Source organism: Ochlerotatus camptorhynchus, unplaced genomic scaffold (genome assembly GCF_037179485.1).
Source record: "Ochlerotatus camptorhynchus isolate MF236.1 unplaced genomic scaffold, CSIRO-AGI_Acam_v1.1 ptg000316l, whole genome shotgun sequence".
NCBI classification, from domain to species: domain Eukaryota; kingdom Metazoa; phylum Arthropoda; class Insecta; order Diptera; family Culicidae; genus Ochlerotatus; species Ochlerotatus camptorhynchus.
Window position 1 is genome coordinate 1,704,697 of NW_027040804.1, and position 288,358 is coordinate 1,993,054.

At 39.4% G+C, this 288,358-nt stretch overlaps 1 protein-coding gene across 6 annotated transcripts; it reads left to right on the forward strand.

Annotated features, from left to right (window-relative positions):
* Positions 1–1,638: 1,638 nt before the first annotated feature.
* On the forward strand, positions 1,639–222,192 carry LOC135707695 (T-box protein H15-like). Of its 6 annotated transcripts, none has more exons than XM_065229566.1 (8): positions 1,639–2,528; positions 41,051–41,250; positions 41,399–41,529; positions 146,230–146,515; positions 161,084–161,119; positions 179,731–179,975; positions 180,158–180,169; positions 221,129–222,192. In XM_065229566.1, the coding sequence occupies exons 1-8, from the start codon at positions 2,303–2,305 to the stop codon at positions 221,673–221,675; spliced, it is 1,683 nt and encodes a 560-aa protein (XP_065085638.1). In that variant the 5' UTR covers positions 1,639–2,302; the 3' UTR covers positions 221,676–222,192. The 6 variants fall into 6 exon arrangements, with proteins under 6 accessions (XP_065085638.1, XP_065085640.1, XP_065085639.1 ...); XM_065229568.1 differs by having other exon boundaries at positions 41,051–41,235; XM_065229571.1 differs by having other exon boundaries at positions 2,453–2,521.
* The last annotated feature ends 66,166 nt before the right edge of the window (positions 222,193–288,358 follow it).

The window sequence follows — 288,358 nt, forward strand, 5'->3', positions numbered from 1 at the left end:
GGCTAGACCAGAGACCAGAGGGAATTTCTTTAGACTAGCTCATTTGGCAAGCCATTAACAATATTGCAACCCGATTTTTCTCATTTTCTATCAAATTTTAGATAAAGTACCCGTTCGAGTCTAGCACGGTTCGATTTTGGCAACAAAACCACAAAAAATTTCGTTTTTGACACGGGGTTCGATTTTGGCACCATGCTCCTTGAGGTTACAATTTTTAATAAAATATTCATTATTAACATCGTCTATGTCATAAACATGACTCACGGTGGTCCAAAATCAACAAAGTCATAAATTAAATAAAAAAATAAAACCATGCCAAAGGTTCGATTTTGGCACCACTAAATTTTCGGGCTTATTTGCCAAAATCGAACGGGTGCTTTACGTCCTTTTGAAGAACTATGCTTGTTTAAACAATATTTTAACTATCCCGTAGCATATTCGTATCGTTACTAATAATTTCAAAAATCTTCCACTACCTAGCAACGGATCCAACGCTCTCCACACATCATCTCATCATCTCAGCAATTGCAATCTCCTAAAACCAAATAAGGATCTCGTCGTCCTTCGGAACCACACACATAATATCCTAGCCGCCACCACGTACCCCTCACCTTCCACCAATATCCCTCTTATATTTTTTGACACGCAAGCTGTAAATAGCCTCCAGAATGAATCACTTCCCATTCTCGAAAGAACTCCGTCATCATCGTCATCATCCCCGTAAAGTGACGACGTGTATGCTCTGTCCTCCCCCCGGATGAAAATCCTCCGTATATTCTTAACGCTGACGGTCCTCGGCGCATTTATGATTTTCCAAACGGCTTGCGGAGAGCGCGCGCGAGACGGAGACAGCCGTTCCACTATCGCTCAAGCTTTGCGGGAGCAGGAGCGAAAGAGCTGCTCTGCTCTGCTCTTCAGTGCACACGGTGCACATAATTTTCTGTGGTTTCGCTTTTGTATTCTTTGGCTGTCACCATCATCATCGTCGAGCCCCGCCACCATCGTCGTCATTGACACTCTCTTCCTTGCGCTGTTGAAAACTCGTTTGAGGTTTGTCAGCTACGAGAACTCACCCATACAGCCGAAAGTGCGGGGCGATCGCTCGGTGGGATGGGTTTAGGTGAGAGCCTTGCCCACTCACTTCCAGTGAGTGCCGCTGGCGAGCGACGAGCGCCCTGCGGTGGGAGGCGAATGAGTGGGTGAAGGCAAACATGAAAACAAAATGGTAGCACCGTGTGCTGCACTCCGCCACTCACGAGCAGCGCTGAGCGATACGATCTGTTGTTTGCGATTTTGTTTTGTGCGCTCATTCGTCGTCGCACGCATACCATCACATTGGCGAAGAGAAGCAGCGTGCTCGATTGTGAGAGAGAGGTGACTGCAAAGCAACTGGTTGCTGTTCGCGGAGGCGGGGCTTAGCAATCTAAACTGGTTCTTGTTTTGCTATGGATTGCTTCATTATCGCTGCATTCGTAGAGCTGGTGGAGTCACAGAACCGGCTCAGTTCTCTTTTGATCTTTTGCTTCGTTGCGTGCGGTGTGCGGTGCGACTTCCACTGTATTGGTCGTGTGATCGGTGTGGAAAGAGGGCAGGCAAAGACAGCAACAGCAACAGCAACGAGAGGCCAATGTGTGGTCGTCCAAACTGGTTGGCAGGCAGTTCGACCGATAGTTGAAGTTTAGTTTCGTACTGTTCGCCTGAAGGCTCGTACACATCGGTGTCGCTTTTTGTTGTGTATCGGTGAAAGGAAAGAGAGTTTTTAAGTTGTTCTCACAGCAAACAACAACAAGAGCCGGGGTTTGAGTTTTCTCCTAGTGCTGTTGGAGGTTCTTTTCTTTTTGCAAGGGCCGTCGTGCATTTTGCGTGTTGACAGTGAGCGAGTAAAGAAGGCTAAAAGCACAAATTTGCGTGTTCGGGTGCATTTAGCGATTCGACCGTCGGTACTTGGGTGAATTTGCTTGGAACAGAAAGTGGTGGTGCATTTATGATATGGTGCAGGATTCTCGGTAAAATTTGAACAGATCGGTTTGGTTTGAACGGCGCCGTGTTAGTTTGAGTTCGGTTTGCGTTTCTTCTGTGCGTGGTGAAATATTGCAAAATTTTCAAAATTGAGAGAATAAAACGGAAACGTGAATCCTCTAGTGAGTTAAGTGGTAGTAGCGGTAGTAGTAGTAGCAACAGTTGCAGCAACATTACGGGTAGTAGCAGCTTTGCGACGAATACGGCACTAGCGTCGGCTGCGTCGGCGATTGCAGCAGCAGAAGCTCACCACCGAAGGAAGCAGCTGGCTCATCACGAAAGGATGTTGCTCGACACGCAGAACAATAACAATAATAACAATAACGGCAGTGGCACCAGCATGACCGCCAACAGTAGGAACGTGGCCGCGTCGGCCGCGGCCCTACAGGCGGCAGCTGCGGCCGCCCTGACGGCGGCCAAGGGTGCTACGGACTTCTCGATCGCGGCAATCATGGCACTGCGGGAGGGCTCCGCAAGCCGGAGCCCTCTGGAAGCAGTTTTCGTAAGTGGCAAGTTTGTTTTCGATTCCCTTATTACGGTGGCATAGTTGGTAAGGTGTAATTGGTGTGTAGGGTGGGATTTGGGACATCGGGTGGAGTTTTCTGGGATTATCTGTTTGAATGATTCCATATTAAAATATTGTCAACTGTTATGTTTCTCCGTATTTGACATTATTACGTCCGAACAGGGACTTCACGCCAGTTCTTTGAGAACATTGACAGTTATAATTTGAGTATCTGTTCCATAAGGTCGTGACCCACAAGTACAATCTTACTCTATGTCCAGGAGAGTCGAGCAATTTTTCACCCTGAAAATATCCTAGACTGAGCTAAGGGAGACCCAAACTGTTATGTTTAGTGAATGTAATTATGCAAAGATGTCATACAAAAAATCAATCTGGGGGTTCATAGAGCTTGCGAATTCAACTAGGGCCACCCATAGCCCTATTCTCGCTGCATTGAGCCATAGTGAACCTGATCCATTACATTTATACGAGGTGCTTGGGCAGTCCTTCAAAGTATTTATTCCCAGCTTAAGTTTTATATTGTTGAGTGAAATATTTGATTATGACTATTTAATCATAGAATTTATCATTTGCATGGTAGCTTTGATCAATAGAGCAAATACAAGATGATCAATCGTGTGGGTTTAATCGGTGTACCCTGAGATTTTTATTCATTGTTTTTTGTTTGTGCTAGTATTGAAAAAATATGTGATTTGGATTCTGAAAAGTTTATAGGGCTTAGCACTTCACGGATATAAATCTATTTTTATTATCAACTGCCCTATTTAATCCTCCCAAATAATCTAGCTTAACTTACCAGTTAGCATCAGATCGATCAGTTTTATAAGGGGAGATTTCCAACCATATTTTGGAAAACTGCATTTTAGATTTCAAAACGCAAGTTTTGACTCAAATCTACCGAAATTGATGAAGTGGAAGTGGATTAAGATAACAGTCAGTATCGACTCGAAAACTTTCTTTAAAAAATAATGCCTCCTGTGTAGGCACTTCGCATTTTCAGAGGCACACATTACTTCATCAAGAATGCTGTGCTGATCTGAAAGTTTTAACGCGATGCTTGCACAATGAATTCAGATCGCAGAAGTTGGGTTTCTGAACTGCTGAAAAAGTCGTAAAAATGTCAAATGGTATTTGTTTTTTTTTTTTTTTTTTTAATTATCCACAGATTTTTAAAACTTTACCGATCAGCTCCGTAGTTTAAAAAATATCGAACAGAAAATGCCTGGATTAATGTGTGCTTTCCAAACACTGGGTAACATTTTCAGCTACGTACATCAAGTAGATCGCCAGATCGTCTTCGCCTGCCACCCTGCGTTTTTAATTTTTGCCGGTACAATAGACTTCTCTGACGTTTGTGAAATGCACAAGTATTAGTGCAGAACTCGGGGTAAATTATAAGTATTAGTGCAAGAAAACCTTTGAATTTACCCAAAGTTCTGTACTAATACTTGAGCAATTCACAAACGTCAGAGAAGTCTATTACAACCGTTATTTACGTGACGGGTACCCAGTTCTCATTTTAATAACACGGTGTTGAAAAACACATAAGGGTTAAATTTATAAATTCTTTGTTGATTATTGATAATTGACTATGGTCATCTTTGAATACTTTTGTTTGGACGATCAACTGTCCTGATCGAATGATATGAAATTCGAAATAAAATTATTTTACTTAAAAGGCAATAACCAATAAGACCGTTGACTCGTCTGTTGACTTTACATGTAGCGGTGATATATGGCTAATGTATAGCTGACAAGCTGTTTATTAACCGTACACGCTATTTTGAGGCTACTTAGGGACAGTGATAGATCGCACCCATTTTTGTATACTGCATGGATTTGCATAAAAATTAGTAAACTGGTTTTGCTCCGATGGGTGAAATGATTCTGATATAAATTTTCCCTAAGTTCAAAATGGCGCACTTTGAAGTTGTGAACAGGCGATTCTTGCGCAGTGAGTCAAAAATAGGTTTTTTTTTAATTGAAGCAGTGAAAATGGAGCAGCTATCCTGGATGTAAAAAGCTATCAGTAGTTAAATACAGAATTATCATTTTCATATTGTGTTTTTTTTTAATATTCTTCCTGGACGAAATAAGTTATATATAAAGCATTCAATAAGGCCTTTGGCTATATATGTAGTGGTGATATATGGCTAATGTATAGCTGACAAGCTTTCTATTAGCCGTATGTAAGCTTTTTAAAGCAAATGCGCTTCTTCTGTAGTTTTCATCTCAATGATTAATTCAGTTTAAAGGGGGGTTTTTTTGATTGTTGGATGCTTAGAAGTTCTTCAAACATCGCCTAACATCGCCTAATTTTGGGAGACCTAATAGAAAGATAGATTGATAAACGGGCATCCTGAAGAAAAGCTGCGTGAAATTCTTTTGTGAGAACATCTTGTTGAGACCATGATTAAGACTTATAGAAAGCTTTATAACCTCCATAAAACTTGAAATGTTACTTGTCTGCAGTCAATATAGTTTATATGTTTTCCTGTAATTATCGTAAATAATAGTTATTCAATAATAGATAATTCAGCCATATATAAGAGTAAACTCGATCATTCGAGCGAGACCCTTCCTTTTTGTTTGTTTCGATTTTATATTAAACAGGATATGAATTAAAATTTAGGAGCTCGGAGTAGAAAATCGTGGGTTTATTCCCAAGCTCCTAAAAAAAAAAAAAGTACTATGGTCGCATCGCCTGCTTAAGCGAATCCTGACCCATCTCCTACCAAACTATCCAAATCCGTAGCATCTATGGAGGCGTTGGTGAGTCGCTGGCCTTCCGTTAAGTACATGTTGCATCAACAATATCCTTCCTTTCCCCGTAACGGAAAAGATGGGTGTGGCCGGCAGTGGTAATGGTCATGCTTTTCCTATTCTGAATTCTTATTGGAGAGCTATTCATTCCCAAATAGTTTTCCTTATGCAACTAAAGTAAGTAAGTTGTCAGTATGCAACCTACGAATTACTCCGTTACAAACGCAACGCATTTCCTAACATGGGGATATTTATTACATTGAAGATCGGAGTTTTAAGCTTTCTCAGAGCTGGTCACAAAGTCGCTTGGAAAAATTATTTTATGTCAAGGTTAAAAAATTACTTGAATGACATTTCTTCGAGAACTCAAGCAATATTGATAATTTATAATTAATGATGAGCAATGATTAATCAAACTTTATTTATATTATTGATCGTAAAGTTTTCCATTTTCATTAGGCTTTAAGGTAGTTAGGTATTGTAATATGAGGAGTTTGTTGGAAATGCTATCTAACATGAAGCTGTAGTATGATAATTTATTAGCTAGAGAATGGTCTTTAAAAGAGGGTAGGTAGATAGTTCCGTTAGAGTACGGAAGTATGAAAATTGAATAGAAGTTGAAAATGAGCGAAGGGCCATTAATGCGACTGTACAAAGTCAAACGCACACCTTTTGCCTAACCCGTACGATGTACGCGGAGATTTGAAGTATGTCTTCAAATCTGCAGACAAAAAGTGTGCCCCCGCCTTTGCTCATTACTGTCTGCGGCTGTGGAATATTTCTAGCGACGTTATGGGGTTTCAACCCGTTTCATTCCCCTTTTTTAAATTCGCAAACCCTTCTTCCCCCTTAGATGTAGAAGCTCATATCGATCGAACACCCTATACAAAATTTGAATTCTTGAACTGTTTTATCAGACAGTTCAGTTTTTCCATGGAGTTCAAGAAAATATTTCACGTCAACTTTTAGTTCGAAACATCTATCCGTAACATTTGATAAGTTGTATGATAAAGAAGCCTTTGATGCGTTTGGCACAAAGTTGCCTGCAAAGTCTCGAATTCAATGCACTTGATTTTACTAAATTCACGATTTTAACCATTGCATAAAAAACGACACCCAAAGATTTTGGTAGTGTTTTAGAAGCAAGTGCTTGTCGGTGAATCATGCAAAGAGTCTCTGTTACTTTCGGATTCAGTTTCTTCACCATTGTTTGGAATCCTGATTTGCTTCCTAACATTGCTGGTGCACAATCGGTACAGGAACCACAAACACTGTCCCAGGAAAGTTAATTAGAATCATAAAACGAGCCATCTTTGGCCAAAATATCAACTCCTTTCGTTGTTGTTTCGAGAGCCGAACAAAACAGGAATTCCTTCTTGATAGTTCCGGCATTAACTTGGTTTTTGATATCCACGGACATATCACTTTATCACTTATTCGTCGCTGGACAGTGTTATATTACAGCCACAAACTTTTTCTCCAGGTCATTCGCGAGTACTATTTCCACCATCTTCACTGCACAAGTTTAACCAAATTGTGTTATCCATCTTCATCTTTTTGAGATTCCTCTCACTGCGTTCGAGGAAATCCACACCTCTATCGGAATGTTGTGGATGCAAGTTCTGGAGATTTTGTTTCAACTTGCCGGGTCTCAAGGAATAGTTGGCCAGAACCTAAGGTCTCTCTTCGCCATTCACAGTTATGGATGTGAAGCCAAACTGGAGATATGAACGATCGAATTTTCTCTTCTTATATCCCATGGCAATATTCTGCAACTAACAACACAATAATCACAGTCAAGGTTTGATTATCTTAAATGTGTGACAACTGGAATCAACCTTCTCTCTGGAATAGTTAACAAATATCTCTTAGAAATAACACGGAAAAATTAAAACGGGTGTAAAGTTAAGTCAAAACATCGTTGATGCTTTCTTGTTGATGCACGCTGATGAAGAAACTGACCGAGAGTGCCGAGAAAGACCGAGATAAAGAAAAGACTCTGAACTGACATTTGCATGCCAATGAAGCAAAACTAATGCTTGTTAAAATGCTGCATAGGATACTTTTGTGTTGAATCATGAAGTACTGAAACGATTCAGCTGTAAAAATTTCTATGAAGTTTTAGTCAATAATTATAATAACATGTTATATTCCTTCACGCATAATTCTACCCTAAGATGACCAAATTCCCCCTAGGGGGAATTCTTCCCAGTTGAAAACCACTGCTCTAAAATAATAGGACTCGAACTAAATGCGTGAATTTAGGATTACGCAATAGATCTACGTATTGTATGGCCACGAGCTGACCATCAGGAAGATCCTGTACATTCAGAAAAACTTCAACTTCACGAATAAGAACTGAAAGCGACACATATTTGGATCCTTAAAGTTCGTTTTTTATATTAATAGGGCAGCAACTCAAAAGTTCAAACAAACTTCCCTGAGTTTTCCAGGTTTTTCCAGATTACCCTTTCAGATGGTGGTGTTAGTTTGCATGGGAGTGCTTAGTGGTTTGACAAATTGGCGCTGGCATCTTTGTCTACAAAAGTAGATACGTTCCTTTGGAAAAGTATAGTAATCGAGATTGATTGCTTGCGCTAAGGTCGAAAACGCTAAATTTCACGATAAAAATCAGTATCTTGAAAATCATGCACTCTCAGAGGTTTTACATCTAGTGCAGAGTTGAACTACAAGAAAATATCTTCCTTTTGGCGTAGATACTGACTACGGTGGTTCTCTTCTCTTTTTAAAGTTAACAATGTTTTAGTTTTTATTTTTAAGGGTAACAAGAATACTGACTCTATAATGTTGTTGATCTGTGGTTCTCATTTTTTTTTTTTCGATTGCGATCCACTTTGGGAAATTCCATAAGGTCGCGACCCACCAATATTGAGTACAGATGTTGTAAGACCAAAATGACCTTAAACATTCCAAAGTGGCTTTAAAACGTGAAACTGTATGACTGCCTATAACCCTTAAAAACGTAAAAATCGCGCTCAAATTAAGTCAATTAAGTTCAATAGTGACCTTAAATGTGCGAAACTGATCCAAAAACACACAAAAGTCATCCAAACACAAAGTAGGATTAGCACTAAGTAGAATTACCAAATCAAATTTGACCTTAACAACGCCAAAAATGACCTGAAAAAGTTGAAATGGAATTTGAAATCTTCCAGAAATCCTTAAAAATAGGTTTAAAACGCAGAAATGACCTTGAAAACGTAATGTAGCCTAATTCCAAGAATCACCTAAAAACGCCAAAATGGTCTTAAAATCTTTGAAATGACTTGCCAACTGTTATAATAATCCTGAAAACGAAACAACCGTTCTCATAATAATCTTGAAACGTCAAAATGGTGCTAAAAATGCAAAAAAATGGCTAACAATAGCCTATAATTTACTAGCCTTAAAATTTCAAAATGGCCTTTTGCCTTGAGCTCCTTATTAAGCAAACAATAACAACAAAATGGCATGAAAATGGGCCTGAAAACGTTCAAATTGGTTTTATAATAAATGATAAAACTGCTTTAAGAATGAATAAACAATGAAAATTGAAAGTTTCCTGAATTTTTGCGACCCACCTGAAGGCAGCCTGCGACCAACCAGTGGGTCGCAACCCAAAGATTGAGAAATTCTGTTGTAGATAATTTAATTTAATGCAAGGAAACAGAAATTCTATCTCAACAACTTACTGTGGATATTTTTCGAAATTTCCGGAAGGCCAGGTGGAGGCCATTCTAAAGTCATAAACCAGATTACGATCCTTAATCAGGGTGGAAACTACCTGAAAAAAACCTTGAAAACCTGGAATTATCGGAGCATTTGAAAATGTCTGTAGAAACCTGACAATATCAGGGAATTTGACAATCTATCGGGAAATTCTCAAACTATTACCGTGGACTCCCGGTATACGATCGTTTTTAGTCTGAACACTTTTTAGTTTAAACCCCGCTAACCTAAGTATTGCTCAAACTTCATTTAGAACATGGAATTGAGTAAACTGAAATGGAATGATCCAAAACAGAACGCAGAATCAAAAGAAATTAGCAAATAAGGTTACCATTAACTCACTTTACTGATAGTCATAGCAGGGTGGTCAGCACACCGGCAAAACCTGGAAAAACTCGGGAATTCGATGGAAGAACCGGGAAAATAAATAAACCATAACATAGGAACAAATTTTAACAACAAAATTTCAGAATTAACTATTAAAACAGAGTGATTCCTTGCCAAATAAATTTCTTGCTCTTTTTGCTGCATAATTTACTTCAGGTTCCCGTCTTATTGTTTTTAGAATTAAATCACCCAGCCAAATTACACTTTGATTTTTGTCGTCGATTTCAAATGTAAAGTGCATGGGCCTTTAAAAAAAATAAATATTGGAGATGCTGGACTTTGGAAACAAATATAACCATTCTTTTCCTTGGTTTTAATTTTTCATTATTTGAAATTCTCATGACATGAATCCCAGAATTAACAGAATTAACTTTAGTCATTTTAATGCTCTTGGGTTATTCTTGACTTGTCTGGGGGTGAGATTTTTGAACTCGTGACTTTGGCGTGAGAGGTATACATTCTAACCACTACGCTGGGGTCGCCCCCAACTTGGAATCCTTCTCTAAATTTTCATGGAATTCTTCTGAAATTAACCAAAAAACCACTTCGCGTAATAATTACCATTGAATTCTGTTTTGGAATTTCCTTGAAAATTCTTCTAAGAACTTGATTGGAATCCTTCCTTGATTCATTTGAAATTGTTTTCAAAATTTTATTTTAACTCTATTCAAAACAGCATAAATCTTTCGAAATTTTATTTAGAACGCCCTTGGAGTATTTTGAAGAAATTATTTCTATTTACACTACATTACAAATAAAAGTAAACAAAATGAGCTTCAATGTTTGACTTATGATTCTTATGTAAAATTGTGAGCTGAATCTTTCACACTAGGGATGAAATAAGAGCTAGAACACTCTTATAACTCTGTGTCTTGTTGAATTTTCATCATAATTATCTTGGAATTCTTCTTAAAATTCATCTGTCATTTTCGTCACGATCCTCATACAAATCTCCTCAGAATCACGTAGGAATTTCATAACTCCTTTTGAAATCTTCATAAAATACATAAGAATTTAATTTAGAACTTGCATTCTTCTCCACAGAAAGCTCTCCAAATTCATCTTACAGTTTCTAATTCCGAAATTGAGTATAATTCTGGAATTCTGCTCAGAACTTCTCCTTCGAAAATTATGCGGGAATCCTCCTCAATATTTGATTAAAATCAACACTTTGAATACTTTTAAATTTAACTAAATTTTCCAGGGTTTGTCCGCAAGATTCTATCGATTGTTATGTGCTGTGTAATAACCCTTAAATTGCTTGCAAGTCTCAGAGCCTTAACAATTATGACTCCACGACTCATAAATATATTTATTTTTCGAATCTGTGATCTTGAAAAAAAAAAAATCAAAATCTCTCTTTTTGATTATTTTTTCTCCAAATCTTGTGTCACAAAGATTGTTATTAATCACAAATTTTGAAGAAAAGTTCTTGTTTCAAACTGTACAGAAATTTCAAAGTCTCAGAATTTTTGGAATCTTCTTAAATCAATTTTTTTCATCCTTTCAGTAAATAACCTTTCATTAATATTTTTCAAGTATTGGTCTATTGGACGTGGGTTTTAAATTTCATGAACCATGTTTAGTTTCACGTTGAGTGAGTTCCAACGTCAAAAGTTTTTACATGTTTGTTTGTGTTTAACTTTGTACATCAGCGGGAGTTCTGAAAGGTTAATATTTATGTTAGTATAGACAACGGAGTGAATACACATTTTCCTTATCCGATATCCCTAATAATTTACTCTTATTCTCATTTGTATCATGTTAATTTTTTCTGAAACATTTGTTTTAAATTAAATCTCTTATTTTTCACAAATCTGTCTTATTACCTATTCATCCAGACAACATTTGGTCTAGCGACCTTAATCTCTGTTTCTTAAAAAAAAATATAAAGCTTTGAAGTCATAAGATGTATCGAGCCTAAACAGTGATCGAAATTGTTTTTCAATGAATCTCGAAAGATCAATTATTTGTTTCGAATACATTAAGTGACTCATAGAGTTGAATTTATACTTTCAGCTTTAAAAAATACTTTCTGTAATTCTGCTTTTACTTTTCCCACATATAACCTCCAAAAATTTATAGTTGGACACGTTTTTAAAAATGCGTACAGTTTCGTTTTAGTTGAATATTATCAACCGGCAATTTCTTAATATTTGAGCCGGGAAAACCGGAAAAAACGGGAATTCCGAAATGAAAATTCACTGGCCACCCTGTCGTAGGATTACTAGAAGCTCAAATTAAGAATGAACCCGTTAATATGCACGAAGTACCGTTCAGTACGGTAGTTCTATTGAGCTGTTTAATTTTTTTTTCAATATGCTTAATAATTACATTTTCAAGTTCCGGAGTCTTTGATCCATTATTGTGCATATTGTTTTTAATCAAATTTTCAAATCTACAAAAAAAAAGACCCAAAAAAATGACAAGATTGAGATTTTTTTAATTCTTCCGAAGTCTTAAAAGTATGTATATTTGTATATGTGTAACATGTCGTAGAGTTCTCTGCATCTCTCTTAAGTAAATGTTGGACTAACATACCTTTCCTATCCTTAACAATCCTTGACTGTTGGATATGTCTTTATCTGGGAAATAGTAATTATTTCCTACTTACTATCTGTCCAGTAATAGATATCAATTTTGCTCTTAATAGTTTTGAATTCGTACCACCTACGATATTGTGCAACTTGTTCGATGCTAAGGCTAATGTGTAACATGTCAAAGAACATTATTTGTCCGAGATTTTTTTTAGCAAACGGATTCCCAGCATAAAAAAAAAGAAAAATCCACAGATTTTTTCGAACTGGTTTTCTATAATTTTATCTCAGACTTTATTTTTTTTCATGTTCGATGAATCAATCAATTTCTGGTTCATTTTTCACTACCAGGAGTGCGCTCTACGTAAGTTTTGACTATATAAATTTAAAATAAACATTTGAAATATTGGGAAAAGTGAGCTTGGAAAAATGTGCAAGTGGAAAATTATGTTTTATCCATGTTTGAAACTATTGTTTTGCGAGCAAATTCTTGAGATCCTAGCAAATCTTATTTTTTTCATTTAAAAATAGCTTCAAAATGTTCATGGCGGGTCATGACTTTGTAACAATTACTCATAACATATTAACAAACGCTAGTCAAAAATTAGGTGAATGTAGAATTTTGTTGTACAATGTGACAATGTTCGGAACCATTATGGAGTGATTTAATTGTTGATAGTTGATTGAATAGTAATCAGCTTAAGGTTTGGCATTGGAATCGACCAAAAAGCTATGGTCAGATCGTATATCGTGATTCCGATAGCGCTGCACCATACAATTCGTTTCCCTATCCACAACACGGTGAATTACTGAACTTAGAAAGAGCAAACAAGCCCATTCGTTCACTCACGGAGAGGCAACTGACACCGCTTGCCTCCGCTAACTTTCTCGGAGAACCAACAAGCCCACACTTAACCCTGCGCACTGGAGTGAATGAGAAGGTAAGGCAGTGATTTTCCCTTCATTTCAAATATGCAATAATCAGTCATTAACTCGTCACAGTTATTTTCGAGATGATTTTTTTTTGAAACCAGCATAACAGGTGAACCTGGAAATTTAGTGTGGGTACTGTATACCCATCAAGATACTGTTGTTAGTTTCGACAAATTGGCGTTTGAATCTTTGAAAGGGTATTCGTGAAATGTATTATTTTTTGGCAACGATCAAATTCTGCATCCAACCAGCCAGTTCTTTTAAATCAAATTGTCCTGGCATACCTCGCGCTCACAGGCCTCCGTCAATCCATACAAGTAATAACGATAATGATGTGTACACCCGCCGAAGGCAGTTTGAGCGTCTAGCACGCACTTGGGTACTCACACTCCAGTTGAATGGCGTTGCTTCCTTCGTCCCCACAATCCCCGTGCAAGCATGCCATATAGGTAGGTAAACACATTACACACCCCCACTTGAGGAAAGTGCGAATTGTTCGCACCACTTACAACAATTGACTGCTGGTGTATGTGTCTTTGTCTCGTCTTTCCCCCGGCAGAACCACTTTTGCCCGTCTGCCATTTTTTTTCCATCAACGGTGTAGCACGCACTTTTCCAATAATTTATATGGAAACGTTCCTAGAAGGATGGCTCGGTACAAGTTTTCTCTTCTAATCGAAAACACTCTGTGTACACATCCAATTAGAATTATCATCCTCTAATCATTCGAAACGTTCAACGCCCGAACCGTTATCATCGTCGTGACAGCAGTATCAGCTTAGGCGATGAATGCTTCCCAAACAACAACCGAGCCGAGCTTGTGAACGAACCATCCAATCCATCCCCCGAGCGCGCTGTGATTGGTCTTAATTAGTTATCATTTTCATCTTCACGCTTGGGGGCGTTCCTCTCCGAAGAAAACGAAAACAACTCCAGTTCGAAACCCCTTGGATCCCGTGCCTTCAACCGGGCATGGCAATGTCTCATTGTTTGCTGATTAGCGAGCGAACCGCCTTTGATCAGCCTGGAACTTGGGCGAACGCTGTTCAACTATACAACTGTAGCGCTCGGCAACATTGCAGCATTCGGCGTTGAGATTTAGCGAAAATTGTACAGTTTTTATATTACATTTCAACCAGAATCACACACCACACCGCGCTGCTGATTAACATTTATGAGTTGGACAATTCTAGTTGGCTTCCTTCCACGGGGTGCCGGGTCCGGTTTTGAACAGTTGTATCTGCGATTTGTCAACAAATCACCCTCCTCTAGCCCCAAAAGTGATTCGGCCTAACTGTACCCACTCGACCATCACCGTTTTCACCACCGACAACCGTCGCTGCGGAGTGTGCTAATCCCAGTCGCCACTTCACGCATATGTCACTCGTGTCGGACGGCGGCCATCGCCGTCGCCGCGGCCGTATCAACTGTATAAATTAATTTAATATAGATTATCACCGTCATTAAAGCATGAGTTACTACTGTGGTTAGTGTCCCCGGTGTTGAACTCACAATTCAATTATCCGACTCTGTGGAGCAAATGTACGAATCAAAATGGTTGTTTCTATTTAAGGACACGGGGGTTTGTGGGTTCGTTGGTGGTGGCAGCAGCAGCAGCAGCAGCAGCGACTAGCGATTATGCAACTCACCCCGAGCTGCACGGCGATCGACACGGTGCTTCTCTCGTCGTCGTCGCTTGAAGTTGAAATAAATGTCCTGCAGCAGCAGTAACAGCGGTATCAACAGTAGCAGTACCTGGTGGCATAATTTTCTTTCCAATTTCAGTCTCAATCAACTTCTTCAACGACGATGACAACGGCCAAAGTTGCTGCCGGTTTTACCCGCAGTCGTCGTCGTCGCCGGCGTGTGTGTTGACTGGGTAAATATAGACTCCTGTGTCTATTAAGTATCGTCGGGTCGGGGCTGGGAGGCGCACTAGGCACCATGTTATGCCCTCTAATAAGTGCACCTCGTGGTAATTTCTTTGCCACCAAACACCGCAAACTCACACCAACTCACGATGCATGTTTACTGTTCGATTGCGTGAACGAATGTGGCAGCTTCAATAAGCACGCCTCGAAGGCACGGATTGTGTTCAGCATGCTTGCGGGTGATTATTTTGATTAAATGTCAAAATCTTGACTCTCGCTCGATGGAGATTTATTTCATTCGTTATTGTATATGGCTCTGGAGAGATTTTTTCCCTCAGTTGGAAATGCAGCAGAAATGAAAAATGGAGATTTCTATCGATAGCCCTAATTTTTCGGTAATCATATCATTTGATGATGCATAGCTCCAATAGCGTAAGCAATCACAAACTTCAATAAGTGGTTTAAAACCCCTCAACTGTAGAGTGCTATACACCTATAATCCCATATCAGTCCCATATGAAAAAGTAGGCATTGAGAAAATGGCAGTTGAAGTTAATAAGTGGAATTTCCATGTAATGTTGTCAAGTTAAAATCAGTAGCAATGCAGCTTGCATGGTTTGTTATATCAGCGAAAAATATGGCAATTCAAAAAGCAAAACTGTAACGTAGCCTCTGGATGATTGAATTTCTGGATGGGACTGATATGCGATTACTTTGCTTGATGGGACAAACTGACTTGATGATGTTTTCACATTTTTCATGATCAAAGTCCGTATTTTTATCACGTAATATAAAAGTAAAGGGAGACTAAAAGTACATTGGTACGCCCCTTGCAAGCCGTTAGCACTCATCTAGTGTTGGGAATCGAAAATCTTTGACAGTAGTTTGTTTACACTTCTATAGAGAACAACTGGTGCAAGTTTGATCAAAGTAGTCGATCGCGTTCAGAAATAACGTCAAATGGAACTCGAAACACAGTCCGCATCGTGCTCTCTTGCCGTGCGGATCTATTTGCTTTTTGCTGAAGGAAGTGTTACTACTACCTAAAGCTACAACAAATTTAAACAGCACTTTTCAGTGCTCAACCTGTAAAATTTCTACCTTGTTCAACTTATTCCTCTTCGATCCTTGTTTGGACCCTACCCGAGGTAATCCTTCTTGGATATCGATTTGGAAAATTCCTCTTCGATCCTTCAGATTCTTATAGTAATCTGCTTGGAAGTCGATTTGGATAAAAATTTACTGCCGCCATGGCGCCTAAACGCAAAAGAAAGGGGCAAACTCTTGACCCCCCTTCTGAAGAAATTAATTTGTGTAATCAATTTGATTTGCTCACGGATGATGAGAATGATCCATCATCCAAGAAAAATTCTAGTAAACTTTCCCGGCTTAATGCCAAGAAAGAAAAGATTCCCCCTATTGTGATAACCACTTCCGATTTCCATGCTCTTCGCATGGAACTTTTGAATTTCGTGAAAGTTGAGTTTTCACTACAAATTGGACGTCGGGGTGAATGCCGTGTATTGGGTGAAACCTTGGACGGATTTAAATGTCTTCTCAAGTATCTTACTGAGAAGAAGCACAAATTTTTTACTTACGACACCAAAACTGAACGTGTGTTCAAGGTTGTCATGAAAGGACTGCCCAGTGGTGAATCCCTGGATCAGATCAAAGATGAACTGGCAAAATTACTTGGAGTTGTGCCACTCCAAGTAATCAAAATGAAAATGAAATCCCGTCCTGGCGATTCGCGCAACGGGATTTCTAATGATTTTTATTTAGTTCACTTCAAGTCTAGTGAACTAAACAACCTTAAGGCCTTAGAAAAAGCTAGCCTTATGCTCCATGTCCGAGTGAAGTGGGAACACTTCAGGAAGACTGGAGGAAATTTCCAAAACCTCACCCAGTGCCGTAAATGCCAGGGATGGGGTCACGGAACTAAAAATTGCTACATGCCAGCTAAATGCATGAATTGTGGTGATTCCTCTCACGCAAAGGACGACTGTCCTGTGAAGGAAGATCCTAAGAAATTTAAATGTACAAATTGTGGTGAAAACCACAAATCCAATTTTTGGGAATGTAAGACTCGCAAAGCGATCCTACAATCTCGTTCTAACCGACAGGTAAGAAACGCTCCACGTTTCCGACCAGGTACAAATTCCTCTGCTGTTAACAACGGTCAGCGAGGAACAAATTCTACATTCGTACCCGTAGGTACAAATATCTCCCCTGCTTCAAATTTTTCATCTGTACCAACTCCTCTCGCTGCTAACAATGTTCAGCGAGTAAATGGAGCTACCTATGCTGCTATTGCAGCGGGTAGAAATCAAAATACTAGCCAAAGTAATTCTAACGGAAATTTTGACAATTTTGATTTAGGAAGCATTACTGCCCCTAAAATGGAATTTTTACAGAAATCATTAATTGACATGATTTCTGATATGCTTAAATCTAACTCCATGTTTGATGCTATTCAAACTGGAGTAAAATTTGCAAATAATATTGTCATGACTTTAAAATTCAGTAATGGATTTTAAAGCATTAAATATTGTAAATTGGAATGCTCGATCTCTTAAAGATAATGAAGACGAGCTATTTAACTTTTTGCGAGTTCATAACGTGCATATTGCCGTTATAACTGAAACGTTCCTTAAACCTGACCATAAGGTTAAGAAGGACGCAAATTACTTGATTTATAGAAATGATCGTCTTGATGGACCCTGTGGTGGCGTTGCCATCATTATTTATAGACGAATCAAACATAAAATTCTTTCTTCATTTGAAACCAAAGTTTTTGAAACTTTGGGAGTTTCTGTTGAAACAAAATTTGGACAACTTACGTTTATAGCTGCCTATTTGCCATTCCAATGCGTAGGCCAGAATTTTCTCAAGGGTGACCTCCAGAAACTTACCCGTCATAGGTCTAAATTCTTCATTACTGGTGATTTTAATGCAAAACACCGCTCATGGAATAATGCTCAAAGCAATTCTAATGGTAATATTCTGTTTGATGATTGTTCTGCAGGTTATTACACTATTCAATATCCAAACAGCCCAACATGCTTTTCTTCTGCAAGAAATCCCTCCACTATTGATTTGGTCTTAACTGATTCATGTCAACTTTGTAGCCAATTGGTTACCCATGCTGACTTCGGTTCTGATCACCTTCCAGTAACTTTTGAAATATCCCAAGAAATAATTTGTAATCCCAACAGCTCTACTTTCAATTACCATAGAGCTAATTGGGAGCAATATCGAACATTTATGGAATATAACTTCGATCCAAACATTCCTTTGCAAACCAAAGATGAAATTAATTATGCTCTTGAATCTCTGACTACTTCTATAGTTGCAGCAAGAGCTGCCTCAGTACCAAAATGCGAGGTTAAATTCGATTCAATTATAATAGACGACGATCTTCAGCTCTTGATCCGTCTTAAAAATGTTCGTAGGAGACAATATCAAAGAACACGCGATCCTGCCATGAAGGTTATCTGGCGGGATTTGCAAAAACAAATTAAAAAGCGATTCTCTGCCCTGAGGAACAAAACTTTTGAAAATAATATTTCTAAATTAGACCCGAGTTCCAAACCTTTTTGGAAACTCACAAAAATTTTGAAAAAACCTCAAAAGCCTATTCCAGCGCTTAAAGAAGGTGGTAAAATTTTGATCACAAATTTGGAAAAAGCTCAGAAACTTGCTAAGCAATTCGAGAGTTCCCATAATTTTAGTTTGGGTCTTACTAGTCCTATTGAGAATCAGGTTGCTCGGGATTTTCTGAATATTTTCTCTCGGGAAAATATTTTTGATGATTCCTGGGGGACTGATTTGGACGAAGTAAGGTCTATAACTAAAAAGTTTCAAAATATGAAAGCTCCAGGTGATGATGGAATTTTCTATATCCTCATCAAAAAACTCCCAAAGAGTACCTTGTCTTTCTTGGTAAAATTATTTAACAGATGTTTCCATTTGGCATACTTTCCTGATAAATGGAAAAATGCAAAAGTTGTTCCAATTTTGAAGCCGGATAAAAATCCAGCTGAAGCTTCTAGCTACCGCCCAATAAGTTTGCTTTCTTCAATAAGTAAACTTTTTGAAAAGATAATTTTGAATAGAATGATGCTTCACATCAATACGAACTCAATTTTTGCAGATGAGCAGCTTGGATTTCGCCATGGGCATTCAACTACTCATCAACTCTTAAGAGTTACCAATTTAATTCGTTCAAACAAATCGGAAGGCCACTCAACTGGAGTTGCTCTTCTAGACATAGAAAAAGCATTCGACAGTGTTTGGCATGAAGGTTTGATTGCTAAATTGAAAAAGTTTAATTTTCCACTTTATATTATGAAATTAGTTCAAAATTATTTAACTGACAGAACTCTGCAGGTAAATTATCAAAATTCCAAATCTAATCGACTACCTGTTAGAGCAGGAGTTCCTCAGGGTAGCATTCTTGGGCCTATATTGTATAACATTTTCACTTCGGACCTCCCTGATTTGCCTCAGGGTTGCCACAAATCTTTGTTCGCTGATGACACAGGCATTTCCGCTAAAGGAAAAAGTCTTCGTGTTATTTGCAGCAGACTGCAGAAAAGTTTAGATATTTTCTCTTCTTATTTACAAAAATGGAAGATTTCTCCCAACGCTTCCAAAACTCAACTTATAATATTTCCACACAAGCCTAGAGCTTCGTTTTTTTTTGAAACCTAGTAGTAGTCACATAGTCACTATGAACGGAGTTCCAATTTCCTGGTCAAACCAAGTGAAATATCTTGGATTAATACTTGACCAAAAATTAACTTTTAAAGATCACATTGAGGGCATTCAAGCCAAATGTAACAAATATATTAAATGTTTGTATCCTCTTATAAACAGGAAATCCAAACTTTGCCTGACGAATAAACTTCTAATATTTAAACAAGTTTTTAGACCGGCCATGCTTTACGCTGTGCCAATATGGTCTAGTTGTTGCAATACCAGGAAAAAAGCACTTCAAAGGATTCAGAACAAAATTCTGAAAATGATTTTGAAGTTGCCTCCCTGGTACAGTACTACCGAGGTACATAGAATTTCGAATGTTGAGACTTTAGAAGTAATGTCCAACAAAATAATGAATAATTTCAGGCAAAAATCGTTGCAATCCTCAATTGCAACGATTAATTCCCTTTATACTTAGATAAGATTTAGTTTTAGTTTTTAGTTTTAAGATATCAATTGTTATACTGACATGCAGGTTTAAAAAACCTGTTTAAAATACTTAATTGCCAAGACATGAACAATGTAAAAACACTTAGATATATATCATAACAATTAAGGCTGGTACGTTACTGCAGTAACTGGAGCACCTAGGTTAAAAATGAAATGTAATTTATTTTGAATTTGGAACAAATAAAGAGTTAAAAAAAAAAAAAAAAAAAAAATGGAACTCGAAAGAAGAAAATATATTATGCACAAACACTTGGAAAATCCGGAGTGCTCCGGTTATAAGCTGGCTAAAGTGCTGAAGATGCCGAAAACAACAGTTTGTCGAGCGCTCAAAACCTACAAGGAAACCCTGAGTGTGGGAAGAAATCAGCTGACCTACGAAAAAACTGGAACCAGGAATCGTCAGCTGCGCAGCAAGGTTTTGAGGTGCGTTAAAGCCAACTCCGGTCTTTCGATCCGAGATGTGGCCAGAAGGTACAACGCCAACTTTAAAACAGTGCGGAACATCCTTGCCAGGGATGAATACAAGTCGTACAAAGCCAGTAAACATTCAAACCGGCACATGAAGCAGAATTTCGTGACCAAAAAGCGTGTAATACCCCGTTCACATTACAGCCTAAATCACGTAATATAGGCTGTCTTTCAATGAGCACATACATAGGATTTCCAGTTAATACTAGATGTATGAGTGCTCATTGCAAGACACCGTATATAACGTGATATACGCTGTTATGTGAACGGGGTATAAGGCTCTTGTACGACCGTGTTTTGACGAAACACAAGGGCTGCACTTTGATCTATGACGAAACATACGTCAAACTCGATTTTAAGCAGCTTCCCGATCAAAAGTTTTACATCGCGACTGAACGTGGAGATGTGCCGGGAAAATTCAAGTTCATGTTTGCCGACAAGTTCGCGAAGAAGGCCATGATTTGGCAAGCGATTTACAGTGCAGTGAAAACGGAACCATTCGTCACATCCTCGACGAGGACATCCCAAGTTTACATCGAAGAATGCCTGAAAAAGCGTGTATTGCAGTACATCCGCAAGCATAGGGGTAAAGTCATCTTTTGGCCCGATTTGACCAGCTGCTACTGCTCCAAGGTGGTTCTGGAGTGGTATGCTGCCAACAAGATCGATTTTGTCCCCAAGCGAATGAATCCTCCGAATTGCCCGGAATGTCGACCAATCGAAAAATACTTCGATACTACGAATACGAATACTTCAATACTTCCTGTATGATAATTAATTGATATAAAATTGTTCCAAGGCTAATGCGGTGCTGACTTCCGAGCCACCGTGTGAGACTATTTAACAATACGGTACGAGGCATTAGAGATGTACAAGAGGTCCTGTGAATTTGCATACCATTTGGAATATTCCGCCAGAAGAATTATTTCTTTTACCTGAACAGAGGCAGGTTTTCCATCCCGAGATTTTGACGTAGGACTACGTCTGTGATTTCTATATGAAGGTACAATTTGTGAAAACCAAAAATGGAACATGTAACAAAATTATGAAAGATTTTGAAAGTTAATAACTCAGCTGCCCCTGGACCAGGATCATTAATTTTATCATCAATCGATCAGAAATATTTCTAACGCATGTGTTACATATAAGACTTTATTATTTTTTTTAAATCAATATTTCACTATTGAAAATTGCGCGAATGTGCAACTGTTGCTATGATAATTAAAATTATCACTGATTTCCTGCAAAAAGCGCTTTCCCTAACACAGATTTCAAAGTTGAATTCCATTCGTTTTCATTAAACGGTGTTTATTCAACCACCGTGTGGTGAGTGGTGGTGTTCTCCAGTACACAACGAAAGGCTCCCCGCAAGCAGCTAACTATCAAGGCTGGCCCCAACTGCCTAACTAAAAATCATATCAAAAGGTTCTTGTCAGGGAAATCATAGTCATACTAAAGAGTATAAACAGAGAGAACTCCGCTCAAATTCCCATTCCTACACAAAACACAAGTTCCTGCTGCAGTTTACAAATAACATTTATTATCGAAGACCACGTAGTCCTTCGTACAACCCCATAGGGCTGTCCTTTGTAGTTTTTAAATAATTACACTGCACTTCTGCCTAATCTTCCAAAAATAAGATGACTATCATCAGTCATTATTGCTAATTCTCTTTTCAGCATATGCGCATCCATTTGTAGCTTAAGCTACAAATGGATGCGCATATGCTGAATGTCGATCTTGTTTTCCGTGCTGAGCACCAATGCTACCGACAGCAGGGAGGCAGCTCCCACACCTGGACCCTACCTATCGACTCATCAACTAATGGACCAGGGACCAACGGCTTTACTTCCCTTCTGAAGGAAGGCGTGATCAGAGATGTTATGCCTGATAACATCCCGGCGGCGCCGACTAGGATTGAACCCAGGCCTGCTGGGGTGAGAGGTAATAACGCTTACCACTACACCACCGGCGAACAGCAAATCATACAAATAAAAATCTTAGGATTTAAATCAACTTGTTACTATTTGCTCGATGGAAATGCTGAGTCAAAAATTCCAATGATTTGTTTAACGTATTCTGGAATACAGTAATACGCAGTAATGAGCAGTAATACTGAGTATGTAATGCTTTTTATCTTATAAGTTACGAACATAAAGATTATGCCAATAGGTGCAATTTACTTGAAAGCGTTTCTCAAATATTTAACCCAGTTTTTTTTATACATTATTTGAGATTTCAAAAACCAATTCTTGCATTAAAAAAATGGGGTTGAATTTATTGAAAACGTGCCAATCTAAATTCCCCAGTAGCCTGCTTGTCACAAAACAATAGTAGAAACTTATTTACGACTTATTTCAGTCATAAACAAGTTGCTGTAACTTATTGTGATGAAAGTGTGCTACTCGGGTTACATCTTAAATCATTTCAACGCCTTTTAATCGATTTCACTGATACCTTTAACGAAATAGTATTATTTCCTACGATTAATGCCATAAGTTTTAATAAAAAATAGTGATTTTAAATTAAATTGAACACAACTCCGAATGATGTCAAAATCTGGTTTACAAAGAAAATGGACACTTTTTGATGCGAAATTCGTTTCGCTTGAGCATGAGCATGAGCATGATTGACCACCCGTGGATGCAACTCCGTTATTGCCAGATCAGCTGTGATTACACAGAGAACCCATAGCCGTTGCTTGGGACTAGCATTCATCCTCAATGTGTAAGTACTGGTGATCTAAAACTAGGCCATACCAGCACCGGCCACGTCCGAATGCTGGTCAAGAAATGAATGGGCAGAAATATGTTGACGTAATACTCACATTAATGAAAGCCGAGGAAACCTCTACACTTCCACAAAAATTCACTGGGATGTTGGATAATTGGGATTGCAGCAGGATTAGTTTTGACAAACGATGTGCTGAATTAATGTCCTAACAATTTAATAGTGCGAAGGAGCGTGGGATTGAACCCACGGTCTTCTGCTCAGTAAGCAAAACCGGTCATCACTAAGCCACCGAGCTCCTTATATCACAAAACAATTACGATCAAGTTCCCGTTCAACTTGTTGTTATCCCGGCAGCAACCTCACCGACGACGACAACAAGTGCTCTTGAGATGGATTTGATTTGGATTTCCAATCTACACGTCTTTCCCAAAACCGAAGACATCATATCAAGAAGACTGGCAACTTTACCAGTGAAGGTGGAAGCAATGCATAGAAAAATTAGCAAATACACAAACCATTCTTCTAAGGATGTAATCTTTGCTATCAAATTCGTTCGAAGCATTTACCTTTGAGTGGCAGATGACGCGATTGTACCTGTCTCATAGCGTTCGTATGAGAAAATGGAATAGTTGCCAGTCTTCTTAATTTGTTGTCTTCGCTTAAACTCAAGTTTTACTTCTTTTACGTACCCAGCCCTTCAACAGAATTTCTTCACGTATATTACGAAAGAAACCCGATTTAAAGTATAACTCTATAATGTGAAGGAGCTTGGGGTTGAACCCATGATTTTCTGCTTAGTAAGCAAAATCAGTAACCACAAGGCCACCAAGCTCCTTATTTCACGACCAAGTTCCTGTTCAACTTGCTGATAACAACTACTCATGAGAATGATTTGGTATAGATTTCCAGTCAACACGAAAACTCGAATATTATTTCTTTTGCGTACTCGTTCCTCGAACAGAATTTATTGAAGCGTATTGACGCTTTATCTCATATTAAGAATGAATCAGATTCACACTAAAACTCTATTTTTTTTTGTTAATTACTTTATTTGTACAGGATCAATCGAATAAACTTTACAGAGCCAAGTTATTATCATTTTCTTTATACATCTTACATCTTAAATCTAAAATTAAAGCATTTGACCGATTACTCGCGGTCTTCTCGAGGCTAGTGGATGACAATTGTTTTGATCGGGAGAGGAAAAAGGAGGTTTGGAATATGATTTATGATTAAACAATTTCACTATTTCTATAACATGTACTTAATCCTATCGACGTTATATCAACTCTGTAATTATACAATTATTACAGAAACAAATATAAAAAAAAAAACACACACACAAAATTCAAACTAAAAACAAGGTTGATCAAACTTACAATCTATGGTTAATATTCTTAAAGAAAACATATATGAGTTGCATAAACTCCAGATCGCGTCTAGCCAAAATATCCCGAACTGGGACATTAGGTTGTGTACCTGGAGCCCGAAGGGAATCGTACAACTCGTAAATATCGCCTTCCATAGCTCCCACCTTTGCAAGCGAGTCCGATCTTAATGATAAAGCACTTAAAAGCTCTCGTATTTTCATGAGAAAATACGAGGAGTGCTTTACCATGCTACTAAAACTAAAACTAAAACTCTAATATCGCGTAACATTTGAAAAGGGCCTCTCTACTGTTGTAAACTAAACTTGCTAGGTCCTATACCCACGAACTGAAGTACGCTCACGCAAACCAACAACACCATCGGGTAGGGGAGAATTTCTCCTTCTTGATGATGTTGTTGTTTCGCGTGGGCGTATGCCGGTTCGTGGGTATAGGTTTTAGCAAATTTAGTTTGCAAAAAATGATACGCCCTTTCAAATGCTACGCGATTTAATCTATGAAGCTTGACCTTGAGATTGAGTCCATAATTGTCTGCGCAGTAAGCAAAATCGGTCGCCACTAGGCCACCGAGCCCCTTATATCAGCGACGACCTCACAGACGCTGACAGCTAGTGCTCTTGAGAAGGATTTTATATGTATTTCCGATCAACACGTCTTAAACATAAAGTGGCAGCCATCAAGCAGCCAAGCTCCTCAATTAATGTTTTGAGACGTTGCATCGAATTACATTTGAACAAATAACTGAAAAGGATCTCATCCGAATGATCTGTAATTAGCTAATGCTTCATAAGCTTAAAATGAATCACTCTTCCAAGTTTAACGCATATAAAATAAACATTTTAAAAGAAAATTAACTTTATCGCATCGTTATTTCTGTATAAAACTTCCACCCATCAACATAATAGAAAAAAATCACAATCTAGGCCTTAGTTATGGAGATAAACGCGATTTAAGATTTCGAACCCCGGAGCACCCCTCAAATCGTGATTTAGGCCTTAATTAAAGAGATAAACGTGGTTAAATGTCAAACTCTCAACCGCTCAAATCGCGATATAGGCGTCAATTAAGGATTAAACTTTTTTATGGAAAACACGGCTCGAACGAAAACAAGAATACGGGTGTATAATATAACTCTAAAAATTTCCCATCATCGAAGGGCTGACAATAAATTTTAATCAAAAATTCAACCTAAACGAAGGCTGAAAAAAAACTGAATCTAGAGATGTTCCATCATAGAGAGCTGAAAATAATATTAAATAATTTAATTCCAAAGATCTAGCCTGAACGAAGGCTGAAAAAAGTGGCAGTTTTGTAAAATCGGTGTCACAAGTGTTGTTCTGTTAATTCTTAAGCTGCACGATAATCTGATATGAATAACGATGCTTCCATATAATTTTGACTGGCCAGAACCTTAATCAACAATCCCGATCACACACTCCGATCAGCGAAAAGTCAGTCTCGAAAACTCACAAAATCAAGAAATGAATAAAGAACGTAAAGTCTTCACGCTATTTCTCCGAGCCTATCAAAGGAAATGCTCGTTCTATTCGTACCGTCATCAAAAATTTCCCCTTTGCTCATTTTCAACATCTATACACAATTTTAACACTGTCGTGCTCTAACGGAACTATCAATTCTATACTTTCATCCCCATATATATCATAAAAATATAACATTGAGTAAGATATTGACATTCATTACCCAAGTAACACACATGTTCATTAGGGTGCTTCATTCTGAAAAAAGTGATGAATTTCTGATGGGCCACCCTCCAGTTCGATTCATAGCCCCAAAATATGAACCTGTGCAAAAATTGGTAAAGATTGATGAAGGTTTAGAGGTCGCGCCAATGATTTGAAATTTGTATGGGAATTACTATGGAAGAATTTAAAAAATCGCTTATATCGCTATAACTTTGCTTCTACTTGTCCAAATGTCGAAAAAATTTAGTATGTTATTGCTATGGCAATAAACAAAAAGCCTACAGTTGCTACGCTCAGTTTTGCAGCGTATCAAGAATTATAAAAATGTAAAAAAATGGCAAAATAGGGTAAATTGACAGATGAATATGTACAAGGCAACAACGCCAATTTCATCGCAACAACAACAGGCTTGTTGATCATTGTCATGACAACCACATGTTTTTTTTTTTCAACGTTTGGACAACTACAACCAAAGTTAGAGCAATGTAAACGAAAATCAATAATTTCCCATACTAATTCACCAAAATCTCCATACAAAATCCAAATCATTGGCGCGACCTCTAAACCTTCATCAATCTTTACCATTTTTTGCACAGGTTCATATTTTGGGGCTATGAATCGAACTGGAGGGTGGCCTATCAAAAATTCATCACTTTTTTCAAAATGAAACACCCTAATGTTCATATAACCTTTGTATGACATGCCTCTTACCCCAAAAGACCTGGATTCAATCCCAGTCGGCGCCGCCGAGATTTTCTGAGGCACAACATCTCTGATCACGTCTTCCTTCGAAAGGGAAATAAAGCCGTTGGTCCCCGGTTCATGAGTTTATGGGTTGATAGGTAGGGTCCAGGTATGAGAGCTGCCTTCCTGGCGTTGGTAGCATTGGTACGGAAAACAAGATCGACGGAAAACAAATAAAAGAAAAAAAAACCTTTGTATGACTGGTTTTGGTTGTACGCAGTATCTTCCTCTAAAATAGCTAGTTTGGAACAAATTAGTACAATTTATTGGCTTGATTGCGCACAGTGGAATCAGGGATGGAAAATCATTTGCATTCATTTCGTGCATTCATTTACATTCATTTGCCTCTAACTTTTTTCATCAACAGAATACCATTAAATGACATATGAAACTTTTGTAGCTTTTGATATTACCTACAACTTTTGTTATTATCTAAAATCTGAATATCTTATGCATGAAGAAATAGAGCTGGCAGAACATGTTATTGTTTTTCAGTGAATGCAATTTACATTCATTGAAAAACAATGGTGGGTTCTTATCGTTCTGATTCATCATGCATAAGAGATGCAGATTTGAGTTGTTTACAAAAGATGTAGCTAATATCAAAGCATACAAAAGCTCTAAACACTATTTTACGGAATCCTGTTGATGAAAAAATTTAGAGGCAAATGAATGTAAATGAATGCACGAAATGAATGTAAATGATTTTCCATCCCTGTGCGCAATACATGAATTTGGACAGTACGTGTCAAACACAATCGAATCTACGACAAAAGGTCAAAGTACAAAAAGGTCAAAGGTAGAAAAGGTCGATTGGGCAAAAGGTCGAATACAATTTAAAGAGACAAAAGTTCAAATGGACAAATGTTCAAAGGTTTATAAGATCGTAGGTACAAAAGGGCGGATTAAATTAAAAATGAGAAAAGGTCTAATGGACAAACATTCCTATAGACAAAAGCTTTAAATAGACAAAAGATCGAATGGACACTATATTTAATTGGAAAATGCATAAAATGGATAAAAGGTCGAATGGACCAAACGAGGAACAATTTCGAATACAATTTATCTGTCAAAGAACTGCTCATGTTATAGAGAAGGATTCAACTCCAAGAGCGAGAAATAACTTTTGAGCAGTTCTGTTATTCAATGTCTAAGTTTGCTTGACATGCTTCACTAAACATATTGTCAAATCATAGTTAGGCCCCGTGATGTAAACGTGATGTCGAGTGCAACTTTAAAATGCTTATATTCTGCTACGATGGTAGAAATTGAAATTTATGTACAAAACTAAAAATCTGAAAATAAATTAATTTGTTTATATTATATGTCTATTGAGGAGCCCTTGAGCTTTTTACTAATGTAGCAATAACCAGATTTATTAAAATAATTTGTTCGCATAATAAATGTATTTTAAATTACACTCGTCATCATCACTTTTATAGTTCTTCTATTCTCCACAAAGAGTCAACTTTGATTGGCCAGTGAGATTACAGTGTTTTAGAATTTAGATAACATTATAACGATTCGTCATTCACAAGCCAATATTACACTTGTCCCTTATTGAACCAATTCATAGACGATCATTTTTCAACAACTCATGCAACACGCATCCTCAGTCTACATAAGCTTCAATCACAATGTCAGCCTATATTTCTCCACCCCTAGGCATACATCTCACAGGAATAGACATTACTCAAGTCAGAAAGCCCCCATTTAGGCCTATAATTTCAAAGCACGCACGATCACGCACTATTTTCCCTGAATCAGATCAACAACGACGCTGACGACGCCGACGACGGCTCAACCGGCCAATTCAGCCGTCAAACTGGGGGGAAAGCTCAAGTGGCAGCAGCGGAAATCAAACTGAAGGAAACCCCATTTCTCCGGCACAAAAGAGCCGCTGACAGTGTGCGTGTTCCGTCCGCGATGGATGCTCCAAGCAACAGAAGGTTGAATGCAACCAACCTTGGTGCATCAAACTGATGATGATGAAATTAAAAAAAATTGCACCACGCTGCTGCTTCTGCAGTGAAAAAAGGTGAAACTGTTGATCGGTGGCGTTGGCGGCACCTTTTTGCATCCTACTACTTACATAGTCATACTGATTTGTAAATTATTTTTTTCTCCTACTGTCTGCACCAGCCGTCTGGCTCTACTGGAATGCTGAGTAACGGTGCGTTTGTCTAGGATCATTTTTTGCTGTTGTCAGTTTTGAGAAAACGCACAGGTGCGCTTTTCCATAACTACATATAGCGAGTAAATTGGGGGTGCGTTTCGCAACTCTGCACCGTGCGCTTCATCGGGAATGAGTGATTTATAACTTTATCGAACTGGGTGGACTGGTCCCGGCTAATAAAGTGTTGAAAATCAATATACCAACAAGGGTTTGCTTTTCGGCATTGCAGCGGATGTGTTCGATCAGAAGGCTATCTATTTCAAATGCACAATAGCTGCTCGCCGGGGCTCAGCGAGTGGTGATGTTGTTGTTGTTTTTGTTGTTAAATCGAATTACAAGTAGTTTGAAAGTTAATTTATTGCCGCCACCATGAACATTTGTTTTGTTTATTTTATATAAATATACATAATTCGCTAATGTGGTATGCATGTTCAATATTGAATACCTACACGGGAAGGTGAAAATGATACAAGTTGAACAATGCTACTGGGTATACTGAATGAAAGATTTATGGTTTGAATAGATGCAATGTTACAAGTTGATACAGAAAGGAGGTATGGGCGCCAATTGGTTGGAGCATGTTTGTTTGTTTGTTTTTTTCCGTTGATTGATTGTTTAAATTGTTGTGCTTACATGTCTTATTTGCTAAAACCTGCCAAGTGCATTTTCTACCAATGCAGCCTTCAAGAAAATCATGCGTCTCTCAATGATTCAATAATAAAACAAACTGTGTTAACATTAAATTTCAATAAGAGATTGAAAAGCCTACAAATGATCTCGGTACAATATGGCATGCAGTAGTTTCTAAAACTATCGTGTTGAAAAGTCCATTCAGACGTCCTGCATTAAGTGAGCTTCTTATTTTATGGCCTAATGGTAAAATGTGATATGCGATCTCCCAACCGAGAAATGCAGGATTCCGTTGTTCTTCTCTTTGTGAAATTTTTGGACAATTTAAGAACTTACCACCTAGGATGTCCCACGATGAAAATACCGGGTTTTTATTTTTTTATGGGATTTGCGAGTCCCGGGAAATGATTAAATCGTGATCTAGGGTATAAATTGTTTTTTTTGGCATGAAATAGGACAGAATGCTGTCAAGTAGGGTATTGTTGTGTGTGAGACCAGGCAGTGCAGGCTTATAGTTTTGGAGTAGATGACGCCCGTGGGCAAAATTTATATTTGTGGTAGCGGAAATAGATGTAATGTCGGCCTAAATGCTCCTTATTTGGGCCCATACATAAATTCAGCAATCGACTAAATTTTCAATAGCGGCCAACAATATTAGTACCGTCCCAATGACGCGTTCATCTTGATAAAATTGATAAAAAGCAGATTTTTAGCGATGGGCCTAATCTTAGATCCATTTCCCCTATATAATGTTAAGTATAATAACTTTAGTAAAAATTATAGCTTCATTGAGCAGTCGCTATAGAGCAGTTCCAGGCCAAATGAACTTTATAGTTCTTGACGCCTTATCAACAACATATGCAATGTGTTGCTTGAATGAAAGCTGCGAATCAAAGATCACACCCAAGTCTTTCACCTGATTCACGCGTTCGATTGTCGAACCAAGCAGGTCATAGCTAAATACTATCGGTTGTTGTTTTCGTGAGAACGTAATAGCGGAGCATTTGAAGATTTTGAGGTCATCTGCATATGATAACCGAGGAGCTTCGATGACCAGATGCACGTCGTTGAAGAACAGTATAAAAATTAACGGTCCCATGTGGCTTCCCTGAGGTATACCTGATGTAGCGAAGAAGCTAGCTGATCTACAATCTCCTATGGCAACCTTTAGTTGCCGACCGGTAAGATATGATCGAAATCAACTCAGAAGATTACCGCATACACCGAGCCTGCCGAGTTTAGCAATCGCAATAGCATGGTTCAACTTGTCGAATGCTGCGGATAGGTCTGAATAGATAACGTCCGTTTGAACCCGATCCGACATGCTTTCGGTTACGATGTGAGACACAGCAGATTGGTGGTTGTAGAGCGGCCGACAGTAAACCCATGTTGATCAGCATTCAAATACTGCTTGCAATGGGACAGCAACGGTTCCATAATCACTAGCTCGAATAGCTTCGAAACGGCACTTAACGATGTAATTCCTCGATAGCGGAATTAACAAGCTAGCAATATGTCTCTTCAAAAATACAGATGGAACGCCATCAGGTTCAGGATTGAAGGATGACTTGAGCAGAGTCGCGGCCTTAGAAATCATCTCAGCATTAACATCAATTGCACCCACCGTTTGATCATTTACTGGGACGTTCCTTTCAGCCAGGTTAATATGGTCGCCAGTTAGTATCTCATTAGTGGATTCACTGGCAAACTTTTCGGGAAAAAGGTGGCATATATCCTAAACGGTGGCAACAACTTCTCCGTTGAATTCCATAGACGATGGGAGGCCGGATTCCCTGCGTTGCTCGTTCACGTAGTTCCAAAAGGATTTCGGGTGTAGCTTAAGTTTGCGCTGGATGCCTCGTTGGAAACTTGAAAAGCATTCACGACTCACTCGCTGGTACATGTGATTCAGCCTCACATAATGTAGTTTCAGAGGAAGCATGTGATACTTCGTAAATCTTCTCAATGCTGCTCTCTTGATTGACTTCAACCTACGTAGCTCTCTCGTCTGCCAGGGAGGGTGAGACACTTTGCGGTGAGTTCTTTTCGGGACGTGTCTGTCAATGACATATGCCAAGACATGTGAAAAGGTTTGCGCTGCAGCCTCAACGTCTTCTGGATCAAGGATGTTCTCCCATACCATGCTAGACAATACATCTATGATGCTACGGTGGTCAGCTTTATGGAATTCATAAGAAACCGTAGCAGGATAGTCGTCGAAATCACGCACGAGTTTGTCCTCAACAGTGACAATTAGAGGAGGGTGATGTGGAACTAGCTTAGCTAGTGCACAAGGAGCCGAGGAAATTAATGGAGCCCTATCCTGTGTGCTCACAAAGAAGAGGTCCAAACTACGATCATTTTCGTTAACTATATGGTTATTTCGAGTATAGTTGTCGAGAAGGCGTGAAATGTAGAGCTATCAGGATCTGGGTACAGGAATCCGCTATAAGATGAACTCCACGCGCCTGGCAGATTGAAGTCACCAAAAATGAATATCTCATCAACTGTAGTGGCACTTTCGATAACTGTGAAAACTGACCGACAGTGAGTATCGATGAGTTCATTGTCGCGGACTCGATCGCATAGAAATAGTGTGCGATCACGCAGATTGATGGCTGTCCAAACCCGCTCCACAAAGTTCCATGAATCGTTCTCGATGGCCTTAGCCTCCAACCCGCCACGGATAGCTAAAAGGACACCTCCTCCAGTAGATTTACTGCTGTTGTTAGGATTCCGATCGCAACGAAAGACCTCGTAGTCAGGACCGAAGACTTGACTGGAAAGCGTTCGATAATCGAGCCACGTTTTGCACAGGACAATTACATCGTAGCAACAATCCGATACAGCTAGGTGGTACTCTTCAACATCAGAATTCATTCCACCGGCGTTTTGGTAGAAGATAACGACGTCCTGCTTGCAGCAAGAAATCGAACGACTGCTCTCCCTAGAAATCACAGATACATCAGGCAATAACTGACCATCATCAAGTCTCATTGGATACTCGCCATAGTGAGTGGGTTGGAAGACCCCCACTCCACATCCGACAGCAGGTCCGGAACGACTATGATGAACGAAGGCTGCTGATGGCAGGACTGAGACGGAGGAATTGGGGGCTTTCGAAGGCGCGTTCCGGGTTTCCAGGATTAGAAGTTACAGAGACATCATCACAATGACTAACATAGTCGGAATTGCTGAAAATTTGATCGGCATCAGGCAGTGAATAGTCAATACTGTACTTGCTTGTTCTGTTGCGAACGTTTCAGCTCAATTGATCAGAAAAAAAGTTTCAACATGTCAAAGTTGTAAATTTTGAATGAAAATCGCCAGCGCTGCTATTATATCGAACAGCACTGTACATTCCTCGTATCACCCCATCCATCAAAATATGAGTTAGGTTTGATTAGTATTGTCGCATTAATGTCCCTTCGCTTCAACTTTCAAACTGCCGTACTCTACCCTCTTCAGAACTTTCTCTAGCTAATACATTATCATACTAAAGCTTCATGTTGATATTAGTATAGAACTCTCAAAATAAGCATGAGCATGAGCATGAGCATGATTGGCCACCCACTGTTCTTGCCAGATTAGCTGTAATTACACAGAGAACCAATAGACGATGCTTGGGACTAGCAATCATCCTCAATGAGTAAAAACTGGTGATCTCAAACTAGGCAATACCAGCGCCGGCCGCGCCCGAACGCAGGTCAAGAAAGGAATGGGAAGGATTGGGTTGACATGACACTCGCTTTGATGGAAGCCGAGAACACCACTGCACTTCCACGAGGAATTACAGGGATATTTGGTAAGAGGGTTGGTATTGCAGCAGGGTTCCTTTTGGTAAACGATAAGCTGAATTGATGTCCTTACGATCATATAACACAAAAAAGCTTGGGAGTGAACCCACTATATTCTGGTCAGTAAGCAAAAACGTTTGCCACTAGGCAAACAAGCTCCTTTTATTACAGCACACCAATGATCGATTTGTTGTTATTCCAATGTATTCACATTAACAAACAAAGTGATAAACAAATCTTGATTGTAGAAGGGCTTGAGATTAAACTCATGATGTTCTACTCAGTAAGCAAAAATGGTCGCCCTAAGGCCATCAAGCCCCTCATATCACATCGTACAAGCTACGATCGCGTTGTTATTGCAATCATTCAAAATCGGCTCGCTTTCTACTCTCTACATTCAATTTCCACACGGCCGTACTCTAAACGGAACTATCAATTCTATTCTTTTATCTTCTCATCTATCGTATAAACAGTCTGTTATTTGAAATTAGCATCTTTAACTTGATTAAATTAGTTTTTCTATTTTTTCTCGAGTGATTGGAGTTTTTGAGCTATTTTATTGTAAACCAGTGATCGCACTTTATTAGTTTATCTCATGTTTGATAATTTAATTTGATTGAATAGGTTTATGCAAACATATTGTGCTCGTGTTTGTGTGCTCTCGGATTTTCCTTTGTAATCCGGTATGACCTCAACCGCACCGATCTATTGTTCGATTGCTGCGATGAGCAACGCTTTTGTTCACGGAGTGTTATGTAAAAGAATAGATAACAAAAACACGATCGATCATGTTTAACACATTTAATTATGTACCACTCAAATTCGCTGAAGCAAGAATATAGCTCATACCATTTTTGTAGGCAAACAAATTGTTAAATCGAATGGAAATGGCTTCATCCTGGGAAGAATACAGAAAGTTTGAGTTTTGCATTTTCTTCCTAAAAAGGTTTTGCCTTGCAAAAAACCCTCACTTCTTGTACTCTCCCCAGAGTGATACCGTTTCCATTCAATTCCGTTCAATTTGTTTACGTAGGTAAACTCCATTGTGCAGTGGATGAGCTTGGCCTCTGGATGATCAGAGTGAATGACCAGGATTGGTGATGAAAGTGCCAGCCAAGCAAAAATGAAAACGATATGGGAGAAAGCACATTCACTCACGCGAGCACCCCAGAAACTAAAAAGTCATCCTCACCAACAAACAGAGTGGCAAACGAGTGTAAATTCTTCCAACCAAGTGACTCTGCAGGTAGACTCGGAATGAAGGATACACTGAAAGGCAGCCGAACAATTTTCTGTTCCGAGGTACACACCAAATTTAAATCGCTGAAAATCAGCAAAATTTTGCTGATTTTGGACTTGATGAAATATCAGCAATCTATCCAGCAAAATAAAGATGCTGAAACTTCCAGCAATTCAAACTTCTGTCAAAATGAAATCATTTTACTGAATCATCAGTAAATCTGTTATTTTTTGCTTAAGCTGAAGTAAATGTTTTTTGACAGCACTTTGCTTGGTTGTCCAGCAATATTTTTGTTTTCCACTTTTGCTGAATTATCAATAATATTTTATTCATTTGTTTTATTTTTGATAAATTGGTAATTTAATGCAATTCCTACACTGTATTTAATTCATGATTCCTTTACAGAATAATTTATTTAAAAAAAATCACAGTATACAGTTGATTTGGTAACATCGTTTCACTGCAGCACCACGATCCAATTTATTATTGAATGATTTGAGGTATTCAGTGTAAACATCTAGCCGCCAGTATTTGCTAAAATTAAATGCAAAATGATGCGTATTTGATAAAATGATTCATTTGATTAACTTACTTTATGATAGCTGGTCAATTCGACTAGGATGGCACGATGAATTTGATTCTTTCTGCAAAATTCAGCAGAATGCAAGGCTCAGTATGCAAAAAATAATAAGAGAGGAGTCATCTACACTACTACACTCAGTCATGGCACACTCAGCTGTCTGTTTTGCTCAATTATGCGTTAAACGACGACAATAGAAGCAAAAAGAATACGAACGAAATTAGTGTGGCTATGCCAACGGGTAGGTCACTCCGCACACCAACCTTGGGTCATATTTTTTGTCAGTGTGCCGCAGGTGTGCCGGTCATAGAGCAAGCTGCGATTGTTTGTAAAATACCCATCCCGGCAACCCGGTACATCTTGAATGTTTTGGTTTGAAATCGTAAGGATAAACCGGATTGAGGATGAGGTGTTTTGTGTTCATAAGGTAATAAAAGTCCTATGTTTTAGAGTTTCATAATACCCTCAAAGGCAGACCAGAAACCTAGCCTTTCGTGATGTGAAAGCAACGGTCTATCACCGGTTCGAAAGAGTTGGAATCGGTGGGGAACATTGTCGGAGACCGACTATAGATCATCCTCCTGAATCCTGAATAGACCTTTGTAATTTGTTTTGCGTGAGTTGCAGCATTTACTAATGGGGTCTGATTAACTGCCGCTTTCTCTTGAGCGCATTCTAGATCCTACATTTCGTTTTTAGATCTATAAGTGAATTGCTGGTCTGAGTTCCTCTGGTATATTCAATTAGAGGATGTTCCCGAATAGCACGTGATTCAATGACAGTTGTCCAGCAGTGCTCCAATTTTATTTACAACAATCATATGCCTACGAAATTGTGCCGAAGGTATGCTGAAGGTGTGCCGATGGATGTATCTAAGCTGTGCCGAAATTAATTTCGGCACAATGTGTTGAGTGACTTACCCCTTGGGCTATGCGCATATACTACTACTCGTCTCTGATGTTGTATGTATGTGACTGAATAGTAAATGCAAACTAAAACGATTTTTCCCATGCTTGATCATATATTATAATTATTGTGTGGCTAGTGTTGCTCACAAATTGACTGGACGAAAATATGCGTGGAATAATGGTCATTCGGTTTGATGGTTATCGAGGAGAATGATTGGGCCAATCTGCTTCATGCAGTATGTCTATAATTTGGATTGGTTGGACGAGTTGTTCAGTCGTTTCTGAATTAAGCGAATGCAAAGGTGGTGCAATTTGAAATCATAATGTATGAATTCGCATCATTTTACCACAAACGAAGTGACAGACGACTAACTGGCGAAGAAATCAATTAAAATAATGTCGTTCGCTGTAATAGAATTTTCTTAAAAGCTTGTGCCAGCATCCACCAGATGGGTTAGTATTTTTGTTTTGATTTGAACAAAGTTGATTTTGTGTACAATGATTCTTTGACAGTGTGCAAACCCAACAAACATTGACAGTTGTATAAGTGCTTATTCAGACAAAAATAAGCTTCTTCAAGTATAAAATGGCTTGTTCAGCTATTAATCAGCTCAAATTGTTTGTTGGGAAGAGTGTATCATTTTGTCATTTTTTTATGCATTTCAGTTTTGAGTAGAGCGAAAGAGATCGAACCAAAACATTCTAATATATTTGGTGAAAATGCTAGTACAATCCAGTAGTAGGGTTGCCATGTGGTACACTGAAAAATTGCAATAGCAGGTTAGTCACCAAAGTTTTTGAGCCGCTCCGTCTGTCACTTCGTTTGTGATTTTACATCAATCGTGCATAGATTTGGAGTGTTTGTTCCAGTTGGTTTTGATTTCCACCTGTTACTCTGCAAGATAACCTCGATCGCGCGTGATCTATTGTTTGGTTGTTTCGGTTAGATTCGTGTATGAGTATTATTGTGAAAAATTGGGGAATTTATTTTCACCAGGAAAAACCGGGAAAAAACCAGAACTTTCATAAGTCCACCAGGAAAATAATCTTGTTTGTATAATTTAAAAAGGATTTAAATTTTATGTATGTCAAAGTTTATTTTTAAAATCAGGTCAAAACTAACCATTTTGTTCAAGCTTAATCTTTCACACAACTAAACATTGATGAACAAAATTTACCCTGAACAAAATTTAGTAAATATATTTTGCATTTATTTTTAATTTAATTTTTTTCTCAAATCAATTGCATGCATAATTTGTGCTTAATTGATAGCAGAGTTAAGCAATGCCGACGCGTAACTACTTTGAAGTACCTGTTCAAAATGTTCAATTAAAAATTTCTATTTCTAAAAACTTCAGATAAGGCCTTTGAACTTCATGCAAGTTCTACAAAATTCGAGAAAGTCTTACAAGTTTCAGGAAAATCCTGTGAACAACTGTGATGACCTACGACAGTCAGGAAATCTCTCTGAACCTTCAGAAAAGTTTTACAAATATCAGAGAAGTCTTACGAACTTCAAAGAAGTCCTTTAATTTTTGGGGAATAACTACGAATTTTACAGAATTTTCTACAGATTTATTGTAACTTCTACGACATTTAGGCATTGCTTAAAACTGAAGGATAATCCTATGACACTTATGGATTTTTTCTGAGCTGCAGAGAAGTCTTCAATACTCTTGGGAAGTCCTCTGAACTTAACATAGTTCTCCAAGCTCAAAATAGTTCCTAGAACTTCCGAGAAGTCGATTGAACTACAGGTAGTCCTACGAAATTCATGGGAGCTCTCCAAACTTCAGGGAATTTCCAAGAAATTATGGAAAGACCCACAAACTTAGGGTCCTTACGAGGGGGACGACTCTATCTACGATGCAAAAAAGATTGTGTTTTGCTGTGGCTAGCTGCGCGCACGCTGAGTAGATAGAAAGACGATTCTGAAGATTTCCTGCAAAAAATTGATGAGCGATGCAAGTAGATGCGACAAATGAAAGAAGATTGTTCGAAGATTGCTTCGCTAGTGTGAGATTTGTTGAGCATCTAAACTTGAGATTTAGATGTGTCGCCCCCCTCGGGTCCTCATATGTTCAGTTAAGTCCTTCAAGCTTCAGGGAAGTCCTCAGATCTTCGAGAAAGTTTTTCGAACATCAAGGAAGTCTTAGGAACTTTTGAGAATTTCTACGAACTTCGTGGTACTTCTACGATATTTAAGAAATTCCTATGAATTTAAAAAAAACTCCGAACTTCAGGGAAGTCCTAAGGTCTTTAAAAAAGTCCTTCGAACTTCGGGGAAGTCCCATGAACTTCAGGCAATACAAACTTCAATGAACCCTTGAGAAAAGACCTTAACGCTTCAGGGAAGTTCTACGAACTTTAAGGGGTTTCTATGAACTTCAGCAGTCAGTCTTTTTAATAATAAGAGTTATTAAACCAGCGTTGTTTATGAAATCTTTTAATTATATGATTTTGAAATCATGTTGTAATCAAAATTCAGCTAAATAAGATCCTTAATCGTTGACAATTTGCGGAAAATTTAAACAAACTGGAAATCCGTAAAATTGTTAGAAGCAAAGGTTTGTTTAAAGAGTCCTCATTCATATCACACTTCGCAATTTCACCTTGAGATAAACTGCCCGTTGGCTAAAAATCTCAATAATAAAGTTAAAAAATCGCAGTTTCAAAAAACAGAAATCTCTAAATTTCAGACATTAGATAGGGCTCCACGCTAGTCCGTCGTATCTCAGTTTTTCTTCATCATACACTCCTAAAATCGCTCATTTTACGGGTTATCGCAAATGTTTCAGTGTCAATCGTTATTAATCATGTAAGCAAAGATGTTTTTGCAAAAACATAAGTGAAAACGCTTTGCTAGAACGGAAATAGGCGTCATGATACGACGAAGTAGCGCGGATCCCTACTAGCTTCTTTACAGCAAACAATCAGATAAAGATTTCACGGGCATTCACAAGAACCTTAATACCTATTTTGGTTTGTGAAATTCCGCATTACGCGAAGAATGATGGTACAAGGATTCACTTATTTTTTTTTATTAAAAATTGTTTTTTAAATAGGGGAAAAGTTGGCTTCGGCAATACCTTAACCTATTATCGTCAGGGGGTAAACAAAGTCCTAGAGCACTCAAATTTGGCCAATAGTTGCTCTGAAACACAATGTATCCACCTGCCAAAATTGAGCTCTCAAGGACGTTGTTTACCCCCCTGACGATAATAGGTTAAGGTATTGCCGAAGCCAACTTTTTTTCCCTACATGGTTTTTAAATCATTGACCAGGAAAACCAGGAAAAAACCAGGAATTTCAAAATGCAAATTCACTTGCCACCCTGATTTACTGTCACTGGACATTTTAGTCGGTTACCATAAAATCAATAAAAAAAATCATAGTTCACAACAATGAAAATCATGGCATTTTAAAAATCGACAGCATTAAAAAAATTAACCACATTATCCTTACACTTATAAAATAGCAATTCATATAAAGATTATATGCTTTTCCGATGGAAATATTGTTAAAAATAATAATGTAAAGTAGACTTTAGCTACCCCATTTCTCTTTGCCACGAAATTGTTATATCAGCAGAAATGCTACAGAAATGCTTCGCCGGTGTTCCGAAACATCACCCAGTTGTTCCTGCTCCTGCTGCTGCTGCTGCTGACAACTCTGTCCAAATCGATTTAGACTAAAGCAGATCCTCAATTATTTCGCCATTAGGCCAGCTCCACACTTCCTGATGAGGTGCAATCCATCAGGATAGCTCTCGGGCGCCCGTCTGTCCAAGCTATATTCCAGCTACAGCAACAGCAGCAGCAGCCCATCTGTGCCATCCCGGTTGCCAGCAACTCCCGGAAGGTACTCTATAATTACTCGCAGGGACATTAGAACATTCGCTCCTCGGTTGGTGCGAGTGGAACTCGCGCTGATGGTGGTTTTATTTTTTATATTCAAATTAGCTCTCACTCTTGGACCGATCCTCGAAAGCGGAGGAAAGTTTTAGCACCAACCAACCACACTGGCTGAGCCAGCCGCCAGATGGTGGATTTGATTAACCTCAATTTTTCGGGGTAGAAACCCGAAAACCGCACTCACAGCAGTCTAATTTTCTCGGCAGCTCACAGGAGGAGGAAAAGCCATCAGCTGGATCGAGTTGTTGTTGGTTTTTCTTCTCCGGCTGGATCGAAGGCTCGCGCGCGCATATGGTCAGTTTGCGGGTCGGACTGGAGCGTGTTAACGATGTTTACATAACCTTAATTTAGTTTGACGTTTCGAGGTTGCGCGTTTCGGCACTGGCAGTGCACGAAACGGCGAAGAGCCTCTTCGATGTTGTTTGAGCGTTATAAAAATGCTTCTCTTTGCTGCTCTCGCACAATACATTTTAATTGTTTCACGCCTAATTTACATGTTAATTTAATTAATTCCTCGGGCTCAACTCGTTCGCTGATTCCTTCGCTAAAGCATTGGTAAATGGGAATAAATTTATATGCGTTGTTGTTTGATTTATTAAACATGCGGTAATGGCGCTGGCCGCGGCCGCGGCGCGCTGCTCTGGAATAATTAATTGCCGTTGTTTTCGAGCTGGGGTGCACCCGGGTAGAAGATAAGCGTACAAATTGTCGAGTAGATAAGCGGTATCACCTAAGTGGAGGCCATTTTGTTTTTTTTTTTAACCGTTGACCCTATTTTTGTGTGTATTTGCAGGACCTCCAAGTTCGGTAGATCGGCTTTCGGAAGTTGACGATGAAGTGGATGTCGATGTGGAAGAGTGCTCCGATTCGGAGGAAGCTTCCCGGTCCGGTCAGGACGGTCGACGGACACATTCCAGAGCGACGGCAACGCCCAACAGTGTGTCGGACGAGGAGCGGCTCACACCGGAACCGGCTTCGGTAAGTGCTAAGAAAGTAAGAGGCTTAAGACATTTGCTTAGATGTTACGTTACGTTTTATGGATGTATTTTCGTTGAGCTCTTATTATTGGAACTTGATTTTTGTATGATCAACTGAGGAGGGTTTGCTTAATACTAATAGCTTTCTCTTTTCCCTTTTTCAGAAACGACCAACCATCGTCGGTTCGTGCAATTCGGACGACCTCCGGCCGGTTCAGTGTCACCTGGAAACCAAGGAGCTGTGGGACAAATTCAACGAACTCGGCACCGAAATGATCATCACCAAAACGGGACGGTAAGTGTCTTTCTTTGCTGTGATTGTGGTTGGTCATTGACTACTATGCACCTGAGTACTGCGAACTAACTCAAAATGCTTGTCATCTGGGAGCCGAGTCAAACTGTCCTACGGGAGCCAAACATTCAAAAGAGCTCAGAAGTCACGTAGGTAGTTACTGTTTGAACCACAAGTAAAGGTGTTGCCACCTACTGAAAACAAATTAAGAATTATAATTATGAAACTGTCGAAACATCAACCTTAGTAAGCGGATAATGTAAATCATCGAGCGTGATGCTCGAAAAAGTGTTTTTATTTGATGTTAATAATGCCAGAACTGGGTTGCTGAAGTAAGATTTTTTTTTTTTTTTTTTTTTTTTATATCTTTATTAAGGAGACTTTCAGCCGTTGGCTGGCTCGTCTCCGATGAAATAAGAATGTAATCAAACATTATAAGAGTCATGTGAGCTTTTTGGGCAGGTGCACTACCATCACCATGTATACGTTATTTCTGGAGCAGAGGAGGAGGAGCCAAGAGTTCATTTGACAGCATGTATATACAATTTCGTGAGCTGTTTCAGCAAAACAATTTGAAACTTCGGAAGATTTTCAAGATGTTTTCTAGCTCACTTGAAAAATTAAATCCGCTGAGTTCGCAGTACGCACTAAAACCAATGTATAACACATATTTTTGACGTAGACTAAGTCTTACGGGAAGGTACTGGGGGTAAATCGAAAATCGAAAATTATGACCGTCACGAAAAGGTGTAAGGTTTTGAACGCTTGTAGCTTTGTCATTTATTGATGAAATTAAAATCCAAATACACCAATCGATAGGAAATATCTAATAATATAACGTTTTTCCAATTTTCTCAAAAAACAAATGGTTGAAAATGTACATATAAAAAGTGATAATTTTATCACTGTTTCAATGAAATAAACGTTCTCCCAAACCAAGTCGTCATAATCGAGTACCGTTTGGTTGCGCATGGTGCTGTTTTTAGTTCGATCCAACAAAAATGAAACCTCTGAAAATGGATTTGAGCATACTTTGAGTAAATGCAAGAATGGCAAAAACATATTTCTGAATACTTGTAGCCCTAGTTCCTCATTATGTGCTTAAGAGGCGGATAAATGTTGACGTTATCCAATGAACATTAAGAATTATGATCCTGCTTGGATGGACGAATTTTTGATTGCTTGAAGTGGCAAATTATGATTAAATATTGGACTAATTTTGTGAAAGCACAACTCTGAATATCAAATTTTCGGTTATGCTGATGGAAAGACAGTGAGGAGGCAATCCCAAGTAACCAACAAGCCTGATTAGTAATAATCCGAAATTCTGTATTAGTCGTATGTTAGCTTTATATAACAAAATCAATCCAAATTGCGGGCTTATTGGTTACCTCACAAGTAACAATTTGGATTTTATGAGGGCACTGTAGACCATGATTTCGACTTGTAGAGTGCATTAAAACCTCAATAAAACTTGCAATGTTATTTGAGCTGGGATGTGCAATACGTGCTTGTGAATGATTTCCCATCACAGATATCCCACTGCGGTCAAGCTTTTGGTTAAACGTGTTATCCATAACAAATGTTCCAAGGAGATGCGACGGGCATTGAAGTGTGCACGGTGAATATATTTTATTACGGATGATTAAACACAAGTGTTTCATATGCGGAAATATCCTTAACGGAAAGTCCAGAAAAGTCAGAAAAATAACTAAGGGTGAGGAAATTGACCTGTCAAGGAGAGGAAATGGAGTAAATTGAGGAAATAAGTTACTTCTACTGTATTTTTAATCAATATCAAGAAAAATGCTCCAGAAGTTCACTAAACATCTCAACGTAGTCTACGTCAACTATGCCAACCCCTCCAATTTTTTCCACTAATTTCTTGAAATTATTGCCCTTGCATTTTTCCTTAAAGGTTCCCAGGAGCTCTTGTTTTTGACTTCTTGATTCAATGAATGAAAACAAACGCCATTCTGATCTTGGCGCCAAATGAAAAAAAAAAAAAAAAAAAATGTGTGACTACTTGGCTCAAATTTTACGACAACAGCACTGGTGTCTCCTCCTTGTTCGCGCTAGATTCAACAGCTCGTGTCGTCGTATTTAAAGGAATATTGATCCTTATCGAGTCCGGACACCAGGATGAGAGGGGACCGAACCGAACAATTTAGCGCAGCGTCGCATTAAATAGGAAAGGGATTACGGGCAAGGGTGAAATTTATCAAACTTCTTCTCACTTTCTCCGCTTCGTTCGCTGTTCGGGTTCATAAATTACCGCAGCGCTAGGCGGATGAGAAAGAAGGACCAGATAATGAGAACACACAGATCTAGACAAAATACAACTATTACCCGGGGGATTATAAATTAGAAGACATTAGTCAGTGTATAATTTTCGTTAAATTACGGAGGTTGGTACCCTACTGGATTCCCGCACAATGCGCCGAAGAAGCCTTCACGGAGGTCCCTTGTGACATCGGTCTGGGCTAGCAGCTTCCCACGTGACTCAGCGCAAAAATTGAGCCATCACACTGTTCGTCTCGCTGTCTCTCGAGGATCGATGTCGATCATTATTCCGCGAGGTTGAAATCATCGGGCTGGGCAGCAGCTATTATTGAATACCGTAGCTGTCATCGGGATCAGCAGCGATCAGCAGCAATGAAGGTGGTGGTAGTGGCATTCGCTTTATGCGAAGAAGGGTGTTTAGTGATCACCGAACAATTAACGATCGATCGATTCGGTGAGACGCTGTTGTTGGTTTTCTGCTTCTCGGCGGTTGTTCGAGGAGAAGCGGCTTCTTATGGAATTATGTTTTCAATCAAACGCCTCTCAATGGGTGGAAATGGGGTGGGGCTGCTGGAGGGTATGGGTGGGATTCAATTGGCCAACTCTTTCTTTTCTATGGAGTTTGACCGCTAATAGCGCCACTTGGTCGTATGCACCGACGACCGAGGTTTCGATTATGAAGTATGAAATAGCGATTAATTTGTGCCTTCCTGTAAGTGGGGCTTGGAGATTGGTCATGAAAGGAACTTGATTGAAAATGTTGTGTGAGGGACCATGGTGGGTGGAATTGGCTGGCTATATTGTTGCGGTTAACTGTTTGAATTCTTCAAGTTTTAAATCCCCAAAGAAGCAGTGCACAATCCTTATTTCCAGAAGTGTAAATATCACTCCAATGCAGCAATATGCAGTTGATAATGTACCTCCAGAATTTGCATGCAGCGTTTGCTACGGGTACCTAAATCCAATCCGAAAACCATCATTCGAACCGTATGCAGCCCACCCAAGACGATGTTTTTTCAATTACGCCGACTGTCAAAACGGCAAACCACAACAGAACTGTGTGAAACGAAGCTGACAGCTATGAGACAGCCTCTGTCTGTAGCGCTGGGACGGGGTCCGTTCACCCAAATCGCACTTAAGGCCCACCGCTCCACCACCGCAAAGAAGCACCCATTTTCCGGCAGCTCCTTCCATCCTAACTCAATCGTCTTCATTAAATGCCCCGAACACGATTGTTTACCGCCGCAAAACAATCACCACCGAAAAAAAAAACGAAAATCCATTTTACCCTCCCTTCCCTTCTCTCCATAGTTCCGCTCAGCCTCGCAGCGATGGCGGCGGCGGCGAACTGAAAATTGAATTAAATTGAATAAGTCAAAGTGTCAAATCGATAAGTGCTTAATTTGAGGTTAGATGTGAGAACCGAACCAATTGTTGTTGTTCTCCTGGAATGCTTGTAGGTTCTTCCCGGAACTTAAAGGAAAGCTAAGGTGAAACATTAGAAAGGTGAGAAAAATGGCACCCCTCGTCAGCTGGCCGGCCGAGAGCCCAGAACCATTTCAATTTCCCCGTAAATGTGCGCGTAAAGCAGTTTTCACAACCTGGCAGTTGCTACCATCACAAGGCTATTATGCTTCCATTCTTTTACGCTACATGTGAATGCTAATCTGTCAATCATCCGTCCGACCCCGGCCCGGTGTGGTACCAGGAAAGCGCCACCGGGTGGTGCAGGGAACGGCGAGCGGTTCTTCGAATAAGGTAAATTATTATTGGCTTCTTCTCGCAATTAAATTCCAATCATTCTCGGCCCACGGAGACTTCACGTATGGGCTCAGACGACCATAAATTAGATCCATTCAGCGCGATTGTCGCGCGTTCGTTGCGATTAGGATTGCTTTTGTTTTTTTTCTCTTTCCTTCAGCAAAATTTCCAGACTCGAGCCCGGGATCAATATCGAATTTTATGATCTAATCCAGCTGATTTTTACGGTGGGATTGTGCCAAGAGGTATTTGCTTACCGAACTGTGCGGCGAGGATTTATGGGCCATTCTCGTGGCGTGCACATCGCCGGTGACGGCGACGGGCAGGGATCTATCTTGATTTAATTAATTAAGATTATTTTACTGAAAGATGTTGACGAGGTTGCGAGTGGTTTCCGGTTTCAGAATGCGGATGAGGAAGCGTTGACATTATGCTAATTGAAATGTTGAACGAGACTATTGTGCTGCCGTTGATGATGAGGTATACCAGTTCAGTTTCTGGCGATATGAGTGGGTTCGGTTGAATCAAGTTAAAAAAAAATGCGCCTGTTTTTTTTTCAGGATTATTTACGCGTTACATTACATCCTTAACCAGACAATTGATGAACAATGAATATCATGCTCAGGGATGGAACATCATTTACATTCATTTCATGCATTCATTTACATTCATTTGCCTCTAATTTTTTTCATCAGCAGAATTCCGTAAAATAGTTTTTGAAGCTTTTGTTGGTTTTTTTTATTAGCTACATCTTTTGTAAACAACTCAAATCTGTATCTCTTATGCATGATGAATCAGAGCGATAAACACCCACCATTGTTTTTCAGTGAATGTAAATTGCATTCACTGAAAAACAATAACATGTTTGGCCAGCTCTATTTCATCATGCATAAGGATTCAGATTTAAATTAGTAACATAAGTTGTAGTTAATTTTAAAAGCTACAAAAGCTTCATACGTTTAACGGTATTCTGTTGATGAAAAAAGTTTGAGGCAAATGAATGTAAATGAATGCACGTAATGAATGCAAATGATTTTCCATCCCTGATCATGCTGGGCTGAAAGGGGTTGTCCATAAACTACGGTGGCCTGTAACCTAGGTAGATCAACTTTTCGTGGTTTCGTTACGGGATGTAAGATCCACCACCGATTCCTAGTCTTGACTACTTCAAACTAGGGGAACAGGTTTTTTTTAGTAATCAAACACATTTGAGTCCTTGTTAATTTTTATACCTTGTAAATAGTGATAAGTCCCAGGGTTTCCTGGACCAAGGATGATCTTGAAACAAGAAAAAATGAGTAAGTCTTCAGTGTGATTCCTAATCTTCTATTCTTTGTTCCATAGTTTGAAGTGATTTTGACTAGGGTTCTGAAGCATGGTCAATTATCGGTGTCATTGCTTGATTTTGTTGTCAAGGAATTCAATTTTGACTGACAAAGCGCCTGTGGAGGGTGCTCTCACTCTTCGAAGGGTATAAATAGCGAGTCCTTTCAATTAGAATCGATTCCTTGTGATGAAGGCAAGAATGACAACTGTATCAAAACCGAATACTTTATCTTTTCTCAATAGCGATGGAGCAATATGACATGCACTAAACTAACGACACGGAATATACTACAATAGATCAAAGTACTGGTCACAGTGGTGTTATGTCCCGAACAGAGGTAAAAAAAGCTACGTAGACCAGCCTTTCTCAATCTTAGGCCCCTGGCCAAGTGAAATCTTAGGCCCTTGGCCAAGTGAAAAGGAAATAATAATTATTCATCAAATATTCTGTCAGCTCGGTCACCTGCTTTCACTCTGCCAGGGGCCAGATCAATTAAAATTATAACATGCAATGTTAAATTGTGTTGAATTTAAAATCATGTAATCAGCACAGTGATGAAAAATTTCTAATAAGTAAATCAGTTGCTGAAAATTAAATCATATTTTCAACCAAGTTGATAGAAAACATTTAATTTTTCTTTAAATTACGTAAAACTGAACCCTCCTTGAACATCTCTTAGAGTGGGTTAAGTTTTTTTGCAATAATTCCATTAAATATCTTGCAATGCTTATGCATTTCTATGCCATATTTTTTACTATTGCACAAACTTGTTTTAAGAATGTGGATCATTTTGGATATTTTATGGCTTTTTTGCGGTGTTCAAAGTCATTTTCCTGGTTTTGGTATCAATTGGCGGTTTTGATCCAATGTTGGCGGTCCTAGGCTATTACAGCATTACCTAGGCCATTTTTGGACTCGTTAAGCTCTTGTTGTCAATTTTAAATTATTTAAGCGATTCTAAGTAATTTCTGACGTTTTCTATGTCATTTATGTTATTTGTTATAATTTCAATTTTTTTTAAACTATTTTGACGAATTTTTTGAATGCCCCCTTATATGTGTTTATAAATATAATGGCTTGAAAAGTGTAGATTGTATCGTAATTATGTTTGACAAAAAATTGTTGAGAATTCAAGAGGTGATAAAATAAGTAAAAGCGTTTGTTCAATTTCTCACAAAATCATATACAAATCATGAAGATCAAATTATTTAACCCGCATCGGTTCGACATAAAAGTTGATGCTCAAAATTCGCCATTCCTTACCCTAGCACCATATCTGTCACCGAACAGTTGTGGTTACTTGTATGTGTCTGCTGTCAGACACAATCAAGATGCAGCATTTTATTATGGTAAATGTGTGTTTCTTGGGTAAGTTTTGTGACAGTTGAAAAAAAAAAAGAGAACGCAGTGACTTCAGGGTCAAAGCGCTGGGAGGTCCGGTCGATGCAGTGGTGGCACACGACGAGGAATTACGTTGAACCTTGACTTTCGCTTGGGAAGAAGATTAGTTATGTTCGGAAAGACCTCAGAGTGTAGTTTTCGGCACCCAACTGCCTTATAATTGCGTTTTTTTTTATCGCATCGATAATCGTTGCAGAAAATTATAATGGAAATGATTAGGTAACATTGAGAATTTTTTGATAGCAGAAATATGCAATTCAATGTCTATCATCAAAGGCAACCGTTGTTGTGTTGAGCATATTTTGCGACGAAGATAGCGTGTATGATACTACAATGTTTGTCTGATAATATGTTTCGTAATTTGATGTTGACATTTAAATACTGCCTGTTAGTTTCACAGTATTACGGCTGAAAGGAATGTTAACTAAACTAAACTAGTTTCACAGTGGAAAAACAATTGACCCATTCCAGAGGACGTGACACACATATTTCTTTTTGTTATCAATATGGCATAATATGGCAATGTGTAGAAATGATTTAGTTGATTGGACAACAATTTGAAATGATTTAGATTATTGGACAACAAAATCAATAGTTATAAATAAATAATGGTAATAAATGCTACTAGAAGTAAGTCCTGCGTGTCGAAACAACGTGATCTAAAACTAGCGTTTAGTAGAAATTTTCCGGTTAATAAAAATGTGTTGATATTACAAAGATAATAAAACATGTGTTTCAAGCTTTGCCTAAAGTAAACCTAAATTTAAAGTACATATACGTGTATATATTTGAGATGTTGCTAGCTCTCCATATCATCCTGGAGTTCACATCAACTGATCTACTAGAACAACCAAGACTGGGACAGTACCTGTAGTAACGCAATATGTCCAAGCTGATTAATATACCCAATACGCATCATTCGCGATCCATTATCTGATATAGTTACAGGTTCTCTAAATCGTCCTGGAGTTTAAGTCAGATGATGAACGACCGAGGAAACTTTACGACGTCTCGAATCGTTGCACCATAGATGTGTTTTGGTTTAGGACTGGATTTGGTTTATTTACTACTCGGTGTAATAGTACAGTCATAGCTGGATCCTTCAAGTGATTAAACATCTGATGATGTCAACGACCGAGGAAACCATTGGACTTTTCGAATCGTGACTTTACCGGTGCACCACAGTTGTGTGTTTGATTCGATTGACCTCTTGTTTATGAACTATCCGATGTACGTAGTGCCGTCATAGCTGAGTTTTGATTCCTAAGGTTTTATGATCTGGATGTGACTTATGCTCTCTTGAGAAAGAAGCCATGAAAAGTTCCTGATATTCGGCGACCATCCAGATCTTCTAAAGCGTATCTATTTGTTCCTAGTTCGAATTCGCGCTTGAGAAAATTTTGTACCAAACTTCCCAACATAATCTTTACTACGTCACCTTCTTGAAACTGGTGACGGGTGTTAGCTCGTAGATTATACGACCGGGAGTATTTCTCGTATGCTTTTTGGAAATTCTGCCGAACAATTTCAAACAACTTCCGCATATTTTCACTCATCTCCGATGGATGATATTTCTTTCCGTCTCCTAAATCTCTGACATGTTCATACTCGTGTCCGTGGCTTATCATGTTACGACCGAAGTTAACGAAATACGGCGTATATCCAGTACTGTCGTGGACGCTGTTTCTAATTGCCATTGCAATCGTGTGAATGGATTCGTCCCAGTCTCGATGATTCAGGTTTTTATTCAGAGCGCTTGGTCTCCAGGAATGTACACACAGCCGGTGTTACGTAGACACTGCACGAGAACAAATTTGAAATAGAACTCACACACAACTAGCATCCATATGCCTAATTGAATGGCATCAATTCTAACATTTCGCCCGCGGTTTAAAAACGTTGGGCAGGCCTGATCTTGATTATCCAAATCGTCCTGGAGTATTTATTATATTAGATCAATTAAGACTTGGATATTTTCTGTAGTTTAAAAATATGTCCATGCAGATTCATGGTGTTTACGTGCATCATACATGTTCCATTCAAGGTTGCAAAGACTCATTTCAGCTAAAACAATGTTTTTCTAAATTATGAAATAATTAGATGCCATGATCAAATTTTGAATTGGTAGGATACAAGAAGAGGTTGCAAAGAATGTGTTTGACATATTAAACCTGTTTATTTTACTTCATGAGAGTCACAATCAGCGATTTTTCACAAACTCACTCACTCACTCACTCACTCACTCAGCGATCAGCAAATCGCTGATTGTGACTCATTGAAAGCGAAATTTACAGGTTTTATGTTTCCAACGCATACTTTGTAATCTCTTCTTGTAAGTTACAAGTAAAACATGCCATCATACCATCTTTTGGTTTTATTATTCCGAAAAACATTATTTTAGTTGAAATGAGTCTTTGCAACCTTGGTTCCATTGTTTTGCATACTAGATGTTTCTCCAAATTGTTCTGGAGTTCATATGTAATGATCTACTACATCAACCTCCACCACGCCAAGTAACGAGTTCAAATCTCAATTCCCGGACAAGTCACAAATGAAAGCGGCGCCGGTGGTGTAGTGGTAAGCGTGATTGCCTTCCACCACAAATGGTCTGGCTTCGATCATGAGGTATAAAATCTATGATCACGCCTTCCGTCGGGGAAGTAAAGCCGTTGGTTTCCCGGTCCGTTAGTTGATGGGTCCATAGGTAGGGTCCAGGTGTGGGAGCTGCCTCCATGGCGTCAGTAGCGTTGGTACTCAGTATGGAAGACAAGATCAGCGGACAACAAATTAAAGAAAAAAAGTCACAAATGACCCAAGAGTGTTAAAGTGACTGCAATGAACAAAAAACTCGACGGGAACAGTATATGTAGTAACGAAATATGTCCAAACTAACTCAGAATGTCTATGCGCATTATGGGTTGTTCATAAACCACGTAGACATGTTAGGGGGAGAGGTTGGTCTAGATTGTCTACACGAGAGGTTTCAAATTATTTCAAAAACGGCAGGGTGACCGTGAAAACCGGGAAATAACCGGGAATTTGAAAAGATGCCGGGAAACCCTGGGAAAAGCCGGGAATTCGACAGGAGAACTGGAAAAAAATAAACATTAACATATTCCAACAAAAATTAAAACGTGAATAACAGCTTGAGCTTAATCAAGCAAACATTTGTTTCTTCAGCTCAAAAATGGTGTGTTCAGCTTTTAATTAACGGGTGTTTAATCAAAAATGAGTATTTTTCAGTCATATAGCTAATAAATTTTTTTTTTTTCAACTAAGTCAGTATTTTTTATTAAAAACATAATGTTTATTCTTCCAAAAAAAACGTCAATGAATATTAGAGAAGGGGCCTGGTCAGCCGTACGGCGTAACTTAGTCGCGATGCTCTCACAAGAGCGCTGGACAGCACTGAAATCATTCTAATTTTTTATTGCACACGCGTTATTTTAAACCTTCGAAATTATTTGACCATTCGCAAAACTCTCCTCAGAAATCCTTGGAATGCTGTGCTGAAACTTTATCATTATTCTCTATTTACCTCAGAACACGACTCCTTCGGATTTTTTATCGCAGCTTGCTTAAAGTTCTCCTGTGAATCTTCCTTAGTATTTCTTTGAAATTATTATCAGAAAACCCTTTAAATTATGTTCACATTTCTTTTTAAATTTTCCATAAAATTCACCTGCTATTCTCCTCACAATCCGCATACAATTCTCTTCAGAATCACCTTGGAATTCTCCTTGAAGTTCTCCCCACAACTCCTTTGTAATTCTTCTAAGAATTCGTCAAGACTTAATCTTAGAATTAATTTAGAATTCTTGGTAGAGCTCCATTGAATTTTTGGTCGAGTTCTTCTCAGAAATTGAACATTGGATCTTTGAACATTATTCTAAGACTACACCAAGACTTTTCCAGAAACTGTATTTTGGAATCTTGAAAAATGTTCTATGTCAGGGAATAGAATAGAAATTAAAACTGCTTTTAAGATTTAATTTGTTCTTAAGATTTATAGTACACAGAAAAGAAAAATCTGAATTTTAACTATCGCCTAAAATTTCCCCTCGTTTAATTTTAAGCTACAGTTGCCATAAACAACGAAATCGTTTACAAGCTTGCATGAAATATTGCTAATTTCAGCGATATTGCGCTTGAATTTACTCCAAATATCGTGTAAATTTATGCCAAATCTAGCGTTAATTTTATGTGCGCTGTATTTCGCAGAAATTTACATGAATTTTTAAAACGGTGAAGTAAGTATCGTGACTTAAAAAATTCTTGCTCCGCATCAAGTTCAAGATTTTTTAATCAATTAATTAATTTAATCTCTCCCTCTAAAATTTGGTATAATGACCCATTCAGCCCGATAGCGATCGGCTATGGGACCTCAAACAATCCATGACTATGGTACTTTGTATATTATGGCGCTTTACAATCATTAGAGGACTCGAGTTTAAACAAAGTTATTTAAATTGATCTAAGTACCTCGAAAATAACGTGATATTGCAATTTATAGTTTTACTAAATTAAAATAAAAAAAACCGGGAATATTTTTAGATTTGAAGCGGGAATTTTAAAATGAAAATTCACTGGCCACCCTGGCCACCACCCTGATCTGTGAAGTGAAAACCCAAAACAGACAAAATTAGAGTTGGTTGGAAATGCTAACATGAAGCTTTAGTGTGATGATTTATTAGCTAGAGAATGATCTTTAGAAGAGGGTAGGTGGATAGCTCCGTTAGAGTACGGCAGTATGAAAATTGAATAGAAGTTGAAAATGAGCGAAGGGCCATTAATGCGTCAGTTTTTCAAGATAGACGCACATTTTTGCCTAACCCGTACGATGTACGCGGGGACTTGAAGTATGTCTCCAAGTCCACAGGCAAAAATGTGCGTCCCTCTTTTTGCTCATAAAATTACAAAATTAGTTAACCTTGCCAAATTTTTCAGAAGGCTCTAAAAATCAAACTGATAAACTTGTTTTGTACTAAACGGATTTTAGTGAAACTTATAGCATATCAAAGAACAATGTATTGAAAGACTCTTGACTATCAATGAGGAACATTTCAGTATGTTTGGTTCATTTTATTGCCGAAAATTCAATTTCAATAGATTACTCCAAAAAAAAAGCGTTTTGCTAAAAAATGCTCCAACTTTTTACAGATTCAACCAATTACGATCAACTAGCTATCAAGATTTTAGAATATTTCATAGACACCCGAAAAATGTACAGTGCTTGGATCATTTTTGCAGCGAAAAAATAAATGCACGATGTAATATACTTATGTTCGGTACTGTAAATTTTTCTTGAAAAGGCGTTATTTTTGCTACAACATTGCTTCAGATGTCATTTCTATTGTAAGTGACATTTTGGCGTTATGATTTATTGAAGGAACGAACGTGCCATTTTGAAATTTTGACATGATTCAAAATGGCCAGATTTCAGTTCAAATGTGAATGATTGCCAATACCAAACAGTTAGGCTAATCGGAGAAGATATAGTTGGAAATTCATTTTGATTAGGCCAAATAGCCTGTAAATGATCTACATTCAACTTTTTCTAACTCGGTATTTAAGGGACCATCGAGTAAAGGAGGAAAATTTTGATAAATTGTATGAGAAAACTGGTCGAAGCAGCCTGAATTTGCATCGAGTTTGGGAGAACATTGAGCTAGGGAGAGTTCAATGCAGAGATGCCAGATATTCAGACATGTCTGTGAATTTAAAGACTTTTATTTTTTTCACAGACATTTTTGTCGTTACAGACATTTACAGACTTTAGTTTTTTTTCACAGATATTTACAGACTTTTGTAATCAAGGGAAAATTTTAAAATTTATTTGGGTACACTGTTTTACATCTTCAATCAAATTACACGGGCGATGCATTTTGCAACATGCATTACAAATTCGCGCGTTTTCAAATCCACCACATGAACGAGCTGTCACTGTTATATTTACACTGAACCAAAACATCCGCAATACTTCGAATGATTATTGCATTGCTCGAGCCCTTTAGCAATATGCATTCTAATTTCGGATAATTTTCGTATGGTTGAATACGTCGTTAGATGATGAACATCCATATTACATGTCATCCAAAAAAAAAGGATGATTTTCGTTTAAAAAATTGACTCTATCACATACGCCACTCAGGGGACAAACATTTAAGAATAGTGTGAATGCAAGAACTTTTAATTTGATTGATTTCCATACTGAATAGCCATAATCAGCCATTATATTATGGATACAACAATTCTTCGGTGGTAGAGGAAACTTCCTCCACCACGGATTAGCCAAACAATTGTTTTCATCCTTTAGCTATCTTCGTAACAGCTCTGATAGCGATGGCTATGCTTCCATTTCGTTTGTCAGCTCAAAAAATGACGTTCGATAGACTTATTTACATCATCGTTTTGAATGATTTGTATGACCATCATTCTGCAGAGAGCATTATGCATTTCAACTGAAGGCCCTATCCCTTCTCATAACAATTCATCCTGTATTCGAGAGAAAAATCATCTAATTTCAAAACAACCGTCATCCGGTTGTAGCTATCGCAAGAAACAATTTTGGTTTCATGAGGGTTCTGTATACCATTATTTAGACTTGTAACATGCTTTAAAACCACTATAAAACTTGCAATGTTACTTGGGATCGTTCGAAAAAGCGATTTCGATGTTTCGTTTTGAATGGTCTGAGGTTTCATTCGATCAGAGGATGATGTTTATGTACAGTGTAGACGGTCATACACAGCAAAAAAAAATGTAATATCGATCAACGTAATTCAAGCTGATGTATGAAATAATTATGTAATAGCAAAAAGCAGATACAATATTACATCAATGGATGTAATTTTGTTTGCAAAATCGATGTACATCGTACAACGTAATATTACACAACCGGCGGAATGATCTCTGTGCAGCTGTTTGGATGTAATATTCAACAACTTTTTTTTTCTGTGTAGTTATAGACCTGTCAATGTGCTTCCATGTTGTATCCAAAACGAACATTTTCCATACGATTTGAAGCAGCCATTTTCGCCGTTTCGTACCTGAATAAGAGTGGTAAAAATGTGGAAAAAATCTAGAAAAATCAAAGGGAACCCGATAGGAAACCCCATAAGGTACTTTTTCAAAGGATCTGTGCATGTCAGAATCTGTTCACTTCCCGGGGGTACCCGGTACATCTGAAAGAGGCCCTTGTGATCATTGGGTCTGAGTATGTCCACCATCTTATAGTAAAATTCTAATTTGATTTGAGGTGTCGCATGATGAGTTTTTGCGAATCTTTTGCGAATTCCCCAGTGGAATTTGGAATTCACATTTTTATTCATATCTTCGGAACCATAATTCCGGTCGGGGAAAAAAATCAAAAGCGATCTAAAAACACTTTTTTTGGAACTTGTTCCACTCAAATTGGTCCAGCCATCTCTGCGAAAATTGAGTGAGTTACACTCATACGTACTTATATACACACATACAGAAAAAAATCCGATCCCGTTGAGATGAGTCTATTGGTATATGCCATTCGTCTCTCCGGGTCTTGGAACAAAATTGTGTTTTTCAAGTCATATCATACCTTGGTGTACGAGAAAGGCAAAAAGGTTGGTATCAGCAAATTGTGTTATATTTAGCCAAGTTTTTCTTCCCAGGTATGTAATTATTTTGCAAAATGTAATGAAATGTAATGTAATGTAATGTAATGAATTTTTAAAATCAACAACAACAACAGTGTTAGTATTTAGCGCCAATTCATCGTACTTGGCTTCGTTGTGCAGTACTCTCCATTTCTTGATGCTCCTTATTTCGATGTTCCTTTCTATCTTAATCGTTTCAGCAACCCTGATCCTGATTCATCCACACTTTTTGAGCACGAAGTGTTTAGAATCGCATTAATAAGCTTATGAATTGCTCTTTGAATTGTCAATTTAACCATATTCAGGTGGTGAAAAGTTGAATCGCTCAATAAAATGTACTCGTTTCCCTCCTGCTGGCGTGCAGAAGGACCAGTACTAAGTAACTGACGGATTTCCACACTACATGGCATATAAGATCCACTGAAAATTAATTTTAAATTACTTGAACTCTAGAAAACGTAGTTTACTTGTAGACTGAGTAAAATTTTCTGAGCCACATAAATCTTTTCGAATATGACAAAAATCGACAAAAAATTTACTCATTCTAGAAGTGTACACTCAAAGAATAAATCACATATCCAATGGAAACTATTCATTAGAATTTTCACATAACTTTCATGTGATATCATAATTGGAAAATACACCAGAAAATCACATGAACCTTATGTGTCAAATGAAATTTAAGTGATTTATCATATAGAACTCATGTGATCACATGAATGTTATGTGAAATTCACATAGATATCATTGGTTTTGTTAATGGAAAAAATATTATGTGCATTCTCATTTGAAACTACATGAAAACTTTTACCGTGCACTAATTTTATATGTACATCGAGATGTTGCACATATTACACAGCAAAAAAATAATTTTGATATCACGTCAAAGTGGATGCACTACAATCATGTCGAAAATATAGTGTAATATTACTTGCTAAAAAGGACAAAATTATCATTAATACAATGCATGAACTGACATTACGCTGCTTTTACTGCATTTGTTTATTTATGTGGTCATAAAAATTACATGAAATTTTCGACATGATTGTAGTGCATCCACTTTGATGTGATATCAAAATTATTTTTTTGCTGTGTAGAAAACAAATTCCTGTAAAAGCTCGGAAAGTTTTACTCAGTTACTGAGTTAACTACGTCTTCAAAAATATGAGTGAACTAAACTCAACGTTGAGTCGAGCATTTGTCGTGTAATCGTAATTTATCTTTTTATTAATTGCTTTTAATGTATACGGCATAACTGGATGCATTCCCAGCTCCAATTAGGTTTAATTCGTTAAAAGCAGGTCTTTTTTGCTAAAACATGACTTTTGCTGACATTTATTTCCCATCCCCCCGCAGCCCAATTACAGACATTTCTGAAATTTACAGACAATTCTCGCAAACTTCTGACAAAAAAAATATGGCATCACTGGTTCAATGTGTGATCGTATCGCATTATCGATATTTTTCTTTCGTCAGTCTAGCAGCTTAAAATGTCGTTTCCTACCTCTCGAACTTTACCTTGGAGCAATGCAATTGCAATGTATCGAGATGTTCTTGTACATGATGACCATCAAATGCCGATTAATTTTTTTTTTTTAACTCTTTATTTGTTCCAAATTCAAAATAAATTACATTTCATTTTAACCTAGGTGCTCCAGTTACTGCAGTAACGTACCAGCCTTAATTGTTATGATATATATCTAAGTGTTTTTACATTGTTCATGTCTTGGCAATTCAGTATTTTAAACAGGTTTTTTAACCTGCATGTCAGTATAACAATTGATATCTTAAAACTAAAAACTAAAACTAAATCTTATCTAAGTATAAAGGGAATTAATCGTTGCAATTGAGGATCGCAACGATTTTTGCCTGAAATTATTAATTATTTTGTTGGACATTTGTGCTAAAGTCTCAACATTCGAAATTCTATGTACTTCGGTTGTACTGTACCAGGGAGGCAACTTCAAAATCATTTTCAGAATTTTGTTCTGAATCCTTTGAAGTGCTTTTTTCCTGGTAGTGCAGCAACTAGACCATATTGGCACAGCGTAAAGCATGGCCGGTCTAAAAATTTGTTTAAATATTAGAAGTTTATTCGTGAGGCAAAGTTTGGATTTCCTGTTTATAAGAGGATACAAACATTTAATATATTTGTTACATTTGGCTTGAATGCCCTCAATGTGATCTTTAAAAGTTAATTTTTGGTCAAGTATTAATCCAAGATATTTCACTTGGTTTGACCAGGAAATTGGAACTCCGTTCATAGTGACTATGTGACTACTACTAGGTTTCAAAAACGAAGCTCTAGGCTTATGTGGAAATATTATAAGTTGAGTTTTGGAAGCGTTGGGAGAAATCTTCCATTTTTGTAAATAAGAAGAGAAAATATCTAAACTTTTCTGCAGTCTGCTGCAAATAACACGAAGACTTCTTCCTTTAGCGGAAATGCCTGTGTCATCAGCGAACAAAGATTTGTGGCAACCCTGAGGCAAATCAGGGAGGTCCGAAGTGAAAATGTTATACAATATAGGCCCAAGAATGCTACCCTGAGGAACTCCTGCTCTAACAGGTAGTCGATTAGATTTGGAATTTTGATAATTTACCTGCAGAGTTCTGTCAGTTAAATAATTTTGAACTAATTTCATAATATAAAGTGGAAAATTAAACTTTTTCAATTTAGCAATCAAACCTTCATGCCAAACACTGTCGAATGCTTTTTCTATGTCTAGAAGAGCAACTCCAGTTGAGTGGCCTTCAGATTTGTTTGAACGAATTAAATTGGTAACTCTCAAGAGTTGATGAGTAGTTGAATGCCCATGGCGAAATCCAAACTGCTCATCTGCAAAAATTGAGTTCGTATTGATGTGAAGCATCATTCTATTCAAAATTATCTTTTCAAAAAGTTTACTTATTGAAGAAAGCAAACTTATTGGACGGTAGCTAGAAGCTTCAGCTGGATTTTTATCCGGCTTCAAAATTGGAACAACTTTTGCATTTTTCCATTTATCAGGAAAGTATGCCAAATGGAAACATCTGTTAAATAATTTTACCAAGAAAGACAAGGTACTCTCTGGGAGTTTTTTGATGAGGATATAGAAAATTCCATCATCACCTGGAGCTTTCATATTTTGAAAATTTTTAGTTATAGACCTTACTTCGTCCAAATCAGTCCCCCAGGAATCATCAAAAATATTTTCCCGGGAGAAAACATTCAGAAAATCCCGAGCAACCTGATTCTCAATAGGACTAGTAAGACCCAAACTGAAATTATGGGAACTCTCGAATTGCTTAGCAAGTTTCTGAGCTTTTTCCAAATTTGTGATCAAAATTTTACCACCTTCTTTAAGCGCTGGAATAGGCTTTTGAGGTTTTTTCAAAATTTTTGTGAGTTTCCAAAAGGGTTTGGAACTCGGGTCTAATTTAGAAATATTATTTTCAAAAGTTTTGTTCCTCAGGGCAGAGAATCGCTTTTTAATTTGTTTTTGCAAATCCCGCCAGATAACTTTCATGGCAGGATCGCGTGTTCTTTGATATTGTCTCCTACGGACATTTTTAAGACGGATCAAGAGCTGAAGATCATCGTCTATTATAATTGAATCGAATTTAACCTCGCATTTTGGTACTGAGGCAGCTCTTGCTTCAACTATAGAAGTAGTCAGAGATTCAAGAGCATAATTAATTTCATCTTTGGTTTGCAAAGGAATGTTTGGATCGAAGTTATATTCCATAAATGTTCGATACTGCTCCCAATCAGCTCTATGGTAATTGAAAGTAGAGCTGTTGGGATTACAAATTATTTCTTGGGATATTTCAAAAGTTACTGGAAGGTGATCAGAACCGAAGTCAGCATGGGTAACCAATTGGCTACAAAGTTGACATGAATCAGTTAAGACCAAATCAATAGTGGAGGGATTTCTTGCAGAAGAAAAGCATGTTGGGCTGTTTGGATATTGAATAGTGTAATAACCTGCAGAACAATCATCAAACAGAATATTACCATTGGAATTGCTTTGAGCATTATTCCATGAGCGGTGTTTTGCATTAAAATCACCAATAATGAAGAATTTAGACCTATGACGGGTAAGTTTCTGGAGGTCACCCTTGAGAAAATTCTTTTGCTGGCCTACGCATTGGAATGGCAAATAGGCAGCTATAAACGTAAGTTGTCCAAATTTTGTTTCAACAGAAACCCCCAAAGTTTCAAAAACTTTGGTTTCAAATGAAGAAAGAATTTTATGTTTGATTCGTCTATGAATAATGATGGCAACGCCACCACAGGGTCCATCAAGACGATCATTTCTATAAATCAAGTAATTTGCGTCCTTCTTAACCTTATGGGCAGGTTTAAGGAACGTTTCAGTTATAACGGCAATATGCACGTTATGAACTCTTAAAAAGTTAAATAGCTCGTCTTCATTATCTTTAAGAGATCGAGCATTCCAATTTACAATATTTAATGCTTTAAAATCCATTACTGAATTTTAAAGTCATGACAATATTATTTGCAAATTTTACTCCAGTTTGAATAGCATCAAACATGGAGTTAGATTTAATCATATCAGAAATCATGTCAATTAATGAATTCTGTAAAAATTCCATTTTGGGGGCAGTAATGCTTCCTAAGTCAAAATTGTCAAAATTTCCATTAGAACGTTGGTTAGTATTTTGATTTCTACCCGCTGCAATAGCAGCATAGGTAGCTCCATTAACTCGCTGAACATTGTTAGCAGCGAGGGGAGTAGGTACAGATGAAACATTTGAAGCAGGGGAGATATTTGTACCTACGGGTACGAATGTAGAATTTGTTCCTCGCTGACCGTTGTTAACAGCAGAGGAATTTGTACCTGGTCGGAAACGTGGAGCGTTTCCTACCTGACGGTTAGAACGAGATTGTAGGATCGCTTTGCGAGTCTTACATTCCCAAAAATTGGATTTGTGGTTTTCACCACAATTTGAACATTTAAATTTCTTAGGATCTTCCTTCACAGGACAGTCGTCCTTTGCGTGAGAGGAATCACCACAATTCATGCATTTAGCTGGCATGTAGCAATTTTTAGTTCCGTGACCCCATCCCTGGCACTTACGGCACTGGGTGAGGTTTTGGAAATTTCCTCCAGTCTTCCTGAAGTGTTCCCACTTCACTCGGACATGGAGCATAAGGCTAGCTTTTTCTAAGGCCTTAAGATTGTTTAGTTCACTAGACTTGAAGTGAACTAAATAAAAATCATTAGAAATCCCGTTGCGACAACTCCAAGTAATTTTGCCAGTTCATCTTTGATCTGATCCAGGGATTCACCACTGGGCAGTCCTTTCATGACAACCTTGAACACACGTTCAGTTTTGGTGTCGTAAGTAAAAAATTTGTGCTTCTTCTCAGTAAGATACTTGAGAAGACATTTAAATCCGTCCAAGGTTTCAGCCAATACACGGCATTCACCCCGACGTCCAATTTGTAGTGAAAACTTAACTTTCACGAAATTCAAAAGTTCCATGCGAAGAGCATGGAAATCGGTAGTGGTTATCACAATAGGGGGAATCTTTTCCTTCTTGGCATTAAGCCGGGAAAGTTTACTAGAATTTTTCTTGGATGATGGATCATTCTCATCATCCGTGAGCAAATCAAATTGATTACTCAAATTAATTTCATCAGAAGGGGGGTCAAGAGTTTGCCCCTTTCTTTTGCGTTTAGGCGCCATGGCGGCAGTAAATTTTTATCCAAATCGACTTCCAAGCAGATTACTATAAGAATCTGAAGGATCGAAGAGGAATTTTCCAAATCGATATCCAAGAAGGATTACCTCGGGTAGGGTCCAAACAAGGATCGAAGAGGAATAAGAGTAGGTACAAACAAGGTAGAAAATTTTTACAGGTTGAGCACTGAAAAGTGCTGTTTAAATTTGTTGTAGCTTTAGGTAGTAGTAACACTTCCTTCAGCAAAAAGCAAATAGATCCGCACGGCAAGAGAGCACGATGCGGACTGAAATGCCGATTAATAGTTTCCTCGTCTGTTTTCCGATATCAAGGGAATTGAATTTGGAAGGTGCAACAATTCTGAGCCGAGCTGCAAGGGAATTTCAAGGATAGAAATATGTAAGCGGGAAGAAAGTTAATTATCAGAAGATTTCAGTGCAGAACTTCAATATAATATCTGAATGGACATCGTGCATCGTAGATAAATAAGACAGGAAATTAGCCAATAACTTGTTAGCAATCTTTCCCAATTGCTTACGTTACATATAATTTGTGATTTACGCTTTGAAATTATCATATCAAAAATCGAAATCCAATCAACTTTGCTATGAGCTTTAATCATTCAACCAACCAACGCACTCTGCCTCAGCCGGTGGAAGTTTTGCGTAATTCCACTTTCAACACCTGTAACGACTGCATGTAGGTACTGGCACCACCACCAGTGGTTCCATCAGCTAAGCGCACCCGACAAGTGACTTCACCGGTTGTGGTTGTTGTTTTTGTTTTGCGTAGGCAGTAAGTGACGAACCTTTCACAACTTCAAAATTAATATCGCATCGATAAATAATTACCATAAGCACTCCGTCTACGTCTCGCTTTCGCTCTCACGAATCCCACTCAAACCACCCCAGAGCATAGTGTTAATTTTTATGACTCGAACGATCCAACAACAACGACCCAGCCACAAACCTAGGATCAACCAACCCCGGGAAGAAAACGGCGCACGATGAGGCTGCAACACGAAGCCAGAAAGAAGACCATCCACCCCCCGTGGATCGGGTTTTGGATCGCCCGGTAGAAACCTGCCGGTTCTGAATGGGTTTCGTGCTGCACACCACTCCGGCCAGTCAGCCCAACTAGCCCCTGCCAGTGTTCAATTTGAGTGGAATGCTGCTGCTGCTGCTGCTGGGGCTACATTCGGACTTGTTTGTATGTTTAAGGCCAATAAAGCGTTCGGTATTCGATCGGCAGGGGTCCCCTTTCTTAGTGTGTGCTAGCTTTGCTCTCCAGTGCATTGCGTGTGACATTTCTTGTGTACAACACTCCTCCCAGGGACAATTGCACCACCGGCCACAGGTATTGACAGTTTCATAGGTCGTCGCTATAGTGATAAAGATAATTTATGATCTCTCGGACCTCGGATGGGTCGATTCAGCGAGCGTACACACACTCGCACTGTCAGCACTCATTCAGCTGGTTCTTTTGACTGACGTCTTTACCGCAGCGCTGCTCATCGCAGCACCACCGGATCGGACCCATGTTTGAAAAATCGATAAACAAAACGTTTTTTTTTTTCGTTTTCCTCCTTGATCGAGGTATTAATGAATGTACAAATTAATCAGAGATACTAACGACCCTGATCTGCCTGCCTGGTTTGACTGCTGCTGGTGACCACCACTCACCCATTCAGTCAATGTGTGGAGGGATTAAATCCAGCTGGAAGCTGATCCCCAATCGTATTGCCATTTGCATAATTTACTACTTGTGAATCGTTAATGTGAAATTTTATTCCAAAACGTCTGTCATAATCCCCCTGGCGTGGCATTTTTTTTTTATTTCTTCTAAACGCAGTCAGTCAAACGCTGTGGTCAATTCGTACCACACCACACGGCTCTGCTGCGATATGAATCATAACTCAATCAATTCTCTTGCCGGTGTCGATCGGATTCGGTTTTGAGCCCGAGGGGTTGTAGGTTAAAATCTCGACACATTTGTTATCGAGAGTTGATATGTGTGACGTTTTGGAATTTGTTGTCCAGATTCATTCATGAATAGCGGCTCGGAGGCTCGGATTACGCGCGAGACGCTGCCGGATGATGGAGCCGAATCGTGATTCTGCAGATTTGATTGGGCTGATTAGGATGCGATTAACACGTGTTAACCTGCGGAAATATGCTAATTCGGCTGGATGGATGGAATTCTTTTGCCGGGGTTTACATTTTCAGGTGTTTATTAAGTCGAAGAAGCGACTTAGAGTGGACCGTAAGTAGGAGAGATAATATTTGGATAATGTTTGGGAGCTGTGGACTTGGGTGGGTTCTCCTAAGGTTCTCCTTGGATTCACACACATCACTTTTACAAAATAACAATTTATTCACTCTCAAAAATCACACATTGATTACACTACATTGATTGCGGTTTATTCTAACATCAATATATTGGTGAATATCATAACATTATTGACTGCTCTTCTAGAACAGTCCGAACCGAATCATTCCTTCTCGCCGTTAGACTCTCCTATCGAACTACAACTCGATCGCCGTTGTCTTACGCTGCGCCGAGGGGAGAGCCAATACGATTGTTACTAGTTGAAGACGATGGAACTACACATAGCTTTTCTACCGGTTTATCCAATGATCCCGTTGCTGTCTTCAGTGATACCACTCGGATGACGCCGTCCACTCCAGGATGCACTTGCTGTATTCTTCCCATTTCAGACAAGCTTCCACCCGAACAAGTAACGTACTCATATCCTCTAACGATAGAACATGATCTCCTAGGACTCGCAGCAGATGATGTTTCACTGATCGTACTGCAGCCTCCCAAAGTGTGAAGCGCTTACTTACTTACTTACTTAACGATACTGCGCACCTCCAGAGGCGCAAAGGGCCTTTGTGAAAGATTTCCATCCTGGGCGATTAACTAGCTTTGGCCTTGACCTGTGCCCAAGTCAAATTTCGGTCAACGTTCTTAATTTCACTGTTTAGGCTCCGCCGCCACGAGCCTCTGGGTCTGCCTCTGCTGCGATGGCCTGCTGGATTCCAGTCCAGTGCTTGCTTGCAGATTTCGTTTCCGCTCCGTCGTAGTGTGTGGCCGACGCACCTCCACTTCCGTTCACGAATTTCTGTCTCTATCGGCTTCTGATGGCACAAACGATGAAGCTCGGAATTTGAGATCCAATTGTGGGGCCACCAGGCACGAATTATGTACCGCAGGCATCGATTGATAAACACCTGCAGCTTCTGAGTGTTCTCCGCCGATACACACCATGTTTCACTGGTGTAAAACAGCACAGACTTCACGTTCGAGTTAAAAATTCGGATTTTGGTGCGTCGACTGATCTGATTCGCTCTCCATACATTTCGCAAACTGGCAAAAGCAGCCCTCGCCTTCTTAATCCGTGCACTTATGTCGCTCTTGGTGCCGCCGTTCGACGATATCTGGCTGCCAAGATATTGGAAGCTTTCGACTTTCTCCACTGCCTGCCCAAATTGGAACGGTTTTCCGTGTTGACATCCAACGATTTGGTCTTGTTGACGTTGATGGTTAGACCTGCTTCAGAGGAGCGTTCCACAAGGTCGTCGAGCTTACTCTGCATGTCAGAGCGCCGTTTTGCTAATACCGCAACATCATCAGCCAAATCGAAGTCGTTGAGATGCTCCATAGTAATAGGCTGTCACAGCAATCCACGGTTCGGTACACGGTCAACGGCTCCAACCATGATCTCGTCGATTACGATGAGGAACAGTAGCGGTGATAATATACATCGTTGCCTCACACCGCGTTTACCCGAATCGGGTCAGACAAAGCTCCGTTGTGCAACACTCTGCATGAGAAAGCCTCGTACTGCGCTTCGATGAGGTTGACTATCTTATCAGGGACTCCCTTGCGTCTCAGAGCACCCCACAAGTTTCCGTGGTGTAGTCGGTCGAAAGTTTTTTCGTAGTCAACGAATACCAAGTACAGGGACTCTTGGAACTCATTGACCTGCTCCAAGATGATGCGGAGCGTGACAATATGGTCGACACAGGATCTTCCAGCACGGAATCCTGCCTGCTGTCGTCGGAGCGCCGCGTCGATCTTCTCCTGTATCCGATTGAGGATAACTTTACACAGTACTTTGAGAACAATACACAGTAACATGATGCCTCGTCAGTTGTCGCATACAGTTGGATCCCCCTTCTTGGCGACTTTTACCAAGACGCCCTGCATCCAGTCGGCCGGAAAAGTCGCGGTGTTCCAGATATTGACGAATAGTTGATGCAACATTTGTGAGCATCTTTGAGCATCTCTGCTGATATGCGATCGACTCCCGGGGCTTTGATGGACTTCATACTTCGGATGGCTGCTTCTATCTCCTGCAATGATGGAGCTTCAGTGTTGACGCGAGTAACGCGCCTCTCCCTTGGCGGATCATGCCGAGATGTTGATGGTTGGTTGACCGTTGAAACTTCGAGAAGTTGTTTAACGTTTCAACTGGTCAGTGGGGTCGGTGAGCAGCTGTCCAGTCGCGTCTTTCACAGGTATCCGTGGGTTCATCCTTGCCCCGCTCAGGCGTCGTGAAACATCATAGAGGAGGCGGATATCGCCAGTTGCTGCGGCTTTCTCCCCTTCATTAGCCAGGGAGTCCACCCACACTCGCTTGTCCCGTATACAGAAGCGCTTAACTTCCCTCTCTAGAGCCGAATACCGCTGACGGGCCTCGTTCTTGGCTCCTCGATCTTCCTCCAGGTTTCATCGGTGATCCACTCTTTCCTCTGAGTGCGCAGCTCACCCAGGTTGTTCTCGCTTGTTTCAATAAAGGCATTCTTGATGCTCGTCCACTGGTCTTCTACGCTGTCACCTTCCGGAATATTAACTTCGACGAACGATCTCTTCACTGCTGGGTCTTCCTGTCGGCGTGTGTTGAATCGCCGCCCGAGTCTCTCCTCCCGCCGTTGAACCCGCGCAATGCGTAGGCGGATCTCACCGACCAGGAGATGATTGTCAGACGCGATGTCAGCGCTGCGTTTATTCCGAACATCAAGAAGGCTCCGTCCCCATTTTCGGCTGATGCAGATGTGGTCGATTTGGTTCTCTGTATATCCATCACGGGAGACCCATGTGACTTTATGCGATGGGGGAAGTCCGAGTTGTCGGAGCCAATCTTCGCATTGAAGTCGCCTGTGTAGATCTTGACATCACCTTTTGGATTCTTATCCACGACAGCATTCAATTGACTGTAAAAGTTCTCTTTGTCCTGCAATTCGGTAGCATCGGTTGGCGCATAACATTGGATTTTTGTAAGGCTTCGGACCCGTGTTCTGAATCTGGCAACGATTATTCTCTAATTGAAAGGTTCCCACTTGATGTGCGCAGCCTGTGCTTGGGCGCTAAGCAGAAAGCCAACTCCAGAATATAAAAGTTTCTGTCCCGAAGGCAGTTTGTGTTCTCCAAAGTTGAGCCAGCGGACTTCACTAAGTCCCAGGATTTCTAGCTTCATACGGCGGGCCTCACTGGTGAGTTGTGCCAGTTTACCCTGTTGGGCTAGCGTCAGTACATTCCATGTTCCAATTCGTGTCCGTTGTTTAGCGCTAAAAGTCGTTGCCATAATATTTCACTATAGGTTTCTGTAACAATTTGAAGGTTTCGGAGACAGTATGTGGTTGGCCTAATGTCTCCTATCCGCTGTGATGGGGCTGCCATCTTGGGTATAGGTTTCGGGGAGAAGTATTTCGTATTCAGCCGCTGGATGCCAGTCAGACGCTGTTTGAGCCGCCCCTAACATGGAGAACAGACGCTCGGGTTTTGTAAGCCACATCCTCCGAAAAGGATGCAGCTCCTCCTTCCCTGTCAACATACGACCAAAGTTCCCACCGGGGTTGGTTACCTGATTTTCCCTAAGGTTACTCGTACCCCAGCCGTCGCCGCGGGGAGTAAGGGATAGGAGTTACTGGGCAAGAGGCTAAGGACCACTTTCACTTGCGTGACGGGTCTATTTTATAACCTTCAAGTACGTGAAGTACCGGTGGTACGCATTATCCCAGTCATTTGCCAGCATTTGCTGTGAAGCGCTTGGTGGATGGAAATGTCAAGTTAAGACAAATCGTCGATTGAAGAGATTGTTTACAAAAGCAGATACGTCGATTTGAAATGTTACGCTTGAAATATCTGATTACGTAAATGTGTAACCATACGTAACCACCGATACAGGGCTGGAACCAACTGCCCCTAGTTTAGCACATCAGTTACAGAAAACCACTAACACCACAAGTTCATCAGATCAAAACTTCCCAATCTCCCTGAAACGGACTCGTAAATCTTCATTTATTGAAATTATAAATTCTTAAACCTTCAAAAAAAAAAAAAGCGAGCCCCTTTTTCATAAATATCACTTGTGGCACCAGAGCAGACCTCCGAAGCAGCTGCCCTTCTGCGAGAAACACGAACCCAAGCATGCATTCAATTTTCCACTTTATTACAGCCCTGCTCTGAGGCGGTGTTTAATTAGAAACAAGGTCGCCTTCCCTATTCCCTTTTTCCGTTAGCGTTCTCTCGATTAGGTATTGATTTTGACAGCTGTTTGTTTACTTTCCTAAACTTCGCTTTGGAAGACGATAATTAAGAAGCCTTTTCAGGGAAAAAGTCACAAACCGCAAACTTAAGGCCAATGTTGCGTCAACAACAGAATAGACCAAGCCATTCCAAAAGGAATGGAGGGACGGAGATGAAAAAAATGATTTATTTATGCTCTGTTGTAGAAACTTCCTTCTCCAGGTAGCATATTCCGTGGCGTGTTGTTCCGTTTGGCGTCCATAGAAGAAGCGGAAAAATAGGGAAAGGGACGGCTAGTAGAGTGTTGTTGTTTCTCGGAAGAAGCAACCGCAGCCATTCCCTCTACTCTGTGGAAGACGTCGTCGACGACGATTTTAATTTTCCATTCAATTTTTGACAGTTATTGTGTAAAATGGGGCGTTCCCTGTTCTTCAAGACCCCTTGGGAATTTCGTCATCTGCAGACAGGCAGGACTATTCTTCGTGTGGTGTTTGAAAGGATCGGAAGGTTGTAATTTCCGTGTCGCTCCGCCGCAAAGAAGAAGGGTTTAATTTCGGTAAGTACCATTCAATTATGGTGGCATTTTGGATTTTGACGGAAGCAAAATGGTTGGAAAAATTCTGGCGGTGACATTTGCCCGATCAAAGAAGACGGCGGTCGGTCACACCACCGCACTGAACAACCCTTTCGCTTTTCTAGATGGTTAGTAGCTACCAACCGAAATCGATTCCATCGGAAGTGGAAAAGCCATAATTGTAACATTGTTAAACGGGAGGCAAACCCCCTCACCCTCTCCCCACAGCGAAGAAATGGAAAACCGATTTGCGTTTAAAACGTTGATTGGTATTCTAACGCTTGAGCGGGGACGGACGGGAGGTCGGGGTCGGGAGGACGCGCAGCAATAAAATGCATCAAAACGATGGACGACGTAATTTAAACTGACAAACGACATGCTGGATTTATGAACGAGCGTGAATTGGAGCCCCGGCATGTGGCATGAGACGGAGCAGAAAAAAAGTGGAACATTTACGGTAGCGAAATGTTTTGTTGCGAGCACGTACATTTTGACAGCTTTGGTGGTCGCCATTTTTTTTCGCTCGCGCTCGAAATCTACCGAACGAATGGGGTTCAAAAGCGTGCAGCAAACTTACACTCACACACATGTGACCAAATTCCCATCCAGCGAACGAAGGCCGGGACCCGTGAAAACCTAAAACAAATAATTGAAAAAGACCGAACCCGGGAAACAAGGTATTAAATTTTAAAATTGAAAATAAATTCTCGGTGCAGCACCATCGAGCGGACGACACCGGGAGAAAGACGCATTTTTGGCCGGGCTTTCTAGCAATTGATGGCCATAAATTTACGGGCCGGTTCGCGCGGTGGCTAGGTTCTCTTGTTTGGTTCGGAAAACAATAAAACAAGCGCTAAATGGGATGTCATTTGTTGTTTTCGGACAGCAGCGCGTTGGACAAATTGGGACCTCACTGTGAGATGGTATTATGGGTGTTTGGGTGGAGGGGGTGGGGGGATGTACCCTATTCTGTCGATTGGCGACTGACGTGTGAGATCGTCGGTTGGACATCGATTTTTCCGTTGATGTTGAGTTGAAAGTGCTTCGAGAATTGTTTTGCAAAGCTTGATGGTTGAAAAGTGTTTTAAAATTTGGTTAGTTTTTGGGATGAAGTTGCGGAATAGTGCTCTGGGCTTACGAGACCCATTAATAATTTTAAATAATACTAAAAAATAGTCTCTGATGCTCAAAAGTGAGTCTTGTTGTTATTAGAGTGACTTGATCTTCCTTGAAACAGTATACAAGATCTTTGAAGGACTCTAAAACGTCCTGAAATAGTCGCAGAAATCCACAGAATTTCTTTTACACTCCGAACACGATTTCTCCGGCAAAATGTGTAATGGTAAACTTTCAAAGTTTGAAAAATCATACCTCAGATATTTATTCACGAATTTAAATTCTATCGGCGCCATTAATATTACATAGGGCTACGGGATGTAATGTCAGCCTAGCTCCTCACTTCGGCCTATCAGGCAAATAACTCATTAATTCAGCAATAATACACAATAGTAATGAAATACTAATATCACATCTGCTGTGAAATTGTAATCCGTAAATGAATTGCCCATTTTTGGGACACATTTTGAGCATTTATTGCTCTTTATCAAAGAAAACGTTTAGTGAAATTTACCTAATTTTCGATTTCTAGGCGCCATGATTTTGCCAAATTATTGCACTAACGAAAATGTACAGAAAACTGCTTGAAAAACCATGTTCACGATCCCAAGTGTCACGTGAAGTGGAGGCGGAGGGCATACCAGCAAAATAGGAGTGCTGTCTTGGCCGAAAACCAGCGGTGGATTAATGCAGCTAGCATATTTTTTACGATTTTTGGAACATGGGTCTTTATTGGAATTTTCTCGAATGTTTCCAATCGTTCGGGGCACTCCACTTTGCAATGCAACGTTTGATTTTTCTGTTACACAATATGGACAGGGGTGGGTAGATGAATGCGCCATTATTCCAATAATTACGTTAATGATCTTTAAATCACCGGCAATAATCGATTCCAAGTGATTCAGCTTCAAAAGACCATTCCAGATTAGAAAAATTATATTCATATTTTTCGGCAGGATTTGGTGCTAATGCCAAAATATGGAGGCGTTTCACGCCTCTGTCTTTAAAATAATCTGCGGAATTATTTTGGGTTTTGGATACAACAGAGAGAGTGATCTTAAAAAATCCTCCTCCACCGTCGATACCAAGCTTTATGAAAAGTTCTTCCTCACTGGCGTGTCTACTTTTCTTGATTCGTTGAAGCAACTCAGGTATATTATTACAAAATATAACTGGAACATCAGCGCATTGACCAAAATGGACGTTTTCAGCTAGAAAAGAGCATTTTAATTTAGATTTCTTTATAATATGTACCTTCTTGAGTTTTACCTTTGGCTACTTCTCCTAGCTCTACAATACTAAACAAATCTCCAAGCTGTGAGTTCAGTTTGGAAAGCTTTTTCCTTTTAAGCCAGTTTCAAAGCTCACTCCACCTCGTTTTAAACCTTTCATGATGCCTGTAAATCAACTAACCAATAAGCAAATCAAAAGCTTCGGCAAATCCTAAATAAAATACTACCAAGAGTCTTCCGCATGCTCAAGTTATTCTCCGTCTTCATTTTGAACATATCTTCCGTCCGCATGCGTTTCCGTTCTTTCAAAGAAACAGTAGAATTAGCTTTTAGAAATACGGATGGTTTTCCTCGACGATTTGATAAGCGAATGTTTTCAGAACCTGTACTAATCAAATAAAACGTTAAAGCTAGATTCTGAAATACATCAGTTGCTGTTTTACCAGAAGTTGAGACTTTTTCGGCTAGAAACTTTGACACAGCTGCTTCTGATGCCTTTGGTGAAGAATAATTTTCTTTCAGAATTCTTGCTAAATTTTCTGAACGCTCAGTGACAGTACAAACGTGATTCTTCCCTCGTCCGATTTCCGTTAGACAAGTATTACACATGCGTATGACCTCGCGTATGACTTCAGTACTGCTTAAATTGCTCGGTTTTGAATTACGTTGGTTTTCCTTTCTAGGAACTGTTCCCGGTAGATTTTTACCATACTTTAGCTGGGCAGCCTCACAAACTTCACAAGTGCACTTTGAATTTGTTCTCGTACTCTTAGAATAGTTAAACTTGTATTTATGTAGGACCACTTTTCTGCTATTTCCATTTACAGGGCTGCAATAAATCATATTGAGGACGGATAATACCACTCGCGAACATCAATATCGCTTAAGTAATGACCCCTAATCACTTGACGTATTGCACTGGAGATCGGTCTAACGTTTTTTTATTTGAAAGGCATAAAATGCACACTTTTTTTTGTTGATTGCGTGATTATCCATGTTAAAATTTCAAGCAAAACAAAGCGCGCTGCAACTCACAAAAGGCACGTTTGTCAATGCCTACTTGTGTTCACTAAAAAAAACAGCGTGTGTTGCGATTTGTGCATGTAAAATAAGAATACGTTATGGAATTTCCCTGTTTTTAGTGAGATTTATGCAGTTACGCCTTTAAAAGGGTGTAACTCGAAAATGCGCCTACGATTTTTTTTTAAATTTGGTTCAGAGATGCAGAATGATCTAACGAATCGATTGGTATACTCACTTTTGATGGAACTATTTTTTTTATAATAACGGTCAGAGGAGCACCGTGTCCACGTTTGCTGCACTGCAGAATACATTAAGTAGCAATTTCAAATGAAATGGGGCACTGATTTCCGAGATTTGTGTAATTGAAAATTTGAAGTGGAAGTGCATGTATTGCCTACGTGGCAGCCATTTGTGGACTCTACAAGGAATCACCTTAACGCTTTTAGCGCTTTATAACTATGGACCTACCATTAGGGACGTAATTTTGATGTTTGTTCCTAATTATGGTCTATGAACTTTACTTGATAACTTTGTTTTGGTATTGGTGAAACCTTTCGCGAAGACGATGACTCTGTAACTGTTCACTTCTATAAGAAAACCCCATAAGCAATATTGTTCAATTTCGTTAAACATAAGCAAAATGTTAATCTTTGCGTGAAAGGAGGGGTCAACACTGTACACACGCTATTTCTAAACAACCCAAATTTGAGAAAAATCTACTCATATTCGTCAAAAGTAGGGTACACCAAATTGAGTAAACAAAGTTTAGATTATCATCATCATGGAAAACATCGACCTGAATCCGAACGATGTTGTTCATTTGTCATCTTGTCAGTTGCAATTTTGTTTGCTCAATTTTCGGTAGCCCTACTTTTGACGGATATGGGTAGATCCTATTCAAATTTGGGTTGTTGAGAAATAGCGTCGATCCTCCCGTCAAACCAGCAGTGATTACGATGCAGTGGTCTTAACAGAAACCTGGCTTCGACCGGACATATCCGACTGTGAAATTTTGACGGACTACCAAATATTCCGCTGTGATCGCAATGAATCTTCCAGTCAATTATCCAGGGGAGGTGGTACACTCATTGCAGTCAAATCTGTGCACCTTTGCTCCTTGGTTTCGTTGGGAAACTGTGACCAGCTCGAGCAGGTCATTGTCCGAATTAGTTTGGAAAACCGCTCACTGTTCATCTCCGGAATCTACGTTCGCCCTTTGTCAGGTCCTGAGCTCTACAAGTTACATGCCGTAGCTATACGGAATATTACAGAGACGTCCTTGAGCGATGATATCATCATGGTGCTGGGTGATTATAATCTCCCTCATTTTACTCTGGAATTTCGACGAGGACATGAACTGCCTTCAAACTCATCGACGGAGCAGGAAGTGGCTCTTACCGAAGAAATGCTTGCTAATGGTCTAATTCAGGTTAACCCATTTGTAAACACAAATGGAAAGCTGCTTGATTTGGCATTCACTACCAATTCAGACGTTTTTGATCTCCTTGAACCAGCGGTTCCACTGTTTAATGTTGACATCCATCACAGGCCATTCATTCTGAACCTCGATGCGCACTTCAATCTACCTGATCGTCATGATGCTCCAGCAGTATTTTATCTTAAAAACTGTGACCTAACCGCCCTAGATCACATACTTACAGCAGCTAATTGGTCCCTGGTTCTGAACGGTGATTCAGTTGACGTCATTAAAGGGTGATACGGTCAAAATTTGGTCAATATCAACTTGACGTATTTCTTTCAATTTTGCATTTAAAAACCTGAACACCCCTCATTTTGAAGGTGTGTGTGTGTAGAATGTTGCTCCTATTTTGATTTTGGAATTCACTCTTCAGTTGTCAAAATGCCGTCCAAGCAAGAAGAGCAGCGTATCAAAATTTTGCTCGCGCATTGCGAAAATCCGAGCTACTCGCACGCAAAGTTGGCAAAATCGCTAAAAGTTGCCAAATCAACCGTTACAAATGTAATTAAAGTGTTTGGGGAACGTTTGTCGATAGCCAGGAAGTCTGGATCGGGGGGAAATCGAAAACCGGAAGCCGCTGAGACGACAAAGAGAGTTGCCGGTAGTTTCAAGCGAAACCCTAACCTCTCTCTCCGAGATGCCGCAAATAAGCTGGGTGTATCGTCTACAACCGTGCATCGAGCCAAAAAACGAGCCGGACTATCGACTTACAAGAAGGTAGTGACTCCAAATCGCGATGATAAACAAAATACGACGGCCAAAGCGCGATCCCGGAGGCTGTACACGACGATGCTGACGAAGTTTGACTGCGTGGTAATGGACGACGAAACCTACGTCAAAGCCGACTACAAGCAGCTTCCGGGACAGGAGTTTTATACGACAAAAGGAAGGGAAAAGGTAGCAGATGTTTTCAAGCACATGAAACTGTCAAAGTTCGCAAAGAAATATCTGGTTTGGCAAGCCATCTGTACCTGTGGCTTGAAAAGCAGCATTTTCATAGCTTCCGGGACTGACAACCAAGAAATTTACGTGAAAGAGTGTTTGAATAAACGTCTGCTGCCTTTCCTGAAAAAACACGGTTGTTCCGTACTGTTTTGGCCGGATTTGGCATCTTGCCATTACGGTAAAAAGGCCATGGAGTGGTACGCCGCCAACAACTTGTAGGTGGTTCCCAAGGACAAGAACCCTCCCAACACGCCAGAGCTCCGCCCAATTGAGAAATACTGGGCTATTGTCAAGCGGAACCTAAAGAAGACCAAAAAAACTGCTAAGGGCGAGCAGCAGTTCAAGGCAAACTGGCTTTCTGCGGCGAAGAAGGTGGACAAGGTGGCTGTACAAAATCTGATGGCAGGGGTCAAGCGTAAGGCCCGGCAATTCGGATTTGGAAAAGCGGAAGCCTAACTGAATATTTTTCCTGAATTTTATACTAATTGAACTTGAAAAAGAAATTTAATTTGATTTTTTAAATAAACGATTTCACCGATTTACACGCGTTTTCCCTTGACCAAATTTTGACCGTATCACCCTTTAAGAGGGTTGGGTTTGCAGCAGGGCTCGTTTTGGTAAACGATAAGCTGAATTGATGCCCTAACGATCGTATAACGCGAAGGAGCTTGGGTCTTCTGCTCAGTAAGCAATAACGTTTGCTACTAGGCAAACGAGCTCCTTTTTAATCATCGAGTTGCTGTTATTACTATGTAGTCATATTAACAAACAAAACGATTGACGAATCTTGATGTGAATGAGCTTGAGATTAGACTCAGGATGTTCTGCTCAGTAAGCAAAAACGGTTGCTCTAAGGCCACCGAGCCCCTCATATCACATCATACCGTAATTCAAGTTGTTATAACTATTCAAACCCGGCAGCGACGACAACGCCAGATGATGTGAATTTTGTGTGGGATTTGTGTAAAATTCTTCCGATAATTTCACCAGTTTCGACATGAATATTATCCTGATTTTTCCCGAAGTTTCTCCCGACATCTCCTAGAATTATTTTTTGAATCGCGTGGGAGTTTCTGTTTCCTGCTTTTCTGTCGGAAGATTGTTCCGGCTTTTACAAGAAGTTTTTATTTTACAAATTGCCACTTAAAACTCATCTGGCTTGAGTTTGAAGTTTTTCCGACATTCCCCAGAAGCTTCCACTTTTTATTCGATTTCTCGCAGATTTCGTTTATGAAATTCATCTGGTAGCTTCTTCAAACATACTTGAAAATATTTGCAATTTAAAACTGGCAGGTTCTTTCGAAATTTCCAACTTCCCTGGAAGTTGTGACTGACTTCTTCCGGAAGTTTCTTTCCACATCCCTAGGACAAAAATTCTGTCCTAGAAAATCGTGATGTACTGTGTAATTTGAAGTGATTTCTAAAGAGACTTCCAAGGGAATTCCGCGAAAAATACCAAGGGTAACGAATTTTGACGAGACAATCCCAAAGGCATCCTGGGAAGAGTTTTATTAGTATACCGGGGATAGTTAGAAGGGAATCTCGTGAAGAGATAATTCTGAGCATAATGTCAAGACAATGCTGAGGTGAATTTCATGAGAATTCTCAGGAAAATACAAATCATTCTCATTCCTCTTCAAGGTGGTTATTCAAGGTACACTTTGGTGCAATAAGACACTGGAAAAGTGCACGGATTTCGTATAATATTAGAAAAGTGGGCTGACAATTACTGTATTAAAAATAAACAGGAAACTTCAGTAAATTCTTGGAAGAATTTTCAAAAAATCGATGAGAATCTGTGGATGATATCGAATCTATGTATGTCTTCTACAAGCATGAGAAAAATCGTTTAATTTTGCATTTACTATCACTCACACGCATACAACATCAGAAACGAACAGCAGCTTGTGCGAGCGGCATTGATTTCTTTCGTATTCGCATTGCTTCTATTTTCTTCGATGAGCGCCGAATTGAGCAAAACAGACAGCTGAGCGTTACATGAATGATTCTGAGTGTAGTAGTGTGGATGATTTCTCTTTTATTATTTTTGCCATGCAGAGCCTTTTACGATTGTATTCTGCTGAGTGAGCTGAACGAGAATTTTGCAGAAAGAATCACTTTTTATTTTCTAACTTTAAACATGCATTGACATAACTAAATTGCTATTAATGTGGAGAAAACGGTTATACTGTAACACATAAACAAAAGCGTAAAGCAAATACCGTAAAACTGAACTGATTTAAATCAGTGAGCCAAAAACTATCTGACTCGGTTATTTAAATAGGATCTTACGCATTCAATCTGGTTCTCCCTCGGTAGAGAAAATTGTTCAGCTACCTTTCAGTTTATCCTTCTTTCCTACTTTCCGGCTGTCAGTTCTGAGTCGACCTGCAGAGTCACTTGGTTGGAAGAATTTACACTCGTTCGGCAATCTGCTTGTAGGTGAGGATGGTTATTTTGATTCTGTGGCACTCGCGCGAGTGAATTAATTTTTCCATGCTTGGTCTTCTACAGAGAATTTCTGGATTGGTTTAAAGTAGCTGCAGATTGATTTAGATTGATCACATTTGATTTAGAGGAATTCTGAAAAGAACTCTGTGGAGGGAAATTATTCTATAGAAAACTCTTGAGAACATTCCAAGGAAATCCTGTTAAAAGTTCAGAGCAATTATTTAAGTTAGTAAATACATTGGTAAATGTTGAGGTTTTTGATCGCATGCTTACATGACAAACTCAATAATTTCTCAACCAATTTTTGATTTTTATAAGGTTTTGGGAGCAAAAGATCAGAGCTTTTGAAGTAGGGTAAATTATGGCTTCGGCACCCATTGACTGTTTTCGGCAACCGAAATTGAAACGTTAATTTCACTGTATTTCCCCATCAAAACTCTTCGCTGAATGTATTCAGCCGATTCCTTACCGTTTCAGCTTCAATCTGATTACATTTTTACGACTGTGCAATCCTGTTATGCCATATTTTTCTTTAAATTAAATATACACACTACAAAATACGGCTGATTTCGAGTTGCCGATAATAGAACAGCTGGTTAACACGCAGTTCAAATGGAAAGGGTACCGAAGAAAAAGAGACTGCCGACAATAGTCACACTCACCTGAGAAGTTTGAAGCGTTGTAAAAACATGTTCAACCCGTTTTGATCAATTCTGTCGATTGGAATTGGTAGAACAGCAAACAGCAGATAAATGTCAACAAACAAACCTGTCATGTATGTGTGTGACGCTGAGAAATCGCTAATAGAAGTTTGGACGCTGCTTAGACTGACGAGAATACGTAAATTCCCCTATATACAAATTTATGGCGGTTCTTTTCAAATGCGTTGAGATTTTTCTAACACAATTGGAGGAAAAAAAAATCACATTTTTCTAACTTTAGACTTCCGACTTGAAACCGGCAACATCCTGGGCAAGAATATTTCGTTGCCAGTTTAAAAAAAGAAACTATAGAAATTTGCAAAGAAGTTCCTGATCCGGCAGGCGATTTGCGGATGTGGTGAAATAAGTCCTTCATCACTTCCGGAACAATCAACGGAGCGATTAACACGGAAGAGTGCCTTAAGAAGCGTCTCTTGCCATTCATAAGGAAGCACAAAGGATCAACTCTGTTTGGCCTGATGTAGCATCCTGCCACTACGCTCGAAACGTGTTGGAGTGGTACCAATTTTGTGCCAAAAGATATGAACCCACCAAATCCACCGAAACTTCGTCCATTTGAAAAATTCTGGGCAATTATGAAGACGGAACTTCACAAACATCCCAAAGCTTATAAAACAGAGCAGGAGCTGAAGAAAATTTGGGTAAAAACAACAAAAACACTGGGAAAATCGGTTGTATAAAATTTGATGGGTGGAGTGAAACGGAATGTGCTGGCATTCGGGATGGGAGACGAAATGGAATAAAACAAATTTTGTAAATCATAACTCACTAGAAGTTTTTCATCCCCTGCATATTTCAAGAAAATCCGATAATTTTGGTGGGTAAATTTGCATGTGCCATTTTTATCGAATACACCCTTTAAAATGCTCGACATTTCCGATTGAAGCTTCCATCAGAGCCTAAACAGTCGTTTCCGGTACGATTTTCTCAGTTCTTTGGTCTTCCGAATTTCGCACTTCATCATGGTCCAATAGTTTTCGATCGAACGGATTTCAGGACAGTTTGGTGGGTTAGTGCACACCTAGAAAAATTGATATACGAGCGTCAATTTAGACATAAAATTGAGTCATAATAGACTCAAAATTCAGCTCAATAAAACGTACTTTTCGTCGAGCAACAAACTTTTCAGTCTCGGAACACTTAATATTAGATGAGAAGTTTGTTTACGTCTCATCTTTTATGTCAAAGACGAATTCCGTCACGTGTAAGATTAGGTATTTCTAAGTGTATGTCTTTCGGCACAAAATTAGCCGCACGGTTTTGGAGTAGTGGCATAAAGCCAAGCGAAGTATTTAATCCGGATCGTTTCTTGGCCCTCTGGACGAAACTTTGCGAAGCATCAAGTTTTTTGGTCGTCGAGTCCGGTTTTTTTGCGCGTTGTTCTGGGGTTTCGTTCAGCTCTTGGCTTGTGGTCCACTGACACCCGTTCCTGGAACCTTTGGAGGACCCTTGAGGCGGTCGAATGAAGTATATTCATCAGTTTTCCCAAGGGGTGGGGGAACAAAATCCTTTCGCGAACGGTTTGCTGATTTTCTTCCCTCTCAACCGGAATCTCACTGACAACCAGCGTTGCCAGGTCATTTTCAGAAAAATCTGGACCAGGTAAAATATAAAATCTAGAAAAATCTGGAATGCTAAAAAAATCGTCTTTTAACATAATGCTATTGAAATCAAAGTGATGTGCTAATCTCCCGTAAAAATATGTCAGTATGATCATCTGGAGTTTATTTAAAACAGGCTTGCTTCCACTCACTTGCTATAAAAACATGATTTACTGAATTTTGAAACCATTAGATGTTATAATCATATTTTGTACTTGTTAGATACAAGAAGAGGACGAAAGGCAAGTGTTTGACACATGAAACCTGTTAAATTCGCTTAGTCACAATCAGCGATTTTACGACTAGCGAGGGCTCACTCTGAGTGAACGCTCACGAATCATAAAATCGCTTATTGTAACACTCTGGTAGCAAAATTTACAGGTTTTATGAGTCAAACACTTGCCTTTCGTCCTCTTCTTGTATCTAACAAGCACAAAATATCATTATAACATCTAATGATTTCAAAATTCAGAAAATCATTTTTTTATAGCAAGTGAGTGGAAGCAACCCTGATTTAAAGTACTAGAATGGTTATAAATTTCATGTTTAAATAAATTATATAAAGCAAATAACTTGTTATAATTGCTAAAATTATCCAAAAGTTGAAAAGTATTGACACGGTGTTCCCAAAATGTTCAAATATCCATTATATCCAATTGAGTTAAGTGTGGGTAAAAAACAGCAGAAAATATGGTTAGAATTGTTCTATAAAATGTAACTTTCTTTTTTTAAAGAATGAAAAGCAAAGAATCAAGGAAATTTGATGGATGGATCTGAGATTGATCAGATTTACTATTTAATTCTTGACATCATACAACACCCAGCAGACCAGTAGGCAATTTTATTTTGAAGCAAAATTCACCAGGCTGAAGTGGGAATCAAAGCCTTACATCGTGGAACTCACACACAGTTTACCTCAATTACGGGTAACTCCACTATTTGCATGACCATTACGAATAATTGTATGCCAAAAAATAATTTTATTATATTACTAAAATGAAAGTCTGATAGCTTCATTTTTGAAGTCTCAGGATCTTGCAATTATTCTAAATTCCGGAATTTAGATTTTTTCTGCGTCATGAATTTTTTTTTTGTTAGTCTGAATTTACTTGGAACTCTTCACAGGATATCTTCGCCTTCTTTTTAGTTCAATTCGAATCATCCTAGAATTCCATCATATTTCTTTTCTATATTCCCCTCAAATAATATTGAAAATATCTTAACTTTTCCAGCAACATTCGAAGAGTTCCTCTTTTAATCTCTTATAAATGACTATCCAATTCCACAACTTCCTCAAATTGCTAAGAATTCCCAATTTTGTGTCTAGTTTTCTCTATGCAATTCTTAAATATTCTTAACAATTTCCTTGGTACACTCTTCAGAATGGAACACTCTTCTCAGACTTATCCGATAATTCCCTTTAAATAACGGCGCCGGTGGTGTAGTGGTAAGCGTGATTGCCTCTAACCCCAGCAGGCCTGGGTTCAATACCAGTCGGCGCCGCCGGGATGTTCTGAGGCATAACATCTCTGATCACGCCTTCCTTCGGATGGGAAGTAAAGCCGTTGGTCCCCGGTTCATGAGTTGATGGGTCCATACGTAGGGTCCAGGTGTGGGAGCTGCCTTCCTGGCACGTCGGTAGCATTGGTGCTCAGCGCGGAAAACAAGATCGACGGAAAAAACAAACCAAAGAAAAAAAAAATCCCTTTAAACTGCTTTGTAGGTAAGGTCTGAATTGTTTTGAAGTCCTTTTCAGTATTACCTAAGTACTCAAGTACTTTGCCAAAATGGTTTTGAAAGTCTCCCAGAAATTGCGTTTAAAATTTTATTAAAATAAATCTTCATAGAAACATTGGACAGAATTCCATTGAAATTATTCTCACGATTCGTATCAGCATACTCCTTAAGTTTCACCTTAAGAATTTTCTATGATTTCTCTTCCGGATTGTATTTCGTTTATTGACAAAATCTCCATACAATTGTCATCAGAGTTGACAAGACAATTGACACCGTCTTCAACCAGAGGTTGCACAGACTGAATATTTAACACTAGACAACGGACAACACACCACACCCATTGGACCAAAATTTACTCCAGGTTGCCAAAATTTACACCGGCTGGTACGCCTGATCGACGGGTGACGTCGCACGACCCTGAAGCCCACAAAGATGGATGTAATTCTACTCAGAAGTAGCTTGAAATTCTCCTTTGATTTAACAAAGAATTCGTCTCACACTTAACTGTGAACTATTTTCAGAATTACCTTAAAATTCCAATAATGTACAACGTTGATGGCCTTTAATAATTTGGCTTTTTATTATTTTTATTAGAGGGTAAATCAATTGCAATGATATTTTCAAAGCAACATGTTTAAAACATCTAGGAAAATCTGGGACACATTTAAAAAATCTGGAAATATACGTGGTCTGTCTGTGTATCTTACTAGACGACTTAAAGTCTGGAAAATCCAGATAAATCTTCAATACTGGCAACGCTGCTGACAACTGCACAACTAAGCGGATGTACAAAATACACTCTAAGTAGGAATTGGGCAATGTTTGGTTAATTTCGGTCACGTATGAAAAAAGTAACGAATGTTTGAAAGTGTCGCAATAATTAGCGACTCATCCTTGTCAATATACACGGTAAAAAGCTATAACATCTCATCCAAATGCTCTTGCACTTTTTTTTTTTTTATACAGGGGGGAATCTGCTCCCAGACTCCTGAGAAGATAACTCAGGGTGTGGGGATGGTAGAAATAGCTCTCCCGACCTACTAAACCTTACCCTGTGCTCTAGGCCCTTGCCCTCCCCGGAACCGCCCGAAAGCATTACGTCATGGGAGGGGGCCGGTTGCGCTATGGCGCATCACTTGGTGTTGTGTCCGACGTGACACTCGCTACTGCACAGTGAGCAGCTGTGCAGGGCCTTACTCTTGTTGTTCGCTGTTCGTTGTTCGCCCGAGTTCTAGAGCAGACGTGATAGCCAGCCAACTGTCCAACAGGGCAGCTTAGGACAGATGTGACCGCTTACCAGCTGCGTGTGCTAAGCACTCAAAGAACCCGGCGTCACTCCTGCCTTTGCACAACGAGGGTTTGTGCAGGGCTTCTCAACCTCCTGGGACGAGCTGGATGGGGTTTCAGCGTCCCTACTCTGCGGTAGTTCGTTTAGCCGCAATATCTCTCCCTTGGGTTCGATAATTAGCGTTTCCAGGGCACACCACGAGGAGGCGAACTACTTCATGCCCCCATGCTCTTGCACTTGACTCAGTCTATTGTGCAGCACTACGAATCGAAATGATTTATCATTGATTTTTAAGTTATTTGCGTTTTGAAACAAAGTGATTTGTCGTTGAAAAATATGTACTGTATAACACCTTTAAATCAAAATGATTATCATTTGAATCGGCAGCACTGTTTTCATCCACTAAATTTGATTAGTTTTGCTTTTGGAAGCAAATGTCAAAAACGCACATGACAAACATTACTTGCGACGATGGCAAGCCAACAACAAATGAAGTCAAGTGAGCGAAGCGATACTTCTCCATCTCCACCCGAAATAATTTGCGCGAGTAATACGAAATTGTTGCTGTTTTCAATAATAGTGTAATATTCAGAAAATTTCGATTACAAAACATTGTCAAACTTATCAAATTTATTGCTCAATGTCTCGTCTTGCTTCTACTAAATGGGAGATTCGAGAGATTCGATTCCGTCGAACAAGAGAGAAGAACAATTATTGAAATTGGCATTCACGGCAGCGTTGCCAGATATGATATTATACCGATTTTCGAACTTTATACCGGTATACAGATAAAGTTTCTCAGAATACCGATTTATGAGATTTTATACCGATATATACCTATTTTTTAATATTCAAAACGATGATAGTCTGCCCACGCACGCTGAGGGCTGTCAGAGGAACAAAAAGGTCCATCAAAATGTTCATTTGTTCACTTCCTGAAGTTTTAAGTTCCTTCCACCTTGCCCCGTAAGTTATTTTCCGATTCCCTCCGAAAAGTTATTTCGACTCCCTTTGGAAGCTTCTTCTAGCTTCGCTCGAAAGGTTCTTCCATTTTCTTTATTTTAGCCAGTTTAGCCAGTTTAGCCAGTTTAGTTTTCCAACGGCAAACATATTTTTGAATATAAAAACCAATAAATGATCCATAAAATATTGGAAAACGTTCCATGAAAAACATCCAAATGATCCATAAAACATCTGAGAAAATCCCTAAAAAAGTGTGCATGATCCATAAAAAATATCAATATTTATTATCAACATTTCAAATTTTATGTGAAATTTAGCAACACAATTGTAAAAATGTACCGCTAAATTTCTAAAGAATGAGCATTGAAATTGTACGAATTACCCATAAACATATTGCAATTGATCCATAATACATTCAGCAGTGAACCTTAAACTAAAGAAAGTGATCCATAGAAAATCAAGTTTACGCACCAAAAATTTAGCCATGTTCGGATTAATTAAAGCAACTTCCTTAGAGCAGTCTCGTTTTGGACAGCTTGAAACTGAAATAGGTTTTATTAAACTAATATAAAGTCTAAACAAATCTTAATGTTTATCATAAGACCTATTTCAGCTTCAAGCTGTCCAAAACGAGACTGCACTGAGGAATTAGCTTTCATTAATCCAAACATTCTTGAAGAACAACATCGGATATATCCTCAAAATGTCAGAGGAATCAACACCACCGTTGAGTGATGAATAGAACAGCGATCGAAACTGTACGCTTTGTGAAGGCCATGACCACGTAGATGTTGGCACTAGATTGAGGAACAGATACCGACGTTAAATAAGGGAAAGAACAGAACAGTTCCATTTGTTTCAGGGGCATTGAGAGAACTTTAGAGATGCTCTGAGAACATCAGAACAGATCAATTAATGTCAAGGGAGTTTCTGAAGCTTTAAAGCGTTTCGGAAAACTTGGGGAGTTTCCGATAACTTCAGCAAAGTTCATGAGAGAGGTTCATACAAACTTTTAAAACATAAGGGCAGTACAGTAACATGGACTTAGAAAATTTTGAGAACATTTTAAGGGAAGGTCCGTGCTTTATAATGGCAGTTTTAAGAACTTTTAAAAATAGAAAATACTGATATTCCATGAATTTCCACAAAATTTCTGAGAGCATCTAAGAAATCCTGAAATCTTCAAGAAAGTCTAGAGACGATTTTCCGGTAGTTTCCCAGCACTTTAAGGATTATCAGAGAACTTCAAAACAGCACCATTAATTTCAGGAAAATTGCAGGAACTTTCAAGGAGTTCCGAGAAATTATGGGATATTCCGGAGTGTATTTGCGGAATGTTCCGAAAACTTCAGGGATATTGCGAGGTCTTCAGAGATGTTTTATGAATATTAGGAAAATTGCTGGATAAAGAACTTCAGGAATGTTGTTCTAACATCCCCAAGAGATCTCTTACTTCCGGATTTTTTTTCCCAACTACTCCATGAAGTTTCTTTCGACTGCTCCGTATGCATCCAAATTTCTCCAGAAATTTCTTCCAATCTACCTTAGGAAGTTTCTTCCAGTGCCTGCAAGAAGTTTCTCCAGGAAGTTCAATTAAACTTCAACCGAATGCGTCTAGAGAATTCTCCCAGAATTTGTTTCGTCTTCTTCTGGATATTTCTCCAGACTACATTCTCCGTAGGTTGACTACTCCAGGAATTTCGTTCAAAATTAAAACCAGCGCTATTTTGACGCAATACACCGATCGAGCACATCCCTTAGCTCAGTTGGTAAAGGCGTAGCTATAAAGCAATACCATGCTGGAGGTGGCTTTGTTCGATTCCCAGTCGTTCTAGGAATTTTTCGGGTTGGAAACTTTTCTCAACTTCCCTGGGCATGGATTTATGATAGTACTTGCCAGACAATTATACTAATGCAAAAATGGTGCAGGCATCGAAAGCTCTCAATTAATAACTGTGGAAGTGCATCTAGAACACTAAGTTGAGAGGACGCAATAGGCTAATATGCGATAAGCAATAAGCTTATCGAATAATAAGTCGATTGAGCATAGAACGTTGTTATGTACTACTCTCAGAAGTTCAACATACTTCAATCCCGAAGATTTTGACTTTACGCTGAAGAAACCTGGTATACCTTAGCAAACTATTTCTCGGCTCTTCGCGTGATTTTTTTCTTGACTACGAAATGGAAGCCATTATTGATTAAGTTGATCATCAGATGCGTGCCTGAGAAAACGTGAATGGTGAAACAAATTGCGTGAATCATGTCCACAGCAGTTCGAATACTGCCTAGGTTTATCGGAATACTCAAAGCTCCTCTAATTGATTTATTAAATTAACTGTATCGACTTCGAGTCCATCAACATAATAGCGAACAATTAGTTTCCCGTGCCATTCCCATTCATCGCTCACGATCATCGAGGGACCCCGTACGTCACCCGGAGGGCCACCAGGAATCCACACCACCGCATACGAGTCACACACACGGGATTAGATTAATTACACAATCAAGTGAAGAGGTGTATTCTCACCATAAATAACCACGTACTTAAGTCCGGACCCCGCTCCGACCGACCCCGGCCTCACGAACCGCAGCATCGTTCTGGAAGCTGGCTAATTCTTGTCTTCCTTTTCTCTCCGAGCGCGAGCGGTTCAAACGACCACGTCGCGACTCAGCCGGGGAAAGGGACACAAGAAAAATGATTATTTTGACATTTCAATATAAATATACAAATACAAGAATAACTACGCTCATTTGTTTTCCGACGACGACGATGATTCTTCGACTCGTGCACAACCTACCATGCTCTGGCGATCGATGACTTTAGAACTCCCTGAAGTTCCCAAGCGATCCCCGAGCAGGAAATCCGAAATGTAATCTTATTATCGGTAGGATTTTGGAATTTTTCAATTAATTATTATTTATATTTCTGCGCCTTCGTCGGAGTTTTTTCTTTCTTTCGAGAGTTCGATTTCAGTTTGGAGCAAACCCAGTACAAAGAACCAACAACAACCATTTGTGGAACGATTTTTATTGCTACAACAAACACCTTGACACCCAGCGGGATTCGATCGCACGCTGCTCTGCTCGCAGTGCTCGAAGCTCTTCAGAAAAGGAGCTAGAGAGGATAAATATTGTCACCTTAGAACGCCCGCAGTTACCATGCCAGACCAAGGCGAACAAAAGGCGAGAAACCTGCCGAGTTTCGAAAAACAAAATACAGTCAGTCACCCGCACGAGTGCACGAGGTCCGAAGAATGGACAACCGTAAAAATATGGAATTATACTTCGATGGGCTGCTTTTCAGTTCTTTGGTTTTCGTTTTTTTTTTGCTGTATCTTCCAAAATCCAGCGCGGAGGGAAAAATGTGCTCATATTTATCACTCCTTCGGGCATGGCCTGGAGCGAACCCGCTTAGCACTCGAGCGACGTTCACGTACCCCGGATTATTGCGTTTTGTGGCCACACGCAAGTCGAAACAATCGAATCAAAACTTCGGCGCTGAAAATCACAAATTAGAAGCTCGAAAATTACCGGTTCCAAAGGTCGATGATGGCGGAGGAAATCTGGTATAATTGGACGACCCATCTTTGCCACCCATCATGTCGGACGCAAAACAAAAAGGTGTGATGTAGGTTCCCGACGGCGGCGACACAACCGACGCCGTTTATGACGTGTTGAAATGGGACTCCAGTTAGAGGTTTCCGGTGGTGATGAAAGATCATCACCGGTTGAAGGTAACAACTAACTGTGCATTGTCGAGATCGTGTTCTCACGTAATTAGCCGGTGTCGTCGACGCTTCCGACGACGACGGTCCGACTGCGTTTCCATAGATTGATTTGGAAGCGTGGAATGATGTGTCGTGATCATGACGATGAAGCGGTGCTAGGATCGATCATAGATTTCTGGACTGTCTCTCCAAAGATTTAAATTTCAACTATCAAAGCGTCAACAGCAAAATCGAGCTCCGCACCAGCCGGCCATAACCGTAACCGATTGAGCTTCCATTTTCGATCGATCCAACCAGTAATCCGTCAAATCCCACCATATCGAGGAAATGACCGTGAACCAGCCACTAGAATCTGGATCGTTGCCCACAGCTACGCCTTTCAAAAAAAAAACATCCCCCAAACGGTGCCAGAGAGGGATCGAGTGAGTGGTAAATACGTTTATCGCTTTATTGACACCCAAGACCATTGCTGACGACGACGACGACGACGGCCATGGATGTAAGTCACAGACGCACAGTGTGTCGAAAATCTCACCAATAAAGCGATAAAGCGATGATTTTGCTGCTTCGCATCGCACCTCGTCATCGCCGCCGCCGCGAGGTAGTTTTAGTTCCTACAGCGGATTTGCTCCACCAAAAGATTCCCAAGAAGGAAGAGCTTAAACGGCGATCGGTGATGGTGGTCAGCTTCTTCGAAAGCTGTTCGGGATCGATTATGATCGATCGTAAAAATTCAATTCAGTCACAAATTCGTTCAAGTGGCCGGCTGTCGGATTTTGCTTCCCCCGTCAGGAAGTTTTCTGATTCGATTCACCAGGATCGTGGTGGAAGTCCGTGAATGAAAGCCTCGTGTCGTCGCCAAAGAGTGTCACTGCGTTGCATTTCCAGCTGATGGTGGTGGTGGATGCGAGCGAAGAGTGAGCGCGTAAATACAAATTGTATGAGAGGGAGAGAATTTTTATTGCAGTCAATTGAATAAATTATGGCGATGGGAAATGTTAATGAATTCATTTCTTGCTGTTGCACCTTGGGAGAAAGAAGAAGCTATCAAGATGTGTGCGTGCGCAGTGCAGTGTGAGGTCTAAATGGCTCAATTTTTTAAGGCTGTCATGGATTATGGCAGCTGGAATCGGAACAATCAAGAAACGGGACGAAGGGGTGCCTGAACGATCTGGGTGCTTAATTGTAGTAGTTTGTCCACAGAAATTGGAGACTTTGTTGTGCAGGTGTAACGAATTTTCTCAAAAAACGATTTTCAAACTTTTCCGCTATGCAAAGCAAATTGAACTCGCCTACCATCCATAACGACGCACCGAGAACAACCTCGAAGCCATCAACTAGAGCGTGATTCAGCACATCATTCTTTATGGCCATAAGCCTTAATCTTCTGCATCACGTCAAAAAATCACCCAAATCATTAACAACCATTTTGCCGGCATTATTTACGACCAGTTTTACCTGTATTAATGCACACCGGGGCTCGTATAAACAGGAAACTTTTTCCATCACTGGCTGATTATTCTTCACATTTCCCCCCACGGCACAAACTCGCACAATTAGAACATTATCGTTATTTATCGCACATAATCACCTCGGCGATAAAATTGTCAGCACCGGTGCGCAAAAGAAAAGTCTTTTAATGCAAGCCCGCAAAAAAAGGAAGCAAAATCAGCCCCCACAAGCAAATACAAATGACTAAATTCAACAATCAAATGACTGCCAATCGAGCGGATTCCTCTCCCCCACCCCTCCCCTCTATCCCAGTCAATTGCGAGCGACATTAATACAACGTGCGACATACAACGCCAACATGCAAAACGATCATTAGCAGGTCGTCGTCGTCGTCGTCGTCTTCGGGGTCTTTGGGTGGAAGGAAGGTCATCAATCTACCGCGTGTCAGCGTCAGCTGTCAACAGTAGTACCTAGTAGGAGAGGCGAGCGAAAAATAAAAAAAAAGTGCAAAAGTTGCATACAAATTTGATCTGCTTTTGATATTAGTTTAACTGCACAGCAACTGTAGCAGCAGTACATGCACGATTCGTGTAATCCCGAGTGCTTACAGTTGGTTGGCGTGTTGGCGGAATCACCGACAAAGTTGCATCGTTGAGTCAATTCAGCTGGTCGAATGACGCTTGTGCTGGCCAAATGATCAGTGCAGCTGAATCGGTTTGACTGTTGAAAGGGTAGACTACCCGAGCAAAGTCTGAGATCAAATTGAAAACTAAATTTGATGTTGTGATGTTGCTGTCGTTTTGGTTGATTCAACGGTTGAAACCTCAAATTCGAGAGCAAAAGAAAAACTTCCGACATGAATTAGAAAACTTAACGGTGCCGGTGGTGTAGTGGTAAACGTGATTGCTTCTCTCACCAAAAGGCCTGGGTTCAATCCCAGTCGGCGCCGCCGGGATTATCTGAGGCATAAAATCTCTGATCACGCCGGAAGCGAAGTAAAGCCGTTGGTCCCCGGTTCATGATATGATGGGTCGATAGGTAGGGATGGTCCAGGTGTGGAAGCTGCCTCCCTGGCGTCGGTAGCATTGATACTCAGTGCGGAAAACAAGATCGACGGAAAACAAATCAAGACTGTCAGTGAAAGCAAATTGAAGACTCAATTTGAAGTGCATTTTCCATGTTGATAACAAAACGAGTGTTCACTGTGTTGTTCCACAAAGCCAATAAAAACAAAACTGCATTCAAATGTATTCGAGAGGAGAGAGAGAGAGAGCAAAAGAACAGCAAAATTAAAACAAAATTTGCTGAGATGGTTAGAAATGCTATCTAACATTAAGCTTTAGTGTGATAATTTATTAGCTAGAGAATGCTATCAAATGTGCACACTTAGAAAATATTACCGAACTCGGTTTGACAACAACGGTTCAAAGAGGAATAACCGACCTGTCGTTAGTTCTTCTTGTTACCCACAATCTGCCAAATTTACCGAAAATGTCGGTTGACGAGAAATACATTTAAGTAGAAATAACCGAAAATTGGTTTACTCAAGAGCTACCGAACGCTGTCAAACAAACCAATCCATCTGTTGTAATTTCAGAATTCGGTTCTCTTGGGCAGCGCTCGGTTTACACTTCAAATCCTGCTTTAAATTTTGATTAAGGATGCGTTGCTTCGAATTTTCATAAAAATCAAAAAAATGTTTGAAATATATTTATTTATTTTGTTTTGGCGAATAAAAAATCCCGTAACGCGAGTTACAGCGTGGAAAAGTACAGTCAAAAACAAATATCACTGACTTTCAAGTCATTCTTATTCAAATGGTTTTTAAAATGCCTTTGCAAGCTAGAAACCTTGTACATTTTCACGGCAGTAGAAACAAATTTTAGAACAATATGCCTGTAAATAAAATCATACCATTAGTTTCAAATACAGTACTTTTCCGTTTTTGTCAACCCTATCTGAAATTTTAGGCTGACAAAAACGGGATGCTAAAAAAAAACGCAAAATTTTAACCATCAAAACGATTTTGAAATCAGGTTTAACCACTATTTATCCACTATTAATGGAATTACTGATATCTGTTTACTATTTTTACAACAAAGAGTACACCAAACGTCTCGAAAAGTTTGCGTATGATTTGTTGAGCCGGTACGTGCTGTTCGGTTTCCTTGGTTTTCAGCGCTGCAACCCAGGCTGAACCTCCAATTCTCAGAGTTAACGCAAATATACTAGCCAGGAGCCGTCTCTTGCTCCTGCTTGGCCCCGAGATGCTCGATATGATTTCGGCTACCACGTTGATGGCCTTAACTGCCTTCTCGTGGGCGTATTCTGTGTGGCTATTGAAGCCAAACGGTCGGCGACCATCACTCCCAGTTATTTCAACACGCACTTCTAGTTTATTGCGTGCTCCTCAACGGTAATTTCTGACCGCTGTAGCGCTTTAAAGCTACTGATCAATACCATCTCGCTTTTGTTTTGGGATATCTGCAGCTTCGCTCCATGCATTAGGTTTCCAATCATGTCGACCGCCTCGGTTGCCAACATTTCCATCTATTCCAGTGTCTTGCCTGTTACCGTATGACGACGTCTTCCGCAAAGCCAACGATCTCAACTCGTTTGGGTAGCTTTTGACTTTAAATGATCTTTATTTCTGGTTTTTGTGTGGTTTTACATGTATGAATTAACAAGTGTCACAGATGCGTCTTTTCAACTTTAGTTCATTTTGAAATGTTTAATTATTATTTAAAGTTCCTAGTCATATCAGACCTGTTTTTTTTTTAAGAATGACCACCTTGGTGGGATTGGTTTGTTGTCGTTTGGGTAGCTTCAGCGTTATACCGTTTTATATCACGTTCAGCGAATCCAAACACATAAAGCAACCAACGATACAGACAAAACGGTTGCTACGACTACCATAACAAACTCGCTCTGTAACATAGCTCGATCCGAGTGGTAGAAGGATAATTATAAATTGCTTGCCTGCTTTGTTACAATATACACGGATGAGGACATAGCTTGATATGAATCGAGAAAAGACATAACAAAAAAAAAATCCATTAGCACACGTGTATCATCTTCGGCTTTACTTCGTGAAGCAGCTTGCCAACAATTTGCTCGTTTCCTTCTACCGCCCCGAGTGAGCTGCGTCGCACGGGCTGCTTGTCATGAAAAAGAAGGGAGAAGATTATATCATTATTGCTTTCCACTTCTGACATAGCGTTATTATTCGGTTCGTTGATCGCTTGTCATTTTGTCATTTGGAGATATTTTTGATTTCTTGATCACGTTCCAGAGCGTTGGACCAAGGATGGAGCCTTGTGGAATTCCCACCGTGATCATAATCGATCTCTGTCCCATATTTGGCTCGTAGATCAGAACTCGGTTCTGGAAGTACCGTCGACCTCCCAGCTGGAGCTGTTGAACGCATTCTTGACGTCGATCGTTATCATGGCGTAATATCGATCTCTTCTCCACTTCTGGTTCGACGCCTTCTCGGCTCTCTCGACAACTGTCCGAATTGCATCCACTTTTGGTCTTCCTTTTCGAAATCCGAGCTGCCTCTCCGACAATCCTTGCTCACTCTCCGTGCATTTCGTCAGCCTGTTTAGGATGATCCTCTCCAAGAGTTTTCCGAGTGTGTCCAGCAGGCACTGCTACGAGTTGCTCGTTGGTGACTCCGTCGTTATCTCCCTTTTCCGTCTCCGTACGATGTAGGTGGCCAGGTCGTTGGATCGTGCTTCGAGAAAAGTCCTTCCACGATGACTTTCAGGTTCTCTAAGCACATTTCAGCGGACATGGCTTGACATCTGGCGTTATCACGACACGGTGTGCGTCGTTGGCAGCAGCGTCTCGACCCAGCTCCAGTTCCTCTCTGTCGACTTCTGTTCTTGCTCTCTGAACACGTCTTCTGGCTTCGAGACAACTAGCGCGGAGGGTGGTAATTGCCTCGTTGCAGCAGTCAGCTGGAGGCCGTCTTTTATTTAGGTCCAGTTTCCTCGGTATGGTCGTGTCACATGCGCTCCCTAACGATTCTGTCAACTCATCTTCCACTTTAGGTCGCAAGTTCTCGTCCTCTGTACTGCCACAGGATTTCGTTGGCCGATGCCATATCGGATTACCTGATAGTCACTATGGGTATTCACACACTCTCGAACAGAATCGACCTTCCCTGATTTCCATAAAACTTTCAGAGTGTCTATCCAAGAAATCCAGCAAAAACTCGAATAGCTTAAATAAATGGCTTGGGCCCATCGTTAAAAATCTGTTATTTATCAATTTTATCTAGATGAACGCGTCATTGGGACGGTACTTATGGATATTTTTGGACTTTTTTGAAAATTTAGTTGAACATAATGGGGTGCCGACATTACATCCATTTTCCCTAATAAGGAAGTATTTTTGCTTTAAATGCGTTAAAAAATTTTTTTTTGTGGATCAAAACTATCACCAACTAACCCAAACGTTTTTAAGACATGCCAATCAGTTTTAAAGAAACAGCCTTACAATTAAATCCATTTAATTTTGAAGTTTAACACTTACTTATTTTCTCACTATCATAAAGTTAAAAAAAAACTTTATTAATATGAGTAGGTCCAAGATCTAAAAATATTCAATGTTAGGAAGTTTCGTATTCCATGTACAAGTTCAAGATACTCAAAAAATCATAGGGCCAGAATTAAGGAAAAAAAAAAAAGATTTATTTCATGTTCGTCATTAAATTTATGGAAGATTATAAATCTTCACTGCAGTCCCATTAACTTCACAACAATTATAGGAACTTTGGAGAAGTTCTGATGAATGAAAGGAAATGCTGAGAATTTCAGTGAAGCTCTTTAAACAAACAACATTAGGGAGGTTAACACGCTGAAAATATGGGGAACTTGCTGGAAGCTTTAAGAACCTCAAAGCTGTTCTTTTAGCATCCAAAAATTTCCAGGAACATTCTGTCAGAGAACTTCACAAGCGTCAAGCGAACCTGAAAAATATAGAAAACTTTTAGGGTATTGCGCAATTTTTTAAGAAGTTCTAAGCACCTCAGAAAAGCTAGATCTTTGAGCTCTTTGGGGAATTTCATAACTTAACAGCAGTTACCGTAACTGTAGTTCAGACTTTTGGAGCTGTTTGAAGGTGTATAATCGTATAATGATATGCTGAAAAAATCGAGAACCCTTAAGATGTTCCGAGAAAAATTATTAAAAATTCATAAATATTCCAGGAACTTCACAGAAGTCCAGAGAATTTCGGGGAAATTTAAAGGTGTTTACGGGAATTCCATTTTTTTGCCGATCAGAACCGAGATCTTCAATAGAATTGTGAGCTTTAGGGGAGCTTCGAGAACATCAAGAAAGATCAGAGAAGCAAAGGGCAGTTCAAATAATTTCAAGGAAATTGTAAAGTATACAGTTTTTACAATCGGGAATTTCCGGAAACTTCAGAAAAGCTCCAAGAGATTTTCTGGAATGCGAATAAAATTATATGAACATCCGGAAAACGTGATAATATTTTAAGGGTGTTATATCATGGAGACTCCAAGAACTTAAATAAATGCGAAAATTTAGCTATGTTGATAAAAGAACATTAACAAAGTTCCATTTATTAAAGAATAATGTGAGAACTTTTAGCAAGCAGCGATATCTTCAAGAAATTCAAGAGAACTTCTAATAAATTTAGATATTTTTAGATAGTTTCATGATATTCAGCAAAGTTCCGAGTACTTCGAGGACGATCAGATAGCTTCAGAATAATCCCATTAAGTTAAGAAAATTTGCAGCCACTTACAAGGAGTTCCATGGAGCTATGGGGTGTTCCAACAATTCTATGATTAATCTGACAACGTCAGAAACGTCAGGGAATTATGAATATAAATTAGAAAATTTCCGCATTATTAAACAAATTTAGAGAACTGCAGGTTAGCATACATAAGTTCAGGGAAAATAAGTGAGCGTTTATAATGGTCATAATACTTAAGGAAAATTGTCAAAACTTCAAGGGAAATCAATTATTTCAGTAAAGTTGCGGGTTCTTAAAACATACTGATAAATTTAGGGCAGACTAGAGAACAGACATAGAACTGTATTAATTATTTAGTTCTAATTCCATAAAAATAGCGGGAGCACAAAAGTTCCAGAATTTTAGAAAAACTTCGAAAACTTTACAGAAGGACAGTGGTTTTCAGAAACATTTCGAGAGCTTCTTAGAAATCTACGGAGCTTAAGAGAAGATCTGCGAACTTTTTTATGAACATTAGCAAAATTCGGGAGCATCAAATTGAATCGAATTGGAACATTGAAATATTCCTCAAAATTTCAATGAAGCTATCTTCCGATTTTTTTTAGTTTTCCTCGGAATTACCTTGAAATTCTCCACAATATGAACCCTTTGGAAAGATTCCCCAAATATTCATTGAATTCATTTCCGATTTCCTTTTGAATCTCACTTCCTTTCCCTTGGCATTCAACTCACATTGAAAATCTCCTAAGAATTCATTGGAATTTCTCCTCACAAATTCCATCGATTTCTTCTCATAATTTGTATGGAAAACTCTTCTGAATTTATTTTCCGAATTCCTTTGAAGATGTCCTGGAGTTATTCTCAGATTTAATTGTATTTAATCCTCCTTTTAGTATTTTAAAACAAATTCCAGGGACTTATGCTCCGGATTCGTTTTCTACCACAAACTTTACTAAATTATCTTCAGAATACCCTTGGAATTTCCTTCTGAAGTTCACAGGAGTTGTGCTCCTGAGAAATTGCTAAGAGTTTTCATTAAAATTTACTCTTAATTCAAGTCAGGGTTTCTTGAAATTCTAATCAAAACTATCAGGTTTCACATGAAATCTAAAATTCCTCAGAACTACCTTGAAAGCAGATAGCATTTGATATTTTTCTGAAAGATTTTTTTCCCCAGTATTCCCTTGGAATGAGGTCCTTAGAAATAATAATAAAATTCCACCGGCCTTTAAAACTGTGCATGGAATTTGACTCCAGATTCTTGAAAATTTCTTGACGTATTATAGCTTTTGGGTGCCATCATAACGACTGCTGTTCTTCTCTTAGCTCACTTTTTAGTCACTATTTTAGCAACTATAAGTCACTATTTGGTCACTTATTTCTTCAACATGGTCACTAAAATCACTATTTTTGACAGTAGTGATCGCTGCCAGCCCTGATTTTATGATTTTTTTTTGTGTAATTGGAAGAAAAATGTTTGAATTATTTTGTAAGGGCCGGAAATCCATGTCTGATACCATTTTGAAATCCAAGATGGCGGCTTCCGCTTAAAGAAAAATTGGGAAATACTACCACATGCCCCACAATATGGGTATTTTGAGAATCAGCGTGACGTGTAGGGACCGCAAATCCATTGTGTTTACACAAACCACCATTGAAAGTTCTGATTGATTATTTTCATTCAGTGTCCATCTTTTATCAACGATGGAAAAATTTCGTGCTGTGGTGAAGTAGAGCGCCCAGGCGCTGTTTTCAAGAGTTTGAAGAACCTGGGAGTAAAGCGTGATTTTGTGTATCGAACCATTAGAAGCTACCGCGAGACTTCCTCATTGGATGACCGGAAAAGATCCGGCTGAAGACGTTTAACTAGGACTGAACGAGTGATTAAGATCGGCAGGGAACAAATTCGACGAAAATCACAACGCACCGTACGTAAAATTGACCATGCACAATGTATTCAAACAGGACCTGGGATGCCAAGCTTTCAAGAAACATAAAGTTCACGGAGTTTGGGAATCTTCCAAGAAGAAAAGGCTTGAAAGAGCAACTCTCCTTCTATCGCGGCACGCTGGACGAGACTTTGTCTTTTCCGATGAATAGTCATGAAAGCGACAGAAAGATTCCACGGTTCCAAAGCGCTGCTTCCTTGATGGTTTGGGGGGTATTTCATCAAGAAGGCGTTTCCAGAATTTCATGAAGCCAAGTTTAGAAAAAATGTACGGGAAAGATGATTACGTGTTTCAGCAGGACGGAGCGCCTTCTCATATTTACAGCGAATTTGGTCCAAAACTGGTGTCGGGCAAATTTGACCAAGGATGAATGGCCTCCCAGTTCACCAGAACTAAATCCCCTGGATTATGTTGTGTGAAACAAGCTCAAAGTGTCTACTTTGGCCCTTGTTCAAAGCCGTAATCCTTCGAATTTGGGACGAAATGCCGATGGAAGTCGTGTATGCTGGGGTTGGAAAACGTTTGAAGCTGGTCAAAAAGGTTGAAAGCGGTGTTATTCCGAAACATATGCTGTATCCATAATATTGCCTATTGAGGTCTTATTATTTGCCCCTTAAGACATAGCTCAGTCTTCAGAAGTGGTGTGAAAATACACATATTTAATAATTAAATACTTTAGATAAAATCAACGTCACATATAAGCATGAGTTTCATCGCAGATGTTAAGGCAAAAAACCAGCTTACGGGCGTTGATGGCTACAAGGGACAGCCTTATGGGGTTGTACGCAATGGTGACGTAGGACTACGTGGTATTATTTAATAAATGTTAAATTTGAGCGGGGTTCTCTCTGTTTACATTCTTTAGTATGACTATGATTTCCCTGAAAAGAACCTTTTGATATGAATTTTAGTTAAGATATGTTCAGAAATGTAACTCTTTTGGAAAATCTTGGTGGTCCTGAAACGGGTCGATGGTAGTACAGGCCTTTGGAAGATGATGATAACGGATAATGGCAGCTGGATCAGCAAATTGGACCGGACAATCGGTTCAATGATTGGGCACTCGCAAGAGTCTCGGGCCGCCTGCTGCTGGACAGGGGTTGAACAGGTGTTTGCGACAGGTTGGAAGGCCGCAGAATATTAGTGTCCACTCAGCTAAAGTTCCTCCCCTTTTTAGTTTTTCTTGGTAAACTCCTTCTTTCAACAAGTTGGTAAATCTTAGTCTTTAGCAGAAATACGTGATTATCGAATAATTGAACTTCTTAGGCATCCCTAGAAAATAGTGAAATTTCATGTTTTTTGGTAGTCCTTCTAAAGCATAATTCCAAAAGCGATGCGACGACTGAATCAAGGGGCTTAGAAGCAGAGGGGTGAAAGTCAATTTTCTTCATCGATTTTCTCTTTTGATGACCATGGCTTCACGAACCTTTTTCACGCTATTTCTGCTATGCTCTTGTATCATCCAAAACAACAAACGTATAAATGAATGTGTTTGCCGTCGAGTTATTAACGAAACAGAAAGTCGATGACGAGAGTCGATCAAAATCACTTGCACCCCTGCTTCAAAGTTTGGTTACAAGATTACAACTGTGGAGAGCATTTTTTGTGGTCGTTGGGGGCGTTTGGTTCTAAATATGGCGATGAGTGTGCAAAATGTTACGCAATTGCATCCTCCCTATTCGCACACGCCCGAAGATCGGAGGCGACTTGTTTCGTCTACTAACGATTCTCTGATGACTGTGTTGGAGAAGCAGCATACGTAATTGGTGGATTTGTTAGTTATTTCGACGCTTTTGGACAATGCTTGACATTTACCAATTTTCAATAGTTTCTTGTTGAAAATCAACAGTCGAAAGCATTGTTATCGATGCGCTGAAATATATCTAATCGATTGGTGATAAAATTATTGAAATTGGTCCAGGGGCAGCTGAGTTATTAACGTTCAAAATCTTTCAAAATTTCGTTACATGTTCCATTTTTGGTTTTCACAAAGTGTACCCCCATATAGAAATCACAGAATCAGTCCTAGGTCAAAAAAATATCCCTATAATTCTTTCAGAAGATTCAGAAGATTCTTCTGATAGAATGAAATTTTTCAGCTCTTCGTATGAGCTTCCATTATCGCTAACATTGCTCGATGTGTCGATGTGTCGTCAAGAATGACGATTTCTGCACTGTCAACACGACTTCAGCACCCGTTCCGAAACACCATCCGAATCGTCCAGTTGAACACCCGCAGTGATGTGACCGCTAATTTGCCCACTTTCGGCGCATTTCCATCGGCACCTTCTACTTTGCTGCGATGTTAAATGCCCCCATGTACAGCTATATCGCTCCATGCTACCCGTCACCTTAATCACCACTCCAGTCACAAGTTGAGTATCCAAAGTCATCACTTTGGCCTGGCTATGAGTCCGCTGTAGTAGATCTGTGCAAAGCGATAGTTTCCATTCAACTTGAATAAATGAGCCTCCCCCGCCTTGCCGCCGTGGGATTCAGCGAGGCGGAGGCAGGTAGAGGGTGCATTTTAAATGTCATCGCCTCCATTTTCTTTTCAGCAACCGACGCCACAAACAGAAACAATGATTAAATTTTAAAATCCCGAAAAAAAAACGTGAAACTGAAATGACTCACAAAATGAAACTGATTATAATTATTTATTTCAATTTTAATTCGTTGAAACTTGTTTTTTTTTGGTAAGGCGTTAAGTCTGGTGCCGAGGTTCCAGGTGGGTGTAAGGGCGAGAGAGTGGGGCGTTACCTAATTAAATTCAATTCCAAGTGCCATCGACCGGAACTCTGCTGAGCAGTGGTTGTAGTTGGTTAACGAAATTGGAAAAAATGAGGGAAAACAAGCCGGCAACAGAAACCGGCGAACAATTAATGCAGACATTCCGGATTATACGGCTTGTATTTTTGGGAAGAAAAATTACTTTTGCGGGACTTGTAGTTAGGAAGAAGCTTTGTTTTCTAGTTCTCAAACGACTGCGACGATTCAGGAATGTCGAGAGGGGGCGTACTCTGACGGCTCCGAGAGATGATTTACGAGTTTGGTGCGGTGAATCACATTTCAATTTTCCACCTAACGCTGCTCTGGAGAGTTGGAATACCTCGCAGTAAAGCAGAGAAAAAGACAAGAAGAGCGACCTGATGAAGATATTTGTGTGATTGTTAAAATGATCTATTAAGAAGGAAAGCGGTGGCTGCATCTGGGATTTTTTTTTCGTGTAAATATTCCTTTCCTATTGCCTTAGGTTAAGTAATGCATTTACTGCAAAATCAGTTATGAAGGTACCGGAAGTTTGACTAAAAATGGGTCCAGTCAAAACAAGCGACGAACCCCACGATTCGAACACCGCGATTGCGAATTAGCGATCATTAGATGCGCTATTCAGCGCCTCCGGGCTTTACGATTCAGGAAGTGAACCACACACATACCCAGGAGAACAGGCAGAAAAATCTATTTACCATCATAAATCTTCTAAATGACGTGTGACCTTTTTGCCAACATCGAGGGCGTCTCTTTTTATGCCTTTTCCATCGTCTTCTGTTCGGTTCGTTTCGCATTTCACGTGTTGTGCTGCTCCGGCCGAGCCGGCGTGGATAGAATTAACAAAGATGTTGTTAAGAGAGGTCTCCTTCAAACACGCAGATGTGTGGCGTAGCGATTTTTCTCTCGACCTAACAAGGGGGTCGAAGAGGATTCCTAGGGACATGCCCGGACACAATGGGCCGGGACGGAATTTCACATGTGAAAAGGACCACCCACGCACGAACCGGCTCTTCAGCGCGGCCACTGCCATTTAGATGAGGCAATCAGGCAATCGCTCACATTTAGCTAGGCACGCAAGTTTGCCCCCGAGAAAGAGAGTAGCTGAGTACTGTCCGGGGCAACAATCGAAGGCGATAAATATGCAAATCACTATCATTAAGTGGCTGCTGAATGGAGGTTGCCACAACAGACGAGCCAGCTCATTCATGGATCGCGGTCTCTCTAAATCGTACCATTATGCTGTTTGGCACGTTCAAGATCCTAGTCTTATCGTGCGAACCGGGTTCATAAAAACACACCAGCTCAAGGAGTTCGAGGTTCACCTCAACCGAACCGCTGCAGCCGGCCTTACATTTCCGATATCGTAAAAAAATTTGTTTCGTATTAAAATATTTCACCTCACTTGACTTAATTCCACTCGGATATCGGACGAAGGGTGCCCCGATCCGAAAGAACAAGGCAATTTAGATATTGCAACGGCAGCAGCAACCAAACCAACGGTAGTAGTGTTGGTGGTAGCGACGACACGACAACGACGACGACGTGGACGATGGTAATGGTGGTGTTGAAGATCGTTATCGAAGCTGGCTGGCCATCGGGCAATAAATGTAAATGCGGTACTAGGCTTTAGCTGTTCCGTTGCAACTTTACATGCATTCCGACAAGGTGTGTGCGAGAGAGTCAGGCAGGAGAGTGGAGTTTTTTTTAATGCAATCGATGCTTCTGCTTCGGCTTCCGTTGAGCGCAGCGTTTTAGGCATTCCATTTTGAAGCATGCTGTTTCGGAATAAACGTTAACACTTCTAAACAAGGCGAACTCGGGGCGCGATGCATTTAGCAGCTCTCTTTACTTTTAATTGATTGTAGAACATGGTGAAAATATTATAACCATTTCGCCTATCAAACCCATTATTATTATTATTGCTAATTGGAAGTAACGTGTTCTTCAATGAGAAACCTAAAACAAACAATGAATTGGACGTTGTATTGAATTGCGATGTACTAGTGTACAAATCTAATGCAGTTTGATTAAAATAGCCCTATACTCACCTTTAAAGCGTTCACGACCGCTTTATATCTGGCTGGAATGCTGCACAATTATTAAACAGTGCTGCTTTCATGCTTTGTTCCGCTTATTTGATCTACCCATGCATCGACATCTGTCAAAACGTGGCAATGCCTCGTAACGCCTTACCTAAACATAAAAGTAATATAATGGTTTCTTTCCTCACCTTCACTTCTAGCTATGCTGATTTCTCATCTGAAATTATTAGTACAAATTACACTAGTTTACAAATAAAAGTAAAACAAGTGAACTTCAATGTTTGACCTATGATCCTTATGTAAAATCGTGCGCTGAATCCTGATTGCAGGCTGCCAACCGAAGAAGAAAGAGAAGAAAAATGTTCCAATTTTCCATCGACCTGTGCGAGTGAAAGTGACAAAGGACCGCGACAACAAAAGGAAGGATTTAATTTTCCTTTTGTTTTTCTGTTCCGGCGCTGATGACCTACGCTGCGTTTGAGTTTCTGCAAGCTCCGTAGGTGAATTAAGAAATGAAATGCAAAGCGTAGAGAAATATAAAACTACGGAACCCATGGATTGGAGGATCAAATTAACATGGTGAGATCAGTCCAAAGATTTTTACAATAAAAAATAAATAAAAATATACTAAATAGGGAAAATGGATGTATTTTAGGTCTAAGTACCCCTAGTTTGGGCCCATATATAAATTCAGCAATCGACTAAATTTTCAATAGTGATCAAAAATATCCATTAGTACCGTCCCAATGACGCGTTCATCTAGATAAAATTGATAAATAACAGATTTTTTGCGATGGGCCCAATCTTAGATCCATAGGCCAACATTAGAGCCATTTCTCCTATGTTATATTTTTCCAATTGGTTTAATATTACCCAATTTAATATAAAAAATTGACAATTTGTTAATCTAAACTTAAATCGTTCTAAAACTAGGGAGTTGTATCATATTATAAGCTGATTACAAATATTTATGAACAATTCAGATACACGAAAACCGCTTGTAACACTAGAGCAGTTTCACGCCAAATGACGACTCAGAAAAACTCATTGTGCGTTATGGGGTATCATCATCATTTTATTTTTCAAAAATTTGGCCATTTGGATTTTTCCTTTTTTTTACGAAATAGCGTCTTTGTCATTTGTCAATAAATTGTAGCACAAAATCGACACTTCAGACCAAAATTAAATTGATAACTCATAAGAGTTAATGAGTAGTTTAATGTCCATGGCGAAATCCAAACTGCTCATCTGCGAAATTTCAGGTCGTATTGATGTGAAGCATCATTCTATTCAAAATTATTTTTTTTTAAAGTTTACTAATTGATAAAAGCAAACTTTTTGCACGGTAGCTAGAAGCTTCAGCTGGATTTTTATCCGGCTTCAAAATTGGAACAACTTTTGCATTTCTTAGCATGCCAAATGGAAACATCTGTTAAATAATTTTACCAAGAAAGGAAAAGTACTCTCTGGGATTTTTTTGATGAAGATATAGAAAATTCTATCATCACCTGGAGCTTTCAAATTATGAAACTTTTTACCTATATATCTTACTTCGTCCAAATCATCAAACTTATTTTCCCGAGAGAAAATATTCAGATAATCAGAAGATTCTCAACAGGACTAGTAAGACCCAAATTGAAATTATGGGAACTCTCGAATTGCTTAGCAAGTTTCTGAGCTTTTTCCGAGTTTGTGATCAAAAGTTTACCACCTTCTTAAAGCGCTGGAATAGGTTTTTGAGTTTTTTTTTCAACATTTTTGTGAGCTTCCAAAAGGGTTTGAAACTCGGGTCTAATTTCGAAACATCATTTTCAAAAGTTTTGTTCCTCAGAGCAGAGAATCGATTTTTAGTTTGTTTTTCAAAATCCCGTCAGAACACTTTCATGGCAGGATCGCGTGTTTTTTTATATTGCCTCCTTCGGACATTTTTCAGACGAATCAAGAGCTGAAGATCGTCGTCTATTATAATTTAATCGGATTTAACCTCGCATGGTGAAACTGAGGCAGCTCTTGCTTCAACTATAGAATAAATTTGTGGGATTATGTTTATTAGTGATCTGGTTTTCAACATTGCGAAGAGTACATGACATGTCTAAAATAACAATGTTACAAATTGACAATTATCACGGAATTCTTCCTAAATTTGCCAGAAAATTCCTTCTGAACTCAATTCGTTATTACCTTGAAACTTTCCAAAGAATTTATTTGGGATCCTTTTTAAAATCCCTTTGCATCTTTTATGAGAATTGAATTCCGTTGAAATTCTACTCCAATTTTTTTTACTCAAAACTCTCATCAGAAATTGTTTGGGGTTCTCTTCAGAAATCCCATGGAAGTTTTCTTGATTTTTTCTTAAGAATTTATTTTTAAATAACCTCAATTTTTTTAATGAATCATCATCAGAACCCTTTCCTGAACGTTCCTTAGTATTACTTTGAAATTATCCTCAGAACACTCCTTTAATTTGGCTTATAATTATTTTTGAACTCCCATCTGAGTTCTCTTGGAATTCTTCTCAAAATTCTCCTGCAATTCTCTTCCCGATTCCCAATACATTCTACGCAGAATCGCAAATGGAATTAAATTCTGAACTTTCTTCTTTCTACACAGTAATTCAATGGAATTAATCTAACAATTTCTTTGGACATTATTTCAAAATTACTATGGATTTCCAGTCAAAACTCCCTTAATTTTTTTGTATATTTGGTCAAAAATCCTCTTCTGCATTGATGGTTTTTTAAAACCGCTTTAATTCCATTTAAATCCTTTCCACAATTTCCCACGTTGGCAAAATTCTATAAAAATCCTGTTGAAAATTTTAAAATTCAGAATTTTCTTCCAATTTCTAAAGCCTTGTATTTTTTCAGTGCAAAATCTGCGATCTTGTGTTTTGAAAATATCACAGTATTTGTCTCAGTTTTAGATTGATAAAAACATTTCCATTTCCATTTTTTAAATTTAGGATTACGAAGATCTGTTTTAGTCACAAACGTCTAAAACAATGAAGTGTAAGGTTTATCTGATAGGTCCAGGCTCTCTTTAACTTTAAAGAAAGGAAAATGCCATAGACTCTAAGCAGATATCAAAGCTTCTCACAATCATGTTTTTTTTTAAATTCCCAAAATGTTTAAGATTTCTAAGGAGTGTGAAAGGGTGAAAGGGCTTCTAAATTCAGTCTTTCACTATTTACAGTTTGGTCAAATTACCCATTCATTCCAATAGTGTTCCGATTAGTGACCATACAATTATCTCTGCTTCTCAGTAAATTCTCGGGATAGGAAAATATGTGTTCCATTATTTTTGAATATATACCCATTCAGTTGAATTTACTTTCAACTTTAAAATAATACACCCTGTAGTGCTGGTGAAGAAATACCCACACATAAATTCGAAAATTTTCACGTGGTCACGATTAAAAACAAATGATCATTGAACACTTGCGTTTTTAACTGAAAATTAAAATCCGAGAAGTTCTGTAGATTTGTACCGGGAAAACCGGGAAGAAAACAGGTAATTTGAAAATCAAAATTCACTGACCACTAGGGTAGCCCAAAATAACACTTTTTCTGGAAATCTTGGGGCTCATCCTCCAAATGATAGCCAAGGATATTACACAAAAGTTTTGTATGGCAACACATCTGAAAAAAAAAAAATGGATTTTGAGGTAACCCCGATGACATTGTTGAAAAAAAAATCGGTTTTTCATAGTCAGAGCCAGGCATGGAAAATCATTTGCATTCATTTCGTGCATTCATTTACATTCATTTGTCCCTAACTTTTTTCATCAATAGAATTCCGCAAAATTATGTATGGAGTTTTGTAGGTTTTGTTATTAGCTACAACTTTTGTTAACAACTCAAATCCGTATCTCTTATGCATGACGAACCAGAGCGAACAGAAGCCACTACTGTTTTTCAGTGAATGTATTTTACATTCACTGAAAAACAGTATTAAGTTCTGCCCGCTCTAGTTCGTGATGCATAAGAGATACGGATTTGAGTTGTTAACAAAAGTTGTAGCTAATAACAAAACCTACTATTGATGAAAAAAGTTAGAGGCAAATGAATGTAAATGAATGCATGAAATTAATGTAAATGATTTTCCATGCCTGGTCAGAGCTGTACAAATATTTCTAAAGAATTCTAAGTTTGGTGCAGCTCAACACTTTTATATGCTTACAAGTTTTTATAGGGTACCTGCTATGAGTAAAAAATGTATCACTGCTTCTCAGAAATCACAATTTTTAGGTGCATAATGTCATTCAATCTTCAAAAGTGGGCATTGAAATAAGCTGGGACCTCCCTTAGCTCAGTCGGTAAAGGCGCAGCTAAAAAGCAAGACCATGCTGGTGGTGGCTGGATTTCCAGTCTGGTCTAGGATTTTTTCGGGTTGAAAAATTTCTCGACTACCCCTACTAGTATGATTGTTTTTTTTTTAACTAGTTCGTTTATTTACTAAGCTCAGTCGTGTGTGACACTTTTCTGAGCCAAAAATCAGTAATGCTTGAATTTACATTTTAAACAGCAGTAGTTCTAGATTAGTATAGGGTACCAATTACTCGTGGCGGGCTCGAGGTTAATGGGTACCAATTACGATTGGAAGGAGCTAGGTAGGAAACTGGTTTCTGAAGCCTCCATCAGAACTCTCGGACGGTTGACGAAATCCTGGTTGGGCAGGGGCAAGTAGCACAGAAACGGAAGGATAGTATGATTGTATTTGCCATACAGTTATAATAATGCAAAAATGGTACAGGCTTCGAAAGCTCTCAATTAATAACTGTGGAAGTGCATTTAGAATACAAAGTTGAGAGCACGCAATAAGCTAATATGCGACAAGCAATAAGCTTGAAATGCTAAAAGAAAGGAAGGAAGGAAGAAAGGAAGGAAAGAAGGAAGGAAGGAAGGAAGGAAGGAAGGAAGGAAGGAAGGAAGGAAGGAAGGAAGGAAGGAAGGAAGGAAGAAAGGAAGGAAAGAAGGAAGGAAGGAAGGAAGATTGATTGAATACACCTAGAAGATGGTAAATTTCATTTCAAAAAAGATCTGTTAAAAGTGCCAATGCTAACAACAACAACGAAGGACTTCTATGATCAGTAGATAAACCGAATTTTGAAGGAAACCCACAGAACTTCCATGAGAAAGAACTCAAGGAACTTTAAAACTCAAGAAAAATACTGATAGATAAATAATCGGGGAAAATATACCTCCTTTCCTCGACACTGAATTTAGAACCTTGGAAACTTTTCAAGGGTATTTATCGGTGTTATATTTTCAGAAGTATTTGAAGAATTATCAAGAACTTTGAAAAATCCAAAGGAAATTTAAAAGAATTTAAAGGAATTCTAGAGATGACACCAAGATATTCCAAAGAAGAATACCAAATTACAGACTACGAAAGTCTAATGTAAAACTTAAGTGCTCTGAGGGTCGATTTCTTCACCTCGACTTAAATCATTAGCTGGTTTAAGGCTTAAGCGGAGGTGAAAAAACCGACCCTGAGACTGACACATACGAGGGTCACTTTTGATTATTGCTTAAGTTATTAAAGACGCATTTTTTGGATAATTCCAATATAATTGTGAGAAGAGCCTGTGCATTATAACGAGAGTTCTGAGAAGAATTCTATGAATATTGGATGAGGATTCTAGGTCTAATTATTGGAAGAATTCAAAATTAGTTTTGATTTCTTTAAAAGAGTTCTGATGAGAATTCCATGGAAATCCCGTGAACTCCAAAGATAATCTTTGCAGATAGTTTCAAGAGAATTTTGGAGTGATTTCTGAGGATATTTACTTCCACAGAGAGTTCGGAATAAATTCCGAGATGAATTTCAATGGAATCGAATTTTGAGGGCTCAATCTTAAAAGAACTCTGAGAAGAGTTTCAAGGGTATACTGAGATGGATTTTTGTTTTGAAAACGAATTTAATTTTCAATAGAATTCAGGGGATCCAAGATTATTCTAAGCAGATATTTATGACATTTCTGATTGTTCTGCAAAGAATTTCAAGAATGCAATATTATTTTTCTTTAAGAGAAAGGGAATGATTCTAAAAAAGTTCTTGAAATCATTCTCAAGAAATTCTGTGATAATTTCTTAGCGAATTATCAAAGTTATCTACCTAGATATATCAAAATATGAAAGATTTCGAACGCAAAATCAAATTTAAGATCTTCGAAAAAAGAAATGCTTTCGGTGTAATGACCTATTTAAAATTATTTAAGCTGGTGGCTTCATTGGTTTATACATTAATTTAAATGTATGTCACACAACCAGTAACATAAACAAACTCCATGAAAATTCGGAAATAGCTATTAGCTGGTCATCATGTATAACGTAATCAAAAGGAAATTATTCCAATCACTTCAAATGCTCTTAGGAAAGGGATGCCGTTGTGAGATTCGATGGAATTAGAGGAATTAATGAAATGTGATTTTAAGTTCCATGACATAAAAAGCTAATTTCGATATCAAACCGTATTTGAATTTCCTAGTCATAAATGTCACTGAGCCCTATTCTGAAACGTGAGTAAGGTGAGGTGACTCGTTTTTTTCCTTGATTTGTTTTCCGTCGATATTGTTTTCGGTGCTGGGCACTAATGTTACCGATGCCAGGGAGGCAGCTCCCACAGCTGGACCCTACCTATCGACCCATAAACTCATGAACCGGGGCTTTACTTCTCTTCCGAAAGAAGGCGTGATCAGAGATGTTATGCCTTCAGTGAAAAAATTCACAAAATGTGAACTAACAAAAAGTAAAAACAAAAAAATTAAACCAAATGTTCTTGCTCTACGATATTCGTCAGTATTGATGTGTCAATGGTTTTAAATATGCCAAAAGTTTACGTTTTTCATAAGATTTTTTTAAGAATATTTTTTTCAAAAATATGTAAAGAGATATTTTGGTTTTAAAATTTTTGTCATGTTATTATAACTTAAAATAAAAAAAAAGAAAAAATAACATTAAATGTTAATTATTTACGTTATTTCGATCAAAAATTCCATTGCCAGGCTTACATTTTTTTTATGTTAAGGAAGCAATTTTGTAGATCCAAAATCCAAAAGGGCTGAATTTAGCAAACATGGGAATGATTGTCCATAACAAATAATTACGCACAGTTTCATACAAATCGGAGAAGGTCGATTCTCCGAAATTTATCTTATTTAATAATTTACATTTTTGCACATTTCAAATTTTTTTTAGGGGAAATGGATGTAAAGTCGGCCTAAGTGTCCCTAATTTGGGCCCATACATAAATTCAACAATCAACTAAATTTTCAATAGTAACCAAAAATATTGTTACGCGTTCATCATAAAATTTAAAAAAAGGAAATGTTTAGCGATGGGTCCAATCTTAGATCCATAGGCCAACATTAGAACCATTTCCCCTTTATTAGTATTGCTGTGTGATGCAAAAATAAAAATAAAATGTATTAATTTTTTTTGTCAAACGTGGAATTATATAAAGAAAAATATTTAAAAAGTTTCAAAATTTTTAAAGCTCTACCGTCATTTCCAAATTAAAAGTGTCCAACTTGAATATTTTACAAAATTTAGTACTTATGTTTCATAATATTTTAGACGAAAAAAAAACATTTAAATGTTTTTATGATTCTTTATGCATGAGATTGAATCCGTTTGATGGCTAATCTCGGAAACATTTAAATGAAAATTAATTGTTATTCGAGTTTTTAACAGTGATTTGGAATTTTTTTTTTATCCAAAATGACCTTATATTGATTAATTAAGTGTATTTTTCTTAATAAGTTTCTATATTTTTCCGACAACTTTGTCTCAAGAAATATTAAAATTAATTATTAAACTAATTTATTTTTCGTCATTTGTGAAAAAGAAATGACTTCAAGTTCGTTCCATAAAATAAACGGTTTGATTTTTCTAAAAATATTGAAAAAAAAAGTATGTTGATATTGAATTACTTTTTTTTATGTCGGTAAAAAAAAATTGGACTTTAAAATCCACAAAAAACGATCATTCAGTTTTTTTGGTGAGATTTAGAACATCTTATGGAAAAACATTTCTTGGAGTTTTGATATATTTTGAATTTTTAGAAAAATCAAAATGAGCCATACGATTTGTTTTTCGTAGGTGAGCTGGATAATGAGTTGACCATTTTAAACTTAAGGAAATTTTCATTATTATCATACACGAAAATTTGCTACGATCTGACTCGAAATGTTTGAAATGATGATCTTGGAAATATTTAAAAATATCAGATTTAAGAAATCTTTGAGCGATTTGTCACTTTTAAAAATTTGATGGTTGTGTGACAGCATTTCAAGAGCCTACATACATAAACAAATATGGATCAGAGTTTGAAGATGTTTTCAGGTTAGACAAATAATTGAATATTCTACGACCGCAAAAATAGAATTCTCAAGCTTTTGGAAATTTAAAAGAAATCAAAATTAATTAGGCCAAAGACCTACAAAAATAACCATATGAAAAACAAAGCTGGATCCTAATAAAAATAACCATATAAAAAAAAACAAGCTTAACGACATGTTCGGGGCAGTGCTATTTTTATCATTTACCAACACCAGTGTTGGGAAAATATCAAAAAATCAAATCTCACCAACGCCCAAGATCACGCTTGATTTTCGTAGACAAAAATTAACAAGCCATCAACTTTGGTTGATTTTGCAAGCTGTGATATCGCAGCTCGGAATATCAAGCTAACAAAACTCACCAACTGCAAATCTCAACAAACTGTGGTGAGATTGAGTTTAATGATTTTTGCTTTACACCCGAATGCAACCGAAACTTCCATAACGGCTTGCAGCAGTCCCTTCGCGTCTGCCATCGGTGAAGATTAAAAAGAGATAGCAAACTATGCTTTCTCTTTCTAAGAAAACGATGTGCAATGGAATCATTTTTGTGTCGAGTCAACTCTCAACTTGATGGTTGCACGTTGTGAATAGTCTCGCAATATCAAGGAGCTTGTAAAATCAATATCAAGCATGATATTTTGTTCCAATATCACGCGTGATATTGCGAGCCCATGGGAGCGGAAAAATATCAATTGATTTCTGATTTTGCCAACACTGACCAGCACACTTAATAACTCGGCTCCAAAACATGTTCAACTGTTCTTATCGTCCAATACACTTAATAATACTTTCTTTTAGCAGACTATGCATAAAAATTTACCCTAAATATGAATGCAGCCAAGTAATTAACGAAAGAGAGACTCGATGAAGAGAATCGATCAATGTAGATTGGTCTATTTTAAAAGTGCTGCGAGAGTAGTGCTTCAACCCAGTGTAGATGAATTGCGTTTATTTTGAAAATCTTCGCTGTCACGTACGAGTGAAATGAAAAACTGAGTTCATTATACAATCAACGAATAAGCGTTTGTTGATACCAGTGCTTGATTATCCAACCCAAAATTGTCAAAACCAGAAGCGATTCTCAAAAGTAAAATAATCGAGTTAATCTTGGGCAAAATGATTAATTTGAATATTGCTGACCCCAGAGCCTAAAACCTCGATCCTCGATATGATCGTCAATTCAGCATGAGGCATTAAATTCCCATCGGTCAGTGTGTAAAAGCCAACACAACACCTTCATAAGTGACATATTTGTGTACAAGGAAAATAATCGAGATCCTCAAAATCATCCCCACCAAGATGAAGACGAATATTAATATTGACAACAACACAGGCGATAATGAACATCCAGCCACGAATGAACAAAAACATATGTTAATTTTGATACTCAGGTTACCTTGATCAAGAGAATGTTGTTATGTCAAAATTCAAATTCATGCAGGTAGTTGGTCTATCTGTGAAGGTTGTCTTCATTTTCAACTGAGTTGAGTGCAGAAAAAAAAAAATCTTATCAGCACTGGCCAGAACTAGGAATCAGTGGTAGATCTTACATCCCGTAACGTACCACGAAAAGGTGATCTACCCACACTTCCGACGACAATGGCAAAAGCGACCGAGCTGCTGACAATGAACAAAGCACACTGAAACAATCGAGGGGGGCGACACATCTAAATCTCAATTTTAGATGCTCAAAAAATCTCACACTAGCGAATCAATCTTCGAAAAATCTTCTTTCATTTCTCGCATCTACTTGCATCGCGCATCATCTTTTTGCAGGAAATTTTCAGAATCGTCATCAATCTTCTTTCTATCTACTCAGCGTGCGAGCAGCTAGCCACAGCACAACACAATATTTCCTGCAGCGTAGATAGAGTCACCCCCCTCGGAAACAATAGCTTGTATACAATATACAAATTGTCATAACATAACGGAACTGAAAATTCTAACTGAAAAACTCTAATTTTTTAGAACTATGCCCGTAGAAGTGTTACTAGTTGTGATAGAGTGCAACGGTGCCAATTCACTCACATGTTTTCGATAAGTCATATTAGTTTCGTTATAACGGCCGATCCCGGTACGCTAGGAGATATTGGGTTGATATTACCCCCACGGCTTTGAAGAGTTACGACTTCATCGCCAGGGCCATCCCTTTACCTGTCTCATACATTTTATCAAACATGTTCAAAACTGAACTTCATTACGCAATCAATGTCATCTGCCGCTGCCGCCATGGATCAATTTATACCTACACCGTCGTCGGCAGGTACAGTCAGCTGTTGTAATCGGCGAACAACGGTTTTGTGCACCCTCTCCCCCACCCCCCCCCCCCCCCGCTCATCCTAAAGGGAAATGAATAAAACACAAATTTCGCTCCTCACCGGGGCGAAAATATTACAAAATATTATTTATTGGAAGCGATAAAATTTCTATTAATGAACTGCCCATTGGGTCGAGCGAGCGAGCCAGCGAGGCAAGCGTGTGCGTGTTTTCTCCTTGCAGCTCGATCCGTAAAATTACAACCGGGACCTTAAAATTATCACGTTAATTTAATCATCTTCGCGCGCGCGAGTCGCTGGGCACTCATGGGTTCTTGTTCTTGTTTTTCGTTGGAGTTCTTCCTCTTTTTTTTTTGTATATTTCGTTTCGATGTTTGAGGTGTAATAAATTCCATCGCTACGGATGGTGGACCGAACAACATACCTCGAACGGTTGGAAGAAGTGTTATTTATTTCGAAAATTCGTGTTCTACTTCCACCTTCTCGGACTCGTTCTCGGGCGCGCTGCAGCCAGTTCACCAAAACAGCATAACTCCTCGGAGATGTGGAGGGAAAAACATGCTTCGTAATCGTTTGTTTCAATGTTAATTAAGAGCTTAAAGGAGCGCGGAATGGTGATAGATAATCGTTGGTGAGGTGGGAGGGAGGTGAGGTAGCGGCGGGCGAGGCCATTTTTCTAACGAAAAAATTGAAATTAATTTAATCGAGTGGATGAACGGAAAGTGGAATCGGAAATTAATTTGCATAATTAGTGGCAATGGTTTTCGTTGCTTCAGTTCCTCCGCCGATGACGACGATGATGATATAAGCATTATAGGCGAATGAAGCGCAGATGGTGACAGTTATGTTCGCTCGCTTTGAGAGACAGACGCATAAAGAAAAGGGTTGACAGGCGGATGATCAATCAAGAACGGCTCCTCCGAAACAAACCAAACACGGAGGGAAATAATGCTAAATATTACAAAGTGACCCCAGGGGAGTAATTATCCATTTTACGACACCCGGCCGAAAGGGAAATGGGTTTTTAGAATTCATCGTTCCATTGTTCCAGCATTCGTTTATGTGTGTAGGAATAATGGGAGAAGGCGAATATTTAAGAGCTTGCTTAAGTACGCACAAATTAGTGTTTGCCAAGTGCTTACGATGCACCTGATAGCCGATCCGATTCGATCGGAGCGGTTGGGGGCACTTTGCTGCGGTACCTACGCTTGGTTTCACTTACTCCGCTCTTGTTCACAGGTTTCCGATCGCGATAATGAGTTGCAGTGTTAATTTTCAGCAAACATTTGTGCTGGAGAAATTGCGGCACCCCGCCTGCTTTGCCTGTAGAAGATAACTGCACGGCAAAAACAAAATCGCTAGGTAGAGAGGCCTACGATGGCAACGAGAAACCTCCCAGCTCACTCGTGGCTCAGTATGGCTGAGATGCCTGTGCGTGTGCTCATTCTGGCGAAGAGAGGAAATCATGTGCAAATTGGTGGTTAAGGTGCGGCTAGACTGGTGAGCCGGTTCACTCAGTGCATTCGGTTGGACGGGATGGGTTAGTATATGTAATCCGGAGTAAAATTACTTTTATCTGTACTTTACTGTAATAGTATGTGTGATGTAATCCGCCGGGTGTGTAAATATGTGTTTATTGTGACCAAATGAATTGTTAAAGAACTTCTTAACTTGTTTGCTGGGAACTTAAACTTGTTAAGAAGATTGATTACAAACTGTGAGTGAGATTAGTGTTACAGTATTTAAAATAATTTACAACATCTTAACCTGAGTTGGCCATTTGTTTGCTATAATAAAAAAGTTGTTCGGAATTATGAAATAGTCAAATGATTTATGATGATATTTAGCACTTGCAAGCTACAACAAGAATGTGTTTCACTCTTCATAAAGCGTGCGAAATTGCCTATATGGGGTTTATTACGGATGTCACTTCACGGTGAAAACTAGTCACTTGTCGTCACGGTGAAATGATTCCCATTTGATTTGTTCGGCAATCGTGGCTCTTATTCTGAATATCACTTCCTTATCACCGTGTAGTGACATCCTTAATAAGGCCCAAGAGCTTCGACAAAACTTCTGAATAGTTTAGAGATCGATAAGATCAGATTAACATAAAAATGCAGGAACATTACAGATGTTCCAAGAACAACATCCAGAAACTTCAAGGTTTGGAAAACTTTATGTTAGTTCCAAAAACATCCGAAAATTTTCAGAAACCATCAAAAAGTTCTGAGATTTTCATGTATATTACAAAAATTTCAAAGAACTTTCAAAAACTGCAGGGTAGTTCTGAGAGCACAAATAACCATAGGCACGTTATTTTGCCGTTAAAATATCAATTAAATCCTTACGTAAGTGCTCGGCCCCCTGCGTGGACATTCATCATTTTTTTTTTAATTTTATGAGCATTGAACAATCATTAATCTTCCTCCCATTCTAAACTGTCCACGTGGTATATCGCCGTAGTTACTTATTCGTTTACTACTTTAAAAAGAAGGTTCAGCATTATGAAATGATTCGATGTTATGATGATGTTTTGTACTTGTATGATACAAGAAGAGGTTGTAATTGATTGGTGTGTCACATATCTGATCTTTATCAACTTCACGAAATTTTCAAGAAGTTTATGGAACTGCCCTGAAGCACTCGGGATTTACCCTTAAAGATCTTTAAACTTCCTCAATGTTCTGGACTTTCCTGAAGTCAACGGATCTTCCCAGAAATGTGTTGATACTTCTCTAAATATTTTAGCTATTCCTTAATTTTCTTGGTACATCCTTGAAGATGTCAAAGCTTTGAATTTCTCAGAGCTTCTTTAAAGTTCCTGCAATTTTCTGGCAGATTTTTTTTTAATTCGTTGGATTTTTTCAATACTTAATCATTGCGGAAGTGAAGAAAAATCCTTACTGCTTTTGGAGATGTAGGTACCTGTCTGAACAGGAGCTCGTGAGCTTTCATAAAGTGACCCAAATAATATCAAACTGTTTGTATGTGATGGGCGCAATGAATATTTTTCAAACGTTTATTTTTGAATTTGTAATAATTTATTTAAATTCCACATTTAAAGGCGCTGGTCAACCCACCGGGTGGGTCGCAACCCATCGTGGGAATTTTGTCTTTTTCCAGCCGATTCAATGTTAATCTGTTTATAAGTTTCAGGTCATATGTATACACTTGAGAGTGGTTGAAATTATCGATTTTGATCAACCAAGCCCAATCGATTTCAAATCCGGTCCTGGTAATTCTCTTAAAATTTGAACTCATTTGGATGCGAACTCATACTGCACTGGCCCTTTGAAGATTAAATGGGAATTATTATTAGGAAAGTGAAACCTTTGATCTCATAGGTCTAGTGTTCCGGTGTAATGATCTGCGGAAAGGTTGGCTATCTGTACTAATGTGTACGCAGGTACAACTTTGTTCAAGAAGGCATTTGAATTGAACGTCAGGATAATTAGTTATTAATTCATCACGGAAAATAACAATGTAGAAAATTAACTAGTTGACCGACTCTTTTTAAACTTTCAGACAATAAATGATAACCCATTAGTAAGCTTTTGGCATATTTATTTAATTCAACATCAATACCATAACCATACGCTCGCACCTTACGCTTAACTCTACTCATTGGGTTGTGTACAACATCTGGCTGCAGTTTCTTTTGTACGGAAACCCACTTTTTCTTCATGTCTTCCTTAGATTTGACCTCCTTGGGATGCTTCCGTAGTGCCTACTTGATAATATACCAGTATTTTGGTAGGGGGGTTCATTTCCTTGGGTACGAAAGTGACCCCGTTGGCTTCTTACAACTCCAGGACAACATTTGAACAGTGGCACGAAGCTCCGGCCAGAAGATCGTAAGGCCCTCGTGTTGCTTCAACAGAGAAAGCAGACGCTTCTGTAGACTTTCCTTGAGGTAGAATTCCCCTTTTACAGTCCCGGTAGTCACGAACGGCGCACTCCGTTTCTCACATGAGCAGATCGCTTGCCAAATCATGCATTTCTTGGCAAACTTTGAAAGTTTCTGCTTCCTTACTTCCTCCGGAACATCAAACTTGTGCTGGGCGGTGAAGGACAGTAGCCTCGGAAGCTGCTGGACGTCCGCCTTGACGTAAGTCTCATCATCCATGATTCGTCAGCATCTGGGTGTACAGTTTCCGGGCCCGTGACTTTCCCACCGTATTTTGCCGTTCGTCACGATTTGGAACCTTCTGCACTTTGTACGTATGCAGTCCCTCCCGGTCCTTGGCTCTCTGAACGAAAGACTTGGACAGATTCAACTTTTCGGCCACATCCCTGAAAGAAGCATTGGGATTCCGCTTAAACGCTTTCACGTCACGCTTGTGATCCTGATCACTAATAGAACATCCATTCTGAACGCATTTCTCCTTCCGTTGGATGCTCAGAGTTTCGTAGTGACGTTTAAAGGGTGATACGGTCAAAATTTGGTCAAGGGAAAACGCGTGTAAATCGGTGAAATCGTTTATTTAAAAAATCAAATTAAATTTCTTTTTCAAGTTCAATTAGTATAAAATTCAGGAAAAATATTCAGTTAGGCTTCCGCTTTTCCAAATCCGAATTGCCGGGCCTTACGCTTGACCCCTGCCATCAGATTTTGTACAGCCACCTTGTCCACCTTCTTCGCCGCAGAAAGCCAGTTTGCCTTGAACTGCTGCTCGCCCTTAGCAGTTTTTTGGTCTTCTTTAGGTTCCGCTTGACAATAGCCCAGTATTTCTCAATTGGGCGGAGCTCTGGCGTGTTGGGAGGGTTCTTGTCCTTGGGAACCACCTGCACGTTGTTGGTGGCGTACCACTCCATGGCCTTTTTACCGTAATGGCAAGATGCCAAATCCGGCCAAAACAGTACGGAACAACCGTGTTTCTTTAGGAAAGGCAGCAGACGTTTATTCAAACACTCTTTCACGTAAATTTCTTGGTTGACAGTCCCGGAAGCTATGAAAATGCTGCTTTTCAAGCCACAGGTACAGATGGCTTGCCAAACCAGATATTTCTTTGCGAACTTTGACAGTTTCATGTGCTTGAAAACATCTGCTACCTTTCCCCTTCCTTTTGCCGTATAAAACTCCTGTCCCGGAAGCTGCTTGTAGTCGGCTTTGACGTAGGTTTCGTCGTCGATTACCACGCAGTCAAACTTCGTCAGCATCGTCGTGTACAGCCTCCGGGATCGCGCTTTGGGCGTCGTATTTTGTTTATCATCGCGATTTGGAGTCACTACCTTCTTGTAAGTCGATAGTCCGGCTCGTTTTTTGGCTCGATGCACGGTTGTAGACGATACACCCAGCTTATTTGCGGCATCTCGGAGAGAGAGGTTAGGGTTTCGCTTAAAACTACCGGCGACTCTCTTTGTCGTCTCAGCGGCTTCCGGTTTTCGATTTCCCCCCGATCCAGACTTCCTGGCTGTCGACAAACGTTCCCCAAACACTTTAATTACATTTGTAACGGTTGATTTGGCAACTTTTAGCGATTTTGTCAACTTTGCGTGCGAGTAGCTCGGATTTTCGCGATGCGCGAGCAAAATTTTGATACGCTGCTCTTCTTGCTTGGACGGCATTTTGACAACTGAAGAGTGAATTCCAAAATCAAAATAGGAGCAACATTCTACACACACACACCTTCAAAATGAGGGGTGTTCAGGTTTTTTAAATGCAAAATTGAAAGAAATACGTCAAGTTGATATTGACCAAATTTTGACCGTATCACCCTTTAATCACACGACTCACCGTTGACTGCACGATTCCGAGTTGTTTTCCGATGTCCCGATGAGAGAGTTGAGTATTTTCCAGGTGCTTGCGCAAAATCAATTTGCGACGTTGCTTTTCGGGTGACGCTATTTCTTCCAACAAGCGAAAAAATACAGTATAAACAATACACTCTAAAGTACTTCTACTCAAATATTTAAGAGAAAATACCCAATGAGTACCAAAGGGCTACCAGAGAAGGCAACCAACCTGCATTTGATTACAGTCGAGGGGTGAGTGAGTTGCAATTATTACGAATGAAAAATCGAATTCTATTACCTTAATTATAATCAATGAAAAATCGTGTGCACATTGCTTAAGCCTGTAGATACCAGTGGGAATACAACATTAATTTTTTAACAAGTTGAGTTTCAAACTTCTGAAAATAGCGTCTCCGGAAAAACAAAAGAGTGAACTATATTGGTTATGTAGTGTATTTGCGTAAAGTCTAATCGATAAGTGGTCTTGAGCAAAGTTGTAGCTGATAAAATTTCACATATGAACAGATAGCAAGCTTTTCCGTAAATTACTGTGGCAAACTGCTAGGCCGTTGAGAACGTAAAGCTGACTTTTCCCATAGTAATTCCCATACCAACCATTCCAAGTATGATCATTTGCATTAAAATAAAATTATATTCAGGCTTGCAATTGCTCATTACAGCTAAAATGCTATTTTTCGTTATTATGAAACAATGGGATACTAAAATGATAATTTTTATTTGTAAGATGCAAGAAGAGATGGTAAAGATTGTATATGACATATAAAATTTGTCAATCTTGCTTTCAGAAGGTCACAACTAGCGATTTTATGATCGCTGATTGCTCGCTCTTCGCGTTGCTCATCGTTACAGCTACCAATCTCGCACAATCTCGTAGGTATTGTAAATAAAATGGGAGCACTGCTGGACAACTGTCATTGAAACTGTTCACAACAATACGTGTTGTTGGACTGTATATTCAGGTACATCTTCTAATAGAATATATCAGAGGAAATCAGAACAGCAGTTCACTTCTCGGTTCACTTATAGATCTAAATACGAAATGGTGGTTCTAGAGTGAGCTCAATAGAAAGAGGCAGTTAATCAGACCCCATTAGCACCCTTAATTCAAATAACGCTGCAACTCCAAGTGCAACTCACACAAAACAAACTAAAGAAGTCATATTCATCATCCTCTCTTGTCAGTCTCCAACAATGTTCTGTTGCTTTTCACATCACGAAAGGCTTGGTTTTCTGGTCTAAAACACAGTACTTTTATTATTTTATGAACACAAAACACGAACATTCCACACACCCGCCACCTCCTGCGTCATTCTCAATCCGATTTATCCTTGTGATTTCAAAACAAAACATTCAAGATGTCAGAAATACGCAGCTTGCTCTATGACCGGCACACCTCCGTGGTTCACCTCCACCACAATAGCGGCACACTGACAGAAAAGATGACCCAAGATTGGTGGGCAGAGTGACCTACCCCTTGTTATCAGTAGTGTTTTGGTGGCGTTGAATTGGTCGTTTGTTAGTTTAGTGGAAAATTGAGAAGCGTTTTTTTTTATTTAGGAGAAACAAAGTGTTGCCGTTACGAGGAGGGGGTGAAGGAAGGGTTAATTAGTTATGAAGGGTTTGTGAATTCCAATATCGTAGTTGTAGAATAACAGTGGAAGCGAAAGAAATGTTATACTGTTAGGACCAGGGAATTTTGAAAATGAAGGGTGGCTTCAGAACACGGCTTACATATACCAGGCTAGCTATCACGCTCCTGTCATGTTTTGTATGACGTCATCAGAATCGTTGAAATAAACAAAAAAGTTTTCATTGTCAATATACATCAATTTTCAAACTTTTCTAATGAAAATTATACATATGCGGTCAGATAAAGATCGCGATAACATTATATGTATTTAATGGAAAATACAACAGCAAAGAAATCGCCGGTTTAAAAAGCTATGGGGTGATGATTTTTGGAGTCCCATCAAATTTCTGTCGAAGAAACGGTATTCCAACCGAGGGGGACGACTCTATCTACGATGCAGGAAATATTGAGTTTTGCTGTGGCTAGCTGCGCGTACGCTGAGTAGATAGAAAGAAGATTTATCACGATTTTGAAGCTTTCCTGCAAAAAGATGATGCATGCGATGCAAGTAAATGCGAGAAATGAAAGAAGATTGTTTGAAGATTTATTCGCTAGTGTGAGATTTATTGAGAATCTAAAACTGAGATTTAGATGTGTCGCCCCCCTCGATTCCAACCCTATTTCCACCTCGTAGGATCTCCTCGGGTACCGGAAGAAAACACCGCGAAGGGACCGGCTCCAATGCTCAAGATGTGTTAGATGTTCGATGTTAGGGAAAAGGACCTGCTGCCGGAACACGAAGCTATCAGGATCCTCTACAACATTTCTTAAAGCTGCTTGAGTTCCGGGTTTGCCACCATGTGCCAAAACCCGGATGAATTCAAATCCCGTGAGGCACGAGCTACGAAAAAATGATTTGATTTTGATTTCTTTATTAAAGAGACTTTCAGCCGTAGGCTGGTTCGTCTCTGGAAAAGAATATATGGAAATACTGTTAATTCAAATTCATTTTTTTTTTCACTTTCTTCCTAGCTGCTTATTTTTGCTCCCCGTCTTGACTGGTGAGTCCGGAACTGACTATTCGGCTTCTTTTTCTTTCATCGAATTTACATTTTCTGTTGATTCATCAATCTGGCCACCCTGGTTCGTAACATATCGTTTCGCATTGTTGTGTTTTTGTTTCGTTGACAGCCTTCGTTTGTTGGTGATGGTTAGAAATTCATCCGATTCACTATCCGTCGATTCTTGTGCGCTATTGTTTCCATCGGAGTGTTGGTGCTGGGTGTTTTTGCTAGTCTCGCCTATTGTAGATTGGGTTTGATTGGTATCGAGTAAAAAATGTTCCCTTCTGTATTATTTCAAGACCAACAATTGAAATGGCCTTAACTCCGTTTTGTAAACAAACCTTGTAAGGCCATTTTCTCGCGAACCGAAGTCCGCGAAGGCAAACCAACATAATGAACAGGTAGGGGAAGGTTTGCAAATGAAGGTTTCGGTTCGAGAGAAAATGGCCTTACAAGGTTTGTTTACAAAATGGAGTTAAAGCCATTTCAATTGTTGGTCTTGATTTACTTTAACGATTTTGATGACGTCACTTCGGCCTACTTCGGTGGATGTTTACTCTCTTATGAGCTAGCCTGGTATTTATGTAATCCGTGGCTTCAGAAGTCAGGAGCAGCGTTACCAGACATACCGATTTCCGAACTAGATTCCGATATACAGATAAGGTTCCGCGGAATACCGATTTTTGAGGTTTTATTTATATTGTATTATTTATATTATTTAAATAATCAAAATTATGATTGCCTGTCCGTGCTCGAATTTCGGAGAAAATTATTGTGAAAGACTTGTAACTTTTTTTTTGAGCCCAAGGCCGAAAATCTCGTTAATAAAGAAAACTAAACTAAACTCAAATTTTTTGGGCCTTTAAAATTAAAAAAAAAATCATCTTTAAAAATGTCTTATGGATACTCTTTCGATTAATGTTTCAATTTCCTCATCGTTTTTGGCTACCCATGAACCGATAAACAGTCGATGGCTCTTTCTGGTAATTCCGGGGGCTTCTTCAGTCTTCGCTCGAATGATCCATCTTATCCTGCCAGTTTTTTAACTTTCCCGGAACTTTAGGGATGCTTCCAGATTTTGATTGCGGATCAACACTAGCTGCAGGAACTTTTAAGAAGTTCTGAAACTTCAGAAATGTCCAGACTTTTGAGTAAGTTTCGATAAATTAAAGAATGTTTCAATAGCTTCTGTTAAAATTCTAAAACCGGAAATTTCAGGAAAGTCCAGCGAATATTTTGGATATTTCACAAGCCCAAAGAACTTCTGGAAAATTTAATGGTTTTCAGAACAAGTTTCAGGAGAATTGAGAGAACTTTAGGAAGCTCCGAGAACATCAGGACAGATCAATAAACTTCAGGGAAATCGCTGAAATTTTAAAGGAGTTCCGAGAAACTCAGGCAATTTCCCAAAACTTCAGCAATGTTCCGAGGGGCTCATGCAAATTTAAGAAACGCAAAGGAAGTTACATGAACATTAGCACATTGTGAGAACATTTTGAATGATCAGAGTACTCCAAAACAGCCCTTCCAAAAACAAAGGCATTGCGGGGTCTTCAGGGATGTTTTATGCATTTGGAAAATTTTCTGGATAATTAGAACATCACCCAAGAGCTCTTTCTTCCGAAATTATGTCCTTATTTCTTTCGACTGTTCCGTTAGCGCTCTGGCTTCCGACTTCCTCCAGAACTTTTTTTGTCCAATCTACCTTAGGAAGTTTATGTCAGCGTCTCCAGGAAGTTTCTTCCGTCTTCTCCAGGAAGTTCACTTAAACTTCTTCCAGAAATTTATTTCGTCTTGTTCTGAAATTTTGTCCACTTGTTTTTTTTTTTTTTTACTTCCGAGCTACTTCTTGAATTTACTTCCGATTTCCGAAACTTTTCTGCCTTCCTTTGAATGTGAAATCCGATTTTTGTCTAAAAGTTTCTTTTAACTTTTGCCAGAAGTTTCTCAATTTACGTCTTGGAAGTTCGGCGGATGTTTTTTCCGACTTCTCTCAGAACTTTCCTAAAATTTCCTCCAGGAAAGTTTCTTTCTTCTTTCTCTGGATGTTGTTTTCAGCTTCCTCCAGAAGTTAATTCAAACATTCCCCGGAGTTTTCTTCCGGAAATTTTCGATCATAGTTCAAAAGTCAAAATTTGCGCTTTCAAAAATGGCAGAAATATTAAATTAATTAAAATATTAAATACCGATAAATACCGATTTTTTAAAACCTTTGATACCGATAAGTTTTAAAACATTCTGGCAAAGCTGGTCAGGAGTCCAGAAGGGAAGTGAAACGCAAAGATCATGGTAGTGGAAGTTTGATATATGGGATCGGTATTTTGAATGGAAGAAGTGTACAGAATTCAGAAAAAGGAGTGAAAGTAGGTGGTCAGCAAAAATTACATTATATTTGGAAAATAACAGGATCCGGTTCAAAATATGGTGGGATCCATCCATTTAGTACAAAATAAATTTATTCCAGTTTATAACATAAAATGCATTTATAAATGCAACAATATTCAAAAACTAAACTCGGCTGCTATTGCTACGGATATTGTGGGTTTCCCAGGTACTCGGTTCAAGCTTTAGTTGGCTGCGGCGGCTCGTTGTTTCCTTCTATCCCTAAATAAGCGAGTAAGGGGGCGTCTATGTGATGCTTTGCTGTACCTGTTGTGGACATTAGTAAATCCTTTTCCTTAAACTTGAAGACGCCTTGTCTTACCTCAAAAGTTATCCTTTTTAAAGTACTGATCTTGACAACATAAAGGGCACCATTACGGATGATAATTATTCATCAAATATGATATGATCAAATTATTCACACTTCTATTTGTTTAACGCTTTAATAATCTCAGAATAGCCAAAGTGTCGTTCCCGTGGCCATCGGCGCACACGTCTAGAGTGTGCCAACCGTGTGTGTGGCCATTCGAGATGGATTGCCATATAAAGAAGGGTAAGTTTTTCCCTAATACACTTGAGAACAGCATACCTGTATAGGAACTACGTAGCTGCATGTGTATGTACGAACATTGAGCCGTGCGATTTGAATTGCTAATCAGACTTAGATTCATTATCACTTTAGCCGTTCATTTAAGATTCAATTACTTTGCGTTAGATGAGCAATGTGTCGGGCAATCGCGGTTGTTTAAAGTTGAGAGAGTGAGAGTAAGTGCGTCTATCAATGTTGCAACGACCGGATTTTGTCGATATAAAACAGAACTGCACAATAGGCAGTGCAGGGGGAGAAGTTTAATGCTCCTGGGAATGTGTGCTATTATCTTAATGATGGTTATGATTATGTGCAGAATGTTCTCTGCCGTTGCAAATGATTTCCGCAATAAACAAGAATTGCTGCAATTTTGCAGCGGCGCGCTCTCGTTTTTTTTTCGATTGTTGTTTTATTGTTACTGTTTCCGAGGGTTACAGGCAGGCAGTTGACGGTGCGTGTCCTGCGGAATTAGTTATCTACGAGGGAAGCTACTTGCCGGACGGTATTACAATGTGTGTTTTATTACTTTGCACCGACCTTGACGCCGGCAAGCAGGGGAATGCATGAGCTTTTAATTAATGAAGACACTGAACAGAGCAAAGCTATTTACATTCGGTTGCCGGGGCAACTGAGCTGCGTAACTTTGACCTACCTGATCGCTCTCTTTCGCATACCAGGTAGCCACTGATAAGAATCCGTTCGTCTGTCAGCAACTAATTGATCAACATGCTCTCTCGACATACCTCTGTCAATCAACCGTCCGTCAGTGGGCCACAAGCTATGCAGAAAGTCGAGTGCAACCACCGCTCAATAATATTTGCGCTATTTTGTTCACATGCATACTTACCGACCGACCGACCAAGTAGTGAATGTCAAAAAATTACCCTCATTCTTTCGCACCCAGGTGCGATAATTTGCGATAAGGTCGAGTGACGATTCGTAAGAAAAATGTTAATGCACTCCACGCACGAAGTCAGCTCACTGCTTGCTCGAGGTGAAAAACCAGGCTAATTCATTACTGGGTCGGTCATATTTTTCTTCTTTATGAAAGCGCATCAACCAACCGCACAGCGACTTCAGTCGGACGAGCTGAGGGGGCGAGATAGCATCGAAATGACCCGAAAACCAGACGGAAATGACTTTTGACTTTTTACGTGTGCGATTGTCCAAAGGTGACGTCACATCGCCAGCGTCGTCGAACATTGCAATCATCACCAGCGTCACCAACCCGGAGCATTTTTCACCCCAAACACAGCCATCAAGCAGCTTCGCAGCCCATTTTCACCTCCTTTTCGGTATTAACCTTTTGCTGCGCGGATTAGCATAACTTTGAGAGCCCGGGAAACTATCACACAAATCAAGTCATTAGACGGCGAACGACACACTGTGTGTGTGTGTGTGTGTGTTTGTGTCGCGCTTAATCCCTCTGTTGAAAATCGAAAATCTGCACCTCATATTAACTCGTGCCACGCCTACCCGAGAACCTTCGTTAGTTGGCCTCATCGACTTCACGTGATTTAATTTAATAACTCATTCCGGCGACCGGCGACGGTCGGATGGTGGCGAGGACCTATCGCGAGAGGTGGATAGAGATATTAGGTCCCGGCACGAATCGGGTGGACATTTTATTAAATTAGATTTATGGCTCTTGCCACTTGCCCCCTCCCCCCATTACCATACGACGACGGTTGAAAGGGAAAACTCAGTGACTTGGTAGGTACAATTTCGGCAATGCGTGTCAACGGTGACGGTGACGAAAATCTAAGATTTTTACGACCCCGATAAGCGCGAACCGAGAGCGATGGAGAGAGAGAGAGAGAGGGGTTATGATTATTGGTCAACCGGGTTGGGCCAACACTTACCAGGTACCTGCAATCCGTCGCCGCACAAGGGCGGACGGTTGGGTGAGTCGTAAATTTTCCCGCCGAGCTTAACGTTTTAGCTGACAGTCGCTTCCGCTCCCAACTCCGTAAAGCTTTCGGGCGGCCATGTTCTCAGGAATGTGTGTGTGTGTGTATGAGGAGTGGAATGTGGAGTTGCGTGTGTCAGGGGAGTTTTTTCCTCGGTGGACAGATTTCAGCAAGTGTTTCAGTGGAATGTCTCCATTTTCGTGTGACTCGCCATTGCATGCGGTAAGGACACAAAGACTTGCTTTTGGACTAGGACAATACATCTTGATTGTTTGAGCATTTGAAGAAAAAAACACGGGGGGTTGTTTGATCTTGATGGAAGAACCAAATCAAGGTTGAAATTCTATTTTCTCAAAAATTAACAATGAACTTTTCATAAATTATAAACTTATCTGGAATTATCCACATAATTAGATCTAATGAAAAATAGGTATTTTGATTGGAACCCCTTTGGACTTATCTTCAGATTAACATAGTTGAAGATGCTTATTTCAAATAACAGACTAAAGTCGTAATTTTTATACGATAGATGAGGAGATGAAAGTATAGAGTTGATAGTTCCGTTAGAGTACGGCAGTGTGAAAATTGTATATAGAGAATAGAAAGCGAGCAAGGACAACAACCCCTCACCATCCCTCTCCAACGGGGGAGTTTAATAAAGAGAAATGATCAAACCGATTTGTACCTTCCTAAAAAGTTGTCCTTGCTCGCTTTCTACTCTCTATATACAATTTTCACACTGCCGTACTCTAACGGAACTATCAACTCTATACCTTTGAAGGCTCAATCGCGTTAGCTGTACGGAGCCGATTATTAAAATTTTCAAAATAAAATCATCAGTTCGTTGCTGTTGATTAAACAGTTCTTTAGCCGCTAGGTAGGTTGGGTCTTTCCAGAATCAACAAAAAAAAACTCTGTTTTGTATCGACCGGATTTGAGGGAAACAGCGTTTTTGCGGGATCGTTAGGGACCATTCAAATATTACGTTACGCAAGTGGAGGAGGGGGTAGTCTGGAAATGCGCCAAACGACATATTTTAGGTTTCTAAAAAAATTTAAGGGATAACTTCATTGACGTCTATTGGGAATTTCAAGATAGTTCTGGGCAGTGCTGTCATGGTAAATTTGGAGCTAGTTACTCACTGATTTTTCATATTTTAATTTTAGAATGTACACACAATTTGATTTTCTATAATTAAAACTAGGGTACGGGTAAACTCCTTTGCTATCAACTCGCCATAAAACTTAAAAATACTATTTTTGGTCTTCTACAGAGTATATAAAAATGTACCGTCTTTCGTTCAGCTCAAAACTCTTTACGGTCCTAAACTAAAACTAACTCCGATGAAAATCCCAACCGAAACGTTGACTATGATAAAACTGAAATAAAAAAATTCTAGAAGACTGAACGTCAAATAAAAATGACTAACTCTTCAAGATCTTTAAACTTACCCGAATGTTTAGACTTTTCAGAAGCTTTCGTAGCTTGATTAATTCAATAGATTGAACTTCAATAGTGTTCTCTTAACCTGCATTTCTCAGAAGTTTTTTTTAAAGTTGACGCTATTTTCCTGAAGATATTTGAACTGCCCTGAAGTTCTTTGACCAATACTGAATACCCCATAATTGGGATGGAACTTCCATTAAAATCTCAAAACTTTCCTGATGTTTCTTAAATTATCAAGAAATTCTCGAATTTTCTCATACGTTTCCAATTTTGTCAAGTAGTTCTCGTATCTTCTGAAGCGTTCCAACAATTTTCCTAACATTCATGAAGCTTCCTAGAAGGCCTCACATATTAACTGAAAATATCAGAACATTTCTGAAATCCTCGGGATATTCCATAGTTCTTTGGCACTTCTTGAAAGTTCCTGCAATCAATTAATTGAACTGTTCTGAAGATCCCTGAGCTTCGTTGAAATACAAGGAACATCTATGAAAATAATGAAACTTCTTTGAAGAAGTCGTAGCTTTGCTGAAGTTTTCGGAAATTCTCTGAATTTTATGGAATTTCTTAAATGTTCCTGAAATTTCCTTGAAGTTAAATGAGCTGCCCTGAGGTTCTCAAAGCCATCCTGAAGTTCTTGCAATTCTTTTGAAGTTCTTGGTACTGCCTTAAAATAAATGTAACAGTGCTACAATACTTTCAACTTCCCTGAAAATCTCTGACCTTCTTTGAAATTCACACATTACGTCTAGATATTTCTAAAGTTTTCAGGACTTCTCTGGACTGCCCTGAAATTTCTTGAACCTGTTGTTTCTCAAAATTAGACTGACGTTTATGATGCTGTCCTGAATTCATCGCAACTAACGTTCAAGGTTTTGAAACATGCCCGAAAGTCTGAACGTGCCTGGAGTTATTTACTTTTTGCTATTTCAGCTTTGGGCTGGTTCATCTCTTAAAATCTGAATTTATCGTGATAGTATTAAGATCTCTGAGCTACCCTGATAATACTGTCTTCCCTGAGGTACTTGGAACTTCTCTAAAGTTTTTACAATTTGCCTCAAGTTTTCTGAATTTCTCTGAAGTTTTCTTGACGCTCCTGCACTGCCGCTCATCGTAATCATCATTTACGTTTTTGTCAAAATGGAGTTTTCAGTGAAAATGTTACCTAATCACCCATGGCTTCGTTTTACTGCATGAACTAAACAATTTTGTTCTGGAAAAACAGCCAAACGATTTGTCCCATTACATACGAAGTAATGGTACGAAGCTATCTTAAAACGCGTTTTTGGGAAGTTCTAATAACTTCTTAAAAGATCCTGCAATTTAATAGAAGGTAATGGAAACAACTTAAATTTTTTCGTAGCTTGCCTGAAGAGCCTGGCATTGTAGAGAAGTATCCATCCTTACTATCCCGTAGTCTGTCCATGAAACCTCTTCAAAGTCCTCACTATTTCTTTTCATTACTCAGAACTTCATCGAAGTTCCTATAATTGTTGTTAACTACCCTAAAGTTCCCTTACCTTTCCTAGAGTTCTCACTACTCTTTTGATGAAGTTGCTGGAATTGTTCAGATATTAATAAATCTGCCATAAAGACCTCTAAACTTCACGACGATTTCTGCTGATTTTGTTGTTCTCTAAACTTCCTAATGTTCGCTAGATTGTCATCATTTGTTGAAAGTCCTAAACAGTTCTTGCTATTTGCCTGGTAATAATGAAACTGCGGTGAATTGTCAGAACAGCCCGAAGATAGGTAATTTCCCATAAGATTTTCAAACTCAACTGAAATTCTTGCAACGGAAGCTCCTGAAGTTCCTGCAATTTTCCTGAATTTAATAGAACTGCTCTGAAGCTCTTGCATCTTCGCTGAAGTTCACGAAACTTTCCTGAAATCTATGGAACTACCCTGAAGCTATCGGAACATACCATAAAGATCATAATAGGAAATTCCTTTAAATTCATGGAAGTTCCATTAAATTCTCAAATTTTACTGAAAGTTCTCGCAATTTTCCTGATGCTACTGGAACTAACACACTGAAAATAAAATTTCGTTTATACAACGAAATCGCTCGTTTGTTCTACGAATTTATTCGTTGTTTTCTGCAACGAAATGGATTTGTACATTGTATGGAGCTAGTTTCGTTAGAACTGCCACACTCGCTATCGCTACACCCAACCAGCGGTCCACAAGTGTTGGTTGTGGAAACCGAAAAATGTGGAGTGTGTTAGTGAGGATGGGTAAAAATAACTTCATCATTGGAAGGAATAAATATGACAAAAAATAAAAATAGGCTTCAGATCGGACTTGACTCATGTACCTTGCGATCATTAGATCTGTGCTTTATCCATCGCTCTATCTATGCTATGAAGAAAGATAAAGCTATAGGCAAATAAGAAGTACTCATGGAATGGTAATTCGATTTCGCTTGCTTTTTCTGCTGCTTGCATGTATTTTTTTCTCCAACATAAAACCACCGCGACGAGTAATTTGGTTTATTGTTGTAGCTTGCATGTATTGGTCAAACCGACAATATTTCTAAAAAAAATGTCCCATCTCCAACACACAATCAGCACTTTAGGAGACAATAAGCGCAGTTGTTGGTTTGATTGTACGAAGATGTATTTGTATATTATACGAATAAGGCGTAATATTGACATTGCGCCACATGACAGGAAAAACGAATGTTACGTACCATTTATGAAAGAGTGTTGTATGTACGATATTCATTTTTACGAAATGGTTTTCAGAGAAATAACGAAAATACATTTTCAGTGCATAAGGTCTGTACCCACAATTATCTGGACACATAAAAACTTAAGTAAAATACAAAATTTCGCATTACATTTCAATTGTAGTTGCTTATTTAAGATTCATGGGATATGATTAAAAATTCACGAACATAGTTATTCGGTATTTGCATAAAATTTTCGAACATTGCGCATAACTCCATCTACTAGGTTTTGTACAGACTCCTCAGATTCTGTGGTGGCCGTCTTTGTCCAAATTTGTTGGAAGTGTTTGATATCTTTGATTCCTTGTTTCTTTCCAGAAAGCTTCCGCTTCATCAGCGCCCAATATCTCTCGATTATAAGTAACTCTGAACAAATTGGTAGATTTGCGGTTTTGGTACACTATTCAGTTGATTTGCTTCGTACCACTCCATCACAGTTTTAACATAATGGCATGATATCAAATCGGGCCAGAACAAAGGGTTTCCTTTGTAGCTTTTGATGAAGGGTAGCAATCGCTTCTGCAGCCACTCTTTCTGGTAAATCTCCTTGTACCTGTAGTGACGAAAGATTTACGCTTTCGACCACACGTGCAAATTGTTTGCCAAATAAGGAGCTATCCATAAACTATGTAGACATGTTAGGGGGGGGGGGGTTGGAATTGTCCACGGTCCATACAACTTAAAAAAAAATGTATGGACAATTGCAAGGTTGCAAAGACTCATTTCAGCTAAAATAATGTTTTTCGGAATAATAAAACCAAAAGATGGTATGATGGCATGTTTTACTTGTTTTACTTACAAGAAGAGGTTACAAAGTATGCGTTGGAAACATAAAACCTGTAAATTTTGCTTTCTATGAGTCACAATCAGCGATTTGCTGATCGCTGAGTGAGTGAGTGAGTGAGTGAGTGAGTTTGTGAAAAATCGCTGATTGTGACTCTCATGAAGTGAAATAAACAGGTTTAATATGTCAAACACATTCTTTGCAACCTCTTCTTGTATCCTACCAATTCAAAATTTGATCATGGCATCTCATTATTTCATAATTTAGAAAAACATTGTTTTAGCTGAAATGAGTCTTTGCAACCTTGGACAATTGTCTACGCTGGAGGGGGGGGGGGGGGTCAATAATAAAAAAAACTGTCTACGTAGTCCCCTAAGGTATTTTTGGGAAATTGTGATGCCTTCTTCGTCCTGCTGCTTGAAATCATCCAGGACATAAGTTTCATCGTCCATAACAACGCATGAATACTTCGTCAAACATTCGCAGTACAAACGTCGAGCCCGTGATTTTGCTGTCAAATTCTGTTGGTCGTTGCGATTTGCAACTGTTTTTACTTTATATGACTTCAGCCCCAAACGCTGTTTTGATTTTTGGACAACACCAGGTGCCATTCCTATTTTACGAGCAGAGAGATTCGGGTTTTCCTTCAATATCCTCTTCACCTTTTGGTCCAAGACAGGATCAGCACGTCCAATGTTTTTATCACTTATCGGTTTCCTGTCGACCGTCAAACGCTCCGAAAAAGATTTGAGCCCACCGTGAACAATGGATTTCTCGCATAACATATTGAAAAGGGCCTATCCTCGTTGATCGATTCTCTTCATCGACACCAATCATAGTCTTTTTCATCAATGACTCCCAGTTATACCTCAGCGAAATTTTTCACGACTTTGAGCAATATTTCAACAGTTACAGTGATTTGAAGGTGTCCGGATGAATGTGGATACGGACCTTAATTTTTAAAGTTCTTGGAACTCTATTTAAGTTCCCGTTATTTTTATGACGTTTATGGGTCTTTTAACTTTTTTGAAGTTTTCTGGATTTTGGTCTTGCAACATCTGTAAAGTTCCTGCAGGAAGATAATCGAACGCACCTGAAGTTTTTGGGACTTCCCTCAAGTTTTCACAAGTTTCCGGATATTCATGGAACTGTCATGAAATTCTCAAAACTTTTTCAAAGCTTTCTGAATGCTCCTAGAGATCTTTGAACTTACCTGAAGTTTGCTGAAGTTTCTTGATGGTCATGTAAAGATCCTGAAATGTTCTTGAAGTGAATGTAACTGTCGTGCAGTTCTCATCTAAGATCACGAATTTCCAAAAGTTCATAGAACTGAACTGAATTTCTCGGAACCAACCCTTGAAGATCTTCCACCTTCCCTAAAGTTCCGGACTTTCCTGAGAGCGCACAGTAATGGCCAAAACTTCCTTTATGCATTTTGGTGCACAGCTTTTATAACAGAAACGCATATCGAATGAAAAAAAAAATCAAATCGGTTTACGGAGCTGGTTACTCATGAGTACTCATGAGTAACCACCATGACAGGTCTGGTTCTGAGTAAAATTGCAAGGCAATCCTAAGAAGTATTCGGTGGTTGTAATTCTGAGGAGAGTACATAGGAGAGTTTCAACACAAATTTCGCGGAGTATTCTCATGCAATTCCTAGTAGAATGCCAAACCAACTCAAATGAGAATTCTATGAAAATTCAGAAGGGAATATTGGCAATAATTGCGGATTTGATTACAATATTGGTTAGAAATTTGAAAACAATTTTAGAGCGCATTTCAAGACTTAACAGCCGAGCATTTCCAGCCCAAAACGCAAACCGGTAGGACATGAGTGTTTCCGATTTGAATGAAACATTACTGACTTATTCGCTACTATCAATGGTTGTATTTTTCATTTAAATATGATTTTTTTCTCCAGATTAACTTTTGAATAAGGCGTAATCAGGGATGGAAAACCATTTACATTCATTTCGTGCATTCATTTACATTCATTTGCCTCAACAGAATTCCGTAAAATAGTGTTTGAAGCTTTTGTAGGCTTGGATATTAGCTACATTTTTTTGTGAACAACTCAAATCTGTATCTCTTATGCATGATGAATCAGAGCGATAAGAACCCACCATTGTTTTTCAGTGAATGTAAATTGCATTTACTGAAAAACAATAACATATTCTGCCAGCTCTAATTCGTCATGCATAAGAGGATCAAATTTTAGTTATTAACAAAAGTTGTAGTTAATATCAAAAGCTACAAAAGCTTCATACATCATTTTGAGGTATTCTGTTGATGAAAAAAGTTAGAGTCAAATGAATTTCAATGAATGCACGAAATGAATGTTAATGATTTTCCATCCCTGGGCGTATTCAAAAAATGGCTTATACTTTTTCAAAATATCATAACATTAAAATGATTGATTTGATCAGAATGACATCTGAGACAAACTTGTAGGTAAGTAAATGTTTTTTTGAGAAAAACAATACACTTAAAGAAAAAACTCACAAATTCTTGTTAGAAAAAATAAACGTTGACCTTCGATTTTTATATTTTTTTTGCAAAGAAAGCTGAAGTAATGCCCTTATATTTGGTGAAGATTGTAAGCTGGCTACTTGCTTCGAAAAAAAGTCTATATATTTTCGTAAAAATTTTTTTCTCAAAGAGCATTTAATCTTTTGCTTAGATGTCATTTTGAGCAGATCAATCATTTTCATATTATTTTTAGAAAAATACAATCTATTTTTTGAATAAAGTTACTCTGGAGAAGAAAAAAAATTTTAACACAAAAAATGCGATTATTGGCAAACAAGCAATGCTTCATGCAATGCGGAAGGGGTCGAGACTAAACTGACATGTTTTTTTAGCGTTTTGGACTGAAAATGCTCTACATATTGTGAAGAAAATGAAGGGAATACCAGACGTCATTTCTATCAGAAATCTCGCGTCACTTTGCAATAGGTCCTATCTACATTGATCGATTCTCTTCATCGACTTTCTCGACCACCGTGTTGAAATATTTTGGGATAATTTCGACTCACACTTCGATGGATGAAACAACAATCTAGTATCTAAAATGTGTCCACAGTTAAATTGCATCATTCAGCAGTACTCGCCACAAATAAGTCTTGCAACAGATTGTCATGAAATTTCAGTGAATGTAATACTTTATATAAGCTTGGTTACTTATCTTTAATTCACTCTATTTCTTCACCAAATCCAAATGACCAAACTTTCTTCTTAATTCCATCCATAAAGTTTTGGACTTTTTTTTTCTGCTTTTATCCATGATTTCAACATTTCCTGCTCCGTAGTGACAACTTTAAGATGCATATGGAGTTCGTGCTTCATTATAGCCCAGTATCTTTCGATCGGCCGCAACTCCGGTGTATTTGGGGGATTGAGATCCTTCGGCACAAAATTGACCCCATTGCAGAACGTCCTTGGTGTAGTGACAAGAGGCTAGATCCGGTCAACAAATTGTAGGAACGTTTTGTGATTAGAGAAACGGAAGCAGGCATTCATTCATGTAGACTTGGCCACTTACAATTGTAGTTGTTACGAAAGGCTTGCTCCATTTTCCGCAAAAACAAATCGCCTGCCAAATCATGAATTTCCTGGGGAACTTCGACACTTGCTGTTTCTTGAAGGACTCTGAAATATCTTTCGACATCTTGGACTTATGTACACCTCTAAATGTTAACGAATAAATCTAAATTTTTGATGTGTTACTTATTTAGTCCCAATAACCATTTTCCACATGGGAAAACATTACCCCGAACAATTCAGCAATCCATGTCAGAATGTCTGGAGAGTCACGCTCATTCCGAAGTCGCTTTCACTCACAATAAGCCCCGCATGTATACATCACCGTTATCAAATGGATATTGATATTACATACACACTTTCAGGTTCGAAAATATTCTTTTCAAACCTGGCACGTATTTAGTTTTATTTTGATATTAAATTTATAAACGATAATTAGACAGCTCTCACCATATTCTGCTCTTCCGCCGCCGTTGATTGCTTTTTTTGGAATCCCTTGTATTTTATCTCTCTAACGTTTCATATTTCTCCAGTCAGAATGACTACTAGTCTCCCGAAAGTCTCCCATGTTATTTCTGATGTGTTCCACGTCGTTTCGACGTAAGTCCATTATCTATGATGATCTTGAGTTCCTAGTTACGTCTTATAAAACTGTAACACCAGCGCGGAAAATAGATAGTGCTAATCTCCGGGTATTTTTTAAACGAGCATCACTCCATTGTCGTATCGCATGTACTCCATTTTACTGCTTTCCTTTCACTTTCACTTTGTTGACTCCATGGTACCGGAAAAGATATTGATATTTACATTATTAGCAATGCTGTGATATAACTACAACGATGTGGCCGTTCAGAATGGTTCAACGGATGTGAAATGAGGGAACATTTAAATTTAACACGATTTAAAATATTTCAATTGCCTCTCACCCCAAAAAGCCTGGTTTCAATCCCAGTTGGCGCCGCAAGGATTTTCTGAGGCATAATATCTCTGATCACGCTTTCGAAAGGCAAGTAAAGCTGCCTACCTGGCGTCGGTAGCATTGGCACTCAGTACGAAAAGCAAGATCGGCGGAAAACAAATCCAGTAAAAACAAATATATATATATACAGGGGAAATTGATGTTATGTCGGTCTAAATTCCTTTAATTTGGGCCCATACATAAATTCAATAATCGACTAAATTTTCAATAGCGACTTGAACTTGTCTTTCGCAGTCACATACTGGTTTCCCGGAATTTGTTTGAAGCCCGCTTTTACGTATGTTTCATCGTCCATGATACAGCAGTGTGGTCTTGTCAACATTTGTTTGACAGCTTATAGCTGTCCTATTCAGTCGTTCATTGCAGTTTGGTGCTTTCTGAACCTTTAATGAATGTAGCCCTGCTCGTTTCTTGGGTTTCTGCACGAAACTTTTTATCAGGTGCAATTTTTTCGCGACATCCCAAACAGAATAGTTGGGTTTGCGTTTGAAGGTAGCAACCACTCGCTTGTGATCTTCAATGTAGTACGTAACACTTGTTCTTACACTCACTTGCTTCCGATCGACAGTTAAACGTTCTTCGAAAAGTGTTATGCCACGAGAAACAGTAGATTGTTGGATTTCCAACATCTTTCTGATGGTTCGGTGCGAAAGATGTTGGTTGTTGAGGTGAGTGAGCAACAAATTGTTGCGCACGCACTGTTCCTTCGCGTATATTTTCAAAACTACTACAAATTTCACAGTGTAAAATTACACGAGCCTTTTGAAAGTGATGCAATTTAACTGTGGACACCCTTTAATACAAGAAAAGATGACAGGAAAGGTTTTTGAAGCCGAGTTATTTACGAAAGAGAGAGTCGATGAAGAGAATCGATCAATGTAGATTGGTCTATTTGAAAAGTGACGCGGGAAATGCCGTTTCCATGCTACAATTTTTTGAAATGTTTCAAGGGTGCTTTTTCGCCTAGAACTGTAGATTTGGAAAAAAAAATAAAATTCTGAATCTTCTGAATTTTCGTTGTAAGAAGAATTTTCAAGATTGTTGCACTTATTTTTATTTTCGAAATATCGGATTCCAACAAAAACTTGATAGGATATTGCAATTTTTTGGAGATCTGAGATTTAAAACAAGTTGTGATATTCAGAAACTTAGTACCCTTATAATCGGGTACATGAACGATATCTGAAATGGTGCAACCATATGACATAAGGTTGAGACGATATCCCAAATAGGTGGTTAGGCACTTCTTATGGTATGCTGGTGGGATTGTGTCCCCCTATTGTATGACACCTAGAGCCGCCTATTATTATATAACGTCATGACACAATGAGAGGAAACGTTTAGGGAAAAAATCCGCCACACAAAGCCTCCTTCTGAAACACTTAATCTATTCAACAATTAAAACCAAAATACAAATCTAGCACTAAAAGATTCATGTCCATCATCAATGCGGCACAAAGGGAACCACAATTACGCACGGTATTGTTCTTCACCTGTCAACAACGGCACACGCAAATGTGCGCTGATATGGGTCACATAACCTCCCACCGAACAGGGTTGACAAACGAACGATAATTGGTCCGACAGTTGCCGTTTTTTTGCTATCCCCTGTTCAGCATTCATGTGTCACCATGACATGTAACGAATAATATTTGTCACATTCGCACGTCAACTCGTCGTTGTTTTATGTTGGCGGCGCATTTTTTTTTTATGTCGCGGTGCTTTATCCCGGATGGTTTAGCTTTAGAAGGTTATGTCACACGAACCCACACGTAGGCATTTCGAACGAACGGGATTGTCACGTGAAAGCAGGTCGCTGGTCAGCAGCAGCAGCAGCTGGACCCACGCCGAGCTCGAAGCGCCCTATAATTTCCCTGACTGACCCCCGATGTTGACCCCACTTGAGGTGGGGTGCTCATCGGCGGCGCCGGCTTTTGATCCTTCTCCAGCGAAACAGAACCGTGTGTGCAGAATGAGACCATATGTTTCGGAAGCCTCCGTACACAACCCGTGGTCGTGCTGATTAAAATGTAAGAATCGAGTGCACAAGTATGGGTGCAAGTGCGCTCGACCGCCACCACCGCCGCCGGTTTCTGCAAGGGCGCAAATTATGCTAATTAGGCTTTTGCTTTAAGCCGATCTTCTTCGTCGTTTCTTCGGCCGTCGGTTGCCGGCCTGTTGTTGACTGGTGCAGTGCACAGGATGAGCGGAAATTGCACCTTTTCGGTTTGCATTGCAATTCGCGCTGCTTCGGATCGCGGGGAAAAGATGATCGATGAGATCGCCGGTATCAAGGCCATTTGTATCGGTGGCGTCGTGTGCGAATGTTGGTGGCAAACACGAGTTGTCACAAACGGACTGGAACTTGGAATCGTATAAACAATCGGCGGCAGGTGGCTGTCCGAAGGATTAATGTTTATAATTAAACATTCGTCCAGTCTTATCAGTTGAATAAAGTAAATGCGCTATTGCACCATCACAAACGATAAACGACCAATGCAGTCGTACTTGTAGGCCATTTATCAGTCCTAAATAGCTACATGAGAGAAATAAAGTGCTCTCCATATCTAAACTAGGGTAATTCGGTCGTCGAAACGAATTGTTTATGATACTTAAAACATACTCTTATTCCACGTTCATAACCCTCAATGAGACCACCCATGGGTCATAAACCTACTGCAAACGAGCAAACGAGCATCGTGCTAGCACTTCACTTATTTGACAGCTGATCGCAAGATTAAGTCAGCAAAACCATTCAAGTATTTCAACAGATACCAGACTTTCCACTCAACGAAACAAAAACAACAAGTGTTGGAAAACATCGACGAAAATTGACCGTCGGTAATTTTCAATTACATTTCTGCTTACACAAACCGGACCGAAACAGACACAACGCTGCCACTGTTGAGCTCTAGTACTTGTTTTCCCACTTTTGTTCCCCGTTCTTTTTGTTTTTGCAAAAGTATTTAACTATATATGAAGAGGATTCGATTGACTACTGCGCTACCGGCTACTAGCTGTTGCCAGGGTGCAACGCTTCGACAATTACGATGATTGAAACAATTAGCACACCAACAGAAAACTGCCGAAGCTGCACGGCATCCGAACAGCGTTGTCAGCATTCGCCACATGGCGGCGCTTCGGTGCACTACAGTGCAAACAATCATATTTAAATGAACGGCTTAATGATTGTTATTAAAATAAATTATTGATCTCGTTCCATGAGAAAACGGCGCACGGTAGAGTGCAAAAAATGAACCCAACCACTCGGACTATGTGAAACATTTCAATCAGGATGTAATTGAGCCCATGGGTAATGGTCGATTCATAACGAGACGGAAATTGAGTGCCGTTTCATAATATTAACAGATCGCGGCGGTCGAAATTGAAACCATCTGTCACAACTTTGTATGGCGGTCGATGGGAGCCACAGGTGCTGCCACCATGTGGGACGGTGACGAAATCGCCATTACTCGTGGTGAATGAGGTGAGAAATTGAAATTTCTTCTTGCCTAACCCCTTTTCGGTTTGCAGCCAGAATTCCTAAACATTGCTTCCTCGAAGGGGGCCGGTCAAAAAGTGAGCAATGCAACAATGTTTTTTCGTGGGTCATTGATCTTGCTCGCGCATCTTAAAACCACCGAGCGTAACTTGTTAGCCGGTTCACGTTTTACAGCGCCATAATCTTTAAAAACCCAGTTGAAAAGAACATAACGATTTGTATAGGAGCCACAGGAGAATGAGAAGTGAATCATTCGTAACGGTTCGCTAAACACTCGCCCCATGACGGTCGGCAAGCTGGGTGGTTGTCAGATGGGTGAAATATTTCAAATCGTCGCAGCGAAACATTTCGTGTCTGTCAAACGGGCTTTCGATGATGACGCATGCATGCATGCATGCATGTTATTATTGGCGTTGCGGGTGTCAACTGTGTTTATTCGCTGACACGACGCGCATGGTGGCGCCACTGTTTGCTTGCCAACCACCGCACGACGCCGGCGATGCAACGTCGATGATGGGAAGCAAGAAGAAGCCGAGAGAAACGTCAAAACCGCAAACATATTACCGAGCCAATCACGTTTCAAACGGGAGAAAACATAAATAATCATTGCCGTATCGCTTCTGCACTGCGCCAACCAGCCCAGCCAGCAAGCAAACAGAAATACCACGGCAATATGGGGGATGTTGCATGTGTTGCGCGCGCGAAAGTAATCCCAGGAGGGGGAGGCGGGTGAGAAAAACGAAAAAGGTGCACCTTAAATAATCATAAATTTAACACTTTTGCATCCGCCAGGCAGAGAGTCAGAACGAGTCAGAGCGTTGCTGCAGTTTTCGCACTGCACCGCCGGGCGGCCGGCCTGGCTGGCATGTATGCAAAACAATATCTCGGTGCGAAAAAATCGTAAACTAGCGATAATAAATAATAAATTAATTAAATTCCATCAACATTTTGCCTCTTTAGGGCAGGTATATCGTCGATGTTGGTGGCTCGCGGCCACGGGTGAACGGGAATAACAAATATTTGTGAGACGGTGCATCATCAGCAGCGGTTGGCAGGTGGGGAAGAAGTGGTGGACCCCTCGCGCCCTCCCGGAGGGGCGGACTGCAACTTTGGCAGAGATTGCGCGATTCTGACAATCGCAGCAGGCGAAAACTACTAACGAGATGTGGAGTGATCACGTCATCTATCCACGCAGGCTGTGAAAGGTCGACGATTGGTGGTTAGTTGATGGAATTGACGGAAGTGTGAAATATTTCAAATCAACTACTTGCTACTTATACACGGAAGCAAAAGAACATAAGAATTCCATAAGAACCAATTTTAGAATTTTAGTCATAAGAAATCAGTATGAACTTCATTGATTTGCCTTATGAAAATGTTATGTTGACAACAAAATAATAGAACGGAGCAGAATGGCACCGAACCATGGACGTTGATATTATAGAGCCCGTGTGTTGGCCACTCGTCTTTCAACGGTTGGGAAAATGAAATTGTTAAAGGCATATAATAGTACGTTAAGACTACAGAGTTATAGCATGTAATAGCGCTATCTTGATGGTGGTTTCTGTATTGCAACTATTTGACAACCGTTATAACATGTTATAGCTGCTCAGTCTGAACAGCGCTTAAGGGCTACCTCATGTTAGATGAAAATAATTCATAAGTCACGCTTAAGAAATTAATATATGTCTTTCATAAGTCGAGCCTTCTGAAACTCTTACGTTTATTTGTCTCAGTGCACCATTGGACAGAATTGAAATGTTTGGTTAGTTTTTTGGAATTCATTTACGTTTGTTCGAAACAATTTATTTCACCTCCTAGTATGACATTTTTTTAGACTGGATTTGGTCTACATTTACGTTTAAAAAACATTTGGTTAGGAATTTAGTTAAATAAGCTTTTTAAAAAATATGCTCTACCTAGAAATACAGTGATTTTCCGATCGCTTTAACTTGGGTTTCTCTGTACGGGTGAAAAGTGTCGTTCCTCTTCTCACAATAGAGATAATTTCGATCTCTGCCCCAGACAAAAGCGATCAAGGAGAAGGATCATTTTGTCATTTTTCTCTCTTTTCAACAAAACAATAAAATCCTTTATCTCTCTACTATATCTTTTATTATCCTACTATCCCACAACGGTGAGTAGAGGCTAATGAGACACGCGATTTATATTTTGATTGCATTCTATAAAATGTATCGAACGCTTTATTAAATTTGAAATTAAACTGGATCACTCTTCATTGTTGGTTAGAGGCCCATGTGGTATTTCATGAAATTTATTTACCGAGGAAAGTAATAGCTGATGGAGATGCCAGAAACGGGTAGGCACTGCATCTGGAATTTTTGACTTAGAACTACGTCTTTGTCGACTATAATGGGGTGCAAATCAAAAAAATATGTGTGGTGAAATAGTGTTAGGTTTTAAATGCTTGTAACTTTGTCATTTATAGATGAAATTAAAATCCAAAAACGCCAATCGATAGGATATTACTTTAAGAATCTGCTAAAATAATTACGTTTCCAATTTTGTATAATAAAAGTTTTGAAAAATGTACAAATGATAATGTTATCACTGTTTTCATGAAATAAACGTTTTTCCCAAACCCAGTCGTCATAATCAAGTACCACTTGGTTGAACATGGTTCTGCCTGAACCTGAAAAGATATAAAACAGCGCTGCTGCCGTGCCTCTGCTCATTACCGCTTCGGACGGCGATGCACTGGGTCCTGCAGTAAGCAGGAGCGAGTCTGTGGTTGAAGGTGAATGTGGTGCAAAAATTACATAAATAGGTCCTACCAAAATCCATTACCCTACACCGGGGCATGTTGAAACGCGTGGGGCAGTTGATACGGTAGATGTATCTCTTAGTGGAAGTGAATAATCACTGAGATTATTTCTAATATAGTAGTTTGCGGTAGTACACAATGCTTTTCATAAATAATTACAGCGAATATTCACTTCCACTTAGAGATAAACGTACCGTTTCAACTTACCCTGGAGTACCTTAGCTATGATGCTTACAATCAAATCATTGAACAGGTGAAGAGAATGTTTACGAGCTTTTGCTCTGATTTGAAATTCATTAACTGATTTCAATACAAACCTTCACTCTCTTCTCTGCTTCAGAGACCTAATTTTAAACTAATGATGGAACTACTGAAAAAAATTAACATATTTTATTGCAATTGTTTAGTCCCACAACATGCATGGCGTCTTTCCCAAGTAACGTTGCAAGTTTTATAGTGGTTTTAAAGCATACTACAAGTCTAAATCATGGTCTACAGAACCAAAATTATTACTTGGGTTGTGAGCTATGCTGACACGAAGCGACAGACGACTAACTGGCGAAGAAATCAATAAAAATAATGTGGTTCGCTGCAATAGAATGTTCTTAGAAGCTTGTGCCATCAGCCACCAGATGGGGTAGTATTTTTGTTTTGATTTGAACAAAGTTGATTTTGTGTGCAATGATATTTGACAGTGTGCAATGAGTGTATCATTTTGTCATTTTCTTATGCATTTCAGTTTTGAGTAGAGTGAAAGAGATAGAACCAAAATATTCTAGTACATTTGGTGAAAATGCTAGTACAATCAAGTAGTAGTGTTGCCATGTGGTACACTGAAAAATTACAATAGCAGGTTCGTCATCAAAGTTTTCGAGCGTCTGTCAATTCGTTTGATACTGGGGAGCCACTCCAAAATATATATTGTTTAGAACACATTTGAATTTGCATAATTTATTACATTCCAGGAAAAATACTTGAACCAACATTGAACCATAACCGAAACATTGAAATACTTGAAAAATTTATCATAAAGTATACTAGTCAAAAATTCTTGACATACATCAACTTTGCGTAGTTCTACGTCATTCTGCGGTCATGTCTAGGACACAACCCTTTTTTTTAATTACTGGTAAATCAAGGATTAACTGAGAATTTGGGTTTCATCATTGAGTCGACACCCTGAATTAGTGTTTCCTACCCTGGTCATCCCGATAAACTATTCTTGAGAAATTAATCAAAAGTTGCGTTTCCTGATTTCCGGGAATTCTATTCGGATTAACAGGAAATAGCTATTTTCACAAAAAAAAAAGAAATCCATGTAAAAATTTCTGAAACAATTTAATTCACACCCAATGGGTATACATTCCCGGGAAATTTACCAAAATTTGGGAGTGGGGAGTATAGAGTACGAAGAAATCAATTAAAGTTGGAAGGAACTTTCACGGGAATATGGAATAACATTCCGGGATACGTCGGAAAAAAATCATGGCTGGTCGGAAAAGGTTTTTCAAGAAAACAGAAGGTAGGGTTAACTACCCCATTTCCGGCCTATTAAGCACAACCCACACTTAGTCTTTCTTAATCTAGCGCAGTTTAGCACTAAACGGAATGTTATAATTACTGATGGCTTCCAAATTTATTTACCATTCCGTACGTACCGTAAGATTTGATAAAGAGAATTGATATATTGTCAAAAGTCTAACAGCACTTCTTGTCGCCAAACTCGTCCTACGGATTCTAAACTCGGCCTAACGCATTGAAACGCCATTGAAACGCCAATGAATTCACTTCGGCCTATCGGATGAAGATAAAAAATGATTCGGTCGGAGCGCTTCTTTTGTTTTTGAGAATAATGGGTGCAAACCTTCATATCACGCGTTCTCATTGACTTCGTTTGGTAGTTTATTAACTTAAGTATCGTACCATACGCATAATTGACATGTTAATTCTGAAAGCTTGTATTTATTTGAAGTTTTCTGTTCTATAGGCCCAATATGGGCGATTAGGCCGAAGTAGTTCTCTACCCTAATTCAAGCAGAAAGTATATATTTTTTTGAGGGAGTTGGAAGAAACTTTCGGAAATAGTTTAAAAAAACTTCTGCGAAAAGTCTGGAGAAACTTCCAGAAACAGTCAGAAGATGCTTCCAAAATAAGCCAGAAATACTTATTGGGGGACTTGGAGGACTGTCCCAGAAGAATCCGTAAGAATCATCCAAGGGAAGTGGAAAGAGACTTTCAAGAAAAGTCAGTCGGGAAGTCGGAAGACAATTATAGGGAAACCCAGAAGAACCATAGAAAAAGCATAAAAGTTGGGATAAACCTTCGGACAAGCCTGGAGATACTATCAGAGCAGGTAAAGTCTGGAACGCGCAAAAATTGGTCAACTTCAAATTGGTGTATTTCGGTTAAAAATGCATAAAAAATAAACCTGAAATGCTGCATTTGGAAGTTGAGTTTATATGCAATGGTTGCTATGCTTAGTTTTCACCGTTTGCTCTCCAGCAAAAGATGTTGAAGAGAATCCGACGTTCTCACACGAAACTTATGCGAAGGCGGGTTGCAAGCAGCTTCCGGGACAGGAGTTTTATACCGCATCAGGAAGAGGGAAGGTGGCTGAAGTTTTCAAAACCATCAAACTATCGAAGTTCCCGAAAATTTATCTCGTCTGGCAGGCCATATGCACGTGTGGTCTAAAAGGCGGCATTTTCATTACTACGGGAACCATAAATCAAGAGATCTACGTCCAGGAGTTCCTGGAAAAGTGGCTGCTACCATTCCTAAAGCAACATATTAGACCTGTGCTGTTCTGGCCGGACTTGACGAGCTGCCACTATGGAAAAAAGGCAATCGAGTGGTACGATGCGAACAACGTGGTTGTGGTACCCAAAGACCACAACCCTCCCAACAGCCCAGAACTCCGCCCTATCGAACGGTATTGGGCCTTGGTAAAACGGAATCTCAGAAAAAAAAACTAATAAATCCATGGAAAAAGAGCAGCAGTTTAAATCTAACTGACGTTCGGCGGCGAATAAGGTCGATGAGACCACTGTGCAAAATTTAATGGAAGGGGTTAAGCGGAAGGCACGGCAGTTCGGAATTGGAAAACCAAAAGATTAAACGAATATTTTTTCCTTTAAATATATGAATTCAACTACCAGAAGAAATATAAGAAGATTATTGTGATATGAATTTTGACTGAAAGAAACGATATTTTTGTCGATCAATTTTTACGCGTTCCAGTCTTTAACTATTTCTGGATGAACTGAAAAAAAAAATCCTGTGGAAGCTGGAGAAAACGGAACCTAGGGGCAGTTAGAAGTTCTAGGAGGAGCCAGAAAAATCTTCTGGAAGGATGTCAGAAGACAGATACTGCTTGGCGATATTTCTGAGAATAGCTGGAAGAAGATTTAGGGAGAAATCTTCCAGAATAAAAGTGGTAGAAAACTTGAAGGGAAGTTTAAAGAAAATACCAAGAGTAAACCGGAAGAATTTGCCGGATGAAGTTAACAAACATTCGAATATAGATGACAAAAATTCCAGGGGAAACCGGAATATAATATAGGAGCTATTAAAAAGGACATTTTTGGAAGCAATTGAAAAAAAAAATCATACTTCAATGATTGTTGAAACTTCGGGAAAAATAGTCCAAGCGCCGTCGGAAAAAAATATTGGAAGCCGGAAGAGGATTCCAGGGAAGGCAAAGGTCTTCATGTGTCGATTATCAAATAGTTAATAAATCATTATGATACAGCTATCTCATGATAAAAAGTATTTTCCAATTCCCGCGAAGTCCCGAAAAAAGCCATTTCTTTTTGGCCACCAATAATAGAGTTTTTCAGAATGATGAAGTAAATTGAAAAAAAACGTTAGATTTTGGCACGGTTCTATTAAGGCAACATTAAATTTTCAAGCTGAATTTGAACAGTCAATGTAATTGAATAATCAAGTCTCTTAAAACACGGTCCCAAGTTGATTTTAGATTCACATTAGAACGAAAAATTTAGGCACAGATAGTAAATTTCAAAGCCTTGGTCTTTTAACAATTTTAAGACAATAGATTTGAAAGATTTAGGATATAGAAACTTCTGTAGCACATCAATCATAAAAAAAAAATCATTTTTCAAGACCTAGGCAAATTTTTTAGATCACAGTCTAAGACAAAAAAAACTCATTATTCTGGAACAAGGAATAGTTTCCGAGATGATGAAAATTTATAAAAGTTTACATGCGTGTAGGACTTATAAACTCGATGATGAAACAAATTGTAAGATAAGTAGGATAATTTTAGCAATTTTGAACCTTTTTTTTTTTTTTTTAAAGCCTTAAATGACTTAAAAATTCGAAATCTCTGTGACAAACTAATTTGAAAAATTGTGCTATCTGGAAAATTATTTGATATTTTGAAGGCCTGATATACAAAGTAATGTAAGTGCACAGTCCTAGAAACGTGTGAACGTTTTTGAAACATAGTGAAACATGTTTGATAATAGATATTTTTTTCTAAAATTTAAGTGTGAAGTACTAAAAAAATTAATTTAATGTTACACACGTAGTAAAGAACTCAAGATTCTCTGACATGATTTTTTCCTCGATGTTTGGTCATATACTAAAGCAACCGGGCTTCTTCAAAGTTCTGGTCTTGAGTTTGTAAATTTTCCTAGATCATTTTTCGACACCTAAGGCTTAGAAAACATTCAAGATTACGATGTAAAAAGGATATTGGGATCAGATTTTTTTGAATGTTTCGATCACGAAGTTGAAAAAGAAAATCAAAATATTAGTCATTCCGTCCACACTAATTGAATAGTTAACGTTCAAAGTTCCGTTGATGTCGCAACTTTAAGCTGTGATTTAATATGCTTACATTGGTCGTAAAAAAGTGACAATAGTGACAAAATTTTAAGAAATACTGATTTAAGTGACTATTTGGTTTAAAAGGTGGCTTTTAAATAACTGACTTGAGAAAAGTGACCTAGTCACTTAGTCTATACAACTTAGTCACTATTTTCTTGGGTACTAACCGCTTTGATCCCTGATTGAAGGGAAGATGGGTTCCGTTAAGAGGTTTGAATTAATTATTGAAAAATTAAATGTGTGAAATTAGTTAAAAGCATTTCCAACTTTATGATAGTTAGAAATTTAAGCCAAGTAAAAGCATAAGCCAGCTTTAAGTCAAATAAACCTTACTTTTGATAATTGCAACAAGATTGTAAATTGCAGCACATTTTACATACACAGAAAATAAATCCGAATTAGACTATAATGATATATGATGCTCCATTTAAGTGCATCATAGTAACATAAATTTACACTATTTTTGCGAACTGTGTAATCTTTATAAAAAGTACGAACTGAATGCTGCCTGAGTTTGCTGCGTCCCACATCGACCTATACGTTGGAAAAATTTAGCATTTCTTAACTTACGCACTCGTCAGTTCAAATCTGGCCATTTGGTTTGACTTACCCAGCATTAGTTCAAATATCAAGTATCATATAGTCAGATTTGACAGCATATTCCAAATATCTTTCCTGAACTAAACATCATCCAGCAACTTCTAATCACCATCCACCCGCTTCTTCTTCTTCTCCCATTTTGCAGGCGTATGTTCCCCACGGTCCGAGTGTCGTTCTCCGGCCCGCTCCGGCAGGCGACCCCAGCCGACCGGTACGTGGTCCTGTTGGACGTGGTCCCCGTAGATAACCGGCGCTACCGTTACGCATACCACCGATCCGCGTGGTTGGTCGCCGGCAAGGCTGATCCACCGCCACCTCCCCGGCTGTACGCCCACCCCGATACTCCGATCGGTGCGGATGCCCTCCGCAAACAGGTTATCTCCTTCGAGAAAGTCAAACTCACCAACAACGAGATGGACAAGAATGGCCAGGTAGGTTCGGTTTCGTTCGTTGCTGTGTTGAGCAGATGTGTAATTTGATACGATCTTATAAATCACAAACAGCGACGACGACGACGACGGCGATCACGGCCGGACCGCAGTCCGTTTCAGTTGTTGTCGTTTTGTTCGATTCGCGTCTGCGATCATGATAAATTTTGGATCATTAGCCCCCGCGCCGGGCAGAACATGCGCTTCGACGTTCGCCCCCAGTTCGGAACCGGCGCAAATGATTTACACGATTTTCTGTCTGTCAAATTATTTCAACCTGACTTAATTCTTGGGAGCGCACAGCTCGTGCCACTTGGAAACGGCTAATGATTTCGGCTGCCGTCGATGCAGGGAAACGTAACACCCACGGGAGTTGTATCAACATGTGTTTCTTTCGGGATTCTGAAATTCCCGGAATCCTAGATGGAACGGAGGAACAAAGCGATATACAGAACCAGAAACGAGAGCATTCCTCACCGTCAATTTGCCGGCTAAGTATTCGAGAGGCGCCCTCCAACTGGTTCGGGTTCCCGACGGGTCGCGACGCCAAACTTCATATCTGTCTTTTGTTTTGACAGATGACAAGTGCATCGTGACACGTTCCATTAATCTTTGGGCCCCTCGCGCCGTGTTCCATCACCCGCAGATGTGAGTGACTCATCGTAGTTGACGATGGATGGAATACGCAGGGCGGCGCGGGTGAACAGAAAGTTATGAAGTGCGATGATCGTTTCATGTTATGAAGGTCATAAAAACAAACAATATTTTAATGATGGTACCGTTCGTGTGCTTTTCCATCACCGCCTCCACCTCCTTCGTCACGGCCACCGAGAGAAATTGTTCGGACATCGATCCGAAAGCTGTAGGCCTCCACCGAAAAAAGGGGTTAATTTCCATAATTTCCCAATAATCGTAATTTTTTTTTTCATTGGTGGCGTTGGAGGCCACGTGCGGTCCTCAGGAAAATCGATAGCAAACGCGAACGCGTTCTAAAACATCCGAGTGGAATATAATTAGGCCTTCATAAAGACAATAATTTATACTTCATTTAAGGAATTCCGTTTGCCGGAGGTCTGCGGCGTAGCAAGGGTCACTTGTCCTGACCTTCGGTCACCGTTCGACGCCTCTGAGGAAGGAAGTCAGCCAGCCGCCAGAACAACAACGCCTAACGCCATTTTCGTGTTGTGTTTCCAGTTCTAGGTGCCAAGGTGGTCATAATTTTTCGGCTTTATCGAGCTTTTCTCCCATTTTTGACAGCTCTCACCAGGTTTCCGTTTTCGTTCGGACTAGAGCAGCTCGATTAGCATAAGGAAATAATCCTTGTTTTATACCGCTTTCGGCGCCTTGCTTTATGTTGTTTTCCTCCACTGATGGTCGGTTGTTCGTTCGAAAGGTGCGAGAACTAGTTATCTTAATGTCCATATTCGGCCATTTATATTAATGAGCTAAAGGCATCAGTTTTTGCTCTAGTTTCGTGCCGCCGTGAACCAATTCGTTTATTTTCACCCATTCCTTCCGGTATGGGTGCCATTTTCACGAGTTAACACGTTTGTTTTGTTTTGGACTGATTGCGAGGGGTGATGCGCGAAGGCTGTCAACTGTCAACATGGCGGCTAATTAGTGCACCTAGCGCAGAGTGCTCTTCTAATTTGCTGCCACTATCAGCGTAAACCGGTTTCCAATTAATTAACCGGTCCAGTTCCAGTGGCTGCACTGGAACAGTTATCAATCTTCACTTCCTGACGGCCACCTTACATCAGCACGAATGCGTCGATGGATGGATGGAAGCCATCATTATGGTGGATTGATGTGTCACAAAACGCTGTTGGCTGTCATGTCCGTAGAGTTGCGTGTAAGCTGTCAGAGTGATGCAATAAGAATGGAGACTGCCGTTTTTGGATTACTTCAAAACCGTTTAAAATGCTATCAATTGTACTTCTAACCGGCATCTTAATTTATGTGTGCTGAAATGCGTTAGCATTCTTCATGTGATGAAATGGGACGGGAACCCCATCAGAATCCCATCCATATAAATTACACTTCGATGAAACTGATATCGATTCATAAGTGGCTAGACCCAAACGACGCAGGAAGGAGAGATATAGAGAAACCAGATATCAATAATAGAGATATGAACGCAAACCGGAGGGGTGTGGTCGTACGATTTGCCACACACACACACCCAGCTAAGAGAGAGACACACGGACGAGATTAAAAACGAATCATAACCTCAAACGCACAAACAAATGGGAGGATTACGCTCGCTAATCTAAAACAATCTTTCTCCCTCGGGGAGATGTCATCCGTTTGTTTGTGTAAATTTATTTCCACCTCGTTGCGTTCCTGTTTTCTGTGCACTCCTCCTCGGTGTTTGTTTTTGCTACGTGTTTTCTTGTTTTTTTTTTCTCCCTCCGTTCTATCTTCAATCGAGCTCGGTCTTCTCTTGACGGGGGAGGGAAATGTTATTAGCATTGTTTGCACTTTTTGTGTCGTACAACACACCACCCTCACCCGCTTGGCTTGGTTGGGTTGTTTTGTTCTAGAGCAGCGGCGAGGGTCGAGACGAGGAATGAAAGAAAAACTTTGTACATAACCTCAATTGGTCCACAGGACCCCTCGAGCAATAGACAAAACGACCAAAACACACAGCCGCCACCGTGTCGAGTTGGTGTTGTTGTACATATTTATTTCGCCCCGAGGAATGCTCATCCCCGGCATCACCCGGCATCACCCGGCATCGTCGGTACCGTCATGGTGGAAAACAAAAAAAAAAATAAAATAATGGAAAGTGAAGAGGGTTTGCGGAAATACTTAGGGATGATCTCTTGTCGGTGCATACACACACACACACACACATGTAATCAGTGGTGTTGTTAGGGGGAGGATTGATCATTAGAGGTGTCGCCATCTGGATGGAATAATGCCTTTTAGTAGCTCAATCTGATTTTTTAAAAGTGCGCGGAGGAACGGAATTTCCCGATTCTCTTGTTCAGGGATGCCAGATTTGAAGACTTCAGGACTTCTTCAATTAGCTGGAGATTATTGAACACTTCCTGATCTACCTACCGTCTTGGGAGAATATCTGTGGGACGAAATTGAAATGTTTGAACAGTTGAAGATCTTCATCATAATACTTGATCCTTGATCCTTGATAAGTCCTGAAAAATATTATGAGGACTTTAATATAATTTCGATCAGTTGGAGATATTTTGAATACTTAATAATAGACCTGCCGTCTTAAGAGTCATCGTGGTAGAGTTTCCGAGCGCCGTCTTTTGAATTTTTGGACAGTCGAAGACAGTGGCGCAGCTAGGATTTCTGTCTGGGGAAGGGGGGACGTAATTAACAAAAGCTATTTTTTATTGAAGCAACAGTGACATCCTGGGAATCTATTTCCACTAATTTCACCAAATTCTATGGAAGCTGTTTCGATTTAGAGAGCAGTTTAAACAAAGATATGCAAATTATGCATTATTCCGGAAAAATCTAAATGTATCATCCCCGAGAAATTAACTCTGTGAAGAACTATCAATAATTTAAAAGAAATTTTGAATGGAGGCAGATGGAGTTTCCAGTCAGAAAAAAAAAAACTTCTAGAGAAAGTTAGAAGAAACTTCCTGAGAAAGCTGACAGACTCCCGACATCCAAGATGGATAAATTTCCAGGTTAAGTCGGAGGAAACTGTCAGCAAAAGTTTGGAGAATCTTCCAGAAGAAGTCGGCAGATATTTCCCTGGCACACCAGCAGCATCTCTGGGGGGGAACTCGGAAAGAGCTTCAAGATAAATCGTTAGAATTGACCTATGTGAGTCAAAAGAAACTTCCAGATCGGAAAGATGGACTTCCTATGGATGTCTGAAGAAATCAGAAGGAAATCAGAAGAAACTTCCGGTACTTAGAAGAAACTCCTGAAGAAAATCAGAAGAAATCGGTGAAATTTGGAAAACAGTCAACTTTTGCCCGTTGGGCTTAACCCATAGTCCACCTAATGAAAGGCATTCGTTAGTTTTTTTTAACTAGTTCGTTTATTTACTAGGCTCAGTCGTGTGTGACACTTTGCGGAGCCAAAATCAGTAACGTTTGATTTACATTTTAAATAGCAGTATTTCTAGGTTAGTATTGGGAACCAATTACTCGTGGCGGGCTCGAGGTTAATAGGTAACAATTTCAATTGGAAGGATCTAGGTAGGAAACTGGTTTCTGAAGCCTCCTTCAGATACTACTCTCGGACGGTTGACCAAATCCTGGCTGGGCAGGGGCAAGTAGCACAGGAACAGGAGGATAATAAGACTGGGACACAATGGCGGGAAATTGTTTGGAAAGGAGGGGATAGTCACATCAAACTCTAACATCAGACAAACAAAGGAATTCGTAGATCGCTTGCATGTAGGGAAGATCACGTGTTCCCAATACATCTCTTACTTCACGGAAGGGTTGTCTACATCGGGCCACTAGAGTATCCAATAGTTGTGCTCTGGAGGCGTCATTACCCGGGCAATACCAAACTGCGTGATTGATGTCATCATAACCGGTTCTGCACCTACATATATTGCTGTCAACGAGGTTTATTCTATAGAGATGTGCGTCTAGCGAGTAGTGGTTGGACATAAATCTTGACATCACTCGAATGAATCCCCGACTTACATCCAGACCTTTGAACCAGGCTTTCGTTAGTTGCGATGAGCTGTCATGCTGAGTATTGGTTGAGGAATACACCGATTGTTTATTATAGTCAAAATCATTTAGCAACTTTGCAAATTGTTCATCCATGAGCCCCTCGAAATAGATTCAGCACTGTCAGAAATGACGTTTGACTTCGATTTAGGTGGGCTACAGCCCAACTAACGGGAGCCCAACTAAAACGTAGCCCACTTAAAGATAGTCCAACGAGCGAAATTCGTAAAAATGTAACATCTGGAACAATTTGACTTCCAGAGAAGTCGGACGAATCTTTTGTGGGGAATTCAATATGTCTTCCAGGGTAAATCAAAATACTAAAATAAAATGGTTAAATTTATGGAATACTTTAGAAAATTTAGTTGTAGAAAAATTCATAATAGACTTTTCTTCGACCAAAATCATCCCACGGGGTGCTTGTTATAATGAATTAAATACTAAAATATTGATTTCCAACATCTCCACGATTTAAAAACAAAACACTTTTCCCTGCATTTTGCTACTTTTACACTAAATTTTCATCGGGGATCTTTAACATGAAAACATGTCGATATTTTTCATATAATAAGATTGAACGAAAAGTGGTCCATAGCAAAAATAGCATACGAAGAAGTGTTGATCCACATTTTGTATAAAAAGACAATTTTATATTTACCACTAGGCTCTGGGGAAGGAGAGAGGAGATGTGCAGAATAATATGTGAACAACCTGAAGTCATGAAAGAATATTCAAAAATCTAAGATCAGCTGAAGATCTTCGGAATATTTCCCGATCAACCTGCCATCTAGGGAGAATATATGTGAACGTCATTTCCATGTTTGAACAGTCGAAGATCTTCAGAATAAATTTCATCAACCACAAATCTTGGTAAAATCTTGGAAAAAATATCCAGAGCTCATTATTGAAACCATCGATCTGCTGTAGATTTTAAATACTTCCTGAGGATCTGAGAGACGCCGATTGAATTTTTCTTACTATCTTTATCTTGATCAGCGTCCGCACTTCTGTTAGCATTTTCTCAGTGTCACGCACACATATGACGTGTTTGTTTGTTTACATTCATCTGCTGCTTGCTTCTCTATCCATTCCAATCGACAGAATTGTTCAAAACTGTTTGGAAGCGTTTTTACAACGCTCCAAACTTCTCAGGTGAGTGGGACTATTGCCGGCAGCGTATTTTTCTTCAGCACCCTTCCCATTCGAACTGCGTGTTAAACAACTGTTCTATTATCAGCAACTCGAAATCACCCACATTTTCTAGTGCTATGTTTCATTTGAAGAAAAATAAGGCATTGTAAAAAGTAAAGACTAAGTAATCGTTTGAATACATTCTTCGAAGCGTTTTGATGCGAAAATACAGTGAAAATAACGTTTATATTTTGGTTGCCGAGAACAGTCAATGGGTGCCGAGGCCGACATTTACCCTACCTGAAGTCTTTACAAATCAACAAAAAATAAATAATACACATGATAATATCTGATCAACCAACAAAGATCCCAAGATGGGAGAATATCTGAGCAACGTCATTTAATTATTTCGAACAGTTCTTCAGAATAATTATTGATCAACCTGAAGTCTTAACGGAAATATACTGCGGACTGAACTGAAATCTTTGAGCAGCTGTAGATGTATTAAATTTTTCTTTATCCATCTACCATCTGTGAGAAGACATTTGAATATTTGGACATTTACACATTTGAATATTTACAGGTGTAAATCTTCAGAATCATAATAAAGTCTTGAAAAATAACCGGAGAACTTCATTGACATCTTATGATATTTAATAAGATATCAATGAAGTTCTCCGGTTATTTTCTATCATAAAAGTTCCATAAAATTTTACGGAGCCTAAATCCAATAAAATAAGCTTATATATCCTTCTTTTCAATCAAATAAGCTTATCAGAAGTTCCCTGTGCCTCTTTGAAGTTCCCTGGGCTTATGGGGAGCTCCGCAAACTTCTGAAAAGTGTCACGAGCTTCTAAGATTTATCCTTAGGTTATACAAACTTTCCTAGTTTTCTTGGAAGTTCACCGAATTCTACCAAGTTTTCTGAAGTTTTCTGAAGTTCCCTTAACTTCTAAAAAATTATATCATCTTCGAGTTTTTTTTTCCGAAATTAAACGAAGTTCCCAAAAACTTCCAGAAAGTTTATTGAACTTTTTTGAAGTAAGTTCTTTGACAAACTCAAACTGATACATAGAACCCTGAAGTACTGATTTGTTGAACTTCTACAATATTCCCTTCTAGCTTCTTTGGAATGCCCTGAACTGCTACGAAATTTGTTGAACTTCAACAACTTTTGCAGATCTTCTTAGAAGTTCCCTGAACTTTAACAACATATAACTACATTTCTATGTAGTTATACGAAGTTTCTCAAATTGCTACGTAATTCGCTAAACTTTCACAAACTTTGCTGAACTAATATGAAGTTCCCTGGACTCTTAAGGTTTTTCTTTGATTCTCTGCAAAGTTCCTTGAAGTTCTAAGAAGTTTCATGAACATTTACGGAACTCCCTGACCTATTCCAAGTGCAATAAATTTTAACAAAGTTTCATGAATTGGTGATGAAGCCCAGAAGTGGCTAAAAATCACCCTTATAAAGCTTTAAAAAGAACTATAATGAAGTTAAAAGAACGTTGATGAACTTTTATGATCTTTCCTGAAATTAAATGAAAATTCCCTTAACTTTTCTGAAATTCCCCAAACTTGTGCGCTTCTACGAAGTTTTCCCGTTTTTTGCAAAGTTTCCGTAATTTCTTAGAAGTGATCTGAAGCCCTATGAAGCTCCTCGAATTTCTACGAAGTACCCCGATTTTTTGCGAAGTTTCCTGCATTTTTACCGAAATTCCCGGATCATCTATGAAGTCCCGAAATTTTTCTAAATTGTCTGAAGTTGAAGAAAATTCTCTGAATTTTAACGAAGATCCCAGAATTACGATGATAATTTCTTTAAAGTTTGCTTAATTTCTACAATGTTTGATAGGCCCTCAAAGTTGCTTGAAGTTTTAAAAATTATGCTGAATTTCAACAAAGTTTACCGATGTTCTAAGAAGTTCCCTGAACTTTAACAACATATAACTACATTTCTATGGAGTTTTACGAAGTTTCTATGCTATGTTATTCGCTAAACTTCTACAAACTTTGCTGAACTACTAGGAAGTTCCCTGGACTCTTAAGGTTTTCTTTGATTCTCTGCGAAGTTCCTTGAAGTTCTAATAAGTTTCATGAACTTATACGGAGCTCCCTGACCTATTCCAAGTCCAATAAATTTTAACAAAGCATCATGAATTGGTGATGAACTAGCCCAGAAGTGACTAAAAATCAACCTTATAAAGCTTTAAAAGAGAAGTATAATAAAGTTAAAGGATCGTTCCCGAACTTGTATGACCTTCCCTGAAATTAAAAAAAAAGGTTCCTTAACTTTTGTGAAGATTCCAAAACTTTTGCGCTTCTACGAAGTTTTCCCGTTTTTTTAAGTTTCCGTAATTTCTTAGAAGTGATCTGAAGCTCTATGAAGCTCCCCAAATTTCTACGAAGTTCTCTGGATTTTTACGACGTTTCCTACATTTCTACCGAAATTCCCAGAACATCTACGAAGTCCCGATTTTTTCTAAATTCTCTGAAGTTAAAGAAAATTCCCTGAATTTTAACGAAGATCCCAGAAATACTACGATATTTTTTTAAAGTTTGCTTAATTTCTACAAAGTTTGATAGGCCTTCAGCCATGAAGTTATAAGAATTATGCTGAATTTCAACAAAGTTTGCCGATTTTCTGAGAAGTTCCCTGATCTTTAACAACATATAACTACATTTCTATGAAGTTATACGAAGTTTCTATGCTATGTTATTCGCTAAACTTCTACAAACTTTGCTGAACTACTATGAAGTTCCCTGGACTCATAATGTTTTTCTTTGATTCTCTGCGAAGCTCCTTGAAGTTCTAAGAAGTTTCAGGAACTTTAACGGAATACCCTGACCTATCCCAAGTGCAATAAATTTTAACGAAGTATCTCGAATTGGCCATAAACTAGCCCATAAGTGACTGAAATTCACCCTTATAAAGCTTTAAAAAAGAATTAATTAATGTATCTTTATTAGGGAGGCTTTCAGCCTTGGGCTGGTTGGCCTCCATTTAAAAAAGAAGCATAATGAAGTTAAAAGAACGTTCATGAACTTTTATGATGTTCCCTGAAAATAATAATAATCACTCCAAACTTGTAGGCTTCTACGAAGTTTTCCCGATTTTTTACAAAGTATCCGTAATTTCAAGCTCTACGAAGCTCCCCGAATTTCTACGAAGTTTCCTGCATTTCTACGATATTTGCGGAATATCTACAAAGCACTGAAGTTTTTCGAAGTTTTCTGAAGTTAAATAAAAATCTCTGAATTTCAACAAAGATCCCAGAACTTCAACGAAAATTGTAGATTTTTTATAAAATTCTTTAAATTTCTACAAATTTCGATTGACGTCTACAAACTTATCTGTTTTTTTTTTTAAATTACCGAAAATTTTGTGAGCAGGCCTGCCCAACGTTTATAAACCGCGGGTCAAATGATAGAATCCATATCACCTTGTGGGCCTGAAATTTTCATTTTAACTGGTGCATATCCAAAAATTCAATAAAAATTTGTATATTCAGCATTTTACGAGCGCTGATGGCCGCCACAATATGGCTGAGTTTCTGGTAGGGAAAATTCGATTTGATGTTTGGGTTATGACGTTTGACGTATAAACGATCAAATTTGACCGTTTACAGGTCAAACGACACAAGCCAAACTTCAAATCATATCAGGCATAACATTTGATAACGGCACAAAAGCATTTGTAAACAAACTTTCTAAGGCCCTTTACACGCGAACCAAAGTACGCCCAGCAATCCAATACCACTTCCGGAAAGGTGATAGTTGTCCCTATCCGATGATGTTGTGTTGAGGGCTTACTTTGGTTCGCGTGTAAAGGGCCTTAGAAAGTTTGTTTACAAATACTTTTGTGCCGTTATCAAATGTTATGCCTGACATGATCCCTATCAGAAACTCAACCAGATTGTGGCAGCCATGAGCGCTTGTAAAATGCTGGATTGTTAATTACATGAACTAACAGAACCAAAATATTTGAAAATGTTTAACCATGTGATTTGTTTTCGGTCGATCTTGTTGTCCGTGCTGAGCACCAATGCTACCGACGCCAGGGAGGCAGCTCCCACACCTGGACCCTACACATCGACCCATCAACTCGCTTAATCATAACACCACCATCTGAATTTATCGCTGACCATGTGAATTTATCACTGACTTCTTCTGAAAGTTTCTTCTAGCTTCCACAGAGGTCCCTACCCTATGACTGCCTTTGCTTCTGTCTTCTCCTTCTTACTCCCAGAAATTCCTTTCATCGTTTCCTGGATTCCCCACAGCTTGCCTCAGAAGCGTCTACTGGCTTCGCTTGAAAGTTTCTTCGCCCGGAAGCTTTCTGACTTCACACTAAAAACTCTTGCAACTGCCCTTGGAAGATTCATCTGACTTGGCCAGGAAATTTCTATAAATTTCCCCCAAAAGTTATTCCAACTTTCTCCGTTAGTTTTTCCCAGCTTCCCCGTCAGGAATCACTGCTCAAAACCAAGTTAAATGTTGGTCATATCAAGTCCCCAGGACCACATTGGCCACATCTGGAAATGGGGAAGTTTACAGTTTCTTATTTCGACCAAACTCTATCATACGACACCCATCATGTGACATCTCCAATCACACGATAACACAACCATAAGATCAATGGTTATCATTTTGAGCGTCCAGGACAGCGAATCCAAACTTATAAAGCAACCAACGATACAGACAAAACGGTTGCTACGACTACCATGACAAGCTCGATCGGAGTGGTTGAAGGATAATGATATATTGCTTTTATAGCTTGATCTGACTCGAGAAAAGACATAACAAAAAAAAATCCCATTAACACACGTGTATCATCTTCGGCTTTACTTCGTGAAGCAGCTTGACAACAATTTGCTTGTTTCCTTCTACCGCCCCGAGTAAGCTGTATCGCATGGGCTGCTTGATTGATTTTCACTTCTGAAATAGCATTATCATTCAGTTCGTTGATCGCTTGTCATTTTGTCATTTGTAGCTATTTTTGATTCCTTGGTCCAGGATTAAATTGGCTGCATTCGGATATGTTTCTGGTGGTTGCAATGGTGGTTATCTCAAGCGCCCAGGACCATATTGGGCATGTTCCGGGTGCACCTTGTGTAGTTTCCAGTTCCAGCTCCAGGGTCAAAACCAGGGATGGGCTAGAAACTCAGAGTGGTGCAAAACATAGTTGTGCTGCTCTCAAATACGGGAGCGTGTCTCTTATCTTTGGTGGCAGAATGAGACAAAGGAGAGAGAAATCCTGGGTGAGAGCAGTTGGATTGCACGGGTTTCACTCGCGCATAGCACATTCGAGCAGTGCACTATGTGTTGACGAGAGTGGCACTTTTCAATCGGGGGAGACGTGGTTTAGAGATTTACAGCAATGACTACGGACGATAGGCTGGGCGCATAATATAGACAGTCATGTGTTCAATAGCGTGGAAAAATATCAAATTATGTGTTTCTACTAATGTGGCCTTTTTACAAGCTCGATGTGCAATGCTCATTTAATTCTTGTTATGTAGCAAGTTTAGGTCCGTGCGGTAAATAAAATAGCAGAGAACTTCAATCCATCTACCGAACGCCATTCGAAAATTGGGCCGTTTTTTAAATCTGTCAAACTATATTTTTGCATACAGAACAGCATCAGCAAATAAATTAAAGTTTTACTCAATTTCACACGTATCCGAAGTGGTGGATTAATCCATTTTCATGTAACTCGTTTTTTCATCACAAAAAGTTTGTATGGGTGCAGAGGGCCTTTCATCTTGTGTAAATAAACTGTATATATGGCCCTTTTTGCGTTAACCGACGTAGGAGGAATTGCAAAACTTAACTAATTCTCGTTTTTATCGCAAGGAAGTCAAAGAGTTCTCTTTCGACTGAAGCGTAATGAAGAATATCCGTCAAACACTTCCGAAAACATTTTTTGATACAAAACAGTTTCATAACCTAGAGAAAATTCATGAAGTCCCCTGGGTAGCAAACTTGAATTAATCAACTCTTTATTCATCAGAACAACACTATCAGAATGGACCAGGGAAGCTTATAAGTTCGTACAGGCGCACCGGCGCAACCATCAGAGAGATTTGATTGAGAGATTTACAACTGACAAGAGGGTGAGAGCGAGCTTTTGCGCTCTCTTTCTCCATTACTCTCTTTGCCTGCAATCAGATATCCAAGTGCACAGCAAGAAATGCACACTTTAGGCACCCATACATCACAAATGTTCTTCTTATTTAAACTCACACATTCATACCGGTCTGCAAGTATGATACACGTCCAAAGCGTACCAGACTGCTGTTTTCGTGTTGCTCCCGTTTGACGCGTGACGGCTGAAAGTTTCAATTCAAGACCAACAATTGAAATGGCCTTAACTCCATTTTGTAAAAAAAACCTTGTAAGGCCATTTTCTCGCGAACCGAAATCTTCATTCGCAAACCTAAACCACAATAGGGTAGAGGAGAATTTCCCCTACCTGTTCATTATGTTGGTTTGCCTTTGTGAATTTCGGTTCGCGAGAAAATGGCCTTACAATGTTTGTTTACAAAATGGAGTTAAGGCCATTTCAATTGTTGGTCTTGAATTACAACTAGTGTTTCAAACTGCCATGTATTGTGGAAAAGTTTGTGGTATGTTTCAAGAGGTGATAGAAGGTCTGCTTGGCTTACATCAGGCATTTGACCATTCACAAACTTGCCACCCGCCACCCAAAAAAGCTCGCTTTTAGGTGCACTATTTAACGAGTTTTGTCATGGTAGTGATATCGACATGCTTAGAAATCAATGCATTAGGGATTAGGCAGACCATCCGAGCTGAATTTAATCCTTTTTGAAGCAAACCAAGGTCGAAGATTCAATTGAGCCACACTATAAAATAGTTTATTCATGGTCACTTGTGGTCTGGACTAAATAAGTACAGCTTGAATGTGGCCATAAAATCTATTAAAATCTAAACGCATTTTTTTAAATTATTTACACCTGTGTCGTGCACAGGTTGAACATGTGGACGTGACGCCACTGTATTGGTGCCGACATTCCTAAATCGTTTGGTTTTAAAAGATTGTAATGAGGAAAATTATTTGGTTGCATCATAATTTTCCATACAAATATTACACAGATAAAAATTCTGAATTTTAATTGTAATGAAAACATTCATTCACTTGCATTTCATTTCACGCAACCGAGCAACTTGCAAACAATGTTGTTTACAAAGATGGGCTTTTGTATACAATATTTGCTTCATTGCATGAAATGTGTCAGAACTTTACATGATATATAATGTAAACGTATTTGATATGTGACGCTCCATTTATGTTCATCATATTGAACAGAAATTTACACTACTTTTTCGAAATATGTAGGAAACGGCTCCCTGCTTCAATTCTTTTCGGATATAATATTTTAAAACTATCCAATTAATGTGAGCACCCAAACTACCTTTAAGTAAAAAAAAAAACCCCGAGGTACATGAAAGCTTGTTGATCCGTCACTTTGGATACTACGTCTGCGCTTACCAGTTAACCGTTTTAGTAGAACTTGGTTTAAAGTTTAAACGCAGGTGAAGGAATCGGTCCTTAGCCATTAAAAAAGTAATGCAGAACAATCTTGCTATTTTTTTTCTTTATCAACATTAAACAAAACAAAAGGGCAGTATGAAAGAAAGAATTTAAGTACTCCATAAGCTAAGCTAAGAGAGTTTACTCTCATCATTCATGCGGCTCAATGTCTGATTTACATTTCTTGCTGTTACTACCTTTCGCCATGACAACTGATTGTCTTTCAGCTTGAAAAGAACTCCAGTTGGTACCTATCTCTCCAGCTGAACTATAGCGCTACCTATAGAAAGATCACACTCTCTCAAAAAACAAAAGAGGGATAGAGAGATAGAGATAAAGAGACATTATACCATTGGGGCGGCCGCTCTCCAGCACAAAAAGAATGAAATGTACTGCACGTTTCAAATTCTCTTTCACGTCTCTTTCGAAATGAATGTGCTGTCTCCTAACACCGTGTGTTTTACTCGCAGAAATTTGAGTAGCATCCGATCCCTTGCCTAAAGCCATCATACGATTCATGAAGTCAATACGTCAGAAGGGTCACCATAGTCAGATTTTTTTTTATAAAAAAATTATTCAGACTTGATTCAAATTTCGGTTAAAAGTGAGTTCAAATTTTACACAAATTTGTGTTCAAATTTCATATTAATTCGCGATGAAAAATTACAAATTGATAGATCACAAGTATTTTGAGCTGTCGCCATTAGAGTCTTCCGGATATTTAATTAAATGCATTTGAAAATCCCACAATATTTGTATCTTCAAAAGCTCACTAGCTCCTGGAGCTTAAAGGACAAGTTTGGAGTTCACAGCATTTCTTATATTAATATTCTGCTTCACAATTATCATGGTAACATACTTCAGGACATAATTCAAATTTTCCGTTGTTATTCTAAGAAAACTACGCTAGTAGACTGAATCTTCACGACTTCCTTGTTCGTTCCGATTTTTTTTCGGATGATGCTCTCGACAGTGCAGCAGATTTACATGTTTAATTCAAAACTTTTACTGTTCAAAAGAACTCTTCGTTGCCACGGTCGGCAACGCTAGGAGCAAAACGGATCATTTGCACCTAGTTATTTTTAATTTGTTCTTGAATAAATCGCAGCACAATGTTCAAAATGACAAAAATCTATCTATTTCTATTCAATAACTAAACATACCAAACTATTGCTTACTTTTCCTAAGGGTTCTTTTATTTTCTTACAGATTCATTCACCAAGTTCTGCTCAGAGGAACCGACTGGTAAATAATAAATCTGTACACATGAATTTAACTTTAACTCCTCGAACTTAGCTGACCAATTTTGAATCCAATAAGATTTTGAACATGATGAATGGTTTATGTGAAATGAGATAAACATACATTTCCCTTGCTACGCCGCCGTCTGCCGTATAATTTACGACCGGCGTTTTTATTGAGACATTCCGGATAATTAGTATGAGGGCGGTACCCTCTTCTGTTAAAGTGTCACCCTCGTCAGGCAAATCGGGTTAGCGCCCTGTCCTGGTCTAGGTGTGGGAGACGAACATATAAATTAATGTAATTTATACCGGTTCTACGCTTTCGTCCTCCCGCGTCCGGAGCCCTTCTTCCACCCCCCATACCCGTTTCCAGGCAGGCAGCTCTAATTGAAACGCTCGACTGAATTTAGGCCGAGAACCAGTTTCCCCAGTATCTGGTGTGACCAGAAAATCAATCAAAAAGCCAGACCGTCTGCTGCTGCCCAGTGGACACTCTCGATAACAGATAGTTTTCAGTCACATTTTAACACGTCTCTTCTCTCGGCACTCTGGGTGCTGTGCTGCGCATATACCCCCGAGAGTGTGTGAATCTTGAATCTGTATTTCACTCCGGTTTACCAGTCATGGTCCAGAAAATTTCAGCAGCCCGAGCATCCTTTCGATGTAAACCGCAAAGATCCGCGCCATCTCCGTCGTCCCTGCAGGGCCCACGAGCCAAGGTGTACGAAAAATGGCTCAGGAAAAAAGATCAATTTGTCAAGATCCCCACCCAACACACCCCGGCCACCCCGCCATGAACCCCAGATCCGCCGACAACAACTCGGCACGGTAGTTAAGTTTTGCACGAAATTTTCACAGTGTGACCATCCCCGCCATCAACAGCGTATTTTATGCTTCGTACCTAATTTATCAAACTAACACCTCGCGCTGTTCGCAAACACATCCTCGCCGACGATGACGACGACGACGACGACGACGACGAGTGAGACAGAGATAGAGCTAAAGCCATTTTTATGCTAAACACGCTCTTTCTATATACACAACATACAAATACCCCCCAGCGCAGCAGCAGCAGCCTGGTCGACGACGGTCGGTGGGTGGTGGCAACTCACCCCTTTACCAACCACCCCCGCCGCAGCAGCAGCTACTGCTGAGCTAGTGTTGGTTGTTGCACACGAGAAACATTTGGAAGACATGCGCCCCAACGATGTTCTAATCTTTCACACCAACACCTTCGCACATTATACCGAATGAGGGTCACCATGGTAACGATGCAACACCAACACAGTCGCACGCGCGTCCTAACCATCCCATCCCGGGAAAGGATTTTGCCTACTTCGAGGACTAGGACGACGACGACGACGCTGACGACAAATCGATTCTTCCTCGCCTTTCGTTAAAGCTTTTCACAGCTCATCTCCACCCTGAGCCGCTCTCGCTTCTCCGGGGGTAGCACCTAATCTGGCAGAAGACATTGTCAGCATATAGAACGGTTCATTTTCAACATCTTTAATTACCAACCCATCAGGAGGAGCTTTTGCCGTCGTCGTCGTCGTCGTCCTTGTCTTGGTCCTTGGGTAGCAAACCTATGCTATGCTATATTTGGAACACATGAGTATGAGCAGCCAGGCCAAGAGCTAATTTGTGACTATTTACGATCTATATACAACGCACGGATATCGTCCCGCCAGCCATGGCCTATCGCCTATCGCTTCGAGTTTTGAGATCCTTCAGCGATTAGGATCGAATCTGTTCCGTCGAACGTATTATTTCCGGATTAAATTATCCGTAAATGTACGACGGCAGCCGTGTCGCGTTCTTGTTGCTGTTATTGTTGGTGATGCCGACGGATTATCGGTTTGAATTTTAATTAGCGCATTATAGTTTCGATTTGCATAAATTAGTGACACATATGTGTTGAAATTAGCGCGCTCGATCGGTTTACGAACACCGCTCACAGCTGTCACTAATGGCTATCGAGTGAAAAGGGGGAGGGGTGGAGGAGTCTACAGTATATTGTGCTGGGAAGAAGGATGAGTCTATCGCGATTAGATATTTTTGGTTGTTTTCAGTGCATGAGACAATTGTTCGGAAGAACATGACGAATGCCTTCATTAATAAGTAATTGTAATACTAGTTATGGTCAGGATGGTTAGAAACTCAATTTCCCGATTCGGCTTCGAAAATATTTCGGGTTTGAAATTTTCTTAAATTCCCTGGGACTGGGAGTATACAAATTTGTGCATTGGTTGCCATAAAAAGCTCTCATTTAATAGTTGTGGAAGTGCTTCAAAGAATACAAAGTTGAAAGTAAGTCCGGAAAAAAGATCCTCAGCAAAATGAAGCGGATTGATCCAAGAAAGTAAATCATCAACATTCAGTTCTCTCAAGGATTATCGTCTTGTGATTATCCTTGTTTGTTGACAGGCATTTATCTGTTTTGCTACGGAAATTCCTGCTCTTCATGCTTCCGTAGAGTGTATTTTCCTTCCGATTGAGGAAGTGAATATCTGAAAGATCACACCTGAAGGGTCGACTTTTCTGATCCAATCGAATTCTGGCAGAATATCAAACAACTTGTACTTACCGATTGTTACTCGACCGGCATCCTCCATTCCATTAGAGCAGTGGTTCTCAAACTTTTCTTGATTATGACCCACGTTGTGAGATTTACAAAAGGTGTACGAAATCAATGGCAAAAATGGCTTCTAAATCGCAAAATGGTCTTTAAATCTCCAAATTAGCCTGAAAACATGAAAATAGTCCTGAAATTAAATGACAGAACAGCAAATAAATTAACCTAATCGCTAAGATGACATTGAAAATCGTAAATTATTGGGGACCGATACAATATTTAAGGGAGCAAGATTCCGTTTAGAGATTTAAATTAGATTAAGTGAATTACAATACTTCTGATCAAGTTGCCTGATTTTTGGCGACCCATTTAAGAGTAGCCCGCTACCATCCAGTGGGTCGCGACCCATGGATTGAGAAACGCTGCATTAGAGTCATTGTCATCTTTAAATCTTCCGTTTTGACCGGGACTGTAAAAATCTCGAATGAAATCCATAGAATCCTCACTGAAACTTGTTTCAAACCAATGTCATTGAAGGATAGGAAAGGGAAAAATGATCGAAATCTCGGACACATTATTCTGATGTCGACGGGAAATTGGAAAATTATGGATTTCGTTTAGGATTGTCCAAATCCCAATCATAATTATCTGAATCCAATCTTAGATTATCTGTATCCTAAGATTCATTGTATGTAATTCAAGATTCTCCGGATCCCAGACAGGATTTATGCCAAAGTCTTAATTTTCCTGATCCCCACACGCTATGCCTGAAGGCACTTTTTTTGCAACATTCATGTACCTCAGTGTCTTCTTCACAGAATGTTAGTATTGATCCTAACAAGCAAATCTGTGATGGTTTTAAAATATTTCATCTTGGGTTTTTTGAGAAAGAGTGTTTTGAAGTTTAAAATGCTGATTATGAAGGCGTATTTGGACTATTGACGATACCAAACTATTACGAATTGAATAAATTCAGTCAAGCAAGGTTCAATAGTTGATTGAATTAATCCAAGAGATAGTAAGTATCCGAAATTGTTGTGTCCCGTACTCAGTAGGTGGCGAAGGTGGCGTGTGCAATCCTGAGAGGTGGTAAATTTGCTTGGATTTTTAAAAATAAATAAAGATGTTTGACTCAACGGCGAGATCGAAAATAAATTCTGGCAACCATGACAAATTTGTTAGAAAATCGTTTAACCGATAATGGCCATAATACAGGAATGAAACCCACACGAGGTTAGAAACTCTTGCCCAGTATGTTTAGGTAGCCTTAATCTTGAATTACTAAAGAATTGCTAGAGCTTCTTGCAGTTCCCTTATTTTGTCTAAGGAAACTTTCAGGAAGGTACAGTGACTTTCTTGGAAATTCCGTGAACTATAGGAAACTGTGGCGAATTTAGGAAAGTTCTGCAGTTTTAGCAACTTTCAGAGAAGCTCATTGAACTTCAGCGAGGGAAGTTCTACAAACTTCAGGACAATTATGCCAAATTCAGGGACATTTTGTGAGCTTCAGGCGAGTTTAATGTCCTCCTGGTAAGTTCTACGAAGATAAGAGAGTTTTGTAATAGGGGGCGACCCCGGCGTAGTGGTAAACATCCATACCTCTCACGCCAAAGTCACGAGTTCAAATCTCACCCCCGGACAAGTCACGAATGACCCAAGAGTGTTAAAGTGATTATAATAAAAAAAATAGAGTTTTATAAACTATAGCAACATTATATGAATTTTAATGATGCTCTGCAAAAAGTTCTTTAAACGCCCGGAATTTTTTGCAAACTTTAGGATGATCTGTGAACCACAGGGAAAATTTACAAATATTAGGAAAGTACTGTGAACTTTAAGAAATATCTGAGAAATCCAGATAAAAAATGACAAACTCAGAAACGTTCTGCGAACTTCAAAGAAGTTCTAAGATCATCAGGAAAGTTTAAAGAATTTCATCGAAGTTCAACGAAATCAAGGGAAAATTTCTGAACAGGGATTTGAATTTGAATGTAAAGTTCTAAGATCATCAGGAAAGTTTAAAGAATTTCATCGAAGTTCAACGAAATCAAGGGAAAATTTCTGAACAGGAATTTGAATTTGAATGTAACTTCTATAAGCTGTCTCATCAGGTCGTTGATGAAACAACTTCCACTCCATGCCTTAGAAAACAGGTATGATAGAGAGAATTTGTTGCGACATATTTTTCCCTTTTATGCTTCCCTTATTAAATGTGATCAACGGCATGAGCAGGGTGGAAGGCGTAAAAAATGAGAGTTCGCCATCTAAAAAAAAAATACCGTAATTACGGCTCACGCATGTTACACACTTTAAAAAATGTACACGCGTCGTTCATGTGTTTCGCATTTAAATTGGCGCAATGTGGCAAACACATTAATTTAAAATGTATAACTTATGAAATCAGCCATACCTTACCTATGCTTCATTCGCTTACAGCACACATGAATTTCATTTGATTTAAACGTCAAAGTCATGTGCTTGATTTATAATCATGAAATGTGCAAATGAATATGTTGTGCCAGACATACTAAATTTATGCGTGATGCACATGAATTTGATGAAAGAAATTGTAGCAATCTAATAGTATAACTATTGGATTTAGATTTTATTTGTTGCTTTGAAAATGATAATGGAATTTCATTTGAGCAAATGTAATATTGATTTCATAAGCAACAAAAACATATTATTTTTGTTATTAAATCTCATGACATTTGTGTGAAAAGCTCATGGTGACAAGTAATGAACGGTCTTCACATTCCAAAACACATGAATGGAACGTGTCATTTTTTTTCTGAGTGCATTGCCGTTTACCGGTATAAACAATCAGATCGAGAGTCTAAAATATCCAGAAGAAATATGTTAACAAAAGTTCAAATCATTTTGACTGTTGAATTGTGCGGGTGTGTAGAAATTTGCAAATCATATCTGACGCAGTTTTCTCCTGGGAATCGTCATACATTTAGTGAAAACCGGAGGCTTCAGAATCTCTCCGAACCGGCTGACGAAATTAAGGATCACTTCGTTACCAAAAGCATTAGAGCAGCGTTTCTCAACCTATGAGTCGCGACCCATCAGTGGATACAGGCTACCCTCAGGTAGTTCGCATAAATTCAGATTGTTGATCATAAGTTTTTTTAAATTGTATGTAGAATAAATCTGATTTTAAAATTATGCAGGGGTAATCAGTTTAAAAGCGATTTTGGCCAGTTTGGAAAGTCTTAGCCATTTTGACTTATTTGGACCATTTTTGGGTATTTTAGGACCATTTAAAAACGTGTCATGATTATTATAGGAGTTGTCATTTTTAGACTGTTGATAAGATTTGTAGACCAATAGACCTATAGACGTTTATGATGCAATTCTAGGTCGTTTTAATCTTGTTTAGCGATTGAGAGGCCTTGTTGGTGTTTTGACGTTTCAAAGCCACTGTAGCGTTTTGAGGCCTTTTTCGCCTTTATTTTTTGGATTTTTTATAATCATTCTGACGCAGGTCTTGACTCGGTTTATTAACATCGTTATGAGGTGGTTTACTAAATACATTGAACTTTCTTTAGCTCGATATTCAAGGGACCCGTATTATAGAATAACAATCCCATTCAACATTGCTACTACAGCAGCCATGAAATTAATGTTAACTGTGGTTCTATAACTCAACATCGAGTTGTGGAGAGTTGACTGTAGTTTTAATACTAGATTTTTTATGCTACTCATGCGTTAAGATAGCTCTTTCAGAGTCTTCAGATAATGTTTGAACGGTTTTACCGATTTACCATAAATTTGTCGATTATAACCATTTTATCTTGTTATGCACATTTGGGGTATTTTGGCGTTTCAAGCCGTTAAAATATCACGGATTTTCAACATAATTTTGGCTTAATAACATCTCCATCTAATATTGGTGGGTCGCATAGCTTATACAATTCTTAAAAGTGGGTTGCAATTGAAAAAAGTCAAGAATGATCCCAATAATGTTTCAAATGGGGTGACTGCCACAAATGCGACTCGGCATGCGCAATTTGGATTCGCTGGTTGCCATTGTAGGAAGGAAGGATTTGATTGCCCTCCGGAGAGGCCCAATAGGGATTTTAGGAAATCCTGACGATGATTGAGAAACTCTCGACTGAATAGACGAATTCCACGTGAACTCAATCAGTGTTTGGCTGATTCCCATGAAGCTTTGTGGATTTAAGGATTTTGTCTACTTAAGGGGGTAGTACACTTTGAACGTCCAAAAAGTAAGGCATTTTCGTCATTTTTTTAAGCAATAAAACATTCAGGGAGGGCAAATATGTTATAACCCATTTATTAGTCATCCTTCAAACTACAATTTGTTTTTTTTTTTAACTCGATTGGCGTCTCCCCGTGGCCGGTACACCAGGTCGCGCGGAAGTCGGAAAACGGCCTGGGAAAATACTCCTTTCCATGTGATCCTGGAACATAAATCGAACAAAAATCCTGATTAGTAATGAAATTTAGGTTAGAAATACGTATTCCGATTTTTTTTAAACTAATTTTTTCAAAAGTTGTGGCCTTAGGAAAAAAGTCAATTTTTTCACCCTAAAAATGCTTACAAAATCGTGGATTAAAAATCCATTTTTGACAAAATCGAAAATGTGGATACGTACATGAACATGAAAACCTAGGTATATCCAAATTTGATGATAACTGGTTAGAGTTATTTCCCACGGCAGTTTGAAAAACCCCGTTTCGAGATAAACGTGTTTAAAGATAAAATTGCTCTCTCAGCGCGCCGGTACATGTTTAGGAAATCGCTTCGTAAAGCGGTAAGGAATATTCTGGCGGACTTGGAGTCATTTCTAAATTAAAGTATACATCCCAAGGAACATTTTAAGCCAAAAATATGCATTTTTTTGAAAAATCAAAGTGTACTCCCCCCTTAAGATAGCTCTTTCAGAGTCTTCAGATAATGTTTGAACGGTTTTACCGATTTACCATAAATTTGTCGATTCTAACCATTTTATCTTGTTATGCATGTTTGGGGTATTTTGGCGTCTCAAGCCGTTAAAATATCACGGATTTTCAACATCATTTTGGCTTAATAACATCTCCATCTAATATTGGTGGGTTGCAAAGCTTATACAATTCCTAAAAGTGGGTTGCAATCGAAAAAAGTCAAGAATGATCCCAATAATGTTTCAAATGGGGTAACTGCCGCAAATGCGACTCGGCATGCGCAATTTGGATTCGCTGGTTGCCATTGTAGGAAGGAAGGATTTGATTGCCCTCCGGAGAGGCCCAATAGGGATTTTAGGAAATCCTGACGATGATTGAGTAACTCTCGACTGAATAGACGAATTCCACGTGAACTCAATCAGTGTTTGACTGATTCCCATGAAGCTTTGTGGATTTAAGGATTTTGTCTACTTAAGCAATTTGGCATGCTTCGTTTCCTTGAAAATAATTAAAATGTAGTAGGGCTGATTTATTGTTGCCTAAACAATTATGAGACCTATTGCTATCGCAAATAAGATAGTTTGTCTGGATCGGTGCCTTAAATTGTTCAAGTTGCTGACGATCAATGTTTGGAGAGGGACACTGGTAATTAGCAATTTATCTTCTGGAGCACAAATGCACAACATGGAGTCCTTAGTCGTCTGCTTTATTGATACGCGAAACACTCAGCTTTAGTATGGTCAGGTACGTTTAATGTATAGACTGTTCCGGTAATTATAAATACACTTTGCTAGTGAATTAAATAAAACTGTGTAAAATTTTAGGCCATTTTATTTTCTAATGTTGTTTATAATCATCATTTCTTTCACACATTAAGGACTGTCCATTAAAGAAAGTGGACACATGTTTATCAATGGTTGAGGGTTAAAACGAAGCAAAAAATTGTGAATTTTCACTCAGTGCGTATAAACATTGTTTATTTTGGCAACACACCAGATAAATAACAAGAAAAGTGAGAAATTTCGAACGATGGGTCGGATCAGCTTATCAACTCGCAGATTAAATCTGCACAAATGGTTTTCCGAAAAGTTGTCGTTGCGAGAATTGGCAAAAAGCGAGAAGTGCAGTAAATCTACAGTGTTCAAGATTGTTAAGAAGTTTGAAAAAAACGTGTTCTTTTGAAGATTTACCGAAATCTGGGCGCAAAAAGGGGGCTTCGGACCAGAAAAAGGAGCTGGCAGCAGTACGCCTTTTGAAATCGCATAAACCGTGCTCCGTTCGTTGCCAAAAAATTGGACGTTAGCGTCGGAACTGTGCAGAATATCAAACAACGTAACAATATCAGAACCTACAAGAAGCAAAAAACACCCAAAATGACGGATTCACAGAAAGCTTCTTCGAAAATACGGTCACGGAACTTGTATGACGTTCTCCTTCAAATGCCGAACCGGTACATTTTGATGGACGACGAGACGAATGTCAAGTTGGATACCAGTACACTTCCCGGGCCGCAATTTTTCAACGCTGAGCAGAGGACAGATGTGTCTGATGAGCCATTTGTTGCAAGCCATTTGCTCCTCTGGCTTGAAGAGTTCTTCGTATTTCACAACGGACACAATCAATGATGAAAATTACACAAAATAATTAAAAAACGGCTTCCACCCATCTACCGAAAGCATTCGGATCCTCCATTGTTTTGGCTGGATCTGGCGTCTGCTCACTTTGCTTCTGCTACGTTGGAGATGCTTAAGAAGGAAAAAGTCGATTTTGTCGAAAAATTCAAAAATCCCCCAAATTGCCCTGATCTGCGTCCTATCGAAAGATGCTGGGCAATAATTAAACGGCATCTTAAGAAAGATGGAAGAGAAGAAAGCTCTGTTGACTGCTTCAAGAAAATAAGGTCTGCAGCACAACGAAAAGTTAAGAAGAAAGTTGTGCAGAATCTAATGGGTGGTATCAAGAGAAAAGTTCGAGCGTTCTTCAAAAATGAGAAGTAAACATTCAAACTTACGTGAAATCGGTAATATGTATGTTGATTTTTATTTATATAAAGAAAACTTATGAGTTTGTTCGAAACTAAATATTTTCCTTTGAGAAACAGGTGTCTACTTTCTTTAATGAACAGTCCTTAATTCAATTTGCTGGATTTTATTGAGGGTAGCCGAGTTTTCTTACTTTTCCATTGACACTGCTCATTAGCTTTCGCACAGTACCTTCGCCTACCATTTTTACCACTTTAGACCCATCTTTCTTGAATTTTTCAACTGTATCCACGGGTTCAACATGTTTCCTAAGCTTTGCCTTTGTCAAAGCCCAGAAAGTTTCGATAGGGCGAGCCTCAGGGCAATTTGGTGGATTCATCTCTCATCTCATTCTTGTATCAGTCCTTTGAATAGTGGCAAGAGGAAAGATCAGGTCAAAATATTACAGGTTTGTCATGCTGCCTGATGAAGGGTAGTAATCTGTTTTGGAAACATCCCTTCACGTAAACTTTGCCATTCATATTGTGTCGGTCGTTATAAACAAGGTTGCAAATTCTCATTTCAGCTAAAACAATGTTTTTTTTATTATTATGAAATTATTAGATGCCATGATCATATTTTGAATTGGTAGGATACAAAAAGAGATTTCACTTCATGAGAGTCACAATCTGCGATTTTTCACACACTCACTCACTCACTCAGCGATCAGAAAATCGCTGATTGTGACTCATAGAAAGCAAAATTTACAGGTTTTATGTTTCAACGGCATACTTTGTAACCTTTTCTTGTAAGTTACAAGTTAAACATGCCATCATACCATCTTTTGGTTTTATTATTCCGAAAAATATTATTTTAGCTGAAATGAGTATTTGCAACCTTGGTTATAAATGGTCGAGAAATTTTTCCACACTGGCATATCGCCTGCCAAACCTTCTTGCCGAATTTTCCGGTGTAAATGTCTTTGACCGATTCAGGAACATACTTTCCTTTGGGCGAAGTGCAGCACTGCAGTCCTGCACACTTAGAAATTACCGCTGACTATTGGCGTCTTGCAGTGAAACTTTTCCAAGCTTTCGCCACCTTCATTTCGAAGTGAGAACTACTAGAAGGTGGATACTTTCCGAATTCTCCAAGTAAAACAGATGATTTTTGGGGCAAATCGGTCCATAAAGAAAAACTAATAATTTCCCGTGGAAACTTTTGCCTGAATCGTGTAAGAAAACGTGTTCGCAAACTAACTGTTATTATTTCGGTATGGATCGGAGATGTTTTCATGGAAAATTATGCATAACAAGTTTGCACCCGAGTTTGCACCCACAGGAAGAGGTTACCTCCTGCGCAGCTGCATTTTTCGGAAAATTGTTAATATGTGAGATTTCCACTAAGATGAAGGTGGGAATTAAGTGAATTTACTTAGAAAAGACTGTATCATGCTGGTGATAATGGAGAATTGGTTGTATAGGACGCCAATATTCTATAAATATTCATTTTTAGGCAAACATATTGATACTCACAATTTTTGACGGAAAACGCAACGGAACTTGATTTACTCAACACGCACCATACTATAAAATGGTGCTAGATGGTTTTCAAATTGATAACAACATGACAAATCATCTTTATTTTGAGTAATTGAGCAATTTACTTCTGTTTACATCATATTTACGATGCAGCATTGATGGAGCCGTTAAATGAAATGAATATATCTTATGAAAGTTCATCTTGAAAAGTCAAAGATGCACGTCAGTCTGATCATAAAAACGTTTTCTTCTTCAATTCGAATTTTATATTGGAAGGATTTTACGCAGGCTTGATGAAAATTAATGATATGCAGTCTGTCAACGTTATCATCATCATGCAGTGGTGCCATCTGCGTTGAGCTCTTACTGCCGTAATCGGTAGTAATCTCCCAATCGGTAATTTTTACCGAAATCTGAACAGCTGAACCGTTCGGTAAAATTTATGCAATTCAATTCAATTGCTTGTCAGCTACTTTGAATCTTAATCTTCACTAAAATGACAAGATTTGATCATTTAAGCAAGGTTGAACATGTTTTGCAATTATTTTCAAATTCAATAGCCACGAAGGGCAAAGTTTTACCGAACGTACAGCTGTTCTGATTTCGGTAAAATTTACCGAACACGAAAACAAAATCTTAGTGTGTGGCAGAGTGTGATAATGATTTTACAACCCGATTTTTTCCGCCAGGATTGTGTCGTACAGCTTCCGAGCTCTCGTCTTCACAAATGCAGCCTGCTGTTTGCTGCCACATCTGGCACTGATGCTGATTTAAAAGATTTCTTATCTTTCGGACGCCTGTAGGGTCAACGGGGCCAGGTTTTCTTCCACGCCTCGGAGAATCTTCGAAAGTGCATGATTCTTTGTACTGCTCCAACGCTCACACCCTCCTCCTTAGCCAGTTTTCTTAAGGAAAGTCCACTCACATTTCTTTTTCACAAAACAACTGACAACACGTGTTAGAGTAGACTGTAAACGTCAGGATGCAGCCAGAATTTTGTGAAATATTTCACGCAGTTTGAAATGACGGTTCATCGTTAGTGTATTTATAATTATCGGAATGGTCTTTAAGTCAGTTACTGAATACATTCAAGGGTTTTAAAATCGTTGAAAAATCTAAAAAATCAATATTTTCTCCAATTCTATGGGAAATTTAAGTGTGTCCTTACAATTCCTTGAGAACTATCATGAGCAATCCTTGGAAACTATTCCTGAGCTTAATTTGAACTCTTAGAAAATTTCTTCTCAGAAATCATTCAAAACTTCCCTTAGAATTATCTTGTAATTCTCCTCAGGAGTCCCTTGGAACTTTCTTGAAAGTTTCCTAAGAAATTCTGTTTCATTAATTCCTGCATTTTTTTTATGTTGGAAATAACTTCAGACTACCATTCCTTTGGTGCTTTTCTCGGAATTTCCACTAAAATTGAATTCTCATGATAACTCTCTGTGGATTCGCTTTAAAATTAACCTGCTGTTTTCCTCAAGATCCCTCCTAGAAGTTCTCCTCACAACTCCCTTGAAATTATTCTAAGAATAACATAACAATTCAGTTTAAAACTTACCATCTTCTACCTAGAAATCCGTTAGAATTCATCTCAGAATTTTTTCGGACATCATCGCAGAATTAAGATTGAATCGTGGGAAAATCTCCTTAGAATATCTTCAATAATTTTGTAGGAGTCCTTTTCGGTGTTTCTTTCAAATTAACACCTACATTTATTTTGAATTTACCTCAAAAATCCATGCATTTTCGCGTAAAAATTCTTTTGATTATTCTTTAAATTGATTGAAGCTTGAAAAGTCTCAGGGCCTTGCAAATTTTTATTGTTTTTTTTTTTTTTTTAAATCTAGGATCTTGGAAATTTTTCAAAATTCCACAAGTTGAATATTTTCTCTGTGTCAGATTGTTAAAAAAAATATATTTATGATTCCGTTTTTGTTTTTCTTAATCTAGGGTCAGAAAAATGTGTATCAGTCATAAATCTCGAAAATAAAATCAGTGTCTAAATAAATGTTTAAAACCTCAGATTTAAAGAAATTTTTCATAAATCCTTTCTGGCTTCAAGATTTGCATCAATTTTACCTAGATCTCATTTGTTTCAAGTGCATGATTTATAAATCCATGTATTAATTAATTCTCTCACTCGTTACAATGTGGACTATTGAAAAATACAGTCAGTGAAAATATTAGTAAATTCTGAAGCTTTGAAAACATCCCGAGCAAGAGAAAATAACTTATGAATACCTACACACTTAGGAAAATTTGTGTAAACTTAGGTGCTCTGAGACTGACATATACGAGCGTCAATTTTGACATAAAATTGGGTCATTATAGACGCGAAATTTAGCTCAAACAAACGTACTATTTGTCGAGTATCGAAGTTTACAGTCTCAGAGCACTTAATTTTACATGACATGTTTGTTCACGTCTCAGTCTTTATGTCATAGATGGATTTCGTCACGTGTAAAATTAGGTATTTCTAAGTGTGTAATTATGTTTCTGATACCAAAATATGGTGCTGATCAGCCTGACATAAGAGGTAAAATTGCAAAGAATAATACCAAAAAAATTACATTTGGATTCCAAAAAAATACCTATGAGGTATTGTTTTGGTATTGCATTTGCTTAATTTTGAATTGGATTGATTTTGTGGGATAATCTAGGGATAATCGGTATCTAGTTATTCGTTCCTACACACCTGGAAAAATTGATGTAAATTTAAGTGCTCTGAGACTGACATATACGAGCGTCATTTTTGACATAAAATTGAGTCATAATAGACGCGAAATTCAGCTCAATCAAACGTACTTTCGAACTTTTCAGTCTAGGATCACTTAATTTTACATGACATGTTTGCTTACGTCTCATACTTTATGTCAAATCTGGATTCCGTCACGTGTAACATTAGGTATTTTTAAGTGTGTACTCGGGATATGAGGTCTCGAGCTTAATCCATGCGTACCTTATCTTTTTCGCCTTAAACATACACACTTAGAAAAAATCATGTAAATTTAGGTGATCTGAGACTGACATATACGAGTGTCAATTTTGACATAAAATAGAATCATAACAGACACGAAATTCAACTTAATCAAACGTACTTTTCGTCGAATAACGAACTTTTCAGTCTCGGAGCACTTAATTTTACATGAAATATTGGTTAACGTCTGATCCTTTGTGTCATAGATGTCACGTCACGTCACGTGTTAAATTAGTTATTTCTAAGTGTGTAGATATTGCTCCCATTACGTCATTTATTGACCGATTCAGATAAAACTACCTCCAATCGGTCAGGAATTGGGTTTAATTTTATAATAGTTGAGCGTAATAAGTATTTGCTGAGTTTTTAAAGAAATAATGAGTGGTTTCCATTACTTCCAGACTTTCCGTTGGGTTCCGTGGCTTCCACACTTTCACGCTGAACTGACTTCTTCTTCTTGTTCTTGCTTTCAGAGCGTCACAATCGGTGATTTTACAATTCGTGAGCGCTCACTCTGGGTGAACGCTCACGTTTCGTAAAATCGCTGATTGTGGCACTTTGAAAGCGAAGTTGACAAGTTTTGTGAGTCATACATTTGGGTCATTTAACAATCTCTTCTTGCTACTTACGAGTACAACATATCATTATATCATCTGATGATTTCATAATTCCGAAAAACATTGTTTTATAGCAAGTGAGTGGATGCAACCCTGGTGGCAAGTACAATCATACTCTATGCCCAGGGAAGTCGATAAATTTAACAACCCAAAAAATTCCTAAACCGGACCGGGAATCGAACCTAGCCACCTACTTTGTGACCTGAGCTTTTACCGACTGAGCTAAGGGAGGCCCGAACTGACTGATTTATAATTACTTTTATCTGACCCATAATTGTGGGATAACTGTACAACGTGTATAATAAAGCAAAACATAAAGATAGGTGGTTCGTTTTTCAACATATCAAGTGATCTATTTAGTTGAATTATACTTTTTAAAGATGCTGCTTTAAGTTTTTCTAATATCAAAGCAATTTTTTCTCATAACAACTTCGAAAAATATATATTTGTTCATGTTTTCAAAAAATGTGATCATAGAAGACGTCTGTTTTTTGCTGAATATTAACAACCGGCAAATTTAAGGGATTTTAACTGGGAACGGGCAAATTTCAATATTAAAACTCACTGGCCAGTCCTGAAGCTGCCTTTCTATATAAATATAATTATTTTACAATATTTAAAACAAATCATTCGTTATTTATTTATTGTTGTATATTGGCAAAAGATTTAAATTTTTATATTCTAGATGTTTTAAGATAAAATTTTGCACAATTCTCTACAATTCACTTGACTATTTTTTTAGGTCTTATAATCTTTGGATTACAACATTAAGAAGAAAAAATGTTGAAAATTGAGCCCTTTTCAAATGATAATCTGGATTTGATTTCATGGGAAAGAAATATGCATAGTTGCTCAAGTAGACGAAATTTTTACATCTACAGTGATTCTACACACTTCTTTACACAATCCAGAGACCTCGATCCTTTTTGTAATACAAATAATCCCACCTAATATTTTGCCAATTCTGCAGACGAATTCCAGTGAGTCCCTATGAGGATTGCAAAAAATAATAACCAGAATTTCAGGTCTGTTTAAAAAAAATATTTAATGGCTTTTTACTCTCATTAATAACAATTTTGCCCATGGTCTGTTTTGCGATGTTTAGTCTTTAAACACTCCTAAACGAGGAACATCCATTTCATGCGGAATAAATAAAGGATGGAACGGGCGAGAAGTGGTCAAATCAAATTTTATGTATTTCAATTTGGCGTATTGATAACCGTCAATTTGAAATTTTATTTTTGCTCAAACTGCTCTAGACCAGTGCTGTGAAATACCTATACGATGCTGATTTTCACTTGTCCCCTGATGTCAGTATCAGCTCACACAGTTCCAATATCAATGTCACTCACCTCGCAAATTACATTGACATCGTATGGGACGTACTGATATTCAAAGTTCTGCAGCAAATGTTTTTCTTATATCAAGACTAACAATTGAAAAGGCCTCAAATCCATTTTGTTAACAAACCTTGTAAGGTCGTTCGCAATTCTGTCGTATTTTTTATGGACTGTTTCAAATTGAAACTAGAACAGAAACGCACCCCTCGCAATGCTGAGATGTAGTTTCATTATTTGAGAACTAGTTTGCGATTTAGGTTAGCGACTGAAAGTCAATTTTTATTTGTTATATGCGACAGTTAGAAGATACTGAGAGGTTAGCACATATCATCGGCAAGAGACGTGCGTGTGAGAAAATTTGCGAAAAAATCTAAGGGCACCGGTGGGATTCTAACCCACAATTCCCATTCAGTACACGGGTGCATTGCCAATTATACAACGGTGGACCTATGGTCTACGGATGTATTTGGCTAATGACATATGAGTTTCGAATCCGTTTCCCTCCCTAGTCTTTTTGCGCAAGCGTTACTAATTTTCTCACACGCACGTCTCTTGCCGATGATATGTGATAACCTCTCAGTATCTTCTAACTGTCACATATAACAAAGAACTAGTTTGCACTATATTTGCAACAGCTCGTCTATTCTGTTTTATTTATGAGCGGGTCTTAAACACGAATGGAACTCTGTTTCTTATTTCTATGGATGTATTTGTGAAGCTTCTAATCTGACAGATGGCAGATGGCCAGGGGAAAACGAGGTGACGAAACGAAATCTCATTCTGTTATTGTTTAGATTCGGCAAATTGATAGAGCAAATAAATTGGCTTTACATCATGGACTTCTGTCAAGAAACCAGATGACACCTAATTTTTTTTTTGAATTTCAGGTAATTAGAGATATACAAAAACTTCTCTGTATATGGTTTTCAATACTTCTTATTCATCAATTATTCTGAAGATTTTCTAATGCTTAATAATTCAAATCGCGTCTCTTAGATATTCTCTTACCCAAATAACATTGCAAGTTTTATGGAGGTTTTAAAGCATGCTACAAGTCTAAATCATGGTCTACAGAACCCTTATAAAACCCAAATTGTTACTTGGGTATGATACCAGGTTGCCCAGAAATTATTCCAAAGACCAGCAGGTGATCAGAGATTTTCATTAAATCCTCAGGATATTTTTGCATGCCTTCAAGTCAAATAGGTACTATTCTAAAGGTATCCAACAATTCATATGGGTCATTCCAGCTCAAGTGGGTACACCACCTGTGGTCGAATTCACCGATTTGAGCCAAACTTGGCCAAAACGCTTATTTTGGCATTCTGAACGAACGCCTTTTTTATTTTGTTTTTAAGTGCCTAGATCGCTCTCGGCTAAAACCCTGAATTTTCAAGATTAAAAAAAAAACATCTTGCAGAAGAGATTACTCCATAACCAAATAAGCTTTTCGTGATCTTAGAACTTCAATTTGAAGGTTTTAAATGTAGATTCTTATAAGTGTACCCATATTTTGTTTTGGTTATAATAACAGCAGTAAACAGGCTGATAACCGGCAGGTATCCAAATTATCAAAAAATGGCCCATTTTCACCATGGGCGGAATTTTTTATTGCCCCATATTTTGGGCTCAAATTTTCACCACACTTTGAAAAATTTTTCTACTTGATGTGTTTCCAACGCCAAAATATTTGGACAAATAGTTTTTGAGATATGACCTGATGAGTGAGAGGTAGTTTTGATTTTTTATGGTGAAAAATCAAAGACTATGCGGGAGGTGGCTTGGTACGATTCCTGGTCCGGTCTACGATTTTTTTTGGGTTGTAACATTTATCGACTTCCCTGGGCATCGGCAATCTCAATTCTAGATGGTCAACAAATCTCACACTAAGGAATCAATAATCGAAACAAATTCTTTCATATCTCACATCTACTTGTAGCTGAGCTAAAGAAGACCCCGGTAGCGCATATATATTAAAACAATTTTTTAATGGAATTGGGTTCTTCAATTTTGAAAAATATACCGGTAACTATACATCATCTGAAAGAGCTTCGTTTTCTGAGCACAGCTATAGTTTATAGCTATAGTTTTTAAGTAAGGTACGCAGTTGAAAGTAAAACGGAAAAGAAATGTTTGAGGATTATTCCCAAAAGAAAATTTGACAGCTATAGTATATGTTTGTTAAAGGCTTCCAAAACATGATTTTTGCAACAAACGACAAAATTACCTAACGGAATAACTGCGTACTGGGTCAAGAAGTTTTGAAGAAAAGTAATTTATTCAGTATTCCGTGTCCTATCCCGTAGCACGTAGAAACGTCATTACTGTTTAACTACGTACCAGACTTAAATCAAAATTTAAAGCAAAATAAGCACTTCACAGTTCGAAACTAAACTAACAAATTGACAGCTCGCTCCCATACAAAGTACCACCAAGGGGCGCTAACATGATGATTTTTGCTAATGTGATCACATTTATTTAAAATAGGTCCAGTGCTCCAAAATTGATGACATGTTTTCAGTGTCGGTTCCTTTTGACATTTAGATTACTCGCGTTAGTATTAAGTGCGAGAACGAGTTCATTTGTTTGGCCTAAATTCAGTTCGATGGTTACTACTTAATTTTCAAAATATGACCTACAATCAATTTCTTACCTCCAACTTTCGTCTCCTTCCGTCATTCCAGATCGTCCTCAACTCGATGCACCGCTACCAACCGCGCATCCATCTGGTTCGGCTCGGTCCGGGCCAGAACATTCCCGGCACGCCAAAGGAACTGCAGGATGTGGACTACAAGACGTACGTCTTCCCGGAGACGATCTTTACCGCCGTCACGGCCTACCAGAACCAGCTTATCACCAAGCTCAAGATCGATTCCAATCCCTTTGCCAAGGGTTTCCGCGATTCGTCCCGATTGACCGACTTCGATAGGTGAGTCTCAATTCTTTCCCTCTCCCATTACAAAAAAAACCAAACTATCCAAACAAACCAAACCAGGACAGGATCGCCTCGGGTCCAAACGACGAACGAACGGCAACTTTGCCACCACTTCCGCAATCTTCCACCAACCACCATTTTAGCACTGACATTCCCCAACTTTGATTTTGTTTCAGTTTCCCGGGAATGTAAGTATTCCACACCTTGGATTGCCGGACCGGACCCTCGGTCAGCGAATCCGTAAATATGAAAAGAACGATTTCACACACTAATTCCTCGCAGAAACTTTATCCCGAAACAAATCACATCCATCAAAAGCCCACGCGTCTCGCGATTCCAACAATCTAACCTAACATTTGCTTTGAAATTTTGCCTGCGCTTTTGTTATTGTTTCAAATTTGACAGCTCTTCAAGCGAGTGAGCGACCGAACGAGCGACGAGGGGTGCAACAATGTGCTAAATCCGCTTCGCTCCACTCTGCTGTTCTTGGTTGTAGCAATGGTGGATGAGTGCTGCTATGCAATCAATAACGCTAATTTTGCTCGTAAATCTTGTTACCTGGAGCAGCATTAGAGCTGGCTGGCTGGAAATTGTAGCTCTGGGGGGAAATGGTTTATGGCAGAATAATTGTTTTCGGCGTTAGTTTTTCGCCATTAATCAAAGTGCAGTTTTTCCTCTCCTGATGGACATGTTCTTGCTCTGCTGTTGATGAGAGTGGGTACGGGATGAGAGGAACCTCCTGATCGAAACCGGGAAACGCGAGAAGATGAAGATGACGACTGTTAATATTGCGTTATATTTATGATTATCACGATGCTTCAGTGCACGACGAGTGGGGAGGGGTAGGATCCGGTCGGTCGGTGGAGGGGTTTTTTTTTAAAGGGGCACAGTTGGTTGCGCGGCATTCCGGTCGTAATTACAGGGGACCAAAGTTGGAGGGTTCTTCTCGGCGGTGTCGGGAATATTGATGTTTGCCTCCGAGGAAAATTCGAACTGAGATATGAGCCGGGATGAGAGCGAGAGCGAGATGAGTACAAAGAATCACACCGACGACGACAAGATGGGGCTGTCAGCGCCCGGAGGGTGGTGTAGCCGCGGGTGGAATATCCCGTAAAACGAGGATCGATCGCCGGTACATGACGGCTTTTACGACATCCTTTTTTATCGCGTCATCATCGCGCTGCGGCAGTGGGACGTCAAATTGGGAGTGTGAGTGTGGAAAAGGGAACGCTCAGAATGGGCTACTAAAATCTTTTTTTACGGCCTCCCGTGCAAATTTCGGCGAAAATTCGACAAGGGCGTGACAGTTCAAGATTTGACAGCATCTCTCCGATCCGGAATGTGCGCGAGAATGGTACCGGGAAATTGACAATAACGCTACCGCACAGACTTTGTGCAGCACGGAGGGGACGGCTGCGGCAGTCATAAAACCGAACTGCGACGGCTAGAGTCAAATGAGTAATTTACACGTGTTTTTAGTACTCACCTAAAGGGGCGCTTTTATCGCTCGTTGCCAAGTTCCGAAACGAATACTCTTCACATCGAGCGGAGATAAAGTAGATGCGCCGTAATTACGTAGGGAAGAAGGCCGGTTTCTCCTCGACATATCTTCATTGTTTCTCTTTGGTTTCTGGTTTTTTTTTTTGTGTTTTCCTTTTTCCGTATCGCGTCTACCATCCATGGTTGGACTCGGTGGTTTATCGTGGATCGGCTTCTTTATTGATTGTGTTGGAATGATCACAGCGTGGATTGTTTTCTTTTCATTTAGAAGAGGTTTTTGAGGTGTATTTATGAATGTGTTCTGCAGCTGCTGCCGCTGTCGTCGCTGCCTGGCTTTGTTTTGCTTTGACTAGCCCCTTGCCCCATCGGTCGGTCATTGGGTGATGTTAAATGAACAAAGCTCGCGAAGTCATTGTTCGGTTTGATGTGTGAACGGTTGAAAAGTGGGAGGGACAGACATCATCGTGTTTTTTGATAGGTGCATTCACCGAGGGGTGCGTGAAATTTTAAAAACTAGCCTGGTCACGATTGTGGAAATAATTGAAAATGTATTGATTCGGTCTATCTTTCTCGTATTTCTATGTGTGCGATGTAAGGCTCGGCGTGTAAAGTGTTATGTTCCAATCATCATAATGTGCGATAGTTTTAACAGTTTTTGCAATTTTTGGAAACTTTAAAAAAATTAAAATTTTGACATTCTGAAAATGAATTTGAAACATTAAAAAAAGTTTACGTTTCAAGTGATACTCTAAGGAAGCCTTAGCGTGAAACTTCAAAGGCACAAATGTCAGCTTCCAAAAAACATACAAATTTGAAATTGCTACTCTCTGTTTGTAGTAGCACAGCAAACCCCAATAATTTTATCACCAATCGATCAGAAATATTTCTACGTATCGAAAGCAATGCTTTCGATCTTTGATTTTCAACAAGAAATTATTAAAAAGTGGTAAATGTCAAGCATTGTCCAAAAGCGTCGAAATAACTAACAAATCCACCAATAAAGTACATGTATATGCTGCTTCTCCAACACAGTCATCAGATAATCGTTTCTAGACGAAAAATGCCGATGAAGCATTGCTGTTTCCCCAACACAGTCATCAGAGAGTTGTCAGTAGACGAAACAAGTCGAAGTGGCATTCGCCTCCGATGTTCACACAACCACACGCCCCCAACGTCCACACAAAATGCTCTCCAGAGTTGTTATCTTGTAACCAAACTTGGAAGCGGGTGCAAGTGATTTTGATAAATTCTCTTCATCGACTTCCTGTTTCGTTAATAACTCGAGGGCAAACACATTCATTGATACGTTTGTTGTTCTGCTTCTAAGCAGTCGTCATTGAAATGAAAACTAGCATCGCACTGCATTTGGTTTTTTGGGTTACACTTGCTGATCGCAATTCTGCTGTTCGACATTTTCGAAGCACCACCAAAAAACAGGGAATTACACTATTTTCTACGGCCTAAAAGTCCAATTATTCGATTAACGATTAACCTAAAGATTTGTCCATGTTTTTTTGGGTTACACTTGCTGATCGCAATTCTGCTGTTCGACATTTTCGAAGCACCACCAAAAAACAGGGAATTACACTATTTTCTACGGCCTAAAAGTCCAATTATTCGATTAACGATTAACCTAAAGATTTGTCCAGCTATTCGATTAAATATTTAACCGCCGAAAATAAATAAAAGTACTAATTTACCTGAACATGCATAGAGAAGAACCATGATGTGAAGCAAGATCATAAATCCGCCCAAATAAGTGTTAAGCGTCTTTCTGCTAAAGGCTTATATTGACCAACTTGTTGAGAGAAGGAGTTTAACGAGGAAAACGAAAAATGGGAGGAGCTTTAGCTGGGTGACACCTATCGCAGACACCAGTCCAGCAGCAGACGGGCCAAGACTTGCGAGTGTCAAAACATTGAAGAATATGGGGTTGTCCGGTCCGATTTGCTGATCCAGCTGCCAACACATCATCATCAAAGCTCCGAAGGCTTTAAACCTGAACTACCATCGGTCCTTTTCAGGGTCTCCAAGATTTTCCAAAAGAGTTAAGATTCTGAACATGTTCCAACTAAAATTCATATCAAAAGGTTCTTTTCAGGGCAATCATAGTCTTTTAAAAGAGTATAATCAGAGAGAATCCCCGCTCAAATCTCTATTCCTACACAAAACACAAGCTCCTGCTGCAGTTAACAAATAACATTTATTATATAAGACCACGTAGTCCTACGTCACCATTGCGTACAACCCTATAGGGCTGTACCTTGTAGTTTTTTAATTGAGAATTTAAAAAAAATACTACGCCTTTTGACACATAACTAACAAATTCGCACAAGCGACGGGGGCGCTTAGATGGCGATTTTAGTCAATTTAATCGGATTTATTGAAAATCGTTCTAGTGAACCAAAATTGATTGAATTTTGAATTTCGGCACCAGATGACGAATATGTATTTGTCTCATAACCTTTAAAGAACGCAATTGCATGGATTCCCTTGATTTCCTAGAATTTAGGTGTGTTGTGGGTTGAAGTTTTGATCGTTCTAGAGTTTTTAAGAGGTATCCCCTAGCTCAGACAAGTGAGTTACAAAGCAATAGAGCACTTTTAAAGAGGTTTCTGATCAGCTGATTTTTCAATTCATGAATGACAATTGACAGGAGACAGTTATCTACCCGTTTTGAGAAGCAACATAAATTTCACAACCTATGTCGGGCAAACTGGCTTCTGTCATCTCGTAAAATGGACTTTCCTATGCTGGAGTAGGGAGGGGTTTATTTTTAAAAATCGATCGGGACATGTTTTCCCATGTGAAAAATGGTTACTGGGACTGGGATAGGCCCTTTTTGTTAAGTCGTTGTGCTAGTCATCAGAAATGGTACGCCTTTGGCTAAGCCTTTTCGCAACGTCAAATAAATTCAAAACAAATCATCGGCCCTGCCTCAAGCAGTAGGGCCTAGCTTTGGTTTGAAATTTTTCAATCATCGGCCCTTTTACGTCACTAGGTTTATCAATGAAATGAAATAAATGAATGGTTGGCCGTTTTAGCGTGCGGGCCTTTTAATGTATCGAAAAATTGCGTTGATCGGCCGTTTCGAAAATCGAGTTATTTTTGATGATTTTTCTCGATTATGCGGAACTTTCCTACACTATTAGTAGCTATCAAGCGGTGCTACAGAATGGTATCAAAACCCGATCTGTTTACGTTTTGGGCACAGGCCCATTTCAAATGTTACTCGAGAAATGTCGAACGATGAGAGAGGAAAAAAAAGGTAGACTATGAGAGAGAGAGAAAACGAGAAAAGAGAGGTGAAAAGCTCTCGAAATAGATATTCAAGCGAACAACGAGTTAGAAAGGGATTTCAAGTTACGGTAGGAAATGTGCATGGGAAATGTGGTCGAAGTAGCTTAGAAACCCTCGGAGGGAGAAGGAGAGTTGTCTGTTTTTTTTAATGTGATCTGATTTCAACGTTCAGTATTAGGAATACTTATCAACAATTCAGGGGAGACATGTCAGAAGGGTATAACTCGAAACGTAAACAATGACTTTGAACGTCGATTTCTCTTGAATAACCACACACCCACGGAATCAGACTACACCAGCTTATAGAACAAACATTACTCTGTCAGATGATTTAGTTAGTTTGAGTGTGTGTGTGTGTGTGTGTTTTGTCATTGTTGTTTACGTTTCGAGTTAAATCCTTCTGACATGTTTCCCCTGAATTTTTCTTTTCTTCAAAATTTTGAGGATTTACATTTACATTTATGTTTGGGAAATTATCCTTGTTTAGACTTTTGCTACCACTGCCATTTTCAGTCATCATGATGTTTCTTTCAGCGTGATCGTTTACGACCTCTTAATTAATTATTTACTGTGTTGCTTCCAGTGTTGGGAAAATATCAAAAAATCAAATCTCACCAACGCCCGAGATCACGCTTGATTTTCGTAGACAAAAATCAACAAGCAAACAACTGCGGTTGATTTTGCAAGCTGTGATATCAAGCTCCGAATATCAAGCTAACAAAACTCACCAGCTGCAAATCTCAACAAACTGTGGTGAGATTGAGTTTAATGATTTTTGCTTTACACCCGAATGCAACCAAAACTTCCATAACAGCTTGCAGCAGTCCCTTCGCGTCTGCCATCGGTGAAGATTAAAAAGAGATAGCAAGCTATGCTTTCTCTTTCTAAGAAAACGAAGTGCAATGGAATCATTTTTGTGTCGAGTCAACTCTTAAGTGAACCCTACACGATTGCTTTTATTGACAATAATCGTATTGTCAATACATGCTATATTGACGTCAATATATCGAGATTGACAATATTTCTGAATTCACACCATCAATATTATTGTCAATAATTCCCCTTTGCGTCAATATATTGATGCGTGTGGGGTTTGCTTTAGCTTTATTTTTGCACGTTGTGAATAGTCTCGCAATATCAAAGGAGCTTGTAAAATCAATATCAAGCATGATATTTCGTTCCAATATCACGCGTGATATTGCGAGCGCATGAGAGCGGAAAATATCAATTGATTTCTGATTTTGCCAATACTGGTTGCTTCCAAGAATATAGGGTTTCTGACCCAGGAAAATTCGGAAACTCTAGGAAAGCTGCAATTCAGTTCTTTGTTGTTGATAATGAGGTGCTCATCATAACTCTGAGTGATGCAACCCGCATTCTCACTGTTAACTGGGGCGACATTATGGAACCAAGTCGAAATGACTGTTTTCAAACTAGCGTTCGTACGAAAAACGCTTCTTTTCGACTTCCCCAATGAGGCCCCTGCTTTTAAAACTTGGAAAGTGGAGGTGACTTGGTCGTTCCCTATCGTGATGGTTTTCATTGATAATGGCAAGACCAATTAATACTTCACGTAGATACCACATTTGAGTTTAAACAAAAAATCTGAAGATCCCCAGATGATCCCGTTCAGAAGCCAAATACAGTCATGTCTCATTCTCTTTAACGCAATATTCTCCCTAACTCGGTCGCTTCTTCAACCACGTTTCCCATGCAAAATTCCATAACTCGAAATTCGTTCCTAACTCGTTAATCTTTTAAGAACGATTTTAATGCAAGAAGTTTTACTTTTATTTCGCTCTATCGTGTTTCCCTCTCTCTCTCTCAATGTTTCTCTCTCATTGTTACTCATTCTCTTATTTACTTACGCTGCATCTATCATCGCAAGGATACCAGGGCTGGTAGCAGGTCACTATTTTCAAGTCAGTCACTAAAAAGTCACTTTTTTCACCTAAAAGTCACTAAAGTCACTATTTCTTAAAATTTTGTCACTCAAGTCACTTTTTACGACCAATAATGTCAAGAGTAAATAATATGCCTTTAAAAAATCACATCAAGTAACGGCTTGATTTAGTAACAAATTTGTGTTAAAAGATTTATTAAAAATCAGCATGTAAAGTCCGACTAAGAAGAGTTGCGAACAGACCAGAACTGTTCATTTGGTGCTGATGGAATCACTAATATTTTAATTTTTTTTCATCTTCGTGATCTAGACATTCAGGTCCGTTATCTTCGATTTTTCCAGACCAGATTATAAAATTTCTAAGTTTTTCCTTTGCCTTGTGATCTCGGAATAGTCAAAGAAAATTTTATCACAAATTTTCAGAGGTTTCGTCAAAACTATCTTAATCCAACATCCTGGCTTATTTACTTCATGATCTTGGAAGTTTTCCAAGTCTTAGATATTTCGAAAAAATGGTCTAGGAAAATTTACTTGCGCTAGACATTTTTTCAAAGACTGTAATATTGAAAAATCTCTAAAGCTCGGTAGCTTTAATATTTGTTCAAAAATTTCCAAGACTAGATTTTAGAAAAAAAAATCTATTTCCAAGATTATAAAATGTTATTTACGTTTCAAAAATATTTAAATTTTTCAAGGACTGTGAACTTACATCCTTGCCTGTCCCTGCTTAAGGATAAAGCGTAGAGTGGAAACGATTTTAAAATGAGCTAAATTTTCAAATTTTGGGTGGCATAAAACAAAAATCAAATTTGCATTAGCCATAATCATGGTGATCAGCAAATCTCAATTTGTAATTTCTTGGGGTTTTCCCGGAATTTTGGTAATTTTCCTAGTTGTTTTGAGATCGAAGAATTCATCCTAAGATTCGTTTCGAAAAAACTTACTTTAACTTCCTTACATATTCCTTACATTCTATTTAGAATTAGTCTGACTATTCCTTATAATGCAATCATGCAATCCTCCTCAGAATTGTCATACAATTCTGCTCATAATTATCCTGGAGCTCTTCACTAAATTCATTCTGAAAATTCACTTGGAATTCTCCTCAGAATATCCTTGAAATTTTTCTCGATATGCTCTTGGAATTAAACTCGGAATTCTCATAAAACTCATCTCAGAATTCCTTTGGATTGTTCCCTCAAAATTCGATTCCCTTGGTATTTATCGTGAGACCCTTGAGACTCTCTTTAGAGTTCACTTGATATTATCTTAAATTTCCTAAGAATTTCCTTCGAATTGCCATTGTTTTTCTCATTTTGAATATTCATTTGAAATGGACCTGGAATCCGCTTCGCAATCGTCATGAATTTTCCAAAAGAACTACCTAAAGATTCTACTCTGAACGTCTGAAGTCCCACAAAAGACTGGGAGTTCTAGTGAAACTTCTCTTAGAGTTCTTAAAAAAGATCTTTGGGTATTTTTCTCAAAAAATTCAACCCAAAATATTTTCAATATTTTCAATATTTTGTATCCTGAAAACATTTTCCAGTCCCGGGGTCTTGCAATTGTTTAAAGGTCCTGAATCTTATTTTTCCCGGTTTGTCATCGAAATTCACGGGCTTTTCCCGATTTTTTCCCCGCGATTTAAAATTCGCGCCTTTTTCCCAGGTTTTCTTGAACTTCTGGGTTACTGTAAAATAAATAAATATTAATTTTTCGAGACAAATTTATGCGATCGGTATACCATTAATTGTTTTATTTTTAAAGGAGCATGAAAAATGCTCAGGATGCGTTGTGATTGTGAGTTCATACAATTTCTCGAAGTGGGTCGCCATTGGCGTGCACAGGGTGGCGCAAGGTGGGGCAATTGCCCCTCCTTTTATAAATAAGATGTTTATTTCCAAATTTCCAAATTACGATATAAAATAACTTGTTTTCTTGATAACTAGATTTGAAGGTAAAATAACTTCATTTCATACTATAAGGGCACTGTAAACCTTTTATTGCGTCAATTCCTTTGAGATGGTGTCTGAAAATTGCACCACAAAGGTGCATGCATGCATGCATGAAGGGACAAACTTCAATTAAATTTTTGGGCCAAAAAATTGAACCGGTGCATTCAAAACATTTATGGTGTAATTTTTTTTTTCAAGATGGTTCATGGAGGGCTAAAAGAAGAGGGTTAATTTAAGGTTGAAAAAATTCACCTTCATGGTGGTAAATCGACGAGAAAGCTTTTTATTGAATATCTGGTGTAAAAATATAACCCTGGTGGAAAAATTGAATCACGCTAAAAATTTGGAGGTGCACATTTAACTGAATATTTCTTGTGGAACGTTCGCAATACTGTGGAGAATGTAGAAGCAAGGTTTATTCATTTTTCTGGTGCATTATTTGCATCGTTCTGATGAAGGCAAGCTTCATTGAAAATTTATGGTGGAAAATTTGCCATATTTGCCAGAGAATTGAACAACAAAAGTGCATGGTAAAACAAACTTCACTGACAATTGTTGGTGCACCATTCTGGCGAATGGAGGAGAATGCTTTATTGAAAATTTCTGGTGCAAAATTTGTATCGCTCTGATTAATTAAATTAACAGAAAATTCCTGGTGGAAAACTTGCACTGGTCTGGTAAATGAAGGCACAAGTTTTATTTAAATTAAGCTATCTTGAAAACTTCTGGAGGAAAATCTGCACCGTTCTGGTGAACGGATGGGCAAGCTTTTCGGAAAATGTTTGGTTTAAAATTTGCATCCTTTTTTTCTGGTGTAAAATTTGCTCCATTCTTAATGATTGGATGGAAGCTGCTTTACTGAAAATTTATACTGAAAAATCTGAAAATAGGGGCAAGTATTATTTGGTGGAAAACCTGCAACATTCTGATGATAGGAGAAGCAAAGCTATATTGAAAATGTTTGGTGGAGAAAGGAAATCTGCACAAATCAGAAGATTGGAGAACAATTTTTTTGAGCATTAACGGTGAATTATTTGCATCGTTCTGGTCAATTGAAATCCTGATGTAAAAATTGCACAGTTCTGGTGAATAGCGGAGCAAGCTTTTTTGAACATTTCTGGTAGGAAAACTATAATGTTTTGGTGAATTGACGGACAACTTAAACTTGACTTCCGAGAAGAACCTCAAGGGTATTGAATTCTGAAGAGAAGTTCCAAAAGAAAAAATTTCTGGGGATGATTTCATGAAATTTCTGCGAATAATTTCTAGTGAATCCTGCAGATAGTTGCAAGATAATTTCGAAAATAATATCGAGAGAATCAAATTTTGAATGAAATTCCAAATGGATATTGGGGAAAATTTCAAGGAAATTCCGGAGATAATTGCAAGTTCATTTTGGGAAGAATTTCTGGAGAATACATTAGGGGAATTTAATTTCCAAGGTTTTCTGAGAAAAAAAAGTTCTAGAATATTCCGAGAAGAACCTCAAGGATATTGAATTCTTAGGACAGTTCCAAAATAATTCTGGAGAGATTTCAAATAAAATTCTGCGGATAATTTCTAGTGCATTCTGCAGATAGTTCCAAGATAATTTCGAAAAGAATACCGAGAAAATCAAATTTTGAGTGAACTTCCAAAGGGATTTTGAGCAAAATTTCAAGCGAATTCCGAGGATAATTTCTAGCTCATTCCGGGAATAATTTCTGAAAATCTAAAGGAATTTCAGTTACTAGGTTTTCTGAGAAAAAAATCATGAAGAATTGTAAATATAATTCCAGTGGACTTCTAAGAAGAATTTCAAAAGAGCTCTTCGGAGAGTTCTAAAAAATCCGAAAAGATCCTCAAAGAGATTGAATTCTGAGGACTGTTCCAAAAGATTTCTGGGGAGTTTTCCAAGAAATGTCTGCGAATAATTTCTAGTGAATCCTGCAGATAGTTCCAAAAGAATACCGAGAAAATTAAATTTGGAGTGAAATTCCAAAGGGGTTTTTGAGGAAAAATTCAAGGGAGTACCAATAATTTCTAGCTCATTCCGGGAATAATTTCTAGATAATATTGAAGAAATTCTTCTGACACTTTAAGGGAATTTAAGTTCCAAGGTGTTCTGAGTAAAAGTCAAGAAGTATTCTCAAAATAATTCCAGAGTACTTCTGAGAAGAATTAAAAAAAAAACATAGAGTTCTAAAAATTTCTAAGGAATTCTGAGGATGGACTTTTTCACGACTGTACAAAGTTTAAGACAGCTTTTGGATTCCCTAATTGAAAATTAGGTATAAGTTTGCCATTGAACCTTGATCGATTGTTGTCTTACTAAGAATTTGTCTAAGAATCTTCTATGAAAATTTCAAGTCATTTGTTACCGGGGTTGACATGCTGAATCCTTCGAACAAGTCGTCATTCCGTTAACAATCCTGTACTCGTTTATCAAAATAGTTTTGTGCGCCTTTGGCCCAATCTTTATATAGTTTTATACCTTTTTTATGATCCTATTAGCCTTGGCATTTAGATCAAAATTTGAAAAAAAAAATTAAAACTACAATTTTCGCTGAAAATGACCAAGTTTAACGTACTCGCAACGGTAACATAAAAGTGACTATAACAGCATATAAGTGCTTACAAAAATACTTACTTGGAATAGTCAAAAATTGCAACGATGCCTTCAAAACATACAAAAACCTACTGCACAAAATTTCAGAAAGGTAACTGAATAAAAGATGATACCAGTACCTTGAACAATATATTTTCTTTGAATTGTATTGTTAACCTGTAAAGAAGAGCATGACGCACAACATTATTACAACGATTCCTACAGGGTTCAGAAATTTGGAAGAAATCGACCGAGTTGCTGGGCAAACACAATCGCAGTGATACCCATGTTAGTAGTATGGAAGCGTGGAAGAGTTTCAAAACCAGGAAGGCTATCGACGAAGAATTGGACCACCAAAAACAGCTATGATTGCTGCTAGTAAGGCAAAGCGGCTACAAAATCGCTATAAATGGAACATTTCATCGATATTGTGCGCATACTTTGCAAAGGTAGCCTACCACTTCGTGGACATTCGAAAGGAGCGGAAAGTGTGCCACCCAGTTGGTGGCTAACTACGATCCTGTGCTGGAAAAACACTGGGCGGAACGTGCGAAAAATTGCCAGTATACAAGTAACCGTATTAAAAATGACATGATTACGTCGTTGTACAATGTAATGTAAAGAAGATGAACCACCACCGGAGCAAAAAATAAATAAAATTAGCTAAATTGAACAGTAGGGAAGAAGTGGGAGGAGGACAGCACCATCTACCACGTACTTTGGAGTACTCCCCATCCCCAGATTAAATGCACCATAGAAAAAAATTGCCCCTCCTTAACAAGATTCCTGTGCACGCTAGTGTGGGTCGCAGTCAACGAAATATTGTAACATTTTTTTCCCGATCAATAAATGTCACTATTAGTCACTTTTTTATTGCTTTAAAGTAACTATTGTGTCACTATTTTCGTTATTTTAGTCACTACTATTATATTTTATATCCACTACCAGCACTAGGATACTGATTTCGATATATCAAAATGTTAGCGTAGGTCCATAGGGTCACAAAACATTATAGAAGCATACGTTTTATTTGAAAAAGCCCATCGACCTTTTGGACTTAGACCCCTTACACCTCGTCTAAATGTCACATAATTAGTCCCAATAATTATTCTTCGCTTGGGAAAACATGTTCCCGATCGATTTTTGAAAATAAGCCCCACCCTAATGCTGGAGTCATCTAGGATAAAATAAAAGCGACTGGTTTTGAGCCAAGCAAACTGTCAAAGCCAGAGCCAATCGAGTAGCACCTACAGTGTATCTTAAAATTGTTCATACAACTGTACTTAAATTTTAGAAAAACGGCTCTAAAAGCACAGGTTTAAAAGATACGTCTCTGATTTTTTGGCAGCTGACTCAGCATACACATATCTATTATTGGCTCAGTATTAGCATATTGCGTTGAGTTTTCAAAAAGTTAGATAAATTTAAGAAAACGCTTTTTTTCTTGAAAAACTTTAATAAGATAAATTGATGTAATGTCGGCCTAAATGCTTCTAATTTGGGCCCATACATAAATTTAGCAAACGACAAAAAATTTCAGTAGCGACCAAAAATGTCCATTATTTAGTACCGTCCCAATGAAGCGTTCATCTAGCTAAAATTGATAGATAGCAGATTTTTAGCGATGGGACCAATCTTAGCCCTTATCTTGAAATAAAATGAACATAACTTCTTGAAATTTTGCTCATTTTTAGTTGTAATAAAGATCATTCATATGCCACTTATTTTACTAAAATTCGTCCACTAGGTAAAAAGTTGAAAATCTACCGTTTTACTAAAATAAATCTAACTTCCTACAGGCTCTTTCAATAAAGACCAAATCTATAGCAATAAATCAATACACATCGGTTCAAACACCAGCCACGATTAAAAAAAAAATATATCTATTAATAATATTTAAAAAAAAAATAGCCCTATTTTGAGATACACTTATATCAACAATCAATACGAAACTATCGATTTGAAATTGGCTCACTACTTGACTAGCGCATTGGTCCCAAGCAAACGATTAACATATCCCATTCTAGTCGGAATTCTAGTACTACACTATGTTTGTTTTGATTCGCTATGAAAGTTTGACAGATAAAATGAGGGGTTCGTGGATTTTCCCATGTTCCGAGGGGTGCATCGATTAGCTTGGGACCGAAGATAGTACCAGAGCTGAGCCAAAAAGTTGAGCACGTTTCTTCGGGACCTACTAGTCTTAGAGTTACCTCTATGCTTATAAATTGAATTGACATTGTTGCAAGATATCGCCTAGGCATAGGTTGCCAACGCAGCTTGTTTTGAATCCGATTCACTCACTTATCCTAGACCATGACTAGTGCCAGTCAGCCATCTTGACGGCCATGTGGACTATGTATAGCACCTTAAAGTTCAAGGACCTCTAGCAACATCGATCGCCAAAACGCTGAAACTGTCACCCCATAAAGCTTCATCCCTGGCTGCATCAAATTCGTCGACACACGAAGCCCATCTTGCGACCCTCTCACTTGTGTATGAGTTAATTTCATTATGAGTCGCTCCAAACCAATCCCCCAAGTTCCCCCCTTTCAAAAACCATCATCACGTGTACTCACACTTCACTCACTAACTCCACCCGGACCCGGACCCGGTCCCGATGCAGCAGTGCGAGGTGTTCTATTATCTTCGGCACCGGCAGAAACTCCGAAAAAGTGTTGATTACAGAGCGGCATCCTTCACGTAAACTGTTTATTAACGCAAGGCCCAAACTAAATGACTGCTAAAAGTGGCCGTAATTGTTCGGGACTTTTGTGTAAGTGTGAGCGCGCGGACATTCCTCACCCGGGACCCCAACAAACGGCGGCGGCTGGCAGAAGGAATCGAGGCAAATTATTATGTTTTCCACCGGTGCACCCATCATCGTGTTCTACACGGTTCGGTCCAGCTCCTCCTCCTCCTCCTCCTTCCGTCGTCCGTTTGACCGGCAGCAGCAGCAGCAGCGACGGACCAGAAGTAATGATTGATAAAAATTCTCCCGTGAGCCCCACCGAAACCGAAACCTGCGCCGTGCCCTGGCCCTGGGAAGGATAATTTATACGAAATTGATGAATTTTAATGCCTTTCGGAAAATGAACCAGAACGCTCGCTCACTCGGTGCAGTGTATGAAGACGTATTACCTGCGTTCCGGAGTCGAGCGATAATTTATGATTTTGCGAAACGACTCTCGAACCGGGCAAGATCGGGACCGGGCAGACAGCGAGACGCGTCCCGGCCGGTCGGTCTTTTTGGGAGTGCACTTTTTCGGGGGTAATTACACTGCCGCGAAGCTATGTTGCCACATTTACGCACCCTGACCACCGTCCGACAGACCGACCGATATAAGTTCTCGTGACGGTGGGGTAGGTGTGCAATTGGAATAATTACACTCACTGGAACGTGGGACACGGGATGGGACCCCGCGGAAGTGCACTTGCAGCGTAACGTGTCATTTATCATAAAATTTGGAGCTTCGTCAATACTTTCAGGCAGGCAGGCCGACTCCGGGTCGTGGACGTATTTTATGTGGCCATCATCAAATTAGATTAATTACCAGGTTCGATCATCCGTCCATCGTCATCGGCTCTGTCGATCGACCGAACACGGAAAGGTGTCACGGGTCTGGCGGGTTTTAAGGTGTTGATTATTGAGAGCGAAGCGTTTTGTCCGGGTCTTTCATGGTGCCGAAGATGTTTTTTTTTTTTCGGAAGAGGAATTTTAGCTTGCAAGCGGTCCATGGATTTGAAAAAAAAAATTAGGGTTTTGAGATTTTCACAGTTGTTTTAAATATAATTTAGTTGTATTGATTTAACTCAATTCAAATGCAATTCGAGATAATTCTGAGCAAGATTTCAGAGATCAAGCTTTAGCTTTGGGTAGCTTAAGAATTCTCGAAGTACCAGTTTTTATAGTTTCGAGAGTAGCCGCAGTAACATAGTTATCGAAGAATTCAGTTCTTGTTTATGTTTATGTTTATGTTGAGTGAGTCTTCAGGAACTCAAATTTCAGGAAGTTCATTGAGACTTCTGAGAGTTGCTTAGTTGCCTTAGAGTACTGAGAGAAACGACAATCTCCGGGAGATTCTTGAGTTTCAGAGTTCATAATAATTAAGCAATTACCGAAAAGATAGTTTTCAGAGTTTAGAGTGATCCTGAACAATGCAGAATTCAAGGAGGTTTTGCAGATCGAAGAAGATGGATGGATTGTGTATCTTCGTTCACGCATTTAACGGTTGATTTGAATATTATCAGTTCCGCGAACTACTCGCCGCAGCGTTGGCATCGGATCACTTTGACGTTTCTATACATCCTGTAGAGCTTTTATGTAATATTGTTTGCGAGTTAGCGAGCAAGCTTGTTTTCCGCGAGAAGACCGAGAGATGTCGTTACTGAGGTCTTATGTTTTGAGATACTATGTTTAATAAAACTTGTTCAAAGAGTTACGTCTGTTTGTCTGTGCTCATACAGTTCCTAGTGCTTTTCGAAATGTTAATAGTTTTCTGCATGGTTGGAATGCTCCTCAGAAGACATAGAGGAACGGAATTAAACTCTGCACGCAACTCGATACAGCGGTAGACCTTCTCTCGTCTGCGTTTGACTTTAGTTTTTCGTCAATTAGACCAAGTGAAAAAGAGTAAAGTCATACTTTGCTATATGAGGAAATATAGTGTGTCCTAAAAAGCCCTTTATTTTAAAAATTAGTCTCATTTTCCTAGCTTTTGGCCCCAGCTATTATGAATCCAGAATGGTGAATCTGTTAGATCGAAATTCAAGATGGCGGATCTGAATACAAGATGGTGGTCACCGAATAGTGAATACGTATCTGAACCCATTCAATACTACAGTCGCTATATTTTGAGTCTGGCGGAGAGAATTTCGGGAACCAATTGGGCTGTCCAATAGCGGAACCAATTGAACATACCACGGCCAGCAACAGAAACAAGGCCCTTGAAGAGCTGTTGAAGCGGAAAAAATGTCGAATTTTTCTCCCACGATGTCGAGGCGGACAAGCCGCTCAAAGTGGTCCTGCGTGGTCTGCAAGACATGGAAGTTGGAAGCCAGAGTTGGAGGAACTGAAGGAGTCTTCAAAATGAATCGACACCTCCCGCAAGTACCGTGACCAATTGTATTTTGTCCACCTCGAGCGAAACTCAGCGTGTCCGAAGGACCTTCAGTGCATTCGGACCCTTTTCCACATCGTAACGTTACCCAATGCTCAAATTGCCTCATGTTTGGGAACGGGACCAAAAATTGCCACATGGCTCATCGCTGCAACGATTGTGGCAAGTGACACGCACCCGAAGCATGTGAGAGGATGGAAGACGCTAATCCACAATGTGCTAATTGGGGTGCAGGTCATCGGACTACCAGCAAGTATTGTCCAAAACGAGCCGAATTCATGGATATCCGCAAAAGAGCCTGCATGCACAACAAGCCAGGTTGGAAGAAGGTTCCGGCTCGCAATGAGCAGAATTTCCCCACCATTACACAACGGTGTTCGATTCCGGTTCTTCCACTCAACAACCGTTTGGCTGCTGCTGCTGCATTGGTTCCACCAACAGCTGAGGTGCCAAACCCTTCGGCTAAACCGCGCTGACAATCGTATGCGGCAACGGCTGCATATCCTCCCCTGGGACCCCTGGGATCTGCTCACAACAGAGGAACTCATTACCATCATGGTAGAAGCAATCATTATCAAGAGCTCCTGCAGGACTAGAGCCAGACAGATTCTTGCTGCATCACATTTCATCGACAATCACGGATGGTGAAGCCATCTGTGGGTGGGAGTGGCACATACTTGCTGGTAGTGGGACGGAACATCAGTTGTCGGCTGCTACCAAGCTTCCAGCTGAAAACAATCGAATCCATCGGAGTTGAGGTGAGCACATCACTTGGCCCAATTACCATCATCGCGATCTACTGCCCCAAGCAAACCAACAACAGAGACGGCAAGACATCATCAAACTAAATGCCAAACACCGAGCTTGGGGCAACGGTCGGCGCAATCGAAACGGCACCATCCTGACCGAGGACCTGCAAGAGGGGCATTACACCATCTATCCGGTGGTGGCCGAAGTACACTTCTCTGCTAACATGTCACATGCATCCCGGCGCAACTACCACCGCGATAACTGTGAACAGTTCCAACGCTGCGTTGACACTGCTGTTGACAATTTTCTTGTTGAATCTGAGATTCCGGCTGACGAACTCTTGACCTATATCAAATCATCTTAACACATGAAGGCCCCCGGTTTCGACCAAATTCTGAATCTGTAGCTCAAACACTTAAGTTCCAGATTCTTCAACCAACTGGCATGAATTTTTAATCAATGCCTTAGACTTGGCTACCCAACAAACAATTTGAGCTGATTAAAAGCTGAATAAGCTACTTTTTAGCTGAAGAAGCATATTTTCGCCTTAATAAGCTCTATTTCACCTTACAATGGTTGTTGGGTACTTCCCCTCGTGCTGAAAGTCAGCTAAAGTCGTCCCATTCGGAAGCCTGGGAAAGATCCATCCTCTCCTTCAAGCTACCGACCCATCAGCCTTCTCTCGGAGTTATCTAAGCTGTTCGAAAGGTTATTCTAGCACCGGCTCCTTTCATCTGCCGATGAAAACAACTTGTTTCTGTAGGAACAGTTTGGCTTCTGCTAAGGTCGCTCGACTGTTCACCAGCTAACTCGAGTGACAAACATTCTCAGACGGAAAAAGTCTGTAGCTAAAACATCTACCATGGCATTGTTGGACGTTCGACAATGGCTGGCACGATGGCCTGGTATACAAATTGCAGCGATACGGTCTTCCAATCTTCCTTGTGAAGATCATAAACAACTATATCTCGGACAGGACATTCCGAGTTTCTCTGAATGACATCACATCGGATGCCTTCAACATCGGTGCGGGTGGTCCAGAAAAAAGCATCCTTGGACCCATCTTGTTCAACCTGTTCTCCTCCGATATGCCGGCTCTCCCTGATGGCTCTGATTACCCGCCGAGAAAGACAGACAACACTTTAAAAACTTAATGTAAAATGAGAATTACATACGGGGCTGTGATGGAAAAGTTCGCGATAACTCACTATGACTCGCCAACTTTTCCCATGGTGAACTTCGTTAAATATCGCGAACTTTTCCAACACTGGTGGTGAGGAATGCATGCGCGAACAATGTAGAGCTCCACCGTAGATACCAGAGATACCACGACAGCAGAAAGCCAACGACGAGAGCGCTTGATTTGTTTTGTACAGTTGGGCGTCCTTCAGGAAAGCAATCAGCGCAGCCAACGTCGGGGGGTCATCATCAAGAAGATTTCAGACGTTCTCCGGGAGTCCGTGTTGTTCGCGTAGCTTCTGGAATTCCGGGCAGACACACAGCACGTGTTCCACCGAGGCGGGGATGCTGCAAATTGGACATACCTTGCTGAAAGGTGTCCCATCGAAATTGTGAGAAATCCTGGCGTGGTCGGTACGGAGTCTTGAAGTGATCCGCTGGTCCTTATATTTGTGGCTGTCCAGCCAGGGTCGTACGGTGTCTTTGATCTTCCTCAGGAAAGTGGTCTGCGGCTGGAGCCATTCCTGTTGCCAGCCTTCCATGATTGTGTTCGTAATCCAACGCCTGACGTCTAAAAGGGGTACGTTCCTGGTGTAGTGGGGACCAGATCGACCAGATCCCGCCAGTCTGTCCGCAGCCTCGTTTCCGGGAATCCCCGTAAAGACGGTTGAAGTTGGGGCGTACCGTGTAATGGCTTGTATCTAGGGGTGGCTCGGGGCTTCAGCTTCAAGCGCCTGGATGACGCTGTGTGAGTCCGTTAACACGAGGATCGATCGATGGCTGTATCTAAAGGGTGTCCACGATGAAATTGCCACACACAAAATGGATTCGCAAAATTCGAGTTTTCATCCGATTGCCATCAAATTTTCAGGGATTGAGAAATAACTATTAAACTTCATTTTACCATTTTACTCGTATTTTATTTACAGTCCATACGCAAATACCCGCACCTTGGCCTTAACCCCGCCCATAAGATTCTGCACAACCTGTGAATCAACCGTTTTTTGCATGTAAACCCATACTTTCTTCAGTTCCTCGACTGTCTTCACTACCTTAGGTCGTTTAAGAAGGTGCTGCTTCATAATCGCCCAGTACTTCTCGATGGGGCGGAGCTCCGGAGTGTTGGGAGGGTTGAACATTTTCTGCTTCTCGTCGTGATTAGGGGCCTTTTGTACTTTGAACGTTCGAAGCCCAGCCTTAGTTCTGGACAAAACTTCGGCTTAGGTGCAGCTTCTTAGCCACATCCCTAACGGAGGCGTTCGGATTTCGGTTGAAGGCCCCAACTACGCGGTTGTGATTTTTGGTGTTGTACGGAATACTTTTTCCTTCACTTCTGGGCTTCCGATCGGTGGTCAACCGTTCCTCGAACCGCTTAATCACTCGCGACACCGTGGAATTCGCGATTCCCAACGTTTTAGCGATGGAACGATGCGAGAGATCCTTGTTCTCGTGATGAATGCGCAAGATTTTATCACGCACGAGCTGTTCTTTCGACTCCATTTCCGCGAGTTTTGATCACAGGACTTTAAAACTTGCAGGATGTAAATAATGCACTATGAACTAAATCCACCCAAATTTTCATTAAATTCTACCCAACGGTTAAAAAGTTAGAGCAATTTCATAGTGTGGCAATTTCATCGTGGACACCCTTTACGATGACTGCGGCTTCCACAGAACATACGGAACATTCCTCGGGTAGACTTTGACTTATAGCAGTTTTCGGTCCTGCCACGCCGAGTCCAACTCCAGCCTGCGACCGCGATCCGTCTGTAAAACGATGAACGTGCCCCGAATAGACCGACCCGAGAAGCTCTGCAACAGAACGCCTCAACACTGCGGAGTTATCTCCGGCTTGGAATCCACTTTCAATCCGCTTATGGGTCATTCCAACTCAAGTGGGTACACCACCTGTGGTCGATGTCACCGATTTGAGCCAAACTTGGCCAACCTTGACCTCTCCCCGGTGGCTAGGGTTCACTGGCATGGAGAGAAGAGTTGGCGATCAAATGTTATCAAAATAGATAAGGGTCATTCCAGAACAAGTGGGCACAGAATTTAAAAAAGTTGTGGTCGATGTCACCGATTTGAGCCAAACTTGGCGAAAATGCTTATTTTGGAATTCTGAACAAACGCCTTTTTTGATTTTGCTCTAAAGTGCCTAGATCCTTCTGGGCTACAACCCTGGATTTCCGAGATTTTTAAAAATTTCAACTTTCAGAAGAGATTACTCCACAACCAAATAAGCTATTCGTGATCTTAGAACGTCAACTTGAAGGTTTTTTAATGTAGATTCTTATATTTGTAAAAACATTTTGTTTTTGTTTTAGTTACTACAGTAAACAAACTGATTACCTGCAGGTATCGAAATTGTCAAAAAATGGCCTATTTTCACGATGGGCGGGATTTTTTGTTTCTTAATATTTTGGGCTCAAATTTTCACCACACTTTGGAAAACTCTTCTACTTTATGTGTTTCCAAGGGGAAATGAACTACAGTTTGTTTACTGTAGTTACTTTAACAAAAACAAACTGTTTTCACACATATCAGAATCTACATTTAACAACCTTCAAGTTGACGTTCTAAGATCACGAATAGCTTATTTGGTTGTGGAGTAATCTCTTCTGAAAGTTGAAATTTTAAAAAATCTCGAAAATCCAGGGTTGTAGCCCTGAAGGATCTAGGCACTTTAGAGCAAAATCAAAAAAGACGTTTTTTCAGAATTCCAAAATAAGTGTTTTGGCCAAATTTGGCTCAAATCGGTGACATCGACCACAACTTTTTTTAAATTCTGTGCCCACTTGTTCTGGAATGACCCTTATCTATTTTGATAACGTTTGATCACCAACTCTTCTCTCCATGCCAGTGAACCCTGGCCACCGGGGGGAGGTCAAGGTTGGCTGTAGTGCGGAGGGCTCTGTTCCCCTCATTGAGGAGAAAGACCCTATCGTTCCCGGATGTCTTAGCGGCTTTCGTGGCAATGGCTGCAGCAGATCGATAGCGGAAAGGGAGGATTCCGATTTCCACACAGGCGGCGTCTGCAGGCGTGGAAGGGAGGACGCCGGATATGATGCGTACGTAGGTATTGTATGTCGGAGCGAGGATGCGGTTGAGCTTCTCGGTGGCTAAGCATGTAATTTCGAGGCCGTAGAAAAGCGACTGTCAATAGCACGGTTGCTGGAGCGGAATATTCCGGAAACACTTTTCTCGCGATTCAAAACTTGCCAACGCAAAGCAACATTGTAATTGGCTTGGGACAAGTTTTCCCTATTCCATGATGCTTTTAATTTGCGTTCAGTTGGCAAGGAATGCACTATCTTACTCTTGTTTATACAAGTGTTGTCCCTTTTCATTTGTTGGTCTTCAATATCTTAAATTGGTTCCCTCTTTTGCTCGATGGGATTGGAAATTAGAACATTTTTCCTAAGCCGTGTTTTGAAAAACTACGATGAACAGCATGCTTTCGTACACTACGGTTTTGTTTAGGCATGGTCGTGTAAATTGTTCTAATTTCTTCACCAAGTTAGTTCTTGGAGTTGAATCAGTCAAATAAACATCGGATTCATGTATAACATACTAATTTCAACGAAACGTGTCCAAATTTATCGCATGAAATTGTCGGTTCACTACCCAAGCCTGATTTGGAGTTTGTGCAAAGTAACTTAATCATCCTAGATTTTGGATACAGAACCTTTCTTGTGTTTCAAAATTTCCAAAAAGTTGATTTTTGTTTCAGACGTCCGAGATACTCCGGAATGTGACTGATTTAATTTTTATTGATAATTTAAGTTTGAATGCAGTTTCTGAAGCTCTCACATTTCCAGAAGATCTAGGAGGTTTAGGAGCTCTGAATGTACCCTGTAATAACCGAAGAATAATGTAGGGAAAGTCTGACAAATTCTTGGAGCATCTCAAATTCCATAAAAACTCTTACTTCAGGAAGTTCTTTGAGCGTTTTGTGAGTTTGTACAGTTCTGTGAGTACCGTTTTTTCAGAATTCTTGCAGTTTCAAACCTACTGAGAGTTTTTGAAGAGCTCTTTGAATTCATACACAGATAATCAGAATTCATGTATACTCAATTCGTTCTCATAATAAATAAGCATGTATTCCGACAAACAAGTCGTATATAATGCACAGCATTGAATCATACCTACAAATGTGGAAGTCTCATGGCCGCCGGCGTGCACATTTAATTTTACTTTATAAACTATTTGATTTTACACCATATACTATTCACTCTTTAAGAACTTTAAGATGTACCAGCCATGGCTATACATTCCTATTATGGTGTGTTCCAATCAGTGTTGGCAAAATCAGCAATCAATTGATATTTTTCCGCTCTCATACGCTCGCAATATCACGCGTGATATTGATTTTACATGCTCCTTTGATATTGCGAGACTATTCACAACGTGCAAAAATCAAGCTGAGAGTTGACTCGACACAAACATGATTCCGTTGCACATCGTTTTCTTAGAAAAATAAAGTAAGGCTTGCTATCAGGCATGGAAAATCATTTACATTCATTTCATGCAATCATTTACATTCATTTGCCTCAAACTTTTTTCATCAACAGCATTCAGCAAAATGATGTATAGAGCTTTAGTAGGTTTTGTTATTAGCTACAACTTTTGCCCATAACTCAAATCTGTATCTCTTATGCATCACGAATTAGAGCGGGCAGAACTTGTTACTGTTTTTCAGTGAATGTAAAATACATTCACTGAAAAACAGTAGTGGCTTCTGTTCGCTCTGGTTCGTCATACATAAGATATACGGATTTGAGTTGCTAACAAAAGTTGTAGTTAATAACAAAACCTACAAAAGCTCTATACATCATTTTGCGGAATTCTGTTGATGAAAAAAGTTAGGGGCAAATGAATGTAAATGAATGCACGAAATGAATGCAAATGATTTTCCATGCCTGCTTGCTATCTCTTTTTACTCTTCATCGATGGCAGCCACGAAGTGACTGCTGCCAGCCGTTATGGAAGTTTCGGTTGCATTCGGGTGTAAAGCAAAAATCATGAAACTCTATCTCACCACAGTTTGTTGAGATTTGCAGCTGGTGAGTTTTGTTAGCTTGATAATCCGAGCTGCGATATCACAGCTTGCAAAATCAACCGCAGTTGCTTGCTTGTTGATTTTTGTCTACGAAAATCAAGCGTGATCTTGGGCGTTGATGATATTTGATTTTTTGATATTTTCCCAACACTGGTTCCAATTATGACCGATGGGAATCACATAGACCATGATTTGAACACACCATAATAGGAACGTATAGCCATTACTGTAACACCTACCCTAATGCAGTTGACAATTCGTTTTGGGGCCTCAGATATCCTAGCCAGTTGGTTGGATTCGATTTCCGGTCCGGTCAAGGAAATATTTTGAGTTGGAAATTTTCTTGACTTACCTGGGCATAGATTATCATTGTGTTTGCCACACAATATAATACAATTTCATGCATTTGGATTTGGGACTTCATTTTAATAATATTCCGAATAGTTTTACTTTTAACTCAAAATTGCCATGCCTCCTACCTGTTTCCATCTTAAAATAACAGTATAAACTGGTTTGACAAATTGGTTCGAAAATCATGACGTGTTCGCCAGACCTAGTCATCAACCAATCTGAAAACTACATTTTTAAGATCCAAATCAACTAATTTCACAATTTTAATGAACAGGTCATAATCAAAAAGGATGGTATTGAAGTGTAGAAGCCTAAAACTTTAAGTTTTATTCCATCAAGGCACCACAAAATGAGTTTATTGCTTAAGGTGCTCATTATGCCCCTTTTCCCTTCAAGAGAAGATAGCAAGATTTTTTGTAAATCATTATGGCAAAGGGCTAGAGAACAAAAGGCTCACTTTTCCCCTTGGTAATTCCCATAAAAAAAAACTGTAAAAAGCCAGTGCAGTTTTACTTCGCATCCAAATAGACTCAAATTTTGGAAGAATGATCAGGACCTGGCTTAGAATCGATTGAGCTTGGTAAAACAAAATCGATATTTTGAACGACCCTAATACCCATGTTGCATCAGTTTGCAATCCGGATCTTCTTGCAACTGGATCTACCATTTTGCATTCCAGACATAGATATTCTGCTTCTCCCCGTCGAACCCATTCCGTAGATATCCAATATTGCCTGGGTTCATAGCGTCTTAAATAGCTAGAGTTGTGGTTTTTCTGCAATCACCTGGACCAGGACATTTTGGTTGATATCGGCCTTTTATGATATCGACGACGAAGCAAGACATCAAGTGTATATTATCTACTTCAGGCATTAGTTGATAAACATCACTGGCGTGTAACAGTACAGACTTTATTATGACATTGAAAATTCTGATTTCGGTCTGATGACAATTTATAAGCCGCACCTTTCTGTTTGCTACCACACATGTAAAATTGGCCACTTCGGCAAACTTCAAAAGCGGCAACATCGATCGAAAAATATTCCCATAGCTGACCGGCAGCTTGGCGTTGCGTCGGCACGCCAAACAGAGAGATCACTCCTCGAAACCAGACCGAAAGCCCTAATTACAACCCAGTTGCCCGTGCTCCATTACTGTTCCTACTGGCTGGTGCTGCAGATCAGCTGCAATTACAGATGTCTCCACACTGTCCCATTAAGCTGTCAATTGCCGACGGACGCAGCTCAACACGTCTCGTCGGTCGATCGCCGAGATTTCCGCGTAAAGCCGCGCACCCAAGGTGTGAAAAACAACACTTTTCCTGTAACGTGCGCCTCTAAATGTGTTTGTGTGCGAGCGAACCGCTAAGCATAATTAACGCATAATTTGAATAAATTGTGAACATAAAACCTTAGCAGCGCTCGCCAGAAGGAACTGAACTGGAGAAGAGTCCGTTAGCAGTGCATTTTTTCTCCCCTTCTCTCTCTCTCTTTCTCTATCTGCTTGCATACACACGTTCCGGAGCAGGAGCATAAAACACTCCTTTTTGATGTTCGGATAATTTTGAGTTCCTGCATTAGTTGGAGCGTCCAGCGATCCGGTTGGGCGAGAAGTTGGGGGAAGGGTGCGAAAAATGGTCATGTAAAATGCACCGGGAGCATGTTCAAGTGCCCCTGCCTGGTTGCCTTTCCCCTCAGCCAGCGATACGGTAGTGACCATTAGAGAGGTTCGGTCGGTCGGTCAGTCGTTTTGACTCGACCGCCTCTTATCAGCTGAGTGTAGCATAATTTTTAATTCGGAATCATTACGATCAAATTATGTAAAACATAGTGGCACAGAACGGGCTGCTCCGGTGCCTGCCGGTGTCCTGGCGTTACAGTGTTAGGGAAATTGACGCGTAATCAAAACGTGAAGGGTTCCACAGCTAACTGGCATTTGGTGTGACTTTTATGTGACGAATATGAGTCAGGTCGAGTGATTAAGCAATGTCGTAACTCTTGCTGTTGTCGCTAAATGGACATAGTGTTGAACAAACGGGGTGATCGAACCCCGATCAAGGGTTCTTCATGTGAAATTAATGATATTCTCAGTGAACTCAGATTGTTCAACTACATTTTGCATCTCTAAAGGACAACGTGCCACGAAATTTTCCACCGAAATCCTCTTTTAAATTATTAAACTTTGCACGATGTTGTCTCCACCTAATTTGCCCAAATCACAAGCTACAGCAAATTTCCACTGCCCTTTCTGGCTGCATTGATTCTCGCTCAATTTCCCCGCGCTCACACACGGACACACTCCTGCCACCGGTTTTCTGCAAGCCAGCAAGTTTTCATTCACAGAAGAGAGATTCTTCCCCGACGACGACCACGACGACGACGACGTCCAGCGTTGCAACGGCCACGGTCGGCCGTTCGTTCCTCCGTTGCCGAACGCTGCTGAAAAAGAGAGGCTGGACCCTTTGGCTAATATCATCACGCGCGGCACCGGCGCAAATTACAGGGCGGCGTATTGGCTTTTGATGAAAACGCGCTTCAACAACACCTCTCCATGTTTCTGTTCAGCTCCTCGGTTCGGATTGCTTCGGACAACTCTCCGACTCAGACTCCGCCGCCGGACCACGCTGGACCACAAGAGCGAAAGAGTTCCGCAGGACGACGACGACGACGACGATGACGATGATGATGATATGTTGCACGGCCAACTTTCTGGACATATATCTTGGATCGGCCCTTGGATCGGACCTGGGTCGGAGGGGAGAGGCATTTTCGAGCGCACAGGTTCCTCTTAATTTATTTATGATCGTGTGAAATTGAAAACTGTTCGGATCGGCCGGAGAACGATGAGTTGCCGGTTTCGTTTCGGGAGAACAAAACAGTGAAGAAAAGCATGAATGAAATCGCCCCCGGGATCAACCCCTCGGGATCGTCGGCGGCTTGCGATGACGCGAATCCATCTATTAAAAAGATATTAAGCAACATTAATAGAAGCTGCAATTAGTGCGCGCGAGAAAACGGTCCATCCTCTCGAGAAGATGCAAAGACGACGACACAAAGGAGCAAAGGAGAGCAAATTTGATGAAACTTCAGGAGAAAACGACCCAACTCGGAAGATCGATTTTCCTTGCGTCGCGTCTTCATTCCGGGAAAGGCTGGCCGAGCTCGGACCAGGGTACCCTCGGGGGATACTTATCACGTCTCATCGACGACGACGAGCAGCGGAGGAACCTTCTCCCGGGTAGAGAAAAAAAAAATCTGAAAGGTTGCGTGATTTTTTGCCACGGCTCGGACTTCACACCTAACCATATCATCATCTCGCACACCTCTCATCCCTCTCGAATCGGGGCTTCTTCGGGGAAGAGATCTGCTCAACCTTGGCATGCAATCCTACTTCCAATCTACCTGCTGCTGCAGCGGCATGTAAGTAGGGCACGTGGAGGGGGGGGGGAGGAAGGGGGGACAGGGGGTTTGGACCTTTCAGCGGCTATTAGAGCGGTCGGACATTAAACGAAACAGAAAGAAACACCAGAACTATGTGATTTCGAACGCAGTGTGAATGCTAAATTGGATGATAATATGATAATTAAGTGTAAGTGTCGGTGAAAAGACAAAAAAGGTTCCTTCGTCACACAGCAGATCGAGCGAGGAAAGTGACGCAAATTTGCATGCAAGTGCCCGGGTGGGGGAAATTGTCCACCAGGAGTGGACCGGGCCGAACCGTGGGCGGCAAGATCAAAGCAAAGTCACAGCTCAGGTGAACTACACGGTGGGAAATTGGTGCGTTGCAGTGCAGGGCAGTGATGCCATTTTTTGTTTATTGATTTATATTGAATCATATATCCCTTGAATGGTGTGATTGCACAGGTATGCATCTACCCATACCCACATGAAGAAATCTGAAACAGAACTTGTCATACATTTTGAATGTGCCTCAATCTGACAAATTTGATCAACTAATAATTTCTATTAACGAATACTGCAGGATGACTTCCACCACACCAAACGTGCTGCCAGCAGGAAGGGTTTTAGGTTTTAACACTCCAGAGCTTATCTGTGAAATTTAGAACATCAAATAAGGATTAAAAATGTGTTTAAAGGAGAGAATCTATCGATATATGGGTCATAACATCTCAATTCCTCCAATTCGAAGCCAAATTTGTGGGTCTACTCATTTTGTATCCATGCATGTATGTAAAGGATACCATTAATTGTTGCAATACACAGCCTGTAGACAGTGATCAAGTACGATAAATTATTGTATTCAATTTACCGTTGTATAAAAGGCCAAACACGAAGGGTTGACCCGTAAGCAGAGACACTTACGCGTGATCCACGGGAGCAAGAAGAATTGCTTTCCAATGGTAAACCGAAACAGAACAAGCCATCATACGAGGGGATGTCCAAATGAGCGGGGAGAAGAGTTCACCATCAATTCACGAAATTTTAACAACACGGAGTAGGTAATTCCACTCTCCCGATCCAACTCGCTTCAATAAATATATTTGTTTTATGAAAATATGTAGAATATAAAAATTAATGCTAACCATGATTATCTACTAATTAAGCACGACAAAATAAGATAAACTTTGCGCTTGGTATGTAATGAACAATAGAGATACGCAATATTTCATATAGTTTCTACAGTTGATTGTTGTACTGTCAACCAGCGTTGCCAACGGTGCCAGTGGTGTAGTGGTAAGCGTGATTACCTCTCACCCCAGTAGGCCTGGGTTCAATCCCAGTCGGCGCCGCCGGGATGTTCTGAGGCATAACATCTCTGATCATGCCTTCCTTCGGATGGGAAGTAAAGCCGTTGGTCCCCGGTTCATGAGTTGATGGGTCGATAGGTAGGGTCCAGGTGTGGGAGCTGCCTTCCTGGCACGTCGGTAGCATTGGTGCTCAGCACGGAAAACAAGATCGACGGAAAAAACAAACCAAAGGAAAAAAAACAGCGTTGCCAGGTTGTTTTCAGGCCTATCGGTATCAAAGGTTTTGAAAAACCGGTATTTATCTGCATTAACTATTTTAATTAACTATATATTTTGCCATTTTTTAAGGCAAAAATATAAACTTTTGGACTACGAACTGGCTTTCCAGGAAATTCGAAATGATTTCCGGGGACTGTTTTAATAAATTTTTGAAGCAAATCGAAAAAACGTCCTGAAAAAGAAGAAAAATGCTCTTCTGCAGGAAGTTTGTAAAAAAGTCCGAAAAACATCCGAGGAACTTTCTAGAAAAATATTAACACCTGGAGAAAATTTGAAGCAACTTTCGGGAAAAAAAAACCTGACACCTAAAGGAAACCAGAAAGGTTTCGAAAGTCAGCAGAAATTTCCAGAAGCAGCCATTTCCAGGAGAAGCTAGAAGAAGCTCGGAAAAACCATCAAATAGAAGTAAAAAAAAAACCCTAGAAGAAGAACGGTAAACTTCCAGAAGAAGATGAAAGAAACTTCTGTGAGAATTCGATAGATACTTCCGGTAGATGTTTAAAGGAACTACCTGGAGACGCTGGAAGAAAATTCCTGCAGATGCTGGAATAAATTTTTGAAAAAAAAAACGGTATGCTTCTTCCGGTGGAAGCCAGAAGGTTTTCGGGGTAGTCGAAAGAAACTTCTAGGAGAAGTTCGGAAAAAATAACGTTTGAAAAAGATTTCTGGGGGATATCGAAATAAATTTCTGGTGGAAATCGGCTACCCAGGAATCGAAAAACTGCTGAAGGCTCATTCGAGTAATTTCTGCAAATCGGGAAATACTTTTTTTCTTTTAAGTGACCAAAAAGATAATTTTTTAACTTTCTTAAGTTTATTTAATCTTCTCTTGGAAGTTTCTTCCAATTTTCCTCTGGAATTTTCTTCCACCTTACCCGATAAGTTATTTTCTGATTCCTCCAGGAAAGTTATTTCGACTTCCCTCGGAAGCTTCTTCTAGTCTTCTCCTTCTCCTGCAAGATTTCGTCCACGTACTTTGCCACTCTCGGGCCCGTCCTCAAGGAAGCTTACGACCAGGAACACCACGTTGAAATCATCTCATTGGACATCTCCAAGGCCTTCAACCGGACGTGGACGCTAGTCGTCCTGGAAAACCTGGGGCTTAAAGGAGCATATTATGTATTTCATACGAAACTTCTTCACCGACCGGTCATTCCGTGTATTGGTGGGGAACACGCGGTCGAAAAGTTTCAGCGAGGAGACCGGAGTCCCTCAAGGCTCCGTTATCGCAGTCACGTTGTTTCTGGTGGCAATGATCGGGGTATTTGACCTGCTACATGGGCGCATTTACCGATTGTGATCCGAACCCTACGGCAAGCGCAAGCGGCAGTCTCTGCCGTCGTCAAATGGACCGACTCGATGGGTTTCCTGCTGTCCGCCAGGAAAAACATCCGATGCCATGTATGTCCGTCTCATCACCGAGTCAATAGCACCCCAATTACGATCCACGACCAAGCCATTCCAACTAGGAAAATAGTTCGCGTCCTCGGCGTACTGATCGACCGAACGGTCTCCTTCGACCAGCATTTCCAACAGGTCAAAAAGGACTGCCGCATTAGACTCAACCTCTTTAAATCGATCTCTCGGCCTCACCAACCCAACAACCGCGATGTTTGGTTCCGGGTGGCGCGATCCATCATCGACAGTAGGTTGCTTTACGGGAAGGAAATTACTTGTTTCGCCTCCGAGAAGCTAGTTAGAACCCTAGCACCGGTCTACAACAGCTACATCCGCATCATATCTGGTCTCCTGCCATCCACTCCAGCAGACGCCGCATGCATCGAAGCGGGTCTTCTCCCTTTCCGGTTCTGCTTAAACACAAATATTGCCACAAAAGCCGTCGCCTTTTCCGCCAAGACCTCCGGAAACAATAGGATCTTTCTCCTCGACGAGGGGAACATAGAGTCCTCCGCAAGGCCGCCGACATCGACCTCCCCCCAGTGGCCAAAGTCCATTGGCATGAAGAGAAAAGTTGGCACTCTTCACGAATCCAATTGATGATGCGGATCAAGAACCGCTTCAAAGCAGGGGATGCATCCGTGATTCTGCGCAGATCGGACGCCGAGTTACTTGGGTCCAACTATGCCGGTCACGTACACCGGTACACCGACGGCTCCCGATCCATAAATGGAGTATGTATCGGGATTTTCGGAAACGGTATTGCTGAATCAGCACAGTGCTCGGTTTTCTCGACCGAGGCTGCATCGATCTTCCGTGCCGCTACGAAGCCAGCCAACAAACCGATACATATCTTAACCGACTCACTGAGCGTCGTTCAAGCGATCACCTCGGAAGAACCAAAACACCCATGGATCCTGGCGATTATCAAGTACGTCCCACTGAACACCGTCTACACATGGATTCCCGGACACTGCGGAGTGCCAGGTAACGAATCTGCTGATCACCTTGCCGGAGCCGGGACATTGGGTCCCAGACTCACCGACGTCAGACGGTGGATCATGCGGACGATTCGAGCGACATAGGAGGCCGAGTGGTTCCACAACAGAACTGCCTTCATCCGCAAAGTCAAAGGGTCAACTGAAGCATGGAGCGAACTGGACAACCTGAGGGATCAACGCGTGATTTCGCGGCTTCGGACCGGGCACACCAAACTCTACTATAACTATGGTGGCCTGCCGTTCCGCAGAAGCTGCATCATCTGCGGGGTACCCTACACCGTCGAACACATCCTGTGCAACTGCCCGGAGTTCCAAAATATTCGGGAGTCGCTCTGCCTAACTTCCAGCATCAGGGATCTGCTCGGGAATGATACTCCGGCCTCAGCAGCACTAGTAACCTTCTTAAAAGAAGCCAACATCTACCACTTGGTATAGCAGGGAGTTCTTTCGGCCATCGGGACATCTCAGCTGGATGGATTTCTCCTATTGGACCCATGCCAGCTGAGCTCTGCTTTGTTTGGATTATTCGTTTGTAAAGGGTGATACGGTCAAAATTTGGTCAATATCAACTTGACGTATTTCTTTCAATTTTGCATTTAAAAACCTGAACACCCCTCATTTTGAAGGTGTGTGTGTGTAGAATGTTGCTCCTATTTTGATTTTGGAATTCACTCTTCAGTTGTCAAAATGCCGTCCAAGCAAGAAGAGCAGCGTATCAAAATTTTGCTTGCGCATCGCGAAAATCCGAGCTACTCGCACGCAAAGTTGGCAAAATCGCTAAAAGTTGCCAAATCAACCGTTACAAATGTAATTAAAGTGTTTGGGGAACGTTTGTCGACAGCCAGGAAGTCTGGATCGGGGGGAAATCGAAAACCGGAAGCCGCTGAGACGACAAAGAGAGTTGCCGGTAGTTTCAAGCGAAACCCTAACCTCTCTCTCCGAGATGCCGCAAATAAGCTGGGTGTATCGTCTACAACCGTGCATCGAGCCAAAAAACGAGCCGGACTATCGACTTACAAGAAGGTAGTGACTCCAAATCGCGATGATAAACAAAATACGACGGCCAAAGCGCGATCCCGGAGGCTGTACACGACGATGCTGACGAAGTTTGACTGCGTGGTAATGGACGACGAAACCTACGTCAAAGCCGACTACAAGCAGCTTCCGGGACAGGAGTTTTATACGGCAAAAGGAAGGGGAAAGGTAGCAGATGTTTTCAAGCACATGAAACTGTCAAAGTTCGCAAAGAAATATCTGGTTTGGCAAGCCATCTGTACCTGTGGCTTGAAAAGCAGCATTTTCATAGCTTCCGGGACTGTCAACCAAGAAATTTACGTGAAAGAGTGTTTGAATAAACGTCTGCTGCCTTTCCTGAAGAAACACGGTTGTTCCGTACTGTTTTGGCCGGATTTGGCATCTTGCCATTATGGTAAAAAGGCCATGGAGTGGTACGCCGCCAACAACGTGCAGGTGGTTCCCAAGGACAAGAACCCTCCCAACACGCCAGAGCTCCGCCCAATTGAGAAATACTGGGCTATTGTCAAGCGGAACCTAAAGAAGACCAAAAAAAACTGCTAAGGGCGAGCAGCAGTTCAAGGCAAACTGGCTTTCTGCGGCGAAGAAGGTGGACAAGGTGGCTGTACAAAATCTGATGGCAGGGGTCAAGCGTAAGGCCCGGCAATTCGGATTTGGAAAAGCGGAAGCCTAACTGAATATTTTTCCTGAATTTTATACTAATTGAACCTGAAAAAGAAATTTAATTTGATTTTTTAAATAAACGATTTCACCGATTTACACGCGTTTTCCCTTGACCAAATTTTGACCGTATCACCCTTTAGCTTGTTTAAATCATTTTATTTTCTGTTGCTCATCTGTTTCACTATTTTATATATTTTTATTTTTTCCATATAAATTGAAGAGCCAGCAACCAAAGTTATTTACAAAATGATAATAAACCATGTATTTTGAGGTTCCTCACTCTGAGGCCTCTCCTTTCTCCGGAGATGAACTAGCCATAGGCTAAAAATCTCCTTAATAAAGAATTAATAAAAAAGAAGGTACAAATACCGCTTAATCGGTATATCTGGCAACGCTGCTGCCAACGGTGACTACGGCGACGACAACAGCGGATTTGGAACTTAAAATTTGTCTGGAATATAACACCTTTGCCCGGAACATTCACTGGATTTTCATGTCCACCATTTGTCGCTGTCTGCAAAAATATCTAATAAATAGCAATTACCTGTGTTGTGATACGTCCTTCAACGAAAACAAATTATCTTGGATGGTCATAGTCATCTGGAAGAAGGCTCGCGTCTAAAGTCCCTGGTCCACCGAGCACTCGGAAGGAGCAGTCCGTACATCATTGAATCAATGTAGAGATCAGTATGAGATGGTGTTATATCCAAAGTGTGAAAAGAGAATGAAAGTGATTAGTTTCAAGAAGTGAAAGTTTCATCGGATTCCCTAACTAACTATACTCAAGCAAATTAAGTATTCAGCCATTCCATAGCAAACCGATTTTGGAAAAATTTCTAGTTTTGTTTCTTATCGCAAAATATTAGACGAGTATTTTTTTTTATTTTGCCATTAGGGTGACCATTTACACGTTAGAGTGGTCTTAAAAATCTAGTTGCATAGGAGTATTGAGTGAAAACCCAGAACTTGATAACTTCGAAAATATATAACTGAAAAACGAAAAAAAAACACACTGAATTTTTTATATGTTGGGTAAAAAATCCTAAATTTTCAAGGAAAAATATGAAAACATATTGTGCCCTCCGTCTACAAACCATAAAAACCATAAAATATAAATACAATCAATGTGTATTTCAATCTTAAATCCCATTTTTTTTTTATTTTATGACCCCATTTTTTTAAATAACCTTTTATTTGATATTTTGATCTTTGAAATCGGTTCAATGTTTGGTAATTTAAAAAAAAAAAAACCTTATTTTTGGAAAAAAGAAACGATTTTTTGACCACCCTAATGACAAAATAAAAAATAATACGGGTCTAATATTTTGCAATAAGGAACAAAACTGGCAATTTTTAATAAATTCTGAGAAACATTTTATCATTTTGCTATGGATTTTCTATGTATATAGAAATCTATATTGCGACTATATGGATAGTTGGGTACTCATATGGCCATCAGAATGGGTCATCGGTTGAGAAGTGAAGTATTTTTGTGAGTGATGCGTTATATCTCTCAATGTTTTGATTTTATCCTAACGTTACCTCAATATTATAACACAGAAAAGCAGACACAACAATTTGGGCTTTTCTCATTGTAAACACTACCGCCATCTGTCGCATAAACTGTGATGAGCAATACACTCAACAGATGGCTATAGTGTGAACACGTCAAATGCAGTGGAATAGATTATGCACGCCACAAGTGGCGGTACTGCCAACCTGTCCGCACTCGTGTTTATTTCAATTACCATGGGGACGTAATTTGTGATTAGCTCCGGTCCCTTTGGAATTGTATCATTATACATGTTCGGCCTTAAATTTGAAATGACTTTTCACATTCATCTAGGGATGGCCGATTTTCATTCGAATAATCGACTAATCGATTAACGAACCGAAAAGTAAAATATTTGTAATCGGTTATATCATGCTGATATATGCAATAACTTCTCCAGGGGATCATCACCCATCGTTTAAAACATATGCTGCACTTGATGGAAAAATTACAGCACAGCGAACAAAAAGTAAAATACTAGTTGTTAATCGAATAATTTAAAAAATGGGACATCTCTGAATTTGGTGTGATTGTTTTAAAAAAGAGCGCAAAATTTCATCTCTATCCAGGGGGCAGCAAGACCACAAAATTACCTTGCATACGGGGGTATTCATTGGATGCAAGGGACTGTGAAAGAGGACACTAAAATAGAAAGTTTTTCTTTCGACTGTTTCATCTTAGTATTCTTCTTTGGTACTGTTGACTATCGCAACTTCGGGTAATCCACGAAAGTTCTTGCATTTTTCTCAGACACTTTTGATCTAACTGCAATCACTCTTTCATACTCGAAATGTGCCACGACCAAATTAGCTCAACGACGCCCTATTGACCGCCCTGAAGTTTATTACTAGCGTAATCCCATTTTAAAGTGCGAAGTTTCAAACTCCAGCCAAAAATGTTGGTTTTTTATTGTTATCCTCATTTTTTTTACCATCCATACATGTGCGCTTTTAATGGACTATACACAGAAAAAAAAAGTCGTTGAATATTACATCGAAACTGCTGCAACCAGGTCAATCCATCGGTTGTGTAATATCACATTGTACGATGTACATCTATTTTGCGAACAAAATTACATCCATTGATGTAATATTGTATTTGCTTTTTGCTATTACATCATTATTTCATACATCAGCTAGAATAACGTTGATCGATATTACATTTTTTTTTGCTGTGTACCGAAGGGTTTCTACCAGCGTTAGTTGCCGGTCAGTGTCAGTCAGATTACCGAAAATTACTCTGATTATTTTTCAATTAATTAAAATTATTTTATTTCTTTGAAATTACTTTTATTACTCTCGATTACCGAAATTACTACGATTACTTGAATAATTTTAGGAATTACTTTGGAATAACTCAATTATTAAATGATTAACAATGTTTCCAAGGATGGAATTATTAGAGAAATACGATGAAATCCAAGCTCGATTAATAAAAATGAGCTGCACAGCAAAAAACAAAACTGGAATCATGTTAAACTCATAATTCAACCTGAGTTTAAAAATAGTTTCATTTAAAATTCAAAATTTGAAAGTTTTACTGTTAATATTGTATTTTAATATAGCAAGACTCGTCTGTTGCTTTTGTTTTGATTTGGATTTTTACCAGGGGGCAGCGTTGCCAGATATACCGATTTATCGGTATTTATACCGATTTCCGAACTAGATACCGATACACAGATAAGATTCCTCAGAATACCGATTTTTGAGGTTTTATACCGATTTTTTAAATAATCAAAATGATTATTACCTGCCTGCGCTCAGAATATCGGGGAAAATTATTGTGTGAGACTTGTATCTTTTAGAATATCTCAAATTTTTTGAGTCTTTAAAATTCTAAAAAAATCTACTTCAAAAATGTCTTATAGATACTCTTTTGATTAATGTTTCAATTTCCCCACCGTTTTTGGCTACCCATGAATCAATAAACAGTCGATGGCTCTTTCTGGTAATTCCCGGGGAATCAGGAAATACTTTTTTCAACATTATTTCAATTCCTGGATTTCCTCCCAACTTTCCCCTGGAATTATCTATTAACGATGCCTCTCGGAAACTTATTTCGACTTCCCTTGGAAGCTTCTTCAGCCTTCGCTCAAATGATTCTTCCCGGAACTTCAGGGATGCTTCTAGATTTTGATTGCGGAATCCTTTTAAAAAGTTCTCAAACTTAACAAAACACCGGAGGTCAACCAGCCTCAGGCTGAAAGCCTCCATAATAAAGAAAACTAAGTTCAGAAAAGTCCAGACTTTTAGGTAAGTTTCGATAAATTAAAGAATGTTTCAATAACTTCTGTTAAAATTCTAAAACCCGGTCCAGCGAACTCCAGTGAACTTAAGAAAACATCATAAATATTTTGGATGCTTCACAAGTCCAAAGAACGTCTGGAAAATGTAATGGTTTTCGGGACAGTTCCATTAGTTTCAGGAGAATTGAGAGAACTTTCGGAAGATTCGAGAACATCAGGACAATCAGATCAGATCAATAAATTTCAAGGAAATCGCTGAAATTTTAAAGGAGTTCCGAGAATTTTCTGAAAACTTCAGCAATGTTCCGAGGGGCTCATGCAAATTTAAGAAACGTGAGGGAAGTTACACGAACATTAGCACATTGTGAGAACATTTTATGGGAAGTTCCGTGCTTATTAATGGCAGCGTCGATAACTTTTAAAAATTAGAAAAATCGGGAAGATCAGAGAACTTCAATGCTGATGTTACAATAAATTCAAGAAAATTGTGAGAGCGCATAAGAAATTTCGTAATCTTCACGAAAGTCTAGAGACCTTCAGAGTTGATTAGATATATTCCGGTAGTCTCATTATAATCAAGGAAGTTCCAAGTATTTCAAAGATGATCAGAGTACTCCAAAACAGCTCGAGGACGTATGGAATATTCCTAAGTACATATCAGGAATGTTCCAAAAACAATGTTGAGGGCATTGCGGGGTCTTCAGGGATGTTTTATGACCATTAGGAAAATTTTCTGGAATATTAGAACATCCCCCAAGAGCTCTTTCTTCCGTAATTATGTCCTTGTTTCTTTCGACTGTTCCGTTAGCGCTCAGGCTTCCGACTTCCGCCAGAATTTTTTTTCCAATCTACCTGTCAGCGTCTCCAGGAAATTTCTTCTGTCTTCTCCAGGAAGTTCAATTAAACATCTCCCAGAAATTTCTTTCGTCTAGTTCTGAAATTTTTTATCAGTTATTTTTATTTTACTTCTATTGGAACGTTTTTCCGAGCTCTTTCTGGCTTCCCCTGGAAATGGCTACTTCTGGAATTTATTTCCGATTTCCGAAATTTAAATGTGAAATCCGATTTTTTTAAAGTTTCTTTAATTTTTTTGCCAGAAGTTTCTCAATTTATTTCTTGGAAGATCCGGTGATGTTTTTCCGACTTCTCTCAGAACTTTCCTCGAATTTCCTCCAGGAGAGCTTATTTCTTCTTTCTCTGGATGTTGTTTTTAGCTTTCGCCAGAAGCTTATTCAAACATTCCCCGGAGTTTTCTTCCAGAGTTTTCCGATCATAGTCCAAAAGCTTTCAAAAACGGCAAAAATATAAAATTAATTAAAATAGTAAATACATTCTGGCAACGCTGCCAGGGGGACCCTATCCTTGTCAACCACATATAGATGCACCATAGCTCACATGATTTTGACATTTTTGACAATCTGACACTTTTGGACATACTGACAGCGGTAAAACCAACAATCAATACGAAACTAACGATTTTAAATTGGCTCACTACTTGACTAGCCTATTGGTCCCAAGCAAACGATTAACGTACCCCATTCTAGTCGAAATTCTAGTACTACGCAATGTTTGTTTTGATTCGCTATGAAAGTTTGATAGATATAATGAGGGGTTATTAGTTTTTCCTATGTTTCGAGGGGTGAATCGATTAGCTAGGGACCGAAGAGAGTACCAGGGCTGAGCCAAAAAGTTGAGCACGTTATTTCGGGACCTTCTAGTCTTAGAGTTACCTCTATGGTTAAACTAACTGAGGAACGACAGAACAAAACAGTTTACTCTTTCACACTATCATCGCAGTGCTGAATACTAGCCACTATATTCATCACGTTGATGAGAGCTCCGCCGAAATTCGTGATTGTTGCCCCCGTCATTTGGACATTTACGCGTGCTGATGCGAATGTCAACATAATAGAGATTAGTGACGTTTAACGCACGCAAACTAACGGAAGTCTAACGCCGTGTAAAGTTGTTTATTGTTTTCCTTGGGCTAACGTCAAAATGTATGTAATTCGATCAATCAAAATGAGTTTGACAGCAGTTTGTTATGTATTTTCCTCGGATTTTCACAACCACAGTTTCATACAGTGCACCAATAAAATCAGGCGTGAAAATCTCTATTGGCATTCAAATCTCGATTATCGCGCTATAAGGGATGATAACGAAGGGGAGGGGGGGGGGGTTATAATTTTATAACAAGCAATTCATAAGGTATAGGAGAAACGTAACGAAAGGGAGGGGAGAGGGGGTTATTTGTTACTCAATTCAGCGTGACATAATAAATGGATCGCCCCTAATATGAAAAAGTCGCTTTGACTTGGTTGCTTCGAGGGTTGCATAATGTGGCCTCTATTTTTTCAGATATTTTTTTTTAAATATTCAAATTCGATTTCCGCTAATTTAATAAAAAATTATAGAGATTTTCACGTCCTGGTGCAATATGTGAGGGCGTGTTAGTGAAAATCTGAGGAAATTACATAACAAATCGTTGTCAAAGTCATTTTGACAGATCTAATTTCATACATTTTTTAAGTTAGCCAGAGGAATATAATAAACAACTTTACAGTAATCTCTATACCTGAAGCAACGAAAATCATAAAATTAACATAGAATAGTGAATAATATGATAATTTCAGAGTAAAAATATTATGGAATTAGGCAAATTATTGTTTTTTATCTTAAAAATTATCAAATTATTTTCCAAACAGTAGGAATTATTGAAATTACCAGTAAATTACCCACAATTATTTTTATTGCATTGAAATTGCTGAGAAATTCAAAATTCACTAATAATTTTGATAATTTTTGATTATGTGTACAAGCTTGGTAGAAACCCCTCGGATTATACTCTTTCGAACCACTGTGTGTTTACTTATTTTAGTCCACAACTAAAAAATCCAAAATCTTGTGCCAATCGCGGAATTACGGAAAATTCCACAAGAACTGTGAATATTATCCACAATGTTCAGCGATTTGAGGTAAAAATGTTGAATACCTTCCAGATTGAGTTTTAAACTTGTTATGAGGAAAACTTGGAAATGGTTCATGTTTGTTTAATGGACGCTTGAATTAAATTGGTATTTTAAGTGTAATGCTTAAAACAATTATGCAAACGAATCGATGCATGCTGTAGCTTTCACTAAAACACAGAAACCTTTACATCCTTAAATGAGCCTAAATGTAGCTGCACATTCATCCTATCCCTCCCATAAGCTCTGAACAACGGGTGAAAATATCGATTATTTTCCACTCTCCTATCCCGACGACCAAAGTTTCTGTGTCGGCAAACTCTGCTGTTCCGTTCTGTTGGCAAGTAGCATCCCGGTTCCGATAAAAAAGCTCCTGCGCTGCTCCTTCTTTTGCCTTTGGGAGGTGTTGAAGGTCGGCTGAAAGCGCACAATAAAAGGAATGGATCGGTTCCGAAGCAAGGAAGGAACGAAAGAAGGGGAAACGGGTGTGCAGTGCAGGTTCTTCATCCGCGCGCACACGTTGCCTGCCTGTCTGGTCCAGCCGGGGCCGAGATCGAGAACGGGGCCCTAAAGACAAAAGCAACCTCGGCCAGAGTCGAGCGAGAGAGAGAGAGAGAGAGACCGTGGAACACTTTCCGATGGTGATTCGCTGATTAAAGGCTTTTTCCTCTTGGATGCACTCTCGTATGCATTTGCTGCTGCTGCTGCCGGATGGTGGTGGTGTTGATGATGATGAGGAGGTGGCCGGCGGCGGCTTGAGCATAAACGAACGGAAAGAGAGTGTGTGTAGCGGAGGAAAACGCATCATCAGGGCAGATTTCTTCACACCTCGTGTACAACAAATTAGTGGCTCGGACATTGGAAGGCCTGACTGGGGAGGGGAGGGTTTGATGGGGATGGTACTCTCGATGAGGAGGGCTATCAACGCGAGCGGGTTGCTTTTTTGATCGCGTGATTGCATCAGGTTGGCCGGGGATTAGGGGTGCATCGAAGGGCTTCCTATGCTCGCTCCGGTTGGTGCATTCGGAAGATTAGCGTGTGTGGATTGGAGTATAGTTTCAGATGAAATCTTGTACTTATCAAGCGAGTATAATGGATTATAAATTAATTTTCCTGAAATTATAGATACGATCGAACTTGAATTGAAAAAGGCACTGGATTTGTTGTTGGTCTTGACTTTTAAACACCATCAGTTCAAATAACGTTTCCTATGAAGCCATATTCCCTGCAGCAACGTTTCCATCTGACAGATCATAGCAGGCCGCCAGCACGCCCGCCCGTCAGCTGAACCATGTCCTCCGATCAATCATCCCGTCATCATCGTAGTAGTCAAAGCAATTGCCAACAGACTGCTCCGCCCACTCGGCGCTTTCCATCGCTAGCGGAACGCAGCGCACTGGAGTACATTTATGTATATATGTTTGCGTGTCTTACTTTTTTCACAACTCGCTGCTTACAACCGCTTAAGCTTCGCGTTGCCATTACTCTTCGTCTCATTATCATTTTATAATTGCTTCACTAGAAAAAAATATAAGCCAGCGAAACAAAACAACAAGCATTAAACATGGAACTTTTTTACATTTCCATTTCTAGGGATCCCATGGACGCGTTGCTGCTGGAGCAACACCTCCGCTCACCGTTGCGCCTCTTCCCGGACCCACTGATGGCTCAATTCGCGGGAGCAGGTCAAGACCCGGATGGAGCTCAAGCTGCTCTGCTGGAAAAAGCCCGTCAGCACTTGCAGATGTGGGGTCGTGCCACCCCGTACGGAGATCTCCTAATACCGCAAATGTACCAACGACCGAATCTGGGGGCGCTCAACCTCGGGCACCTCTGGCAGAGTCAATGGCCTCAGCAGTTCCCACCGGGCTTCCTACCAAATGCTGCCGCCGCAGCTGCAGCAGCAGCCGCTTCTGCTCCACCTCCTCCTCCCCCCAGGACAACTCCACCCCCACCAACCCAAACTATGACCAGTCCGGCCAGCTCTGCCGGGTCACCCTCTCCGGACCTCCGAGCAAAGCACTTCCCCCGCTTCAGCCCCTACCAAATCCCACAGGCACATCACCACCAACCCCAAGGCCTACCTCCCTCCGCTGCCCTACCACACCAGTCGCCCTCACCGAGAAGTCCTTCAAACTAAACACCGGTCATCGCACTACGACCACCAGCACCCCCGTCTGAAAGAGGCTTGTCCGAATCTTAATGATTTCCGAAAGATCAGACCACAAATCACGATACAGTATTATCGCAGAGCTACTGGTATAGAACCTAATCTCGCATTCACCAACGACTTCACGAAGCCACTCATCAAGTCTCACCTGTAAATAGCCATCAACCGTAGAACCGTAGATATATCTAGGCGAAAGTAGTTCCCCACGAGGAAGGGATGTTATTTATTACTCACCAACACCTTCGGATCGGTAGTATGTAATGTTGCAATTTTTGTTTTTTCGTTTCTATTGAATGACATAAAGACAAGCGATGAAAAAATGGACAGTAGTTTAGAGAAAAAAAATGTTTCGCAGTTGGGAGGACAGAAGAACAATAAACCACACACTTAAACACTCTCAATCGCAGATAGAAAAAAAATCCTAGCTGTTTTAATCAGTATATGAACGTACTTTAATATGGAAGCCAATTTCCTACTTTGTGGATAGTCGATAACTTAATTAAAGATCAAAAATGTTGATAGGAAAACGACACTGATAATAAATGTATAATCATTTTGTGTTTGTAAGTATATGTGATCCCTGTTTTAATTGAAACTACAAAAATCAAATGGTTTAGTCTTAATCAACCACTAGCCGACTAGAAAAAAGATATGCCAACTGTATTCAAATTCGACTCTTTGACATAAGCCGGCAACAAATGATGACGAATGAAAAGTGTACATGTAGAATTGCAATTTGACTATGGCAAGATAAGCGAAATACCTACCTACTTCAAAAGTAAGCAAATGAAAATTTAATACGAATTACGTTCAAAATCACATAATCACCCTACTGAAATAAGGAATGATAAATAAAAAGGATGCAACTTATTGTAATTGATAAAACGAAATCGATGTTGTATAGACGAATTCATGCAAATAAAAACACACTGATAATAATGAATACCGGACTGGGCTATTGTGTTTGATGACATTTCTTTCAAAACAGGTCTCTGCTTCGTGAACTTATTACTATTTTTAAGAACATAACATATCCCTTGACAACGAACCCTTATTTGTTCAATCCCAGTCGGCGCCGCCGGGATGTTCTGAGGCATAACATCTCTGATCAGTAAAGCCGTTGGTCCCCGGTTCATGAGTTGATGGATCGATAGGTAGGGTCCAGGTGTGGAAGTTGCCTCCCTGGCGTCGGTAGCATTGTTGCTTAGCACGGAAAAAAAGATCGACGGAAAACAAATCAAGGAAAAAAACGAACCCTTTTTTATACCCATGGTTGAACAAGATTCGTATACCATTTTTCTTCGTGCGTATTACATTTCAACACTACATTACTTCCATACTAGGCAGTTTCTGTTTTGGTTACTATTCGTATGTTCGTATGTGATGGTTCTGTTAGAAAATATACTTTGTGCTATAAGCAAATTTATGGGAAATGATGATGCTCTCAGTTTTCGTTAACTTTTTTAGGTGTTTGACTATATTCACTATATGTAATATATTTATGCCAAAAATGCTGGATAAATTCCCTGCCGAATGGCATATTGCATGACATATTTCACATGAATGCTTTGGAGAAATATTCGTTTCAAAACACCACCGTTTTACGTTACTTGACTCATTTTCGATTTCTTCAATGTGACCCCCAGCACGACAAAAACTGAAAAAACGACACCATTCCTTGAAAAACTTGCTCAAGGAATTTCATCATTCATCAGGGAATTTTTAAAATAATTTACTAAGCAAATTTTTAAAATAAAAATGTGTTCAACCACTTCAAAAAATCATTTCAGGATTAAAAAAAAATGTTCTATTGCATACAAAATAAATCAATATTTTTCACTATTTTTAAAGTTGGGGCATTTAAACTACTGCGTCTATTGATAGAACTTCTTTTACTTAGTAAGCTTTTTAATGCTGGATCGAGTTTTTATTAAAGAACAATCAAAAAGAAATTAAAAGTTATGAGACTTGAATTGTTTTTGTTTTTAGCTATGTTAGATAATTTTTTTTAAAGATGTTTGGCTTTGAATTTTTTTCAAAATTATGGTCTTGCAAAATCAAACATGGCGAAATTTTAAAAGAGTTTGGAACAGGCTTGTGATGGTGGTACGCCTTCTCTTGTAAAAACTTAGCACCTGAGCACTGAGAATGCGTAAGGGATTTGACGCTCATCTATTTCTGAGCGTTTATATTTACAAAATTAGATCATGAGATATACTGTATGCGTGATAATATTTGCACCATTGAGCAATGTCAAAATTAAAAAAAATCTCAAAAATTTCGTTTTCGAGGTTTTTTATTTATTCAAAGGGGGGATGTTTTTCAAAGTCTTAAACTATGTTAATCATCGATCGAGTTTCCACTTGCTGCAATTACGGCCTCCACACGCTTCCGGAATGCACGGCAGGTTCTAATAATGTAGTCTGGATCCATTTCTCTCCAGGTACGGGTCAATGTTTGTCTGAGACTTGCTGCACTCGGGTGGCGTTTAGAACAGGCCTTGGCCTTCATGACGCGCCATATTGAGTAATCCAGCGGATTAAGATCGGGGCTGGATTACGGCCGCATATCCTTCGTCCAGAACGGAAGATGTTCCTGCAACCACTTCTGAGTGCGGTTCGAAGTGTAACACGGAGCCCCATCTTGTTGAAATACAACATTTGGCTTCGGACCGTACTGTTCTTTGATCCACGGAAGAAAATACTTACTTAAAATCCCGATGTAGACCTCCGTGTTGACCTTGTCGCCTTCTGGAATGAACACCGGGTCCATTGTTTTGCCATCGAAAGCCACCAATAACGCTAGCAGAATGCTTGGTCAGATACACGTTCTTGTGCTCGTCGGCCACGTCTTTTACCGGAAGAGAACTAATATACCGGTCGGTTCTGGAATTTGATACGGGACCGATGGAAAACATGCTCTCGTCGGTGAACAGGATTAACGGATTTTTTTCGCTTAAGGAGGTTCAAGATTTTCTTGCATCGTTCGATTCGTGAGTGTGAGTTTTTTTTCCGTGCCCTCGACTTCGCCCCGCAATCTTCTTTTACGATCTTCCTGCCGTAAAGTCACTGATCCCAAGATTCCTTTGCCATTTTCCTTATTGAACGCACTGGATTCACCCGAATCTTCCTTATTTTGATAGTAGCGATAACCCTCGGAACCCGAGATGACCTCAGACGACCTGTGGCCACCTTCGCGGATAGTTGCCCTTTCTTTTCTCGGTCTAAAACAAGGGGTGAGACAGCTTTACTCTGCGTTCCGTTTTTGCTGCGAGTAGCTCGCGAGTAACTCAATGTACCTCAAAATTTAATCGACGTTCATCGATTTACTGTCTGTTTACTCCTGGGCTTACTCCGTTAACCGCCTTCATATTAGGCGTCAGTCTTGCTTGTTTATTTTTCAATGGGCCCTTTCTGCATTGATCGATTCTCTTCATCGACTTTCTCTTTGGATCGTCACGGTTGTGTTAAGATATTTCCGGATATTTTGGACCCCCAGATAGATGGAAGACGCAACAATCTAGCTTCTAATACGACAAAGACGACAGGAAATATTTTTGTAGCCGAGCTATTTCCGAAAGAGAGAGTCGATGAAGAGAATTGAGAATTGAAAGAATGTAGATTGGTCTATTTGAATTCGGAGTAGGTAACCTGAATGACACGATGAGAGCGGGATGGACAGCATAAAGACTGATCAAGGGCCGGTTATGTGAAATCATTTGCCACGACAAGATCAAGCAAACGTCCGTTTCGGTTGAGAAAAGTGTTTACTCTACTAAACCCGCTAGCAGTGGGTCAATTAATGGTGTGCCGCTGTCGGTAGAGCGCCACTGTAAACCAGCTTGGTTGTAGTCGCCAAATAGTAGTGCGGGAGAGCGAGGACTCAATCAAGACCTAACAATGATGCTCACGGATGATCGTGCAGTCTGCAGGTAGACAGCGCCAATCAGCGTTGCCAGCTCATTTTCATAAAAATCTGGACCAGTTAAAATATAAAATCTGTAAAAATCTGGAAGGCTAAAAAATCCTGTTTTTAACATAATGCTATTGAAATCAAAGTGATGTGCCAATCTCTTGTAAAATTCGGTCAGTATGATCATCTGGAATTTATTCAAAGTACCAGAATGTTTATGAATTACATGTTTAAATAAATTAGATAAAACAAATAACTTATTAGCATTGCTTAAATCTTCCAAAAGTTAAGAAAAGTATTGACACAGTGTGTCCAAAATGCTTGAATATCCATTGGGCAGCATTTCAAAAATTGAGTTAAATCGTTGGTGAAATACATCAGAAAATATTTTTAGAATTTATTTTTAAATTGCAACTTTTTTTTAAAAAGAATGAAAAGCAAAGAATCAAGCAACTTTGATGGGATGGATTTTTTTAAACTAATAGTAGATGTAGTCCTTACTATTTGATGCAGTACCATAATATGTCTTAAAGATTTTAATAGTTCTAAATAATTCTAATATAACCCTGAGGTTGATCAGACTAACAACGTAATTCTCGACATCATAGTAGGTAGTAGGCAAATTTATTTTAAAGTAAAATTCACCATGCTGAAGTGGAAATCAAAGCCTAACATCGAGGTATTCACACACAGTTTACCTAAATTACAGGTAACTCAACTGTTTGCATTAATATTACGAATAATTTTATTATATAACTAAAATGAAAGTCTGAAAGCGGAATTTATATATTTCCTGGGTTCCAGATCATGAAACTTTTTGTTAGTCTGAATTTACATGGAACTCTTTACAGGATATCTTCGTCCTTTTTTCGGAGTTCATCAGAGTTCCATCATATTTCTTTTCTGGATTCCCCTAAAATATTCTTGATAATATCCAAACGTTTTCAGTAACATTCAAAGAGTTCTCTTGTTATCTCTTATAAATCACTCCCTCAGAACTCCCTCAAACTAGCAATAATTTCCAAGAATTGGCATAATTTTGTTCTCATCTTTCTCTATGAAATTCCATTAGAATATTCTTAATAATTTCTTTGTCACACTCTTCAGAATGACCGTCACACTATTCTCAGACTTATACGACAATTCCCTTTGAGCTGCTTCGTAAGTAAGGTCAGAATTTTTTTGAAATCCTTTGAAATACTTTGCCAAAATAGCTCAGAAATTGCCAGATGTTTTTTTTTGGCATAATTCCGATTACATTTCTCAAAATTTTATTAAAATGAATCTCCATAAAAACATTGAACAGAATTCCATTGAAATTATTCTCACGATTCGTATCAGCATACTCCTTAAGTTTCATCATACGAACTTGCTTTGATTTCTCTTCTGAATTCTATTTCCATTCTTCACAAAATCTCCATGCAATTGTCATCAGAGTTTTTAAAAGACAAGTTACACTGTCTTCAACCGGAGGTTGCACAGACTGAAAACTTAACTTAATTTTCAGGTTGCGAAAAGTTCCACTGGCTGGAGCGGGAATCTAACTCTCACTTCGTGGCACACACAATACGCCTGAAGGACGGGTGACACCGCACAATCACGAAGCTTACAAAGATAGATGCAACTCTACTCAGAATCAACTTGAAATTCTCCTTTGGTTTCGCAAAGAATTTGCCTCACACTTCACTGTAAACTATTTTCAACATTACCTTAAAATTCTGAAATTCTAGGGCAATTCAGAATTCTAAAGAAATTCAGACTGCTGTAACTTAATATTCACCGGTACTTTAAAAAATGCTAAAAATTATCAGATGCCTTTCAAATTTTCCTTATGAATTATCCTCAAAAATCTCACAAACATACTTCAAAGTCCTGGTGGTTGTCTAGATTCAAATGCCTTGCTAATTTTCCAAGGCTGAATTTATTGTTTTCAATCCTGAACAGTTTTCGATTTCCCTAAATTTAAAAAATACGAAAATTCCTCCATTTTGAAATTTTGATTTTTTTTTACATATATAAAATATATAAAAATCCAATTAAACAAACATTCAGGCCCACTATTTTATAAAAGTTTGAAGATTTTTTTCAGCGAATAATCTTTAGAAAATGGGTCCATTTTCATGATTCTGCAACCCATTAACATGCAAACATTTTGTAACAATTGCATGTACGATGTTGTAATAATTTCCAACGTTGATGGCCTTTAATAATTAAAGAGGCAGTTTTTATTTTTTTATTAGAGTGTAAATCTATTGCAATGATATTTTTAAAGCAACATGTTTGAAAAATCTGGGAAAATCTGAAACACATTTAAAAATCTGGAAATATACGTGATCTGTCTGTGTATCTGGCCGGATGACCGAAAATCTGGAAAATCCAGATAAATCTGAAATACTGGCAACGCTGGCGCCAATACTGATAATGTTTTGTGGAAATTCCACGACAATCCAGAGCTGTTCCAGTTGAATGGAAATGGGCGAGGTACTTAGGTAGCTGGTTGGTCTAGTTGAGACAGCAGCCAGAACGCCTTCATCGCGTGATTTTTGACTGTGCAGGGGAAATCGGTCACTTGAAGACAGAATAAAGTGATCCGAAGTTGTACGTCAGTACGATAAAATCCAACAGCCAAGAAAAACGAGTCGATTTTAGTCCGTTGTTTTTTTAATCCGTAGGCCATTCGAGGAGCGATCCCGGGAGCTGGAAACCGAAGGAAATTTAGGACCGAAAGTTCAGAATCGCAACCATACTCGACAGGAGTTGTAGGCCGGAAGTCCCCGATTTTTGTTGTTGTTTTGCTTGACAGCAGCTTTTCGGCTTCGCACCTCCATATGTTGCTGTGATGCGAAAAGTGAGAAACCAAATGACAGTGATTTTGCTCACTAAGTGAGTTACTCAAGGTGCCTCAAAAGCAACTCTGAAATTGCTCATGATTAGAAGCTGTCTTGCCCCTTGGTCTAAAACCCTTTTGACGGTCCACCGGGACACTCCCACGGTGATTGAAATGTCTTTTTGCGACATTTGCGCTTGGGACAAATCACGAATACGCTGCCACTTCGTCATGGTGCAACTGTCAAACTAAGTGAATATTTTTCTTTTATACACAGTCTACTACGGTATGAGCTATAGGTTACGTGCATGCAAAGAAAACCAAGGCATTGTATGCACAGGTGAAACGGAAACCTTATTTGTACGATGGTGCAAACATTATCACGCATACGGTATTCTGTAAGAACAACTCCAACATAGAAATTTATTTGCCATTTTATAAATCCTCCATCGAACAAATTATGCAAAATATGGTCCATCGCATGATGGCCTCCTACAATAAATACTGCAAAACCATTGACTTTAAAATGTCTATACATCAGGGCTGGAATTGATGGGGGGGGGGAGGTACAAATTTTAGGGGCCCCTACAGAAGTTCCCTTCCAAAGACTTATTTAATTATATATTTGAAAACTCAAAACCTCTAATATTTGTTAACGTGTACGCAAGGGGTGGTCACTCTACACACTTGTTTTGTACCATTATTTTTCTCAGTGTGCCTCAGGTGTGCCTTAGATGTATCGATTGTGCCGAAAGTGCCTGTCATCAAGCAGGCTGCGGTTTTGTGTGAATATTATGGCATGTTTGGCTACCCGATATTTGTTTTGGTTTGATCGAATCACTCAAAGATAATAGTATTTCTGAAATAGATTCAATTTAATCTGTTATTTTCGAATGAATTCTCCAAACGCAGCGCTCATATTAAAAAGTAATCGAAACCAGATTAAATTCCATACAAAGTATCATAAGTTCTCCAAGAAATTCATGATTTGGCAGGCGATATGTTCGTGCGGAAAACGGAACAAGCCTTTCATAACAATTAAAATCGTAAATGGCCAAGTCTACATGAATGAGGGCCTGAAGAAACGACTGCTTCCGTTTCTCAAATCACACAACGTTCCTACTTTTTTTTGGCTGGATCCTACCTCTTGTCACTACTCCAAGGACGTTCTGGATTGGTACAAGACAATTTTGTGCCAAGGATCTCAATCCCCCAAACACTCCGGAGTGGCATCCTATTGAAAAATACTGGGCTATAATGAAGCACGAACTCCAAGCATCCTATAGTTGTCAATACGGAGCCGAAAATGTTAAAATCATGGTTGAAAGCAGAAAAATGTCGATTCAACCGTTTTTTTTTTTTTTTTTTTTTTTTCGATTAGTTTTCCGTCGATCTTGTTTTCCGTGCTGAGCACCAATGCTACCGACGCCAGGAAGGCAGCTCCCACACCTGGACCCTACCTATCAACCCATCAATTCATGAACCGGGGACCAACGGCTTTACTTCCCATCCGAAGGAAGGCGTGATTACAGATGTTATGCCTCAGAACATCCCGGCGGCGCCGACTGGGATTGAACCCAGGCCTGCTGGGGTGAGAGGTAATCACGCTTACCACTATACCACCGGCGCCGCTGATTCAACCGTTGTACAAAACCTTATGGGTTGAATTAAGAAGACATTTCGGACATTTTGATTAGGAGAAGAAATAGAGTGAAGTAAAGATACGTAAACCAAGCTAACATATGAAACATAAGTCCTGGGAAAAAATCAAAAGCATGCCATTTGAAATCAAACAATTTAATTTTAAAATCTTCTTCAGGGTATTTTATTCTATTGATAAACTGTTGAAAAATGCAGTACACTCAATGGACCATTATCTTCGATTTTTCGCAGTGTGCAGCGAAATTGTTGAATCAGGGTTTGGACGGTGTCTTTGACGATTTCTTTTAAATTTTGCTTGATTCGATCAACCAATTGTTGCTCAATTTGAGCTTCCCAGCCGTTCTCGTACACCGTAGCCTTGATTGGACCCGATTGGACGAGCCTGAGGCACGTTTGATGGATTGTCCTTTTTCGGTACAAATGGTATTTTTTGCTCAGTTCCAAAATGATGCATTTTCCATTCGCAAAAGGTTCGCAACGAAGTGCACGGCAACATTTTGGCATTTTTCGAGTTGTTACTGCGTATATTTTAGAGCACGATTACGTTTCCGATAGATTACGTTGTATTTTTTTTTAATCCGATGGATTGTCATGTTTGAAACATGAAATTTTCGTGCTAATTTGCGTGTTGATTGACCAAATTTGTTTTCAGCACTTGACAACATTTTTTGGTTGTTCTGACACTCAACTTTGTTGGGCGACCACATTTCTTTTCATTTTTCGGTTCTTTGCCATCACGACAATCCTTCAAAATCAAAACATGATAAATAGTTGATTTTGATATTGGCTTGTCTTTGAACACGCTTAGAATTTCACTTGTACTGAGCCGTCCAAAAAGGTTGGCGACTTGTGCACTTAAATCCAGCTTGTACGACATTTTAAATGAAAACTACTGCGCAATTTGAGTTTGACAGTTCAGTAGTAGTATAGATAAGCGTGACAAGTGCATTGGTTGACATATGTGTGTTTGTTCATACCGTCAAATAAACACCTGAAAGTATTCCCAGGACTTATGTTACATATGTTATATATAGTATTACATTGCCTGAAAATTTCATGGCAAACAGTTAAGAGACTAATTTTTGGTGAGTTCTTCTAAGGCTGTGTTCCATTTGGTGAATTTTCACTTATATTTGACTGATGGAAAATTTTCAAATAAACCTGCTATTCCAGCAGACTTATTTTTGTCAGAATCAACTTTGACAGACGCTTTCTCGAAAATCGGCCGATCAACAACAGAGGGATTTTCGAACATCTTAATTTATTTTCGAAGTGTCAAATTTAAGTGAAAAATTTCCAAATGGAACACAGCCTAAGTGATGCAATTTTACTGTGGGCACCCTTTATAGTGATGGAATATCGAAGCAACCTGTTAACTTTGGCATAGATCGGTTCACCTTCATTGACAGGAAGTGGGACTAGTGTGTACGGTTCGGGCTTGGATAAATTTCACAAAATGTGCCAATGATAGTGTGATCATAAATGATACTAAAGTGCGAGTACGGGAAAAATGTGCTCAAATTGAATGTGATGGTTCTTAGGCTGTTTTCCACTTGGTGAATGTTCACTTAAATTTGACCGATCAAGACCAACAATTGAAAAGGCCTCAACCTCCATTTTGTAAACAAACATTGTAAGGCCATTTTCTCGCGAACCGAAGTCCGCCAAGGCAAAACAACTGATTGAAAAGGTAGGGGATATTCTGCTCTACCCGATTGTGGTGTAGGTTTGCAAATGTGGGTTTCGGTTCGCGAGAAAATGGCCTTACAAGGTTTGTTTACAAAATGGAGTTGAGGCCATTTCAATTGTTGGTCTTGAGATGGAAAATTTTCAACTGGAACACAGCCTTAGTCAGTCCAACCAAACAGAGTTTTTAACGAGATGATTGATTAATTACGATTAATATAAGTCAACGAAATGTGGACTTTAACATTCTGTGGTATTAGAATCATGGTGCCGTGGCAGTGAAGATGGTGTACTCAATTACTTCTGCATTACCGATGGATTCAAATGTGGTAACTTCCATACGATAGTTTCCGCTTGACAATTGCCGTAAATTTTGTGATTGGGCAGATCTGAGGATAGTTGGGTGGGTTGATGTGATTTTGACAAACGTCTCTCATCTATGTATGTCATCTCTCGGACCTGGTTAAAACATGCGTATACAAATTACAAACACGTACATTGGCCATCAGATTTAGCAGCTTGTTTGGATGCTTGCTGGTACGAATCAAACAGATGTCTTCTCAAACGAATTCACCCACCGGAGCAGCACTGAAAACGAAAACTGGAAGGATTCCGTTAATCTTTTCCGTAAGAACAAGATTGACGGAACCCTTCCACATCCTGACAGTTAAAGCTTGATATTATTAAGTCGTACGTAGCGTGGTCCATTCCCGGTTCGTAGTCTTGAGAGAGTTCTTTATTTGAGGACTTTTCATCTCGATATTGGGTTGATTTGTTTTCCACACTTCGAAAGTATCCAAAATCAAACGTTGCGTTTGCACTTCATTTTGGATGAAAAATCGTAATGTGTAACATATTTATTTTAGCTTTGTAGTTTGTCAAAAGCTGCGGAATATGCAGCTGTTTAAGTGAGAAATTGTTAAATTGGTGAAGTAGTGTCCCAAACAATACGGAATAAAGTCATAGGTACACTAATGAAGGTGATAAATATAAATTAAGCTATAGTTTTATTCTAGATATCCATGCAGACCAAAAAGGTCTGGAACCTGTGGAAAGTGGCATTCGTCATTCTTGCATTATTGAGTCAGACACAGCGTTGCCAGTATTTTGGATTTATCTGGATTTTGCAAATTTTTAGTCGTCTTGCCAGATACATAAACAGACTACGTATATTTCCAGATTTTTTAAATATGTTCCAGATTTTCCCAGATTGTTTAAACATGTTGGCCATCAACGTTGGACATTATTGGTATTTTAAGGTAATTCTGAAAATAGTTCACAGTGAAGTGTGAAATCAAAGGAGAGCTTCAAGCTAATTCTGAGAAGTGTTCCATCCATATTTTTGGGCTTCGTGGTCGTTCAGGCGTATTGTGAGTACCACAAAGTGAGGGTTCGATTCGCGCTCCAGCCGGTGCATATTTTTGCAACCTGAAAATTTCCCTACTGGTCCACTGAGTGTGGTTTGTTGTCCGTTGTCTAGTGTTAAATATTCAGTCTGTGCAACCTCTGGTTGAAGACGGTGTCAATTGTCTTGTCAAGTCTGATGACAATTGCATGGAGATTTTGTGAATATAGGAAATACAATCCGGAAGAGAAATCATAGAAAATTTTCATGATGAAACTTAAAGACTATGCGGATCGTTAGAATAATTCCAATGGAACTCTGTCCAATGTTTCTATGGAGATTCATTTTAATAAAATTTTAAGACATTTTAACGGAATTTCGCACCAATGCGCAATTTCTGGGAGACTTTCAAGGCCATTTTGGCAAAGTACATACTTGAGTACTTAGGAAATACTGAAGAGGATTTCAAAATAATTCTGACCTTACCTACAAAGCAGTTCAAAGGGCATTATGAGAAGAGTGTGTCGGTCATTCTGAAGAGTGCACCAAGGAAATTATTAAGAATATTGGGCACAAAATTATGCTAATTCTTGGGAATTACTAGCAGTTTGAGGGAATTGTGGAATTGGAGAGTACTTTATAAGAGATTACAAGAAGTAATGCTATGAACTCTTAGAATGTTACTGGACAAGTTTGGATATTATCAAGATTATTTAAGGGGAATCAAGAAAATAAGTATGGTGAAATTCTAGGATCATTCAAATGGAACTTTAAAAAAAGGGGCGAATATATCATGTGAAGAGTTCGAAGTAAATTCAGACCAACAAAATTGTTCATGATCTGGGACCCAGGAAAAATAGAAATTCCGGAATTTATAATCATTTCAAGATCCTGACGCTATCAGACTTTCATTTTAGTAATATAATACAATTGCTATGATATTTATACCCCGGACAGACTATAGCTTATATCATGTAATATAAGCTGGCTTGCAATGAGCACTCATTCATCGTGTTTTCACTGGAAATCCTATATATGAGTGCTCATTGCAAGCCAGCCTATATTTCATGATAGCCATAGTCTGTCCGGGGTATTAGACTTTTTTGGGCACACTGTGTCAATACTTTCCATTTTTTGGATGATTTAGGAAAGCTAACAAGTTATTTGCTTTGTATAATTTATTTGTAATATATTTGTAATACGTAATTCATTACCATTCTAGTACTTTAAATAAATTCCAGATGATCATGCTGACCGATTTTTACGGGAGATTGGCACATCAATTTGATTTCAAAAGCATAATGTGAAAACAGGATTTTTTGGAGCATTCCAGATTTTTCCAGATTTTATATTTTAACTGGTCCAGATTTTTGTGACAATAACCTGGCAACGCTGGTCAGACAGGACAGTCTTTTCCTCCACCTGCTGATGATTCCGTCTTTTGTGAAGTGAAAATGAAACTTAATGAAACACTTACATTTGATTCAAAATGAAGTCTTCGCAAAATACTCAAAATTGGATAATTCGCAAAGAATTAATTTTGTCTGGTAGCAGTTAGGTGTCAAGATGAGTACAAAAGACTTAATTTTGAGTTGTTTCGAGAACGACAACCGAAACGACCATGGAAAACTTTGCTCGGTGAAGAAAAATAGGTAACAGTCTGAAGCAATCTACAACCCGCAACCAACAATTTGACCGCCTACTTGGACCGTCAAGTTGTATTGACGAAGCAAAGTGACAAACGTCGTGTTGCATCATATTTTTCCAGCCAGCATTTCAACAGTGTTATTGTCACTGAGAAGCGAATAATGTTGCACGTCAGTTGTCTCGTGATCTTGATGAACTTATGCAGCACTGCCTCTAAATCACATTTTTTTACATTTTCCGCGATGCAAAAGTTTTTTGTTTGCTACATTTTTGGCTATCCTTTCGAGGATGAGCGTAAGCCCCCAGGGCCCCCCAAGTGAATAGAGTAGAATGATTTGATGATAACACGTGTCTGAACTGACTTATGAAAAAACGAATGACTCGTAGTTAAAATGTCCACAATCACAATGAAAAAAAATTTCAGGTTGTATTATTCTGAAAGCGAAACTCAAATGATGAGGTAAACAATTTGGATGTTTTTTTTTATGTTGTTAAAATCTGAAATTCTGTTCATGAAAATTTATTCACTCTGATCCGCTTGACACCTTAAGTACACTGTCCTCAAAATTGGATTCTTCACATCTAAATCTCAATTCTAGGTGCGCTCTCACACTAGCTAAGCAATCTTCGAAAAATCTTCTTTAATTTCTCGCATCTAATTGCATCGTGCATCATCTTTTTGCAAGAAATCTTCAGAATCGTCATAAATCTTCTTAATATCTACTCAGCGTGCGTGCAGCTAACCACAGTAAAAAACAATTTTTCCTTCATCGTAGATAGAGTCGCCCCCCCTCGGGTAAATGCAAGGGGTAGGTCACTCCGTATACCAATCTTGGGTCAACATTTTTCTCATTGTGTCGCAAGTGTGCCGATTGTTCCGGTAGTGCCATTCAAAGGGCAACCTGCGATTTTTTTTGTAAAATACGAATATTATGGTACATTTGGCAGAACGGTTTTTCTGACAGCTTGAATGTTTTCGTTTGCAATCGCAATGATAAGATCGGAACAGCGACAACCAAGGAGGAATGCTGGTGAGGTCTCAGCCGTTCAACAGGAAACAACAAATAAAAAAGCCGGAGAGCAACCGGAAGTATCCCCGCATCGAAAACCGTTGGATGCGATAAATGAACGGTCCCGAAAATATCCAATATCCGATGATTCGCTGCTGAAGGTCTATTGCATTCCGACGCCCGTCGACGTAGACGAGGAAACCATCAAATCCACCAAGCTGCAGACTTGGCTGCTGGGATACGAGCTGACCGATTCGATTACAGTGCTGTGCAAAAAGTTCATCTTTTTCCTGACCAGCAAGAAGAACATCGACTTCTTGAAACAGATCAAGAAGGACGGTGAGGAGAGCATTCCGTCGGTGAAGCTGTTGGTTCCGGATAAGAACGACAAAGACAAGGCCAACTTTGAGAAGCCACTGTAGGGGATCAAGGGATCCAAGGATGGCAAAACGTTGGGCGTCTTCTCCAAGGACAACTTCCCGGGTGAATTATGTGAATCGTGGTGAGCCTTCGTCAAGGACAAGAGCTTCGACACAGTGGACATCATGTGCTCCGAGGAGGACTCCGAGGTTATCACCATCAAGAATCCCTGCTTAGTGACGGTAGACGTATTCAACAAGTACCTCAAGGATCACATCTTGGAGATTATCGTAAAATATGCCCAACTGTTGGATGGTGTCGAGCAGGCTCTGACGGACAAAAGGTACGTCTTCGGTGTGGATACCAACTAGTTGGACATGTGCAACCCGGCGAATATCCAGTCGGGTGGCAATTACAGCTTGAAGTTCAGTGCATACAGCGATAAGAACTATCTGCACTTCGGATCGATCATCTGTTCTCTGGGTGCGCGTTACAAGTCCTACTGCTCCAATGTCATCCGAACGTTGCAGACGGCTACGATTCAGAACCACTACACTTTTCTGCTCAATTTGGAAGAGGAACTGCTGATGGTGATGATTCTGGGAAAGAAGCTCTCGGAGGTTCTCGACGTCGGAATGGATTATGTCAAGAAAGATGATCCCAAGCTAAGACGTCCGGTTTTGCCATCGGATTGGAGCTCCAGGAGAATTCGATCGTAGTACCTCAACCAGTGAAATGCGATTTAAAAATTGTAAGTAAATTAGGTTGATTGAAAGCAATAAAAATTCCGTTTAATGTGCAGTGAAAAGTAATTCGATATTGTTCAAGTGAGTTTGGTTTGGTAGATGACCAATTGAAAACCATTTAATCTATCTCGTACAAGATGATTCATATCCGAGAATAAAACCACTATTTTACTAAATTCTAATTTAAACAGAAATCACACTCCAAATTTACATATGTCGCATCGGTGGTAAGGCTAAAATTGTTATTCTTCACCACCATCAAAGCATATCCATCGTTGCCGTAGTATTTGGAATAGGAGTTATTTATTAGCCAGTAATCTTCTCCTTTGAGTTTTCCGTATCCAACCGCCGCCACTGCTTGATCCAATCCATCCAAATTGTTCTTGCATTCCGGTTCGTAGTACACTCCATTTGCGCAGTAGCAGAAAGACTTGTGACCGGCATCGATAGCAATCAACAGCCCTCGGAAGCCTAAATTTCGAATTTAAATGTGAACCGAGAAGTTCTGAGTTCCTCCAGTATATTCAATTAAATTATGCAGTGTTCCATTTTATTTAATGAACAATTCAATGCCTACGAGAATGTGCCGAAGGTGTGCCAATGGATGTGCCCATGCTGTGTCAAATCTACTGTTCTGAGTTACTTACCCCTTGGGTAAGTGCATATTCATGATCTGCATTAAAATGAAACTGTAATCCAAAATTTAATCAATTTTGGTACATTGAAACTATTTTAAATAAATGTGATTACATTTTCAAAAACCCGAATTTATCCACCTATGGTGTGATCAGACCCTTCTTACTTATTCAAGTTTATTTATTTTATTGTCATTATCAGTGACCAAGCCCCTCACCCTTGTGTCATCCAGTGACGCTACGACACTGCCTGGGGGTACTCGGAATATATCCGGGTGTAGTCTATTTGGTGAGGCTACCAATCACCTTATCATCGAAATTTAATGTGATTTAATGGGTTTTAATTCAATTCATATTCAAGCAACTTCCCCGGGGTACCCGGAACATGTCCAAGTTTGTCCAATGTGGCCTGGAACACTTAACACGACTTGCATTGATCTTATTTTTGAATTCTGTAGTAATTTGATGTGTCGCATGATGGTTTTGATACGTTTTCCGTTAAATCCAGCGTGAAGGCCCATATTCACCGGATCTTATTCCGGCCATATCTCCGGAACCGGTTTACCGATTCTAAAACTGTTCAATGAGACCCCAAGACCTATCATTTGGCGCCGAGTTTGTCCAAATCGGTTGAGCGGTTGCTGAGAAACGTGAGCGCATTCATTTCGTTACATACACACACACATACACACATACACACACACACACACACACACACAGACATGTTCCGATCTCGTCGAGCTGAGTCGAATGGTATATGACACTCGGCCCTCCGGGCCTCGGATCGATAGTCGGTTTTTCAAGTGATATCTATACCCTTCTTTGTAAGAAGGGTAAAAATCATCATCTTTGTGCTCCTCGGTGCGACTTTGGATGGGAGCGAGCTGTCATTTTGTTAATTTAGTGTCAAACAGTGAAGTTATTATTTTGCTTTAAATCTTGATTTAAAAATCGAGATGAAAGTTTATTTGTTCGAAAAAAAAAACTTCTTTGTGCTCAGAAAATCAAGCGCTTCCAAATGATGAATAGAATCAATATTTTTTTTTCAAAGTTAAAGAACCCAAATATTGATCAGTCAATCAAATGAAAATGATCACGTCAGTGAACGGCGCCGGTGGTGTAGTGGTAAGCGTGATTACCTCTCACCCCAGCAGGCCTGGGTTCAATCCCAGTCGGCGCCGCCGGGATGTTCTGAGGCATAACATCTCTGATCACGCCTTCCTTCGGATGGGAAGTAAAGCCGTTGGTCCCCGGTTCATGAGTTGATGGGTCGATAGGTAGGGTCCAGGTGTGGGAGCTGCCTTCCTGGCACGTCGGTAGCATTGGTGCTCAGCACGGAAAACAAGATCGACGGAAAAAACAAACCAAAGGACAAAAAAAATCACGTCAGTGGGTTGTTCAAATTCCCTAGTTTTTGATAAACAGGAGGAATGAGGGTTCGGTTCCCACTCCATCCGGTGGATGTTTCCCTACTTGTCTACTGGGTTTTGTGACCATCCGTTGTCTAGTGGTAAGTTTTCAGTCTGAATTTATTTTCTAAACTGCATCAATCGAGGCTGGTAGCTTTTTTCATAAAACGAAACCAACCCAGCATCAGTCGTAAAAATAAGTCAAGTAAGGTAAGTTACTGTAAGAAAGTGCATAACCTAAAAATATATAAATTTTAAGTTATTCTCAAACCAACCTTATCAGTTCAATCACCCATTTCCCACAATGTAAGGCCGTCATTTCAAGCGGAAACTACCTGTCCGCACTGATCCAAAACAGCCACAATTTCCATCGTGTTTCATATTTCCGTTATATTCGCACATTATCACCAAGCGAAATGAACACAAGCCTCGTCGTCCGTCGTCGCGTCGTGGTCGTCGAAATGGGTGATGCTCGCTCAAACTTAACCAAGTTCCACCTGACTATCGCGCCCCTCTCCGATTGCAATCTGCTTCATCCATAATAATCATCAACATTTGCAGTTAATGAAGCCACCTCGCGCCCGCCTAGATGATGCTGGTTGGTGATTGTGTGACGGTTGATGACGAACAGCAACAACAACAACAACAACAACAGCAGCCATAATCAACAATGTGACGTCGAAAAAATATATAATAATTTTTTTTTCTATCCTGTCAACGATCTCCACTTGTTGATGAGCATGTGAGCTGAAAATGAGCTTTTCGCACAGCTTGCTCCGAGTTGCTCCGGCTAGTGCGCGACCAACAACGGCTAGAACCGGCGCACTCCGTGGGGTCGGAAAATTAACAGCATCGTCGCACCCCTCTCGCTTTCACTCTCTTCGGTTCGGCAGACTGCGCGGACTCACGGAATTAGCAACATAAATTATTGGATTTTATGATTTTTCGTTACGCTTTGATAATTATGCGTTATATGCGTTATGGGCGAAGCGCTAGCAAGACATCTATGGATTATTTGAAGCTTTTTTTTTATGACCGCCAGGTACAAATGAGGGAAGGATGTTACTACTTGGGCTGTGTTCGTTATTTTATATATGGGTAGGATTTTATTTCCTGCCGTTCGGTTGTTCGCTGATAGTTAACGAACTAACAGAGAGCCATTAACACTTTTCTCATTATGATAGCGGTAATTAATGAGTCCGGACTGGGTGGTTCCTCGGGCTTAGCGGTGCAAATCAGCAAACTATCACAATCGTAAATTTGTCAGTGGAATTGGTAACAACGAGCTGCTTGCGATGTGTGTGGGACTTCCGAGCGTTGGCGTCCAGCCGAAATTGTTCACCTTTCAGCAATTATCGCCGAGAGAGGGTCTTCCCCGAAACTGATCAATATTCAAACTAGGTATCAAACACCAGGACGTCCACCTGTGTCTGTCTACGGGGCCCCGAGCCGATGGTATCGCTTCGCCATGATGCTGTGCCTGTTGGTTGGTCGATAGAAGGAGAAGCAAACATGAGTGCCAGGGTCTGTCTGCTGCGCGCACCCAATTCGGACTGCCATTAATCATTTTGTAATTAATGAAAACAAACATATATCATCCTCATTAGTTAAAAAACATATTAATAAAAATTATTGATGATGATTTTCGATATTTGTTGAAGCTGAATACAATGAACCGGTGGTGGTGGTGTGTAGAGATATGCGACAACGTGAGCAATGGATGGAGGGATATCGATGCGATGACGATAGCAATCCGGTTGAATTTTTGGTGGCTTATAATCTGTTGATTGGCTCGGTGCGCCTGGACTCAAATGGAAAATGATATGAAGTTCTTGCTGCATGTCGGTTGTGCTATTGCTGCAATTTTGAGAACTGCAGGTTACTGGTTAACCAAAAGTTTTTGTAAATTATCCAGCACGCTCAAGATTTACACTGCTACGACCAACAAAGGATAACGGCGCACTGTGGTCCAAAACGGCAAAAAGTGGAACTTTATTCCTAGAGCCTAGCCTTTACATTTTAGCCATATAGTGTCTTCGGAAAAAATGTTTGTAAAAATATCTTACATAATAAAACAGCAAAAAAGGTTATCTTCCATTTAATTCCACTTAATTAATGTTGGTATCCACGACAGATACGTATTTCGACTACAATGTGCAGTCTTCATCAGTGTCATTCCCACTAAAGAACTTATCAAAATCTAACCCCCTTAAGTACTCATCCCCTAGGTAAAAAAGTCAAGATCATAGGTATAAAAATGAAACTACAATGTGTTGAATCGGAACCTACCTAACTAATAAAAACCAAAGTTTTAGGTAAGCTAAAGGAGAAAAATCTATACAACTCTCTAATAAGGAAAATCCCCAAAGGCTTGGTAGCCATCATAATGAAGTAATGAAATTGGGTTGTTAGCGGAATGGTGTGTTTTGATTGTTTAAATAATTGTCTAGAACATTGTATACTTGAAAAATGAAATTTAAAGAAGTTAAGTATGAAAAACTAAATTTAAGGGAACTTCCATAGAAAAAGCTCCATAACTCTGAAAATACAGGATTTAGAATTTTGACGTATTGAGTGAAGTTGCTTGTTTTTACATTGTCTACAACTTTGCTGAAGACATCGTTCCCCTATATCCTCAAAGAAAAAAGTTAGTGTTTTTATTTTTTGCATAGTAAGACATGACTAATTTTGACAGTTTTATATTATGTAAGATATTTATACAAACATTTTTTTCCCAAGACACTATATGGCTAAAATGTAAAGGCTAGGCTCTAGGAATAAAGTTCCACTTTTTGCCGTTTTGGACCACAGTGCGGCGCAAAGCCAACAGTTTTAAAATCATTTTAAATTTATTTATAATAGGAATTTAGCAGATTTCTCAGTGGCGCCGGTGGTGTAGTGGTAAGCGTGATTGCCTCTCACCCCAGCAGGCCTGGGTTCAATCCCAGTCGGCGCCGCCGGGATGTTCTAAAGCATAACATCTCTGATCAGTAAAGTAGAGCCGTTGGTCCCCGGTTCATGAGTTGATGGGTCGATATGTAGGGTCCAGGTGTGGCAGCTGCCTTGTTGGCATCGGTAGCACGCAAAACAAGATCGATGGAAAACAAATCAAGGAAAAAAAGAAGATTTCTCATTCCATAATTGTCAAAGAGCTTACCAAAATTGTATAGATTGTCTCATTATATGCCAGATTTAATTCATAACGAGCTGAATACAAAATCTTTGGGCTAACTAGTGTGAACACAGGCTGACTTACCATATTGGAATTCAAGGATTCCAAAAATATCATATGACAATATTCTAATACCCTGGTAGCCCAATAACGTTTGATCTAATGACCTTCGAAAAACTTCATGTTTATGCAACTCAAGCAAATTTTGAGCAAATCAGATTAAAAAAAGTAAAGGGTTGTGTCCAAATCACGACCGCATTGTTGACGAAGAACTCTGAGATTATTTTTGCTTCTTCATATATTATTAATTAATAACAAAATAAATGGTTCAAAACTTCAACTTTATTTATTCATTTAATTTTTTTTAGGTAGGTGGTTTGTTGAGTAAATCCTAAAATTAAGATTCAATTTTTGAAACTAGAAAAACAATAGTTGAAGATGCTAATTTCAAATAACAGACTGTAGTGGTAATTTTTATACGATAGATGGAGTAGATGAAAGCATAGAGTTGATAGTTCCGTTAAAGTACGGCAGTGTGAAGATTGTATATAGATATTAGAGAAGCGAGCTAGGACAACTTTTAAGGAAGGTACAAATCGGTTTTTTCATCGTGGTAGGGGTAAACAATAGTTGCAATTTCCAAATCTACGACTGGATGCCTTCCTTCAAATAACAACTGAAGTGCGGTAAAAAATCGGTAGAACTGTTTCAAACACACAGTTGGTACTTGAGCGGGTCGGTTTTCATCTCTTTTTGCCAGTGGTGGCGGGGGGGGGGGGGGACACCCCTCACCATGCCTCTCCAAAGGGGAAGTTTGGTAAAGAGAGATGAAAAAACCGATTTGTACCTTCCTTAAAAGTTGTCCTAGTTCGCTATTCTAATATCTATATACAATCTTCACACTGCCGTACTCTAACGGAACTATCAACTCTATGCTTTCATCTACTCCATCTATCGTATAAAAATTACCACTACAGTCTGTTATTTGAAATTAGCATCTTCAACTATGTAAATCGTTGACTTCACGTAGAAGTAATACTAAAAAAACATATAGTCAAAGTAGAAAAACAATTTATTTTTCATAACTAGGTTCCAAACTTGTTGACTCAACTTTCGGAAACTTACTAATGTTAGTCATGGCAAATAACTTTAGAAATCAAAGTGGACCAAACATCACAAATCTTTATGTTGCAGAAATATGACAGACAACTGGATTTTGAACTAAAACTTATTTAAGTTAACTTAAATTCCTGTGTTCAAATAAAAATCTTTAAAATAACAAACGTTAAAACTGAAGAAATAGAATGTAAATTTGATTGTTTCATTGAAACATATTAACACCCATGGGTTGAACCCCATCTATACAACATATAGTTAGTGTTCACTCGGATGTTGACAATAGCAGGCGTTTGCATCCATTGCTGCAATGGAAGCACTCTTACCCCCGTTGGCAATACTGCCATACAACAAAACCACTGGAAGTGGCTCCCGTTCTGATAGAGGAGGCTTATTGAATAGTGGAAGATAAATTGTTTTTTTTTCTTCTTTTTTTTAACTCTTTATTTGTTTCAAACTCAAAGTAAATTACATTTCATTTTAACCTAGGTGCTCCAGTTACTACAGTAACTTACCAGCCTCAATTGTTATGATATATATCTATGTGGTTTCACATTGTTCCTGCCTTGGCAATTCAGCATTTTAAACAGGTTTTTTAAATCAGCATGTCAGTATAACAATTGAAATCTTAAAACTTAAAACTAAAGCTAAATCTTATCTATAGATATAGGTATACAGGGAATAAATCGTTGCAATTGAGGATTGCAACGATTTTTGCCTGAAATTATTAATTATTTTGTTGGACATTTGTTCTAAAGTCTCAACATTCGAAATTCTATGTACTTCGGTAGTATACATAAGGTTCTAAGTCGAAACCTATGGCTTGGTCCATCAATCTGGACATGGTGAATGGGGCATTCATAAGTCCGAACGGCAGCACTTTAAAACGGAACACTCCCTTAGCCGTGCGGAACGCTGTAAAGCTACGACTTTCCTGCTTTAAGGGAATCTGGAAGTAAGCGTCGAAATATGTCTTGCATGTTCCGCATTGGGTAAGAATCCTTTACCGTTAGTTTGTTGATTTTCCTCGAGTCAAGACACACACGTACTTTCCCGTACTTATTGAGAACCGGGACAAGTGGATTGGTCCACTCACTATAACATTCCTCTATCACATCTAGCTTCTTGAAGCGCTCTACCTCGTCGTTAATGGCCTGTTGCACGTATGGGGAGCACTTGTACATCGGGGGATTTCGAGGTCTAGCTCCAGACGCACAGTGGCGGCACTGCGAACAAAAGTCGGACGAAACCTAAAATGTCAATGAAACTGGCTGAAAATGACATATTATGTTAATTTTTGGGTGCTGAGTTCATTTTTGAAGTCAACAACCAATAAAAATGCAAACTAATCCCCCTAAAGTGCGAAATAATCTTTCGGATCAGAATAAATTTAATGACTGATAATTTATTGAGTTATTTCAACACATGATATTTTTAAGTTCATTTTATCTTGTCATCGAATCCGGTAATAATTTAAATAATCAAATATAGGGGCCGTTTAAACATTACGTAAAGCGAAACATTTCAGTTTCCATAGGGAAGATACACAAATGACGTTGCATATTTTTGATCAATTTTAGGTCCCCCCTCCCCCCTCGTAGCGTATTTTTCCATACCTAATACACGGCTGGTCACAACTTCTGAAACCCCCTCCCCTCTAAAATGCTACGTCATTTGTGGATCGTCCCATACCAAATTAAATGTTTCGCGTTACACGATATTTGGACTTTGTTTCCATATTCAATATAAACTAAAATTTACATTCTTTCAGATGTTTTACTCGGGTATTCAGTATGACACTGAAATATTTCATAAGAAAGTACTGTGCTGCTCTTATGTAAAATGCGGATGTTCCTAGAAGCTTGTTCAAACGTCAACCGAATACCAGAGTAGTTTAAAAAGTTTAAATGTGTTGACTTTGATACTGGAAGTTTCCGGTGAACTTTATCCGGCAGGAATTGAAAAAAAAAAATAGTAAAACAAGCAGTCGTAAAATGTGTTCTAAACCAAAAGGTAATTGATCTTATATTGAAAAAATGTATTATTTACATTTAATGATTGTTTTTTATTAAATTAGAAATGTTCTTAAAAAGAAAAAACATACTGGAAGCGGTCTATGCTATACCGGATTCGGAAGAAAAGCGTACTGCAATTACTAACTACATTGCAACATATGCTGGAAATATTGATGAAGAATGTAAGGAACATATTTCAATCTTCTATCGAGAGTTCTTGCGTCGATGGAACAACGCAAAACGGATGAAGGAACGCTTCTTAAAAGCAAACGCTGAATGGCTCGAAGATTTTCTTGTGCTTTCTGGACCTAGCTCATCAACATCAGAGGAAGGTAGAAATAAAGGTGGTCGTCCTTCAAAGGAGTTTGACGATAACTGCAACCGAGTCAAGCGTCGCAAAACTGAAGATTTGCGGCGAACATGTAGCTCTAGTAGGTTTATTTTACTCCACCATCATTATATTAATATTTGAAGATATCTATTTCATACTTTTCATAGGTGAGTTGCGGTTTGCTACGGAAGTCGTTTTGCGGTCTGAAGGTCAGAGGGACATTGCAAACATTCTGAAGACTGGTGTCACTTCACAAACGTTGTCTGATGAACAAGCATTAGCTATTTTTATCGATGCAAAGTTATCAAAGCGTAGCTATAATATCGTGAGAGAACCAGCGAAAAACATCTACCCATCGTATGACAAAATCACTGCCGCTAAAAAGAAGTGTTATCCTTCGAACCAATATTTCAATTCTTCAGAAGTACATTGCGAAATTGAATTGCAAGAGCTTCTGAACCACACTACATCAAGATTAATCAATCTTGTAGAGTCAGACTATATGAATTGGAGTCATAAAGATTTACGTCTTATCCTAAAATGGGGAATGGATGGTACAACTTTAACTGAGTACAATCAAAAATTTGAAAAAGCTGGTAGCTCAGACGCTAATGTTATCTTGACATCTCTTGTTCCATTGAAATTGGTTGAAGGGGTAAATGTAATTTGGGAAAACTGTTATCCATCGTCAACCCGATACTGTCGACCAGTTTCAATACAATTAGCTAAGGAAACTAGTGACACAACCCGTCAAGAATATGATCGGATGAATACCGAAATCGCAAAGTTGCACCCGTTTGTTTTAACAATTAACGACACAGAATTCAGTGTCACATTCGAGCTTATCATGAGTATGGTAGATGGTAAAACCATCAATGCCGTAACACACACAACATCCGCCCAAAGATGCTACTTGTGTAAATCAACGTCAGCGGAATTCAACGAAACTGACAAAATGTTGAAAAAGCCTGTTACTCAATTCTTAGATCTGGGTCTAAGCAGTCTACATTGCTGGATAAGATGTTTTGAGTGCCTGTTGCATATCGCTTATCGGCTCAGTTTCTGCAAATGGGTGAAAACTTCTCATATCGAACAATTCAACCGTGCCAAAAAGCGCATACAAGATGAATTCTTCAATAGACTGGGTTTACACATCGACAAACCGCGTTCAGGATTTGGCACCAGCAACAATGGTAATACGGCTAGACGATTCTTCGCCAATGCACAAGTATCTTCGGAGATTACAGGAATTGATTTGGATTTGATACTGCGATTTCGGACTTTACTAACAGCGATTTCTAGTGGTGAGAGCATTGATGTTTCAAAATTCAAGTCATACGCGACGGAAACAGCTCACCACTACGTAAAACTGTATAGTTGGTATCACATGCCAACAACAGTTCATAAATTACTGATTCATGGAAGTGAAATTATCGACCAATCTTCAATTCCAATCGGTATGCTCTCTGAAGAGGCCCAAGAAAGCATGAACAAGGAGATTCGTCGAATGCGTGAAAGCCATTCTTGGAAAGGATCCCGTGAACGGACAATAATTGACATCTTTCATGGATTGTTGGTTGCATCAGATCCAGTTGTATCCAGTTTCCGACACAACAAGCCGAAACCGAAAAGTGATTTCCCAAAGGAAGTGCAAGATTTGTTGATCTTTGATGAAGATGACGATTAAGTAGTAAGGATAATGCTAGTGTTATAAAAGACTAAGAGTGAAAGTAGTATTTTTAAGACACCATTATTTTTCTTAATAAAATTAGCTTAACTGAAACCAAAATGAACCACATTTGAAAAAAAAATCGATAAAAAACATATAAACTGAATGGATACCCTTCCCAATCCTTTTGTAACATGTCTATTTACTTCTGAATTTCTAATCACCATGGTCCTCCATACCGGTCATTTTATATTAACTCTCGTATGTCCAAATTTTTTATTTGATTCTATATAATTTCTTTCGATAGGCCTTCATGAAAATATGAACAATTGACATATTTTTTTTGATCTAGATCAATTCGGCTGGTCTAGAGCAGTTTTCGTAAAAAAAGATTTGTTTTTTTTAATTTCTTGCATACTATAGCACAGGTTTTCACCAAATTTTGCCAGTTGCGTCTAGAATTAATGAGCGAATTCTGGTAAATTAAAAATTACTTTTTACAGACAAAATCTGAAAAATAATAATTTTTCAGAAAATCATCGAATATTTGTTTTCATCATAACTTAGCAGAAAGGTTTTGCATCGGATTATCTTGAAATGTTCATGGAAATGATAGATAAACAATGTATCTTTCTAACCATGTGCACACCATTTGGTAGAAAATTCAATATGTTTGGTCCCAGCAGTTTAAGCGTACCTTGCCAAAAAGCAGGCTTGGGTGTTACAGGGTTAAAATATGTTTTTAACCCCTTGGGGCAACTAGGGGCAAGTCGGGAGGCATAAATTCAAAAAGTTGAGGTAATTTCCTATAGAATGTATATCATGTGACCTTTTCGGACTGTTTCAGAAGATTGTACAGTACGAATTTGCAAAAAAAATAAGGTTTCATCATACCACTAACCATACATTATCAACATTTTCCATAGTTTAGAGTAATCTAAACGGATGGGTTTGAATGGAACAATAAGTTTATCCATCAAACTTCAAAATGAAACTTGTTGTGCTCAAATCGGTTTAAAATTGGAAGAGTAACAGCCATTTGAAGTGAGCCTTAAAAATGTAGTTTTTGAACCAAAAATCATTAAAATTTGTTGACACCGCAGCCTTCAAAGTGCTGTCAAAATTCAAAATAACATCCAATAGTCATGAAACTTTGCGACAACGTTATTCAAAGTGTAAGAAAGCTTGGAAAATTATAAAATACTCAAAATAACAAAAAAAAAAATTTTGGGTTTCGTCCGGCCTCCGGCCACTGTGAGACGGTTCGATAGTGAAGCAAAGTATTGACTTATTTCCACGTTCAATTGTATCTAATTCTTCGAGACCCTGACCTACGTCAATCATTGGTTTAATCCCGAATGATTCCCAGAAGTCCGCCCCCAAAATCAGATGACGAGATATTTCCGGTACACAAAAGTTGGGACCACTTTGGTGACTCCTTTGAACGAGAATGGCTCGTTAACGTACCCTAGACAACCGTAAGCTGAACCATCGGCGGTTGTTACTCGAATGGATGCAGGTTGTATTTTCAGCAAAAACCTGTTGACAATGTCGAGTGAATTTAAGATAAGATACTAATGCCCGCGCCAGAGTCCAACAGGGCTTCAAATTCGGACTAGAAAATCTTTACCTTTATATGAGGACATTTCGTGTTACGGATTTTCATGTGGTAAATTTGAGAGAAGGGATCATATATTTGATTAGTTGATGATGTTTTGGAAATATCGGCTACCGGAGGGATTAACGACTTCCCAGCGTCACCCCTCTTTACTCGTTTCCCTGGTTTTGGGTTGTACCATCCGTCGGTCTGGAGCAGCACTCACAGTTACGGATCACCCTACCAAGGTCTCCACAACCATAACAAAATACCACCTTTGGTATTTGGCACTGTCTCCAGCCATGCCCTCGTTCCTGGCAGTTCCAACAACTTGGTGTATTTGCCTGACTTGGATTTCCTTGATGAGTCGCTACATTTTGCTGTTCCCTTCGGTTGGGCTGTTGATTACGCTGGTATGTCGCTGTGTTTTGTTGTTCCCTTGGGTTGGGTTGCTGAATTACTTGCCGAATATTCCTGTTAATTCGGTTTCCGATCGCGTTCATTGATGCCGATTGATCGCTCTCGTAGTCACTCTGGTCAGCAGAAATCTGGTTCACAGGTCTACGAAGTGGCATCTCTCCTGACAGTTGTTGTAGTTGAGTGTCGGCCGCATCAATGCGATGATTCAGACGAATCAAGTGACTAAGGTCCTTTACCTCAACCAGAGAGATTTTAGATCGATAGTGTTGGCGCAAATCACTTCAAATTTACGGCGTTTCGAAAGTGAATGTGACAACAAGCGGTCCAATTTCTCAATCTCTGAGACAAACGCGATGAACGGTTCTCCTCGTTACTGTTTTCGTTCCTGGATTCTCGATCGAATCCTCTGGTCCATGTTTTGGCTACCAAATCTATACGTGATCGATGTTTCAAACTGGTCCCATTTTTGCAATTCATCGACAAACGTAAAAAACCAGTCAGATGCTGGACCTTCTAGCAGCATGTGAATATCCCTCAGTACGATTTCCCTTGGAACATCCTCTCGATCGGCTAGTTTTTTTGCTTGTACAAAAAAGTTTCTGCGGACATCGACCTCTGATCACCTGCAACCCGCAACTTCCATTTTTCAACGCGATTTTGATGACCATGTCTACACAGGGAACCTTGCCGTGTGCGTGGATGTCTGAACACATGTCCATGTCTAGCGTTTTCATAGATAGGTTCCGATGATGCATCTTGCTCACTGACCTCCTATGTTCGTAGTCCACCTCTCCCACGATTTCGTTGTGATCTTGGAACGTCAGCTTCTGGGTGCCTGTTTCTTGATACATATGGTTGCCGTCGTCTATCGGTTTCCTCTTCGCTGCTCGTATCGTACTCGTTACCTTTTTTTTTATCTAGTTCGTTTATTTGTAAGGCTCGATCGCGTTAGCTTTACGGAGCCGATAATTCATTGTTCTTTGTTTGTAACAAAAGTCACTTAATTCTATGTCTAGTGGGAGTTGGGCCGGATACTCGCGGCTTACTCGAGGTTAGAGGGGTACATTGTCGAAGGATAGGAAAAGGGGAGGAGCTTGGGAGTAGGGTATCGTTGCCTCATCAGAGCGTTGTTACTCGTTACCTTGGTAGATGTTCAACGGTTTGATTTTAGGCTGCTTCTTGGTTTGGAGGCTCGCTGGTTTTGCGGCACCAAAAGCGTACACTCTTGTTGGATTGGAATTCGTGGAGTAGGATTAGGTCTTGGCTGCAATTTGTTTAAGGGAGGTGGAAATTCAAAAGGGTTTGGATCCTTGGACGTATGTCTCCTTTCTGTTTTGTCCAACGAATTTAAGAGGTTTGCTTGAGATATTTTGAACGCCAACTCAGCTATTATCTTCCGCATATTACTAAATTCTTCTCGAGAAACCTCGAATTTCAGCTGATTCTCGTCGAATTTCTTTGGTTGTTTTGGGATAGTTCCAGTTCTAAGCATTCCAGGTGTTGGTTCATCCTCTGAATAAAGATCTGGCCCTGGGGATTGTTCTTTATCGCTAGTCGAGTTAGTTTCAAATTCTCCAGCACCAGTATTCTGTCCACCTTCTGCTTCCTCTTGATTGTTGCCCGCAATGATGCTATTAATTTGGGTGATGATCGGATATTGAGGTGGTCCAAACTGATAATGTTTCATGATGGACTCGATCCTCCTGCACAAGTCTCTACGATTTTTTTTTCTCTTCTTCCCCAGTTGCCTTACTCCATTTTACCCGATACCAATAATGTAGGACCCTTGATTCATATTTAGCTTCCACTTTTTTCTCGAGAGCCTTTTCAAGTGTATCGATTATCCCTATAACATGCTCTGCCTCTACCGATATTGTGTATGGCGAACGATAAGAACGACCCTCTTGAATGTCATTCTTGAACAATTTGCTCAGAAGTCTTTGTTTTCCTGCCAAATCGAGAGCAAATACGTCTTCTGGTTGACTACGAATTATAAGCTCATAGTCGACCTCTTCTTGGTTCAAATATTCAGAACAAGGGAATACACGATTCATTTTGACTTTAAAGAAAAGTTTTACTAGCCAAGAATTATCCAATCACGGGAAAGTATTCAACCGATAGTTTATTTTACTAGCCACAAAGATGAAACAACAATTTGTAAATATTTCTGTTCAAGAGTAACACGTACCAGTACGTAGATTTGTATATGAATAATAAATAAACTATCAAAATAATTATATGAAAAGTAAATAGGCAATAAATATATCAGTAAATAACTGACTTTGTAAATAAACAAGTGAATAAATAATAAATAAATAAATACGACTTTACACTATGAGAGTTCCACAAATTGACAAGCAAAAAAAAAATATTTTACAAGAACAAACCAAAGCTACTAATAAATAAACTAAAAGAAAGAAAGCCTTGTTTTGTTGGGCGCCAAATGTAACGCATGCCCGCTACCTGTGAGATTTTTGACCACTGAATGCGCTTCCTGTCTCGATAACGAGTGGCTTAAGCGCCACCTCTGAAGAGGACCACTTGTCTAGGTTTAGTTTGCCCGGTAAGAAACCCAACCTCAGGGTGGGTTTATGTATAAAAGAGACCGAAATTTAGGTTAGGGCAATCCAGTAGACTGAAATCCCAGGAGGGATTGAGATCCTCACAGATAGAGGCCGCGTCAAACGGTCTTAAGCGAAAGTTGGTGCTTACCGTCGTTCTACCGAAACACAACAACCCCACTCACGTTTATCATCACTGGAGGAACTTCCCTTTCAAAATTCCTCTACCGATCCTGACCCGTGAGTGCGGATACTGTTGTGTTTCGGTATAACGACGGTAAGGTAACTTCAAAATCATCTTCAGAACTTTGTTCTGAATCCTTTGAAGTGCTTTTTTCCTGGTAGTGCAACAACTAGACCATATTGGCACAGCGTAAAGCATGGCCGGTCTAAAAACTTGTTTAAATATTAGAAGTTTATTCGTCAGGCAAAGTTTGGATTTCCTGTTTATAAGAGGATACAAACATTTTATATATTTGTTACATTTGGCTTGAATGCCCTCAATGTGATCTTTAAAAGTTAATTTTTGGATTTCACTTGGTTTGACCAGGAAATTGGAATTCCGTTCATAGTGACTATGTGACTACTACTAGGTTGCTAGGAAGCTCTAGACTTATGTGGAAATATTATAAGTTGAGTTTTGGAAGCGTTGGGAGATATCTTCCATTTTTGTAAATAGGAAGAGAAAATATCTAAACTTTTCTGCAGTCTGCTGCAAATAACACTAAGACTTCTTCCTTTAGCGGAAATTCCTGTGTCATCGGCGAACAAAGATTTGTGGCAACCCTGAGGCAAATCAGGGAGATCCGAAGTGAAAATGTTATACAATATAGGCCCAAGAATGCTACCCTGCGGAACTCCTGCTCTTACAGGTAGTCGATTGGATTTGGAAATTTGATAATTTACCTGCAGAGTTCTGTCAGTTAAATAATTTTGAACTAATTTCATAATATAAAGTGGAAAATTAAACTTTTTCAATTTAGCAATCAAACTTTCATGCCAAACACTGTCGAATGCTTTTTCTATGTCTAGAAGAGCAACTCCAGTTGAGTGGCCTTCAGATTTGTTTGAACGAAATAAATTGGTAACTTGTTGAATGCCCATGGCGAAATCCAAACTGCTCATCTGCAAAAACTGAGTTTGTATTGATGTGAAGCATCATTCTATTTAAAATTATCTTTTAAAAAGTTTACTAATTGAATAAAGCAAACTTATTGGACGGTAGCTAGAAGCTTCAACTGGATTTTTATCCGGCTTCAAAATTGGAACAACTTTTGCATTTTTCCATTTATCAGGAAAGTATGCCAAATGGGAACATCTGTTAAATAATTTTACCAAGAAAGACGAGGTACTCTCTGGGAGTTTTTTGATGAGGATATAGAAAATTCCATCATCACCTGGAGCTTTCATATTATGAAATTTTTTAGTTACAGACCTTACTTCGTCCAAATCAGGAATCATCAAAAATACTTTCCCGAGAGAAAATATTCAGATAATCCCGAGCAACCTGATTCTCAATGGGACTAGTAAGACCCAAATTGAAATTATGGGAACTCTCGAATTGCTTAGCAAGTTTCTGAGCTTTTTCCAAATTTGTGATCAAAATTTTACCACCTTCATTAAGCGCTTTTGAGGTTTTTTCAAAATTTTTGTGAGTTTCCAAAAAGAGTTGGAACTCGGGTCTAATTTAGAAACATTATTTTCAAAAGTTTTGTTCCTCAGGGCAGAGAATCGCTTTTTAATTTGTTTTTGCAAATCCCGCCATATAACTTTCATGGCAGGATCGCGTGTTCTTTGATATTGTCTCCTACGGACATTTTTAAGACGGATCAAGAGCTGAAGATTGTCGTCTATTATAATTGAATCGGATTTAACTTCGCATTTCGGTACTGAGGCAGCTCTTGCGTCAACAATAGAAGTAGTCAGAGATTCAAGAGCATAATCAATTTCATCTTTGGTTTGCAAAGGAATGTTTGGATCGAAGTTATATTCCATAAATGTTCGATATTGCTCTATGGTAATTGCAAGTAGAGCTGTTGGGATTAAAAATTATTTCTTGGGATATTTCAAAAGTTACTGGAAGGTGATCAGAACTGAAGTCAGCATTTCATCAAGGTGTTGTGATTCGTATTCAAGTCAGTCAGTTGGCACTGAAAACTCCAACAGTACACACTAAGATTATTTCACCGAAATCTGTGAAATTTTACCAAAATCTCAACAGCTGAACGTTCGGTAAACAATTCGGTGATTTTTCACAGATTTCCTGTGAGTTTTCACCGAATATCTGTAAAAAATTACTGGAAATCTGCGAAAACAAACGTTCAGCTGTTGAGATTTCGGTAAAATTTCTCAGATTTCGGTAAAATAATCTAAGTGTGATAGGTGGGACAACAGCTCACTTTAATATATTTGGTGGTGGTTCGTTCTGATGGCTGTTAAATATATCTTAAGCAGCCATCTGGTGGCGGTTCGTTCTGGGGCCCTCACGCAGAAGGACTGGGTTTAATTCTTCAAACAGCTCCAATACTACTACTTATACTTAGAGATGAACTAGCCTTAGGCTAAAAATCTCTTTAATAAAGCTTAAAAAAACACTTTTTTTTTTTTTTTTTAACTCTTTATTTGTTCCAAATTCAAAATAAATAACATTTCATTTTTAACCTAGGTGCTCCAGTTACTACAGTAACTTACCAGCCTTAATTGTTATGTTATATATCTAAGTGTTTTTACATTGTTCCTGTCTTGGCAATTCAGTATTTTAAACAGGTTTTTTTTTTCAAACCTGCATGTCAGTATAACAATTGATATCTTAAAAATAAACACTAAAACTAAATCTTATCTAAGTATAAAGGGAATTAATCGTTGCAATTGAGGATTGTAACGATTTTTGCCGGAAATTATTAATTATTTTGTTGGACATTTGTGCTAAAGTCTCAACATTCGAAATTCTATGTACTTCGGTAGTACTGTACCAGGGAGGCAACTTCAAAATCATCTTCAGAATTTTGTTCTGAATCCTTTGAAGTGCTTTTTTCCTGGTAGTGCAGCAACTAGACCATATTGGCACAGCGTAAAGCATGGCCGGTCTAAAAACTTGTTTAAATATTAGAAGTTTATTCGTCAGGCAAAGTTTGGATTTCCTGTTAATAAGAGGATACAAACATTTTATATATTTGTTACATTTGGCTTGAATGCCCTCAATGTGATCTTTAAAAGTTAATTTATGGTCAAGTATTAATCCAAGATATTTCACTTGGTGTGACCAGGAAATTGGAACTCCGTTCATAGTGACTATGTGACTACTACTAGGTTTCAAAAAGGAAGCCCTGGGCTTATGTGGAAATATTATAAGTTGAGTTTTGGAAGCGTTGGGAGAAATCTTCCATTTTTGTGAATAAGAAGAGAAAATATCTAAACTTTTCTGAAGTCTGCTGCAAATAACACGAAGACTTCTTCCTTTAGCGGAAATGCCTGTGTCATCAGCGAACAAAGATTTGTGGCAACCCTGAGGCAAATCAGGGAGATCCGAAGTGAAAATGTTGTACAATATAGGCCCAAGAATGCTACCCTGAGGAACTCCTGCTCTAACAGGTAGTCGATTAGATTTGGAATTTTGATAATTTACCTGCAGAGTTCTGTCAGTTAAATAATTTTGAACTAATTTCATAATATAAAGTGGAAAATTAAATTTTTTTAATTTAGCAATCAAACCTTCATGCCAAACACTGTCGAATGCTTTTTCTATGTCTAGAAGAGCAACTCCAGTTGTGTGGCCTTCAGATTTGTTTGAACGAAATAAATTGGTAACTTGTTGAATGCCCATGGCGAAATCCAAACTGCTCATCTGCAAAAACTGAGTTTGTATTGATGTGAAGCATCATTCTTTTTAAAATTATCTTTTAAAAAGTTTACTAATTGAATAAAGCAAACTTATTGGACGGTAGCTAGAAGCTTCAACTGGATTTTTATCCGGCTTCAAAATTGGAACAACTTGTGCATTTTTCCATTTATCAGGAAAGTATGCCAAATGGGAACATCTGTTAAATAATTTTACCAAGAAAGGCAAGGTACTCTCTGGGAGTTTTTTGATGAGGATATAGAAAATTCCATCATCACCTGGAGCTTTCATATTATGATTTTTTTTAGTTATAGACCTTACTTCGTCCAAATCAGTCCCCCAGGAATCATCAAAAACATTTTCCCGGGAGAAAATGTTCAGATAATCCCGAGCAACCTGATTCTCAATGGGACTAGTAAGACCCAAACTGAAATTATGGGAACTCTCGAATTGCTTAGCAAGTTTTTGAGCTTTTTCCAAATTTGTGATTAAAATTTTATCACCTTCATTAAGCGCTGGAATAGATTTTGAGGTTTTTTCAAAATTTTTGTGAGTTTCCAAAAGGATTTGGAACTCGGTTCTAATTAAGAAACATTATTTTCAAAAGTTTTGTTCCTCAGGCCAGAGAATCGCTTTTTAATTTGTTTTTGCAAATCCCGCCACATAGCTTTCATAGCAGGATCGCGTGTTCTTTGAAATTGTCTCCTACGGACATTTTTAAGACGGATCAAGAGCTGAAGATCGTCGTCGATTATAATTGAATCGAATTTAAACTCGCATTTTGGAAATGAGGCAGCTCTTGCTTCAACTATAGAAGTAGTCAGAGATTCAAGAGCATAATTAATTTCATCTTTGGTTTGCAAAGGAATGTTTGGATCAAAGCTATATTCCATAAATGTTCGATATTGCTCCAAATCAGCCCTATGGTAATTGAAAGTAGAACTGTTGGGATTACAAATTATTTCTTGGGATATTTCAAAAGTTACTGGAAGGTGATCAGAACCGAAGTCAGCATGAGTAACCAATTGGCTACAAAGTTGACATGAATCAGTTAAGACCAAATCAATAGTTGAGGGATTGCTTGCTGAAGAAAAGCATGTTGGGCTGTTTGGACATTTAATAGTATAGTAACCTACAGAACCATCATCAAACAGAATATTACCATTGGAATTGCTTTGAGCATTATTCCATGAGCGGTGTTTTGCATTAAAATCACCAATAATGAAGAATTTAGACCTATGACGGGTAAGTTTCTGGAGGTCACCCTTGAGAAAATTCTTTTGCTGGCATACGCATTGGAATGGAAAATAGAATGCTATAAACGTAAGTTGTCTTAATTTTTTTTTAACAGAAACTCCCAAAGTTTCAAAAACTTTGGTTTCTAATGAAGAAAGAATTTTATGTTTGATTCGTCTATGAACAATGATGGCAACGCCACCACAGGGTCCATTAAGACGATCATTTCTATAAATGAAATAATTTGCGTCCTTCTTAACCTTATGGTCAGGTTTAAGGAACGTTTCAGTTATAACGGCAATATGCACGTTATGAACTCTCAAAAAGTTAAATAGCTCGTCTTCATTATCTTTAAGAGATCGAGCGTTCCAATTTAAAATATTTAATGATTTAAAGTCCATTGCTGAATTTCAAAGTCATGACAATATTGTTCGCAAATTTTACTCCAGTTTGAATAACACCAAACATGAAGTTTGATTTAAGCATATCAGCAAACATATCAATTAATGATTTCTGTAAAAAATTCCATTTTAGGGGCAGTAATGCTTCCTAAATCAAAAGTGTCAAATTTTCCGTTAGAACTACGTTGGTTAGTATTTTGATTTCTAACCCGTTGCAATAGCAGCATAGGTGGTAGCATTAACTCGCTGAACATTGTTAGCAGCGAGGGAAGTAGGTATAGATGAAAAATTTGAAGCAGGGGTGATATTTGTAGCTACGGGTACGAATGTAGAATTTGTTCCTCGCTGACCGTTGTTAACAGCAGAGGAATTTGTTCCTGGTTAGAATGAGATTATAGGATCTCTTTGCGAGTCTTACATTCCAAAAAATTGGATTTGTGGTTTTCACCACAATTTGAACATTTAAATTTCTTAGGATCTTCCTTCACAGGACAGTTGTCCTTTGCGTGAGAGGAATCACCACAATTCATGGCATGTAGTCCGTACCGTGCTGGCATGTAGCAATTTTTAGTTCCGTGCCCAATCCCTGGCACTTACGGCACTGAGTGAGGTTTTGGAAATTTCTTCCAATTTTCCTGAAGTGTTCCCACTTCACTCGGACATGGAGCATAAGGCTAGCTTTTCCTAAGGCCTTAAGGTTGTTTAGTTCACTAGACTTGAAGTGAACTTAATAAAAATCATTAGAAATCCCGTTGCGCGAATTGCCAGGACGGGATTTCATTTTCATTTTGATTACTTGGAGTGGCACAACTCCAAGTAATTTTGCCAGTTCATCTTTGATCTGATCCAGGGATTTACCACTGGGTAGTCCTTTCAAGACAACCTTGAACACACGTTCAGTTTTGGTGTCGTAAGTAAAAAATTTGTGCTGCTTCTCAGTAAGAGAAGACATTTCAAACTGTCCAAGGTTTCAGTCAATACACGGCAATCACCCCGACGTCCAATTTGTAGTGAAAACTTAACTTTCACGAAGTTCAAAAGTTCCATGCGAAGAGCATGGAAATCGGAAGTGGTTATCACAATAGGGGGAATCTTTTCCTTCTTGTCATTAAGCCGGGAAAGTTTACTAGAATTTTTCTTGGATGATGGATCATTCTCATCATCCATGAGCAAATCAAATTGATTACTCAAATTAATTTCATCAGAAGGGGGGTCAAGAGTTTGCCCCTTTCTTTTGCGTTTAGGCGCCATGGCGGCAGTAAATTTTTATCAAAATCGACTTCCAAGCAGATTACTATAAGAATCTGAAGGATCGAAGAGGAATTTTCCAAATCGATATCCAAGAAGGATTACCTCGGGTAGGGTCCAAACAAGGATCGAAGAGGAATAAGAGTTGAAATTTTACAGGTTGAGCACTGAAAAGTGCTGTTTAAATTTGTTGTAGCTTTAGGTAGTAGTAACACTTCCTTCAGCAAAAAGGAAATAGATTCGCACGGCAAGAGAGCACGATGCGGACTGCGAAGATAAATTGTTTATTGTGTTGCACCTTTTGACAATAGTTTTAAGATGTTTTGTATAGTGAACAAGTATCCTCGGCTCTGTAAAGTTTATTCGATTGAGCCTTATCATATAAATTAATAAACAACAACATATAGTTCTAGTTCATAACTTTCATTATTCTTTGTTCTCTTTTCTTTCGAGAAAGATTGCATACATCGTGAGATATTCACCTATATTCCTGTTTTCGTTCAAATTAAAAAAAAATGGTTTTGAACGGTTTGAACGAACACATTGTGATTGACAAAAAATAATATGTGTGCCTTGTGTAGTCCTCATTTCCCAAGTAATGGCAAATAAAATGGAATTTGAAGACAGACGTAACAATAATATTTGGAATTAGTTGTATTCACCGGAAATTCTCTGCTTGACCGTCAAGCAGTTCAGTTCAGGCTTAGCTTACCTCTATCTTAAATCAATGTACAATCATAATCAACAGAAATAAACGTAATTTTACCACTACTCCCAAATAACCAAAAGTTCCTCATTCAACGATAAAACTCACTTCCAAGTTCCATAAAGTTCGAATAAAGTTCTGACAGAACTTTCAAGTTCCATAAAGTTCAATTAAAGTTCCAACAGAACTTTCAAGTTCCATAAAGTTCAAATAAATTTCCGTTAGAACTTCAAAGTTCAATAAAGTTCATGTAAAGCTTCGACAGTACTTTCTTCCCAGGTAACCAAAAGCTCCATATCCAACGATAAAACCTACTTTCAAGTTCCATAAAGTGGATGTAAAGTTTCAACACAACTGCTGCAGCAATATTCTATCTAAACATAAAAAATAACGAGCAATTTCTTAGATTCAAACCCGTGTATTCGGCATGCGATCTACGAACGCTAATCACTGCGCCGCAAGTGGCAAACACCAATGTTAAATTCATCAAGGTGTTGTGATTCGTATTCAAGTCAGTCAGTTGGCAATGAAAACTCCAACAGTACACACTAAGATTATTTCACCGAAGTTTGTGAAATTTTACCGAAATCTCAACAGCCGAACGTTCGGTAAACAATTCGGTGATTTTTCACAGATTCCCTGTAATTTTTCACCGAATACCTGTGAAAAATTACTGGAAATCTACGAAAACGAACGTTCAGCTGTTGAGATTTCGGTAAAATTTCTCAGATTTCGGTTAAATAATCTATGTGTGATAGGTGGGACAACAGCTCACATTAATATATATGGTGGCGGTTCGTTCTGATGGCTGTTAAATATACCTTAAGCAGCCATCTGGTGGCGGTTAGTTCTGGGGCCCTCACGCAGAAGGACTGGGTTTAATTCTTCAAACAGCTCCAATATTACTACTAATACTGATAAACCAATACACTTCATACCTGCCTTTAGAAATAACTTTCATAAAGACCTGACTTTAGAATTAACATTCATAAAAAGTGCGAACTAAATATAAAATTGGTGTATAGGATAAAAACCTTTTTAAATTTATTTTCTTAAAGTTCCACCAGAAGCTGCTTAGAATGCTCTTCAATTATGGTACCGGAACTTTCAAGTTCTTATAACGACTTAAAATGAGGCTGCTTAGAATTCTATAGGCCACCTTCAACCAAGCTGCTTAAGCCACAACTAGCCTTTTATCAGAACTTTTGGTTACTTGGGCTACTAATATTCATCTGAATAACTTTTCCAAAGACAGTAACATTCTATGTAGCAGGGCAGTCAAGTTAAAGCAAGCAATTAGAAATGAAATGATGCATAACTGCCGACATATATGAGGAGGAATTCTGATCTGAGCTGAGAATTCATTCACTTCCCGATAATGGTTCAAAGATCACCCAATATAATCCACAGTCCACAAGAGCTTGAACGAATGAGTATCTTTTGATCATCACTTCTTGCATGATTCAGGACAAAAGAAGCTAAGTGAATCAACGGCTAAAGATGGTTATTGAAATAATAAGAAAGAAAAATTATTGTTTTGATTGCTTACTTCTGAACTTCCATTCGGCTTGCCTTCGTACTCGGCTGACTTCCCACCGATTTCTTTTTCAAGAGGACGAGGACGAGTAGAATTATTATCGTTCCTGGTTTGGAGCCAAATTTACGCCACTTTTACTGTTCCTCGAGTAATGATTGGCTTGGAACGGTATTGAAATTTTCCACACAACAATCCTGTTCATCAAATGAATTTCCATTCCTGAAAAAAAAAGTGTTCATCATTTACCTACCTGTATGGGAGAGGGAACTGTTTGCCGCAAGCGCGAGGCGACGGTGAATGTGAGAAATAAATTTCATCCACTCACAACATGGTGCAAGGATTATTTTGAAATGTTGAAATTAATGATGAATTATTGAGGTTGCGGGCTTCTCCACTCACCATCTTCTTGCTATTCATGGGATTATTTTTGTTTCCAGCATCGTTCCACAGCTCAACGCCTGCATTTTGTCAGTTTGGTCCAACTGATCCTGCGAGCGCGAGCAATCCGGATTCCCTTGTTGGTTGATGATGGTGGTGGCGTTTAATCACTTAGCTTTCAGCCGGGTCAACGAATTTGATCGCATCGTGGCCACCACGGACATCGAATTGATGAGCACCACCCTGTTTGTAGGTTTGGAGTGTGTGTAATAAGTCAGAGCCAGAGTCCAGTGGAACAAAACATTCGTTGATTGATCTCATTTTTCACCACCCGACGACGAGTTCTAGGAATCTCTTGGCCCAAATTTGACCCGACCGATCGTAATGCCCTCAATCAAACGGACTTTGGTGTAGCCTGGATGGATAACCTGTTCTTTTATAGTTTGTTTATAGTCCCCGTGGGATCGGGGCGCCTCGGTGGGTCGATGGGAAGGTTATTTAGAAGAAATCCATCACAAGTATGAACTCAGTGTAATCCGTACAGATTATCTGCTCTTCAGAACATCTGGGATTGGAAATCTTGTTTCAAAATTTACTTCTGTCAAACCAAACTTCGCCGGCCGTTTATCATCGAAACACCGTCACCCCCGTGTCCCGTAACAAAGAAGATCCATGAAAAATAAACTCTCGTTTGCTTATTGATTACAACTGGGCAGAAGAGACATGCACATACCTACCTACCTGCCGTGGCCTCCCGAGCGCAAGTCCATCAGCAAAGAGGAGAAGAAAACAAACAAACTAATTTATTAACTTACATTTGTTTCAGTTTATTATCTGATCATTTTATTTCCACCCCGCACCCCCCGTTTCCATGTGCGTCTACCGATTACCGCAGCCCCGTCCCGTGTGTGACGTTTGACGATCGCCTTCTCATCAGCTCGCTCGCATGCGCCCATCCATCAGTCAAGTCCCTGCTCTGCCCATGTATAGGTGACTTCTGGCAGATTGATAAACTTCTTCACCTGGGCCACCTGAACCCCAATCGATCTGCCGCTGGTGGCCCGTTCCAGTTAAATTGTAGTCGGTTCGGCGAATGGAATCAATATGGAAGCTAGAAATCGAACCAAAGCGAGCAACACGCTGTTTGGCTGGCCAATGGTTGTAATTGTCATTTCTGAGGAGCGCTGTTGCATTCATTGGAAACAGTTGCGAGAGCCACCTTCTTTGTAATGTAACATTCATACGCGAATGAATGCATTCAATGCGAGAAACTAACAAGAAAACGCGAATGGACGATGGTTGCTGCTAAAAAAAGAGCACACAGTTCAGTTGAATGCCTGCCAACAATATATATAATGTTTATAGCTGTTGAATATAAATATAATATTTATAATTTTTGATGCAATATAGTCGCTCCGGGAGGGCCATGAACATGAACGAACGGGTGTGCTTGTGCACCTTTCCACGAGCGAAATTGAAAAAAAAGAGCTGAGCTGAATAGCTTCCAGAGAAGCCAAATGGCCAATGACTTCTCTTGGCTGGCTGGTTGGTTGTGGCTTTGGCTGGAATGGCGGACAGGCAAAATGACGTGACGTATCTCGGGGTGTCTTTGTATGTTTGGAAGTTAGGAATAGGAGTGGACGCTTACAAGTTGATTAGTTTCATATACAAACAGTCGTCATATGTTTTTAGATCAGGTGATCACAATTGAACCATTGCCAGCGAAAGTGGTACTTAATTAATATTTATAAATTTTGATTTTTTGACGAAGGACTACGTCTGTGATTTCTATATGGGGGTACACTTTGTGAAAACCAAAAATGGAACATGTAACAATATTATGAAAGATTTTGGACGTTAATAACTCAGCAGCCCCTGGACCAATATCAATAATTTTATCACCAATCGATCAGATATATGCCTACGCATCTGTTAAATTCAAGATTTTATAATTTTTCAAAATGTCACTATTTAAAATTGCACGAATGTGCAAATGTTGCTATGATAATTAAAATTATTACCGATTGTCCGCAAAAAGCGATATCACGATATCACACTTAGATATTTTTACCGAAATCTGTAAAATTTTACCGAAATCTCAACAGTTGATTTCGCAGATTTCCTGTAATTTTTCAAAAAAATCGGTGAATTTTTTTTATAGCAAGTGAGTGGAAGCACCAATTACCGAGTGGTGAGTGGGGATGTTATCCAGTACACATTGAAAGGCTCCCTGCAAGCAGCGAGCTCCAGCTCACATGAGCATCCATAGAAGGAGGAAGACGCCGCACCGCTATTGATCAGAATCAGTAGCTCTTTGTGAGTCGTGGGTCATCTATGTCAAGCGCGTCATACTAAAGAGTATAAACAGAGAGAACCCCACTATAACTCCTATTCCTACACAAAATACAAGCGTCTGCAGCAGTTAACAAATAATATTTATTATATAAGACCACGTAGTCCTACGTCACCATTGCGTACAACCCCTTAGAGCTGTCCCTTGTAGTGTTTTTTGCATAATCGGCATCAAAACACAAGGTTCTGCTTTAAAAAAAAAAATACAAAAAATTACATTTGGTAATTTAAAGAAATTTTATGAACAATTTAAGTGTAGAAAATGTCTGGGTAAGTTGGAGACCATTTTGCTGAATGACCATTTGGTCTAGTGACCATTCGGCGTAATGACCATTTGGCGTAATGACCATTCGGCATAATGACTGGACACTAGGGTGTTTCATTTTGAAAAAAGTGATGAATTTTTGATAGGCCACCCTCCAGTTCGATTCATAGCCCCAAAATATGAACCTGTGCAAAAAATGGTAAAGATTGATGAAGGTTTAGAGGTCGCGCCAATGATTTGGATTTTGTATGGAGATTTTGGTGAATTAGTATGGGAAATTATTGATTTTCGTTTACATTGCTCTAACTTTGGTTGTAGTTGTCCAAACGTTGAAAAAAAAAATATGTGGTTGTCATGACAATGATCAACAAGCCTGTTGTTGTTGCGATGAAATTGGCGTTGTTGCCTTGTACATATTCATCTGTCAATTTACCCTATTTTGCCATTTTTTCACATTTTTATAATTCTTGATACGCTGCAAAACTGAGCGTAGCAACTGTAGGCTTTTGTTTATTGCCATAGCAATAACATACTAAATTTTTTCGACATTTGGACAAGTAGAAGCAAAGTTATAGCGATATAAGCGATTTTTTAAATTCTTCCATAGTAATTCCCATACAAATTTCAAATCATTGGCGCGACCTCTAAACCTTCATCAATCTTTACCAATTTTTGCACAGGTTCATATTTTGGGGCTATGAATCGAACTGGAGGGTGGCCCATCAGAAATTCATCACTTTTTTCAGAATGAAGCACCCTACTGGACACCTTTGAATATCACATCTCAAATTTTGATTAACCTATTTGATTCTACATTAAAAACTCTTCAAAAATGCTTCAACAATAGTGTTTACTACCCGTGACATTCCGGGAAGCGATTCTTGGCAAATTAAAAAAAAAAGTAATCTCCAGATTCCCGGGAAATTATCATTTGCATTTTACATAATTAATGTCTTAAATCTAGAGTTATAGGAATTGAACCGATTACTCGTGGCCGTCTTGAGGTTAGTATAGATTTACAGTTTTATGGATGGGGAGAGGGAGAAGGAGGTCTGAGATATGATTTACGATACAAATATTTCATTAAGGCCTGTACTCGAAAAAATGCACCAGACAAAAGTGTTCGCCAAAAATTTATTTTAAGTCGAATTTTCTTGAAACTTACAGGGAATGAACTAATACATATGGATTATGTTTTGTTATAATTACTTTATTAAATATCCTTTCCATCGCTGAAAGCCCGCACCTTTCCCTTAAGACCCCTCATTACATTTTGTGAAATGGTGGAGCCGACCTTTTTGGTCACTTTCATCCATTCTTTCTTCAACTCCAGCTCGTTCTGAAACAACTTGGACGATTTTCAAACTTTGGTCTTCATTATGGCCCAAAATCTTTCCACCGGAATCTCTGGTGAATTTGGGAGGTTGGCGGTGTTTGGTACAAAAACAACGTTATTGTCTCTGTACCAATTCAACGTCAATCGCGCGTAATGGCATGATGCCAGGTCCGGCCAAAATAATGTCTCGCCTCCATGGGACCACAGGAAGGGCAACAGACGCTTCTGGAGGCACTCGGTGCGGTAAATTTTGCTGTTGATGGTACCCATTGTGATGTACGGTTTACTCAGTTTACCGCATTGGCATATGGCTTGCAAGAGCAAGTATTTTTTGGCGAATTTGTCCACTTTCTTCTTCCTTATGTCTTCCGGAACGTCAAACCGTGATTTGGCAACGTAGAACTCCAGCCCCGGTATCTGCTTTGCGTCTGCCTTGATGTAGATTTCGTCATCCATAACCACACACATCGGTTTCGTTAACCACTCTCGATACAGCTTCCTTGCGTGGGATTTGGTCGCCGTGTTTTGTTGATCACGCCGGTTCGGTGCCTTTCGGACCTTGAATACACGAAGCCCAGCTCGTTTCATGGTTTGCTGAACGAACCAGGCGGAACACTTTGCCTTCAGAGCGGCGTCGCGAATCGAAAGGTTCGGAATACGCTTGAAATAATCCAACACCTTCCGGGCCTTCACAGTGTCAGCTGTCTTCGATTTTCTTCCACTTCCAGCCCGCCGCTCGGTCGTCTGGGACTCCTTAAACGATTTTACCACCCGAGACACAGTTGTATGGGTGATTCCCAGTTGTCTTCCGATCCATCTCCTGGTCGCAGTCGGATTTTCCATGACGACGCCAAAATTCTCCGGCGATTTTCTTCTTGTTTCTATGACATCTCAATAACCATTGAAACGATTGTTATGAAATTTTGCACATGTGAACAATTCACTCCAAACTAGTTATACCCAAAAATTCATCAATTTTTACCCACGGATAAAAATGGTGCATTTTTTTCGAGTACAAGCCTTATTCGTAAAACATAAACTTATTCCCATAAAATTTGGTATCAGCAGTACCATTAATACAGAAATAGACATTTAAAAAACACACACATACGAACAAGGTTAACTAAACACAAGGTTAGTTAAACTTACAAGGTTAACATTCTTCAAGAAAACATATATAAGTTTAATAAACTCCAGATCGCGTCTACCCAAAATATCCCGAACTGTAACATTAGGTTGTCTACCTCGAGCCCGAAGGGAATCATATAGCTCAGATCTGACTCCACGGTGCTCAGCACATGACCAAATAATGTTCACAGAGATTGCTGTCCCCCAGCCCAGCGCTTAGCGAATAGTGATTGGGCATAAGGCGAGACATCACACGAATGAAGTCTTGACCCACCTCCAACCCTTTAACCCCCAACCCCCACCTCATATACGGAACAGGGAGCTTGAAGCATTCGAGAGGCGCTATGAAATTCGTTATCAATACCAAAATCAGCGGACGCCTCTATTAGTGATCCATCTGAGAAGAACGATCTTGCGGAATCAACTTGGCAAAACTCTGCAGTGTATAATGACGGAACAATCATGGAACGATGATGTTCTGGGATTCCGCGAATCTCCCGCGTCATAGATAAATCAAAACTAACTGAATTGCCGAAGTCGGAGAAGCATACACGATGGGGATTATGCTGTGAAGGGCTGACATCGAGTGTTATGTACACGTAGTACAATGACATAAAACGAGTTTGAGGGTTTAGCTCAAGAAGCTTCTTAAAATTTTCGATTACCAGTGGGTTCATAACTTCACAACGGGTGAGGGACAATTCCGAAAACCGATCCCGAGTGGAAACATGCCCGCCAACACTTCTAGACTCATCGTATGAGTCGAGTGCATGCATCCTAACGCGATACGAAGACAATGATACTGGATCCGTTCCAGTTTGATGATGTGAGTTTTAGCCGCCGACTACTACCGTATTCTAAAACCGATAAAATCGTTGTCCGGTACAACGTTAGAAGATCTTGCGGATGGGGAGCCCACGTTCCGGTAATTGTTCGGAGAAAATTTATCCTTTGTTGGCATTTTCGTCTCATATACTCAATGTGGGATCTCCATGTGCATTTGAAATCGAACCAGACCCCAAGATATTTGAAAGTCATAGAATGAGTGATCGATTTGAAAGCTGAAGGTTGTGCTGGGCTATGCTTCCTAGAAAAAAACGACTAACTCAGTTTTCTCCTTGGAGAATTCGATACCTAGCTGAATAGCCCAAGTAGACAAATTATCTAAGGTATCCTGTGAGGGTCCTTGCAGGTCGACCCCTTTGGGCCCTGTCATAGACACTACGCCGTCATCTGCAAGTTGTCTCAACGTGCAGTTGTCACTTAGATAATTTTCAATTTCTCTGACGTAGAAATTATACAAAAGGGGGCTTAAACATGAGCCCTGGGGGAGACCCATGTAGCTAAATCGAGAAGCTGTAGAGTTTCTATGAGAAAAGCTCATATGTTTCTCTGACAGCAAATGACTAAAAGCTATTAATTAATGGAGAAAGGCCACAAGCGTGGAGTTTGTCTGAAAGGACTTCAACCGATACTGAATCAAAAAACCCCTTAATATCCAAGAACACAGAAGCCATTTGCTCTTTTTTAGCAAAAGCCAACTGAATTTAAGTGGAAAGCAACGCGAGACAGTCGTTCGTTCCCTTACCCCTACGGAAACCAAATTGAGGTGAGAGTAGGTGGTTCATCTCAACCTATTTGTCCAGGCGAAAAAGGATCATTTTCTCCAACAATTTTCGAATACACGATAGCATCGCAATGGGACGATACGAGTTGTGATCTGACGCGGGTTTTCCAGGCTTTTTAATGGCTATAACTCTCATCCGCCTCCAATCATCCGGAACAATATTAAGCTCTAGGAACTGACCAAACAAGCTCATCATGCGCCTCTTAGCGACGTCTGGGAGGTTCTTAGACAAGTTGAACTTGATTCTATAAGCCCCCGGAGCCGAATTGCCACACGAAAGGAGCGCGAGTGAGAGCTCCAGCATTGAAAAAGGCTGGCTGATATCGTCTACCGAATTCGTCGTTTCGCGAGGAATCATCTGTGGTGGCACAGAATCAGGACATACTTTTCGCGCAAACTTAAGAATCCAACTATCCGAGTAGGGGAGAATGGTAAACAACGCACCCGCTCGGCAGAACGCACCAGCTGACTTTCATTTGTGTTTTTCATGGCTTTTACGTAACTTTTTGTTGTCTTTTCAAGCAGCACTTCTAGCATAGCATATGAACTCAAAATTCTGCATGATAAATCCTTGAATTGGATTCAAAATTCAAAGAAAAACTCAAAATAAAATGAAAAAGTGCGTCTTACCCCGGGGGTGCGTTATGTACTGTTCTCCCCTACTCCTCGCTCTTGTTGTTTGAAGACCGGTTACACATCCTTCGCGCCGCATTCCAAAGCGTATTCATCGACGTTTCGCGCGATAATCCGTCCACGAATTGCCACCAGTATCCGCGTTTCTTGGCTTTGATGAGGCTCTTGAGTTCGCGTTCAAGAACCGAGTACGCTTCAAAATGTACGGGTGTTCCAAGTATCCGGAAAAGCTTAAACGCGTCGGACTTTTTACGATAACCCTCAGTGCATTGCTGGTCCCGCCAAGGGGAAGGAGGTTTCCTACGGAAATACGTTCCAGGAACCGGTCGAGTTTGAGCTTTCCAAGATCATATTGGAGAGGAAGTTATATTCCTCCAAAGGTGGAAGCCCTTCTACCGACGACACGGCCTAATCTATCGCGGCCTTGAACGTTGTCCAATCGATATTACGGGTGAGGATAGATTTAACCCACTCGCAATCGTAATTTTGATCGGCAAGTGAGCACTACCGTGGGGATCCTGGATCACATTCCACGTGTAATCTAACGATAATGAGTTAGAGCAAAGTGTGAGGTCTAATATACTTCCATTCGAGGATGGACTAGCCAAACGTGTTACTTCTCCATTGTTAAGAATTGTCATATTGAAGTTATCACAGAGGTCAGTCATATATCAAAGTAGAGCGGTTGTCATCATACAGTTTCCCCCAGCCTGTACCATGAGGATTAAAATCTCATATAATCAACCGTGGAGTCGGAAGAACTGAACAAATATCTGAAGGTTGTTTTTGATTAATTAAAACTCACAAAGGAGGAATATACACAGAAGCAATACAAAGGCCCTTACCTTTAATAATAGCCTGACAGGCGACAACTTCAATGCCTGTAAATTGTGGAAGATTCACTCTATAGAAGGAATGGCACTTTTCGATTCCCAAAAGTACCCCTCTTCCACGCGAATCCTCACGATCCAGTCGAATAATGTAAACATCATAAAAGGAAGATCAATATCTGAAGAGAGCCATCTTTCACAGAGGGCAAACGCATCGCAATAATTGTTATGGACTAAATACTTGAACGAATCTAATTTCGGAATAAGGCTTCGACAATTCCACTGTAGAACAGTGATCAAATCCCCGACCTCGTTTGGAAAATTATCCATGCAAGGAGGGGCCACTTCAATGGTAATTGCTTCAAGATGGTCTTTACAGAAGGAAGCATTGCCAGAACAATGCTTTTGAGAGGATCAGAAATATCGAGGTACTTGAGGTCCATCAATGTCATTAACTGAGAACAACCCAGATGAAGAAGGGGCCTCTGTTCTTAAAAATAGAACATCAGGGGTTTTGGATGTCCCCGGGAGAGGTGGAAAATCCTGGGTATAGTCAGTTCTGCGAAATCCAGGAGGAGTAGAAGTGTCCTTTTTTTCCACCACTCCTTGATTTGGGCAAGCTGATTTGGGGTTCTTCATTGTCAATTTCCGCGAACGGATGCGTTTTCGTTTCCGTGCAGAACCTTCCGGAAAACAGAAAGAAACTCCCTCATCAGCCAAGTCAGTGTCAGACTCGTCATCAGACAAAACAGCAAAGGGATTTTTGTCGTTGGTCGATGGTGTGATTGTCTGTAGCATTGCTGCAAAATACTGCCTGGAACGCTCCTTAAGAGAGCGTTCTAGTTTCTCCCCGCGTTGTTTTTACGCCGGGCACGACGAGAGACCATGAAGAGTTCCCTTACAGTACACGCATTTTGGTGCAGTGACTGTGCAGGCGCCATCCTCGTGCTTCTCCCCGCATTTGGAACAGCGTGCCTTGCTGCCACAGTGAGAGGCCGTATGTCCCAACTGTTTGCAGTTTTGGCAGTTCATGACCCGAGGAACAAACAAACGCACAGGTAGCCGAAGTTTTCCTAACTCGATGTAGTGAGGAAGGGCTGAACCAGAAAAGGTCACCCGAAACGAGTCTGTGGAGGTAAATCTCTTTTTACCCTCGCTGAAAGATACTGAGCTCAGTTTCTGAGCTTCTAGTATCTCAACCATGGGAAGCAAGGGGTTCTGGAAACGACCAACCGCCTGCTTCGCCAAGATCTCGGGGGTCAGTGGAGTTTTTTTTATGATAATATAGAAAAATTCCATCATCACCTGGAGCTTTCATATGTTGGAACTTACTTCGTCCAAATCAGTCCCCCAGGAATAATCAAAAATGTTTGCCTGAGAGAAAATATTAAGATAATCCCGAACAACCAGATTCTCAATAGGACTGGTAAGACCCAAACTGAAATTATGGGAACTCTTGAATTGCTTAGCAAGCTTCCGAATTTGTGATGAAAATTTTACCACCTATAAACGTTTAAAGAATAGGCTTTTGTGTAGTTGAAGATGCTAATTTCAAATAACAGACTAAAGTGGTAATTTCTATTTTTATAGAAGATGAAAGTATAGAGTTGATAGTTCCGTTAGAGTACGGTTAGAGTACCACTTTAGTTTGTTATTTGAAATTAGCAAATTGTTGACTTCACGTAGAAGTAATACTAAACATATAGTCACAGGTTTTTGTGTTTTTTTCAAAAAAATTGTGAGCTTCTAAAAGGGTTTGGAACTCGGGTCTAAATTAGAAACATTATTTTCGAAAGTGGTGTGCCTCAGGGCAGATAATCGCGTTTTAAATTGTTTTTGCAAATTCTGCCAGATAACTTTCATGGCAGGATTACGTGATCTTTGATATTACCTCATACGGACATTTTTCAGACGGATCAAGAGCTGAAGATATTATAACTGAATCGAAATTAAACTCGCATTTTGGTACTGAGATAGCTCTTGCTTCAACTATAGAAATAGTCAGAGATTCAGATTGTTTGCTAAAGGAATGTTTGGATCAAAGCTATATTCTATAAATGTTTGAAATTGCCCCCAATCAGCTCTATGGCAATTGAAAGTACAGCTATTGACGATTTGAAACTATTTCTTGGGATATTTCAAAAGTTACGGGAAGGTGATCAGGACCAAAGACAGCATGGGTAGTCAATTGACTACAAACTTGACATGAATCAGTTAAGACCAAATCAATAGTTGAGGGAATGCTTGCTGAAGAAAAGCATGTTGGGCTGTTTGGAAATTTAATAGTGTAGTAACCTACAGAACCATCATCAAACAGAATATTACCATTGGAATTGCTTTGAGCATCATTCCATGAGCGGTGTTTTGCATTAAAATTACCAATAATAAAGAATTTAGACCTATGACGGGTAAGTTTCTGAAGGTCACCCTTGAGAAAATTCTTTTGCTGGTCTACGCATTGGAATGATAAATAGGCAGCTATAAAATTTCGTTTAGACAGAAACTTCTAAAGTTTAAAATTTTTTGGTTTCAAATGAAGAAAGAATTTTATGTTTGATTCGTCTATGAACAATCATGGCAACGTCACCACAGGCTCCATCAAGACAATCATTTCGATAAATGAAATAATTTGCGTCTCTTTTAACCTTATGGTCAGGTTTAAGGAACGATTCAGTTATAACGGCGATATGCACGGTTTGAACTTTCAAAAAGTTAAATAGCTCGTCCTCATTATCTTTAAGAGATCGAGCATTCCAATTCAACATATTTAATGATTTAAAATCCATTGCTGAATTTCATGACGCTATTGTTCGCAAATTTTACTCCCGTTTGTATAACATGGAGTTAGTTTTTAGCATATCAGTTATCATTTCGATTAATGATTTCTGTAAAAAAAAAAACTATTTTTTGGAGCAGTAATTATACCTAAGTAAAAATCATGAACATTTCATTTAGAATTATGATGACAAGAATTTTGATTTTGATTTCTACCGACTGCAATAGCAGCATAGATAGCTCCATTTACTTGCTGAACATTGTTCGCAGCAGGTATAGATGAAAAATTTGAAAAAGGTGAGCTGTTTGTACCCACGGGTACGAGTGTAGAATTTGTTCCTTGCTGACCGGTGTTAACACCAGAGAAATTAGTACATGGCCGGGAACGTGGAGCGTTCGCTTCCTGTCACTAAGATGAAGACTGTAGGATCACTTTACGAGCATTACATTCTCAAAAATTCAAATTAAAAAATACAATTCGAACATTTAAATTTTTCAGGATATTTCTTCCCATAGCAGTCATCCTTTGCGTGAGAGGAATCTCCAGATTTCTTCAGAATTGGTGAATTTAGCTTCAAGAAATTTTGTCTGTTCATCTTTGATCTGATCCAGGGATTTACCACTGGGCAGACCTTTCAAGACAACCTTGAACACACGTTTAGTTTTGGTGTCGTAAGAAAAACCATTGTGCTGCTTCTCAGTAAGATACTTGAGAAGACGTTTGAATCAGTTCAAGTATTCAACCAATACACAGCATTCACTTAAACGGCCAATTCGAAGTTTAAACTTGAATTTACCAAAGATCAATAGGTCTGTGAATGGAAATCGGAAGTGGTTATCACAATAGGTGGGACCTTTTCCTTCTTGGAATTAACCCGGGAAAGTTCAGTGGAGTTTTGCTTGGAAGATGGATCATTCTCATCATCCGTGAGCATATCAAATTGATTGCTTAAATTAATTCCATCATAAGTGGGATCAAGAGATTGCCATTTTCTTTTGCGCTTAGGTAGCATGGCGGCAGTAAAACTTTTCTCTAAATCGACTTCCAAGCAGATTTCTATAATAATCTGAAGGATCGAAGAGGATTTTTTTTTAATCGATATGTAAGCTGGATTACCACGGGTAGGGTCCAAACAAGGATTAAAGAGGAATAATAGTCGATTATCCACTTATGGACTTGATTATCCACGGTTTGATTTTCTCTCTAAGGATAAAAACCAACAATTATTAATGGAATAAATATCTTTAAAATGTTCTTGCTAATTTCAAAATGTCCTGATTGTGTACCTTCACCAGATGGTATCCCTCTGAAATTGATCCCTCCGACAGGGTTGGCATGCACAATTTGTCGTTCTAATAGCTCATTTGTTGATTGCTTTGCATTGATGAAACATGTTTTTTTTTTATTAAAGCAACCGATAAAAAAGAGTTTGAAGTTCATAGAGGTACGTAAATCACGGTAGATTTGAATTTAGGTGATACGCTGTTCTTATTTCGCATCACAAAAGAAAAGAGAAACAATCGCTGTTCTTTTTGGATTTTTAATGAAAAAACTTTTTGGTGTGAATCCATATGTTGAAATCAAACCACTCTATGAGTTTCTTCAGTGAACTCTGATCCTATTTTATCATTTGCTTAAAGTAAATTAAAGTTTCATGAACTGAGTGCAAGTGTATTAACAAAAGAGCATTTTGTAAAGAAAAAAATAGCATGCTAAATGCAGGGTCTGATGACAGAAATTGGTTTACTGTTATCAGTGGATTTGACAGTCAAATTCACCCTAGTTTACGGAATTATGTAACATGCATGGGTTTTTTTTTTTTTCATTTTGGATGAACTAAAATACGTTTGAGATATTCCAACTTGGCCAATCCAAGAAGATCTACCGTAAAAGCCGCGACAAAAAATCATCACTCCCAACGATCATGATGAACCGTTGCTTTTAACAGTAGCTCCTGTGAACCGAACTGCGCTCCTCGCTTATCTATCCACCCAAACCGGCGGTGCCAGCGGTGGTGATGAATGATCCTAACACAGGTAAACCTACTTCAACACCGGAAAACACTATCGGGCGTAACCGAAGACGAAGGCTCGGCGAAGAACCAGTAGCCGTGTAACACCGTTGTCGAGGCATTTGTTCAGCAAATGTTTCGGAGATAAGAAAACGGACTTACCAGAAGGCGAAGGCGAAGATCAACACAAAAGCGAAGCCAGGTTGAAAATTGTCGCTGGCAGTGAAGTGATAAATGTTAGCTTATTACTGTGTGTGTGTGCGCATCGATCCAAGGTGGTGTACCAGCTAACATCGTGAAACCGTGATAAAGTGAGACTGTAACCTGAGAGTTTGGAAACCTAACCGCGTGGATCATCGATAGGCAAATAACTGCGGGGAAAAATGTAGACGATACGTGAAGCGGTGATCTGACTCCCTGGAATGATTTCGAGATTGACTAATTCCAAGCAGCAACCTGCCAGCCACTGAAATCTCTTCATCTCCGGATGACGAGTTCCGAGAACACACGGTAATTTATCGGAACAAGCAGAACTAACGTTCAATTGTTTGGGTCCACGGAAACGAATCCCGCAAACAGAACGCCAACGTTGCGATGATTGATGACGCACAATTAATCAATGAGCCAAGCGAGCTGGGAAGAACCAAAAGAATCCAAAGTGCGCTCTGTGCACAATGACTTTTTGTGGAGTCTGTTCTGTCCGCCAGTTCGAAGAAGCCAAACAGGAATAAAAAAGCGCAGTCCTGAAATAAATGAAAATCGGGTGGAAGTGATAAAAGATCGCTTAAGAGGTTGAAACCTGACCTCTCGCGCAGGCCATCAGGCATCAGTGGGATCTCGCTCTAAGAATGGCATGAATAAATGATGTTTTCTGATGGCGCGAGAGTCACGCCTGCGAGGCCTGGAAGGGTTCTGCTCCGTTGAAATGCTATCTGGGTTTGAAAAATTAAGACATTTTTATCGTCACTTCGGAGCTCGGAGGGCTCTCCGGGTCCACGTGAAGGGCGGCGACACGCGGGCGCCTCGAGGGAAAGTGTGAACAAATTGGACAATAATAGTAATGGATAGTAATTCTTAGAAGTGAGTGATTTCCTCGACTGGGCTCGGTGTTACGTTGCAGAAATTGCCAACAGTGTTGTTTGTGTAGTCGGTCACAGTGGGGCATTTATTGGGAGAAGTGAAGGGGTATAGACACGGTGCAGACTCAGTGTAACAGGTTCAATTAGTCACAGAAACGCAGAAAACATAGTTGCAGCATGCTGCGTCATTTTCGCGAAAATAATATCATTTATACCATTTTAGCTTGGCCTAGCCAGAGAGCCATGTCCTATTAAACAACCATGTGTTTTTGAGGTTTCTAATCATATAGAAAATATTTTTACCTGAATTTTTTTCCAGTTTAGATAGAAGTTTCGAAGCTACCGCATGTCCACAGGTCTAATGGAAAAATAGGCAGAAAAAGTGTATCATGAAGAATGGTTGCATGCAGGGTTGCTTCCACTTAGAGGTGTGCGCCGATTCAAAAATGGTCGGCGGCGGCGTGCGGGGTAATTATGCTCGGCGGCGGCGGCGTCATCGGCGTCACGCCGATAGCACTTTTAGGCGGCGGCGGCGTGAATCGGCGTGACATTTTTTTGCGCCCATTAATATTTTTTTACAAATTGAACAATGAATATGTACGGTCAATATAAAGATAAACATCGCACAGTTTACATTTCTTCAATTCAGTATCCATGAGGATCCGCTGAAATCGATACACAGGAACACAGGACCAAGCAGTTTCAGCGTGACTTTCTACCAGCAATTTCTCAAAACTAGACCAAAAAATAATTTTTTTTTATGGAACGCACTCATTTTGGATAGTTTTCTCGAGGTTTTAAAAGAAAACGTCTCAAAACAAAATATTGCTGTATTGTAAATTTCAAGTGTTAGATAACGTCATTTAACCACGAACAATTTTGAATTTTTTTTCTTCTAGAACCTCGAGAAAAGTAGCCAAATTTTCGTATTTAAAAAAATGTTAATTGTTGGTCAACTTTGAGATAACTGGTAAAAACCCACGCCAAAACTGCTAGACAAAGTGGTCCATTGAAAATATTTCCGGAAAAATTCAATTGATGTTTTAAAATTTTTCCGAACATGACGAGCTTAAAAAATTAAAATCTAATAAAAAAGGCATAATAATGATACAACAAAAAAAAACTATAGATAATCAGGAGAAACTATTGGATAAATAATGGAATTTTTAGCTATTTATTTGGCAGGCATTTCATGTTTAAATATTTTTTATCGTTCACTGTTGAAGGTTTTGCATTTTTTTGTAGATTTCACCTTTACAGATCTTGATAAAAATTCAGGTCTTGATAGGTTGACAAAAACGTCGAAAATTCAATGTTTTCTTTAAATTCAAAAGAACATAAAACAAGCATAATTTGTTTGAGAAAGAACATAAGTCCATTCGATGCAAAACAACAAAAACGGAATATTTGAAATGTTTTCCCAATTGTACTATTTATGAAGATGAGGTTGATCAATACCAGTGATGGCCTGATATCTGAGCACTTGTTTGCGTAAATGTTCAATCAGGCTTAAAATAGAGAGCTTTTTAAAAAGTGAACTTGAGCTGTTTATCAAACAATCGAAAAACGCACTAGTTTACTTTGGCTCTTTTTAATAGTCTTATGTTGACGTAGTGGTCTAATTATGTACAAAAGCCATAGATATGATATTATATGTTTTCAAGAATTATCTATAAATGACGTTTAAATCATGGTTTACAAAAATAGACGATCCTTTTAAAAAAGTCAGCTGAAAATTAGTTGTTCATGTCCTGATGTAAAGGGGATCCTTACTTTTGTTTTGTTGATACACTTAAGAACCACACAAAACTTGATTTCGACGAAAATGAATTTATGCTGTTTCTCAAACAATGATTCATTTTGGTGTTTAGGTAGCGGTGGAGAGTAAACATTCATTTTCGAGAAATTGGCAATCGAAGTCATTGGGTACAAAAACAGATTCTTACCAGTCTCACAAGTCACTTCGAATACTTGTCAACTTTTCAATCAAAAGCTTTTGGGCCCTTTACGCATGAATCGCCCACGAAAATCAACAACACTCACTCTAGAAAGAAATTCTACTCTTCTCAATAGTTTTCTTCTTAGCCTGAACATAAACATCGTGCGAAAAAGGTCTTACAACTTTTAATTACAAAATTATGTTGGCCTTTTTCAAACAATACGCAATAAATATTGAAACTTACCTTCCAAAAGCTGCTTCGAAACTACCGTCATCTGATTTAGGATCGTCACTGTCACTGGAATCATTGTTTTCAACTTTTTTTCTTGCTTCTTGTAAACACAAATCGCAGAATACTTTGTCCTGCCACACATGGATCTTCTTATTAGCCTTGGTATAAATTAGTTTGCCATAATGTTTCCAAACATCACTTTTTCTAGTGTCCGCGTTAATATGTTCTATGTTCATTTTTAACACTGAAATTTTCAGGTCACTAATCGTGCCATTGCCAACTTTACCAGTTCCGTTTTCGCTTCCACTCATTTTCCACTTTTTAATTTAACACCAGCACTGCTTGTTTTCAAATCAGACGTTCTTTCAAATTAAAAAAAAATGCTTCCTTCTAATCTTCCGCTCAACGTCGTTCGCGTGTAAGTCGTCGCGGCAATAGTTTCCTTTTCCGAGAACAACAGCCAAGCACCGTTGCGGCAACGTTTATACATGAAACTAATTACAGTTTTTTACAGCATTTATCACTGGAGCGAAGAGATAAGACAAAGTCTGCAATACTTTACGCACATATTGACAGATGCTTATGGGGTTTTGTAATGGGAGTAAAGAGTTCAAATCGTCTATAAAGTGAAAAAGCAATAGGCAGTGATCCATGCCAAGGACTTCGCCCGGCGTCTAATGGAAATGGAACAGCGTGTTTGACGTCACACTCGCTGTTGAATGATAACAGTAGGAGAATGAAAGAGACGACAAATTCACATCGCCAGACCTGTTCTTCTTGTCATGGGACAGTGAGTCGAAGAGACGATTCGTCAAAAGTGATATATCAAGGTTTGTATGTAAGGTATGAAAAAAAGAATACGCCATCCTTAGAGCCGTATGCACTGTAAAAAATTGACCGTCGGCGTGGGAAATCGTAGACCGGCGGCGTGACGATTTCTGAACAATCGGCGCGCCGATAAAATTATGTCGGCGGCGGCGTGGCCCAAAAAGTGCCGGCGGCGTCGGCGTGGCGCGGTGGCGCACACCTCTACTTACACTCACTTGCTATAGATGAGTGATTTTCAGAGTTTTGAATTCGTTAGTTGTTGTAATGGAGATTTGTGTTGTTGAATGCGGGAGGAGATTTTAGGGCGGGTGTTTTACGCATAGAGCCTGTCAATTTCGCTTTCAGAGTGTCGCAGTTTTGTCGTTGATTGTGACTGCAAGTGGATTTGGTGGGTTTGGTGTGTCGGACGCTTGATTTTTGGCCTTTTCTTGTGTCTAACATGTGCAGAGTATCATTATAACGTTTAATAATTTTGAGATTCCTGGTTGCGTGAAATAAATTTGTGAGAATATCTTTTTGAGATTTTAGCAGTCACGTTTTGTTTGTAGTTTATATTTTATTTCTTTCATGTAATTATCGTAAATAATAGTTATTCAATAATAGATAGTTCATCCATATATTCGTACTTTGACGCAAAGTGCTGTGGATTATGAGATGCTCGATGACCCTGGAGGGATCGATTTTGCTTACTGAGCAGAAAATCATTAATTTAACCCCAAGCTCTTCCACAGCACAATAAATCGCCACCATCATTTGTATATTTGATATTGAACATTAACCTTGGAAACTATTTGCATATCAAGCGAAAACGTAGTCCTGTATTGTCGCAAAGTGTTATGGTTCTGAGATGCTCGATGACCCTGGAGGGATCAATTTTGCTTACTGAGCAGAAAATCATGGGTTTAATCCCAAGCTCTCCGTCATGACTCTTAAAATTCATGATCACTAAACAAAGTGAATATGTTCTTTCGATAGCCTGCTATCGAGAGATTAAATAAACAACAAATAAACAATACATACTTTTGGTTGCATCGCCAACTTGAGGTGAATCCTAACCGAATACCCTACCCAACCCTCCAACTCCGTTGCACTTATGAGGGTGTCGACAAGTCGGTGGCTACTTGTTAAGTAAGTACTACATCAACATTTTCTTCCCTATCCCTAGTTATGGTAAAGATGGGCGTGGCCGGGAATAGCGACAGTCATGCTTGTGTTACTCTTGTTTAGATTGGAACCAATGTTTACTCCCCAGTATTATTCCTGAAATTAGTCTAACTGAGAATTTCAGAAGAGACGTGAGTGTCGCTAGTATCCAATCTACAAAGTATATCATAACAACGCTAACGGTAACGCTAACTCATATAGAAAATGTTTTGTATAACATACTTTAACTACCTTAACTTTCGTCTACAATGTGCAGAATGTTTTAGTTAGCGCAAAAATCGGGGAAAATTGAAACGGTTGTGATGACTTGATGAACCAATAAACAATTTCGTTATCAGCCACACAAACCAAATACATCCCAGTAATGAGGGCGTGTCCCGCCATCAACGCAGTTATCGACAGATGTCCACCGAACTTTTTCTCCAATCGCACGTCCCGATTCTGCCCTTTCAGTCACCTACCAACTTTAGTTAACTGCTTTTCCAACCTGCCCAGCCGAGGGAAAAATAGCACTTCAACGCAGAGAAAGCAATTCAAACTTTTGTTCGACCACATTTCAGCAGAAATCAAACATGGACAAAAAATAATCATTTTCGAACCGAACCGTCTGAACCCGGAGAGACTCGACCCGTTGGCCCCAGGAGAAAACAGCCATAAAAAGTACAATGTTGACATCGAAATTATCATTTAAATTACATAATTTTAAATGGATCACTTCATTTGAACTGTTCGACGCGCCACACAGAAGTTTTGCTCCCTCGACAAACCCGAGGACGACGACGACGACGTTGATGACAAAGCAGATGACTCCGGGCGATGGCAGCCAACAAGGACTTTCCGTGCTGACTGGGCGGTGGGAGATGGGAAGTGATTTAAAAATGAATTACCCTTACAACTGTTATTCTCGGACTGCCGCACCCCGGTGTGCTCGGGCAGGTCCCCTCGGAACCCTCTCCAAAGCACCGAAAACCCGCGTACGCTTATGGTTATCGTTCAAAGGAATTAGTGTGACCCTCTTCACTTCCACTTCCTCTCCGTGCGCGAGGAAAAGTTGACTCAAACATCCCTTCAGGACTCAATCCGGGACCTGACACTTTCACCCCTTTTTCGCTCGGCAGCGGATCGGGTGGCTGTGCGGCGTGGCGGCGAAGGCAAAAGTAGATTTTAAAATCCAATTTTAAATGGAACTAATAAATGGAATCAAAACATTGTTATCTCCGTGACTTGACTGCCGTTTTTTTGTGCTGACGACGCGAAGCAATTTTCCTCAGGCTCGTTAGAGGGAAAGGGGAAAGTACGACCAGATTTCGGGATGATAATAAATGAGACACTGTAGAAACACCGCCGCGACGCCGCTACGCGACGATTGCTGTAGTTTGGCAAACTAACTTACTGGCTCTGTGGCACTGGTAGGAGGCTGCCGGCAATTTGTCTAATATAGGTCGATGATCTGCGGGAGTCCCGTGGGAGTTCATTTGAACCTGCAGCAGCAGCAGCAGCGGCAGCTCTCGTTGTTGAAGTTGCCGTTTAAGGGGTGTTTAAGTCACGAGCCGTTTCGGATGGCTCGGCGTGAAAGGGGTTGAAAATGAGATGTTACGGTTAATAAATTATCGTTTCAGATAGCAATCTGTTCTGCTACGGTTTTAGCTATAGGTTGGGGGGGAGGCCGGGAGTGGTGGAATGGTTTTTTGATAGGATTTTTCGCTTCAGAGGAGCTACATTGATCGGTGCAGAAGTGTAAAGTTGGCTGTTAAAGGAATTTCGTTCCGTGGCGACGAGTTGACAATGTCGGTGCGAAAAAGAGTGTGGGAAGGCTGGAATAAAATCGATATCTTTGCTTTAACTTAAACTATATTTTGCCTAAATACCTATGAGGCGATTTATGGTCTGCGTTGTTCAGTTTCAATGAGACTAAATGGACGATCTTTGTACAGATGTGAATGCATGGTTTGCCAGAATTTATTTTCGATCTCGCCATTAACGGTTTGTTTTGTAAAATCTAGTGGCGTCGAGTGGGTCAATAATACCCGGTGCGGATATGTTGAAACCTATCATCAGGAACAACTTCACTTTGATAAAGTAAATCGTGTCACATGAGATTAAATTAAGAATCCAAGCGCATGTCCTCTGAATCTTGGAATCTCAAATTAAAGATCAGGCGCCGTTGGGTGATGGCGGGGAAATCCTGCTCGTTGCGTGCCCGAACCGTCTTTCGACCTAGCTGGTTTTACGTGGCGGCCCATTTGCGGATATCCATGAGTTCCGCACGTTTTGGACAAGACTTGCTGGTATTCCGATGAGCTGTACCACAATTGGCGCATTGTAAATCAGCGTCCTTTGCATGCTTCGAGTGCAAGTTACTTGCCACAATCGTTGCAGCGATGAGCCATGTGTCAATTTTCGGTCCTGTGCCCTAGCATGAGGCAGTTTGAGCATTGGGTAACGATACGGTTGATAACGTTCCAAATTAACCACGATGTGGAAAAGGACCCGAATGCACTGAAGGCCCTTCAGACACGTTGAGTTTCGCTCGAGGTGGACCAAATACAGCTGTTCAATGGCCTTGTAGTGGTTCTTTGCTGGAACCATCGGCTTGATACTGTCAGTGCACTTTAATCCCTTCCCGATTTAGAACTCAATGCTCTTCCGAATCCCGGACGGGAATCCCTTTACGCAGAATGGAGGTACTTTCTCCTTCTTTTCAATTTCCAGCTCTTCGCTATTTCCTAGAACGGCGTACCGGTTGTTCGACAGCAAATTTTTCGGAGACGCTTCCCGAATAAAAATTACCCATACAAAAACAATAGAACCTATTGTTACAATGCAATAAAACCTATATCAGCAACAATAAATGTTATAGTCAAAAACAATAAAAAATACAATAGAACTTATTTTTATGTACAATATAATCTACTGTTGATGAGACATTTACAATAGTAAAGAGGAGTTGTTAGTTACCGTAGCCATAAAAAAAATACATTTTTTTCTCGAAATTTTTTTATCACATTACAATAAATGTTATAATTTTTTTATTGTGCAAAATTTTGATTTCATAGAATTTGTTGTAAACCTATTGTGGTGACTATTTGATAATCTCCTCAACTTTTACGAAGTCCTCTGAATTTATTCCATATTCCATATTGTTTTCCATCTCTCTTAATTCTACGGAGATCTCTGAACATCTTTGAACTTTTGGGAAGACCTCCAGCATCTACAAATATTCTTGAACATCTGCAAAGTGCCTTGAAATTAAAAAAAAAAGTTCCCAAACATCCATTTAGGGAAAGAACTCTGACAAACTGCAACGAAAGAAGTTCCCTACGCTGAAGCGAGGATCCCTGCAGTTCCTAAAAGTTTACTGAGCTGTTTTTAGATCTTCTACAAAACATTTTTAAAATTTCTCGATCTTGTACGTAATTCCCTGAACTATTCCAGGCTCATGAGGCTTTCAAATCGTGTCCTGAAATTATATGAAGATCCCCGAACAATAACTTCTTCGCAGTTCTATGAATCTATGAGTTTCTTTGAATTTTCCTGAAGCTCTGTTAAATCCCCATAATTTATACTAAGGTTCATTAATTTTTTAGATTTTCCCTGAACTTTTTAGAAATCCTTGAAGTTTTTTGATGTTCCCTGAGTTAAATAAAAATCTCGTACTCTTGGTCAATTTGATAAGCCGAAAGACGTCTTTTATGCTATCGATTAAATGTCGATATAATATAAATTATAGACATTGTTTCTTCTAGTCGTTAAGAAAAGTAGACATTTATAAAAATCAATAGAAATAAAGAGTAACCTCGCAGCTGCTTGACAAAATATCGGTGTTTAAGAAACACCCAAAATTCCTAGGGGGGCTGGGTAATTATGGAGGGGGCCTGGCCCCCTTGGAATCCCCATTAGTTACGCCAATGCAGATCAAGAGATTTCTGTCGAACTTTGCTATTGTCTTCCATGCGCTTCACAACCAGGGTGGCCAGTAGACTGATGCAAAATTTCCACGGTTCCAAATTGGGCCCTGACTAGCCTCCCGAAATTTGAACTAATTTAGTGAGAAACTGACTTGGCACAAACCATTTGAAGTTTATATGGGCATTACTATGGAGAAACCATAATTTCGGTTCACATCTATCTCAAAATTCACCAGTTCACTCTACTTTAGAAAATGATAGCTGAGCTTGTTGAAATTTTTTTCAGCTACAACTTTGTTTAAAATTATTTTTCAATCAAATGTAAGGAACAAAATTTATAAATGATTCAAGTCACTGATGTCTTATGATTATGCTCAATCAACTGTTCAGCCGGCATCATTGGTGTCTATGGCGCGTAGAATAGAGGACAAAAATCATGGCTACTATGTCACACTGCAGAATACAGTGTTGTCAAAAATACAGTTGCTTAATCTTGCCATCAGATTATATAACTATTCAATTTGACGTTTGGCTGAAAAACGATTTTCGGCAAAGTTGTAGCTAATAAAAATTCCCATAAGAATTGCAATAGAATTTGTTAACAGTACAATATGTAAAAAGGCTAGAAGACAATTAAAAGTAATTTCTATATAAACTTCAAACGGTTTGTGCCAAGTCAATTTGTTGTCAAATAAGTTTATAGTTTCGGAGGCTAATCATGACCCGATTTGAAACCGTTTGAACACCGTGGAGCGAAAATTTCAAATTTTGCATCAGTCTAGGGGCCAGACCTACCGATTTCACGAAGAATCACAGATTTTAAGGCTGTTTTTCATTGGTAAATTTTCACTTAAAGTTTGCACTTCGCAAATAAATAGTGTTCGAAAATCCCTCTGTTCTCTAGCAGCACACTTGTTATAATTCGGCTGAGATAACTTCTATGTGACTCATTTGAGTCGCAATCAAGTTGTTGCAACTTTTTGTGACGGCTGTGTGATACTTGGGTTGTTGATCGTCCGATTTTGTCAAGATTGATTCCTGATCGGTCAGAAATAAGTCTACTGGAATAGCAGGTTCATTTGAAATTTTTACAACTGTCAAATTTAAGTGAAAATTCATCATTGGAACACAGCCGTAGTAATCTTGTAAAATGTTCAAAACCTAAGTTTTGTATTCCGTGTAGTCAGTCAGTTTGATCGAATGCGATGTGTTTTGCAACTCAAATCTAACGTATACGGTAAGAAGCAACCAAAAGAAAGTTATTTTCACTCATCTCGGTACCATGGTGCAGAAACCAAAAAAGTAGGTAAAGAGGGTCAAAGTAGTTTTCATTTACTTGTGTGGAATCGTATGGAATTGTCCACTAGCTTTCTACCCAAAAGTAAGTTAGTTGTACCCAAAAGTAGGGAGATATGATTATACTTAAGATTAGGTTCCCACACATTGGTATTGATGAAAACAAATCAAGCTAAACATTGCATTAGGTCCTAACTAACATTGATCGATTCTCTTCGTCGACTTTTCGTTAATAGCTTGAGCACATTACCGTTTCTTATTGGGTTTGTCGTATTTAGATGAAAGCTTCTTTTATCGATCTGTGTGCCGAAAATGCCTGGGAATGTCATTACATGGCCATGGGCATACAAAGAGAAAGTTGACAAAGAGAATCTGTCAATGTTACTTAGGCCCTAATGCAATGTTCAGCTTGATTTGTTTTCATCAATACCCCTCTTCGCTCACAAAGGATTCAAGTTTCGGGAAAGCCTTCTTACAAAGGGCCTACCGATAACTACCGTTAAAAGTTTTGAGAACCTACCGATAATGAAAAACTACAAAGTACAGCCCTATGGGGTTGTACGCAATGGTGACGTAGGACTATGGGGTCTTATATAATAAATGTTATTTTTAACTGCAGCAGGAGATTGTGTTTTGTCTAGGAGTAGGGATTTGAGCGGGGTTCTCTCTGATTAAACTCTTTAATATGACTATGATTGTCCTAAAAAGAACCCTTTGATATGAATTTTAGTTGGGACGTATTCAGAAATTTGACTCTTTTGGAAAATCTTGGTGGGCCCTGAAAAGGACCGATGGTAGTACAGGCTTAAAGCCTTTGGAGTTTTGATGATGATATTTTGGCAGCTGGATCAGCAAATCGGACCGGACAACCTTATATTCTTTGGTTCAATGATTGGACACTCGCAAGTCATGGCCCGTCTGCTGCTGGACAGCGGTTTAACTGTTTAGTTAAATGATCTTTATTTCTTGTGTTTGTGTGGTTTACATGTATGCATTTTTCAAGTGACACAGATGCGTCTTTTCAACTTTAGTACAGTGAGATTTTAATTATTATTTACAGTTTCTAGTCCTATCAGGCCTATTTTAAAGTATGACCACCTTGGTGGGATTGGTTTGATTTGAATTGGAAAAAGGAGACTACTTATAACTACTATTTACAACTACAACTAACCTACAGCTACTATATACACCTAACCTACTATATACAAATTGCTTATCAAAGCATGGTCTGATAAATTACATTTTTCTGCAAATTTAGTCTTAATTTCGTTAATTCTGGAATCTATTTTGGCAATGCCTGCCTCTTCGTGTAAATTTGTTATTCTAGTGTCAAAAGGACGATCAAGAACCATCCTCAGCACTCTATTCTGAGCGACCTGGATTTTGTTCCTGTGAGTCTGTGCACATGATTCCCACACCGGAGCTGCGTAGAGGATCGCAGGTGCTACGATTTGTTTGTAGACGGCCAGTTTGTTCAACCTTGAGAGGCGGGATCTGCGGCAAATCAGCGGATACAGACACCTAACCAAGGCGGAACACTTGACTACGGTTTTCTCCACATGCGAGCGGAATAGGAGCTTTTCGTCAAACAACATCCCGAGATAAGTTACTTCGGCGGACCACTCAACCCTTGTGCCATCCATGATTACAGTACAAGAGGGAGCCGGTTTTAGTTTGGGTGATTGTCGATGGAGGAACATGATTGTTTGTGTTTTGGAAGCATTGATTTTGAGTCTCCACGTGGTGGCATAATCAGCAAAGGCGTTAAGGCATCGTTGAAGTTTGTTCGTTATTTCGCGAGGCATCCTTCCTTTGACGGCTATTGCGGTATCATCTGCGAACAGGAAGAACACGCAACCGTCTCCGAGGGGAGGAATGTCGGAAGTGTAAATGCTGTAAAGCAAGGGGCCCAGCAGACTGCCTTGCGGGACTCCTGCTGGGATGGAAAACGTGTCTGAAAGACAACCATTCAACAAGGTATCGACCTTTGCTGGAGGTAGTTACGGGTGATTTTAACCAAATGTAATGGAAAGTTGAAGTTACAGAGCTTGTATACAAGCCCATTGTGCCAGACATTATCAAACGCCTTTTCAACGTCTAACAAGGCCATGGCTGTGGACTTGGATACAGCTTTGTTACTTCGGATGTTATTCATCACCCGCACTAGCTGGTGATTGGTGGAGTGTCCCTTTCTGAACCCAAACTGTTCCGGAAGGAGAATGTTATTTTCCTCGACAAACTTGAGCCAACGATTGAGAATGAGTTTCTCGAACAATTTGCTCAGCGCTGAAAGGAGGCTGATTGGTCTGTAGCTTGAAGCTAGCGTTGGGTACTTCCCGGGTTTGCAGATAGGTATGATTTTCGCTGTCTTCCAGATACTTGGAAAGTAGTGCAGTTCCAAGCATCTGTTGAAGACAGCAGCCAGCAGAGAGTGAACCTTCATGCTGAGATTTGTCAACACTAGGTTGAATATTCCGTCAAACCCGGGGGCCTTCATGTTTTTGGTGCATTTCAGCGCTGAGCAAATCTGTTCCACTGTGATTCTATCCTCCGGAGGGATGGCACAAGGGGAGGAATCAAGGTTGAGTACGCATTGCTCAACCTGAACTTCGAGCGGACTTTGGATGTTGGAGCCAAGCAAGTGCGATTTGGCAATATGCTCACCAATCGCATTTGCTTTCTCCTGAGGGGTGATTATGAGCCGATCGTCATCATTTTCATCTTTTAGTGGCGGAATGGGTTTAGGGTGCGTCTCTAAGACCTTGGCAACTTTCCAGAATGGTCTGGAGCGGTCTTCCAGATTCTGGACAAGCCACCCGAAACTTTCGTTCCGGAGTGAGACCATTCTGGAAGCAATCTCCTTGTTCAGATCGGCCATTTCACGTTTCATCGCTGGATCTCCAATCCTCTGAAACTGGCGTCTACGCACATTTCTCAATCGAATCAATAATTAAGTGTGGGAATCAATGGCAATAAACTTACCCCTCACAGGAACTCGTCGGATGCACGCCTCGTCAGCCACGGTTATGGCTTGGTGGAGTCCTTCCAACGCTCGGTCGATGTTCTCCACGGTATCAAGCGGCGGGTTGTCGATGATGTGCCTGTCTACCACGCGTCCAAACTGGGCCCAGTTTACGCGATGGTAGTCCTTGCGTAGGCTTGAAGCAGGAGCCACGTTGCAGCCCAGTTCAGACACCACCGGTTGGTGGTCGGAGCTGAGTTCGTTCAAGTCTACCGGCTTGGACAAGCCAATATTTGTCAGCAACAGGTCTAGCGTCGATGGGTTGCCCGCCGGTGAGATAAATGTTGGTTCATCCGAAAACCAAACGGAGTACAGCCCATGCTGTGAGTGGTCGAACAGCAGACGACCGTTCTGGTTCTGCTGGTAGTTCCGCCAGGCCTCATGGCGAGCATTCAGATCTCCTCCAACTATGAAGCGGGAACCGGTACGGGTGATGGTGGACAGGTTCTTCTTGAATTTAGCCGCTAGTCCACTGCTGGCGGCACACTGTCGAGGGCAGTAGACGGCGATGAACTGGGCGTATCCAGTCGACGACTCCACCTCCACACCAAGGGCCTCGATGATAGAAGTGCGGATATGGGACAGAATGTGGTATTTTATTCCTTTCTTGACGACGACCGCAACACCCCCCCCCCCCCCCCTGGAGCTGGTGCGATCAAGCCGGATAATGTTGTGGTCAGGCAACCAAAAGCTGTCGCCGGACTTTAGATGGGTTTCGGTTAGAAGACCCACGTCGATGCTATGCTTGCGGAGGAAGTCGGCA

Bases quoted from the DNA above. Each gene is read 5' to 3' on its own strand.
- LOC135707695 (XM_065229566.1), top strand. From the start codon at position 2,303: ATGTTGCTCGACACGCAGAACAATAACAATAATAACAATAACGGCAGT. The intron at 41,251-41,398 runs GTAAGAGGCTTA...TCCCTTTTTCAG, and splicing joins CTTCGGTAAGTGCTAAGAAA to AAACGACCAACCATCGTCGG. The intron at 41,530-146,229 runs GTAAGTGTCTTT...CCCATTTTGCAG, and splicing joins ATCATCACCAAAACGGGACG to GCGTATGTTCCCCACGGTCC.